Source organism: Panulirus ornatus, chromosome 42 (assembly GCF_036320965.1).
Source record: "Panulirus ornatus isolate Po-2019 chromosome 42, ASM3632096v1, whole genome shotgun sequence".
In the NCBI taxonomy this organism is placed as follows: domain Eukaryota; kingdom Metazoa; phylum Arthropoda; class Malacostraca; order Decapoda; family Palinuridae; genus Panulirus; species Panulirus ornatus.
The window spans coordinates 1-267500 of NC_092265.1; the positions used below are offsets into that span (position 1 = coordinate 1).

Below are 267500 nucleotides of genomic sequence, written 5' to 3' on the forward strand. Positions count from 1 at the left end.
CCCTACGTTCTCCTGCCTTTGGGTTCGCCAAACAGTAGATAAGGACATTGGGAATCACTAACTCATTCATAAGCGTCACTATTTAGATGAAGCTTTTGTTAAGACAAAACCTAAACTAACCTAACCATACACTGAACCTAAGTACATTTTCTTTGGTCAGTAGGTCTGGCGAACACCAACAGCAGCTTGGGGTAGAACACTAAGACCTGCGATTCACACGCACCCGGTCAAGTGACATGACATGATGCATGCATGCAGTTGCAGAGGCGGCGAGGTAGAAACTTAGATCTCCCTGTACAATATCAAAATAGAGTAAAGCTCAACAGGTTCTTCTTTCCCCCTCTTTGGCGCAGGCCCTACGTTCTCCTGCCTTTGGGTTCGCCAAACAGTAGATAAGGACATTGGGAATCACTTTAACGCATTCATAAGCGTCACTCTTTAGATTACAAGGCATTTGTTAACAGTACACATACCAAGCAGAGCGTGTGCATTGAAGGAGGATGCTTGTACTTGCACTTGCATGGCTTAATCTTTGTGACACTTATGCACAGCCCGTAAAATGCATGGCTTATCCTGTGGCCGACACGCATGCACCCCGTCCCAAAGGTGCATGCATGCTTTGTCTCTGGCCAACACCAGTTTGACTTGCTACTACCACCAAGAGTCAATCATTTAGGCGGCCGCTGCTTCACCGGTATAAGACGCTCGAGACTGGATGACGTCGCGGAACCTCTCAGCATACATGCACCCACAACAACACCAACCACCACCAGTCAGGCTTGACTGACTGCCTGCTTCGACTGAAGCAGAAGAGCGTGTTCGGTGAGAAAGTGAAAAACTCAAACATCACCACGCGCCTATGTGTGGTCATTTTTCGAATAATGGTTTCTCTGTATCATCCCATGGAACATACACAAAAATGTATGCATGCCTTCGGATTCTTTTATGTTGCCTTCCTATTTGACTCATTGAGGAGGAGTTTGCAGGTAGAAACTCAAGTCCCCCATACTTCCACAAACCTTAAGCAAACGACCGACCGACCTCACCTCAAACAATTCAGCCATGCTTCTTTCTCTCTGTCCATCAACTTCTATGCCTCTGTGGTAACAAAATTCAACTTTACATTGCTTTTTTCACACACCTGCTAAGCATTTACAACGCCCAAGGATTGGGATATTACCATTGAAAAACGTCAAACATTTCATTTGCTGCTCGCTCAGAAGGCTTCTTTTCGTTCCTGTAATCGCTCAGTAGAAAGGCATTTGCTCTTAGGGCGCCGAGGGAATACATACAGAAAAAAAAAAAAAAAAAAAAAAAACCTCTTTGGGGACTCCTTCGGAGAAGACTAAGAACGATTCCCACGACATCCAAAAAGCCTTTCTTGGTTTCATGGTAATCGCTCTCTAATAGTTCCCAGGACGTTCTAAAGGGGTAAATGTATCCGAGGAGCGATCGATGGTCCATACCTGGCCCTACGCTACTTGCCTAGTACTCAACACAAAGAAGTAGTCGGTCGAGAAAAGTTCCGCCAAATGCAACCTATCTAGGTAGCTTCGTCTTTTCGAAGGCATTATTGTTTTGTGAGAACTGTACGGGGAGACCTAAGTTTCTACCTCGGCAAGTACATACATGTCGCTTGGCCGTGTGTGTGTGAATCGTAGTATTAAGTGTTGGACCCCAATGCCACCGACGAAGCTGCAGGAGCCTTCTTCAATGCCATTAGACCCAGTCTAATGACATCATTGTTCTCTCTTTTTGAAGACCTTCTCCGTATGGAACCGTCACGGCACATTTGCTGTGCTACGAGGGGGACGACGCCTGACCGCTGAAGTAACAAGTCTTGCAAGTCTTTTTCCTGGTGGAGGCAGACCTACGAATCGCACGCACACGGTCAAGCGAAATGACATGATGCATGCAGTTGCCGAGACAGAAGTCCCTCCTTAACGTCTCATCATCATTATCATAATGACTATCTGGGGCGGGTGTCATCACAACATCCCGCCAATTCTTAAAACGAGAAAATCCCATCTTGGGGAATTTTCAGGAAATGTTCTGCATTGAAGGCGACGGGGGACACGACGCCTGACCGCGAAAGTAATATGAAATCTTGTAAGACTTTCACTGGTGTGAATGCCGCCTGCCTTCCCCCGTCGCCTTCAATGCAGCACCGTTCTTGGTTTCATGGTAATCGCTCTCTAATAGTTCCCAGGACATTCTAAAGGGATAAATGTATCGGAGGAGCGATCGATGGTCCATATGCAATGTGTAGCGCCTGGCGCTACGCTACTTGCCTAGTATTCAACGCCGAGAAGTGGTCAACGTCGAGAAAAGTTCCGCCAAAAGCAAACCTAGCTAGGTAGCTTGGTCATTTTGAAGGCATTATTGGTTTGCGAGATGACGGTACGGGGAAACATAAGTTTCTACCTCTGCGCCTCGGCAAGTACATGCATCATGTCGTTTGGCCGTGCGCATCTTAGTTATTAGTGTTCGACCCCAATGCGGCCGAAGAAGGAGCAGGAGCCTTCTTCACTGCCATAAGATTCAGTCTAATGACATCATTGTTGTGTCCTTTTGAAGACCTCCGTACTTAACCGTCACGGCACATTTCCTGTAGGACGGGGTAGACAAGGCCTGACCGCGGAAGTAATAAGAGAAGTCTTGTAAGGCTTTTCCTGGTTTGAGTGCAGCCTGCCTTCCTCCGTCGCCTTCAATGCAGCGCATTTCTTGGTTTCATGGGAATCGCTCTCTAATAGTTTCCAGAACGTTCTAAAGGGGCAAATGTATCAGAGGAGAGATCCATGGTCCATAGGTAACGTGTAGCGCCAGGCCCTACCCTACTTGCCCGGTACTCAACACCAAGAAGTGGTCGACGTCGAGAAAAGTTCCGCCAAATACAAACCCAGCTAGGTAGCTTGGTCTTTTCGAAGACATTGTTGGTTTCCGAGATGACAGTACGGGGAGACCTAAGTTTCTACTTCTGCGCCTCGGCAAGTACATGCATCATTTCGCTTGGCCGTGCGCGTGCGAATCGTAGTATTAGTGTTCGACCCAAATGCCGCCGAAGAAGCAGCAGGAGCCTTCTTCACTGTCATAAGACTCAGTCTAACGACATCATTCTTGTCTCTTTTTGAAGACCTTCTCCATATGGAACCGTCATGGAACATTTGCTGTGGCACGTGGTAGACGACGCCTGACTGAGGAAGTAATAAGAAGGCTTGTAAGGCTATTCCTGGTTTGAGTGCGGCCTGCCTTCCTCCGTCGCCTTCAATGCAGCGCATTTCTTGGTTTCATGGTAATCGCTCTCTAATAGTTCCCAGGACGTTCTAAATGGGCAAATATATCGGAGGAGCGATCGATGGTCCATAGGTAATGTGTAGCGCCTGGCCCTACGCCACTTGACTATTGCTCAACGCCAAGAAGTGGTCGACGTCGAGAAAAGTTCCGCCAAATACAAACCCAGCTAGGTAGCTTGGTCTTTTCGAAGACATTGTTGGTTTCTGAGATGACGGTACGGGGAGACCTATGTTTCTACTTCTGCGCCTCGGCAAGTACATGCATCATGTCGCTTGGCCGTGCGCGTGCGAATCTTAGTTATTAGTGTTTGACCCCAATGCCGCAGAAGAAGCAGCAGGAGCCTTCTTCACTGCCTTAAGACTCAATCTAATGACATCATTGTTGTGTCCTTTTGAAGACCTCCGTACTTAACCGTCACGGCACATTTCCTGTAGGACGGGGTAGACGAGGCCTGACCGCGGAAGTAATAAGTCTTGTAAGGCTTTTCCTGGTTTGAGTGCGGCCTGCCTTACCCCGTCGCCTTCAATGCAGCGCATTTCTTGGTTTCATGGTAATCGCTCTCTAATAGTTCCCAGGACGTTCTAAAGGGGCAAATATATCGGAGGAGCGATCGATGGTCCATAGGTAATGTGTAGCGCCTGGCCCTACGCTACTTGCCTATTACTCAACGCCAAGAAGTGGTCGACGTCGAGAAAAGTTCCGCCAAATGCAAACCTATCTAGGTAGCTTGGTCTTTTCGAAGACTATTGTTTTGCGAGATGACTGTACGGGGAGACCTAAGTTTCTACCTCGGCAAGTACATACATGTCGCTTGGCCGTGTGTGTGCGAATCGTAGTATTAAGTCTTCGACCCCAATGCTACCGACGAAGCTGCAGGAGCCTTCTTCAATGCCATTAGACCCAGTCTAATGACATCATTGTTCTCTCTTTTTGAAGACCTTCTCCGTATGGAACAGTCACGGCACATTTGCTGTGCTACGAGGGGGACGACGCCTGACCGCTGAAGTAACAAGTCTTTTAAGTCTTTTTCCTGGTGGAGGCAGACCTACGAATCGCACGCACACGGTCAAGCGAAATGACATGATGCATGCAGTTGCCGAGACAGAAGTCCCTCCTTAACGTCTCATCATTATCATAAAGACCAGCTGGGGCGGGTGTCATCACAACATCCCGCCAATTCTTAAAATGAGACAATCCCATCTTGGGGAATTTTCAGGAAATGTTCTGCATTGAAGGCGACGGAGGACACGACGCCTGACCGCGAAAGTAATACGAAATCTTTTAAGACTTTTACTGGTGTGAATGCCGCCTGCCTTCCCCCGTCGCCTTCAATGCAGCACCGTTCTTGGTTTCATGGTAATCGCTCTCTAATAGTTCCCAGGACATTCTAAAGGGATAAATGTATCGGAGGAGCGATCGATGGTCCATATGCAATGTGTAGCGCCTGGCGCTACGCTACTTGCCTAGTACTCAACGCCGAGAAGTGGTCAACGTCGAGAAAAGTTCCGCCAAAAGCAAACCTAGCTAGGTAGCTTGGTCATTTTGAAGGCATTATTTGGTTTGCGAGATGACGGTACGGGGAAACATAAGTTTCTATCTCTGCGCCTCGGCAAGTACATGCATCATGTCGCTTGGCCGTGCGCGTGGGAATCTTAGTTATTAGTGTTCGACCCCAATGCCGCCGAAGAAGCAGCAGGAGCCTTCTTCACTGTCATAAGACTCGGTCTAAAGAAATCATTGTTGTGTCCTTTTGAAGGCCTCCGTACTTAACCGTCACGGCACATTTCCTGTAGGACGGGGTAGACGAGGCCTGACCGCGGAAGTAATAAGTCTTGTAAGGCTTTTCCTGGTTTGAGTGCGGCCTGCCTTACTCCGTCGCCTTCAATGCAGCGCATTTCTTGGTTTCAGGGAATCGCTCTCTAATAGTTTCCAGAACATTCTAAAGGGGCAAATGTATCAGAGGAGAGATCCATGGTCCATAGGTAATGTGTAGCGCCTGGCCCTACCCTACTTGCCTGGTACTCAACCCCAAGAAGAAGTGGTCGACGTCGAGAAAAGTTCCGCCAAATACAAACCCAGCTAGGTAGCTTGGTCTTTTCGAAGACATTGTTGGTTTCTGAGATGACGGTACGGGGAGACCTAAGTTTCTACTTCTGCGCCTCGGCAAGTACATGCATCATGTCGTTTGGCCGTGCGCGTGCGAATCGTAGTATTAGTGTTCGACCCAAATGCCGCCGAAGAAGCAGCAGGAGCCTTCTTCACCGTCATAAGACTCGGTCTAATGACATCATTCTTGTCTCTTTTTGAAGACCTTCTCCGTATGGAACCGTCATGGAACATTTGCTGTGGCACGTGGTAGACGTCGCCTGACTGGGGAAGTAATAACAAGTCTTGTAAGGCTTTTCCTGGTTTGAGTGCGGCCTGCCTTCCCCCGTCGCCTTCAATGCAGCGCATTTCTTGGTTTCATGGTAATCGCTCTCTAGTAGTTCCCAGGACGTTCTAAAGGGGCAAATATATCGGAGGAGCGATCGATGGTCCATAGGTAATGTGTAGCGCCTGGCCCTACGCCACTTGACTATTGCTCAACGCCAAGAAGTGGTCGACGTCGAGAAAAGTTCCGCCAAATACAAACCCAGCTAGGTAGCTTGGTCTTTTCGAAGACATTGTTGGTTTCTGAGATGACGGTACGGGGAGACCTAAGTTTCTACTTCTGCGCCTCGGCAAGTACATGCATCATGTCGCTTGGCCGTGCGCGTGCGAATCTTAGTTATTAGTGTTCGACCCCAATGCCGCAGAAGAAGCAGCAGGAGCCTTCTTCACTGCCATAAGACTCAATCTAATGACATCATTGTTGTGTCCTTTTGAAGACCTCCGTACTTAACCGTCACGGCACATATCCTGTAGGACGGGGTAGACGAGGCCTGACCGCGGAAGTAATAAGTCTTGTAAGGCTTTTCCTGGTTTGAGTGCGGCCTGCCTTCCCCCGTCGCCTTCAATGCAGCGCATTTCTTGGTTTCATGGTAATCGCTCTCTAATAGTTCCCAGGACGTTCTAAAGGGGCAAATATATCGGAGGAGCGATCGATGGTCCATAGGTAATGTGTAACGCCTGGCCCTACGCTACTTGCCTATTACTCAACGCCAAGAAGTGGTCGACGTCGAGAAAAGTTCCGCCAAATGCAAACCTATCTAGGTAGCTTGGTCTTTTCGAAGACTATTGTTTTGCGAGATGACTGTACGGGGAGACCTAAGTTTCTACCTCGGCAAGTACATACATGTCGCTTGGCCGTGTGTGTGCGAATCGTAGTATTAAGTGTTCGACCCCAATGCCACCGACGAAGCTGCAGGAGCCTTCTTCAATGCCATTAGACCCAGTCTAATGACATCATTGTTCTCTCTTTTTGAAGACCTTCTCCGTATGGAACAGTCACGGCACATTTGCTGTGCTACGAGGGGGACGACGCCTGACCGCTGAAGTAACAAGTCTTTTAAGTCTTTTTCCTGGTGGAGGCAGACCTACGAATCGCACGCACACGGTCAAGCGAAATGACATGATGCATGCAGTTGCCGAGACAGAAGTCCCTCCTTAACGTCATCATCATTATCATCATAAAGACTAGCTGGGGCGGGTGTCATCACAACATCTCGCCAATTCTTAAAATGAGACAATCCCATCTTGGGGAATTTTCAGGAAATGTTCTGCATTGAAGGCGACGGGGGACACGACGCCTGACCGCGAAAGTAATATGAAATCTTGTAAGACTTTTACTGGTGTGAATGCCGCCTGCCTTCCCCCGTCGCCTTCAATGCAGCACCGTTCTTGGTTTCATGGTAATCGCTCTCTAATAGTTCCCAGGACGTTCTAAAGGGATAAATGTATCGGAGGAGCGATCGATGGTCCATATGCAATGTGTAGCGCCTGGCGCTACGCTACTTGCCTAGTACTCAACGCCGAGAAGTGGTCAACGTCGAGAAAAGTTCCGCCAAAAGCAAACCTAGCTAGGTAGCTTGGTCATTTTGAAGGCTTCATTGTTTTGAGAGATAACTGTACGGGGAGACCTAAGTTTCTACCTCGGCAAGTACATACATCATGTCGCTTGGCCGTGTGTGTGCGAATCGTAGTATTAAGTGTTCGACCCCAATGCCACCGACGAAGCTGCAGGAGCATTCTTCAATGCCATTAGACCCAGTCTAATGACATTCTCTCTTTTTGAAGACCTTCTCTGTATGGAACCGTCACGGCACATTTGATATGCTACGAGGGAGACGACGCCTGACCGCTGAAGTAATGAGTTTTGTAAGGCTTTTTCCTGGTGGAGGCAGACCTACGAATCGCACGCACACGGTCAAGCGAAATGACATGATGCATGCAGTTGCCGAGACAGAAGTCCCTCCTTAATGTATCATCATCATTATTATCATCATAAAGACTAGCTGGGGCGGGTGTCATCACAACATCCCGCCAATTCTTAAAACAAGGAGAAAATCCCATCATGGGGAATTTTCAGGAAATGTTCTGCATTGAAGGCGACGGGGGACACGACGCCTGACCGCGAAAGTAATGTGAAATCTTGTTAGGCTTTTACTTGTGCGAGTGCCGCCTGTCCTTCCCCCGTCGCCTTCAATGCAGCACCTTTCTTGGTTTCATGGTAATCGCTCTCTAATAGTTCCCAGGACGTTCTAAAGAGAAATGTATCGGAGGAGCGATCGATAGTCCATGTGTAATGTGTAGCGCCTGGCGCTACGCTACTTGCGAAGTACTCAACGCTGAAAAGAAGTGGTCAACGTCGAGAAAAGTTTCGCCAAATGCAAACCTAGCTAGGTAGCTTTGTCATTTTGAAGGCATTATTGGTTTGCGAGATGAGGGTACGGGGAAACCTAAGTTTCTACCTCTGCGCCTCGGCAAGTACATGCATCAAGTCGCTTGGCCGTGCGCGTGCGAATCGTAGTATTAGTGTTCGACCCCATTGCCGCCGAAGAAGCAGCAGGAGCCTTCTTCAATGCCATTAGATCCAGTCTAATGACATCATTGTTGTCTCTTTTTGAAGACCTTCTTCGTATGGAACCGTCACGGCACATTTGCTGTGGCACGAGGGAGACGACGCCTAACCGCGAAAGTTACAAGAAGTCTTGTAAGGCATTTCCTGGTGTGAGTGCGGCCTTGCCTTGCCCCGTCGCCTTCACTGCAGCACATTTTTGGATGTCATGAGAGTTGGTCTTAGTCTTCTCCGAGGGAGTCCCCAAAGAGGGAATTCCTCTTTTTTCCAATATCTACACACGGCTTCAGACTCCTTCGGCGTGCCAAGAGCAAATGCCTCTTTCTTGAGCGATGACCGTAACAAAATGGAGTCTTCTGAGCGAGCAGCAAATTAAATGTTTGTTGTTCTCCAATGCTAATATCACACTCCTTGGGCATTGCAATACTTGTCACGTGTGTGCAAAAGCAATATGAAGTTGAATTATGTGACTATAGAGGCATAGAAGTTGATGGACAGATAGTGAAAGCATGGCTGATTTGTTTGAGGCGAGTTGAGGTCAGTCGGACGGTCGTTTGCTTAAGAAGGTTTGTGAAAGTACGGGGGGACCCGAGTTTCTACCTGGGCGCCTCGGCAAGTATATACATCATGTCGCTTGGCCTTGCAGGTGCGAATCGTAGTATTTGTGAACTGCCCCAATGCAGCAGCAGCCTCCTCCAATGCAACCTCCCCTCCTGAATGAGTCAAAAAGGAAAGCAACAAAACAGAATCCGATGGCATGTATACATTGGTGTGTATGGTCCATGGGATAATACAGAGGTAGCAAAACCCGAAAGATGACCACACAGGCGCGTGTCGTTGTTTGAGATTTTCGCTTTCTCACCGAACACGCTCTTCTGCTTCAGTCGAAGCAGGCAGTCAGTCAAGCCTGACTGGTGGTGGTTGGTGTTGTTGTGGGTGTATGTATACTGTGAGGTTCGGCGGCGTCATTCACCCTCGAGCGTCTTGCATCGATGCAGCAGCAGCAGCCCAAATGATTATTATGACTTGGTGGTAGTAGCAAGTCAAGCTGGTGTTGGCCAGACCCACAGATAAAACATGCATGCATCTTTGGGGCGGGGCGCATGCGGGTCGGTCACAGAAGCCATGCATTTCACGGGCCGAGCATGAGCATACTCGTATGCTTGTCTCAAAGATTAAGCTATGCAAGTGTAAGTACAAGCATCCTCCTTCAATGCACATGCTCTGCTTGGTATGTGTACTGTTAAATGCCTCGTCATCTAAATAGTGACGCTTATGAATGAGTATGTGATTCCCAATGTCACTACTGTCTATCGAACCTACAGGCAGGAGAACGTAGGGCCTGCGCCAAAGAGCGGGGAAAGAAGATCCTGTCGAGCTTTAGTCTGATATTGTACCGGGAGATCTACGTTTCTATCTCGCCGCCTCGACAACTGCATGCATGCATCATGTCATGTCGCTTGACTGTGCGCGTTTCTGCGAATCGTAGGTCTTAGTTTTCTAACCCAAGCTGCTGTTGGTGTTGGCCAGACCCAAATACCAAAGAAGATGCACTTAGGGGCGGTGCATGTGGGTCGGTCAGAGGATAAGCCATGCAGTGATTCTATGATTACGGTCTTGAAACCTACTGTTGTTGGTGTTGGCCAGACCCAGTATCAAACCATGCACTTAGGGGCGGTGCATGTGGGTCGGTCAGAGGATAAGCCATTCATTGATTCTATAATGATTACGATCTTGAAACCTACTGTTGTTGGCTAGACCCAAAGACAAACCATGTACTTAGGGGCGGTGCATGTGGTTCGGTTAGAGGATACATTAGAGTGGTGCAGCAGTGTGAATAGCAATAGCTGCCGAAACACGGAGCAAGTTAAGAACACTGCCGGATGATATCTTTGGTCTTTTCGAAGACATCCTTCTCCATATGGAACCGTCAAGGCACATGCTGCGGCACGTGGTAGACGACGCCTCACCATGAAAGTAACAAGTCTTGTAAGGCTCTTCCTGGTGTGAGCGCCGCCTGCCTTCCCCCGTTGCCTTCAACGCAGCACATTTTTGGTTGTCATGGGAATCGTTCTTAGTCTTCTCCGAAGGAGTCTCCAAAGAGGGAATTCCTCTTTTTCCTATATCTTCCCACGGCTTCCGACTCCTTCGGCGCGCCAAGAGCAAATGCCTCTCTCTTGAGCGACGACAGTAACGAAAAGGAGTCTTCTGAGCGAGCAGCAAATGAAATGTTTGTTGTTCTCCAATGGTAATATCGCAATCCTTGGGCGTTGCAAATACTTGTCAGGTGTGTGCAAAAGCAATATGAAGTTGAATTCTGTTACTATAGAAGCATACAAGTGGATGGACAGAAAGTGAATAAAGCATGACTGATTTGTTTGAGGCGAGGCGAGGTCGATCGGTCGTTTGCTTAAGGTTTGTGAAAGTATGGGGGGGACCCGAGTTTCTACCTCGGCAAGTATATACATCATGTCGCTTGGCCTTGCGCCTGCTAATCTTATTATTAATGAAGTGCCCCAATGCAGTCTCTTTCAATGCAACCTCCTGAAGGAGTCAAAAACGAAGGCAACAAAAAAGAATCCGATGACATGCATACATTGATGTGTATGTTCCATGGGATAATACAGAGAAACAATTACCCGAAAGATATCACACATAGGCGCGTGTCGTTGTTTGAGTTTCACCGAATCGAGAAGGAGCTCTCAATCTGTCAATCCTTCCGGTGACTGGGCCTGGTGAGTTTCCCCGTGTTGAGTCAAATTAAGCCGCAGGCTCCACTCCTGGTGGTGCCCTTCCGCCAATTCCTTTAAGATTCAGCTTTGCAACCATACTTCCCCCGGAACCCAAAGACTTTGGTTTCCCGGAAGCTGCCCGCCGGGTCATGGAAATAACTCGGACGGATCGCTGGTCAGCATCGTTTACGGTCAATAAAAGATCTGTTCTGCATAAAACGACCTTATGAAATGTATTGATGAACAATAACTTTCAAAAACCTTTCAAAATAAAGCAAGGGTAGCGACAACGTAGGGAGGAGCAGTAACAACTAGCTCTGAAAGAACGACTACAGCTCCGAACATGTCAGTAGCTGGCACGCGTCAGAGTCGGAATACCAACGATTGCACATTGTCCTGCGCAATGTCGCTGCGCATGTAGTTATGGCTACCACCGCTAGAGAACAGTGATGGCTTCCCTAACTGACGTATTCGAGCATGTTGATCCTTTGGAATCCTTATTTTCTTTTAGGTAAATTCCATACATGCAAGGTTATATTAGTGAGACGAATATAACGATGTTTTATTGGCCTCAATAATGTTCAAAACTTGCCGTTTTGAAACACTTAGAGAATTGAAGAGTTTTAGAATTGAAGAGTTTTACACAAGTAAGGCCGCCAAGCACCTAAAATTGGCAAATCATAAAACAGCAAAGAATCTAACACTTACCAGAATCTGCGAAGCCCAATTCTAAGGTTTGAGAGCCAAGCAGAACGCAAGGGTCAGCGAATCTCATTAGCTTAGTCTAACCATGAACTAGGCAGACGCACTAGAGGAAACCCTCCCGCTTAACACTGGTTACTGGCCCACAACATGAAGAGAGCTTGTTCGGGCTCTCAAGAGGCTGGCTGCCAATTTTGGCCCCTTCGAAAGGCAAATTAGAACGGTAGAACTAAGGTTCAGAACCCACGATCCAATGAAGTTCGCTGGCAACGAAGCAACGGTGTCCGCGCCTTTGCGACTGCTGCGGGGCTGGTCTCTAACAATGTTCAGATTGAGCCACTGAAGGTAATACACTACTTTGATCCCAGCCCTGAGCACACTGAAACATAAGAACGCATTGCCCTAAGTTTAGAAAACACTTCCTTGTAAACACTTCACCGAGTGAAAAACACCTATATAAGCACTGTTCCACACTTAAAAAGCAATAAATATGTATGTCTACAAGACAGCACTTCACACATGTTCAATACACACACTAAATTTTAATATATTCAATCATACTCTTTGAAAACGAAAATACATGCAGTAGTATGCAGAGTCTGTTTATATTTCATAATTTTTTAAAGCGAAATACAGGATCTTGCGAACAAACACACAAAGATGACAAGAGAACATGTAATTATTAGAATAAGGCTCAAATTGAGGTAAATTAATCTTATAATGTCTGCCTGACAGTAAAGTAAATGAATATAATGATTGCCAAATACAACACCTCGATATCAAAAACGGTGCAAAAATTTATATCAACACTCAAATAAGACCTACATGGTAATGAAAAAAGTATCAAGCCATTGCTTGTAAACATACAATAGTGCACTGTTGAGAACGTACGGAAATTAATATACTTTCCTTTTGTATTTGCAAAAATGTTTAAGCTTCTGTATTTTAGATGTTATGCGATAACCTCAATCTAATAAAAATATGCCTTGTACTATTGGGGAAATAGGTCTATCTTTGTACGTTTTTCCTTTGCAAAACTTAATATTGGCACAAAGAATCCCTTTTATAACCACTGTTTCCATATTGTACCGAGATATTTCCTTCCAATTCCTTCATATAAACCATTACTTTTTTTGGTACAGTAAGTCTACCTTAGTTACCCATACTTTCTCCTTTATACATACCCATAATCTTATGCTGAAGGCTTGTGAAACAAATTTTTTTCTATACTTGTGGTATATGTATACAATTATAGCGTCATTATCCTTCGCGGATAAAAAAAAAAAAAAAATCTCCAAACCATCAACTTCCACGATAATCGACTTGTGACATTCATCCTCCTTCATTATCCTATCAATCAAAATGTACCTCGGACATTTCAGTTGGAGAGGGTGTGATATCTATAAAGCTGAGGTAGGGGAAGGCTGCAAGTGGTTAATGCAAACCACTGAACCAAGTGCTGCAGTAGTACGGTTAAGTATCTGAGCAGCAAGATATATTTCTAACTGAACACTGGTGATATCAATTCTGCAAATAGGTTACAATTATGCCACACGATTTCCCCGTTATAATACGATATTTGCATGAACACCCCTGCCTGTCCTTCTCGTAAGTAGGATATTGATACACTCAATCATTCGTCAGCGATAAAGTTGGCCGATACAGAAATTATCAATTTCTCTTCACTGACGACTCTTCTTATCACACTGATGCGTTGTTGTGCGAGGTGCGACATTCAATACATCATGAAATATATTGAATAAATTCCAAAACACTTCAAAACAAAGCAAGGGTAGCGACAACGCAGGAAAGAGCAGTAACAGCTAGCTCTGAAAGAACGACTACAGCTCCGAACATGTCAGTAGCTGGCACGCGACAGAGTCGGAACACCAACGATTGCACATTGTCCTGCGCAATGTCGCTGTGCATGTAGTTATGGCTACCACCGCCAGGGAACAGTGATGGCTTGCCTAACTGAAGTATTCTAGCATGTTGATCCTTTGGAATTCTTATTTTCTTTTAGCTAAACTCCATACATGCAAGGTTATATTAGTGAGACGAATATAACGATGTTTTTTCGCCTCAATGTTCAAAACTTGCCGTTTTGAAAGTCTTAAAGAACTGAAGCGTTTTACACAACTAAGGCCGCCAAGCACCTGAAATTGGCAAATCATAAAACAGCAAAGAATCCAACATTTACCAGAATTTGCGAAGCCCAATTCTAAGGTTTGAAAGCCAAGCAGAACGAAAGGGTCAGCGAATCTCATTAGCTTTGTCCAACTATGAACTAGGCAGACGCGCTAGAGGAAACCCTCCCGCTTAGCACTGGTTACTGGCCCACAACATGAAGAGAGCTTGTTCGGGCTCTCAAGAGGCTGGCTGCCAATTTTGGCCCCTTCGAAAGGCAAATTAGAACGGTAGAACTAAGGTTCAGAACCCACGATCCAATGAAGTTCGCTGGCAACGAAGCAACGGTGTCCGCGCCTTTGCGACTGCTGCGGGGCTGGTCTCTAACAATGTTCAGATTGAGCCACTGAAGGTAATACACTACTTTGATCCCAGCCCTGAGCACACTGAAACATAAGAACGCATTGCCCTAAGTTTAGAAAACACTTCCTTGTAAACACTTCACCGAGTGAAAAACACCTCTATAAGCACTGTTCCACACTTAAAAAGCAATAAACATGTATGTCTACAAGACAGCACTTCACACATGTTCAATACACACACTAAATTTTAATATATTCAATCATACTCTTTGAAAACGAAAATATATGCAGTAGTATGCAGAGTCTGTTTATATTTCATAATTTTTTAAAGCGAAATACAGGATCTTGCGAACAAACACACAAAGATGACAAGAGAACATGTAATTATTAGAATAAGGCTCAAATTGAGGTAAATTAATCTTATAATGTCTGCCTGACAGTAAAGTAAATGAATATAATGATTGCCAAATACAACACCTCTTGATATCAAAAACGCTGCAAAAATTTATATCAACACTCAAATAAGACCTACATGGTAATGAAAAAAGTATCAAGCCATTGCTTGTAAAAATACAATAGTGCATTGTTGAGAACGTACGGAAATTAATATACTTTCCTTTTGTATTTGCAAAAATGTTTAAGCTTCTGCATTTTAGATGTTATGCGATAACCTCAATCTAATAAAAATATGCCTTGTACTATTGGGGAAATAGGTCTATCTTTGTACGTTTTTCCTTTGCAAAACTTAATATTGGCACAAAGAATCCCTTTTATAACCACTGTTTCCATATTGTACCGAAATATTTCCTTCCAATTCCTTCATATAAACCATTACTTTTTTTGGTACAGTAAGTCTACCTTAGTTACCCATACTTTCTCCTTTATACATACCCATAATCTTATGCTGAAGGCTTGTGAAACAAATTTTTTTCTATACTTGTGGTATATGTATACAATTATAGCGTCATTATCCTTCGCGGATAAAAAAAAAAAAAAAAATCTCCAAACCATCAACTTCCACGATAATCGACTTGTGACATTCATCCTCATTCATTATCCTATCAATCAAAATGTACCTCGGACATTTCAGTTGGAGAGGGTGTGATATCTATAAAGCTGAGGTAGGGGAAGGCTGCAAGTGGTTAATGCAAACCACTGAACCAAGTGCTGCAGTAGTACGGTTAAGTATCTGAGCAGCAAGATATATTTCTAACTGAACACTGGTGATATCAATTCTGCAAATAGGTTACAATTATGCCACACGATTTCCCCGTTATAATACGATATTTGCATGAACACCCCTGCCTGTCCTTCTCGTAAGTAGGATATTGATACACTCAATCATTCGTCAGCGATAAAGTTGGCCGATACAGAAATTATCAATTTCTCTTCACTGACGACTCTTCTTATCACACTGATGCGTTGTTGTGCGAGGTGCGACATTCAATACATCATGAAATATATTGAATAAATTCCAAAACACTTCAAAACAAAGCAAGGGTAGCGACAACGCAGGAAAGAGCAGTAACAGCTAGCTCTGAAAGAACGACTACAGCTCCGAACATGTCAGTAGCTGGCACGCGACAGAGTCGGAACACCAACGATTGCACATTGTCCTGCGCAATGTCGCTGTGCATGTAGTTATGGCTACCACCGCCAGGGAACAGTGATGGCTTGCCTAACTGAAGTATTCTAGCATGTTGATCCTTTGGAATTCTTATTTTCTTTTAGCTAAACTCCATACATGCAAGGTTATATTAGCGAGACGAATATAACGATGTTTTTTTCGCCTCAATGTTCAAAACTTGCCGTTTTGAAAGTCTTAAAGAACTGAAGCGTTTTACACAACTAAGGCCGCCAAGCACCTGAAATTGGCAAATCATAAAACAGCAAAGAATCCAACATTTACCAGAATTTGCGAAGCCCAATTCTAAGGTTTGAAAGCCAAGCAGAACGAAAGGGTCAGCGAATCTCATTAGCTTTGTCCAACTATGAACTAGGCAGACGCGCTAGAGGAAACCCTCCCGCTTAGCACTGGTTATTGGCCCACAAAATGAAAAAAGCTTGTTCGGGCTCTCAAGAGGCTGGCTGCCAATTTTGGCCCCTTCGAAAGGCAAATTAGAACGGTAGAACTAAGGTTCAGAACCCACGACCCAATGAAGTTCGCTGGCAACGAAGCAACGGTGTCCGCGCCTTTGCCACTGCTGCGGGGCTGGTCTCTAACAATGTTCAGATTGAGGCACTGAAGGTAATACACTTCAATTTGATCCCAGCCCTGAGCACACAAACATAAGAACGCATTGCCCTAGTTTAAAAATCACTTCCTTGTAAACACTTCGAGTGAAAAACACCCCTGTAAGCGCTGTTCCACACTTAAAAAGCAATAAACATGTATGTCTACAAGACAGCACTTCACACATGTTCAATACACACACTAAATTTTAATATATTCAATCATACTCTTTGAAAACGAAAATATATGCAGTAGTATGCAGAGTCTGTTTATATTTCATAATTTTTTAAAGCGAAATACAGGATCTTGCGAACAAACACACAAAGATGACAAGAGAACATGTAATTATTAGAATAAGGCTCAAATTGAGGTAAATTAATCTTATAATGTCTGCCTGACAGTAAAGTAAATGAATATAATGATTGCCAAATACAACACCTCTTGATATCAAAAACGCTGCAAAAATTTATATCAACACTCAAATAAGACCTACATGGTAATGAAAAAAGTATCAAGCCATTGCTTGTAAAAATACAATAGTGCATTGTTGAGAACGTACGGAAATTAATATACTTTCCTTTTGTATTTGCAAATCCAAAACAAAGAACGTCATTCGGATGAGCTAAACTATCAATTTCCAAAAACCATGTTCACTGTAATAACGTCTATGGCGGGTTACACTTTCCAGGATGAACAATCATAAGCTGTCACCGTAGTGAATAGCAATATACTTCGAAGTCTCTGTCTACGAGTTCATTGTTCTCTAAATTTTCTAACAGTTGTAATTACATTAAGTACACCTAACTATAGTTCACCACTCACTCTACATTGGTTACACCATAAATCTCCAAATGTTACTCTTACCTGACTGAAATAAAACCTTTGTTTATGCAGAAATCAGTCAACTCCGAGCCGGGAGCACGAAGCCAGCTGGCAGCTGCCGAACTGGAGACCAGTCACCTGTGGTCACATATCCTCACTTTTCCACCACCACAAGATTTGTGTCAGCAAATTGAGTTTTACCCCGAGTGTCTCAGTGACCAGATTCTTACCTCTTCTCTTGTACCCTGAAACCTCCTCCACCACTACACTTGCCGGAACCCTTAACGCGATACTGTCACTCACCACAACAACCCAGGAAATGAACGTATGAACCAGAAACATAACCTTCGATTCCGCAATAAACGCGCTCGTCCGCCATCTCGAGAGAGAAGCAGGGCTTCATTGTATCGCAAAGCGTTGTCTCAATCTAGTGAAATGACTTGCATGGCCTTTTATCATTTTGCAACGATGGTTTTTGACTATACACTTACTAAAATTCCAAGTAATTGTACTACATGCACAAGTTACTAAAAAATGTATGCAGGAAAATTATTTTTGTTAATAATAATGTATATTGTAAACGTGAGTCCGTCCATGTCAGTCCCAATGTAACAATTCGGATTCATATATCGTCCACGTTTATAATGTATTCCGACTCTTCTGACATCAGTCAATTTCTAAACAATGTTTTACTTGTTTGTCTTTTTATGGTCAACCACGACTGAAAAAAAAAAAAAAAAAAATCTCCAAACCATCAACTTCCACGATAATCGACTTGTGACATTCATCCTCATTCATTATCCTATCAATCAAAATGTACCTCGGACATTTCAGTTGGAGAGGGTGTGATATCTATAAAGCTGAGGTAGGGGAAGGCTGCAAGTGGTTAATGCAAACCACTGAACCAAGTGCTGCAGTAGTACGGTTAAGTATCTGAGCAGCAAGATATATTTCTAACTGAACACTGGTGACATCAATTCTGCAAATAGGTTACAATTATGCCACACGATTTCCCCGTTATAATACGATATTTGCATGAACACCCCTGCCTGTCCTTCTCGTAAGTAGGATATTGATACACTCAATCATTCGTCAGCGATAAAGTTGGCCGATACAGAAATTATCAATTTCTCTTCACTGACGACTCTTCTTATCACACTGATGCGTTGTTGTGCGAGGTGCGACATTCAATACATCATGAAATATATTGAATAAATTCCAAAACACTTCAAAACAAAGCAAGGGTAGCGACAACGCAGGAAAGAGCAGTAACAGCTAGCTCTGAAAGAACGACTACAGCTCCGAACATGTCAGTAGCTGGCACGCGACAGAGTCGGAACACCAACGATTGCACATTGTCCTGCGCAATGTCGCTGTGCATGTAGTTATGGCTACCACCGCCAGGGAACAGTGATGGCTTGCCTAACTGAAGTATTCTAGCATGTTGATCCTTTGGAATTCTTATTTTCTTTTAGCTAAACTCCATACATGCAAGGTTATATTAGCGAGACGAAAAAAAACGATGTTTTTTCGCCTCAATGTTCAAAACTTTCCGTTTTTGAAATCTTAAAGAAGGGAAACGTTTACACAACAAGGCCGCCAAGCCCTGAAATTGGCAAAAAACATAAAACCCCAAAGTTCCAAACTTACCAGAATTTTTCGAAGCCCAATTTTAAGGTTTTAAACCAAGCAAAAGAAAGGGGCAGCGAATCTCTTTTGCTTTGTCCAACTAGAACTAAAGGGAGACGCGCTAAGGGAAACCCTCCCCCCTTTCACTGGGATTGGGCCCCCAAAATGAAAAAAGCTTTTTCGGGCCCAAGAGGGTGGGGTGGCCCAAGGGGGGCCCCGAAAGGCAAAAGAACGGGAGAAAATAAGGGTTTAAACCCCCGACCTTTAATTCGGGGGGGGCAACGGCAACCCCCGTCCGCCCTTTTTCCCCACGGGGCGGGGCGGTCTCTAACAATGTTTAATTGACCACGAAGGTTACACTACTTTTTATCCCCGCCCTGAGCACACGGGGAAAAATTTTAAAAACGCATTGCCCCAAGTTTTTTGAAAACATTCCTTGTAAAAACCCTTTACCAGGGAAAAACCCTCATAAGCCAAATGTTCCCCCACTTTAAAAAACAAAAAACATGATGTCACAAGACAGCAATTCACACAGTTCAATTCACAACTAAAATTTTTAAATTTCAACATTCTCTTTGGGAAAAAGAAAATAAGGGATAGGAGGGAGATCTGTTTATAAATTTTATAATTTTTTAAAAACGAAATACAGGTCTTTTTTCGAACCAAAAAACCCCAAAATTTACAAAAAGAACAGGGAATTAAATTTGAATAAAAGGGTCAAATTGAGGTAAAATTTAAACTTATAAAGGGCTGCCTACAGTAAAGTAAATGAATTTAATGAAGGGCCCAAAAACAAAACCTCTTGGAAACAAAAACCTGCAAAAAATTTTTAACAAAAACCAAAAAAAGCCACATGGTAATGAAAAAAGTATCAAGCCATTGCTTTAAAAATACAATAGTGGGATTTTTGAGAACGTAAAGGAAATTTTTATACTTTTCCCTTTTTTTTTGGGGAAAAAGGGGGTTTTAACTTTTCCATTTTAGATGTTAAAGCGATTAAACCTAAAACTAATAAAAATAGCCTTGTACTTTTGGGGGGGAAATGGGTCTATTTTTTTGTACGTTTTTCCTTTCAAAACTTAAATTGGGCAAAAAAGAATCCCTTTTAAAACCCAAATTTTTCCATATTGTACCGAAAAAAACCCTTCCAATTTCCTTCATAAAAAACCCCATTATTTTTTTTGGTACAGAAGTCTACCTTAGTTACCCATACTTTCTTTTTTAAAAATACATACCCATAATTTTAAAGCTGAAGGCTTGGGGAAACAAATTTTTTTCTATACTTGGGGTATATGTAACAATTATAGCGTCTTTAAATCCTTCGGGGAAAAAAAAAAAAAAAAAAATCCCCAAAACCATCAATTTCCCGATAATCGACTTGTGAAAACCACCCTAAAATTCATTATCCTATCAATAAAAATTTACCCGGATTTTCATTGGAGAGGGTGTAAATACCCTATAAAGCTGAGGTAGGGGAAGGCTGCAAGTGGTTAATGCAAACCACTAAAACCAAGTGCTGCGAAATACGGTTAATATCTGAGCACAAGTATATTTCTAACGAACACGGTGAATCAATTCTGCAAATAGGTTACAATTTTTGCCACAAAATTTCCCCGTTATAATACGATATTTGCATGAAAAACCCCGCCTGTCCTTCTCGTAATAGGGTATTGATACACCAATCATTCGTCAGCGATAAAATTGGGCCCATACAGAAATTAAACAAATTTTTCTTCACGACGACTCTTCTTTTCAACGATGGTTGTTGTGCGAGGGGCGAAAAATTCAATTCATCATGGGAAAAATTTTAATAAATTCCAAAACACTTCAAAAAAAAGCAAGGGTAGCGACAACGCAGGGAAAAAGCATAACAGCTAGCTCTGAAAGAACGACTACAGCCCGAACATGTCATAGCTGGCACCGACAGATCGGGAAAACCAACGATTGCACATTTTTCCTGCGCAATGTTTGCTGGCATGTAGTTATCTACCCCCCGCCAGGGGAAAAGTATTGGTTGCCTAACTGAAATATTCTAGCATGTTGATCCTTTGGGGAATTTTTATTTTCTTTTTGGTAAACCCCTACATGCAAGGTTTTATTTGGAACAATATAACGATTTTTTTTCGCCCAATGGCAAAACTTGCCCCTTTTGAAAAATCTTAAAGAACTGAAGCGTTTTACACAACTAAAAGGGCCCCCAAGCACCTAAAATTTTTAAAAACATAAAACAGCAAAGAAAACCAAAATTTTCCAAAATTTCGAAGGGCCCCAAATTTTAAGGGTTTTAAAGCCAACAGAACGAAAGGGGCGCAAACTCATTAGCTTTGGGGCCCCAAATATGAACAGGGAGACGCGCTAGAGGAAAAACCCCCCCGCTTAGCACGGTTAATTTGGCCCCCCCAAAAGAAAAAAAACTTTTTCGGGCTCTCAAAGGGTGGCTGCCAATTTTGGCCCCCCTTTGAAAGGCAAAAAAAAAAACGGGAGAACAAAGGGTTTAAACCCACGACCAAAATTTGCTGGGAAAAGAACAACGGTGTCCGCGCCTTTGCCACTGGGTGCGGGGGTGGGCTCTAACCCAAAGTTCAGATTGAGCCCCTAAGGGAATACACACTTTGATTCCCCCCCGGCACACAAACATAAGAACGCATTGCCCAAATTTTAAAAAACACTTTTCCTTGTTTAAAAACTTCGAGTGAAAAACCCCTAAAAAACCCTGTTTTCCCCAAATTAAAAAGCAATAAATTTTGAAATTTTTACCAAACAAACTTCCAATTTTCAAAACACACACTAAATTTTTTTATATGTGGTACAGTAAGTCTACCGAAGTTACCCATACTTTCTCCCTTGTATATACCCATACTTTTATGCTGAAGGCTTGTGAAACAGAAGTTTTTTTGTTTTTTTTATTTGTGATATATATTGAGAGGGTGAAGGCATGTACAGAGCATCAGATTGGGGAAGAGCAGTGTGGTTTCAGAAGTGGTAGAGGATGTGTGGATCAGGTGTTTGCTTTAAAGAATGTATGTGAGAAATACTTAGAAAAGCAAATGGATTTGTATATAGCATTTATGGATCTGGAGAAGGCATATGATAAGAGTTGATAGAGATGCTCTGTGGAAAGTATTAAGACTATATGGCGTGGGAAGCAAGTTGTTAGAGGCAGTGAAAAGTTTTTATCGAGGATGTAAGGCACGTGTACTTGTAGGAAGAGAGGAAAGTGATTGGTTCTCAGTGAATGTAGGTTTGCGACAGGGGTGTGTGATGTCTCCATGGTTGTTTAATTTGTTTATGGATGGGGTTGTTAGGGAGGTGAGTGCAAGAGTTTTGGAAAGAGGGGCGAGTATGCAGTCTGTTGTGGATGAGAGAGCTTGGGATGCGAGTCAGTTGTTGCTCACTGATGATACAGCGCTGGTGGCTGATTCATGCGAGAAACTGCAGAAGCTGGTGACTGAGTTTGGTAAAGTGTGTGAAAGAAGAAAGTTGAGAGTAAGCGTGAATAAGAGCAAGGTTATTAGGTAAGGTAGGGTTGAGGGTCAAGTCAATTGGGAGGCAAGTTTGAATGGAGAAAAACTGGAGGAAGTGAAGCGTTTTTAAAATATCTGGGAGTGGATTTGGCAGCGGATAGAACCATGGAAGCGGAAGTGAATCATAGGGTGGGGGAGGGGGCGAAAATTCTGAGGGCCTTGAAGAATGTGTGGAAGTCGAGAACATCATCTCGGAAAGCAAAAATGGGTACGTTTGAAGGAATAGTGGTTACAACAATGTTATATGGTTGCGAGGCGTGGGCTATGGATAGAGTTGTGCGGAGGAGGGTGGATGTGCTGAAAATGATATGTTTGAGGACAATATGTGGTGTGAGGTGGTTTGATCGAGTAAGTAATGTAAGGGTAAGAGAGATGTGTGGCAATAAAAAGAGTGTGGTTGAGAGAGCAGAAGAGGGTGTTTTGAAATGGTTTGGTCACATGGAGAGAATGAGTGAGGAAAGATTGACAACGAGGATATATGTGTCAGAGGTGGAGGGAACGAGAAGAAGTGGGAGACCAAATTGGAGGTGGAAAGATGGAGTGAAAAAGATTTTGAGTGATCGGGGCCTGAACATACAGGAGGGTGAAAGGCGTGCAAGGAATAGAGTGAATTGGAATGATGTGGTATACCGGGGTCGACGTGCTGTCAATGGATTGAACCAGGGCATGTGAAGCATCTGGGGTAAACCATGGAAAGTTCTGTGGAGCCTGGATGTGGAAAGGGAGCTGTGGTTTCGGTGCATTATTACATGACAGCTAGAGACTGAGTGTGAACGAATGTGGCCTTTGTTGTCTTTTCCTAGCGCTACCTCGCAAACATGAGAGGGGAGGGGGGTGTTATTTCATGTGTGGCGAGGTGGCGATGGAAATTAATAAAGGCAGACAGTATGAATTATGTACACGTGTATATATGTATATGTCTGTGTATATATATGTATACGTTGAGATGTATAGGTATGTATATTTGCGTGTGTGGACGTGTATGTATATACATGTGGATGGGCTGGACCATTCTTTCGTCTGTCTCCTTGCGCTACCTCGCTAACGTGGAAGACAGCGACAAAACAAAATAGAATAGAAAAAAAATGTATACAATTATAGTGTCATTATCCTTCGTGGATAAAAAAATCATTTCCAAACCATCAACTACGGTGATAGACTTGTGACATTCATCCTCATTCATTATCCTATCATTCAAAATGTACCTCGGACATTTCAGTTGGAGAGGGTGTGATATCTATAAAGCTGAGGTAGGGGAAGGCTGCAAGTGGTTAATGCAAACCACTGAACCAAGTGCTGCAGTAGTACGGTTAAGTATCTGAGCAGCAAGATATATCTTTAACTGAACACTGGTGACATCAATTCTGCAAATAGGTTACAATTATGCCACACGATTTCCCCGTTATAATACGATATTTGCATGAACACTCCTGCCTGTCCTTCTCGTAAGCAGGATATTGATACACTCCATCATTCGTCAGCGGTAAAGTTGGCCGATACTGAAATCATTAACTTCTCTCTTCGCTGACGATTCTTCTTTCGTATCACACTGATGCGTTGTTGTGTGTTGTGGACGGTTCGACATTCAGTACATCATGAAAACAATATACATAAACACAATCAACCATTCAAATAATTTATTGCAATCGTTATCAAACGTTAATCGTTCCTTACAGCTGGAAAGACAAAACAATATATTGATGACATGAACAACCCTCATAACGTGAATAAATCAAATATACATACATTTTCCTCTACATATCGTAAAAGTATACATTGTCTTATGCTTATTATTGACACTTATATGTATTAAGCAATGATAACCCAATCAATTTATAAAGACAAATGAAACCCAATTTTTAGGTACAGTTTAATACACCGCCCAGCCTACAGAGTTCCTGAAAGACGTGGACGTGGTTCAGTAGTTGATGGCTAGTCATCTTGTCTCCTGGTTGCCAGGTGTACACCATTTTTGCCCAAACATGTTCAGTGATAATTTGGTCTGTTCATTGCTGGCTTGTCCAGGAGCTACAGGGTGTCTTGTTCCTAAGTACCAGCGTTGAACGGCACGAGCAGTGTGGACGGGGCACATATCGTTAATAGAAATGACAGGCCCGGCATGGAGAGGTAAACTCCTCGCCCGCAGAGACGGTAGAAACGTTTCTCCAGCACTTACTGCAACAGTCGTTGCAGTAAAGCAACCTCCAATGTGGAAAACGTCACCCAGGCCATGTAATGTCACTCTCCTCTACATGAAACAGGTAAAGTGATATGAACGGGCCTCCTCGCTCATGCTGGCTCGGTCATATGTGCCTGCGAAACATCATGATTTTAACGCTTATTGTAGTGATTCGGCAAGATTTATATCAATAGTGGTTTATAAACAGTATATCATTAACTTTTGGTTACCAACATGAATTTCTGGTTACTATAACTATGCCGTTCTAAGTCTTTGAACAACAAGTTCTCAACGTCATATCGGTTACAGTTCCTCCTCCAGCAGTGAACCGTACCAGGAGAGTTGGATATACACATCTCCTCCGTGAACACTGCTTCAGACCAGATTCGGTTTCACTCAGAATGTGCTGTTCCCTCAGGCGTTCATTCCTCGCGGGAGTTCTGTGGTGTGTTCCTTTGTCGTGCAAAAGTCACCTGCGGCTCAACGGAAAAGCGTCTTATGCCCATCACGTTCGCTGGAGGGGGTTGCCTCTGCCGTTCATGTTCTCTCTGCCAACAATAAAACACAACCATGTTCACAAAGAATGGACACTCAGTTTCCTGAATTGAAAATCTAAATTTCAATTATCAAGTTTACATAGTTATAAGCCTAATTTCATAACTTACAATCTACGTAATACCTTTAATATGAAAATGAGGTTATAATAATGACAAATATTTTCAAATATATTGCCTACTTCATTGTTATCAAAACTTACGCATACCCATATATAGTTACCCGCGAACAGACACTTCGGATTTGGCTGACAATAAACTCCGATGCAGGTATTTCATTCTCTATACACCATTCACCATTGCTGCCATGTTCCACCTTTTCACACACTCTTATAACTTACATTAAGTCGTTAAGGTTACCTCTCTCCAACCTTCTTCTATTCCACTTCATGGTGTTGGAGGACAGGACAACTTCATGTGCGATGCCCAGCATGGAGAACACATTATCAAGGAGAGTGATCCTGCGACATCTGAGCACCAACCTCTCATCTCTCAGATTCACCCTAGCCTACGTACAGAAGCCACCACTCGCCTGCCATTTCTGGGCTACCTCATCGCGACCCAGTATAGTAACCACCGCTTCGCGGCTGATCGAACCTAAACCTACCTCACAATCATCCAGTTTGGTAGCCACCACTCACCCGCCTATTCTAGCCTACCTCACCTTGACCCTATGCAGTACATTCCCGCCCACCCGACTGTAGCCTGTGAAAATCTTACCGAACCTCCTAAGAAACAGATAATTATAATGGAAATGTGCCATTATAATTGTGGTCTGCTGGTGTGAGAACGGATGAAGTGACCACGTATAGGGGAGGTTAGGCAGTGGGGCGAACTCTTACCACAATTTCTAAGTTCTTTCACTGGCAACACGAAACTTCAAAAGGACCCGGTGGTCTGTAACTCTTTGTATTTTGCAAATCCAAAATAAAGAACGTCATTCGGATGAGCTAAACTATCAATTTACCAAAACAATGTTCAATGTAATAACGTCCATGGCGGGTTACACGTTCCAGGATGAACAATCATAAGCTGTCACCGGAGTGAATAGCAATATACCTCGAAGTCTCTGTCTACCGAGTTCATTGTTCTCTAAATTTTCTAACAGTTGTAATTACATTAAGTACACCTAACTATAGTTCACCACTCACTCTACATTGGTTACAACCATAAATCTCCAAATGTTACTCTTACCTGACTAGAAATAAAACCTTTGTTTATGCAGAAATCAGTCAACTCCGAGCCGGGAGCACGAAGCCAGCTGGCAGCTGCCGAACTGGAGACCAGTCACCTGTGGTCACATATCCTCACTTTTCCACCACCTCAAGACTTGTGTCAGCAAATTGAGTTTTACCCCGAGTGTCTCAGTGACCAGATTCTTACCTCTTCTCTAGTACCCTGAAACCTCCTCCACCACTACACTTGCCGGAACCCTTAACGCGATACTGTCACTCACCACAACAACCCAGGAAATGAACGTATGAACCAGAAACATAACCTTCGATTCCGCAATAAACGCGCTCGTCCGCCATCTCGAGAGAGAAGCAGGGCTTCATTGTATCGCAGAGCGTTGTCTCAATCTAGTGAAATGACTTGCATGGCCTTTTATCATTTTGTAACGTTCGCTTTTGACTATACACTTACTAAAATTCCAAGTAATTGTACTACATGCACAAGTTACTAAAAAATGTATGCAGGAAAATTATTTTTGTTAATAATAATGTATATTGTAAACGTGAGTCCGTCCATGCCAGTGCCAATATAACAATTCGGATTCATATATCGTCCACGTTTATAATGTATTCCGACTCTTCTGACATCAGTCAATTTCTAAACAATGTTTTACTTGTTTGTCTTTTTATGGTCAACCACGACTGAAAAAAAAAATGCAATCTTAAGAACACATTTTGTCCTTGATGATGGAAATTCAACGACATTTTTATCACGATTATAGATAGAACTTCTGCCAGGACGGCCGTAGCCAGGACTAACAACCTATTTCACCATTAACCACACTCACCATAGAAAGTGGAATTGCGTCGATGGTTTTCAATAACCACATATGTTCTTAAGAGTACTTCTCTAACGTGCAATGAGAGGTGGACACAGAATCAATAGAAAAGTGTAAACATACCACACTAAAACTTGAGCAATATACTCGTCCTGCTTTTAATGTGGTATTTCCTGAAACAACCTTTGCCGACGGAAATTTCCAAGCCACGTATATCAACTGTCCTGATTGATTTACTTTTTTGTGGAGTGTCCGGGGCAGAAAGGTCATCTGAATGCCCTAATCAAAGCATCTTATATACATATACATATACGTCCAAATGTACGATAGTGCACTACGATGGCCTGTTCTCTAACACACAAGGTATTCGCTCCCTGACTCCCTGAAGCATCAAAGCCGTTTTTTCCAATGACGTTTCGCCAGATGACATACGTCAGCACCTCATATCCTGGAGCGTGTTGGCCCATTTCCTCCTGATACAGGACGTCAGCACACTCAAAGACTGACGACTACGCCCAAGCGATTCACTCTCTGACAGTAGGGTGTCAGCCACCGCCACGCGTCGGTGCATTACTCCCTGCAGTGGGTCTCTCCTTGGGAGACTCCGGCAACTCGCTCCCTAACAAACAACCTTCTGCCTAATACCTAAAGCTCATATCACTCTCTAAAAGCTAAATATAATCGCCAGTCATCGACCAAAAATACATAATTCCCTAAGTGAAGCCTATTTTATGACCCTTGGAGCTCGATAGATCTGCAAAATATCGTTTGGCACTGGTCAGCATGAACTCAAGAGTAAAGCTTTGCTTTGATCACCTGTGGTGCCCTGAACAGCTAAATAAAATCGTCTGGCGAAGCCAGAGTAAAGTTACCAATGTGCAGCTTTATTTTGAGGACCCATGAAGCCCGCACAAGTGTTAGGCCAGAAGAAAATTCTCAAGGTAAAACTACTCTGATGACCTATGTGCCCCACAAAATCTATATAAAACAGTCTAGCGTTAGCCTAAATATAAGTCTGAATGTAAATCTTTACTTTCACAACCCATAAACCAAGTTGAAAATAATCGTCTGGCATTAGCTGGATCAAATGTCTTAAAGGGACGCTTTTGTTTGGCGTCGTTGGTTCATTTCTCGACAATCTACTTCGACAAATTCGTTTATGCACACACATTGCGGATTCCTACCTGACACGCTATAAAGGTGAAATAGAAGCGTTACTCACTATCGACAGGCGTCGGTGGCTCAGTCTCTGATGCACGTCGGTAGCTTACTTCACCACACATTACTTCGACGAACTCAAAAACTTTGCTCACTCTCCAACAGTCATCGATGAGCTTCGTCTCCAACACTCGTGTGTCGGTAGCTCACTTCATAGCAGACCAAATTCGATTCTCTCTCTCTCTGACACACAAAAGGTATGGCTTCCTACCTGACACACTAAAAACACTGCTCGCTCCCTGACAGACGTCAGTGGCATCGTGTCTGTTAAACATCGGTAACTCACTCCAAGATACACTACATTGCCTAACTCCGTTATTATTACTTCCTGCCTGACACACACGCTTCAGAGGCAAAAACACGTCGGTCGCTCTGTTTCTAACGTACGTGGGTAGTTCACACCACGACGCAATACATGACTAACTCCCTGATGCACAAGGCTGGCTTTCAGCCTCACATACTACAGTGGCGACAACACAAAACTGCTGCTCACTTCCTAACAAACTACCGTGGCAAAGAGTGGCTGCTCACATTGACAGATTGTCTGACTCCGTCTCTAGCACATGTTGGCACCTCACTCTAGGACACATTCCCACTAACTTCCTGGCACACAAGGGCGGCTACCTATCTGACGGTGGAGGAACGCTACTTACTCCCTGACAGACGTCAGTGGCCTCGATTCGACGACACGTCGTGGGCTTATGCCCCGATGTACGATAGTTTACCACGGCGGACTATTGTTCTCTGGCACACGACGAGAGATTCTCTCCCCCTCAACAATGACAAACAACAACGCCCAACGCGTCCCCTAACATCAAAGCCGTTCACTTTCAAACGACCATCTCACCAGCTGACATGCGTCTGCACCTCATATCCTGGCGCATTGGCACTTTCCTTCCTGAAACACGGCGGCAGATCACTCCAAGATAGACCAAGATGCCTGACACATCATAACGAGCGAGTCATTCCCGAACACACAAGTGTCACTGCCACGCGCTGGGTTCGTTCTCTCTCTCTCTCTCTCTCTCTCTCTCTCTCTCTCTCTCTCTCTCTCTCTCTCTCTCTCTCTCTCAGGTGCTACGGCAAATCACTCCCTGACACAAAACTAAGGCTTCCCGGCTAACAATACCCTGAGAGCATAGCGCTCCCTGAGGAACCAAATGCCCCCTATCCTGACATAAGTCGGAGGGAGGGTCCCAGTCTGCCACATAGCGTCATGTCAATCATTTATGTCGGTGGTTCACGCCTCGACTCGACGAAGATTTAACTCCCACAAAACTTACACGTGAAGGAGGTACCACCCCCCTTGACCTGACGGAGGTTTACCCCTATCAAACTTACACTTGAAGGAGGTACCACCCTCCTTGACTCGACGGTTTTTCACCTTATCAAACTTACACGTGAAGGGGGTACCACCCCCCTTGACTCGAAGGTTTACCCCACTTACACTTGAAAGAGGTACCACTCTCCTTGACTCGACGAAGGTTTACCCCACTACCAAACTTACTTGCACGTGAAGGAGGTACCACCCTCCTTGAGGCAAGACGCTTGAGTTCTGTCATGACGGCTTCCTATCTCCCTCTTGCGATGTCAGCAGGCGACTGAGGGTGAAGTGGTCCTCGACGGTGGTCGGAAGGTCATCATATCCAACCCGTTGTTTGACTGGAAGTCTGGAAATGAACTGTGTCTTAATTTCCATTTCAACGAACACAGTACGGCATATTTTTTATAAAAATTAACTTAAATTACATGTATATATCATCTACCAGTGTTTATGTGTGGGTTATGATAGAGGTGAAGTCATGGGTACATTATAGATTAATCTATTATCATCCATCTTTGAACATTTGCTTAAAATTGGTGGTAGCTGCGAGTACAAAAATCTCTCACTAGCAATGTTATCCTTACTATTCTTGTTCTGTGAAAATTTAGGGTAAACAAGATGCAACTGCATGTCATCATTTACCAGCAAAAGGAGCTTCAAAAGCTGGTCTCATTGTTTGTATACTGCAAACATAAAACTTAGTCATTATTCCCATGTTGAGGTAAACTGCTAATTGAGGCAAATAACCATATAACTGTAATAACCTATATGGCCTATAAGTCTAATTTCATAACTTATATAATTTACGTAATACCTTTAATATGAAAATGAGGTTACAATAATGACATATTTCCAAATATATTGCCTACTTCATTTTTATCAAAACTTAACCATACCCATATATAGTTACCCGCGAACAGACACTTCGGATTTGGCTGATAATAAACTCCGATGCAGGTATTTCATTCTCTATACATCGTTCACCATTGCTGCTATGTTCCACTCCTTTTCACACACTCTTATAACTTACATTAAGTCGTTAAGGTTACCTCTCTCCAGCCTACTTCTATTCCACTTCATGGTGTTGGAGGACATGACAACTTCATGTGCGATGCCCAGTATGGAGAACACATTTTCTAGGAGAGTGATCATGCGACCTCATATCTCAGATTCACCCTAGCCTACCTCGATGCGGTCCAGTAGACGAGCTACCGTTCCCCGGCCAGCCGACCCAACCTACCCCACCATAACTCATTACAGAAGCCACCACTCACCTGCCATTTCTGGGCTACCTCATCGCGACCCAGTATAGTAACCACCGCTTCGCGGCTGATCGAACCTAAACCTACCTCACAATCATCCAGTTTGGTAGCCACCACTCACTCGCCTATTCTAGCCTACCTCACCTGGACCCTATTCAGTACCTTCCCGCCCATCCGACCGAAGCCTATGAAAATCTTACCTAATCTCCCAAGAAGCAGATAATTATAATGGAAATGTGCCATTATTATTGTGGTCTGCTGGTGTGAGAACGGATGAAATGACCACGTATAGGGGAGGTTAGGCAGTGGGGCGAACTCTTACCACAATTTCTAAGTTCTTTCACTGGCAACACGAAACTTCAAAAGGACCCGGTGGTCTGTTACTCTTTTTATTTTGCAAATCCAAAACAAAGAACGTCATTCGGATGAGCTAAACTCAATTTACCAAAACCATGTTAACTGTAGTAACGTCTATGGCGGGTTACACGTTCCAGGATGAACAATCATAAGCTGTCACCGTAGTGAATAGCAATATACTTCGAAGTCTCTGTCTACAGAGTTCACTGTTCTCTAAATTTTCTAACAGTTGTAATTACATTAAGTACACCTAACTATAGTTCACCACTCACTCTTGCCTGACTAGAAATAAGACCTTTATGCAGAAATCAGTCACCTCCGAGCCGGGAGCACGAAGCCAGCTGGCAACTACCGAGCTGGCAACCAGTCACCTGTGGTCACATATCCTCACTTTTCCACCACCACAAGATTTGTGTCAGCAAATTGAGTTTTACCCCGAGTGTCTCAGTGACCAGATTCTTACCTCTTCTCTTGTACCCTGAAACCTCCTCCACCACTACACTTGCCGGAACCCTTAACGCGATACTGTCACTCACCACAACAACCCAGGAAATGAACGTATGAACCAGAAACATAATAATCTTTGATTCCGCAATAAACGCGCTCGTCCACCATCTCGAAGCAGAAGCGAGGCTTCATTGTATCGCAAAGCGTTGTCTCAATCCAGTGAAATGACTTGCATGGCCTTTTATCATTTTGCAACGATGGTTTTTGACTATACACTTACTAATATTCCATGTATTCGTGCTACATGCACGTTACTGAAAAATCTATGCAGGAAAATCATTTTTGTTGCATAATAAAGAATATATATTGTAAACGTGAGTCCGTCCATGTCAGTCCCAATGTAACAATTCGGATTCAGACATTGTCCACGTTTATAATGTATTCCGACTCTTCTGACATCAGTCAATTTCTAAATGTTTTACTTGTTTGTCTTTTTATGGTCAACCACGACTGAAAAAAAAATGTAATCTTAAGAACACATTTTGTCCTTGATGATGGAAAATCAACGACATTTTTATCACGATTATAGTTAGAACATCTGCCCGGACGGCCGTAGCCAGGACTAACAACCTATTTCACCATTTACCACACTCACCATAGAAAGTGGAATTGCGTCGATGGTTTTCAATAACCACATATGTTCTTAGAGTACTTCTCTAACGTGCAATGAGAGGTGGACACAGAATCAACAGAAAACTGTAAACATACCACACTAAAACATGAGCAATATACTCGTCCTGCTTTTAATGTGGTATTTCCTGAAACAATCTTTGCCGACGGAAATCTCCAAGCCACGTATACCAACTGTCCTGATTGATTTACTTTTTTGTGGAGTGTCCGAGGCAGAAAGGTCATCTGAATTCCCTAATCAAAGCATCTTATTAAAGAGTAAATACGTATGCGTCCAAATGTACGATAGTGCACTACGATGTCCTGTTCTCTGACACACATAAGGTATTCGCTCCCTGCTAAACAAGAACGGCTCACTCCCTGAAGCATCAAAGCTGCTTTTTCAAATGACGTCTAACCAGCTGACATACGTCAGCAACTCGTATCCTGGAGCGTGTTGGTCCGTCTCCTCCAGATACAGAATGTCAGCACACTCCAAGACTGACGATTACGCCCAACACATGCAGGCAATTCACTCTCTGACAGTAGGGTGTCAGCCACCGCCACGCGTCGGTGCATTACTCCCTGCAGTGGGTCTCTCCTTGGGAGACTCCGGCAACTCGCTCCCTAACAAACAACCTTCTGCCTAATACCTAAAGCTCATATCACTATCTAAAAGCTAAACATAATCGCCAGTCATCGACCAAAAATATATAATTCCCTAAGTGAAGCCTTTTTTGATGACCCTTGGAGCTCGATAGAGCTACAAAATATCGTTTGGCACTGGTCAGCATAAACTTAGAGTAAAGCTTTACTTTGATTACCTGTGGTGCCCTAAACAGCTAAATAAAATCGTCTGGCGAAGCCAGAGTAAAGTTACCAATGTGTAGCTTTATTCCGAGGACCCATGAAGCCCGCACAAGTGTTAGGCCAGAAGAAAATTCTCAAGGTAAAACTCTACTCTGATGACCTATGTGCCCCACAAAATCTATATAAAACCGTCTAGCGTTAGCCTAAATATAAGTCTGAATGTAAATCTTTAATTTCACAACCCATAAACCAAGTAAGTTGAAAATAATCGTCTGGCATTAGCTGGATCAAATGTCCTAAAGGGACGCTTTAGTTTGGCGTCTTTGGTTCATTTCTCGACAATCTACTTCGACTAATTCGTTTATACACACACATTGCGGATTCTTACCTGACACGCTATAAAGGTGAAATAGAAGCGTTACTCACTATCGACAGGCGTCGGTGGCTCAGTCTCTGATGCACGTCGGTAGCTTACTTCACCACACATTACTTCGACGAACTCAAAAACTTTGCTCACTCTCCAACAGTCATCGATGAGCTTCGTCTCTAACACACGTGTGTCGGTAGCTCACTTCATGGCAGACCAAATTCGATTCTCTCTCTCTCTGACACACAAAGGTATGGCTTCCTACCTGACACACTAAAAACACTGCTCGCTCCCTGACAGACGTCAGTGGCATCGTGTCTGTTAAACATCGGTAGCTCACTCCAAGATACACTACATTGCCTAACTCCGTTATTATTACTTCCTGCCTGACACACACGCTTCAGAGGCAAAAACACGTCGGTCGCTCTGTTTCTAACGTACGTGGGTAGTTCACACCATGACGCAATACATGACTAACTCCCTGATGCACAAGGCTGGCTTTCAGCCTCACACTACTACAGTGGCGACAACACAAAACTGCTGCTCACTTCCTAACAAACTACCGTGGCAAAGAATGGCTGCTCACATTGACAGATTGTCTGACTCCGTCTCTAGCACATGTTGGCACCTCACTCTAGAACACATTATTCCCACTAACTTCCTTGCACACAAGGGCGGCTACCTATCTGACGGTGGAGGAACGCTACTCACTCCCTGACAGACGTCAGTGGCTTCGATTCGACCACACGTCGTGGGCTTATGCCCCGATGTACGAGTTTACCACGGCGGACTGTTGTTCTCTGGCACACGACGAGAGATTCTCTCCCCCTCAACAATGACAAACAACAACGCCCAACGCGTCCCTAACATCAAAGCCGTTCACTTTCAAACGACCATCTCACCAGCTGACATGCGTCTGCACCTCATATCCTGGCGCATTGGCACTTTCCTTCCTGATACACGGCGGCAGATCACTCCAAGACAGACCAAGATGCATAACACATCATAAAGAGCGAGTCATTCCCTAACACACAACAGTGTCTTACTGCTACGCGCTGGGTTTTTTCTCTCTCTCTCTCTCTCTCTCTCTCTCTCTCTCTCTCTCTCTCTCTCTCTCTCTCTCTCTCTCTCTCTCTCTCTCTCGTCCTACGGCAAATCACTCCCTGACAAAACTATGGCTTCCCGGCTAACAATACCCTGAGAGCATAGCGCTCCCTGAAGAACCAAATGCTCCCTATCCTTACATAAGTCGGCGGGAGGACCCCAGTCTGCCACATAGCGTCATGTCAAAATCATTTATGTCTATGGTTCACGCCTCGACTCGACGAAGATTTAACCCCTATAAAACTTACACGTGAAGGAGGTACCACCTTCCTTGACTCGACGGAGGTTTACCCCCACTATCAAACTTACACGTGAAGGAGGTACCACCCTCCTTGACTCGACGAAGGTTTACCCCACTATTAAACTAACACGTGAAGGAGGTACCACCCTCCTTGAGGCAAGACGCTTGAGTTCTGTCATGACGGCTTCCTATCTCCCTCTTGCGATGTCAGCAAGCGATTGAGGGTGACGTGGTCCTCGACGGTGGACGGATGGTCATCATATCCAACCCGTTGTTTGACTGGAAGTCTGGAAATCAACGGTGTCTTAATTTCCATTTCAACGAACACATTACGGCATATTTTTTTATTAACATTAAGTTAAATTACGACATATTGTATATAACATCTACCAGTCTTTATGTGTGGGTTATGATAGAGGTGAAGTCATGGGTACATTATAGATTAATCTATTATCATCCATCTTTGAATATTTGCTTACAATTGGTGGCAACTGCGAGGACAAAAACCTCTCTCTAGCAATGTTATCCTTACCATTCTTGTTCTGTGAAAATTTAGGGAAACAAGATGCAATTGTATGTCATTTACAAGCAAAAGGAGCTTCAAAAGCTGTTCTCATTGTTTGTATATTGCAAACATAAAACTTAAGTAGTCATTATTCCCATGTTGAGCTAAACTGCTAATTGAGGCAAATAACCATATAACTGTAATAACCTATATGGCCTATAAGACTAATTTCATAACTTTTATAATCTACGTATTACCTTTAATATGAAAATGAGGTTAATGACAAATATTTCCATATATATTGCCTACTTTATTGTTATCAAAACTTAGCCATACCCATATTTAGTTACCCGCGAACAGACACTTCGGATTTGGCTGCTAATAAACTCCGATGCAGGTAGTTCATTCTCTATACATCATTCACCATTCTGCCATGTTCCACTCCTTTTCACACTCTTATAACTTACAGTATGTCGTTAAGGTTACTGCTCTCCAACCTTCTATTCCACTTCATGGTGTTGGAGGACAGGACATGTGCGATGCCCAGTATGGAGAACACATTATCAAGGAGAGTGATCATGCGACCTCTGAGCACCAACCTCTCATCTCTCCGATTCACCCTAGCCTACCTCGCCGCGGTCCAGTAGAAGAGCTACCGTTCCCCGGCCAGCCGACCAAACCTACCTCACCATAACTCAGTACAAAAGCCACCACTCACCTGCCATTTCTGGGCTACCTCACCGCGACCCAGTATGGTAACCACTGCTTCGCGGCTGACCGAACCTACCCTACCTCAATGATCCAGTTTGATAGCCACCACTCACCCGCCTATTCTAACCTACCTCACCTTGACCCAATGCAGTACCTCCTCGCCCACCCGACCGTAGCCTATGAAAATCTTACCTAACCTACCAAGAAACAGATAATTATAATGGAAATGTGCCATTATTATTGTGGTCTACTGGTGTGAGAACGGATGAAGTGACCACGTATAGGGGAGGTTAGGCAGTGGGGCGAACTCTTACCACAATTTCTAAGTTCTTTCACTGGCAACACGAAACTTCAAAAGGACCCGGTGGTCTGTTACTCTTTGTATTTTGCAAATCCAAAACAAAGAACGTCATTCGGATGAGCTAAACTATCAATTTCCAAAAACCATGTTCACTGTAATAACGTCTATGGCGGGTTACACTTTCCAGGATGAACAATCATAAGCTGTCACCTGAGTGAATGTGTCCCGAGGGGGCTCCGTCACTTTGCGCTCCTTACTTCTCAGCTGAACGGGTACAGAGTGTTCGAGGGCAAAAATGCTCACGGAGGCGCTCCGTCACTTTTCGCTTCTTACCTCTCAGGCTATCGGGCACAGAGTGTGGGAGGACAAAAATGGGCCCGGAGACGCTCCGTCACTTTGCGCTCCTAACCTCTTAAGTGAAATGGAGACATCATTGTATGGAGTAAATTGTATTTCTATGTTCAGAGCGAGCACTTGTTTATTTTTGCCGATGTAAATATATTTTTACAAAATTTTTTACCACTGTGTTCGGCATTTGACCAGCGCGGAAACAAGAAAGAATATATAAATCAAGCGGCCGTTAACAAATTTTGGTAATGCATAGGTCAAGCCATTAGATCTTTTGAACTTGTTAACAGAATACAAATTTGATGATGTTTCCAAATGTTTGTGTTAGCTTAAGAATACTAATAACAATTCCAGCAACAGTAGCTTTTGCAGAGAGGTCAGTTAGCAAACTCAAGCTGATTGAGAATTATTTAAGATCTACATCTCAGTACCGTTTCGTGGATTTGCCAGGCTAAGTATTGGATCAAACATTGCCAGAACAATTAATTTTCATGCTGTGATTCGAAATTTTTCACAAAATAAGGCCAGAAAAACTTTCTGAATAATAAGCTTATTTTTTTTACTTTTTACTAATAATTTTGTTGTCTGATCATTGCAGTATAAAAGAATGCTTCAAATTGATTTCTTTCTCCCTAGTTGTATTGTAGCACAAAGATGTTCAGGTCAAATGTGATGTCTTCTCTCTAATCCTTTTTTATTGTATTTGCATCTATTTATATTTATCATGGAGGGAATTTAGGAGAATCAGGCCTCAAAAGTAAAAAAGCAACAGAGCGCTCCATTCCATCCCTCTTTCATATACCTTACCCTTTTTGGCCTTAAAACTCATGGCATTAAACCGTAATGGATGAAAACAGGATGACTAATGAAGAAAAGAAGGGAACCCGAAAGAAACTTTGTACACCCCAGTAAAATTTCTATCAAGAGTCCCTGCTTAAAACTCAACACGACCGACTGCTATTTTAGTTATTATATATGTGTATTATTTGATGCATGGAGGGAATTAGATAATTTCACCTTTCGTAGGAAGATGTGTCGTGTCTTCAAATTATTTTGACTTAAAAGGTACTTTTCGAAAGAAATTATTCGCCAACGGTATTAGAAAACCTTAAACATATGTGTCGATGGTTCTAAGGAATACTGAATGTTAGTATAAGGTTCGGAGAACCCATCACCGCTGCTGCTTGTCATCACAACAATATCACGAGAGTTTGTGGGTGGAGATTTTCTGTCAATGAGACTTAACCTGTTTCTGTGCTATTTTAATAAGAAAGCTTTTAGAATATTTGAAGCCATGAGAGCTTTCTGAAGTCCTGTCCTAAGAAGAATAATTCAATGAGATTGTGCTTATGGGCGAGGACTGTCACTCGAGGGCAAGACGAAGTGAATTGAAAATATTTTAGTCTTTTCATGCGAAAGGACTGCGACAATGGCTACTTTATTTGACCAGTATGAGTCCTTGCAGCAAGGACTGGTTAGTACCCCAAAGCAGTCCATACTGGGTACCACTGCATTCAAGAATCAAAAACTGGAGGAGGAAGCGGCAATATTTTTGAAGGATCGTCAGGTGAATTTCTCCCCCACACACCCAATCACTCATCTGGTAGTGTCTAACCATCACCTAGTATTGGCCATGGCAAATAAGAAATTGATTCGAATTAACTTGTTAAATTGTAATTCAAGCAGTTTAGAAGATCAAGAGGTTGACGTCAGCAAGTTCGCCGTACAAGCGAAAATTCACAGCATCTTTCTTGACCCCACAGGTCAGCATTTGTTGATAAGTATTGTGTCGAGGGATGGAACTACTCCTGTTGATACTCTTTACCTACCCCTGCGTTCCAGTAAACCCAAGTCTACTACTAAGTTGAAGGGTCATCTTGTGACAGCTGTAGGTTGGAATCAGAGAAATCAGTCAGATAATATGACTGGACCAATTTTAGTTGGAACAGGAAGAGGAGTGATCATAGAGATGGAATTAACCTCTGATGAAAGGCTTTTTCAGACAAGCCATGAGGAGTATTGTAAACAAGTCTTTGACATTGGAAAAGATATACCCATAACCCTAACAGCATTAGAAGTTCGCAACTCTCCATCAGATGAACAGAGATTTTTGTTGTTGTGTACTACTTCAGATAAACTCTATCAATTTTCTGGCCATGTGAAATCTCTAGAGGAAAGGCCTTTGTTCTCATCCATTTTCAGTAATTATTTAGGATTGCCACCAAGATTCATTGAATTACCTAGTAAGTGGAAAAATTCTTGGCTCCAGCTATATCATACTCCCAATTCCTCAGCCCCCAAACACTTTGCTTGGTTGTCTGAACAAGGAGTGTACACTGGTGATATAGTTTGGGGTGGAACTTCAGATGATATGATAGCAAAAAGGAAACTCCTTACAAACCCAGAAGGTAATGACAGCTGTGGCCTTCCATGTGGTATTATTGTCTGTGAGTTTCATGTATTCATTGTTTGGCCTGATAAGATACGTGGGCTGTGTATTCTTAATAACCAGTTAGTGTTTGAAGGTACAGTTCCTGAAGAGTGTGGAAAGTTGATCGGTATATCAAAGGACTCTGTCAAAGGAACTATATGGATTTTTGCAGAGCGAGGTGTTTTCAGGTATAAGGTTGATCGAGAAGGACGGAATGTGTGGCGCATATTTTTGGAACAAGGAAATTATGAACTTGCAAAAAAACATTGTAATTCTGACCCATCGTGCTTATCTGTGGTGCTGCTGCAAGAGGCACAAGATCTTTTTCTTAAGAAAGAATTTCTCCAAAGTGCAAGGATCTTTGCTAAAACCTTAACATCATTTGAAGAAATTAGCTTGAAGTTTGTTGAAGTGGGAGAGGAGGAAGCTTTAAAGATATACTTAAATGAAAAATTGGATACCTTAAAAGTGAGTGAGCAGACACAGGTTACCTTGGTTGTAATGTGGTTATTAGAATTGTACCTCAAACACTTAGGGAATTTACGTGATGCAGGGAAACAGAACACACAGGAGTACAGCAACTGTGATGAACAGCTAAAATCCCTTCTTCATGATCCAAAGGTACGTCAGTGTGTAACAAACAACGCTACTGCCATTTATGAATTACTATCCTCCCATGATGATCAGGATAATTATGTGAATGTTTCAATGATGTTGAAGGACTATGATCGTGTGTTGCGTCACCTGATGCGCCATGGACGTCACATTGAGGCACTGGAGGTCATGTCAACCCAAGGTTCTGAACAGCTCTTCTATCAGCATTTTCCTTCCCTTCTTCAAACTGTTCCAGGTCCTGCAGTAGATGCTCTGATTGCACAGGGTAGAAGACTAAATCCTATTAAACTCCTTCCAAGCCTTGTTCATTGTCATACTTCACATGGTAGTGGAGCAGATATTCTTCGGTATCTAGAGTACTGTGTTGATAAATTAGAAACCTCTGATGAAGTTTTGCATAATTTTCTTATATCTGTTTATGCTTTGGAAGCTCCTGAGAAATTGTTGCCCTATTTCAAGCTACAGGGGGATGATAGCCAGAGTGTCCACTATGATGTTAAATTTGCTCTTAGGGAATGTATGTCTGTTGGAGAGGATAAAGCTTGTGTCCACATCCTAACCACAATGGGACTGTATCAAGAAGCAGTGGAATTGGCTCTGAAACTTGATACATCCTTAGCAAAAGCAACTGCTAACCGGCCTAAATATGATCAAGATCTGAGGAAAAAGCTTTGGCTAATGATTGCTGCTCATGTGGTACAGGAAGAGCAGGATGTGTCCCGTGCCATGGAGGTACTGAAGGAATGTAACCTTATAAAGATTGAGGACATTCTTCCTTTTTTCCCAGACTTTGTTACAATCGACCAGTTCAAGGATGCCATCTGCTCTTCACTTCAAGAATATAACCAACACATTGAGGACCTAAAGCAAGAGATGGATGATGCATCCAAAGCAGCAGAAAATATTCGTAAAGATGTCCAGAAATTCAAACAAAAATACTCATATGTACATGCACAAGATCGATGTTGTGAGTGCAATTACCCACTCCTCACACGACCATTTTACTTGTTTCCATGTACTCACAAATTCCACCAAGATTGTTTGTCAGATTCAGTAATGGGCTATCTAAGTGAAGTCAAACAAAAAAAAGTTTCTGAGTTGAAGGGTAAACTGTTAGCAATCTCAAATGATGAGAGTGGTACAGGAACGGGGTTATGGGGTGACAGGGAGCAGATTAGAGCTGAAATAGACAACTTAGTTGCTGGAGAGTGTCTTTATTGTGGTGATAGTGTTGTGGCAAATGTTGATACTCCATTTATAAGTAATCGAGACTGGGATGCAATGATGGCAGAATGGCAGTAAAAAATTTAAACATTGCAAATTAGAATTTGCCCTAGACCAACAGTCATTCAGAAAATTCATAATGGCTGTGGCAGTACAAAATTGAAATATTGCAATAATAAATTTGTCCCAAACCAAAAGTCATTCAGAAAATTTATGATGGTTGTGGCAGTAAGAAATACCCATGATTTTTGCATCATCCAGCTTATTCAGATTAATGTATTCAAATTAACATATTTTCACCATTATCAACTAGTTATATTGCCTCATTGAAGAAATTAATTTTCAAAAGTATTCATGGGAGTTAAATGATAGATACCTTAATGTTAGATTGTACAGGCCAAAGGAATTATTTGCATTCATTTACTATACTCAGTTCTGCTTTTCTTATTTATGCAATACGCAAATGATTATCAATTTGATAAAGTGACCTTGCTCAAATTGGCATTAATAAAGTATGAACTTGATAATAAATGGGTTTCATTTTCCTTATCCCAAAAAACAATTATTTTTTAGTTAGTAGATTGTAGACTGCATTTTAAAGAAATGCTTTGGATACTACTGTCTTTACTCAAAAGTATTGAAACTTAGTTTAGTGTCATTTTGCAATTGTGGTCTTGCTTTTTGTTCACTAAGAGTAAGGTATAGTACTTGCCTTAAAAATTTTCTTTACCCATGCCAAGCTACATTTTTTTTTCATTGCCATATTTGTATTTAGTCTTGATCCCATTTTCTCATTTAGGGTTTGTCAAATATATGGACTTTTATCCATTATCCATAAGTGGAGCCTTTGACATACAAAAAATATAGGATTAATGGCTTTCAATTTAAGATTTTGAGTTAGTTTGGGATTTGGTTTGTACAATAAGAATGAACTCAAGAATTTTAAGTGACAAGACAGCAATGTAATTTCATGATGCACATCTGTGTTCTTTATTATGAAATAGAATATGTTCATTCGGTTGCAGTTGAATTAACTTCAAACAGTTATGAATGCAGTGTTATTCTATTCTGTATGGTAGCAATATACTGTCCCTGTTGCATAATTCAATGACATCCCTTAAGAGTTTGAAATTATTATCAGACCAGATGCGCTGCCATCCATGCCTTATTTAGCCTTCTTGTAATTATTTGGGCCACTTACTGTGTGATTTATTGCAGAATGCAATTATGCACATTTTCCATTATTTATGTTGAAAATATTCATAAGCCTTTAGCTTCAATCAGTTTCAGGGCCTGATATAGAAAATTTAATATCTTTTCATACAGAAAAGTAATGAAAAGGGTGCTGTGAATATTTTTTCATGGTAAAATAGGATTTTTAGGTATATGGCTTTGGAAACAATATGCATGGAAGGCTTCAAAGAAATAAACCTCCAGATGATGGAGATTGTACTATAACTGATTTTTTTCATTATTCACAGTATTTTTCATTTGTGGCTACTCAGAAATGGAGAAAGTTAGGCAGATAATTTTTTAAAATGTGATAGAGCATAGACTGACTTTAAGTTGAATTTGTGTGATGGAAATGTGATATAATCAGCATTAACATTTATGGGTGGAAATTTTAACTGTGGGATATGGAATTTACGTTTGTAGAATAATGGCAAGATTCATTGTAGTAAGTGCAAGGGTCTTAGGAAGCTTGTGTATGAGTGGGATGATTGGATGCAGAAGTTTGGCACAAAAATTAAGAAGGAATGAAATGGATGAAGGGGACCATAATTGTTGAAGGGTTCACACCTGAGTAGATTGGTGGCATTGATATCAAGTAGTCAGATCACCAAATTAGGATAATGATTCAGGTAATTTATCGGTTGATATTAGATTCACTCAGCACACAATTCTTTGCAAATGCTCCAGCCCCCTTCTACTAAAATCACTTCATAGCCAACCACCAACCCTCACAGAAGCAAAAAGCTCATCCTTGCCTCACTCTTCAGTATCATCAGTCCACAGATCCCCTATCCCCTCCAGACACTGCATTGATAAAGCACATCTACCCTATAATGCCTCAACAAAAAAAAAAAAAAATCCTTACCAAACCAAGAGTGAATTCACCTCCTTTGACATATACCCATCAGAAAGTTGTGGGGACCTATCTTTTGAACATTCTTTACTGTCGTACAACTTATTAGAATTAAGTATGCCCTCAGAATTAAGTATGTCCTCAGTCATTCCAGTCCATTCATCCACCACTCTTGTACTCTAAAACTATTTCCTGTCATCACTTTAAACAAGTTTCTTGCTTGATTTCATGTTATGTCCTCTGGTTGCTATATCCCTACTCTTCTGAAAGAACTGTGATGATGAGGGAGGGTGTAGTGGTCAGGAAGGGAAGGAATGATAGTAATGAATGTGTGGCCAGGGAGGGAGTGGTGGTGGTTAGGGAGGCTGTTGATGGCTAGGTAAGGCAGGCATGGAGGTGGTCAGGGAAGATGTGTTAGCCAGTGAGGGAGGTGGGTGCTGTGGCCAGGGTTAGAGGGCATGATGGTGATGAATGAGGGTGCAGTGACCAGGATGGGAGGATATGGTGGTGAGGGAAGGTATAGTAGCCCTCCATAGGAGCAAACAAACAAGGGGTTTGAAGACCCAAATCTGCTTGAAACATTTTCATTTCAGGATTTCAGGCACTGGGAATGCATTTTCATTAGGGCATTCAGGCTCAGTGTAGATTAGAGAACCTTTGTTTACGTGAGAGGGTTAAGTTTATAAACTTGTCACCATTTTAATGAAGCCTGATATGTTTACAGACACATTACACCTGAATGAACTGGGAGCAGTGCATTTTGGCCTGAAATTACAACCCTTGTGGAGTATGCCTGTCCCCTTCCATAACTACTGGTACTTCTTATAATACGTCTGTCATTTATCAGTATTTCATTTTAATGTGTGCAGCATGCAAAAAAATTTTCAGGGTTAGAGACAACTGCTTTGAAAGAAAATTATATGAATGGTATCTCTGAATATTGTTTTTATCTCAGTTTAGATAAAGATAGATTTGCCAAATATGCAATTACAGAATTCCAGGGAACACTCAGTGACAGGGTAATAAAGTAGATAGTGGTGTCTTGCTTCTATGTAATTGTCTTCATAATCCTCTGCTGAAAAATATTGTAAATGTTGACCATAGTGACTACATTTTGTTGATAAACTTTTAAAGAAAATAACAGAAGGATTAATGTACAAGCTTCCTGAACAGACACTATAAGTAGACTAGATTTTAGAATCACTTAACAGAAATTTTAATTCTTGGTTAATACCTGGTAGGGCCTTTCAAGGTTTTCATCCCCACAGCCCTGAGCATGAATCAAATATAGCGGGAGATTTAAACTAAGCATCTAAGTGGAGAGAACCATTTTCAAATAACTCCAAGTGTGGGCTGTGATGCCATAAACTTTCTTCGTAGTGCCTCACTCTGAAACCTACTCACAATGAGAACATATTAAACTTATTTCTAGCAACAAATGAGGACCTTATCATTATATATGCTGTTGAAATTGAGGAAATGTTTGGTACAAGTGACCACTGACAAATTACTTTTGAGGTAACTTTCAACATTTCCTGCAAAAAATTCATGGTTATAGACTAGGAGATTTTATTGATCACAAATATGAGATAGTATTTATTTATTATACTTTGTCGCTGTCTCCTGCGTTAGCGAGTAGCACAAGGAAACACGAAAGAATGGCTCAACCCACCCACATATACATGAATACACATACACGTCCACACACGCACATATACATACCTATACATCTCAACATATACATATATATACACACACAGACATATACATATATACTATATACACATGTACATAATTCATACTGTCTGCCTATATTCTTTCCCGTCGCCACCCCGCCACACATGAAATGACAACCCCCTCACCCCACATGTGCGCAAGATAGCACTAGGAAAAGACAAGGGCCACATTTGTTCACACTCAGACTCTAGCTATCATGTATAATGCACCGAAACCACAGCTCCCTTTCCACATCCAGGCCCCACAGAACTTTCCATGGTTTACCCCAGACGCTTCACATGCCCTGGTTCAATCCATCTTCAGCACATATGGTTAACTTTCATCAGGACCAAGAGTCCTGCATGAGTCATGACCTTTTAAAATTCTTTTATGTCTTCTAGATGTCTCATTTTTTTCTAAAACCTCCTCTCCTTTCCACCTTGCTGGTGATGGGACTTTAAGTATCCTCCATTTTGTAAACAGATTTTGAATTTGTTAATAGGTAGTAGTTTGCAGGCCACCACCAGCAAAGGTATGTTACCAGTACCCTCTGCCTGGGTATTGGAAGAGTTAGTGACGGTTGCTTAGTGAGCCAACACTTAAGTGGTTGTCAAGTTGTACTCCTTTGACCCAGGTAGGTGTCTTGTCTTTCTGCCTCACCCATATGTGTACTGCTGGTATTCTTTCCACAAACATCCACAAACATACAATCTCTCCTTGTCACAAATAACATTTGACAGCACTTAACTCGCACAACTCATTCTTTGCAACTAGATTTTTCTGTTGTGCTTGCTTTTTGCTAGCCCTACCTTTTTAAAAAATAATGGGAGCAATAGGATTAGTAGGTAGGACCATTAAACATTAGGTAGTAGTAGGTTGTAACATTAGACAGGAATATTAGGTAGACACAGAAGGTAGCTGTTATGTATTTCCGTTTTTTATATTGTAAAAAAAAGTTTTTCGTTTTGTGCAGTATCCATTAACAATATGCCATTGTTTTATAAATTTAGGGTGTGATGTAAATCTTGAGTGTATTGAATTCTTTTATTGTGTTTGTTGTATAAATTCATATTAAAGTATTGTAAAAAAAATATAATTATTTTTTGTATAAAGAAGTGCTTATTAGAACAATAATTTTGGGAGCTGAAGGTAAATAACGGGATCCTAAAATCGCTATTTCTCTTCCATGCAATGTGTTAAACGTGCTCAACGTAGTCTTTAAATTGGTTTGTATTTGTTCTTTTTATGTCATCTGTCCTTGATTAATAGTTACATTGAAGGACAAAGGTATAGACATTATGTGTAGAATGAAAAGGAGCAGTTTTATGTTTAGACTGAAATTTCAAGTCAAATGAGAATGAATTCTTTGATGGCGAGTCCACCATAGTACAGGTATATCTATTTTGTATTTGCATTATGCTTTGTATTTTGTTAGTATTTTCATTATATGTCCTTTGTTTAATGTGTATTTTCAGTGATCTTCACCTAGTAACCTATTGAATTGTGATGTCTAATTATGAGTTTGTTAGAAATGTTCTGCCACTACCAAAAGTGTGGGAAGGTGTTACAGGGCATGGATAGAATAGATCAAGAATAGTGTGTATGTGAAAGGAAAGATTGGGATTGTGAAGTATACCTGGTTATGTGTATATGCGCCTGTGAATGTGGAGTGTGTACGACATGAGGATGAAATGAAGTTTTTCTAGAGAAATTTGAATGCCTGTATAATGGTTTTGAGAATGAGAGAAAAGTGGTCATATTGGGTGATATGGCTGCAAAAGTGGGATGTGATGAAATTAGTGAGATAGTAAATGGGGAGTGCTTGGAGTAAATGAGAATGGAAGTCATCTTGTGGATATTTGTGCTGAGAAGGGTTTATTCCTTGCAAACACCTTATTTCAGCACAAGATGATCCACAGATATACGTGGATGAGTAATGATGGAAGGGAAGAGCAAATGGCTTTGATTGACTGTGGCAGTGGATGAAAGGTTAAGAAAGGCTGTGCTAGATGCTAGAGTTGTGAGAAGATTCTTTGGAGATTGACAGTTTTGCTATTCTTTTGGGGATGAGGATTAGGAAGAAGTGGAGGTATGATGTAGGGAAGAATGAAGAGGTAAAAGTGTGTGTGGCAAGCGAGAAGATGACTCAGAAAAAATGCAGAAAGGAGTATGAAAGTTGGGTAAATGAAAGCTTCAATGGAACTTCAGTGAATGTAAGGCTGCAGTCATATGTGAATGAGATGTAAAATGTTTAGAGAAATATACTATTAAAGGTTGTAAATTAGTAGTTGGATACAAGGTCGTGAGATAAAGGAATAAAAAGGCCAATCCATGGTGGACAGAAGAGATTAGAAATTCTATGGAAGAGAAGAAAAAGGTGTATGGTAGATTGCTTGATAGGAATGTACCTGTGGAAGTTCAACAAAGGAGGAGGGAAGAATATGATATATATAAGCAGAATGTTAAGAAGCTGATAGAGGAAAGCAAAGAAAGAGTAGATGAAGATTTTGGAAGAAAGTTAAATGAAAAGCTTCAGGTTAATAAGAAACTATACTGGAAGGATATGAAAAGGAGAAAGGTTGATGTAAGAGAGGAAATCTTAATGTGAGAAGTAAGGAAGTTGCTGAATCAAAAGTAAGAAGTGAGAGGAGCATGGAAAGAGTATTTTGAAGAACTGATGAATGTGAGAGAAGGGGAGGTGGGAGTTGTTACATGCATGGGTATGGAGGATGGAAGGAAGAGGATATAAGTGCAAGTACCTACAGCAAAAGGGAGGTAAGAAGGGCAATAATGAGGCTGAAGGTAGGTAAGGTGCCTGGAGTGGATGGGATTACAGCTGAAAGGCTGAAGTATGGAGGAGAGTGTGACAGAGTGGATGCATCTGATATGTAATTTAGCATGGGAACAGAAGGTTGTGCCTGAGGATTGGATGAAAATTATTATTTTTCCTTCATTCAAAAAAAGGAAAAGGTGCTAGGGATGTATGTAGCAATGATGGGGGAATTAGTCTGTTCATTATACCAGGAAAAGTGTATGCAAGAATGTTAATTGATAGTGATGGAAGTTACTGAATGCAGAATAAGTGAAGAACAAGGGGATTTTAGGAAAGTTAGGGGATGTGTGGATCGGATTTTTGTTGTGAAGATGTACGTGGAAAAGTATTTAGTGAAGGGCAAGAAGTTGTATGAAGCTTTTATGGATCTGGAAAATGCGTGTGACATGACAGAGTCAAGTGGAAAGCTTTATGGGATATGTTGAGGATGTATGGTATAGTGGTACAGCTGTTGGATGGTGAGAAAGCCTTCTATAGAGGAACAAATGCATGTATGAGAGTGGATGGAGAGTTGAGCGAAGGTTTTGGGTGTAGGTGTGAGGCAGGACGGTGTGATGTCACCCTGGCTCTTTTTATATTTACTTTGCAAACGCTGGAGACATCGACAAAGTATAATGAATTTGTATATATATTTTTTTTTTTTTCATACTATTCGCCATATCCCGCGATAGCGAGGTAGCATTAAGAACAGAGGACTGGGCCTTTGAGGGAATGCCCTCACCTGGCCCCCTTCTCTGTTCCTTCTTTTGGGAAAAAAAAAAAAAAAAAAAAAAAAAAAAAAAAAAAAAAAACAAGAGGGGAGGATTTCCAGCCCCCCGCTCCCTTCCCTTTTAGTCGCCTTCTACGACACGCAGGGAATACGTGGGAAGTATTCTTTCTCCCCTATCCCCAGGGATGTATATATATATATATATATATATATATATATATATATATATTATTTGTTTATTTTATTATACTCTGTTGGTCTCCCGCGTTATCAAGATAGCCCAAGGAAACAGACGAATGAATGGCCCAACCCACCCACATACACATTTATATACATACACGTCCACACATGCACATATATATACCTATGCAATGTATACATATATATATATGTACACAGACATATACATATATACACATGTACATAATTCATAATTGCTGCCTATGTTCATTCCCGTCGCCACCCCGCCACACATGAAATGACAACACTTTCCCCCTGCATGCATGCTAGGTAGCGCTAGGAAAAGACAACAAAGGCCACATTCGTTCACACTCAGTCTCTAGCTGTCATGTATAATGCACCGAAACCACAGCTCCCTTTCCACATCCAGGCCCCACAAAACTTTCCATGCTTTACCCCAGACGCTTCACATGCCCTGGTTCAATCCATTGACAGCACGTTGAACCCAGTATACCACATCATTCCAGTTCACTTGATTCCTTGCACGCCTTTCACCCTCTTGTATGTTCAGGCCCTGATTACTCAAAATCTTTTTCACTCCATCCTTCCACCTCCAATTTGGTCTCCCACTTCTCCTCATTCCCTCCGCCTCTGACACATATGTCCTCTTTGTCAGTCTTTGCTCACTCATTCTCTTCCATGTGACCAAACCATTTCAGTACACCCTCTTGTGCTCTCTCAACCACACTCTTTTTATTACCACACATCTCTCTTACCATTTCATTACTTACTCAATCAAACCACCTCACACCACATATTGTCCTCAAACATCCCATTTCCAATACATTCACCCTCCTCCACTCAACCCTATCTATAGCCTACCCCTGGCAACCATATAACATTGTTGGAACCACTGTTCCTTCAAACATCCCCATTTTTGCTCCAAGATAATGTTCTCGCCTTCCACACATTCTTCAACGCTCCCAGAACCTTCACCCCCTCCTCCACCCTGTGACTCACTTCTGCTTCCATGGTTCCATCCGCTGCCAAATCCACTCCCAGATATCTAAAACACTTCTTCCTCCAGTTTTTCTCCATTCATACTTAAAACTTGCCTGTTTCATATGTGGCAGGGTGGTGACAGGAATGGATGAAGGCAGCAAGTATGAATATGCACATGTATATATATGTCAGTGTATGTATATGTATGTATACGTTGAAATGTATAGGTATGTATATGTGCGTGTGTGGGCATTTATGTATATGCTTATGTATGTGGGTGGGTTGGGCCATTCTTTCCTTTGTTTCCTTGCACTACCTTGCTCCCACAGGAGATAGCGATTAAGTATAATAATGATAATAAAAGAGTGGTAGAGGATGTGTGGATCAGGTGTTTGCTTTGAAGAATGTATGTGAGAAATACTTAGAAAAGCAAATGGATTTGTATGTAGCATTTATGGATCTGGAAAAGGCATATGATAAGAATTGATAGAGATGCTCTGTGGAAGGTACTAAGAATATATGGTGTGGGAGGCAAGTTGTTAGAAGCAGTGAAAAGCTTTTATTGAGGATGTAAGGCATGTGTACGTGTAGGAAGAGAGGAAAGTGATCGGTTCTCAGTGAATGTAGGTTTGCGGCAGGGGTGTGTGATGTCTCCATGGTTGTTTAATTTGTTTATGGATGGGGTTGTTAGGGAGGTGAATGCAAGAGTTTTGGAAAGGGGCAAGTATGCAGTCTGTTGGGGATGAGAGAGCTTGGGAAGTGAGTCAGTTGTTGTTCGCTTATGATACAGTGCTGGTGGCTGATTCGTGTGAGAAACTGTAGAAGCTGGTAACTGAGTTTGGTAAAGTGTGTGAAAGAAGAAAGTTAAGTGTAAATGTGAATAAGAGCAAGGTTATTAGGTACAGTAGGGTTGAGGGTCAAGACAATTGAGAGGTAAGTTTGAATGGAGAAAAAATGGAGGAAGTAAAGTGTTTTAGATATCTGGAAGTGGATCTGGCAGCGGATGGAACCATGGAAGCGGAAGTGAATCATAGGGTGGGGGAGGGGGCGAAAATCCTGGGAGCCTTGAAAAATGCTTGGAAGTCGAGAACATTATCTCGGAAAGCAAAAATGGGTATGTTTGAAGGAATAGTGGTTCCAACAATGTTGTATGGTTGCGAGGCGTGGGCTATGGATAGAGTTGTGCGCAGGAGGGTGGATGTGCTGGAAATGAGATGTTTGAGGATAATATGTGGTGTGAGGTGGTTTGATCGAGTAAGTAATGTAAGGGTAAGAGAGATGTGTGGAAATAAAAAGAGCGTGGTTGAGAGAGCAGAAGAGGGTGTTTTGAAATGGTTTGGGCACATGGAGAGAATGAGTGAGGAAAGATTGACCAAGAGGATATACGTGTCGGAGGTAGAGGGAACGAGGAGAAGTGGGAGACCAAATTGGAGGTGGAAAGATGGAGTGAAAAAGATTTTGAGTGATCGGGGCCTGAACATGCAGGAGGGTGAAAGGCGGGCAAGGAATAGATTGAATTGGATTGATGTGGTATACCAGGGTCGACGTGCTGTCAATGGATTGAATCAGGGCATGTGAAGCGTCTGGGGTAAACCATGGAAAGTTCTGTGGGGCCTGGATGTGGAGGGGGAGCTGTGGTTTCGGGCATTATTACGTGACAGCTGGAGACTGAGTGTGAACGAATGGGGCCTTTGTTGTCTTTTCCTAGCACTACCTCGCACACATGAGGGGGGAGGGGGATGTTATTCCATGTGTGGCGAGGTGGCGATGGGAATAAATAAAGGCAGACAGTATGAATTATGTACATGTGTATATATGTATATGTCTGTGTGTATATATATATGTGTACATTGAGATGTATAGGTATGTATATTTGCGTGTGTGGACGTGTATGTATATACATGTGTATGAGGGTGGGTTGGGCCATTTCTTTCGTCTGTTTCCTTGTGCTACCTCGCAAATGTGGGAGACAGCGACAAAGCAAAATAAAAATAAATAAATAAACCCCCTAGTGTTTTTAGTACAGTATGAAGAATGCTAACCAGCAGTTAATCCATTGGAGGTTTGTTACAACTATATGACGGGTATCCAGCATGTATGAGGGAAAGATAATGTAGTAGATGCATTGACCTGTATGCTTGCTAGTTATGAGTCAGCCTGCCAGATAACTAATTTCTTTCTGAGGAGGGTGATGTTATGTATTTCCTTTTATTCTTATTATTATACTTTGTCGCTGTCTCCTGTGTTAGCGAGGTAGAGCAAGGAAACAGGCGAAAGAATGGCCCAACCCACCCACATACACATGTATATACATACTCGTCCACATGCACATGTACATACCTATACATTTTAACGTATACATATATATACATACACACATATACATATATACACATGCATATAATTCATAATAGCTGCCTTAATTCATTCCTATCGCCACCCCGCCACACATGAAATAGCATCCCTCCTACCTCCACCAGGTAGCGCTAGGAAAGGACAAAAGGCAACATTTGTTCACAGTCTCTAGTGTCATGTGTAATGCACCGAAACCACAGCTCCCTTTCCACATTCAGGCCCCACAAAACTTTCCATGGTTTACCCCAGACGCTTCACATGCCCTGGTTCAATCCATTGACAGCATGTCGACCCCAATATACATCGTTCCAATTCACTCTATTCCTTGTGCGCCTTTCACCATCCTGTATGTTCAGGCCCCGGTTGCTCAAAATCTTTTTCATCCATCCTTCCACCTTCAATTTGATCGTCCACGTCTCCTCATTCCCTCCACCTCAGACACATATATCCTCTTTGTCAATCTTTCCTCACTCATTCTCTCCATGTGACCAAATCATTTCAATACACCTTCTCCTCTCTCAACCACACTCTTTTTATTACCACACATCTCTCTGACCCTTTCAGTACTTACTCAATCAAACCACCTCACACCACATTTTGTCCTCAAACATCTCAATTCCAACACATCCACTCTCCTCCGCACAACCCTATCTATAGCCCAATTCCAACACATCCACCCTCTGCACAACCCTATCTATAGCCCATGCCTCACAACCATATAACATTGTTGGAACCACTATTCCTTCAAACATGCCCAATTTTGCTCTCCGAGATAACGCTCTCACCTTCTTCAAACTCACCTCCCAATTTACTTGTCCCTCAACCCTCCTGAACCTAATAACCTTGCTTTTATTCACACTTAATCTCAGCTTTCTTCTTTCCCACACTTTACCAAACTCAGTCACCAGCTTCTGCAGTTTCTCACCTGAATCAGCCACCAGCGCTGGATCATCGGCAAATAACTGACTCACTTCCTAAGCCCTCTCACCTACAACAGACTGCATGCTTGGCCCTCTCTCAAAAGCTCGTGTATTCACCTCCCAAACAACCTCATCCATAAACAAATTAAACAATCATGGAGACGTCACGCATCCTTGCTGCAAACCAACATTCACTGGGAACCAATCACTTTCCTCTCTTCCTACTCCTACACATGCCATACATCCTCGATAAAAACTTTTCACTGCTTCTAGCAACTTACCTCCCAATGTGTTGAGGGGTCAAAACTCACCATAGGTGAAGGTGGTTGGGATTGTAATATAGCTGGTATGAACATTGGGCAAGAGACTGAAAACACAATGCTTAGAGTTGCTCCTTGTCAGTAGCAGGTTGAGACACTATATGGTATGGGGCAGCACTGGAGTTCAGCAGTTGTGGAGACTTTTGCTGTAGCCACCCCCTTTAAGGGAGTTCCCAAAAGGAATGGTAATCAGAGATATAGAAACATAGATGCTAAGTTCCTCATGCCCTTCCATCATTCTTCATCTTTTTGATTCTTACCTGATTAACTGTCCATTTTACACACAGTCATTCTCTGCAAAATCCACTCAATTCATACCCTAATCTCTCCGAGTCATTTTGTGATGCTTTGGGACATTGTGATATTCCAAAATTTGTTTACTATTTGCCCTAAAAATATGCCTTGCTTCAACCCAGTGACAGCATGTTGCCTCTTGTAAACAATATTGCCCTAATTCATCCTATCTCATGTATGCCTCACAAGCATCCTGCATGATCAGAAATCAATAATTGAAAGCACCATTCTCTCTGTCGTTGCATCCAGGATACCGTTCTTTACATCTATGTATCTCATCCTCAAGCATCCAAAAATTTGACCAAATGAATGGATAAATTCCGAAGTAGAGTGAAATCATAAAACCTAGGGAAATGAAAATACACAGACTTCTTGTAAATAAGACATTGTAAATTTATTCACAATTACACAATTTACAGTGACCATTACGCAGCATTTGAATAAATTCATCTGAAATATACTTCTGAAATATATATTTGACGTGCTAGGATAGTAATGTTAACCCAGGATCCGAGTAACCGCTTCCACTTGTTGTGATGGTGTGGGTGTGATGGGGCAAACATATGTGGTGATGCAGGGGAAGGCCGACCTGCAGGGGCAGCTGGGGGTGAGTGGGCCACCAACGCTGGGAGACGAGACAAGTTGGCCGCCCACGGGCAGCCCCCGGGGTGTGGCCTAGCCCTTGCAGCTCCACATGGGTATCTAACCCAAAAAGGGGGGGGGGCAGTCGTCCAAACTGGCCTGTTATAATGATGAGGCCAATGGTCAGCATGAAGGTGAGGGCAGGATGACTGACCCCGCACCCACACCACTCCTGCAGCTGATCTTGTTGCTTCACTGTTAAGGTATGCCTACACTTTAGCCATAATACAAAGCAATACACAGAGCTGGTATACATTAACCGAACACATTCAATTACATAAAATCAGGTAGTCTAATTTTCTGTAACACTTTTTATAGGTTATAACTACACAGGGAGGATTGTGACAATAGAAGGGATCAGACTGAAAGAAAATTCTTTTAGGGAGAATTTTCCTTCCATCCAAGTTGGCTACCAGTTTGGGCTTGGTCTCTACAGGTTTGGCAGCAGGAGCTTTGAGGCCTTGAAGGCCTATACACTACTTGCCACCCTGGAATAAGATGAAGATTGGGAATTGAGTGGTATGGATTAAGACAGTAAATGGGAAGGGTGAGAAGGGGAAGCAAGGGAAAAGGCAAAGGAAAAATGGGGTAGGAGATATGCTCCCTGGAGACTATTGGGTTTGAAGCATGGCTAAACCAATCTGGTGTTCTAGGCACACTACATAAGCCTCTAACATAAAACACAAGCTGGTGTTATGCCCAGGGGGCAGACTAAACAAGGGATTTGTACAGGCAAAGTAGAGGGACCACAGCGGTAGCCACCTAACTAAAAAGCGTGGTACACAGTTCTGGTGTGGCTGTAAGTAACCAGACAGGCCTGACAACCACAGTCCAGCACTACCACGACTATCATGTTGTGGGATGGCTAGTAGTAAGGGAGGGGCCATGGACTCCAGGGAGCATGGGGGGCCTTGGCACCCTCCCCCCCAGCCACCAACTAGACTGACCACAGTGACTCACGGCACCAACCCTGTGACAACACCACCACCCGGTGCCGTCCAACTCCTTTGGCCAAACTCACACAATTGGTGTGTTAAACTCACCACTATACCTATGCTCTCAGCCTAGGATACAGTATTGGCACTTTTTCATGTAAACTTTTTTTCCCCGCAGTTGTTCATACATCCTCAATAAAAAAAAATCACTTATCAACATTCAAAGATGTACATTGTTCCATATTCTGTTAAAAACTCCTACATTCAGAACAGTAAAGACAGCAACCTTTACTGATCTTTGACAATGCACAGCTGGTTTATACAGTGTGCAAACTATGAATGACAGTCTGAGCTCAACTACAGTAAAAGGTTCCAGTGTAAACCCAACATAGTTTATATGGTGCCTAACTACTGTGAAAGCTCACACTATCACCCACAAGAAGGGGGGTGTTATCTACACCCTCCGATGTGCCAGCACCTCTCGCCTTCTTGCCAGCCAATATAAGGCAGACAAAATTAATGTGGCACTGCAGCATTTTCAAGTAGAAAAAAGTAACTCGGACAAACTCAGGAAAAAAGGGGCACAACTAAGTTTCTCTTGGGAAGTGAGAGGTGCCAGCAATTAAAACAAGTTAAAAACTACTCAGTAGTGAAAATGGTAAAGCTTGGGAAAACTTATTTGGTTGCAGAACTGATCCATAACTCAGTTATCATAGCACAATTTGGTGGGTTTTAACACAATCATGACTACACAAATAAATGTCACCAGTCTACTTAGTTGCACTTATTACTTAATAAATTAAAAAAGTACAAAATAAATTCAATCTAACTGAGATTTCCTCCACAAAACAAGATTCATGAAAGCAGATCTCTGGTGATGAGAGGTAAAATAAATAGATAAAACTCATCAATTCACCAAGTCTACAACAAACTGATAGGGCAAAGGGTTAAACTGATTCTGTACCCTTTGACATAAATATAGGCTCGCATACCACCACAATATATATATATATATATATATATATATATATATATATATATATATTATATATATTATATATATAATATATATATATATATATATATATATATATATATATATATATATATATATATATATATATATATAATCATATTATTATTATATATATTTATAAAATTAGCAAAAAATATGGACATCAAAAGCATGAGACAGTTTTTTGTGAAACAATACTTCTAAATTAAGATATTTTTAATTTTGCACACAATCAACTGACAATACTCTAACTTTGAAGATTTAGGGCAGTTATTGGGATCAGGAAGTAGGGTACACATGGAAAAGCCAAGTGGACCTCGGGAAGGGTTGCCCACGGTATAAGCTTTTGGTCAATGGGGCTAGACCAAGAAGTTCAAATGTGGCAATGAGTTGGAGAAGAAAGTTCATCTGAATGGGGTAGGGTACGCTGCTTGACGAGGATACATCACAATCTAAGTAGTCTACACTTGAAACAATTTTGTCCACGTCCTCATAAGGTATCCCACTAATACTTGAAGGAAGATGCTAAATAACCTGGAAACATTATTCAAATTTCCCCTTAAGAGGTAACAATTATATGAAGAAAGAATGAAGAGTTAGTAGAATGAGGAGTTTCACCATGGAGTACTGTGAAGCAGTCAGTACTCCCTGGTTAAGAAGTGGCAAGGATTTTGAGCTTTCTTTATTAATCACAACATATTATGTTATGAGTGTAGTTAAGATATAAGTTTTAGTCAAAGAATATAGAAAATTAAATTTTTTTTCTTTCAGACAAAGGAATACCATTAACCTGTGCGTACAGTTACAATGTAGCGTTATTTCTTAAAAATAATAAAATTGTATTGCAAAATAAAGTGAGGACAAAGGGGACTTGGGGGGGGGGGGGGGGGGGGGGGGGACGGTGTTGGGATAGTTGATGTTGTGCCACAAATGAGGTGCAGATAAGGCTGTAGTGGCCTGGTGGAGGCTGAGAACTGAGGACCCTCCTCTGAGGAGACTAGATGGGGAGGGTTACTCTGCTCTCACAGATCCCCCACCCCACTCAACCCAACCTGCCTGCCTCGTTTGCTCACATGGAGCGATACTGTTGCCGCCCACAGTACCCACACCTACTGGCCATCACAAAAGTTCATATTGTCTGAGATGCATCCTTTGTATTATGTCCCTGCAGTCATTAAACACTCGACGGATGTTTTCAGTGTCCACAGCACATGTAAAGTGTGGGTAGCAATAATGTTTTCCATCTCCACTGGCTGTGCTTATCCTCTGCAAAAGAAAAATTCATCACAATTTAAATACTTCTAACTACACTCTTAAATATTAAACTTTCCATAATGATGTACTGTGGTTCATTTTCAAGTTGAGGCATAAGAGTTAAAGAGTTGAAAAGGTAGGTAAATAATACTCTTGGAATCTAATGAAATAAGAGTCGTCATGTGCTTGCTGAGAGGGCCGTTGAGGAACTTAACAAAATCATCTATGAGGCATGGGGCTTAAAAATTGCAAGTATACACACAATGGCTTTTTACAAAAGACAATGTGGAGTTAAAAGCAAGTATAACAAAGCTAAAACTACTTGGAGAGAAGAGAGTGTGTTGAACTGATTTGGTCATATAGAGAGAATGAGTGAGGAAAGATTGACAAAGGATATGTGTGTCCAAGGTGGAGGGAACAAGAAGTGGGAGACCAACTTGGAGGTGGAAGGATGGAGGGAAAAAGATTTTGAACAACTGGGGCCTGAACATACAGGAGGGTGAGAGGCATGCAAGGAATAGAGTGAATTGGAACGATGTGGTATACTGGGGTCAAAATGCTGTCAATGGAATGAGTCAGGGCATGTGAAATGTCTGGGATAAACCATGAGCCTGGATGTGGATAGGGAGCTGTGGTTTCAATACATTACACACGACAGCTAGAGATTGGGTGTGAACGAATGTGGCCTTTTTTGTCTTTTTCCTGGCACTACCTCGCTGAAGTAGGGGGTACCAATACTTTTTCCTGTGGGATGAAGCAGTGACAGGATGGATGAAGACAAGCAAGTATGAATATGTACATGCGTATATATGTTGATATGATTTTTTTTGTATATGTGCAAGTGTAGGCGTTTATAGGGAATATGTGTCATAGAGGGTGACTAAAAGGGGAGGGAGTGGGGGACTGGAAATCCTCCCCTCTTTTTTTTTTTTTTTTCCTCACCAAGAAGGAACAGAGAAAGGGGCCAGGTGAGGATGTTCCCTCGGGGCCCAGTCCTCTGCTCTTGACGCTACCTCGCTAATGCAGGAAATGGTGAATAGTTTGAAAGAAAGAATATATATGTATGTATATATATATATATTATATTTATATATATATATATATATATATATATATATATATATATATATATATATATATATATATATATATATATATATATATATATATTTTTTTTTTTCATACTATTCGCCATTTCCCGCGATAGCGAGGTAGCGTTAAGAACAGAGGACTGGGCCTTTGAGGGAATATCCTCACCTGGCCCTCTTCTCTGTTCCTTCTTTTGGAAAATTAAAAAAAAAAAAAACGAGAGGGGAGGATTTCCAGCCCCACGCTCCCTTCCCTTTTAGTCGCCTTCTACGACACGCAGGGAATACGTGGGAAGTATTCTTTCTCCCCTATCCCCAGGGAAATATATATATATATATATATATATATATATATATATATATATATATATATATATGAGAGGGGAGGATTTCCAGCCCCCCGCTCCCTCCCCTTTTAGTCGCCTTCTACGACACGCATGGAATACGTGGGAAGTATTCTTTCTCCCCCATCCCCAGGGATATCCTCTCACAAGGTCGTACCGTCCTGGTCAGTGGATCAGGTACATATACCTTTAGTGAAGAATGATTCATCGTCATTGCCTTACGTGTATAACTTTATGTATTTTGTTCTCCATATGAAGATTTCATTGAATAATAAACAGCTATATATATATATATATATATAGCTGTTTATTATTCAATGAAATCTTCATATGGAGAACAAAATACATAAAGTTATACACGTAAGGCAATGACGATGAATCATTCTTCACTAAAGGTATATGTACCTGATCCACTGACCAGGACGGTACGACCTTGTGAGAGGATATCCCTGGGGATGGGGGAGAAAGAATACTTCCCACGTATTCCATGCGTGTCGTAGAAGGCGACTAAAAGGGGAGGGAGCGGGGGGCTGGAAATCCTCCCCTCTCAATTTTTTTAATTTCCCAAAAGAAGGAACAGAGAAGGGGGCCAGGTGAGGATATTCCCTCAATAGCCCAGTCCTCTGTTCTTAATGCTACCTCACTGACGCGGGAAATGGCGAATAGTTTGAAAAAAAAAAAAGTATATATATATATATATATATATATATATATATATATATATATATATATATATATATATATATATATATTTTTTTTTTTTTATACTTTGTCGCTGTCTCCCGCGTTTGCGAGGTAGCGCAAGGAAACAGATGAAAGAAATGGCCCAACCCCCCCCCCCCATACACATGTATATACATATGTCCACACACGCAAATATACATACCTACACAGCTTTCCATGGTTTACCCCAGACGCTTCACATGCCCCGATTCAATCCACTGACAGCACGTCAACCCCGGTATACCACATCGCTCTAATTCACTCTGTTCCTTGCCCTCCTTTCACCCTCCTGCATGTTCAGGCCCCGATCACACAAAATCTTTTTCACTCCATCTTTCCACCTCCAATTTGGTCTCCCTCTTCTCCTCGTTCCCTCCACCTCCGACACATATATCCTCTTGGTCAATCTTTCCTCACTCATTCTCTCCATGTGCCCAAACCATTTCAAAACACCCTCTTCTGCTCTCTCAACCACGCTCTTTTTATTTCCACACATCTCTCTTACCCTTACGTTACTTACTTGATCAAACCACCTCACACCACACATTGTCCTCAAACATCTCATTTCCAGCACATCCATCCTCCTGCGCACAACTCTATCCATAGCCCACGCCTCGCAACCATACAACATTGTTGGAACCACTATTCCTTCAAACATACCCATTTTTGCTTTCCGAGATAATGTTCTCGACTTCCACACATTCTTCAAGGCTCCCAGAATTTTCGCCCCCTCCCCCACCCTATGATCCACTTCCGCTTCCATGGTTCCATCCGCTGCCAGATCCACTCCCAGATATCTAAAACACTTCACTTCCTCCAGTTTTTCTCCATTCAAACTCACCTCCCAATTGACTTGACCCTCAACCCTACTGTACCTAATAACCTTGCTCTTATTCACATTTACTCTTAACTTTCTTCTTCCACACACTTTACCAAACTCAGTCACCAGCTTCTGCAGTTTCACACATGAATCAGCCACCAGCGCTGTGTCATCAGCGAACAACAACTGACTCACTTCCCAAGCTCTCTCATCCCCAACAGACTTCATACTTGCCCCTCTTTCCAAAACTCTTGCATTTACCTCCCTAACAACCCCATCCATAAACAAATTAAACAACCATGGAGACATCACACACCCCTGCCGCAAACCTACATTCACTGAGAACCAATCACTTTCCTCTCTTCCTACACGTACACATGCCTTACATCCTCGATAAAAACTTTTCACTGCTTCTAACAACTTTCCTCCCACACCATATATTCTTAATACCTTCCACAGAGCATCTCTATATATATATATATATATATATATATATATATATATATATATATATGTGTGGAATCTATATATATATATATATATATATATATATATATATATATATATATATATATATATATATATATATATATGTGTGGAAGGTATTAAGAATATATGGTGTGGGAGGAAAGTTGTTAGAAGCAGTGAAAAGTTTTTATCGAGGATGTAAGGCATGTGTACATGTAGGAAGAGAGGAAAGTGATTGGTTCTCAGTGAATGTAGGTTTGCGGCAGGGGTGTGTGATGTCTCCATGGTTGTTTAATTTGTTTATGGATGGGGTTGTTAGGGAGGTGAATGCAAGAGTTTTGGAAAGAGGGGCAAGTATGAAGTCTGTTGGGGATGAGAGAGCTTGGGAAGTGAGTCAGTTGTTGTTCGCTGATGATACAGCGCTGGTGGCTGATTCATGTGAGAAACTGCAGAAGCTGGTGACTGAGTTTGGTAAAGTGTGTGAAAGAAGAAAGTTAAGAGTAAATGTGAATAAGAGCAAGGTTATTAGGTACAGTAGGGTTGAGGGTCAAGTCAATTGGGAGGTGAGTTTGAATGGAGAAAAACTGGAGGAAGTGAAGTGTTTTAGATATCTGGGAGTGGATCTGGCAGCGGATGGAACCATGGAAGCGGAAGTGGATCATAGGGTGGGGGAGGGGGCGAAAATTCTGGGAGCCTTGAAGAATGTGTGGAAGTCGAGAACATTATCTCGGAAAGCAAAAATGGGTATGTTTGAAGGAATAGTGGTTCCAACAATGTTGTATGGTTGTGAGGCGTGGGCTATGGATAGAGTTGTGCGCAGGAGGATGGATGTGCTGGAAATGAGATGTTTGAGGACAATGTGTGGTGTGAGGTGGTTTGATCGAGTAAGTAACGTAAGGGTAAGAGAGATGTGTGGAAATAAAAAGAGCGTGGTTGAGAGAGCAGAAGAGGGTGTTTTGAAATGGTTTGGGCACATGGAGAGAATGAGTGAGGAAAGATTGACCAAGAGGATATATGTGTCGGAGGTGGAGGGAACGAGAAGAGGGAGACCAAATTGGAGGTGGAAAGATGGAGTGAAAAAGATTTTGTGTGATCGGGGCCTGAACATGCAGGAGGGTGAAAGGAGGGCAAGGAATAGAGTGATTTGGAGCGATGTGGTATACCGGGGTTGACGTGCTGTCAGTGGATTGAATCGGGGCATGTGAAGCGTCTGGGGTAAACCTTGGAAAGCTGTGTAGGTATGTATATTTGCGTGTGTGGACGTATGTATATACATGTGTATGGGGGTGGGTTGGGCCATTTCTTTCGTCTGTTTCCTTGCGCTACCTCACAAACGCGGGAGACAGCGACAAAAAAAAATATATATAAATATATATATATATATATATATATATATATATATATATATATATATATATATATATATATATATATATATATATATATATATTTATGTATGTATAAAAGAAAGAGATAGGAGGTCAAGAGAAAGGTGCAAGAGGTGAAAAAAAGGGCAAATGAGAGTTGGGGTGAGAGAGTATCATTAAATTTTAGGGAGAATAAAAAGATGTTCTGGAAGGAGGTAAATAAAGTGCATAAGACAAGGGAGCAAATGGGAACTTCATTGAAGGGCGCAAATGGGGAGGTGATAACAAGTAGTGGTGATGTGAGAAGGAGATGGAGTGAGTATTTTGAAGGTTTGTTGAATGTGTTTGATGATAGAGTGGCAGATATAGGGCGTTTTGGTCGAGGTGGTGTGCAAAGTGAGAGGGTTACGGAAAATGATTTGGTAAACAGATAAGAGGTAGTAAAAGCTTTGCGGAAGATGAAAGCCGGCAAGGCAGCAGGTTTGGATGGTACTGCAGTGGAAGTTATTAAAAAAGGTGGTGACTGTATTGTTGACTGGTTGGTAAGGTTATTTAATGTATGTATGACTCATGGTGAGGTGCCTGAGGATTGGTGGAATGCGTGAATAGTGCCATTGTACAAAGGCAAAGGGGATAAGAGTGAGTGCTCAAATTACAGAGGTATAAGTTTGTTGAGTATTCCTGGTAAATTATATGGGAGGATATTGATTGAGAGGGTAAAGGCATGTACAGAGCATCAGATTGGGAAAGAGCAGTGTGGTTTCAGAAGTGGTAGAGGATGTGTGGATCAGGTGTTTGCTTTGAAAAATGTATGAGAAATACTTAGAAAAGCAAATGGATTTGTATGTAGCATTTATGGATCTGGAGAAGGCATATGATAGAGTTGATAGAGATGCTCTGTGGAAGGTATTAGGAATATATGGTGTGGGAGGCAAGTTGTTAGATGCAGTGAAAAGTTTTTATCGAGGATGTAAGGCATGTGTACGTGTAGGAAGAGAGGAAAGTGATTGGTTCTCAGTGAATGTAGGTTTGCGGCAGGGGTGTGTGATGTCTCCATGGTTGTTTAATTTGTTTATGGATGGGGTTGTTAGGGAGGTGAATGCAAGAGTTTTGGAAAGAGGGGCAAGTATGAAGTCTGTTGGGGATGAGAGAGCTTGGGAAGTGAGTCAGTTGTTGTTCGCTGATGATACAGCACTGGTGGCTGATTCATGTGAGAAACTGCAGAAGCTGGTGACTGAGTTTGGTAAAGTGTGTGAAAGAAGAAAGTTAAGGGTAAATGTGAATAAGAGCAAGGTTATTAGGTACAGTAGGGTTGAGGGTCAAGTCAATTGGGAGGTGAGTTTGAATGGAGAAAAACTGGAGGAAGTGAAGTGTTTTAGATATCTGGGAGTGGATCTAGCAGCGGATGGAAACATGGAAGCGGAAGTGGATCATAGGGTGGGGGAGGGGGCGAAAATTCTGGGAGCCTTGAAGAATGTGTGGAAGTCGAGAACATTATCTCGGAAAGCAAAAATGGGTATGTTTGAAGGAATAGTGGTTCCAACAATGTTGTATGGTTGCGAGGCGTGGGCTATGGATAGAGATGTGCGCAGGAGGATGGATGTGCTGGAAATGAGATGTTTGAGGACAATGTGTGGTGTGAGGTGGTTTGATCGAGTAAGTAACGTAAGGGTAAGAGAGATGTGTGGAAATAAAAAGAGCGTGGTTGAGAGAGCAGAAGAGGGTGTTTTGAAATGGTTTGGGCACATGGAGAGAATGAGTGAGGAGAGATTGACCAAGAGGATATATGTGTCGGAGGTGGAGGGAACGAGGAGAAGAGGGAGACCAAATTGGAGGTGGAAAGATGGAGTGAAAAAGATTTTGTGTGATCGGGGCCTGAACATGCAGGAGGGTGAAAGGAGGGCAAGAATAGAGTGAATTGGAGTCGATGTGGTATACAGGGGTTGACGTGCTGTCAGTGGATTGAATCAAGGCATGTGAAGCGTCTGAAGTAAACCATGGAAAGCTGTGTAGGTATGTATATTTGCGTGTGTGGACGTGTGTATGTACATGTGTATGGGGGGGGGGGCATTTCTTTCGTCTGTTTCCTTGCGCTACCTCGCAAACGCGGGAGACAGCGACAAAGTATAAAAAAAAAAAAAAAAAAAAAAAAATATATATATGAATTGGAACAGTGTGGTATACAGAGGTCAATGTGGTCTAAGGACTGAACATGAGTGTATGAAGCTGCCAGGGTAAACCATGGATAGGTCTGTAGGGCCTGGTTGTGATAGGGAGCTGAGGTTTGGTGGATTACACATGACAGCTAGAGAATGGATGTAGGCAAATGTGGCCTATCTTTGACTATTCCTGGTACTACCTCACTAATGCAGGATATGGCTGGTGATCAAGTATAAAAAAAATCTTTCTTTTACTTCCTTCTTTTGATTCAGCAGCTCCCCTTCCTTATTTCTCAAATTTACATCATTCTTACATCCACTTTTTTCCTCTTACACCACCTTCCAGTGCAATTTCTTATATTCCTTAAGCTTTTCACTCAACTTTCTTTCAAAATCTTTATCTACTTTCTTTGAATTCCTCTATCAGCTTCTTAACTTTGTTTCCACATTGTATATCTTCCATCCTCCTTTACTGAGCTCCCACTAGTGCATTCCTTTAAAATAGTCTACCATATGCCTTTTTCTTCTCATCCACAGCATTTCTAATCTCATCTGTCCACCATGCATTTACCCTTTTATTCTTATATCTTATAACCTTTTATCCAACAACTATTTTAACACCTTTTAACAGTCTTTCTCTAAACATAGTAACACCTCATTCACATATGACTGCATCTCTACATTTACTGCATGTTCATCTAAACTTCAAAAGCCTCCTTGCATTGTTTTGGATTCATCTCCTCAATTGCCAACACTTTTATCTCTCCATTCTTTCTTACACCATACTTCCACTACTTCCATCCTTACCTCAAGAACTGCAAAATGGTCACAATATCCAAACAATCCCCTCATGTCTTTAACATCCAGCACAAACTTTCAGTCACTGCCACATAATCAATCACATCCTTTTGTTCTTCTTTTCAATCATTTCTTATCCATGTATATCTGAGGATCATCTTGTGCTAAAAAAATGTGTTTGCATGGAATAAACCCCTCTCAGCACAGACATCCACAAGATAACTTTTGCTCTGATTCACTTCAGGCACTCCCCATTTATCAACTACCTCACAATATTATTACATCCCACCTTCGCATTCATGTTACCCATTACAACCACCTTTCTCTTCCTTTCAAACCCATTGTCATTCAAAATTTCCAGATATGCCTCATTTCATCCTTACCTCACACAGTCTTTATATTCACAGGCACATATACACATACTAATGCATACTTCACATTGCTAGTCATTCCTTTCATGCACAATATTCTCGATCCATTCCATTCATGCTTTGAAACACCCTCCCATACTCTCGGTAATAGCACAGTTGCATATCCTTTCCATCTTCCCTGATAATTTTTAGTTCATTCTTTATACCACTCCTCCTTTCATACCCTCACACAACTTACATTCATCATTTCCATTTTCACTCCAAGTTATTTATGATGTACTTTATATTAGAATCGTATCTATATGACAGCTAGAGACTGAGTGTGAACGAATGTGGCCTTTGTTGTCTTTTCCTAGCGCTACCTCGCCCACATGAGGAGGGAGGGGGTTGTTATTTCATGTGTGGTGGGGTGGTGATGGGAATGAATAAAGGCAGACAGTATGAATTATGTATATGTGTATATATGTATATGTCTGTGTGTGTATATATATGTATACGCTGAGATGTACAGGTATGTATATTTGTGTGTGTGGATGTGTATGCATATACATGTGTATGTGGGTGGGTTGGGCCATTCTTTCGTCTGTTTTCTTGCGCTACCTCGCTAATGCGGGAGACAGTGACAAAGCAAAATGAAAAAAAAAAATAATATATATATATATATGAGTTTGTTGAGTATTCCTGGTAAATTATATGGGAGGGTATTGATTGAGAGGGTGAAGGCATGTACAGAGCATCAGATTGGGGAAGAGCAGTGTGGTTTCAGAAGTGGTAGAGGATGTGTGGATCAGGTGTTTGCTTTGAAGAATGTATGTGAGAAATACTTAGAAAAGCAAATGGATTTGTAAGTAGCATTTATGGATCTGGAGAAGGCATATGATAGAGTTGATAGAGATGCTCTGTGGAAGGTATTAAGAATATATGGTGTGGGAGGCAAGTTGTTAGAAGCAATGAAAAGTTTTTATCGAGGATGTAAGGCATGTGTACGTGTAGGAAGAGAGGAAAGTGATTGGTTCTCAGCGAATGTAGGTTTGCGGCAGGGGTGTGTGATGTCTCCATGGTTCTTTAATTTGTTTATGGATGGGGTTGTTAGGGAAGTGAATGCAAGAGTTTTGGAAAGAGGGGCAAGTATGAAGTCTGTTGTGGATGAGAGAGCTTGGGAAGTGAGTCGGTTGTTGTTCGCTGATGATACAGCGCTGGTGACTGATTCATGCGAGAAACTGCAGAAGCTGGTGACTGAGTTTGGTAAAGTGTGTGAAAGAAGAAAGTTAAGAGTAAATGTGAATAAGAGCAAGGTTATTAGGTACAGTAGGATGGAGGGTCAAGTCAATTGGGAGGTAAGTTTGAATGGAGAAAAACTGGAGGAAGTAAAGTGTTTTAGATATCTGGGAGTGGATCTGGCAGCGGATGGAGCCATGCAAGTGGAAGTGAATCATAGGGTGGGGGAGGGGGCGAAAATTCTGGGAGCCTTGAAGAATGTGTGGAAGTCGAGTACATTATCTTGGAAAGCAAAAATGGGTATGTTTGAAGGAATAGTGGTTCCAACAATGTTGTATGGTTGCGAGGCATGGGCTATGGATAGAGTTGTGCGAAGGAGGGTGGATGTGCTGGAAATGAGATGTTTGAGGACAGTGTGTGGTGTGAGGTGGTTTGATCGAGTAAGTAATGTAAGGGTAAGAGAGATGTGTGGAAATAAAAAGAGCGTGGTTGAGAGAGCAGAAGAGGGTGTTTTGAAATGGTTTGGGCACATGGAGAGAATGAGTGAGGAAAGACTGACCAAGAGGATATATGTGTCGGAGGTGGAGGGAACGAGGAGAAGTGGGAGACCAAACTGGAGGTGGAAAGATGGAGTGAAAAAGATTTTGAGTGATCGGGGCCTGAACATGCAGGAGGGTGAAAGGCGGGCAAGGAATAGAGTGAATTGGATCGATGTGGTATACCGGGGTTGACGTGCTGTTAGTGGATTGAATCAGGGCATGTGAAGCGTCTGGGGTAAACCATGGAAAGCTGTGTGGGGCCTGGATGTGGAAAGGGAGCTGTGGTTTCGGGCATTATTGCATGACAGCTAGAGACTGAGTGTGAACGAATGAGGCCTTTGTTGTCTTTTCCTAGCGCTACCCCGCACACATGAGGGGGGAGGGGGATGGTATTCCATGTGTGGCGAGGTGGCGATGGGAATGAATAAAGGCAGACAGTGTGAATTGTGTGCATGGGTATATATGTATGTGTCTGTGTATATATATATATATATGTGTACATTGAGATGTATAGGTATGTGTATTTGCGTGTGTGGACGTGTGTGTATGTATATACATGTGTATGGGGGTGGGTTGGGCCATTTCTTTCGTCTCTTTCCTTGCACCACCTCGCAAACGCGGGAGACAGCGACAAAGCAAAATAATAATAATAATAAATATCTTTCTTTCAAACTATTCGCCATTTCCCGCATTAGAGAGGTGGCATTAAGAACAGAGAACTGGGCCTTTGAGGGGATATCCTCACCTGGGCCCCTTCTCTGTTCCTTCTTTTCGAAAATTAAAAAAAAATGAGAGGGGAGGATTTCCAGCCCCCTGCTCCCTCCCCTTTTAGTCGCCTTCTACGACACGCAGGGAATACGTGGGAAGTATTCTTTCTCCCCTATCCCCAGGGGATATATATATATATAGTAAAAGCTTTGCGGAAGATGAAAGCCGGCAAGGCAGCGGGTTTGGATGGCACTGCAGTGGAATTTATTAAAAAAAGGGGGTGACTGTATTGTTGACTGGTTGGTAAGATTATTTAATGTATGTATGATTCATGGTGAGGTGCCTGAGAATTGGCGGAATGCTTGCATAGTGCCATTGTACAAAGGCAAAGGGGACAAAGGTGAGTGCTCAAATTACAGAGGTATAAGTTTGTTGAGTATTCCTGGGAAATTATATGGGAGGGTATTGATTGAGAGGGTGAAGGCATGTACAGAGCATCAGATTGGGGAAGAGCAGTGTGGTTTCAGAAGTGGTAGAGGATATGTGGATCAGGTGTTTGCTTTGAAGAATGTATGTGAGAAATACTTAGAAAAGCAAATGGATTTGTATGTAGCATTTATGGATCTGGAGAAGGCATATGATAGGAGTTGATGGAGATGCTCTGTGGAAGGTATTAAGAATATATGGTGTGGGAGGCAAGTTGTTAGAAGCAGTGAAAAGTTTTTATCGAAGATGTAAGGCATGTGTACGTGTAGGAAGAGAGGAAAGTGATTGGTTCTCAGCGAATGTAGGTTTGCGGCAGGGGTGTGTGATGTCTCCATGTTTGTTTAATTTGTTTATGGATGGGGTTGTTAAGGAGGTGAATGCAAGAGTTTTGGAAAGAGGGGCAAGTATGCAGTCTGTTGAGGATGAGAGAGCTTGGGAAGTGAGTCAGTTGTTGTTCGCTGGTGATACAGTGCTGGTGGCCGATTCATGTGAGAAACTGCAGAAGCTGGTGACTGAGTTTGGTAAAGTGTGTGAAAGAAGAAAGTTGAGAGTAAATATGAATAAGAGCAAGGTTATTAGGTACAGTAGGGTTGAAAGTCAAGTCAACTGGGAGGTAAGTTTGAATGGAGAAAAACTGGAGGAAGTGAAGTGTTTTAGATATCTGGGAGTGGATTTGGCAGCGGATGGAACCATGGAAGTGAATCATAGGGTGGGGCAGGGCGCGAAAATTCTGAGAGCCTTGAAGAATGTGTGGAAGTCGAGAACATTATCTTGGAAAGCAAAAATGGGTATGTTTGGAGGAATAGTGGTTCCAACAATGTTGTATGGTTGCGAGGTGTGGGCTATGGATAGAGTTGTGCGCAAGAGGGTGGATGTGCTGGAAATGAGATGTTTGAGGACAATATGTGGTGTGAGGTCATTTGATCGAGTAAGTAATAATAAGGTAAGAGAGATGTGTGGTAATACAAAGAGTGTGGTTGAGAGAGCAGAAGAGGGTGTTTTGAAATGGTTTGGGCACATGGAGAGAATGAGTGAGGAAAGATTGACCAAGAGGATATGCGTGTCAGAAGTGGAGGGAACGAGAAGTGGGAAAGACCAAACTGGAGGTGGAAAGATGGAGTGAAAAAGATTTTGAGTGATCGGGTCCTGAACATACAGGATGGTGAAAGGCATGCAAGGAATATAGAGAATTGGAACGATGTGGTATACCGGGGTCGACCTGCTGTCAATGAATTGAACCAGGGCATGTGAAGCGTCTGGGGTAAACCATGGAAAGTCCTGTGGGGCCTGGATGTGGAAAGGGAGCTGTGGCTTCGGTGCATTAAACATGACAGCTAGGGACTGAGTGTGAACAAATGTGGCCTTTCTTGTCTTTGCCGAGCACTACCTTACACACATGTGGGGAGGAGGGGGTTGTTATTTCATGTGTGGTGTGGTGGCGATGGGAATGAATAAAGGCAGACAGTACATACAATTATGTACATGTGTATATATGTATTTGTCTGTGTGTGTATATATATGTATACGTTGAGATGTATAGGTATGTATACGTGCGTGTGTGGATGTGTATGTATATACATGTGTATGTGGGTGTATTGGGCCATTCTATCATCTGTTTCCTTGCACTACCTCACTAACGTGGGAGACAGCAACAAAGTATAATAAATGAATAAATAAAAAGATGTTGTGGAAGGAGGTAAATAAAGTGCATAAGACAAGGGAACAAATGGGAACATCAGTGAAGGGGGCTAATGGGGAGCTGATAACAAGCAGTGGTGATGTGAGAAGGAGATGGAGTGAGTATTTTGAAGGTTTGTTGAATGTGTTTGATGATAGAGTGGCAGATATAGGGTGTTTTGGTCGAGGTGGTGTGCAAAGTGAGAGAGTTAAGGAGAATGATTTGGGAAACAGAGAAGAGGAAGTAAAAGCTTTGCGGAAGATGAAAGCTGGCAAGGTAGCGGGTTTGGATGGTATTGTGTAAGACTCAGGCATTTTTTTTTTTTTTTATACTTTGTCGCTGTCTCCCGCGTTTGTGAGGTAGCGCAAGGAAACAGACGAAAGAAATGGCCCAACCCCCCCCCATACACACGCATATACACACGTCCACACACGCAAATATACATACCTACACAGCTTTCCATGGTTTACCCCAGACGCTTCACATGCCTTGATTCAACCCACTGACAGCACGTCAACCCCGGTATACCACATCGCTCCAATTCACTCTATTCCTTGCCCTCCTTTCACCCTCCTGCATGTTCAGGCCCCGATCACACAAAATCTTTTTCACTCCATCTTTCCACCTCCAATTTGGTCTCCCTCTTCTCCTCGTTCCCTCCACCTCCGACACATATATCCTCTTGGTCAATCTTTCCTCACCCATTCTCTCCATGTGCCCAAACCACTTCAAAACACCCTCTTCTGCTCTCTCAACCACGCTCTTTTTATTTCCACACATCTCTCTTACCCTTACGTTACTCACTTGATCAAACCACCTCACACCACACATTGTCCTCAAACATCTCATTTCCAGCACATCCATCCTCCTGCGCACAACTCTATCCATAGCCCACGCCTCGCAACCATACAACACTGTTGGAACCACTATTCCTTCAAACATACCCATTTTTGCTTTCCGAGATAATGTTCTCGACTTCCACACATTCTTCAAGGCCCCCAGAATTTTCGCCCCCTCCCCCACCCTATGATCCACTTCCGCTTCCATGGTTCCATCCGCTGCCAGATCCACTCCCAGATATCTAAAACACTTCACTTCCTCCAGTTTTTCTCCATTCAAACTCACCTCCCAATTGACTTGACCCTCAACCCTACTGTACCTAATAACCTTGCTCTTATTCACATTTACTCTTAACTTTCTTCTTCCACACACTTTACCAAACTCAGTCACCAGCTTCTGCAGTTTCTCACATGAATCAGCCACCAGCGCTGTATCATCAGCGAACAACAACTGACTCACTTCCCAAGCTCTCTCATCCCCAACAGACTTCATACTTGCCCCTCTTTCCAAAACTCTTGCATTTACCTCCCTAACAACCCCATCCATAAACAAATTAAACAACCATGGAGACATCACACACCCGTGCCGCAAACCTACATTCGCTGAGAACCAATCACTTTCCTCTCTTCCTACACGTACACATGCCTTACATCCTTGATAAAAACTTTTCACTGCTTCTAACAACTTTCCTCCCACACCATATATTCTTAATACCTTCCACAGAGCATCTCTATCAACTCTATCATATGCCTTCTCCAGATCCATAAATGCTACATACAAATCCATTTGCTTTTCTAAGTATTTCTCACATACATTCTTCAAAGCAAACACCTGATCCACACATCCTCTACCACTTCTGAAACCACACTGTTCTTCCCCAATCTGATGCTCTGTACATGCCTTCACCCTCTCAATCAATACCCTCCCATATAATTTACCAGGAATACTCAACAAACTTTTTTTTATATTATTTATTATACTTTGTCGCTGTCTCCCGCGTTTGCGAGGTAGCGCAAGGAAACAGACGAAAGAAATGGCCCAACCCACCCCATACACATGTATATACATACGTCCACACACGCAAATATACATACCTACACAGCTTTCCATGCCTTGATTCAATCCACTGACAGCACGTCAACCCCGGTATACCACATCGCTCCAATTCACTCTTTTCCTTGCCCTCCTTTCACCCTCCTGCATGTTCAGGCCCCGATCACACAAAATCTTTTTCACTCCATCTTTCCACCTCCAATTTGGTCTCCTACTACCATTAATTTTTCATTAACTATTTGTTATTATCATTTTACTGTAAGTTACGTAGAGTTAGATGCATGTTCCCACGGGCTACTGTTACTCAGGATGTTTGAACACGTAAGATCTGATCTGTTATTTGAACACGTTGTTGAATGGGTGTTGACGGACTCCCATAAAACTCCTGTCAGTGTGACCTGAGGGGACACACTGGCCAGCATCGTCACACTGTTCACTAGAGTGTGTCGTAGTGTGTCATAAGACTATAGCCCAGAGTACTACAGATGTACGTACATATTCTTTTGTAATAAATCTACAAAGGCCGCCTGATCTTCATTGACTACCATCCACAAAGAAGACCTGTATTCACTCCTGACAACTCAACCTTACAATTGCAGTGGAATTTATTAAAAAAGGGAGACTATATTGTTAACTGGTTGGTAAGGTTTTTTTGTATTGTTGACTAGTTGGTAAAGTTATTCTGTATTGTTGACTGGTTGGTAAGTTTATTTAAGGTATGTATGACTCATGGTGAGGTGCCTGAGGATTGGCAGAATGCTTGCATAGTGCCACTGTACAAAGGCAAAGGGGATAAAAGTGAATGCTCAAATTACAGAGGTATAAGTTTGTTGAGTATTCCTAAGAAATTATATGGGAGGGTATTGATTGAGAGGGTGAAGGCATGTACAGAGCATCACTCTATTCCACACCTTTCACCCTCCTGTATGTTCAGGCCCTGATCGCTTAAAATCTTTTTCACTCCATCTTTCCACCTCCAATTTGGTCTCCCACTTCTCCTCATTCCCTCCACCTCTGACACATATATCCTCTCTGTCAATCTTTCCTCACTCATTCTCTCCAAGTGACCAAACCATTTCAAAACACCCTCTTCTGCTCTCTCAACCACACTCATTTTATTACCACATCTCTCTCTTTCCCTTACATTATATTTACTTGATCAAACCACCTCACACCACATATTGTCCTCAAACATCTCATTTCCAACACATCCACCCTCCTCCACAGAACTTCATCTATAGCCCAGGCCTCGCAACCATATAACATTGTTGGAACCACTATTCCTTCAAACATACCCATTTTTGCTTTCCAAGATAACATTCTCAACTTCCACACATTTTTCAACAATCCCAAAACTTTCGCCACCTCCCCCACCCTATGATTCACTTCCGCTTCCATGGTTCCATCCGCTGCCAAATCCACTCCCAGATATCTAAAACACTTCACTTCCTCCAGCTTTTCTCTATTCAAACTTACCTCCCAATTGACTTGTCCCTCAACCCTACTGTACCTAATAACCTTGCTCTTATTCACATTTACTCTCAGCTTTCTTCTTTCACACACTTTACCAAACATCTTTTTATTCTCCCTAAAATTTAATGATACTCTCTCATCCCAACTCTCATTTGCCCTCTTTTTTGCCTCTTGCACCTTTCTCTTGACCTTCTGCCTCTTTCTTTTGTACATCTCCCAGTCATTTGCATTATTTCCCTGCAAAAATCGTCCAAATGCCTCTCTCTTCTCTTTCACTAATAATCTTACTTCTTCATCCCACCACTCACTACCCTTCCTAATCTGCCCACTTCCCACGCTTCTCATGCCACAAGCATCCTTTGGACAAGCCATCACTGCTTCCCTAAATACATCCCATTCCTCCCCCACTCCCCTTACGTCCTTTGTTCTCACCTTTTTATTTCCATTCTGTACCCAGTCTCTCCTGTACATGTGTATATATGTATATGTCTGTGTGTATATATATGTATACGTTGAGCTGTATAGGTATATGTGCGTGTGTGGATGTGTATGTTTATACATGTGTATGTGGGTGGGTTGGGCCATTTTTTCGTCTGTTTCCTTGCACTATCTCACTAACGCAGGAGACAGCAACAAAGTATAATAAATAAATAAATAAATAAATATATGTGCATATGAGTGGATCGACTATTCTTCATCTGTTTCCTGGTACTCCCAGGCTGATTTGGCGAACAGCGATTATGAATCATGTATTAAAAAACTCATAAAATATGGTTTACAGGATACAATGGGCTGAACCAGGGGATATGAAGCAGTTGGGGAAACCATGGAAAGGTCTGTGGAGCCTGATTGTGGATATGGTTTATGGTTTTGGTGCATTACACAACAGTTACAGACTGGATGTGAATGAATAAGGCCATTTCTTCACCTGCTTCTACCTTGAACACATGTATGAAAGAGAATAACTAAATCATTTGGAGTCTGAAGCAGTCCTGGATATGTCTTCATATAGGGCAAATTCAAAATTAATAAAGGACTATAAGTATGGAGAGAATGAGTGAGGAAAGATTGACAAAGAGGATACATGTGTCAGAGGTAGAGGGAACAAGGAGAAGTGGGAGGCCAAATTGGAGGTGGAAGGATGGAGTGAAAAAGATTTTGAGCGATCAGGGCCTGAACATGCAGGAGGGTGAAAGGCGTTTAAGGAATAGAGTGAACTGGAACTATGTGGTATACCAAGGTCGATGTGCTGACAATGGATTGAACCAGGGCATGTGAAGCATCTGGGATAAACCATGGAAAGTTTTGTGGGGCCTGGAGGTGGAAAGGGAGCTGTGGTTTCGGTGCATTATACATGACAGCTAGAGACTTGAGTGTGAACGAATGTGGCCTTTGTTGTCTTTTCCTAGCGCTACCTCATGCGCGTGCGGGAGGAGGGGGTTGTCATTTCATGTATGGCGGGGTGGCGACAGGAATGAATAAAGGCAGCAAGTATGAATTATGTACATGTGTATATATGTATAAGTCTGTGTATGTATATATATGTATACGTTGAAATGTATAGGTATGTATATGTGAGTGTGTGGACGTGTATGTACATGCATGTGTGTGTGGGTGGGTTGGGCCATTCTTTCGTCTGTCTCCTTGCACTACCTTACTAATGCAGGAGACAGCAACAAAGTATAATAACAAAAAAATAATAAGTATTTGGAAAGGTTATTCTTGGTAGTATTTACATAAGCATTTGCTGGGAGCATCAGATAGTAGTAGTAGGTTGGAACATTAGGTAATAGAAGTTGGTGGAAACACAGGTAGGAGCCTCTGAAAACACTCTGCCAGTGGCCCAGCAAGGGTGAGGCACCAAAGGCTAAGCAGCAGCACCAAAGCTTACCAGTTATGGAGACTTTTACTACGGCCAACCCCTTGAAGGAGTTCCCAAAGTGAAAAGAAGTCATAGATATGGGTAGATAGAATGATTTACATGAAGCAGTATACATTAAAAACAAAAAAGTAAAGAAAAAATATCATGAAAGGCTGATGAGAGGACAAAAGGGTAAGGCTGAAGTGGTGTGCATGTCAGAAAAAGTTTCCTTTTATCACAAAATGCAAAATGATCGTGGAACTTAAAGAAAAGGGTATTTCCATGTTCTCTGCAACACTATGATCTTGTTAAGACTTAGAATCCACCACTTTATCCTTATCCCTCTTGCCCTTCAAGAGTACTTTATCACATTTCAAACAAGCTTTTTATAAAACTCACTAGAAATTCGTCCCTGATGAAGTACTTTGCACGAACTACTTCTGGATCTTCCCCAGGTTCAACAGTGGCATCTAGAGGGGTCTGGTATCGGGCAAAATCTGAGAAATAATCTTCCAGCTTACTTTTGCCTGCCCGGATTTTTTCTGCTAACAGGTCTTGCTTATTCAAAAACAAGATGACACTAATTGTGCGTAGCCACCTGAAATAAAATATACATGTACAAGAAAAACTGTAAATTCTGCCTTTAACAGTCATTTCGAATAATCAGCTCATTATCTCGCTACTTTAAATATAAAGTGTATGAGCCGCGACTAAAATGAACTTCAGCATTTAAAAGAAACCACAACACCTCTCTTCCAAATGGTGACCAAAAAAGTATAAATATCTATCTTATCATTATACATATAAGTGGATCATGTGGCAATTCAGGATATAATTGGGGGCATGGGTATTCAGTAAGAATACAAATGGTGAGTGAATAGCTTGTGGAGTTGTGAGCTGTACAGGAGAGGCAAGTGGATATAATTGGTTTAAAAAAAAAAGTGACATAAATAAGTATTGGTGGAGAAGGATTATGTTCTAACTGACTGGCAAGTAAAAGAGAAGACTCTTTAATGAGATTATGCTAAGAGAGGCAGCTAGTGGGATGATATGACTGAGATGAGGGCGGTGAAAGCGAGCAAGTTAGGGTAAGAGGATTGTGCAAGGATATACCACAAGTGTAGAATGGTAAAGGGCAAATGTAAGCAAAGGCAGGCAACATTACCTAATGTCAATACACTAGAAGTTGAATGTTACAGAATGTTGGGATATTTTTTTGCATTATAATTGTTTTTTGAATATTGGTGATGTGGCATCATTGTCATCTATCATGACCTCTGTTTACCCATTCCTGTAAATAGCTAACCTCGCTCGCCCATCCGCAGTCAGCGCCAGTATTAGCAGTTATCTAATGTCCGTATAGTAGTAGGCAGGGAATGTTATGTAATAATGGGCCCTCGTGCACCGTAATTGTATAATGAAACTGGGTGATGTACACATCAGTTGTAAATAAATGCACAAATGATAAATTTAGTGTAAAACAAGTGACTGCACAGTCCCCTAGCCTTGTCCCAGGTGCGCCTGATGAACTGCCCATCCCCAAGTCCTCCTGTGCTACTGCTCTCTTCCTTCCACAGCCAGTTATGATGCAGTATCATGTAATACTTCTTACCTTCGTTTTTCATTCAATTTCATCTATTCATGTATGTAATGGCTTATTCCCTGCTACTTTATTATTCATAAAATGTGCTGCCTTACATGGATGTATAAAAAGAACATTGCCCATCCTTAATGGGTTTATTACAGGGAAGGATTGCAAGTACGTGGAATATGTACAAGAGAAAGTGGCAGGAGGTAAAGAGGAAGATACAGGGACTGACAAAAGAAAAAAGGGCAAATGAAAATTGGGTGAACAAGTATCACCTACCATAGAGATTAAGAAAATTTTTGGAAGGAAGTTAATCATATGGATACCATGAGAATAAATGGAAACAGTGTAAGACCTCCGTGGAGTATGGGTTAGCATTCCTGACCATGATGAGCTTATGGGTCACCCAGGGTATAACACATTAGCATTCCTGACCATGATGCGCTTATGGGTCACCCAGGGTATAACACAAAGGTTTGAATCCTGGTTGTTGCAGTCAGTCCACTGTCAACCCAGCTGTTCATCCACCCTTAGAGGTCAGTCGATAAAATGAGTTCCTGGCTCATGATACGGTGTATATATACATGTATTGCTATATATTATTAAACTCAATCGCTGTTTCCCGCGTCAGTGAGGTAGCGCCAGGAACAGATGAAGAAAGACTCATCCACTCATTTTCCCCATGGACTCATAGGAATATATGTACATACAAGCTTATACACTTACACATACATAAATATACATATACCTATCAACATACACATATATGCACACATATGTATATAAGCATACACAGACATATACATATATACATATGTACATACACATTCTTGCTTGCCTTAATCCATTCCTAGCGCCACCTGCCCTACAGGAAATCGCATTGTCACTCCCTGTTTCAGTGCAGTAGCACCAGGATATTCAATGTATGTATGGATCGTGATGAAGTGCCTGAGGATTGGCAGAATGCATGTATAGTGATACTGTAGAAAGGCAAAGGGGTAAAAGCGAGTATTCAAACTACAAAGGCATAAGTTTGATGAGTATTCCTGGAAAATTGTATGGGAGGGCAGTGATTGAGAAGGTAATGGCATGCAAAGAGCATCAGATTCGGGAGGAGCAGTGTGGTTTCAGAAGTGGCAGAGGATGTATGGATCAGGTGATTGCTCTGAAGGATGTGTGTAAGAAATACTTTAAAAAACAGATGGATGTGTATGTGGTATTTATGGATCTGGAGAAGGCATATGATAGGGTTAATAGAGATGCTTTGAGGAAGGTCTTAATAATATATGGTGTGGGAGGTTAAGCTGGTGGAGGCAGTGAAAAGTTTTTATCAAGGGTGCAGGGTATGTGTACAAGTAGGAAGAGAGGAGTGTGTTTGGTTCCCAGTAAAGGCTGGTCTGCAGCAGGGGTGTGTTATGTCCCCATGGTTAATTTGTTTATGGATGGGGTAGTTAAGGAGGTAAATGCAAGAGTTTGGGAGACAGGGCCGAGTATGCAGTCTGTTGGGTATGAGAGGACCTGGGAGGCAAGTCAGTTGTTGTTCACCGATGATACAGCGCTGGTGGCCGATTTGAGCGAGAAATTGCAGAAGTTGGTGAGGAGTTTAGAAAAGTGTGTGAAGGGGAAAACTGAGAGTAAATGAGAATAAGAGCAAGGTTCTTAGGTTCTGCAGGTTTTACGGACAAGTTAGTTGGGATGCACGTTTGAATGGAGAAAAATTGGAGGAAGTGAACTGTATTAGATATCTTGGTGTGGACTTAGGCAAGAAATTGAACCAAGGAAGTGGAAGTGAGTCACAGGGTGGGGGAGGGGGTGAAGGTTCTGGGAGCAATGAAGAATGTGTGGAAAGAGACAATATCATCTGATAGAGCAAAAATGGGTATCTTTGAAGGAATAGTAGTTCCAACAATATTATATGGTTGTGGGGCATAGGCTATAGATTGGGTAGTACGGAAAAGGGTGAATGTGTTGGAAATTAAATGTTTTAGGACAATATGTGGTTTGATTGATTAAGTAATGAAAGGGGAAGTGTTATGTGGTAATCAAAAGTATGCAGTTGAGAGAGCAGAAGAGGGAGTCTTCAAATGGCTTGAACATATGGAGAGAATGAGTGAGGAATGGCTGACAAAGAGGATATATGTGTCAGAGGTAGAGGGACCAAGGAGAAATGGGAGACCAAACTGGAGGTGGAAGGATGGAGAAAAAGATTTTGAGAGATCCAGTTCTGAACATTCAATACAGGAGGGTGAGAGCATGCAAGGAAGAGAGTGAACTGGAATAATGTGGTACACCAGGGTTGACGTACTGTCAATGGACTGAACCAGGGTACGTGAAATGTCTTTGGGTAAATCATGGAAAGGTTTGTGGGGACTGGATGTGTATAGGGAGCTGTGGTTTCGATGCAACACACATGACAGCTAGAGACTGAGTGTGAATGAATGGGACCTTTTTTGTCTATTTTTGTGGCACTACCTCGCTGACACGGGGTGGCAATGCTGTTTCCTGTGGGGTGGGCTGGTGCTGGGAATAGATGATGGCAAGCAAGTATGAATATGTACATGTGATATATGTATATGTATGCATATATGTTGATATGTGTATGTACGTATATGCAAGTGTATGTGTGTATATATATCATTCAGTTACTATTATCTTATTTATTATACTTTGTTGCTGTCTCCTGCATTAGCGAGGTAGCGTAAGGAAACAGACGAAAGAATGGCCCAACCCACCCACATACATGTGTATATACATACATGTCCTGTGTGTGGGATGAAGAAGTAAGATTATTAGTGAAAGAGAAGAGAGAGGCATTTGGATGATTTTTGCAGGGAAAAAATGCAAATGAGTGGAAGATGTATAAAAGAAAGAGGCAGGAGGTCAAGAGAAACGTGCAAGAGGTGAAAAAGAGGGCAAATGAGAGTTGGCGTGAGAGAGTGTCATTAAATTTTAGGGAAAATAAAAAGATGTTCTGGAAGGAGGTAAATAAAGTGCGTAAGACAAGGGAGCAAATGGGAACTTCAGTGAAGGGGGCTAATGGGGAGGTGATAACAAGTAGTGGTGATGTGAGAAGATGGAGTGAGTATTTTGAAGGTTTGTTGAATGTGTTTGATGATTGAGTGGCAGATATAGGGTGTTTTGGTCGAGGTGGTGTGCAAAGTGAGAGGGTAAGGGAAAATGATTTGGTAAACAGAGAAGAGGTAGTAAAAGCTTTGCAGAAGATGAAAGCCGGCAAGGCAGCAGGTTTGGATGGTATTGCAGTGGAATTCATTAAAAAAGGGGGTGACTGTATTGTTGACTGGTTGGTAAGGTTATTTAATGTATGTATGATTCATGGTGAGGTGCCTGAGGATTGGTGGAATGCTTGCATATTGCCATTGTACAAAGGCAAAGGGGAGAAGAGTGAGTGCTCAAATTACAGAGGTATAAGTTTGTTGAGTGTTCCTGGTAAATTATATGGGAGGGTATTGATTGAGAGGGTGAAGGCATGTACAGAGCATCAGATTGGGTAAGAGCAGTGTGGTTTCAGAAGTGGTAGAGGATGTGTGGATCAGGTGTTTGATTTGAAGAATGTATGTGAGAAATACTTAGAAAAGCAAATGGATTTGTATGTAGCATTTATGGATCTGGAGAAGGCATATGATAGAGTTGATAGAGATGCTCTGTGGAGGGTACTAAGAATATATGGTGTGGGAGGCAAGTTGTCAGAAGCAGTGAAAAGCTTTTATCGAGGATGTAAGGCATGTGTACGTGTAGGAAGAGAGGAAAGTGATTGGTTCTCAGTGAATGTAGGTTTGCGGCAGGGGTGTGTGATGTCTCCATGGTTGTTTAATTTGTTTATGGATGGGGTTGTTACGGAGGTGAATGCAAGAGTTTTGGAAAGAGGGGCAAGTATGAAGTCTGTTGTGGATGAGAGAGCTTGGGAAGTGAGTCAGTTGTTGTTCGCTGATGATACAGCGCTGGTGGCTGATTCATGTGAGAAACTGCAGAAGCTGGTGACTGAGTTTGGTAAAGTGTGTGAAAGAAGAAAGTTAAGAGTAAATGTGAATAAGAGCAAGGCTATTAGATACAGTAGGGTTGAGGGTCAAGTCAATTAGGAGGTAAGTTTGAAAGGAGAAAAACTGGAGGAAGTAAAGTGTTTTAGATATCTGGGAGTGGATCTAGCAGTGGATGGAACCATGGAAGCAGAAGTGGATCATAGGGTGGGGGAGGGGGCGAAAATTCTGGGGGCCTTGAAGAATGTGTGGAAGTCGAGAACATTATCTCGGAAAGCAAAAATGGGTATGTTTGAAGGAATAGTGGTTCCAACAATGTTGTATGGTTGCGAGGCGTGGGCTATGGATAGAGTTGTGCGCAGGAGGATGGATGTGCTGGAAATGAGATGTTTGAGGACAATGTGTGGTGTGAGGTGGTTTGATCGAGTGAGTAACGTAAGGGTAAGAGAGATGTGTGGAAATAAAAAGAGCGTGGTTGAGAGAGCAGAAGAGGGTGTTTTGAAGTGGTTTGGGCACATGGAGAGAATGAGTGAGGAAAGATTGACCAAGAGGATATATGTGTCGGAGGTGGAGGGAACGAGGAGAAGAGGGAGACCAAATTGGAGGTGGAAAGATGGAGTGAAAAAGATTTTGTGTGATCGGGGCCTGAACATGCAGGAGGGTGAAAGGAGGGCAAGGAATAGAGTGAATTGGAGCAATGTGGTATACCGGGGTTGACGTGCTGTCAGTGGATTGAATCAAGGCATGTGAAGCGTCTGGGGTAAACCATGGAAAGCTGTGTAGGTATGTAATTTGCGTGTGTGGACGTATGTATATACATGTGTATGGGGGGGGTTGGGCCATTTCTTTCGTGTTTCGTATTCCCTGCGTGTCATAGAAGGCGACTAAAAGGGAAGGGAGCGGGGGGGCTGGAAATCCTCCCCTCTTGTTTTTTTTTAATTTTCCAAAAGAAGGAACAGAGAAGGGGGCCAGGTGAGGATTTTCCCTCTAAGGCCCAGTCCTCTGTTCTTAACGCTACCTCGCAAATGCGGGAAATGGCGAATCGTATGGAAAAAAAAAAAGAAAAATATATGTATTATATAATTTTCTTTCTTTTTCTTTTAAACTATTCGCCATTTCCCGCGTTAGCGAGGTGCAGGAAATGGCGAATAGTATGAAAAAAAAAGAAACGGCGAATAGTATGAAAGAAAGAAAGATATATATATATATATATATATATATATATATATATATTTTTTTTTTTTTTTTTTTTTTTTTTTTTATACTTTGTCGCTGTCTCCCGCGTTTGCGAGGTAGCGCGAGGAAACAGACGAAAGAAATGGCCCAACCCCCATACACACGTACATACACACGTCCACACACGCAAATATACATACCTACACAGCTTTCCATGGTTTACCCCAGACGCTTCACATGCCTTGATTCAATCCACTGACAGCACGTCAACCCCTGTATACCACATCGCTCCAATTCACTCTATTCCTTGCCCTCCTTTCACCCTCCTGCATGTTCAGGCCCCGATCACACAAAATCTTTTTCACTCCATCTTTCCACCTCCAATTTGGTCTCCCTCTTCTCCTCGTTCCCTCCACCTCCGACACATATATCCTCTTGGTCAATCTTTCCTCACTCATTCTCTCCATGTGCCCAAACCATTTCAAAACACCCTCTTCTGCTCTCTCAACCACGCTCTTTTTATTTCCACACATCTCTCTTACCCTTACGTTACTTACTCGATCAAACCACCTCACACCACACATTGTCCTCAAACATCTCATTTCCAGCACATCCATCCTCCTGCGCACAACTCTATCCATAGCCCACGCCTCGCAACCATACAACATTGTTGGAACCACTATTCCTTCAAACATACCCATTTTTGCTTTCCGAGATAATGTTCTCGACTTCCACACATTTTTCAAGGCTCCCAAAATTTTCGCCCCCTCCCCCACCCTATGATCCACTTCCGCTTCCATGGTTCCATCCGCTGACAGATCCACTCCCAGATATCTAAAACACTTCACTTCCTCCAGTTTTTCTCCATTCAAACTCACCTCCCAATTGACTTGACCCTCAACCCTACTGTACCTAATAACCTTGCTCTTATTCACATTTACTCTTAACTTTCTTCTTCCACACACTTTACCAAACTCAGTCACCAGCTTCTGCAGTTTCTCACATGAATCAGCCACCAGCGCTGTATCATCAGCGAACAACAACTGACTCACTTCCCAAGCTCTCTCATCCCCAACAGACTTCATACTTGCCCCTCTTTCCAGGACTCTTGCATTTACCTCCCTAACAACCCCATCCATAAACAAATTAAACAACCATGGAGACATCACACACCCCTGCCGCAAACCTACATTCACTGAGAACCAATCACTTTCCTCTCTTCCTACACGTACACATGCCTTACATCCTCGATAAAAACTTTTCACTGCTTTTTTTTTTTTTATATACTTTGTCGCTGTCTCCCGCGTTTGCGAGGTAGCGCAAGGAAACAGACGAAAGAAATGGCCCAACCTCCCCCCATACACATGTATATACATACGTCCACACACGCAAATATACATACCTACACAGCTTTCCATGGTTTACCCCAGACGCTTCACATGTCTTGATTCAATCCACTGACAGCACGTCAACCCCGGTATATATATAGGGGATAGGGGAGAAAGAATACTTCCCACGTATTCCCTGCGTGTCGTAGAAGGCGACTAAAAGGGGAGGGAGCGGGGGGCTGGAAATCCTCCCCTCTCAATTTTTTTTAATTTTCCAAAAGAAGGAACAGAGAAGGGGGCCAGGTGAGGATATTCCCTCAGTGGCCCAGTTCTCTGTTCTTAACGCTACCTCGCTGATGCGGGAAATGGCGAATAGTTTGAAAAAAAAAAAAAAAAAAAAATATATATATATATATATATATATATATATATATATATATATATATATATATATATATATATACATACAGGGGAGAAAGAATACTTCCCACGTATTCCCTGCGTGTCGTAGAAGGCGACTAAAAGAGAAGGGAGTGGGGGGCTGGAAATCCTCCCCTCTCATTTTTTTTTTTTAATTTTCCAAAAGAAGGAACAGAAAAGGGGGCCAGGTGAGGATATTCCCACAAAGGCCAAGTCCTCTATTCTTAACGCTACCTCGCTAATGCGGGAAATGGCAAACAGTATGAAAGAAAGAAAAGAAAAGAAAGATATATATATATATCCCTGGGGATAGGGGTGAAAGAATACTTCCCACGCATTCCTCACGTGTCGTAGAAGGCGACTAAAGGGGACGGGAGGGGGGGGGGCCAGAAACCCTCCCCTCCTTCTATTCTAACTTTCTAAAATGGGAAACAGAAGAAGGAGTCATGCGGGGAGTGCTTATCCTCCTCGAAGGCTCAGACTGGGGTGTCTAAATGTGTATGGATGTAACCAAGATGAGAAAAAAGGAGAGATAAGTAGTATGTTTGAGGAAAGGAACCTGGATGTTTCGGCTCTGAGTGAAACGAAGCTAAAGGGTAAAGGGGAAGAGTGGTTTGGGAATGTCTTGGGAGTAAAGTCAGGGGTTAGTGAGAGGACAAGAGCAAGGGAAGGAGTAGCACTACTCATGAAACAGGAGTTGTGGGACTATGTGATAGAATGTAAGAAAGTAAATTCTAGATTAATATGGGTAAAACTGAAAGTTGATGGAGAGAGATGGGTGATTATTGATGCATATGCACCTGGGCGTGAGAAGAAAGATCATGAGAGGCAAGTGTTTTGATAACAGTTGAATGAATGTGTTAGTGGTTTTGATGCACAAGACCGGGTTATAGTGATGGGTAATTTGAATGCAAAGGTGAGTAATGTGGCAGTTGAGGGAATATTTGGTATACATGGGGTGTTCAGTGTTGTAAATGGAAATGGTGAAGAGCTTGTAGATTTATGTGCTGAAAAAGGACTGGTGATTGGGAATACCTGGTTTAAAAAGCGAGATATACATAAGTATACGTATGTAAGTAGGAGAGATGGCCAGAGAGCATTATTGGATTACGTGTTAATTGACAGGCGCACAAAAGAGAGACTTTTGGACGTTACTGTGCTGAGAGGTGCAACTGGAGGGATGTCTGATCATTATCTTGTGGAGGCGAAGGTGAAGATTTGTATGGGTTTTCAGAAAAAAAGAGGGAATGTTGGGGTGAAGAGGGTGGTGACAGTAAGTGAGCTTGGGAAGGAGACTTGTGTGAGGAACTACCAGAAGAGACTGAGTACAGAATAGAAAAAGGTGAGAACAAAGGAGGTAAGGGAAGTGGGGGAGGAATGGGATGTATTTAGGGAAGCAGTGATGGCTTGCGCAAAAGATGCTTGTGGCATGAGAAGCGTGGGAGGTGGGTTGATTAGAAAGGGTAGTGAGTGGTGGGATGAAGAAGTAAGATTATTAGTGAAAGAGAAGACAGAGGCATTTGGACGATTTTTGCAGGGAAAAAATGCAAATGAGTGGGAGATGTATAAAAGAAAGAGGCAGGAGGTCAAGAGAAAGGTGCAACAGGTGAAAAAGAGGGCAAATGAGAGTTGGGGTGAGAGAGTATCATTAAATTTTAGGGAGAGTAAAAAGATGTTCTGAAAGGAGGTAAATAAAGTGCATAAGACAAGGGAGCAAATGGGAACATCAGTGAAGGGGGCTAATGGGGAGGTGATAGCAAGTAGTGGTGATGTGAGGAGGAGATGGAGTGAGTATTTTGAAGGTTTGTTGAATGTGTTTGATGATAGAGTGGCAGATATAGGGTGTTTTGGTTGAGGTGGTGTGCAAAGTGAGAGGGTTAGCGAAAATGATTTGGTAAAGAGAGAAGAGGTAGTAAAAGCTTTGCAGAAGATGAAAGCTGGCAAGGCAGCAGGTTTGGATGGTATTGCAGTGGAATTTATTAAAAAAAGAGGTGACTGTATTGTTGACTGGTTGGTAAGGTTATTTAAAGTATGTATGACTCATGGTGAGGTGCCTGAGGATTGGCGGAATGCTTGCATAGTGCCAATGTACAAACGCAAAGGGGATAAGAGTGAGTGCTCAAATTACAGAGGTATAAGTTTGTTGAGTATTCCTGGTAAATTATATGGGAGGGAATTGATTGTGAGGGTGAAGGCATGTACAGAGCATCAGATTGGGGAAGAGCAGTGTGGTTTCAGAAGTGGTAGAGGATGTGTGGATCAGGTGTTTGCTTTGAAGAATGTATGTGAGAAATACTTAGAAAAGCAAATGGATTTGTATGTAGCATTTATGAATCTGGAGAAGGCATATGATAGAGTTGATAGAGATGCTCTGTGGAGGGTACTAAGAATATATGGTGTGGGAGGCAAGCTGTCAGAAGCAGTGAAAAGTTTTTATCGAGGATGTAAGGCATGTGTACGTGTAGGAAGAGAGAAAAGTGATTGGAAGAGAGAAAAGTGATTGGTTCTCAGTGAATGTAGGTTTGCGGCAAGGGTGTGTGATGTCTCCATGGTTCTTTAATTTGTTTATGGGTGGGGTTGTTAGGGAGGTAAATGAAAGAGTTTTGGAAAGAGGAGCAAGTTTGCAGTCTGTTGTGGATGAGAGAGCTTGGGAAGTGAGTCAGTTGTTGTTCGCTGATGATACAGCGCTGGTGGCTGATTCATGTGAGAAACTGCAGAAGTTGGTGACTGAGTTTGGTAAAGTGTGTGAAAGAAGAAAGTTAAGAGTAAATGTGAATAAGAGCAAGATTATTAGGTACAGTAGGGTTGAGGGTCAAGTCAATTGGGAGGTAAGTTTGAATGGAGAAAAACTGGAGGAAGTCTAAGTGTTTTAGATATCTGGGAGTGGATCTGGCAGCGGATGGAACCATGGAAACGGAAGTGAATCATAGGGTGGGGGAGGGGGCGAAAATCCTGGGAGCCTTGAAGAATGTTTGGAAGTCGAGAACATTATCTCGGAAAGCAAAAATGGGTATGTTTGAAGGAATAGTGGTTCTAACAATGTTGTATGGTTGCGAGGCACGGGCTATATGGATAGAGTTGTGCGCAGGAGGGTGGATGTGCTGGAAATGAGATGTTTGAGGACAATATGTGGTGTGAGGTGGTTTGATCAAGTAAGTAATGTAAGGGTAAGAGAGATGTGTGGAAATAAAAAGAGCGTGGTTGAGAGAGCAGAAGAGGGTGTTTTGAAATGGTTTGGTCACGTGGAGAGAATGAGTGAGGAAAGATTGACCAAGAGGATATATGTGTCGGAGGTGGAGGGAACGAGGAGATGTGGGAGACCAAATTGGAGGTGGAAAGATGGAGTGAAAAAGATTTTGAGTGATCGGGGCCTCAACATGCAGGAGGGTGAAAGGCGTGCAAGGAATAGAGTGAATTGGAATGATGTGGTATACCGGGGTCGACGTGCTGTCAATGGAATGAACCAGGGGATGTGAAGCGTCTGGGGTAAACCATGGAAAGTTCTGTGGGGCCTGGATGTGGAAAGGGAGCTGTGGTTTCGGTGCATTATTACATGACAGCCAGAGACTGAGTGTGAACGAATGTGGCCTTTGTTGTCTTTCCTAGCGTTACCTCGCACACATGAGGGGGAGGGGGTTGTTATTCCATGTGTGGCGAGGTGGTGATGGGAATGAATAAAGGCAGACAGTATGAATTATGTACATGTGTATATATGTATATGTCTATGTGTGTATATATATATGTATACATTGAGATGTAAAGGTATGTATATTTGCGTGTGTGGACGTGTATGTATATACATGTGTATGTGGGTGGGTTGGGCCATTCTTTCGTCTGTTTCCTTGCACTACCTCGCTAACGCGGGAGACAGTGACAAAGCAAAATAAAATAAATAAAAATAATATATATATATATATATATATATTATCTCTTTTTTATTATACTTTGTCGCTGTCTCCCGCATTACCGAGGTAGCGCAAGGAAACAGATGAAAGAATGACCCAACTCACCTACATACACATCCACACACGCAAATAAACATACCTACACATATCAACGTTGCAGATTCCAACAGCTTATTGTACGAATGACCCAGTGCAGCAGCACGGGCCCAGGCCGAACTGTAGGAGTGAAAACCTCCAAAGACTCCATGAGGTATCATAAGGGAAGTGAAAAGCAAATAGGATTGCATCACCTTACAAGGGGACCTTTGGAAAATTAAAGCAATGACAATGGGTCTCAGTGAAAGGAATGATCAATATGATTACCATCCTGCAAGAGATAAGTGAGAGGAATATGTGTCAAAGGAATCCAAACAGCAACATACTACTGTGTCCTTCTGATGCTATTTGTTATTATTCTTATACTTATTCTTGTATTATCTGCAAAGGATGATATGGTACTATGGTTAGTGTTTGAGTTAATGTCAGATATAAGAATGAGGAACAGGAAGGGTGCAAGAACAGTTCCCTAGGGACTGAGCTTTATACTATAAAAACAATAGAGATGGCATGGTTTACAACTGTGTTATGATCTATCACTTCAAAAATTGTTTATCCAACTCCCAATCATTCCGGTTACTCCCATCTTTTGCATTTTACATGCTGTGATACAATGGTCATATTCATTCAATGTTTTTATAGTCTGTGTAAATTACATCACCATTTTCTTTGTTTTCTAGAGCTTCAACAAACTTATCATAAAGGTCAAGCAACTGAGAGATGCCTAATCTTCCCATCCTCAAACCATGAGGTCCTGCATTAAATTCTGTTACTCAATGCTCCCAGAACCTTCGCCCCCTCCCCCACCCTATGACTCACTTCTGCTTCCATGGTTCCATTCACTGCTAAATCCACTCCCAGATATCTAAAACTTCACTTCCTTCAATTTTTCTCCATTCAAACTTACATCCCAACTAACTTGTCCCTCAACCCTGCTGAACCTAATAATCTTGCTCTTATTCACATTCACTCTCAACTTTCTCCTTTCATACATTTTTTCATACTCAGTCACCAGCTTCTGCAGTTTCTCATTTGAATCAGCCACCAGTGCTATATCACCAGCTAATAATAACTGACTCACTTCCCAGGCCTTCTCATCCCCAACCAACTGCATACTCACCCCTCTCTCCAAAACCCTTGCACTTACCTCCATAATCACCCCATCCTTAAACAAATTAAACAACCATGGAGACATCACACAACCCTGCCACAGACTGACCTTCAGTGGGAATCAATCACTCTCCTCCCTTCCTACTTGTACACATGCCTTACATCCTTGATATAAACTTTTCACTACTTCTAGCAGCTTACCTATTTCATTTATATATAAAATTAATGGGATAGCCTTGATTGGGGCCTCAGCTGCCCATGCAGTCCTTAAAATATAAAAAAAAGTATTTTGGGTTATTTCCTCATTTCATTTATGGCTTTTTCTTTTTCCCATTTCATATGAAATTCTTAGCTTATGGCCTCTGTCTGATAGTTCATAAATAGGTTTTCTTTCCTTTGCTGGGTTAGCTGTGGCTTCTTTAGAACTGCAATTCTTTTTCATCTCCTATAAAGTACTTGTCTTTCTTATTCTAACCTAGTACTTTTGTGCTTTCTTCCTGCTGGTACATGTCTGGAGTACCAAGTGGTCATCTCATTTACACATTCCTCTACTTTGGTACTCAGTAGGGTTTCCTGTTGTGTCGTAGGCATTTTATTGATCACATTCTCCCAGTTCATCCATTTACTGTTAAAACTAATATCACTAAAAACACCACTATTTCATGTGTTTGGATGAGGAACTGTGGGTTTCAAACATGGTAAGGTGTTTGCAAAGAAGAATGTGTGAGAGAAATACTTAAAGAAATGCATGGGTTTGTAGGTGGCATTTTACATCTGGAGAAAGCATTTAGTGAAGCCATGTGGAAGGTCTTCTCAAGAATATGCAGTGTGGGAGGAAAGTTGCTATAGGGCATGGTGTAAGACATGTGTACCAGTAGAAAGTGTTGACAGAAAATTTGAATAAATGCAGCAGAGTTGAGGGACATGGTAGCTGGGGTGTGGGTCTGAATGGAAAAAATTTGTTAGTAAAGCAAAGTGTTTTAGATACCTGGGAGTGGACATGGCAGTGGATGGACCAATGGAAGCAGAAGTGAGTCATAGGGTGGGTGAGGAGCCAAAGGTTCTGGGAGCAATGAAGAAAGTGGAAAAAAGAGATCATTATCCGGGAGGGCAAAAATGGTTATGTTTGAAGGTACAGTAGTCCCAACATTAATATATAGATGCAAAGCATGAGCTATGGATAAGACTGTGAGGAAGAGGGTGGGGGTATTGGATATGAAATGTATAAAGGCAAACTGTGGTGTGAGGTGGTTTCATCAAGTAAGTACTGAAAGGGTAAGAGATGGGTGTGATAATAAAAAAGGGTGTGGATAAGACAGCTGGAAAGGATGTGCTGAAATGATCTGGACATATAAGAGGGAATGACTGAGGAAAGGATGACAAAGAGGATATATGTGTTAGAAGTAGGGGGAACAAGGAGAATGGGAAGACCAAATTCGAGATGGAAAGATGGAGTGAAAAAGATTCTGAGGAATATGGGCCTGAATATGCAGGTGCAAAAGGCATGCACAGGATAGAATGAACTGCAATGATGTAGTATACTGGGATGACAAGCTGTCAATGGAATGAGAACCAGGGCATGTGAAGTGTCCGAAGTAAACCATGGAAAGGACTGCAATGATTAGTTGTGGATGTGATTTCAGTGCATTACACATGACAAATACAGAATGGATGCAGCCTCTCCATCTGTTTCTGGCACTGCCTTGCTAATGCTCGAAATGATGATTATGCATAAAAGAAAGTTTGTCTTTCCTTTGTTGGATGAGCTGTGGCTTCTTTAGAAGATCTGCAATTCTTTTCCACCCGTAAAATGTCAGTCTTTCTTGTTCTAACCTGTGACTTTTGTGCTTTTTTTTTGCTTGTATTTATCTACTGAGTGGTTGGGCTGTTCATCTATTTCCTGGCACTACCTCCCTAATGCAGGATATGGCAATCAAGTACAACAACAAATACATAAATATTATCTGTTGCATGTTTGGAGTACCAAAGTGGTCATGTTATTTACACATTCCTCCTCAGTTTTGGTACTTAGATGAGTTTCCCACTGTGTCACATACATCTCATTGATCACACCCTCCTAATTCATACGTTTACTATTAAAACTGAAATTACTGAAAATAACTCCAATGTTTTGCGTTCTTACAGGGCAGTTTAGCATCCAAGCTTGTTTTTATTTCAATCAGGTTGTGATCAGAATATATGGTATTCGAGATGGTAATCTCATGCACAAGGTCCACATTATTTGTGAAGATTAGGTCCAGAATGTTATTACTTGTAATTGGTTTCATCATTTGTTGCTTGAAGGAGAACTTTTTACAGTCTGAATAACCCTTTGTTTCTATTCATCCAAGCTGTTTCCAGTATCAGTATTTTCTGCTGTTTCCTACCAATCAGCATTTAATGTGTTAGGTTGAAGTCTCCCACAAAAATTATATTTAGTATAGGGTTTCTCATGTAGAAATACGATTCTATGTTTCTTATTAATCCATAAATTCATGAGGCTTTGCATAAGATGGTCTATAGACAAATGACCTGGCTTTGGTCTTCAGTCTTGACAGCGAGTGCTTCTACTACATCATTTGAGGAGTGCAGTTCATTTATTATAAATGTATCTACTATATACAGTCCTACTCCACATGATCTTCTTGTCCCATCACACATGTTGTAATTTGGAATCCACACCTCCCTATTCATATTGTCTTTAGTGTATGTTTCAGTGAAACCCATAAACACTGCACCTGACTTGTTAAGCAAGCCACTTATGAGTAGGATTTTATTTGCTCTACAAGACTTCAGTCCCTGCATGTTGGCATAGTATACTACACTGCTTACCTCAGTATTGTTCTGGGGGATTAATATGTTCAGTTCTCTTGAATTCAGCAGAGAGCTTTCAGACCTGTGCATAATATGCAAACAAATTCAAGTGGGAGTCCATACCTTCTTGCAAGTCACTTACATAGGTCACAAGGAGTCAGAGTCCTAGAACAGATCCCTGTGGCACTCTATTGATGATCCCCATACATTTCCAGAAGGATCCTATAACATGCATCTTTGGTTCCCTTCCACTTTGTTCCTTTGTTCATGCCTGGTGATCCAGCTTCTTAACTAGCCTCCTAAGTATTATGGTGTTAAATGCTTTCTGACAGTTCAGATACAAACAATTCATCCTGGCTTTGCTTTTTTCTAAGACAGAGCTCTCAACAGAAATGCAAGACATTCCTTACAACTGACTTCTTTTCCCTAAAATTGCCCAGCCTCCTAAGTATTATAGTGTCAAATACTTTCTGGCACTTTACATACAAGCAATCCATCCTAGCTTTCCTTTTTTCTAAGACACTCTTCCCTAAAATTGTGCAGTTTCTCACTTAGGCAATTTTTCCTCTGCTGGCATCCAGGATTCAGTTTGATATACATCAAAGTTACATAAGTAATCTTGTAATGAAGAACCAATTGCAGTCAATGCTCACTATGAATTAGTAACACCAGCATTTGGAAGCCATTATTCAAGACATGTAAAAAATGGGCCAACAGATCTCTAATTCATTTTCATCTCCAAAACTTCATTACTTCTTAACATGGGGATCATCCAAGCAAAATTTCTGATCTGGTTAACAAGCAGTTACAAATGATGTATATGTTAATAATTTCGACACAAATTATAGACCATAGATGACAAAAAGACTAAGACAACTGAAATTTTCCACTTTATGACTCAAGGAAAGCTGTGTAGGTATGTATATTTGCATGTGTGGACGTATGTATATACATGTGTATGGGGGTGGGTTGGGCCATTTCTTTCGTCTGTTTCCTTGCGCTACCTCGCAAACGCGGGAGACAGCGGCAAAAAAAAAAAAAAAAAAAAAAAAAAAAGACTCAAGGCATAAAAGCTTAAAGCAGTGCTTAAAACAACTGCCAAAACATTTTTCTATTAGGACTGGCAATTAAATATGCAATCATTAAACACACAGCAGAGACTTTTTATGAAAAAAAAGAGAAAACTGCAACTCCAGGTATTCTTTAACAAGGTTGATTTCCCCCTCTTCAAAAATTATCATCACTCCCATTTCTGACCAAATGCACAATTCAGCATATGAAAAAAAAAAATATTTATTTGCCCCTTTGCCACCATATATACACAAATAACAAGCACATAATCCCCAAATGGCCAGCCACTCACCTGTTATTCCATATACTTTTGAAGAGATCTAAAGATTCCCGTAACCTGTTTTGACTGGGGTCTTCTCGTAAAACCATGTTGTATGAAGAGCAGGCAGTGACAAATATAATGGCTGTGACATCATTGAAGCACTGGATCCATTTCCTCCTTTCATCTCGCTGTCCACCCACATCAAACATGCTGTAAAATTGGTGGTACAAAAAACTTTTTAAAAGGCCTTTAAATTTCTTTTAATAACAAGAGTCAAAAAGGATTTGGGCTTTTGCTTCCTAAATTTTACCTTACATTACCTTCCTGCCCCAAAATCCCCCTAAACGTCTAGTGGAATGAAGTTCAACCCTTAAACAGTGAACATGGTCCAAAAATTCCATCATATAATTCACTAACATAATCTTTATTCTTAATGAAATAGACTAGCATCCAAATATAAAAAAATAAAAAGATATATATTACGACCTTTCTCTTGGCCTGGTCCAGTGATAAGTGAGAATCCCTCCTTAATGATATGTCTGACAGATCCTGATACAGATGAAGAGATGAAGTTAGTCTGATAGATCCTGATACAGATGAAGAGATGAAGTTAGTCTGATAGATCCTGATACAGATGAAGAGATGAAGTTAATGTGTTTCTACTAAGCTTGTTTCCTAACTGCATTCTAAAGTCAAATACCGACAGCATTACTTAGAATGATTATTTCTTTATAATGAACACTGCTCTAATTCCAACCAAACTCTCCTTTCATTTAGAGGGATAGCACTGGTGGTGAGTAATCATACACACTGAAATACTAAATATCACACTACAATTGGACTAATGAAGGCGAAAGTTGGTGCGACAAAAGCCAATTCCTTTACATCACATATTTTTCCAAGAAAAATTAATAAAAGAAATACTAACAAATGTAATGGAAACTTACCTTGTTCCCCCAAGGCAGTAAGTGTTCAAGAAGTAGCGAACTACTCTGAATTACCTCATGGTCTGAAACAGGATTTGCATGGTAGGCAAGCAACTTTCTCCATGTTCATGATGCTCTATCATTTTTGGCTCCTCAGCAATGCTGAGCAGTTTCCTGGAGCTCTTAGCACATGCAACACTGACATCACTCTGCTGTCATGATTTAATACAATCTAATAAGCCTCTGTACCAAAAAAAAAATCTACAATTGTATGAGGACAAAGGCATCGAATCTGTTAAAGTGTCCACCAAGCAAGCACTTATTTGAATCAGAATGGCAAGCAGTGACCAAGGAATATCTTCTTTCATCTTGAAATTTCAACTTGTCTAGACAAGTTCAAAAGGCACAAAAGATAATGTTGTGCCATTAAATCATTGTAAGTCAATTTACATTAACTATGGGTATGAGTGTAGAGACAACATTGCAGACTGGTGAAATGAAGAAACGATGCATAGAGACAATGTACAACAAAAAATCACATTCTAATGCCTAGCACCCCAGGCCGAGATTGTAAACTAATGGGTCATTTTGTTCCATCCTAAATTCAATCCAATGGGTCTTCAGCCTACCTGATTAAATGTGCAATGTAACAGACTTTTACAATAATGTTAATTTGATCCCACATTAAGTCTGGTACAGTTTGAAGGGACTGTTAGAAGCCATATTCCTATACTCCGATGTCCTGTAGAAAGTGTATTTACAATATGGAAAGGATATCATCTTCTCTCTTTGAAAATATTCATGCTGTCTTCCAAGATCTGTTACTTAAGTCCTTCATTGCTCCTTGGAAAAATTAGGCGCAACTGTTACATAGTTTCTTCCATAAGTGTGAGTTCATTGGGGATGCCTCCTTTAAAGGCTTCCCTCCCCTTTACATAATCCCAATAAAATCACCCTCTAAGTCCCTTATTTCTTCACACTTTTTAAGTTACTCTTCTACACTTTCCTAACCAGGTAATATGTATCACGAGTCTTCCTCCTCATCACTTAGGTCATCCAACAATGTACACACTTCTGTGAGGTCATCGTGTACTCATTACCCACATATTGACATACGAACACTCATAATTGGTGATGAAACGGAGCTCCATATGATACTTTAATTTATATTTATTCATTTATTTATTTTGCTTTGTCACTGTCTCCCGCGTTAGCGAGGTAGCGTTATATCATCATTATTATACTTAATCATCATGTCCTGCATGAGCAAGGTAACACCAGGAAAAAGACAAAGGAAGATCCATCCACTCACACACACACACACACACACACACACACACATATATATTACTGAGTCCATGGGGAATATGAAACACAATAAGTTCCCAAGTGCACTTTTGTGTAATAATCACATCATCAGGGGAGACACAAGAGAGAAATAAAAGTCAGTTGATACACATCGAAGACGAAGTTAGGATGCCATTTGGTAAACATATGATTGTCCAAAACATACAACGAGCGTTCATAAACTTATCATTTTACAAATTCTATCAACAATTTTTTTTTTTTTTTTTTTTTTTTTTGCTTTGTCGCTGTCTCCCGCGTTTGCGAGGTAGCGCAAGGAAACAGACGAAAGAAATGGCCCAACCCACCCCCATACACATGTATATACATACGTCCACACACGCAAATATACATACCTACACAGCTTTCCATGGTTTACCCCAGTCGCTTCACATGCCTTGATTCAATCCACTGACAGCATGTCAACCCCGGTATACCACATCGCTCCAATTCACTCTATTCCTTGCCCTCCTTTCACCCTCCTGCATGTTCAGGCCCCGATCACACAAAATCTTTTTCACTCCATCTTTCCACCTCCAATTTGGTCTCCCTCTTCTCCTCGTTCCCTCCACCTCCGACACATATATTCTCTTGGTCAATCTTTCCTCACTCATTCTCTCCATGTGCCCGAACCATTTCAAAACACCCTCTTCAGCTCTCTCAACCACGCTCTTTTTATTTCCACACATCTCTCTTACCCTTACGTTAGTTACTCGATCAAACCACCTCACACCACACATTGTCCTCAAACATCTCATTTCCAGCACATCCATCCTCCTGCGCACAACTCTATCCATAGCCCACGCCTCGCAACCATACAACATTGTTGGAACCACTATTCCTTCAAACATACTCATTTTTTTCCGAGATAATGTTCTCGACTTCCACACATTCTTCAAGGCTCCCAGAATTTTCGCCCCCTCCCCCACCCTATGATCCACTTCTGCTTCCATGGTTCCATCCGCTGCCAGATCCACTCCCAGATATCTAAAACACTTCACTTCCTCCAGTTTTTCTCCATTCAGACTCACTTCCCAATTGACTTGACCCTCAACCCTACTGTACCTAATAACCTTGCTCTTATTCACATTTACTCTTAACTTTCTTCTTTCACACACTTTACCAAACTCAGTCACCAGCTTCTGCAGTTTCTCACATGAATCAGCCACCAGCGCTGTATCATCAGCGAACAACAACTGACTCACTTCCCAAGCTCTCTCATCCCCAACAGACTTCATACTTGCCCCTCTTTCCAAAACTCTTGCATTTACCTCCCTAACAACCCCATCCATAAACAAATCAAACAACCATGGAGACATCACACACCCCTGCCGCAAACCTACATTCACTGAGAACCAATCACTTTCCTCTCTTCCTACACGTACACATGCCTTACATCCTCAATAAAAACTTTTCACTGCTTCTAACAACTTGCCTCCCACACCATATATTCTTAATACCTTCCACAGAGCAACTCTATCAACTCTATCATATGCCTTCTCCAGATCCATAAATGTTATCTAATTTGTATACACCATCACTAATATTAAGATTATAATTCTTTGTGTATCTAATAATAGAAGATTCAATGATATTTCTCTTGGTAATAGAATTAGAGTTGATAACTGAGGTGGCATTACTCCAGTCAATACAATGATCATAGTCTTTAACATGATTAAACAAGGCATTTGACTCTTGTCCCATTCTTATACTATATTTATGTTGCTTAAGTCTAACAGAAAGATCCTTACCAGTCTGACCAACATAAAATTTATCACAATTTCCACAAGGCACTTTATAGATGCATCCAAGAGTATTTTCTGGTGAATTCCTGATTAAGATATTCTTTATAGTATTATTGTTGCTAAAGGCAACATTTACATTAAAGGATTTAAGCAACATGGGAAGTAAAGTGAAATTATTATTAAAAGGGAGAACTAAAGATTCTTGGTGTCAATGGGAGGTTTGGGCTCAACTCTATAAAATGATTTCTTTGCTAACTTAAAGAGATTTATCAGTGAAAGATCTACGGTACTTTAACTTAGATCCAATTGTACAAAGGCAAAGGTGATAAAGGTGAGTGTTCAAACTACAGAGGAATAAGTTTGTTGAGTATTCCCGGAAAATAATATGGGAAGGTATTGATTGAGAGGGTGAAGGCATATACAGAGCATCAGATCAGGGAGGAGCAGTCTAATATCAGAAAAGGTAGAGGATGTGTGATCAGGTGTTTGCTTTGAAGGATGTGAGAAATACTTATGTAACTTTTATGGATCTGCTGAAGGCATATGATAGGGTTGATAGGGATGTTTTGTGGAAGGTCTTAAGAATATATGGTGTGGGAGGTGATACACTAGAAGCAGAGAAGTTTTTATCAAGGGTTTAAGGCAAGTGTATGAGTAGGAAGAGAGGAGAGTGACTGGTTCTCAATGAAGGTCAATCTGTGGTAGGGGGTGAGTGATGTCCCCATGGTTGTTTAATTTGTTTATGGATGGGGTGGTTAGGGAAGTAAATGCAAGAGTTTTGGAGAGGGACAAATATGCAGTCTGTTGGGGATGAGAGGGCCTGGGAAGTAGTGATGTCCCCATGATTGTTTAATGTGTTTATGGATGGGGTGGTTAGGGAAGTAAATGCAAGAGTTTTGGAGAGGGACAAATACGCAGTCTGTTGGGGATGAGAGGGCCTAGGAAGTAAGTAGATGTTTGCCGATGATACAGCACTGGTGGCTAATTCATGTGTGAAACTGCATAAGGTGGTGACTGTGTTTGGAAAAGTGTGTGAAAAGAGAAAGTGGAGAGTAAATGTGAATAAGAGCAAGTTTATCGTGTTCAGCAGGGTTGAGGGACAAGCTAGTTGGGATGTGAGTTTAAAAGGAGAAAAGCTGGAGGAAGTGAAGTGTTTTAGATATCTAAGAGTGGATTTTCTTACTGTTATACTCATTCTCTGTTGTTATAAATTGCAACTGCAGGCTGGCTGGAGTATCATCTGCATCTTCATGGCACATCTCAAAGACTCTTTGCTTCGTGACATATTCTATAAAACAATTCTTTCCTCTCTCTTACCATCCCCTCTGTACTTGAGGACTGAGGTACCCATGTCTTTACTCTATTGTAACTTTCACAGAACCTCTCACCATAAAGCCATGGTCCATGACTATTGAGTTCTATTTCCCAATCTACACTACCAGAGAAATTGTAGAATTTTGTGTAGTTCCCAAAACTGCATCTCTTCTTTACATCTTACCTCACCACTGCTCTTTTAATATCCTCATCTACCACATAGTCAAATTTGAGCATTACATGATCACCTTTTCTAATCTATCACATACCTTGTTTACGTAAAGATATGATCTTACAATGATGGTGTATCACGCACCCTTATCTAAGTATGCTCCCTGACATACTCATACATGCCAATTTCCTGTATGTGCTCTAAAAACTTCCATCTCCAAGGCTCCCTATCACCCTATCAGCATCCAAATTCCCCCAGTCTATTTCTTTCTAATTGAAATCTCCCACCATCAGTACTTTACCATCTCTTATGAAGTGAGTGTTTCATTGTTTCAGGTACCATCATAACTGTCACTTCACTGTTATTCTATATTTGTTCTAGGTCACTGCAATTCTCTGGAGGACTATATAATATCAACACCATGAACTTCCCTTCAGTTACTCTTCCTATTATGTAATGACAGCACAGGCTATCTTCCACTACTTATTGAAATCTAATGCAATCTTATATTAAGAAGGCCAACCCTCCCCCTGCTCTGCCTTCTCCTTTCTTTACTATCACAAACTCCTTAAGGCAGAATGGGTAAAATCTCAACTCTTTGGTAAGCTTTGTCTCCATGACTCCAACAATATCATGTGCACTTCCCTTGTACAATCCTTGAATTCAAGTTCTTTACTACAAGTTATTGATCCATCAACACATAAATGCATTACTTTCAGCTCAAAATCAACATCCAATACTCCTCTCTCTTTAGTGCTGGTGGGCTGCTCAATCCTCTTGCCTTGAGTGGTGGCTTCTGCTTTTTGTCTTTTGAATGTACTCTTTGATTTTCTCCCTCTCACACTTTGCTTTAACACATTTATGAATATCCCAGTGAATTCCACATTGACTTTAAGCTTCTTAGCTTTCCTAAACATCTCCTGGTTGAATTATTCCAAGTCAACCATAACCATAATTGGATGTCCCCTTGTCTCGGTTATAACCACCAATTTTTTCTTCTTTCTTTCATCAAAGAAATCACATCTAGTAATCCCACAGCCAACAGCTAACTTTTAATAAGTATTTCCACCTTCTTTCCCCTTTCTTCCTTATTTAGTGTATGATCTTCTAAGCAAAAAAGTATCAGCTGATTTACATCAACCTCTGACTTACTAATCTTTCTAATTTTGGTCCCACCTACTTTTCAGTTATATACTTCTGTGTAGAAGTGTGAACCTCTGAATCTGTGACTTTCTTTATAATCTCTCTTTTAGCTAGCAAGCACTAGTCCTGAATGCTCTGCATTTTTCTAAACCTACAATCAACTAGCCCATAAATTACCTTAATTGTTTCAACTTCTAACAGTATAAAATATTTCTTAATCTGCTTCATTTATTTCCTATGTATCTCTAAGTTCCTCACCATCACTATTCTGCTCTGAGTCTATGGATCTGTGGCCAAAACTGTTCCTTCTACACCTCCCTACCCAGTGCTAGCCGCTGTCTCTGTGTGTGCGTTAGTCCTTTTTTCCAACTGAACAGCTACTGATACTGCTCCTTCTGGACTTCCCTGCCCTCCATTTTGAACTTATTTTGTATGTGCTATTAACCTTTCCTCTTACTGAACAGCCGCCAATACTGTTCTGACACTTCCCTACCCAATACTGTCAACAGATTCTTTGTGCATTTCAGTCCTATCCTCTAAGTGAACAGTCTAATGCATCAAGAGAAGACAAATCACTCTAATTGCTTTTCAACAGCCACAACTTTCTTCTGATTCTAAATCCTATGAATCTCCTCCACTGAACTGACCTTATGCTCATACTCAAACTATATTTCTTAAATTACTTAAATCCCCTCATTTCATAACACCCTTTATGATCCTTAAAACGTTTCCTCAGGTTTTCAACTCCAGTTACAGCTGTATTACCCTTCAGTCTAGCTCCATAAGTTTCAATAACTTTCCCAAATATCTGTTTTCTGGTGCTTTCATCTACTCTATATTCTTAGCAGATCTGGTCTTGACATACTTTCTTGGTTTAGGTAGGCTAGAGGTCTTACATCAACCCCCAAAATAATACTAGTAACAGCAATGAAGCTTACTATGACAAAATATCTTCAATCATGAGGAGAATTTAGATCTTTAATGACAGTTGGTATTGCCTTTTTGATTATACTAAAACACTACTCCCCATCTGCAGGTAAAAGCAGCAAAATTTTATACATAACTTAGCTACAACTGTTTACTTGGCTATGTTATCTACTCACTCTCTTACAAACAGGGTCTCCCAAAGAGAAAAAAAAAAAGAAAAAGAAAAAATTCACTGAAGTTGGTAACACTCTTGCATTTGATTTGAACTTGGGAAGCTTCATCTTCCACCTTCCAAACCCTATAAAAACTCTAAAATACTGGCACACAAACTGAAAATCTAATGGGTAAGTGTTTTTTGTGTGTGTACTACATGCAAATCAACTGGTCAGAACATATCAAAATAATCAGAGAGCATCATTTATACCTTTGTGCAGCTGGGCAACTGCTCTAAGAGATACACAATGTCTTTACCATCTACCTAATCTCATGTCAACGTGTTTACAAGTGTTAAACATACTTACTGGAAATTAACTTTGTCTACTTGAAATCTGGTCTCAAAAATTCCTAACGTGAGTACTCGACAGCGTAGTATATCCTGTTCAGTTGGAGTGTAGTCTGGCTGTCGCACAATGTGGACCCGGTCAAGGAAACTGAAAAAACAAACAAACATGATATGAGTCTTTATCCCTTCGGAGAAGGAAGAATGACTACTACCCTCATATTCCTTGTGGAAACAGGTGAAGATGAAAAGAAGTTTTTCTAGAGGAATTTGAATAACTCTATAAATGGTTTTGAGGATGAGAAACATTGTGGTATTGGGTGATGTAATGCGAAAGTGGGATGTGATGGAATTGGTGAGATAGTTGGTAAATGGGGAGTGCCTAGAGTAAATTAGAATGGAAGCTATCTTGTGGATAATTGTGCTGAGAGGGGTTTCTCCCTTGCGAACAAGGGCGAACATCTTTTTTCTGCACAAGATGATCCACAAATATACATGGAGGAGGAATGATGGAGGAGAAGAACAAAAGGCTTTGATTTACTATGAGGAAGTGGATGAAAGATTGAGAAAGGCTATGCTGGATGCTAGAGTCATGATAGGATTCTTTGGAGAATCTCACCATTTCACAGTTCTTGTGCAGATGAGGATTAGGGAGAAGTGAAGGTATGGTGTAAGGAAGAATGGAGAGGTAAAAGTGTTGACAAGTGAGAATATGAATCAGAAAAATACAGGGAGGACTATGAAAGGAAGGCAACTGAAAGCTTAGGTGGAAGTGCAGTGAATGTTGGAATGCAGTTATATGTGAATGAGGTGTCTAAAATGTTTTGAGAAATACTTGTAAAGGTTGTAGAAGCAGCAGCTGGATACAAGGTAGAGATATTGGAATAAAAAGGGGCAATCTACAGTGGACAGAAGATATTAGAAATGCTGTGAGAGAGAGGAAAAATGCAAATGACAGATTGCTCAATAGGAATGTACCTGTGGAAGTTAAGCAAAGGAAGAGGGAAGAATACAAAATATGTAAACGGAATGTTAAAAAGCAGATAGAGGAAAGCAAAGAAAGAGTAGATTAAGATTTTGGAAGAAAGTTAAGTAAAAAGTTTCAGGATAATAAGAAACTATACTGGGAGGAGGTAAAAAAGGAAATAGGTGGATGTAAGAGTGGAAATATTGATGTGAAAAGGAAGGGAGGGGAACTGCTGAAGTATACCAGGGAAAGTGTATGCAAGAATATCAAGTGATAAAGTGATTAAGTGACTCAATGCAGAATAAGTGAAGAGCAAGGGTGTTTACAGAAAGGAAGGGGATGTGTGGATCAGATTTTTATAGTAAGATGACCATAGAAAAGTATTTCCACATGCATTTAGACATCCTAACTAGAGCCTTTGAGGAAGATGAGCGATTCCTGCTAGCTCCTTCTTCTGTTCCATTTTTTAGAAATTGAAATACAAGGTAAGAATCTGCTGAGTATACCTATAAAGTTGTATGAATGAGTGGTGATTAAAAGGATTGTGACCTACAATGAGTATCAGATTTAGGGAGAAAGATGTGGCTTCAGGAGTAGTAGAGGATGTGTGGAACAGGTATTTGCCTTGAAGAAACTATGAGAAACAATACGAGAAGGATCTGTACATGGCATTTGAGGACCTGGTGACTGTATGGTTGATAAGAAATATTTTGCTGAAGGTGCTATGAATATGTGAATGGTGTGGAAGGAAATCTAAATGAAGCATTGGGGAGTTTTTATTAAGAGAGCAAAGTCTACTTATATGAGTAAGAAGAGAGGAGGGCAAATAGTTCCAGGTTAAGGTGGTTCTGCACCAAGGGTGTGTACTGTCACCATGGCTGTTTAATCAGTTTTAGGAAGTGTGGTGATGCAAGTAAATAAGAAGGTTTTGGAGAGAAGTGCACATCTACAGTCAGTTGGGGGTAGGGATGCCTGGAAGTTGAGTCTGTTGCCGTTTGGGGATGACAAAGCTCAGGTGTCAAACTTGACTGAGAAACTGCAGAAGCTGGTTTCTGAATTGGTATATCCATGACAGGAGGAAGTTGGGAGTTATGTGAATAAATGTAAGATCATGAGGTTTTACCAGGGGAGTTTAAATATTAGTGTAAATGGAGTGAAACATGGAGAAAGCAGGGAAGAAGTGAATCAAAAGTTGGGGGATGAGGTGCTCTGATGAGCGTGTGGAGAGAGATCACCATATCTGAGGGCATAGATGGGTATATTTGACAGAGAAGTTGTTGTGACAGCACTGTATGGATGTAAGGTGTGGGCCCTATATGAAAAAATATGAAAGATAGTAGATGTGTTGAAAATGAAATGTTTCAAGACAATATGTGATATAAGGAGGGATGTTCAAGTAGTAAAAAATGACAGGATAAGGGAGAAGTATAGTAATAGTGGTGTAATAACATTAAAATTAAGGATGTACAAGCTGAAGAGGGTGAGAAGAAATGATTTGAACATATGAGTGAGGAGAGACTGACAAAAAGAGTATATAAGGAAAAGGCAGGGAGACTGAAGATGAGACGAAAGGATATAGAGTTATAGAGTTATGTGAAAAAAAAATTAAGCCATTTTTTGTCAGTTCCTAGAAGTAACTCATTAATGCAGGAAACAGTGAAGTATGAAAAAATAAGTCAACCTTAATCAAAAGATTTTGATATACAGAAGTGAAGTATGAAAAAAGTTGTAATGAACCTTAATCAAAAGATATCGATGGACAAAATACTCATGCATTTAGATAGGAGCCTCAAACATTTAATGTACATGTCTCTACAAGATATTCTACTACCAACAATCTTTTTAAACAATGCAAGTGCTAACATGCACACACAGTTTCCATACTATGCAGTGTTTGGGATCATGTCTTATTTGAAAAAGTTAATTCTGTAAAATAAAGATAATCTTCCTGCCTCTCTATTCCCTACAAGCCACAGTGAATATACATAAACCACTTATCATGCACTTAGGAGCCACCACTACAACTCTGTGTTCTGACTTTGTCTTCACTAACATACATATAAACAGCAGATATGTGAGTAGCAGGTGCTACTTAGGGAGCATTAGTAGTGGGTAAGAAGCAACCACTTACAAAAGAGGAACTACCACGGCTGTGTTTGTCAAGTTCCTCTTCCAAGCTCAGGTTGCTGTCTATCTTTTCTTCTACATGTACATGTGGGTTGCTGGCAATAAACCCAATATCTCACAGTCTCTCCATCGAACAAATAACTCAAAACTCCCACATCTTATTCTAAATTCCCTTTTTTCCTTTCAATTTTCAAATAAACTCATGACAGCAAAAATTACACAATTTTCCCGCACTGAAGCAGAACAGTGCCACAGAGAAAGAAGGGTAGGATGGTTCCTGGGGTCCACTTGACTGCCTTGATGGCAAGCAATTGGAACCTACCTCACTTCCTTATACACAACTACAAAACATGGCTCTTTTTCTATTCATTTAAACAACATTCGCAGTCTTACATCTAACATTCCCTCTGTACAACACCTTCTGTCTACCTCTTCACCTGACCTTTCTGAAACCCAACTGTACTAGACTGCTTCTACTCTGTACTATTACATACTGCACTAGGCTGCTTCTCCTCTACACTATTACATCTCTAACTGTAACAGGCTGCTTCTCCTCTACACTATTACATCTCTAACTAGGCTGCTTCTCCTATACACTATTACATCACTAACTGTAATAGGCTGCTTCTCCTCTACACTATCACATCTCTTACTAGGCTGCTTCTCCTCTACACTATTACATTTCCAACTTAATCTCTACCATTTTTTCCAATCCATGAGTCGTTTTTATGCTCACAACCTTCAGTCCCTAAACTCTTAAAGTATCTCACTCAAAATTTCTCTGCCTTACTACTGTTTTGTATTTTCCCAATCCCTCCATCTACGTATAACTCTTCATCTACCTGACCTCCTGCCATAAGGCAATGCTCTATTCACATCCACAATCAATGAACACAACTAGAATTGGTTAGACTTTACCTGGGCCAATTACTATGAAGCCATGGCCCTTTCCTTTCCTCTCGACACTCAAATGAGTTCCCGACTGTGAATAGCTCATCATAGCAAATATGGGGACCAGAATGGCCAGTACACATCGGTGACAGCTTATCCACTTTTGAGCTCAAAAGCTCCCACCTCAGTTTACTCATCATCCCAGTCTCAACGGTCAAGATCACTCTTCCAGCTCACTTGACCTTTTTTTTCACTCCAAATCCTCCTACTATTCATACAGTGAAACCCCATTCTAATGGGCTTCATTGTATCTGAATTTAGCTTCTAATGAATGTTTTAGACCCTACTGGATTAAAAATGAATTTCTATTGAAACATTTTACAAAACTCCATTTCTGTACATGGTAAATTTAGACAGATTGGACGCACTGGGCAGAGATTGGAATGTAATGGAAAGGTACATTAGTTTTTAACCTCAACCTGGGATGTTCAGGAGCAGGCTAGGAGACTGGGGAGAACAACCATGCTAACAAAATCACATCTGGAATCCCAAGCCACATGTAAAGAAGAAGGTGTATTTTTGTGCTAGGCAGTGCCAATGCAGACAGACTCCATCACCTCAAGCCTGCTATTGTAGGTAAAAAGCAAGAAACACACTCTCAAGGATCTTACCAGCTGTCTGTTTCTAAGTAAAGAGCTCTCAAAATGAATGACATGCATTCTTGAGCAGTGTCCATTAAGCAAAAAATCCATTCAATGGGATTATAACATGATACCTTTGGAGATGCATTCTTGACAGTGTCATTTCTTACAAGAGTAAATGCTATTGAATGGCTTCCTCTGGTAGCAGAAATGGCTCTGCATATGTTATTTTGTTGGTTTATAAATAAAACAAAGACACTGTTAATATAAATATACTAGGAAACTAAATCTAATCAATATTTACAAATTTGTTGGAGCTTGAAGTGTTGCTGAACATTGTTGTCGTGCTCCAACATTACACATACACTCTCCTGGCCTACTCTTCACCATCTCCATTATTCCTTGCAAGGGAAAAATTCATTGCAAGTAAGGACATGGTGGACTGGCTGGTTCTTTATGTCCTCTCACTGTTCTCAAGAATTGTTTTAATGGTTGAAGTTAATCCAAGCAATTGACCCAAATGCAATTCACACTTGCTTGCCTTAATCCTGCATATTACTTACATTTTTAAGTCTATTCCCATCTTTTTCTTGGGCACCTTGGATGCTTTACTTGTACTCACAGGCCATTTTTCAGACATGGTGGGTTTAAAATGTTCTCTAAATACATTTACAAAATAGCTGAAAAGAGAGTGACTGAGACTGAACTGACAAATTATGGCTGGCTGTACACACCTGACTTAGAGAACGGAAACTAAGATGGCAGTGGATATATTCATTGGTCCTTTTTCTTCTATGCTTGAAGGATTTTCTATCTTTTTTAAAGACTATTATACATACAACATATGTTAAAGAAGAATGCATGGTTCACACAAGGTATGTTTTCTGATTGCTTTCACAAGCATTTTGTTCCTCCTGTGGAGAAACATCAGCAATCTTTCATGGAGGTGGACCCCTAAGTGAAGGGCCCTGCTCCTTCTCGAAAATTCTGTCTCCTACCTAAGCTCCAGTAGGGATGGATAATTGAAGATAATGTTCCTGCCTGCCAACACTATCTCTTAATCCAGCCAATGAATCACGGAATCTTCATGTATGCTTAGTAGTTCTGCAGGAGGAACCATTTGGACCACTGCTATGTGGTCGTCATCAGCCATGAAGAAGAGGAAGAGGTGCCAAACAGACCCATCAAATCCTTAAATACTACATCGTCAGGGATGTAGTTCTCATCTAGGATGATGCCAAGGATTCTGTGTCTATGGACACCCTTTGACATAGCAGGAACAAGATGCTGTTGAATGCTGAAGAGGAGCTTGAGTGAGAGATTTCATGAAGATTTTGCTTGAGTCAATCAATCTGGTACAAAATGCAGCTGGAAGAAAAGCTACGGTTGGAAAATGATGGTAACCTTCTTGGATACCACAACTTCACTTATGATTATATTGCTGAGGAAGTGTTTAGGTTCTCTGTACAGTTTGAGGAAGAGCTGAAAAAGGAAGGTGATGCTTCTAACCCAGTGAAAGTGAATTTTAACAATGGTTGTGCTGTCAGTGACAAACTCTGCAGGTTCAATGAGCAGCAAAACACCAAGTTTCAATTTGTGAGGTGGATCAGCTTTAGCAAGGTCAAAATGAAGAGGGACTCACTGAAACAGCCTAGGATAGATATCTTCAAGCCCCAGTAACCTACCAAAAGTCCCAGATGTGAACACAGCAAGTGCAGCTTTCACCTCCAGGACTTCCAGATCCATTTCTGGCCAAGAAGTGATTTAGGTAACTCCAGATCTACCCCGAGAACCACTTCTTTCTGATTCAGAGCAGTCTTTGCTCATCTTTGAACACCTCAAGCCTGAGAGGAGGAGGAGGAGGAGGAGGAGGAGGAGAAGGAAGAGGGGAGGGGGGGTTGATAACGACCCACGTCATAAATAATTATCTCTGAACCAAGATAAGTTTACAGTAAACATGTTAAAGTTGGGATTTTCAAAAGCTTCTGGGAATAATTCAGGATGTAACACAATTCAGCTTCTAATGGACTGCCTTTCCCCCAGTAAGTCCATCAGCAAATAGTTTCAATGCAAACTATATTCAGCTCCCACAGGGTTCCATGACTGAACTCTATTCTCCCCTCTCATGATGCAAATTTTGGCAATCTTATAGAGCTTTGTTATTACCTCTGCAAAGCTTCTTTACTAACTTTCACTGAGAAAAATACTGGTTCAATGGCTTGGATGCCTCCACCTGTAAGGACCATACAGCATATGTTATCTTAGACAGGATGAAGTCCTACATCTGTACTCCTACCATTTTTTCTATCACTGATCATGGTTTGATTGTTCATACTCCAATGCCAGTCACATCAGACCTGAGCATATCAGGTCATGAAAATCTTTCTCTCCCCCAAAAAATCTACTTAGCTTTGATTTCTGCTTGTAACCACTGCAAAGCTTGTCTTATAAAGTTTAGTACACCTTCACAAAAAGTGTTAAAATGACTTCTATAATCAAGTCTTCTGCTCTTTAACCATTTTAAGACTCTAACCATCCTTGTACAGTTTACAATCTAGCCATATGTGTACAGTTTACAATGTTAGAACAAGCTGTACTTGTACAGGATGCCTCTTCCTGCCTTTATTCAAAGTGCAAGGCATACTTTACTGGCAAGCTGAGGTGCTTATATCACAAGCAACAATAGTCAGCAACAACGAAAAAGTTCTAGTGCTAGTTAGCCCTATAACGAGAAGAATTTTACGACCAACGGCGTTGGTACTTTAAGCTGTATCATTGCAGGTTGCCTTTTCTTAACGTCATGGAAACTAAAAGGCATGCATTATCAATATACAGATACCTTATATCATAAGCAACTACATATAATGCAGAGAAAGACTATTAGAGAGACAGTTACCCATATAAGAATATGATAAAAGGTATAGCCCTAACATGAACACCAAATCTAAATGTCTGTACACCAATAAATATGGTTAATTTAATTTCTGTGAACTTTTCTTGTCACTCCTATTAATTGTTAAGACTGAAATAGTTACTGAAGTTCTTCCATAACTTTGTCCTGTGGATTTACATAAATTTCCTTGGTTCTGCCTTCAAGGGTTAACCAAAAGTAACACGGTAATTATTATATTTCAACCTTTCCTCTTCCCTGCAGACCTGATGTCTAATTCTCAAACTGATAAAGCCGCATTTTTTGGTGCCTTATATTCCTCTGCAGAAGCTGGTGACTGAGTTTGGTAAAGTGTGTGAAAGAAGTAAGTTAAGAGTAAATGTGAATAAGAGCAAGGTTATTAGGTACAGTAGGGTTGAGGGTCAAGTCAATTGGGAGGTGAGTTTGAATGGAGAAAAACTGGAGGAAGTGAAGTGTTTTAGATATCTGGGAGTGGATCTGGCAGTGGATGGAACAATGGAAGCGGAAGTGGATCATAGGGTGGGGGAGGGGGCGAAAATTTTGGGAGCCTTGAAGAATGTGTGGAAGTCGAGAACATTATCTCAGAAAGCAAAAATGGGTATGTTTGAAGGAATAGTGGTTCCAACAATGTTGTATGGTTGCGAGGCGTGGGCTATGGATAGAGTTGTGCGCAGGAGGATGGATGTGCTGGAAATGAGATGTTTGAGGACAATGTGTGGTGTGAGGTGGTTTGATCGAGTAAGTAACGTAAGGGTAAGAGAGATGTGTGGAAATAAAAAGAGTGTGGTTGAGAGAGCAGAAGAGGGTGTTTTGAAATGGTTTGGGCACATGGAGAGAATGAGTGAGGAAAGATTGACCAAGAGGATATATGTGTCGGAGGTGGAGGGAACGAGGGGAAGAGGGAGACCAAATTGGAGGTGGAAAGATGGAGTGAAAAAGATTTTGTGTGATCGGGGCCTGAACATGCAGGAGGGTGAAAGGAGGGCAAGGAATAGAGTGAATTGGAGCGATGTGGTATACCGGGGTTGACGTGCTGTCAGTGGATTGAATCAGGGCATGTGAAGCGTCTGGGGTAAACCATGGAAAGCTGTGTAGGTATGTATATTTGAGTGTGTGGACGTATGTATATACATGTGTATGGGGGTGGGTTGGGCCATTTCTTTCGTCTGTTTCCTTGCGCTACCTCGCAAACGCGGGACAGCGACAAAAAAAAAAAGAAAAAAAAAAATATTCCTCTAATTCAACTTAACTTCATTTTGTCTCTTAAGCTCCCTCCTCCCCATCTCCTCCGACTGTACTAAGCCTGAAAGATTTTGGGAATCATGTGTAGTTGTCCTTGACATATCTGAGGCTTTTGATAGGATGTGGCATCAAGATCTCATCTCTAAGCTCCTCTCTTTTGGTTTCCCTCCCTCACTTTGCTCTTCATATTTAGCTTCCACTCTGGCCAATTTATCTCTGTGGTTATTGACAAATCAGCCTCCCCCTTTTCCCCATCAACAATGGTGTCCCTCTCTTCATAAGTAGTGATGTCCCTCAAGCTTCTGTCCTGTTCCCTACACTCTTTTTTTCAACAAAGTCCTCTCCTCCACAAATAATCCAAAGCACTTATATGCTGATGACTCAATGCTGCATTCATCTACATACTCCAACTCTGCTCCTTGTCTAACTTGATCTGCATCTCTTTTTGACAGAGCTTCCTCAATAATCTCAAACTTGAACAGGATATCTCAGTGGGGTACACTAAATCTTGAGAAGTTTAATGCCTCCAAGACCCAATTTCTACCCCTCTCTCTATCAAAAACTCCTCAATTCTCATCTCTCCTTTGATGGTTCTGTAATTCTACCTCTTGACTTAATCAACATACTTGGTATTACTGTAACATCCACTCTTTCTTGGAAACTCCACATAATGATAATAAGTCTGCCTCTAAGAAACTGTGTCCTGTTTAGACATCGAAAACCTCTTCTGAACAGTTGCTCTATTTAGACAAGGGATTGATTCGTCCTTGTATGGAGTACTCCTTTCATGTCTGGGGTGGTTCTAGCTCTGCATCCTTTGGCGACAGAGTTGAGTTGAAAGCGGTCAGACTTATAAACTACCTCAGGCTAACTTCCAAACTTGACCCCTTTGCCCTATGCTGCAATGTTGGTTCTCTTTCCTCCTTCTAATGGTATTACTTTGGTTTTTGCTCCTGAGAGCTGGTTGCTTGTGTGATTACACCACTAGCAATACCACACAATACTCGGCAAGCTGCAGTGTCATATTGATTATTGTGTGGCCGTCAGCAACTCAAGGGGTGAGCCATTTTGATGCCTGTTTCTTCCCCTACACATCAAAGCTTTGAAGCTCTCTACCTTCTCATGTCTTTCCCAACAACTATGACTTGGCACATTTCAAAAGACAGGTTTTTCTTTTCCCAAAAAATCATTAAATACTTTCCCTTGTTACTTCTTCCATTTCATAATTTTCTTTACATCTAAATTAAGCCCAAGTCTTGATACAGACTTCTGACATGACTGGAGACATCAACATAAAAAAAAAAATATCATTATCATTATATCTGACCAACATTTCCCATATCAGTAATGCAGCACCAGGAAAAAGACAAAGAAAGGCCAATCCAGTCATTTTTTTTTCTTTTTTTTGCTTTGTCGCTGTCTCCCGCGTTTGCGAGGTAGCACAAGGAAACAGACGAAAGAAATGGCCCAACTCACCCCCATACACATGTATATACACACACGTCCACACACTCAAATATACATACCTATACATCTCAATGTACATATATATATACACACACACACACATACATATATACCCATGCACACAATTCACACTGTCTGCCTTTATTCATTCCCATCGCCACCTCACCACACACACCACTCATATACACACATATATAAATACACAAACATATACATACATACACACACATATATAGACACTTTACATATCTATTTATTTTGCTTTGCTGCTGTTTCCCGCGTTTGCAAGGTAGCGCAAGGAAACAGACGAAAGAAATGGCCCAACCCACCCCCATACACATGTATATACATACATGTCCACACACGGAAAAATAAACATACCCATACATCTCAATGTACACATATATATATACACACACAGACACATACATATATACACATGCACACAATTCACACTGTCTGCCTTTATTCATTCCCATCGCCACCTCGCCACACATGGAATAACATCCCCCTCCCCCTCATGTGTGCGAGGTAGCACTAGGAAAAGACAACAAAGGCCCCATTCGTTCACACTCAGTCTCTAGCTGTCATGTAATAATGCCCGAAACAACAGCTCCCTTTCCACATCCAGGCACCACAGAACTTTCCATGATTTACCCCAGACGCTTCACATGCCCTGGTTCAATCCATTGACAGCACGTCAACCCCAGTATACAACATCGATCCAATTCACTCTATTCCTTGCCCACCTTTCACCCTCCTGCATGCTCAGGCCCCGATCACTCAAAATCTTTTTCAATCCATATTTCCACCTCCAATTGGGTCTCCCACTTCTCCTCGTTCCCTCCACCTTCAACACATATATCCTCTTGGTCAATCTTTCCTCACTCATTCTCTCCATGTGCCCAAACCATTTCAAAACACCCTCTTCTGCTCTCTCAACCACGCTCTTTTTATTTCCACACATCTCTCTTACCCTTACATTACTTACTCGATCAAACCACCTCACACCACATATTGTCCTCAAACATCTCATTTACAGCACATCCACCCTCCTGCGCACAACTCTATCCATAGCCCACACATCGCAACCATACAACATTGTTGGAACCACTATTCCTTCAAACATACCCATTTTTGCTTTCCAAGATAATGTTCTCGATTTCCACACATTCTTCAAGGCTCCCAGGATTTTCGCCCCCTCCCCCACCCTATGATTTACTTCCACTTCCATGATTCCATCCACTGCCAGATCCACTGCCAGATATCTAAAACACTTTACTTCCTCCAGATTTTCTCCATTCAAACTTGCCTCCCAATTGACTTGACCCTCAACCCTACTGTACCTAATAACCTTGCTCTTATTCACATTTACTCTTAACTTTCTTCTTTCACACACTTTACCAAACTCAGTCACCTGCTTCTGCACTTTCTCACATAAATCAGCCACCAGCGCTGTATCATCAGCGAACAACAACTGACACACTTCCCAAGCTCTCTCATCCACAACAGACTGCATACTTGCCCCTCTTTCCAAAACTCTTGCATTCACCTCCCTAATAACCCCATCCATAAACAAATTAAATAACCATGGAGACATCACACACGCCTGCTGCAAACCTACATTCACTGAGAACCAATCACTTTCCTCTCTTCCTACACGTACACATGCCTTACATCCTCGATAAAAACTTTTCACTGCGTCTAACAACTTGCCTCCCACACCATATATTCTTAATACCTTCCACAGAGCATCTCTATCAACTCTATCATATGCCTTCTCCAGATCCATAAATGCTACATACAAATCCATTTGCTTTTCTAAGTATTTCTCATATACATTCTTCAAAGCAAACACCTGATCCACACATCCTCTACCACTTCTGAAACCACACTGCTCTTCCCCAATCTGATGCTCTGTACATGCCTTCACCCTCTCAATCAATACCCTCCCATATAATTTCCCAAGAATACTCAACAAACTTATACCTCTGTAATTTGAGCACTCACTCTTACTCCCTTTGCCTTTGTACAATGGCACTATGCAGGCATTCCGCCAGTCCTCAGGCACCTCACCATGAGTCATACATACATTAAATAACCTTACCAACCAGTCAACAATACAGTCACCCCCTTTTTTAATAAATTCCACTGAAATACCATCTAAACCCGCTGCCTTGCTGGCTTTCATCTTCCACAAAGCTTTTACTACCTCTTCTCTGTTTACCAAATCATTCTCCCTAACCCTCTCACTTTGCACACCACCTCGACCAAAACACCCTATATCTGCCACTCAATCATCAAAAACATTCAACAAACCTTCAAATACTCACTCCATCTCCTTCTCACATCACCACTAATTGTTATCACCTCCCCATTAGCGCCCTTCACTGATGTTCCCATTTGTTCCCTTGTCTTATGCACTTTATTTACCTTCTTCCAAAACATCTTTTTATTGTCCCTAAAATCTAATGATACTCTCTCACCCCAACTCTCATTTGCCCTCTTTTTTGCCTCTTGCACCTTTCTCTTGACCTCTTGCCTCTTTCTTTTATACATCTCCCACTCATTTGCATTATTTCCCTGCAAAAATCGTCCAAATGCCTCTCTTTTCTCTTTCACTAATAACCTTACTTCTTCATCCCACCACTCGCTACCCTTTCTAATCTGTCCACCTCCCACGCTTCTCATGCCACAAGCATCTTTTGCACAAGCCATCACTGCTTCGCCAAATACATCCCATTCCTCCCCCACTCCCCTTACGTCCTTTGTTCTCACCTTTTTCCATTCTGTACTCAGTCTCTCCTGGTATTTCCTCACACAAGTCTCCTTCCCAAGCTCACTTACTCTCACCACTCTCTTTATTGAATATATATACATATATATACATACCACTCATACACATACATATACATAAACATATTATTTTATCATTATTTTGCTTTGTCGCTGTCTCCCGCGTTTGCGAGGTAGCGCAAGGAAACAGACGAAAGAAATGGCCCAACCCACCCCCATACACAAATGTATATACATACACGTCCACACACGCAAATATACATACCTATACATCTCAATGTACACATATATATACACACACAGACACGTACATATATACCCATGCACACAATTCACACTGTCTGCCTTTATTCATACCCATCGCCACCTCGCCACACATGGAATACCATCTCCCTCCCCCCTCATGTGTGCGAGGTAGCACTAGGAAAAGACAACAAAGGCCCCATTCGTTCACACTCAGTCTCTAGCTGTCATACAATAATGCCCGAAACCACAGCTCCCTTCCCACATCCAGGCCCCACACAACTTTCCATGGTTTACCCCAGACGCTTCACATGCCCTGATTCAATCCACTGACAGCACCTCAACCCCGGTATACCACATCGATCCAATTCACTCTATTCCTTGCCCTCCTTTCACCCTCCTGCATGTTCAGGCCCCGATCACTCAAAATCTTTTTCACTCCATCTTTCCACCTCCAATTTGGTCTCCCTCTTCTCCTCGTTCCCTCCACCTCCGACACATATATCCTCTTGGTCAATCTTTCCTCACTCATTCTCTCCATGTGCCCAAACCATTTCAAAACACTCTCTTCTGCTCTCTCAACCACGCTCTTTTTATTTCCACACATCTCTCTTACCCTTACGTTACTTACTCGATCAAACCACCTCACACCACACATTGTCCTCAAACATCTCATTTCCAGCACATCCACCCTCCTGCGCACAACTCTATCCATAGCCCAAGCCTCGCAACCATACAACATTGTTGGAACCACTATTCCTTCAAACATACCCATTTTTGCTTTCCGAGATAATGTTCTCGATTTCCACACATTCTTCAAGGCTCCCAGGATTTTTGCCCCCTCCCCCACCCTATGATTCACTTCCGCTTCCATGGTTCCATCCACTGCCAGATCCACTCCCAGATATCTAAAACACTTTACTTCCTCCAGTTTTTCTCCATTCAAACTTACCTCCCAATTGACTTGACCCTCAACCCTACTGTACCTAATAACCTTGCTCTTATTCACATTTACTCTTAACTTTCTTCTTTCACACACTTTACCAAACTCAGTCACCAGCTTCTGCAGTTTCTCACATGAACATATATATACACATAAACAGCCACATACAAATACCCATGTACATATTCATAATCGCTTGCCTTCATTCTTTCCTGGCACCACCCCACCTCACAAGAAACAGCATCGCCAATCCCTTTGTCAGCAAGTTAGCACCAGAAAAAGACAAAGGCCACATTTGTTCACACTCAGTCTCTAGCTGTAATGTATAATGCACCAAAACCACAGCTCCCTTTCCACATCCCGGCCCCACAAAGCTTTCCATGGTTTACCCCAGATGCTTCACATGCTCTGGTTCAATCCACTGACAGCACGTACACCCCGGTATACCACATCATTCCAATTCACTCTATTCCTTGCAAGCCTTTCACCCTCCTGCATGTTCAGGCCCTGATTGCTCAAATTCTTTTTCACTCCATCTTTCCACCTCCAATTTGGTCTCCTACTTCTCCTAGTTCCCTCCACCTCTGACACATATATACTTTTTGTCAATCTTTCCTCGCTCATTCTCTCAATGTGACCAAACCATTTCAATACACCCTCTTCTGCTCTCTCAACCACACTCTTCTTTTTACTACACATCTCTCTTACCCTTTCATTACTTACTCGATCAAACCACCTCACACCACATATTGTCCTCAAACATCTCATTCCCAACACATCCACCCTCCTCTGCAGAACTCTATCTATAGCCCACACCTCGTAACCATATAAAATCGTTGGAACCACTATTCCTTCAAACATACCCATTTTTGCTTTCCAAGATAATGTTCTCACCTTCCACAAATATATTATCATTTATTCATTAGTGCCATTGTACAAAGGCAAAGGGGATAAGAGTGAGTGCTCAAATTACAGAGGTATACGTTTGTTGAGTATTCCTGGTAAATTATATGGGAGGGTATTGATTGAGAGGGTGAAGGCATGTACAGAGCATCAGACTGGGGAAGAGCAGTGTGGTTTCAGAAGTGGTAGAGGATGTGTGGATCAGGTGTTTGCTTTGAAGAATGTATGTGAGAAATACTTAGAAAAGCAAATGGATTTGTATGTAGCATTTATGGATCTGGAGAAGGCATATGATAGAGTTGATAGAGATGCTCTGTGGAAGGTATTAAGAATATATGGTGTGGGAGGAAAGTTGTTAGAAGCAGTGAAAAGTTTTTATCGAGGATGTAAGGCATGTGTGCGTGTAGGAAGAGAGGAAAGTGATTGGTTCTCAGTGAATGTAGGTTTGCGGCAGGGGTGTGTGATGTCTCCATGGTTGTTTAATTTGTTTATGGATGGGGTTGTTAGGGAGGTAAATGCAAGAGTTTTGGAAAGAGGGGCAAGTATGAAGTCTGTTGGGGATGAGAGAGCTTGGGAAGTGAGTCAGTTGTTGTTCGCTGATGATACAGCGCTGGTGGCTGATTCATGTGAGAAACTGCAGAAGCTGGTGACTGAGTTTGGAAAAGTGTGTGGAAGAAGAAAGTTAAGAGTAAATGTGAATAAGAGCAAGGTTATTAGGTACAGTAGGGTTGAGGGTCAAGTCAATTGGGAGGTGAGTTTGAATGGAGAAAAACTGGAGGAAGTGAAGTGTTTTAGATATCTGGGAGTGGATCTGGCAGTGGATGGAACCATGGAAGCGGAAGTGGATCATAGGGTGGGGGAGGGGGCGAAAATCCTGGGGGCCTTGAAGAATGTGTGGAAGTCGAGAACATTATCTCGGAAAGCAAAAATGGGTATGTTTGAAGGAATAGTGGTTCCAACAATGTTGTATGGTTGCGAGGTGTGGGCTATGGATAGAGTTGTGCGCAGGAGGATGGATGTGCTGGAAATGAGATGTTTGAGGACAATGTGTGGTGTGAGGTGGTTTGATCGAGTAAGTAACGTAAGGGTAAGAGAGATGTGTGGAAATAAAAAGAGTGTGGTTGAGAGAGCAGAAGAGGGTGTTTTGAAATGGTTTGGGCACATGGAGAGAATGAGTGAGGAAAGATTGACCAAGAGGATATATGTGTCGGAGGTGGAGGGAACAAGGAGAAGAGGGAGACCAAATTGGAGGTGGAAAGATGGAGTGAAAAAGATTTTGTGCGATCGGGGCCTGAACATGCAGGAGGGTGAAAGGAGGGCAAGGAATAGAGTGAATTGGAGCGATGTGGTATACCGGGGTTGACGTGCTGTCAGTGGATTGAAGCAAGGCATGTGAAGCGTCTGGGGTAAACCATGGAAAGCTGTGTAGGTATGTATATTTGCGTGTGTGGACGTATGTATATACATGTGTATGGTGGGGGGGTTGGGCCATTTCTTTCGTCTGTTTCCTTGCGCTACCTCGCAAACGCGGGAGACAGCGACAAAGTATAATAAAATAAATAAAATATAAATATTATTCATTAAACTTAATCACAGTCTCCCGCATTAGCAAGGCAGCGCAAGGAAACAGACGAAAGAATGGCCCAACCCACCCATATACACATGTATATACATAAACACCCACACTCGCACATACATATACATACCTATACATTTCAACGTATACATATATATACATGCATAGACGTATAAATACTCATGTACATATTCATACTTGTTGCCTTCATTCATTCCTGTCACCACCCCGCCATTTGGGCCTGAACATACAGGAGGGTGAAAGGCGTGAAAGGAATAAAGTGAATTGAAAACAATGAGGTATACCGGGGTGACATGCTGTCAATGGATTGAACCAGGGCATGTGCAGCGTCTGGGGTAAACCATGGAAGGCTTTGTGAGGCCTGGATGTGGAAAGGGAGCTGTGGTTTTGGTGCATCACATATGACAGCTAGAGACTTGAGTGTGAATGAATAATAATCATTCATTTTATATCTACTCAATATACTTAATCGGTTTCCCACGTCATCGAGGTAGAGCCAAGAAACATACAAAGAATGGCACTTCCACTCATATACACATAAATATACATATATACCAACATTTGTACATATACATACATACAGATATCAACATATACATATACATACATATATACACATGTACATATTCACACTTGTTTGCCTTAATCCACTCCTGTTACTAGCCTGCCCCACAGGAAACAGCATTGCTACCCCCACTTCGGCAAGGCAGAACCAGGAAAAACAGACAAAAAAGCCACATTCGTTCACACTCAGTATAAAGTAATTTTACATGTTTGTGTGCTGTGTCCAGCACTAACAGAGTAGCGTTAGGAACAGTATGTCAAAGTGATATCCTGGAAAATAACATAGCAACATGCATTAGTATCCTATTAAAATCTTGAAATTGGCAACATGCATTAGTATCCTATGAAAATCTTGAAAAAGTTTAAATGAACCACAAACCTTGTTATACAAATATGAATAGGAATTCTGTCATCACCTTGGGTCAGCCATGAAACAAATGATGTTGCCCCTTACTCTCCCTGGTTCAATATATTACCAGTAAAGGCATATTTTGTGTCTTCCAAAGACCTATGACACCTTTTATGCTTGTTCTTGTACTCATATCTGACAATGTTATGACTTCAACAATACATCCTTTTCGGCAGATGACTTCAAGATTACTACATCAATAATGTTGTATAAAGATGTTATCAACTTGCAAATATAAATTGGGCGAATATTTCAGAGGGCCAATAAAAACATGGTGTTTATTACAAACACATCAACTTCCGCCACAAAAAGAAGAAATCAAGTTACATGCAGAGTATAAGTAAAAAAAAAACAAGCTGAATCATAACACAAGAGCATCAAAGATGATTTCCAATGACCTCAACTTAAGAAAGAGAGAAAGTGTTGAATTTGGAGAATGTTTAAAACCATGAAAGCATTATAAAGACCCTTTAAAACAAGACCAATACCAAAACTATTCAAAGAAATTGCTCCATCCAGATTCGAATATTGCGTGTGCTTACATCACCACATAGAAGATAAGAAACTGCTGACCTAGAAAATGTCTAAAGATGTTACTGCCCAAATCAATTCAGTAAAGCATTTTAATTCATAGGATATGTTAAAAGCTCTTCAGATGTCATTGATGGAGAGCAAAAATGTGATATAAATCATGTCATACACAGAGAAAATACAAAAAGGCCTAGCACCTAACATTCATTCAGGAGTTGGGCAATTCAGATCCACTGAAAAGCAAATGCTTTAAAAAGTATCATGGAAAACATTGTATGTGTCAGAGGCCCAAGTCTGTTTAGCCAACTACCAGCAAACATACTAAACATCATGAGAAGACCTTTAGATTTCTCCAACCAAAACTTAGATAAATACCTCTAAGACCAGCCAAGTGTATAGAATTCACAAAAATGAGGGTTGCAGCATCCAACAGCATGGTCCATCAAGCCTTTACCAGGGAAGCTTGGTCACAGACTGATCTGTGGGGAAGAGGACAGCCCCCAGAATGATCATAAGGTATGTATAAGGTGAGGTACATTACTCCAGTATAGGTGTACTCTAAAACCTCTCAAGTATTTGATACCATAAACCTTTCTCCGTGGCATGTTTCAGTGCATTACACATGACAGTTAAGAGAATGGATATGAGCGAAAGCAGCCTTTCTTCATCTGTTCCTGGAGCTACCTCACCAATGCAGGGAACAATGATTAGGTATGAAAAAATATCTATTTTGTATAACTTGCAGTCCAGATCACCTAATATCCGTGTGTCAGCATTACAGGATCAGAAAAAGACCCAAGGATTTAAGAGCTTATGCCTCAATTCATGTGTCAACCAAATACTAAGGAAGCAAGTTGGAGGGTGCCTACCAAGGGAAAATTTTTGATATTCTTCTTAGGACCATTCATACATCGAAACTCAATAGGGCTCAGACTGTCTAGGTCACAGAACCCTAGATATTGCTGATGCACTGCCTGATTTTTGCTCAAGATCATCTCATAACCCTCAGCATCAGCATGGGAAGCACAGACAAACCCCAAGGACTAAGGTTCCCATGAACAAACAGGTGTACCAATAGATATCTGGGAGTGGATTTGGCAGCAGATGGAACCATGGAAGTGGAAGTGAGTCACAGGGTAAGAGAGATGTGTAGTAATAAAAAGAGTGTGGTTGAGAGAGCAGAAGAGGGTGTTTTGAAATGGTTTGGTCACATGGAGAGAATGAGTGAGGAAAGATTGACCAAGAGGATATATGTGTCAGAGGTGGAGGGAACAAGGAGAAGTGGGAGACCAAATTGGAGGTGGAAAGATGGAGTGAAAAAGATTTTGAGTGATCGTAGCCTGAACATACAGGAGGGTGAAAGGCGTGTAAGAAATAAGAGTGAATTGGAACGATGCGGTATACCGGGGTCGACATGCTGTCAATGGATTCAACCAGGGCATGTGAAGCATCTGGGGTAAACCATGGAAAGTTCTGTGGGGCCTGGATGTGGAAAGGGAGCTGTAGTTTCGGTGAATTATTACATGACAGCTAGAGACTGAGTGTGGACGAATGTGGCCTTTGGTTTTTTCCTAGCGATACCTCGCACACATGAGGGGGGAGGGGGTTGTTATTTCATGTGTGGCAGGGTGGCGATGGGAATGAATAAAGGCAGACTTTATGAATTATGTACATGTGTATATATGTATATGTGTGTGTGTGTGTATACATATGTATACGTTGAGATGTATAGGTATGTATATTAGCGTGTGTGGACGTGTATGTATATACATGTGTATGTGGGTGGTGTGGGCCATTCTTTCGTCTGTTTCCTTGCGCTACCTTGCTAACGCGGGAGACAGTGACAAAGCAAAATAAATAAATAAATAAATAAATCGGTCTGCTAATCTTCATCTGCAAACTTTTCACAGCATCACAGCTCTACACCAAATAGTGTTTTATTGTACAGTACTAGCACTTTTATTTTCATTCAGTTGAAAAATGTGTAGTATCAAGAAATCCAATCTGACAACGTTAAAAGTATTGAACTGGTAATACTGCAAAAATTGCTCAACAGCTGCCAAAACTGCTCCTTCTGCACCTCCCGCCCACTAAGAATATAGATTTTGTATGTTTTAAGCCTTTCATCTATTTGAAAAGCTAACAAAATTGTTCTCTTTGCACCACTTGCTATCTACTTACATTAGATTTGCATGTGTTTTAGCACTTTCTTCTGACTGAGCAGCCTCCATGACAGTAACATTCACAAGATAAATAGAGAAGACTGATGAGATCAATAGAACTTTTGACTGAGATGTAAGACTGCAAAAATAAATACATACACAATAAATGGTATGTACTCTATATCTCTGGCTTTGTCACTGAATCATATCAAATCTCTTTGCTGCTTCCGATAGAGTATTTTTCTCTTTACTTTCGATAAGAATCAACAACCTCACTTACCTAATAACTTATTTCTTCCCCTCTGTTCTGGGCCACAGGAGAATACCACTGCTCGAGGGCATCTAGACACACTGCTGTTCTAAGGCATCTAGAACAAACCCATTAGACCTTTGTTTTTAATACTTTATTTTCTTTCCTCTGAACAAGTACCTCCTGACTTCCATCACCTTATACTGATAATCATCGTCATATCTTTATGTATGTGAGGCATGGGCTATAGATAGAGTTGTGCGGAGGAGGGTGGATGTGCTGGAAATGAGATGATTGAGGACAATATATGGTGTGAGGTGGTTTGATCGAGTAAATAATGAAAGGGTAAGAGAGATGTGTGGTAATAAAGAGTGTGGTTGAGAGAGCAGAAGAGGGTGTTTTGAAATGGTTTGGTCACATGGAGAGAATGAGTGAGGAAAGATTGACAAAAGAGGATATATGTGTCAGAAGTGGAGGGAACGAGAAGTGGGAGACCAAATTGGAGGTGGAAAGATGAAGTGAACAAGATTTTGAGTGATCAGGGCCTGAACATGCAGGAGGGTGAAAGGCGTGCAAGGAATAGTGAATTGGAACGATGTGGTATACTGGGGTCAACGTGCTGTCAATGGATTGAACCAGGGCATGTGAAGCGTCTGGGGTAAACCATGGAAAGTTTTGTGGGGCCTGGATGTGGAAAGGGAGCTATGGTTTCGGTGCATTATACATGACAGCTACAGACTGAGTGTGAATGAATGTGGCCTTTGTTGTCTTTTCCTAGCGCTACCTCGCACACATGCGGGGGGAGAGGGTTGTCATTTCATGTGTGGCGGGATGGCAACGGGAATGAATAAGGGCAGACAGTATGAATTATGTACATGTGTATATATGTATTGTTGGAACCACTAACAATACTGCAATAGTGGTTCCAACAATGTTGTATGGTTGCGAGGTGTGGGCTATGGATAGAGTTGTGCGCAGGAGGATGGATGTGCTGGAAATGAGATGTTTGAGGACAATGTGTGGTGTGAGGTGGTTTGATCGAGTAAGTAATGTAAGGGTAAGAGAGATGTGTGGAAATAAAAAGAGCGTGGTTGAGAGAGCAGAAGAGGGTGTTTTGAAATGGTTTGGGCACATGGAGAGAATGAGTGAGGAAAGATTGACCAAGAGGATATATGTGTCGGAGGTGGAGGGAACGAGGAGAAGAGGGAGACCAAATTGGAGGTGGAAAGATGGAGTGAAAAAGATTTTGTGTGATCGGGGCCTGAACATGCAGGAGGGTGAAAGGAGGGCAAGGAATAGAGTGAATTGGAGCGATGTGGTGTACCAGGGTTGACGTGCTGTCAGTGGATTGAATCGGGGCATGTGAAGCATCTGGGGTAAACCATGGAAAGCTGTGTAGGTATGTATATTTGCGTGTGTGGACGTATGTATATACATGTGTATGGGGGTGGGTTGGGCCATTTCTTTCGTCTGTTTCCTTGCGCTACCTCGCAAACGCGGGAGACAGCGGCAAAAAAAAAAAAAAAGTATATATGTATATGTCTGTGTGTGTATATATATGCATACGTTGAGATGTATAGGTATGTATATGTGCTTGTAAGGACGTATATGTATATACATATGTATGTGGGTGGGTTGGGCCATTCTTTCGTCTGTTTCCTTACGCTACCTCGTCGATGCGGGAAACAGCAACAAAGTATAATAAATAAATAAATAAAAGAAATATGTTTATGTACCACTTTATGACACCCTTCATAACTTTTGAACTGATTTACGGTTTCTTTTATTCCTCATTGTGTTAACTTTTGGTTTTGCATTAAGACAATTCCCATAACTTCTTCAAACATCTCTCCTATTCTGGTTCCTCTATCATCTCTGTCTCCTCCAAGTAGGTCTTGTTATGTATGATTGACTGGTCTTGTATATTTCTTTATTGGAGTCCAAACCAGACTGCAGTCAAATTTGAAACAAAACTTTAAAACAGTGTTTTGCCTTGTTCATTTTCTTTTTTTTTTTTTTTTATACTTTGTCGCTGTCTCCCGCGTTTGCGAGGTAGCGCAAGGAAACAGACGAAGGAAATGGCCCAACCCCCCCCATACACATGTACATACACACGTCCACACACACAAATATACATACCTACACAGCTTTCCATGGTTTACCCCGGACGCTTCACATGCCTTGATTCAATCCACTGACAGCACGTCAACCCCTGTATACCACATCGCTCCAATTCACTCTATTCCTTGCCCTCCTTTCACCCTCCTGCATGTTCAGGCCCCGATCACACAAAATCTTTTTCACTCCATCTTTCCACCTCCAATTTGGTCTCCCTCTTCTCCTCTTGGTCAATCTTTCCTCACTCATTCTCTCCATGTGCCCAAACCATTTTAAAACACCCTCTTCTGCTCTCTCAACCACGCTCTTTTTATTTCCACACATCTCTCTTACCCTTACGTTACTTACTCGATCAAACCACCTCACACCACACATTGTCCTCAAACATCTCATTTCCAGCACATCCATCCTCCTGCGCACAACTCTATCCATAGCCCACGCCTCGCAACCATACAACATTGTTGGAACTACTATTCCTTCAAACATACCCATTTTTGCTTTCCGGGATAATGTTCTCAACTTCCACACATTTTTCAAGGCTCCCAAAATTTTCGCCCCCTCCCCCACCCTATGATCCACTTCCGCTTCCATGGTTCCATCCACTGACAGATCCACTCCCAGATATCTAAAACACTTCACTTCCTCCAGTTTTTCACCATTCAAACTCACCTCCCAATTGACTTGACCCTCAACCCTACTGTACCTAATAACCTTGCTCTTATTCACATTTACTCTTAACTTTCTTCTTCCACACACTTTACCAAACTCCGTCACCAGCTTCTGCAGTTTCTCACATGAATCCGCCACCAGCGCTGTATCATCAGCGAACAACAACTGACTCACTTCCCAAGCTCTCTCATCCCCAACAGACTTCATACTTGCCCCTCTTTCCAAGACTCTTGCATTTACCTCCCTAACAACCCCATCCATAAACAAATTAAACAACCATGGAGACATCACACACCCCTGCCGCAAACCTACATTCACTGAGAACCAATCACTTTCCTCTCTTCCTACACGTACACATGCCTTACATCCTCGATAAAAACTTTTCACTGCTTCTAACAACTTGCCTCCCACACCATATATTCTTAATACCTTCCACAGAGCATCTCTATCAACTCTATCATATGCCTTCTCCAGATCCATAAATGCTACATACAAATCCATTTGCTTTTCTAAGTATTTCTCACATACATTCTTCAAAGCAAACACCTGATCCACACATCCTCTACCACTTCTGAAACCACACTGCTCTTCCCCAATCTGATGCTCTGTACATGCCTTCACCCTCTCAATCAATACCCTCCCATATAATTTACCAGGAATACTCAACAAACTTATACCTCTGTAATTTGAGCACTCACTCTTATCGCCTTTGCCTTTGTACAATGGCACTATGCACGCATTCCGCCAATCCTCAGGCACCTCACCATGAGTCATACATACATTAAATAACCTTACCAACCAGTCAACAATACAGTCACCCCCTTTTTTAATAAATTCCACAGCAATACCATCCAAACCTGCTGCCTTGCCGGCTTTCATCTTCCGCAAAGCTTTTACTACCTCTTCTCTGTTTACCAAATCATTTTCCCTAACCCTCTCACTTTGCACACCACCTCGACCCAAACACCCTATATCTGCCACTCTGTCATCAGACACATTCAACAAACCTTCAAAATACTCATTCCATCTCCTTACCAACCAGTCAACAATACAGTCACCCCCTTTTTTAATAAATTCCACAGCAATACCATCCAAACCTGCTGCCTTGCCGGCTTTCATCTTCCGCAAAGCTTTTACTACCTCTTCTCTGTTTACCAAATCATTTTCCCTAACTCTCTCACTTTGCACACCACCTCGACCCAAACACCCTATATCTGCCACTCTGTCATCAGACACATTCAACAAACCTTCAAAATACTCATTCCATCTCCTTACCAACCAGTCAACAATACAGTCACCCCCTTTTTTAATAAATTCCACAGCAATACCATCCAAACCTGCTGCCTTGCCGGCTTTCATCTTCCGCAAAGCTTTTACTACCTCTTCTCTGTTTACCAAATCATTTTCCCTAACCCTCTCACTTTGCACACCACCTCGACCCAAACATCCTATATCTGCCACTCTGTCATCAGACACATTCAACAAACCTTCAAAATACTCATTCCATCTCCTTCTCACATCACCACTACTTGTTATCACCACCCCATTTACGCCCTTCACTGAAGTTCCCATTTGCTCCCTTGTCTTACGCACCCTATTTACCTCCTTCCACATCTTTTTATTCTCCCTAAAATTTACTGATAGTCTCTCACCCCAACTCTCATTTGCCCTTTTTTTCACCTCTTGCACCTTTCTCTTGACCTCCTGTCTCTTTCTTTTATACATCTCCCACTCAATTGCATTTTTTCCCTGCAAAAATCGTCCAAATGCCTCTCTCTTCTCTTTCACTAATACTCTTACTTCTTCATCCCACCACTCACTACCCTTTCTAAACAGCCCACCTCCCACTCTTCTCATGCCACAAGCATCTTTTGCGCAATCCATCACTGATTCCCTAAATACATCCCATTCCTCCCCCACTCCCCTTACTTCCATTGTTCTCACCTTTTTCCATTCTGTACACAGTCTCTCCTGATACTTCTTCACACAGGTCTCCTTCCCAAGCTCACTTACTCTCACCACCTTCTTCACCCCAACATTCACTCTTCTTTTCTGAAAACCCATACTAATCTTCACCTTAGCCTCCACAAGATAATGATCAGACATCCCTCCAGTTGCACCTCTCAGCACATTGACATCCAAAAGTCTCTCTTTCGCACGCCTGTCAATTAACACGTAATCCAATAATGCTCTCTGGCCATCTCTCCTACTTACATAAGTATACTTATGTATATCTCGCTTTTTAAACCAGGTATTCCCAATCATCAGTCCTTTTTCAGCACATAAATCTACAAGCTCTTCACCATTTCCATTTACAACACTGAACACCCCATGCATACCAATTATTCCCTCAACTGCCACATTACTCACCTTTGCATTCAAATCACCCATCACTATAACCCGGTCTCGTGCATCAAAACCGCTAACACACTCATTTAGCTGCTCCCAAAACACTTGCCTCTCATGATCTTTCTTCTCATGCCCAGGTGCATATGCACCAATAATCACCCACCTCTCTCCATCAACTTTCAATTTTACCCATATTAATCGAGAATTTACTTTCTTACATTCTATCACATACTCCCACAACTCCTGTTTCAGGAGTATTGCTACTCCTTCCCTTGCTCTTGTCCTCTCACTAACCCCTGACTTCACTCCCCAGACATTTCCAAACCACTCTTCCCCTTTACCCTTGAGCTTCGTTTCACTCAGAGCCAAAACATCCAGGTTCCTTTCCTCAAACATACTACCTATCTCTCCTTTTTTCACATCTTGGTTACATCCACACACATTTAGGCACCCCACTCTGAGCCTTCGAGGAGGATGAGCACTCCCCGCGTGACTCCTTCTTCTGTTTCCCATTTTAGAAAGTTAATACAAGGAGGGGAGGATTTCCGGCCCCCCGCTCCCGTCCCCTCTAGTCGCTTTCTACGACACGCGAGGAATATGTGGGAAGTATTCTTTCACCCCTATCCCCAGGGATAATATACATATATATATACACACACACACACACACACACACATACATATATATACATATGAAAAATGTAAGAAACAATTTAGAAAACAAACTTTTAGCTTGAAATGAATGAAAAAATGAACGTCACATAATGGTTCAACCTCTGGCTATGGAAAAGGAAATGTACAATTTATTCACACAAACGTCAATAGCAGTTCTCATCAATTTCACCACTGAATCAATAAGCTTCAATGTCTAAGCTACATTTTTCTCCAACTTCACTATTTTCTTGTCAAAACACCATGCATGAAAACTATCACTCCAGTAACACAACTATAAACATTTACTTCCCCTTTAAAAAGTTCTGGGGAAGTCTGTCTCGATACACTGCGGCGAGGCGACGCGACGCTGACACAATCACTGTCACAATATCACTTCTGCCTCCTTCCAAGCGTTGTTTCAGGGAATAATTCCGGGTTGCTGAAGTGCCGCATAGGCTGGCACGATAGCCCGGGCCACATCGAAGACGTTATGAGCCCGGCCGTTGTCCACAGATTCGAACGCAGCGTCGAGTCTCCTGGGATCTCTCATACCCTCGTCGAGCGCGCGGTACACCCGCGTGTAGTTGTCATTGTCCCTGAGGTTGTAGACGCCACCGTAGCTCTAGCGTAAACGCTCCTTGTCTCCTTGTCTTGAACTCGCCTCTCACGATCATGCTCCATCTTGAACTCGCCTCTTACGCGCATGCTATCTGTATCTCTGGTTCGTGTCCCCATCGGGAACTCCCTCCAGTGGGTGACCATGCCAAAAGTCCGTCCATAACTGTTGAATTCCATGTACCATCAAAGTCCTCCATCACTCAAGCATTGCCTTGTTCATATGTACTGAAAAGTTTATTCCTTGCTTTCCAGTTTAACTTCTCTGTTGTTTCTAAAATGTCTATTTCTAATTCTCTTTCTTGACTCAGGCAGTGTTACTGGTCTTTAATTCATCTTCTCAGGTAATTCTACCAAAATCAATGGATCTTACAAGCAAAAATCAGCAACACTCATGAGAACACAGTAAATCTTGAAATGACTGACAATAGTGGCTTTTGGTTACACTAAAATCTACTTCACTTTATCTTGTCACTGCTACACTTTCATAAAGTACAAAAATTAGTTGCAATTGTAAACTTCCCAAGGTAAGCCACTCTTTAATATTATTGGTTCTCTTTACTTTTTTCTTTTCTTTCAAACTATTCGCCATTTCCCACATTAGCGAGGTAGCGTTAAGAACAGAGAACTGGGCCTTTGAGGGAATATCCTCACCTGGCCCCCTTCTCTGTTCCTTCTTTTGGAAAATAAAAAAAAAAAAAAATATGAGAGGGGAGGATTTCCAGCCCCCCACTCCCTCCCCTTTTAGTCACCTTCTACGACACGCAGGGAATACGTGGGAAGTATTCTTTCTCCCCTATCCCCAGGGATAGGGTTCTCTTTACATAAACACAATAAATGAAGTAGAATAACTGAAACTGGCAACTCTCAAGTACATGCATGATGAATCTGGGAAAATTCTACTCCCAAGCCCTGTTCAACTCCCTAAGTGCCCCTGAATGGTGGTATACTTGCCTAATACCTCTAAATTGTCCAAATACAAATATGCCTCCATCAGAGGTTTGTTGGAAGAGACTCAGAGCTCCCAATTAATGCTAATCTGGTTTATTTCTCTCCACCTTATTTTCATTCTTTTCAGTATGTTTCCTTAAGCCCTGAAATTCTGCCTGGTCTCCATCTTCTGACCTGTTTTAAATGATGTGTGGCTTGTGTTTAGTTTAAAAAGAAAAAAATAAAAATAGTGGGTTTCCTAACCAGCAAAAATTGCAAGTGGTACTCAATGTCATCTGTTCAAATACCCCTCAGTATTGCTTTTTATTTTTCCATCAGATTTATTCTTTCTCCCAAAAATTCTCTTGATCTAAAAGCAGTCCAGTCCCCTCACTCCTTGAGTATTCTTCTCTCTGCCTACTTGGCAAAGTAGGTATCTTCCTTCTGAATCCAAAGTAATCTTGAAATTCCTAGAGAAGTGCTGGTGTTAATGACACTTAGCTGCCTACCTGCTAGTGTGTGTGTGTGTGTGTGTGTGTGTGTGTGTGTGTGTGTGTGTGTGTGTGTGTGTGTGTCCTGTACTTATTTGTACTGTAAGGGGAGGGAGTTTTACACTCACGGGATCCTATCTCTTCAACATTATCTACTATCACACAACTTCTTAAATTCATGAGTGGTGTCTGCATTAACAATGTTCTCAAGTCATTCAGTTCCATTCATCCACCACTATCATACTATAAAAGTGTGTGTGTGTGAGATTACTATTTGTGTTATGGGGAGAGTTTAACATTCATGTTGCCCCATCAAATAATCCTGTATGTATGTAACATGTCTTTCACTCCTATGCACACACACGCACACACACACACCAGTCTATGCCAGGTACCCAATTATCGACTAGCCCAAGGGGAGGTTGAACATCTTGCTTGGGTGTAGGCTCATCGTCTTGCCCAGGATTTGAACCTATGTGGTGTCCACACTGGGCTGGCCTGTGTTTACTCATGGTCAGCAACACTAACCACAACACGGAAGCCTGTGTGTATGTGTGTGTGTGATTACCTATTTGTAGAGTACTGGAGGAGAGTTCTGCACTCATGGGGACACACCTCCTACACTTTCTAGGCTATCATGTACCTTTTCCAACCTATGCAAATTGCCGACATTCACTGCCTCACTGGTTAGTTTATTCCTAACTTCAACCACCTGAACACACACACACTTGTGTGTGTGTGTGTGTGTGCGTGTGCAAATTAATAAGACACAACTTGCTTCTTAAAATGTGGCACTTGTTTCTTATTTCAAACCATGAGAAAGAAGACAACTGCTATGAACCCTCCTCAGGTCCATTTTCCATGATGCTTCTGCTCCATGAACCATGATACTTCTGCTCAGTGAGTATTACCTTTAGTCAGTGACTCCCTAGATTTTCTCATGTATGGTCACCACACCTTGCACTTCCCGAAGGAATCACCACAACTTACACTTATCAAAAAGGATCACTACCAGTCACTAGGGATCACTACAGCTTCTACAAACTGAAATATCAAGCTTTGCAAATCACTGAAAGCAGCCTCTTACTGGTATAAAACTCCTATATTTGATTTTAATACTGAAACATGCATCTCATCCAAGAGCCAGCCTGACTTAGCACATACAACATGTCTACAGCAAATCACTATAGTGTTTGGAATAAAAATGGTAAAATACATCAGTCAGAACTCACTACATGGCAATGTATGGAATGGCATTGATACAATAAGTTAGTTCAAATTTGCTACTTGGCAGTGAATGGGATGAAAGTAGTACAATGAGTGAGCCATGATTTACTAACAGGTACAGTGTTCGAGGTAGTAATACAACAAACGAGTCATGATTTAAAACTTGGCATTGCGTATGGGAAGGTACAATGACCAGGTCAGTACAAACAACATAGCACTGAGTATAGTATGGTAAAGTACAGGTACACTAAGCAAGTAAGGACCAACTACTTGGCACAGTGAATGGAATGGAAATGATAAAATATGTCTGTCAGTACTCACTACTTGGCACAGTCTATGAGCTGGTACTCATTGGCTCGCTCATAGCATGCCTGTATTCCCTTGTCCTCCCACAGTATCTCAGTATGCTCATAGAATTCCTCCGGGTAGTCGAAGTCCTTCTGTGAAGCCACGTCCTGGATGTAGTCAACACGGAACTGGTGGGCGGGGTTTTCTAGCGCTATTGGGGGCGACAAGGTGGACATACTGCCGGTGATGGTCTGCAGGAGGAGAGAGAGCACAAGAGGGTCAGCCATCTGGCTTGGTATACTGCTGTTCTACTGCCTTCTTACCCAAGCAAACCAGCCTCTACTGCATTACCTTACTTTCTACTGGGAATCATGTGACTTGTCAGGGCTTCCAACCCACCCAATTAGCTGGGGTAGAATGACTTACCTAGAGCTATGGTGCATTACCTTAACTCTCTACCTGGATACTGCAGATCTGTCCTTAACAAAGCTTGACCAATAAGTGTCATATGATGCCTGAGGATTGCCTCCTCAATCAATTTATTCCATAAACACACCTGTAAATTTCAAGAGGTAGATACGATCAAAATCTATTTACAAAATAAAGTATAATGAAAATTTTCAATTATAATGTAACCTTTCCTTTAATAAACCATACAGGAAGAGGAAATTTAGTTTTCTTGTCATATTCCTCTTTAGTCAGGTGATAACACCCAAACAAACTTCCACCCTATGCCTGATGGAAATGATATAAACAGTAGAAAGGACAGTGAAGAAGGGTGTGAAGGAGGGAGGAATACCTACCTAAAATTACCTATGATGAAATTTTTCCATGATAGCAGGCCTAGCACGAAGCAGTTGTCACAAGTCTTGCTTGATGAATAAAATATTCTTCTCACTTACCACCTCCACTATAAAATTGCTTATTCTTGGTTAATCTGGGAGAGATTTCTGGTTCATCTTGGAGTGATTTCAACCACATGTCAAGGATTCTTTTAAATGTTTCTGTAGAAGTTCCAAGCTTTTTCTTACCTCTACTGCAAGTATACTAAACAGTCATTCAAGCTTCCTTATTAGGCTGTTGTATTTTTTTTTTTTTTTTGCCGCTGTCTCCCGTGTTTGCAAGGTAGCGCATGGAAACAGACGAAAGAAATGGCCCAACCCACCCCCATACACGTGTATATACATACACGTCCACACACGCAAATATACATACCTACACAGCTTTCCATGGTTTACCCCAGACGCTTCACATGCCCTGATTCAATCCACTGACAGCACCTCAACCCCGGTATACAACATCGATCCAATTCACTCTATTCCTTGCCCTCCTTTCACCCTCCTGCATGTTCAGACCCCGATCACACAAAATCTTTTTCAATCCATCTTTCCACCTCCAATTTCGTCTCCCACTTCTCCTCGTTCCCTCCACCTCCGACACATATCCTCTTGGTCAATCTTTCCTCACTCATTCTCTCCATGTGCCCAAACCATTTCAAAACACCCTCATCTGCTCTCTCAACCACGCTCTTTTCATTTCCACACATCTCTCTTACCCTTACGTTACTTACTCGATCAAGCCACCTCACACCACATATTGTCCTCAAACATCTCATTTCCAGCACATCCACCCTCCTGCGCACAACTCTATCCATAGCCCACACCTCGCAACCATACAACATTGTTGGAACCACTATTCCTTCAAACATACCCAGTTTTGCTTTCCGAGATAATGTTCTCGACTTCCAAACATTCTTCAAGGCTCCCAGGATTTTCGCCCCCTCCCCCACCCTATGATTCACTTCCGCTTCCATGGTTCCATCCGCTGCCAGATCCACTCCCAGATATCTAAAACACTTTACTTCCTCCAGTTTTTCTCCATTCAAACTTACCTCCCAATTGACTTGACCCTCAACCCTACTGTACCTAATAACCTTGCTCTTATTCACATCTACTCTTAACTTTCTTCTTTCACACACTTTACCAAACTCAGTCACCAGCTTCTGCACTTTCTCACATGAATCAGCCACCAGCACTGTATCATCAGCGAACAACAACTGATTCACTTCCCAAGCTCTCTCATCCACAACAGACTTCATACTTGCCCCTCTTTCCAAAACTCTTGCATTCACCTCCTTAACAACCCATCCATAAACAAATTAAACAACCATGGAGACATCACACACCCCTGCCGCAAACCTACATTCACTGAGAACCAATCACTTTCCTCTCTTCCTACACGTACACATGCCTTACATCCTCAATAAAAACTTTTCACCGCATCTAACAACTTTCCTCCCACACCATATATTCTTAATACCTTCCACAGAGCATTTCTATCCACTCTTATCATATGCCTTCTCCAGATCCATAAATGCTACATACAAATCCATTTGCTTTTCTAAGTATTTCTCACATACATTCTTCAAAGCAAACACTTGATCCACACATCCTCTACCACTTCTGAAACCACACTGCTCTTCCCCAATCTGATGCTCTGTACATGCTTTCACCCTCTCAATCAATACCCTCCCATATAATTTACCAGGAATACTCAACAAACTTATACCTCTGAAATTTGAGCACTCACTCTTATCCCCTTTGCCTTTGTACAATGGCTGTTGTATATTATATCTTATTCATTTTTGGATATGGTCTGAGGTATTCTTGAGGATTCAATAACTGTATCTTCCTCCGAGAGGCTTTCAGGTTTTTAATACTTTCTTTTATACCTTCAATCTGTTGTCATACCAAGATTATCATGTGTCTTTCACTTCTATGCTACTATGTTGCAGTTCTTTCAGCTTTTGATGGTAGCTCGTATGTTCCAAACATTCAAATTTGCATGTGAAGTTCTTCAGATTTGTCTCCAATTTGTTTATTTCTACTTGTAATGTTATATTTATATTCATTTATTATACTTTGTCGCTGTCTCCCGCATTTGCGAGGTAGCGCAAGGAAACAGACGAAAGAAATGGCCCAACCCCCCCCCCATACACATGTATATACATACGTCCACACACGCAAATATACATACCTACACAGCTTTCCATGGTTTACCCCAGACGCTTCACATGCCTTGATTCAATCCACTGACAGCACGTCAACCCCGGTATACCACATCGCTCCAATTCACTCTATTCCTTGCCCTCCTTTCACCCTCCTGCATGTTCAGGCCCCGATCACACAAAATCTTTTTCACTCCATCTTTCCACCTCCAATTTGGTCTCCCTCTTCTCCTCGTTCCCTCCACCTCCGACACATATATCCTCTTGGTCAATCTTTCCTCACTCATTCTCTCCATGTGCCCAAACCACTTCAAAACACCCTCTTCTGCTCTCTCAACCACGCTCTTTTTATTTCCACACATCTCTCTTACCCTTACGTTACTCACTCGATCAAACCACCTCACACCACACATTGTCCTCAAACATCTCATTTCCAGCACATCCATCCTCCTGCGCACAACTCTATCCATAGCCCACGCCTCGCAACCATACAACATTGTTGGAACCACTATTCCTTCAAACATACCCATTTTTGCTTTCCGAGATAATGTTCTCGACTTCCACACATTCTTCAAGGCCCCCAGAATTTTCGCCCCCTCCCCCACCCTATGATCCACTTCCGCTTCCATGGTTCCATCCACTGCCAGATCCACTCCCAGATATCTAAAACACTTCACTTCCTCCACTTTTTCTCCATTCAAACTCACCTCCCAATTGACTTGACCCTCAACCCTACTGTACCTAATAACCTTGCTCTTATTCACATTTACTCTTAACTTTCTTCTTCCACACACTTTACCAAACTCAGTCACCAGCTTCTACAGTTTCTCACATGAATCAGCCACCAGCACTGTATCATCAGCGAACAACAACTGACTCACTTCCCAAGCTCTCTCATCCCCAACAGACTTCATACTTGCCCCTCTTTCCAAAACTCTTGCATTTACCTCCCTAACAACCCAATCCATAAACAAATTAAACAACCATGGAGACATCACACACCCCTGCCGCAAACCTACATTCACTGAGAACCAATCACTTTCCTCTCTTCCTACACGTACACATGCCTTACATCCTCAATAAAAACTTTCCACTGCTTCTAACAACTTTCCTCCCACACCATATATTCTTAATACCTTCCACAGAGCGTCTCTATCAACTCTATCATATGCCTTCTCCAGATCCATAAATGCTACATACAAATCCATTTGCTTTTCTAAGTATTTCTCACATACATTCTTCAAAGCAAACACCTGATCCACACATCCTCTACCACTTCTGAAACCACACTGCTCTTCCCCAATCTGATGCTCTGTACATGCCTTCACCCTCTCAATCAATACCCTCCCATATAATTTACCAAGAATACTCAACAAACTTATACCTCTGTAATTTGAGCACTCACTCTTATCCCCTTTGCCTTTGTACAATGGCACTATGCACGCATTCCGCCAATCCTCAGGCACCTCACCATGAGTCATACATACATTAAATAACCTTACCAACCAGTCAACAATACAGTCACCCCTTTTTTAATAAATTCCACTGCAATACCATCCAAACCTGCTGCCTTGCTGGCTTTCATCTTCCGCAAAGCTTTCACTACCTCTTCTCTGTTTACCAAATCATTTTCCCTAACCCTCTCACTTTGCACACCACCTCGACCAAAACACCCTATATCTGCCACTCTATCATCAAACACATTCAACAAACCTTCAAAATACTCACTCCATCTCCTTCTCACATCACCACTACTTGTTTTTAACCTTGTAATGTTGATGGCCATAAAACATAGCAGTATTAATATAGCTTCTTATATATTCAACAAACATCCTCATTGATATGTTTCTGTACCTTGAAGAAAAAGCTCTTAGAATTATACCACTCACCCACTCATCACTTGACTCAGTAGTCTTGCCTTCTTGCTAACTTATCTGAAATGTATTTTCTCATTCATTATCATATCCAATTTTTTATTGTATCTTCCCTTTCTATCACTCTCTCTGTTAAGTCAATGATATGGTACCATCAATGTATACGTACTTATTCCATAACTCATTTTCTCAAATTCATGTTCATTACATTCCATCTGTAAATAATGTCAAAGTCTCTCTGGATATCCTTTTGATCAATTTCTGATCCAATCATTCTGCTTACTATGGTGTAATCAGCACAACTCCTTACTATGCTTTCCTTTATTTCGCTTTCAATGTCCGATATCCTTATCATAAAGAGTACTGTGGTACCTCAGATATACCATCTTACTACTCAGATATGATTTTGTTCGTTTCCATGACCCTTATCTCACCCTTAATATTTTTTATGACTGTCTCTAGCTAAATTCTCTAGTTTACTTATTCAAATGCTTTAGCAAAATCAGGAAAAATGATGGCTTTTCTTTTCCCTTTGATTACATTCTCATACGCATGTCATTTTTTATTATACTTTGTCGATGTCTCCCGCGTTTGCGAGGTAGCGCAAGGAAACAGACGAAAGAAATGGCCCAACCCCCCCCCCATACACATGTATATACATACGTCCACCCACGCAAATATACATACCTACACAGCTTTCCATGGTTTACCCCAGACGCTTCACATGCCCTGATTCAATCCACTGACAGCACGTCAACCCCGGTATACCACATCGCTCCAATTCACTCTATTCCTTGCCCTCCTTTCACCCTCCTGCATGTTCAGGCCCCGATCACACAAAATCTTTTTCACTCCATCTTTCCACCTCCAATTTGGTCTCCCTCTTCTCCTCTTTCCTCCACCTCCGACACATATATCCTCTTGGTCAATCTTTCCTCACTCATTCTCTCCATGTGCCCAAACCACTTCAAAACACCCTCTTCTGCTCTCTCAACCACGCTCTTTTTATTTCCACACATCTCTCTTACCCTTACGTTACTCACTCGATCAAACCACCTCACACCACACATTGTCCTCAAACATCTCATTTCCAGCACATCCATCCTCCTGCGCACAACTCTATCCATAGCCCACGCCTCGCAACCATACAACATTGTTGGAACCACTATTCCTTCAAACATACCCATTTTTGCTTTCCGAGATAATGTTCTCGACTTCCACACATTCTTCAAGGCCCCCAGAATTTTCGCCCCCTCCCCCACCCTATGATCCACTTCCGCTTCCATGGTTCCATCCACTGCCAGATCCACTCCCAGATATCTAAAACACTTCACTTCCTCCACTTTTTCTCCATTCAAACTCACCTCCCAATTGACTTGATCCTCAACCCTACTGTACCTAATAACCTTGCTCTTATTCACATTTACTCTTAACTTTCTTCTTCCACACACTTTACCAAACTCAGTCACCAGCTTCTGCAGTTTCTCACATGAATCAGCCACCAGCGCTGTATCATCAGCGAACAACAACTGACTCACTTCCCAAGCTCTCTCATCCCCAACAGACTTCATACTTGCCCCTCTTTCCAAAACTCTTGCATTTACCTCCCTAACAACCCCATCCATAAACAAATTAAACAACCATGGAGACATCACACACTCCTGCCGCAAACCTACATTCACTGAGAACCAATCACTTTCCTCTCTTCCTACACGTACACATGCCTTACATCCTCGATAAAAACTTTTCACTGCTTCTAACAACTTTCCTCCCACACCATATATTCTTAATACCTTCCACAGAGCATCTCTATCAACTCTATCATATGTCTTCTCCAGATCCATAAATGCTACATACAAATCCATTTGCTTTTCTAAGTATTTCTCACATACATTCTTCAAAGCAAACACCTGATCCACACATCCTCTACCACTTCATTATAATGAATTAATAATTCACTCTGCATATGTTTTCTGGCACCAATCCATGTTGGCCTTTGTTTATGTAGCTGTTCTTGATCAAACAGATGGTTTTGTAAGTAAAAACCTATTATAAAGGATGAGATGCATTCTTTATAGATGTTCTTTAAAGCAAAAAATCCTTAAAAGGGGCTATTATAACATAGTGCCTATAAAGATGTATTCCCGAAAGTGTTGATGCTTACACTGGTAAATGCTACAGAACGGTTTCCTTCGGTAACAGTAGTGGCTATGCAGATTTAACTTTGATGTTTTATACATAAGACTGAGACAATGTTGATATATTTCTTTTTTTCATACATGCTTGCCATTTCCAGCATAAGCAAGGAAGTGTCAAGAACAGATGATAGAACCTTAGAGGGAAAAATCCTCACTTAGCTCCTTGCTCTGCTCCTTCTTTTGGAAAGTAATACAGGAAGGAAGGATTTTCAGTCATCCACTCCCGTCCCTCTCACTCACCTTCTACAACGTGAAGGGAATACATGGGCAGTATTCTTTCTCCTCTATCCCCTGGGATAATATAAATACCACATGAAATTACATTTAACCAACAATCATTAGTTTATCGAATCTTACAGTGTTATTGATCACCACCACCACACTCCAACAATGCACCTAAACTTTACTGGCTTGTTTTCCATCATCTCCAATGGCTTATTCCTTGTGTGAAAAAAAATCGTTGCAAATTAGGATGTGGTTGATTGGAAAGCTAATCCAAGAGACTGATCCACATGTGCCTGATGCTCACTTGCCTCAACCCTATACTGTATATCATTTGCATCTTGAAGTTCATATTACAATAATTTTTCTGGGCAACTTGGATGTTTCACATATACTCATATTTGCAAGCTATTTTCCAGACATGATGAATTTAAAATGTACTGAAAACACAAGTAAGAGATTGCTAAAAAGGATGACTAAGACTGAAATGTGAATTATTGCAGGCTGAACACAAATGGCTTATGATATATATATAAGATGGTTGTATATATATTTGCTAGTTCTCTTTCTTCTATTTTTAGATTGCTTTTTTCTAATGTCTATTCTATCTATATCTCTGATGCCCTTTTCCTTCAAACTCCGTCAAGGGGGTGGCCGAAGAAAAAGAGTCTCCATAAATGGTGAACTCCAGTGCCACTTTTTAAGGCTCTAGTGCCACATCCTTAACAGGTCACTGGCAGCTGGCAACTCTGGTGAAGTGTTTACAGAGGCTCCTACCTGATATTTCTACTGACTACTTCTAACTAAAGTGTCTACCTAATGTTCCAACCAACTACTGCTACTTAATGCTCTTGCCCAATGTTCCCACCAACTGCTATCACCTGTTTCTACCCAATGCTCCTATCAAATGTTCCTACCTACTACTCCTATCTATTGCTCATACCGATTTGCCAAAAGTCAGGGATAGCACACAGCACTCACCACAAGGAAATCTAGAGTTATGAAAAATGAGTTGTATGAGTTAAGTGTTGTCATGTTTTATGTGTGACAAGGAGAGCTTGTATGTTTGTGGACAGAGTACCAGTAGTCCACATCTGGATGAGACAAAGAAAGAAAAGACAGCTACCTGGTTCAGAGGAGTGCAACTTGACAACCACTGAAGTGCTGGCTCACTTTTTTTTTGTTGTTGTTGTTGAAGGCTCCACTCACAGACAAAAGTCCACATCAAGGCCAGGACTTAAACGAAATAAAGAGAGAATTATGGAACGGAAAAAGAAAAGACAAGGGAAAGTATTTACCAATTTTTGAGAAAAAGAAAAACCTGTCTTTTGAAATGTGCTAGGTCATAGTTATTGGTTTAAACATGAGAGGGCAGAGAGTTCCAGAGCTTCGATGAGTAGAGAAAGAAGCAAATATCAAAACGGCTCATCCTTGAGTTGCTGATGGCCACACAATAATCATGTAACACAGCAGCTTGCTGAGTATTGCATGGCCTAGCTAGTGGAATGGGCACACAAGCAACCAGCTCTTGGGAGCAAAAGCCAAAGTACTACCTATAGGAGAGGGAAAGTGAACCAACAGTGCAGTGTAGGGCAAGGGGATCAGCCTGGGACAATTTATAAGGTGGATTGCTTTCAACTCCATTAAGTATGGATGCAGAGCTAGAAAAACCCAAATGAGAAAGCAGTACTCCATACAAAGACTAATCAATCTCTTGTATAAACGGAGCAACAGTTCTGAAGAGAAGCAGTTTCAACATCTAAACAGGACACAGTTGCTTCGAGTCAACCTTAGCTATTCCCGTAATGTGGGGTTTCCAAAAAAGAGTGGATGCTTCAGTAATACCAAGTGTGTTCACTGAGTCAAGAGGCAGAATTACAGAATCATCAAAGGTAAGACAAGAGTTGTGAGGAGTTTTCAATAGAGAGATGGGTAGAAATTGGGTCTTGGAGGCAATTAACTTGAGATTTTGTGTATCCCGCTGAGACATCCTGTCAAAGTGTGAGTTTACTGAGGAGGCAGTGTCAAGACAAGACACAGATCGACTGAACGAACTTGGAGCAGAATTGAGGATGAGGAGGAATGCAGTGCTGAGTTGTCAGCGAATGAGTACATTCGATTATTTTGGGAGAGGTAATCATTGAAAAAAAAAATGTGTAGGGGACAGGACAGAACTTTGAGGGACACCACTGTTGATGGAGGAACACCACTGTTGATGGAGAAACACCACTGTTGATGGAGAAAAGGGGGAAAGCTGATCCATCAACAACCACAGTATACCACATCATTCCTTGCCGGCATGTACAGATCATCAGACTGGGGAAGAGCAGTGTGGTTTCAGAAGTGGTAGAGGATGTGTGGATCAGGTGTTTGCTTTGAAAAATGTATGTGAGAAATACTTAGAAAAGCAAATGGATTTGTATGTAGCATTTATGGATCTGGAGAAGGCATATGATAGAGTGGATAGAGATGCTCTGTGGAAGGTACTAAGAATATATGGTGTGGGAGGAAAGTTGTTAGAAGCAGTGAAAAGTTTTTATCGAGGATGTAAGGCATGTGTACGTGTAGGAAGAGAGGAAAGTGATTGGTTCTCAGTGAATGTAGGTTTGCGGCAGGGGTGTGTGATGTCTCCATGGTTGTTTAATTTGTTTATGGATGGGGTTGTTAGGGAGGTAAATGCAAGAGTTTTGGAAAGAGGGGCAAGTATGAAGTCTGTTGGAGATGAGAGAGCTTGGGAAGTGAGTCAGTTGTTGTTCGCTGATGATACAGCGCTGATGGCTGATTCATGTGAGAAACTGCAGAAGCTGGTGACTGAGTTTGGTAAAGTGTGTGAAAGAAGAAAGTTAAGAGTAAATGTGAATAAGAGCAAGGTTATTAGGTACAGTAGGGTTGAGGGTCAAGTCAACTGGAAGGTAAGTTTGAATGGAGAAAAACTGGAGGAAGTAAAGTGTTTTAGATATCTGGGAGTGGATCTGGCAGCGGATGGAACCATGGAAGCGGAAGTGGATCATAGGGTGGGGGAGGGGGCGAAAATCCTGGGAGCCTTGAAGAATGTGTGGAAGTCGAGAACATTATCTCGGAAAGCAAAAATGGGTATGTTTGAAGGAATATTGGTTCCAACAATGTTGTATGGTTGCGAGGCGTGGGCTAAGGATAGAGTTGTGCGCAGGAGGATGGATGTGCTGGAAATGAGATGTTTGGGGACAATGTGTGGTGTGAGGTGGTTTGAACGAGTAAGTAACATAAGGGTAAGAGAGATGTGTGGAAATAAAAAGAGCGTGGTTGAGAAAGCAGAAGAGGGTGTTTTGAAATGGTTTGGGCACATGGAGAGAATGAGTGAGGAAAGATTGACCAAGAGGATATATGTGTCGGAGGTGGATGGAACGAGGAGAAGTGGGAGACCAAATTGGAGGTGGAAAGATGGAGTGAAAAAGATTTTGTGTGATCGGGGCCTGAACATGCAGGAGGGTGAAAGGAGGGCAAGGAATAGAGTGAATTGGATCGATGTGGTATACCGGGGTTGAGGTGCTGTCAGTGGATTGAATCAGGGCATGTGAAGCGTCTGGGGTAAACCATGGAAAGCTGTGTAGGTATGTATATTTGCGTGTGTGGACGTATGTATATACATGTGTATGGGGGTGGGTTGGGCCATTTCTTTCGTCTGTTTCCTTGTACTACCTCACAAACGCGGGAGACAGCGAAAAAAAAAAAATATATATATATATATATATATATATATATATATATATATATATATATTATCCCTGGGGATAGGGGATTAAGAATACTTCCCACGTATTGCCTGCGTGTCGTAGAAGGCGACTAAAAGGGGAGGGAGCGAGGGGCTGGAAATCCTCCCCTCCCGTTTTTTTTTTTAAATTTTCCAAAAGAAGGAACAGAGGGGGCCAGGTGAGGATATTTCAAAAAAGGCCCAGTCCTCTGTTCTTAACGCTACCTCGCTAACGCGGGAAATGGCGAATAGTTTGAATGAAATGAAAAAAAATGAAGTATATATATTTTTTTTTCTTTTTTTTTTTTTGCCGCTGTCTCCCGCGTTTGCGAGGTAGCGCAAGGAAACAGACGAAAGAAATGGCCCAACCCACCCCCATACATATGTATATACATACGTCCACACACGCAAATATACATACCTACACAGCTTTCCATGGTTTACCCCAGACGCTTCACATGCCCTGATTCAATCCACTGACAGCACCTCAACCCCGGTATACCACATTGATCCAATTCACTCTATTCCTTGCCCTCCTTTCACCCTCCTGCATGTTCAGGCCCCGATCACACAAAATCTTTTTCACTCCATCTTTCCACCTCCAATTTGGTCTCCCACTTCTCCTCGTTCCCTCCACCTCCAACACACATATCCTCTTGGTCAATCTTTCCTCACTCATTCTCTCCATGTGCCCAAACCATTTCAAAACACCCTCTTCTGCTCTCTCAACCACGCTCTTTTTATTTCCACACATCTCTCTTACCCTTACGTTACTTACTCGGTCAAACCACCTCACACCAAACATTGTCCTCAAGCATCTCATTTCCAGCACATCCATCCTCCTGCGCACAACTCTATCCATAGCCCACGCCTCGCAACCATACAACATTGTTGGAACCACTATTCCTTCAAACATACCCATTTTTGCTTTCCGAGATAATGTTCTCGATTTCCACACATTCTTCAAGGCTCCCAGGATTTTCGCCCCCTCCCCCACCCTATGATCCACTTCCACTTCCATGGTTCCATCCGCTGCCAGATCCACTCCCAGATATCTAAAACACTTTACTTCCTCCAGTTTTTCTCCATTCAAACTTACCTCCCAATTGACTTGACCCTCAACCCTACTGTACCTAATTACCTTGCTTATTCACATTTACTCTTAACTATGTGGATGTAACCAAGATGTGAAAAAAGGAGAGATAGGTAGTATGTTGAGGAAAGGAACCTGGATGTTTTGGCTCTGAGTGAAACGAAGCTCAAGGGTAAAGGGGAAGAGTGGTTTGGGAATATATATATATATATATATATATATATATATATATATATATATATATATATATATATATATTGTTTATGGATGGGGTTGTTAAGGAGGTGAATGCAAGAGTTTTGGAAAGAGGGGCAAGTATGTAGTCTGTTGTGGATGAGAGAGCTTGGGAAGTGAGTTAGTTGTTGTTCGCTGATGATACAGCACTGGTGGCTGATTCGTGCAAGAAACTGCAGAAGCTGGTGACAGAGTTTGGCAAAGTGTGTGAAAGAAGAAAGCTGAGAGTAAATGTGAATAGGAGCAAGGTTATTAGGTACAGTAGAGTTGAGGGACAAGTCAATTGGGAGGCAAGTTTGAATGGAGAAAAACTGGAGGAAGTGAAGTGTTTTAGATATCTGGGAGTGGCTTTGGTAGCGGAAGTGAATCATAGGGTGGGTGAGGGGGCGAAAGTTCTGGGAGCGTTGAAGAATGTGTGGAAGTCGAGAATGTTATCTCGAAAAGCAAAAATGGGTATGTTTGAAGGAATAGTGGTTCCAACAATGATATATGGTTGCGAGGCGTGGGCTATAGATAGAGTTGTGCGGAGGAGGGTGGATGTGCTGGAAATGAGATGTTTGAGGACAATATGTGGTGTGAGGTGGTTTGATTAAGTAATGAAAGGGTAAGAGAGATGTAAGGTAATAAAAAGAGTGTGGTTGAGAGAGAAGAAGAGGGTGTTTTGAAATGGTTTGGTCACATGGAGAGAATGAGTGAGGAAAGATTGACCAAGAGGATATATGTGTCAGAGGTGGAGGGAACAGAGAGAAGTTGGAGACCAAATCAGAGGTGGAAAGATGAAGTGAAAAAGATTTTGAGTGATTGGGGCCTGAACATGGAGGAGGGTGAAAGGCATGCAAGAAATAGAGTGAATTGGAACGATGTGGGATACCGGGATCGATGTGCTGTCAATGGATTGAACCAGGGCATGTGAAGCGTCTGGGGTAAACCATGGAAATTTTTGTGGGGCCTGGATGTGGAAAGGGAGCTGTGGTTTTGGTGCATTATACATAACAGCTAGAGACTGAGTGTGAACAAATGTGGCTTTTGTTGTCTTTTCCTAGCGCTACCTTGCGCACAGGCAGGGGAGGGGGTTGTTACTTCATGTGTGGCTGGATGGCGATGGTATGAATAAAATCAGACAGTATGAATTATGTACATGTGTATATATGAATGTGTCTGTGTGAGTATATATATGTATACGTTGAGATGTATAGGCATGTATATTTGCGTGTGTGGACGTGTATGTATATACATGTGTATGTGGGTGGGTTGGGCCATTCTTTCATCTGTTTCCTTGTGCTACCTCGCTAACACAGGAGACAGATAACAAAGTAAAATAAATAAATAAAATATATATACACACAGGGGGATAGGGGAGAAAGAATACTTCCCACGTATTCCCTGCGTGTCGTAGAAGGCGACTAAAAGGGAAGGGAGCGGGGGGCTGGAAATCCTCCCCTCTCGTTTTTTTTTTTTTTTTTTTTTTAATTTTCCAAAAGAACGAACAGAGAAGAGGGCCAGGTGAGGATATTCCCTCAAAGGCCCAGTCCTCTGTTCTTAACGCTACCTCGCTATCGCGGGAAATGGCGAATAGTATGAAAAAAAAAAAAAATATACACACACATATCATATTCATAAAATAAATATCTTTATCAGGTCCATGAAATGAGCATCCGTTATAGAAGGTCTCTCTGTATATGTTGTTTCATAACTCTTTCAAGGACTTTTAATTCACATTAAGTCAAACTAACTGGTCTCCAATGTTCACATATTAGCCTGGATCCTCCTAATTAACTGATGTTCCATATGCCAATTTGTGGAAGACTGCAATTTTGCATTCATGCAGACTTTGCCACTTAATAATATCATCACTGGTATTGCTATTGCTGTTCTTGTCTTTCTAAGGAATATGGATAAGTTTCCATCTGCTCTTAGAGTCTAATTTTGTCTAAGTTGATCGATCGCTCCAAATATATCATATGAAATTTTAATGTAAAGATTGCATTTTCATCATCCTGGTTAAACAATTCATCTTTCAATATCTCATTACAATCTGAGCTAAATACTGGTTCATATTGTTCAGCCAACTTCCTACACATTTCCTTGAGGTCATTCTTATATCTATCTCCTTCCTTAAAAGGTACAATCACTGTTTTCTTGATTGCCTTGTTCCTGTATGTAAACAGCAACTTGGATGTTTCTCCATGTTCAGTGTAACTTTTTTCTTAATCATTTTCTGTTCTATTTCATGGAATTTCATTATCTAGACACCTGCATCTTATATTCTCTCATTTACCAGGAAAGAAGTTTCACCATTCTGTGTGAGAACGACTTGGGAGTTGACACCATCCATAACCTGTTGCTATAGTCCACATGAAGAGAACAGTTATGGACACAAAGTGTGTGCTGGCCAATATCAAAACAGCTTTCAAGTACATGGATGAAAAAAATATTTAGGAAACTGTTCATATCCTCCATAAGGGCAAAGGTAGAAAATGCTTCTCAAGTTTGGGTACCACACCAAAAATCAATAAAGAGGTAATAGAAAATGTCCAAATGATGGCAACAAAGATATCAGAATTAAGAGAACCGAGTTACAAAGAAAGGAAGGAGGCTTTAAATATGCCTACCTTGGATGAATGAGTGAGGAGTGACCCATTCACGTTTATGCTTTTAAAAGAGATCAATGATTTGGACAGTGAAAAATTCCAAAAGAGATGGAGGGATAAAGTAACCAGGGAATAAACATTAATTCACGCAAGTAACTTGTTTTAAAAAGTACATAGTATAAAAATGGCAGAAGAAAGGAATAAAATGACAGAAGACATAGTTAAAGAATAGAGCATAAATAAGTTTCAAAGCTGTATGGCAGCAGTAGAGAATGTTCAAGAGATGGGGCCCATAAGTGTAAACTTCCCTCCCATGCAGACAAATACATTATTGCAAAAAGGTAACTACAAAGTTCTTTTATTATCATTAATAAATGCTATACTTTGTGACATGATGGGAGGGAGGGATCAGGATGGCCCTGCTGTACATATGACTTCCATGCAATCACCTACCACTGTGGCAAAAGAAAACAAAAGAAGAACCAACATGTAAATACTCACCAAGATGGCGTCACGGATGTTACATCTGATGGCATGGATCTTTTCTCTTTTCTCTCTGAAAAAAAGCAAATAAAATTAACATTTCTGTGACAAAAACTGACTTATGTATCCCTATGAAGAGACCACCACCAAATAGCTATGACGACATATTACATATAATGAGTTTGAACAAAGAAAATTTGAGGGAAGTGGAGTGTCTCAGATACCTGGCAGTGGACAAGGTAGCAAATGGAACCAAGGAAGCAGAAGTGAGCCAGGCTAGTGGATAACACTCACCACAGGAAAATCTAGTTATGAAGAATGAGCTGTGTGAATTAAATGTTGTCATGAGTTATGTAAGACAATGAGAGGTTGTATGTTTGTGGACAGAATACCAACAATCCATGTGTGGGTATGGCAGAAAGAAAAGACAGCTACCCAAATCAGATGAGTTAAACTTGACAACCAATGAAGTGCTGGCTCACTATGTTGCCGTCACTAACCCTCCCAACATCCAGGTGGCTGCTAACTACTACCTACTCCTAAACAATTCCATCACCTTACCTTTGAGCTTTGTTTCACTCAGAGGTGGAACATCCAAGTTCCTTTCCTCAAATATACAACCTATCTCTTCTTGATGGGATTCCTCTTCTCTTCCACCTTTGAGAAAGTGAAATACAATCAGGGGAGAGTTTTCAGACCCCTACTTATGCCACTCTTAGTCAACTTCCATAATAAGCAGGGAATACATGGGTATGACAGTCCTCAACTTACCCAGAGGTGAAGTAGGTGTCCAGGAAAGTAATCTTGTCATAACTTGAGGCCACTATGTGCATTAAGCATCTGTAATCATTCTAGAAAACACCAGGGTACATTCATGATTGGAATGCATGTCATCAATGCAGGGTAAAGCCTTCCAATGTAGTCCATTGCTTATGTTAATCCCATGGCTAGAAAATGGCATAGGGTAAGGCATTTTTCTGTAACTGCATGAGTTCTTTATTAGTCAAGTCTTCTGAATGTGATTCAAGCAAACTAACCACATCCTCCTCAATTTCTTAAGAGTTAATGCTACTGGCACAAGTCTTAAATGTATGCTGGATCTGAAATGATGTTCAAAGCCTGAGAAACTATGTACATACTCAGGCCACAGTTTTCCCCATAATGCCATTCACTGCCGAATTTTCCTCCACATTCATGTTAAAATTTTTCCACTGCTCACTAATCAAAGACTTATCCTACCCTATTGACTTGCTGGCACGGAGTATGCCCTGATGGCGGGAGACGTGCCCTAATCTATGAGCTCGAGCATGGAAGTGTTTTCAGGGATGGACTCTTTTCCCGAACATTCAGATTCATCACAGGCATTCAAGACTGCTTAGTGCATTGTTATGAATTATCAGTGATTTATTAGATATACTCCTACTAGTTTCATGGTGCTATATAGGTGAAAAATATTTTGAATAACCTAAGCCTATGGTCAGAATGCATGTAATACCAACTTTACATAGCCCTTCATAAGCCTGAGATTTTTTGTCTAAAACACTAAAAAATCTTTTACTTAAAATCTCCCACATCATTCCCTCTTTGTGCAAATGTTAAGCAATCTCTGGTTACCATGAGCCCAAGACCACTTTTCTTCCTTGGTAGTTGTTTTTTTGGCTTTATCCACTTACAGAACAACTTTGCCTCATCCACATTAACCCTTTCAAAACAATGGACATCTCTCACAGCAAGACTCTCCAAATGTCAGCTTACTGAGATTTTCAATAATAATTTTTAAAACTTTAGGCTCTAATATCAAGTTGAAGAGGGAAAATCTTATAAATCCACTATATCTGCTGCTGTAAAAACATTTAAATTAGGTGTGCTGTGGATGCTTGGTTAAACAAGCTGTTAACTTTTACTGACCCATTCACGTTTTTTCTCTTTATCACCACCACCACCAATGGATTACTAATCTGCAAAACCACTATCAATATAATTAGTGCTCCAAAGACTATCACTCATCAGTCTCTCATCAATTTAGGGCATATGTGCATGCATGCCATACCTTCCCTCCTTGTGTTATGTAAATAACTAACACAAGGATTTTTTTTCCCAGTACTAACTATAAGGCATCTCTGCAAACCAATAAAGCACACCTTACAATTTACATTTTTGGCACAATGACAAAATCAATGACTTTATAGTAAATGCTGTCCAATATCAAAATGCAAGTACTTTGGTAAATGTCATTTGATGTGTGTAACCACCTTCCACAATGATTTTCTTTAAATGCATCTGATTTCACAGTGCTGTCTCATTATCAGCTCTGGCAGCTTCCCTAGGCGTATATGTATTAAACAAATGACTGAAAAACACTTTTAGGAAATGCACCAAAAGTCTTCTCCTAACTTGTCTCACCTACTTCAATCATGCCATTATATAATTACTTAGCTTTCTCTCAGATAATCAATGCTGTCATGGTCACATTCCTTTGGATACAATCTTCAATACAAAACAAATCTCTATTTCTTTATCACAATGCTCATTATGCAAGCATGCTGAGCTAGTAATCTAGTGCCACATAAAGAACTAAGAAGAGGCTAAAGATGATGAGCAAGACCCATGGACTTAGCTATAGCCATAAGTTTCTGACAATCATCAATCCTTAAAAGCATCCAAAGTGACAGCTATATACCCAGTGCTTCCCCGAGTACCTTCAACACTATTTTAAGATTTAGTGAAATGGCTAAACTTGCTTTGGAGGCAGGACAAACCAAGGGAGGGCAACTGTTCAATGTAACAAGTTCACGTTTACATGTCGACCTCTGACAGGTGGGATATGAAATAAACATATTCTGCCAGGAGGTGGGATCCACATCTAAAATTTTGCTGTGACATATTCATACAATGCACAATGCACAATACCTTGAAAATTTTTATAATTTATGGAAATCAGCATCTTCCACAGTACAATAAAACAAGATTTTTTCCAACCTTACACAACTGTAAGAGCCTGTATGTCATTACCTGAGCCTGTGCCTATATTCTCAAGAGTAATAAATATGAAATGTACCTAGATAAGCTGCTGCTAAGCAGAGAGATACGTGTGTCAGAAAAGTTAAATTTTTTGTTAGGTTAATATGCAATGCTAATAAATCTCATTCTATATTTTTTATATAGAAAAAAAAAGGGAGGGCAAAGCCAACAGCAGGCATACACTTTCATGAACCTACTCTGAATTTCTGTCATCTTTCATACTAAAAGAAGTAACAAGATCAAATTTCATTACTAAACCTGTTTCGGTACAACTTTTGTGGAGTGTACTTACTCTTCACTGAATCCATCGACATGTAGAATTCTCATCTGCTTCACTATGGTGCTTTTCCCTGATTCACCGGCTCCTACGAGGAGACAAAAACTTTTAGTATGACATGACAACACTATCTTTTTCATAACTGTTCACTGTTTCCTGCATTAGGGGACAGTAGTACACGGAACAAATGAAGAACAGCCTCATTCACACACTTCCACTATCTGCCTGTCATGTATAATGCACTGAAACCAAAGCCCCCTATCTACAACCTGGCCCAACAAACCTTTCCTTGGTTTCCCCTTGCTGCTTCATGCACCCTCATTCAGCCCACGACAGCATGTCACATCCCATATACTACATCGCTCAAACTGGTTCTATTCCATACAACTCATACCTTTCTGCACATTTAAGCCCCTTCCACTCCATACTTCCACCTCCTTAGTTTTCCAATTTTCCTTGTTCCCTCCACTGTGGGAGCAGCTGCAGTTTCCAACAGCTTGGTTGACCAACAACCAAATCCAACAGCCTGGGCCTCACTCAGTATGTGTGTGTGTGTGTGCAGAACCCTAAAGACTGAACCAGGTATCCAAGTACCAGCTATGTACCCTCTAAGTTATCCTCTCCAAATGTCCAAATTGCTCTAACTCTTTCATACAAATTCTTATCACTACCAAAACTCTCTCTTAACCTATCATTCAATCAACACTCTAACACATATCATCCCCAAACATCACATTTCCAATAAATCCATCCCATTCCATACTTTTTTTTTTTATCTTAGGCCAATGCCGTGCACCCATATAAAAAGAGTCTTCTTCCCCATCAAATACATCCATATTAGCCCTCATAGATAGTGCTCACTCTCTCCATACACTCCTCAATGTATCATACCCAGGCTCCTAGCCTCCTCCCCCAAAATGGCTCACATAAGCTTCCACAACTCCATTCACTGCTATGTTCTTCCCAGGCATCAAAAACACTCCACTTCCTTCAGGTTCTTTCTATTCAAACTCATTCCAACTAACCTGTCTCTCTCCACTACAAAATCTGGTAACCTTGATTTTATTCAAATCTACTCTCAACTTTTTCCTTTCACACAGTCTCCCCAACTCAAAAACCAGCTTACCTCATCAATAAACAGATTAAACAGCCATGGTGGCATCAGACATCCTGCCACAGAACACCATCAAGAACCACTTACCCACCCTCCACTCTTCTTATAACACATACACACCTTATCATCAAGATGTTCTTCACTGCTTCTAGCAGTCTTCCTCCTTCACCATATTTATATTTTCACCATTTTCCACATGGCAACTTTATCAACCCTATCATATGCTTTCTCCAGATCAATACATGCCACATACAAATCCTCTTCTCACTCAATACTGATCTACACATCCTCTTCTCATGAAACCACTTTGTTCCTCACTAATCTGATACTCTATGCATGCCACCATTCTCTCAATCACCTTTCTCCCATACAACTTACCACAGGTACAATCAACAAACTTATACCTCTGTAATATGAATACTCACTTTTGTCCCCCTTATCTTTAAACAGTAGCACTAAAAGGGCACTCTGGCAAACCTCAGGTACCTCACCATAATCCTAACAACCCAATCAACAACCTCTTATCTTTTCACCAAATTACTTCCCGTGACTCATTTTGCATGCGTAGCTGACCCAAAAGCTGCATCTGCCATCCTAACATCAAACCTCTTCAACAGTCCCTCACATCTCTAAAATTTAATGATACTCCCTCACCCCAACTCTCATTTGCCCTTTTTTTCACCTCTTGCACCTTTCTCTTGACCTCTTGCCTCTTTTTTTTATACATCTCCCACTTATTTGCATTTTTTCCCTGCAAAAATCATCCAAATGCCTCTCTCTTCTCTTTCACTAATAATCTTACTTTTTCATCCCACTACTCACTACCCTTTCTAATCTGCCCACCTCCCACGCTTCTCATGCCACACGCATCTTTTGCACAAGCCATCACTGCTTCCCTAAATACATCCCATTCCTCCCCCACTCCCCTTATGTCCTTTGTTCTCATCTTTTTCCATTCTGTACTCAGTCTCTCCTGGTACTTCCTCACACAAGTCTCCTTCCCAAGCTCACTTACTCTCACCACTCTCTTCACCCCATCATTCTCTCTTCTTTTCTGAAAAGCCATACAAATCATCACTTTCGCCTCCACAAGATAATGATCAGACATCCCTCCAGTTGGACCTCTCAGCACATTAACATCCAAAAGTCTCTCTTTCGCGCGCCTATCAATTAACACATAATCCAATAACGCTCTCTGACCATCTCTCCTACTTACATATGTATACTTATGTATCTCTTTTTAAACCAGGTATTCCCAATCACCAGTCCTTTTTCAGCACATAAATCTACAAGCTCTTCCCCATTTCCATTTACAACACTGAACACCACATGTACACCAATTATTCCCTCAAATGCCACATTACTCACCTTTGCATTCAAATCACCCATCACTATAAACCAGTCTCGTGCATCAAAACTACTAACACACTCACTCAGCTGCTTCCAAAACACTTGCCTCTCATGATCTTTCCTCTCATGCCCAGGTGCATATGCACCAATAATCACCCATCTCTCTCCATCCACTTTAAGTTTTACCCATATCGATCTAGAGTTTACTTTCTTACACTCTATCACATACTCCCACCACTCCTGTTTCAGGAGTAGTGCTACTTCTTCCCTTGCTCTTGTCCTCTCACTAACCCCTGACTTTACTCCCAAGACATTCCCAAACCACTCTTCCCTTTTACCCTTGAGCTTCGTTTCACTCACAGCCAAAACATCCAGGTTCCTTTCCTCAAACATACTACCTACCTCTCCTTTTTTCTCATCTTGGTTACATCCACACACATTTAGACACCCCAATCTGAGCCTTCGCGTGACTTCTTCTGTTTCCCTTTAGAAAGTTAAAATACAAGGAGGGGAGGGTTTCCAGCCCCCCACTCCCATCACCTTTAGTTGCCTTCAACGACACATGAGGAATGCGTGAGAAGTATTCTTTCCCCCCTATCCCCAGGGATATATATATTTATTTATTTATTTATCTATTTTGCTTTGTTGCCGTCTCCCGCGCCTGCGAGGTAGAGTAAGGAAACAGACGAAAGAAATGGCCCAACCCACCCCCAGACACACATCCACACATGCAAACATACACACCCACACATCCCAACGTACACACATATATACACACACACAGACACACACATAAACACACATGCACACAATTCACACTGTCTGCCCCTACTCATAGCCATCGCTACCCCGCCAAACACGGATTAACATCCCCCTACCCCCTCATGTGTGCGAGGTAGCGCTAGGAAAAGACAACAAAGGCCCCATTCGTTCACACTCATTCTCTAGCTGTCATGTAATAATGCCCGAAACCACAGCTACCTTTCCACATCCAGGCCCCACAGAACTTCCCATGGTTTACCCTAGACGCTTCACATGCCCTGATTCAATCCATTGACAGCACGTCAACCCCGGTATACCACATCGATCCAATTCACTCTTATTCCTTGACAGCCTTTCACCCTCCTGCATGTTCAGGCTCCGATCACTCAGAATCTTTTTCACTCCATATATATATTATTATATATTTATTTACTTTGCTTTGTCGCTGTCTCCCGCGTTTGCGAGGTAGCGCAAGGAAACAGAAGAAAGAAATGGCCCAACCCACCCTCATACACATGTATATACACATACACGTCCACACACGCAAAACATACATACCTATACATCTCAATGTACACATATATATACACACACAGACACATACATATATACCCATGCACACAATTCACACTGTCTGCCTTTATTCATTCCCATCGCCACCTCGCCACACATGGAATACCATCCCCCTTCCCTGTCATGTGCGCGAGGTAGCGCTAGGAAAAGACAACAAAGGCCCCATTCGTTCACACTCAGTCTCTAGCTGTCATGTAATAATGCCCGAAACCACATCTCCCTTTCCACATCCAGGCCCCACACAACTTTCCCTAGACGCTTCACATGCCCTGATTCAATCCACTGACAGCACGTCAACCCCGGTATACCACATCGATCCAATTCAATCTATTCCTTGCCCGCCTTTCACCCTCCTGCATGTTCAGGCCCTGATCACTCAAAATCTTTTTCACTCCATCTTTCCACCTCCAATTTGGTCTCCCACTTCTCCTCGTTCCCTCCACCTCTGACACATATATCCTCTTGGTCAAGCTTTCCTCACTCATTCTCTCCATGTGACCAAACCATTTCAAAACACCCTCTTCTGCTCTCTCAACCACGGTCTTTTTATTTCCACACATCTCTCTTACCCTTACATTACTTACTCGATCAAACAACCTCACACCACACATTGTCCTCAAACATCTCATTTCCAGCACATCCACCCTCCTGCACACAACTCTATCCATAGCCCATGCCTCGCAACCATACAACATTGTTGGAACCACTATTCCTTCAAACATACCCATTTTTGCTTTCCAAGATAATATTGTCGACTTCCAAACATTCTTCAAGGCTCCCAGGATTTTCACCCCCTCCCCCACCCTATGATTCACTTCCGCTTCCATTGTTCCATTCGCTGCCAGATCCATTCCAAGATATCTAAAACACTTTATTTCCTCCAGTTTTTCTCAATTCAAACTTCCCTCCCAATTAACGTGACCCTCAACCCTACTGTACCTAATAACCTTGCTCTTATTCACATTTAATCTAAACTTTCTTCTTTCACACACTTTACCAAACTCAGTCACCAGCTTCTGCACTTTCTCACATGAATCAGCCACCAGCGCTGTATCATCAGCGAACAACAACTGACTCACTTCCCAAGCTCTCTCACCCACAACAGACTTAATGCTTGCCCCTCTTTCCAAAATTCTTGCATTCACCTCCCTAACAACCCCATCCATAAACAAATTAAACAACCATGGAGACATCACACACCCCTGCCGCAAACCTACATTCACTGAGAACCAATCACTTTCCTCTCTTCCTACACGTACACATGCCTTACATCCTCAATAAAAACTTTTCACTGCTTCTAACAACTTGCCTCCCACACCATATATTCTTAATACCTTCCACAGAGCATCTCTATCAACTCTATCATATGCCTTCTCCAGATCCATAAATGCTACATACAAATCCATTTGCTTTTCTAAGTATTTCTCACATGCATTCTTCAAAGCAAACACCTGATCCACACATCCTCTACCACTTCTGAAACCACACTGCTCTTACCCAATCTGATGCTCTGTACATGCCTTCACCCTCTCAATCAATACCCTCCCATATAATTTACCAGGAATACTCAACAAACTTATACCTCTGTAATTTGAGCACTCACTCTTATCCCCTTTGCCTTTGTACAATGGCACTATGCACGCATTCCGCCAATCCTCAGGCACCTCACCATGAATCATTTTTCTTTTTTTTTTTATTATACTTTGTCGCTGTCAACAACACAGTCACCCCCTTTTTTAATAGATTCCACTGCAATACCATCCAAACCTGCTACCTTGCCAGCTTTCATCTTCTGCAAAGCTTTTACTACCTCTTCTCTGTTTACCAAATTATTTTCCCTAACCCTCTCACTTTGCACACCACCTCGACCAAAACACCCTATATCTGCCACTCTGTCATCAAACACATTCAACAAACCTTCACAATACTCACTCCATCTCTTTCTCACATCACCACTACTTGTTATCACCTCCCCATTAGCGCCCTTCACTGAAGTTCCCATTTGCTCCCTTGTCTTACGCACTTTATTTACCTCCTTCCAGAACATCTTTTTATTCTCCCTAAAATTTAATGATACTCTCTCACCCCAACTCTCGTTTGCCCTCTTTTTCACCTCTTCCACTTTTCTCTTGACCTCCTGTCTCTTTCTTTTATACATCTCCCACTCAATTGCATTTTTTCCCTGCAAAAATCATCCAAATGCCTCTCTCTTCTCTTTCACTAATAATCTTGCTTCTTCATCCCACCAATCACTACCCTTTCTAATCAACCCACCTCCCACGCTTCTCATGCCACAAGCATCTTTTGCGCACACCATCACTGATTCCCTAAATACATCCCATTCCTCCCCCACTCCCCTTACTTCCATTGTTCTCACGTCTTTCAATTCTGTACTCAGTCTCTCCTGGTACTTCCTCACACAAGTCTCCTTCCCAAGCTCACTTACTCTCACCACCCTCTTCCCCCCAACATTCAGTCTTCTTTTCTGAAAACCCATACAAATCTTCACCTTAGCCTCCACAAGATAATGATCAGACATCCCTCCAGTTGCACCTCTCAGCACATTAACACCCAAAAGTCTCTTTCGCACGCCTGTCAATTAACACGTAATCCAATAAAGCTCTCTGTTTTAGATATCTGGGAGTGGATCTGGCAGCGGATGGAACCATGGAAGTGGAAGTGAATCATAGGCTGGGGGAGGGGGCAAAAATCCTGGGAGCCTTGAAGAATGTGTGGAAGTCGAGAACATTATCTCCGAAAGCAAAAATGTGTATGTTTGAAGGAATAGTGGTTCCAACAATGTTGTATGGTTGCCAGGCGTGGGCTATGGATAGAGTTGTGCGCAGGAGGGTGGATGTGCTGGAAATGACAATGTGTGGTGTGAGGTGGTTTGATCGAGTAAGTAATATAAGGGTAAGACAGATGTGTGGAAATAAAAAGAGCGTGGTTCAGAGAGCAGAAGAGGGTGTTGTGAAATGGTTTGGGCACATGGAGAGAATGAGTGAGGAAAGATTGACTAAGAGGATATATGAGTCGGAGGTGGAGGGAACGAGGAGAAGTGGGAGACCAAATTGGAGGTGGAAAGATGGAGTGAAAAAGATTTTGAGTGATCGGGTCCTGAACATGCAGGAGGGTGAAAGGCGGAAAAGGAATAGAGTGAATTGGATCGATGTGGTATACCGGGGTTGACGTGCTGTCAGTGGGTTGAATCAGGGCATGTGAAGCGTATAGGGTAAACCATGGAAAGTTGTGTGGGGCCTGGATGTGGAAAGGGAGCTGTGGTTTCGGGCATTATTGCATGACAGTTAGAGACTGAGTGTGAACGAAAGGGGCCTTTGTTGTCTTTTCCTAGCGCTACCTCGCACACATGAGGGGGAGGGGGATGGTAGTCCATGTGTGGCGAGGTGGCGATGGGAATGAATAAAGGCAGACAGTGTGAATTGTGTGCATGGGTATATATGTATGTGTCTGTGTGTGTATATATATGTGTACATTGAGATGTATAGGTATGTATATTTGCGTGTGTGGACGTGTATGTATATACATGTGTATGGGGTTGGGTTGGGCCATTTCTTTCGTCTGTTTCCTTGCGCTACCTCGCAAACGCGGGAGACAGCGACAAAGCAAAATATAAAAATATATATATATATATATATATAAAAGAGCGTGGTTGAGAGAGCAGAAGAGAGTGTTTTGAAATGGTTTGGGCACATGGAGAGAATGAGTGAGGAAAGATTGACCAAGAGGATATATGTGTCGGAGGTGGAGGGAACGAGGAGAAGAGGGAGACCAAATTGGAGGTGGAAAGATGGAGTGAAAAAGATTTTGTGTGATCGGGGCCTGAACATGCAGGAGGGTGAAAGGAGGGCAAGGAACAGAGTGAATTGGAGCGATGTGGTATACCAGGGTTGACGTGCTGTCAGTGGATTGAATCAGGGCATGTGAAGAGTCTGGGGTAAACCATGGAAAGCTGTGTAGATATGTATAATTGCGTGTGTGGACGTATGTATATACATGTGTATGGGGGTGGGTTGGGCCATTTCTTTCGTCTGTTTCCTTGCGCTACCTCGCAAACGCGGGAGACAGCGACAAAGCAAAAAAAAAAAAAAAAAAATATATATATACGTGTAGGAAGTACGTGTACGTATAGGAAGAGAGGAAAGTGATTGGTTCTCAGTGAATGTAGGTTTGTGGCAGGGGTGTGCGATATCTCCATGGTTGTTTAATTTGTTTATGGATGGGGTTGTTAGGGAGGTGAATGCAAGAGTTTTGGAAAGAGGGTCAAGTATGCAGTCGGTTGTGGATGAGAGAGCTTGGGATGTGTCAGTTGTTGTTCGCTGATGATACAGCGCTGGTGGCTGATTCATGTAAGAAACTGCAGAAGCTGATGACTGAGTTTGGTAAAGTGTGTGAAAGATGAAAGTTACGAGTAAATGTGAATAAGAGCAAGGTTATTAGGTACAGTAGGGTTGAGGGTCAAGTCAATTGGGAGGTAAGTTTGAATGGAGAAAAACTGGAGGAAGTAAAGTGTTTTAGATATCTGGGAGTGGATCTGGCAGTGGATGGAACCATGGAAGCGGAAGTGAATCATAGCGTGGGGGAGGGGGCGAAAATTCTGGGAGCCTTGAAGAATGTGTGGAAGTTGAGAACATTATCTCGGAAAGCAAAAATGGGTATGTTTGAAGGAATAGTGGTTCCAACAATGTTGTATGGTTGCGAGGCGTGGACTATGGATAGAGTTGTGCGCAGGAGGATGGATGTGCTGGAAATGAGATGTTTGAGGACAATGTGTGGTGTGAGGGGGTTTGATCAAGTAAGTAACGTAAGGGTAAGAGAGATGTGTGGAAATAAAAAGAGCGTGGTTGAGAGAGCAGAAGAGGATATTTTGAAATGGTTTGGGCACATGGAGAGAATGAGTGAGGAAAGATTGACCAAGAGGATATATGTGTCGGAGGTGGAGGGAACGAGGAGAAGAGGGAGACCAAATTGGAGGTGGAAAGATGGAGTGAAAAAGATTTTGTGTGATCGGGGCCTGAACATGCAGGAGGGTGAAAGGAGGGCAAGGAATAGAGTGAATTGGAGCGATGTGGTATACCGGGGTTGACGTGCTGTCAGTGGATTGAATCAAGGCATGTGAAGCGTCTGCGGTAAACCATGGAAAGCTGTGTAGGTATGTATATTTGCGTGTGTGGACGTATGTATATACATGTGTATGGGGGTGGGTTGGGCCATTTCTTTCGTCTGTTTCCTTGCGCTACCTCGCAAACGCGGGAGACAGCGACAAACCACAAAAAAAAAATATATATCCTCTCTTCCTACACGTACACATGCCTTACATCCTCGATAAAAACTTTTCACTGCTTCTAACAACTTGCCTCCCACACCATATATTCTTAATACCTTCCACAGAGCATCTCTATCAACTCTATCATATGCCTTCTCCAGATCCATAAATGCTACATACAAATCCATTTGCTTTTCTAAGTATTTCTCACATACATTCTTCAAAGCAAACACCTGATCCACACATCCTCTACCACTTCTGAAACCACACTGCTCTTCCCCAATCTGATGCTCTGTACATGCCTTCACCCTCTCAATCAATACCCTCCCATAGAATTTACCAGGAATACTCAACAAACTTATACCTCTGTAATTTGAGCACTCACTCTTATCCCCTTTGCCTTTGTACAATGGCACTATGCACGCATTCCGCCAATCCTCAGGCACCTCACCATGAGTCATACATACATTAAATAACCTTACCAACCGGTCAACAATACAGTCACCCCCTTTTTTAATAAATTCCACTGCAATACCATCCAAAACTGCTGCCTTGCCGGCTTTCATCTTCCGCAAAGCTTTTACTACCTCTTCTCTGTTTACCAAATCATTTTCCCTAACCCTCTCACTTTGCACACCACCTCGACCAAAACACCCTATATCTGCCACTCTATCATCAAACACCTTCAACAAACCTTCAAAATACTCACTCCATCTCCTTCTCACATCACCACTACTTGTTATCACCTCCCCATTTGCGCCCTTCACTGAAGTTCCCATTTGCTCCCTTGTCTTACGCACTTTATTTACCTCCCTCCAGAACATCTTTTTATTCTCCCTAAAATTTAATGATACTCTCTCACCCCAACTCTCATTTGCCCTTTTTTTCACCTCTTGCACCTTTCTCTTGACCTCCTGTCTCTTTCTTTTATACGTCTCCCACTCAATTGCATTTTTTCCCTGCAAAAATCGTCCAAATGCCTCTCTCCTCTCTTTCACTAATACTCTTACTTCTTCATCCCACCACTCACTACCCTTTCTAATCAACCCACCTCCCACTCTTCTCATGCCACAAGCATCTTTTGCGCAATCCATCACTGATTCCCTAAATACATCCCATTCCTCCCCCACTCCCCTTACTTCCATTGTTCTCACCTTTTTCCATTCTGTACTCAGTCTCTCCTGGTACTTCCTCACACAAGTCTCCTTCCCAAGCTCACTTACTCTCACCACCCTCTTCACCCCAACATGTGTGGAAGTTGAGAACATTATCTCGGAAAGCAAAAATGGGTATGTTTGAAGGAATAGTGGTTCAAACAATGTTGTATGGTTGCGAGGCGTGGACTATGGATAGAGTTGTGCTCAGGAGGATGGATGTGCTGGAAGTGAGATGTTTGAGGACAGTGTGTGGTGTGAGGTGGTTTGATCGAGTAAGTAACGTAAGTGTAAGAGAGATGTGTGGAAATAAAAAGATCGTGGTTGAGAGAGCAGAAGAGGGTGTTTTGAAATGGTTTGGGCACATGGAGAGAATGAGTGAGGAAAGATTGACCAAGAGGATATATGTGTCGGAGGTGGAGGGAACGAGGAGAAGAGGGAGACCAAATTGGAGGTGGAAAGATGGAGTGAAAAAGACTTTGTGTGATCGGGGCCTGAACATGCAGGAGGGTGAAAGGAGGGCAAGGAATAGAGTGAATTGGAGCGATGTGGTATACCGGGGTTGACGTGCTGTCAGTGGATTGAAGCAGGGCATGTGAAGCGTCTGGGGTAAACCATGGAAATCTGTGTAGGTATGTATATTTGCGTGTGTGGACGTATGTATATACATGTGTATGGGGGAGGGGGGGTTGGGCCATTTCTTTCGTCTGTTTCCTTGCGCTACCTCGCAAATGCGGGAGACAGCGACAAAGTATAAAAAAAAAAAAAAAAAAGTTTGTTGAGTATTCCTGGTAAATTCTATGGGAGGGTATTGATTGAGAGGGTGAAGGCATGTACAGAGCATCAGACTGGGGAAGAGCAGTGTGGTTTCAGAAGTGGTAGAGGATGTGTGGATCAGGTGTTTGCTTTGAAGAATGTATGTGAGAAATACTTAGAAAAGCAAATGGATTTGTATGTAGCATTTATGGATCTGGAGAAGGCATATGATAGAGTTGATAGAGATGCTCTGTGGAAGGTATTAAGAATATATGGTATGGGAGGCAAGTTGTTAGAAGCAGTGAAAAGTTTTTATTGAGGATGTAAGGCATGTGTACGTCTAGGAAGAGAGGAAAGTGATTGGTTCTCAGTGAATATAGGTTTGCAGCAGGGGTGTGTGATGTCTCCATAGTTGTTTAATTTGTTTATGGATGGGGTTGTTAGGGAGGTGAATGTAAGAGTTTTGGAAAGAGGGGCAAGTATGAAGTCTGTTGTGGATGAGAGAGCTTGGGAAGTGAATCAGTTGTTGTTCGCTGATGATACAGCGCTGGTGGCTGATTCATGTGAGAAAGTGCAGAAGCTGGTGACTGAGTTTGGTAAAGTGTGTGAAAGAAGAAAGTTAAGAGTAAATGTGAATAAGAGCAAGGTTATTAGGTACAGTAGGGTTGAGGGTCAAGTCAATTGGGAGGTAAGTTTGAATGGAGAAAAACTGGAGGAAGTAAAGTGTTTTAGATATCTGGGAGTGGATCTGGCAGCGGATGGAACCATGGAAGTGGAAGTGGATCATAGGGTTGGGGAGGGGGCGAAAATCCTGGGAGCCTTGAAGAATGTGTGGAAGTCGAGAACATTATCTCGGAAAGCAAAAATGGGTATGTTTGAAGGAATAGTGGTTCCAACAATGTTGTATGGTTGCGAGGCGTGGGCATGGATAGAGTTGTGCACAGGAGGGTGGATGTGCTGGAAATGAGATGTTTAAGGACAATACCTCTGTAATTTGAGCACTCACTCTTATCCCCTTTGCCTTTGTACAATGGCACTATGCACGCATTCCGCCAATCCTCAGGCACCTCACCATGAGTCATACATACATTAAATAACCTTACCAACCAGTCAATAATACAGTCACCCCCTCTTTCAATAAATTCCACTGCAATACCATCCAAAACTGCTGCCTTGCCGGCTTTCATCTTCCGCAAAGCTTTTACTACCTCTTCTCTGTTTACCAAATCATTTTCCCTAACCCTCTCACTTTGCACCCCACCTCGACCAAAACACCCTATATCTGCCACTCTATCATCAAACACATTCAAAAAACCTTCAAAATACTCACTCCATCTCCTCCTCACATCACCACTACTTGTTATCACCTCCCCATTTGCACCCTTCACTGAAGTTCCCATTTGCTCCCTTGTCTTATGCACTTTATTTAACTCCTTCCAGAACATCTTTTTATTCTCCCTGAAATTTAATGATACTCTCTCACCCCAACTCTCATTTGCCCTCTTTTTCACCTCTTGCACCTTTCTCTTCACCTCCTGTCTCTTTCTATTATACATCTCCCACTCAATTGCATTTTTTCCCTGCAAAAATCATCCAAATGCCTCTCTCCTCTCTTTCACTAATAATCTTACTTCTTCATCCCACCACTCACTACCCTTTCTAATCAACCCACCTCCCACTCTTCTCATGCCACAAGCATCTTTTGCGCAATCCATCACTGATTCCCTAAATACATCCCATTCCTCCCCCACTCCCCTTACTTCAATTGTTCTCACCTTTTTCCATTCTATACTCAGTCTCTCCTGGTACTTCCTCACACAAGTCTCCTTCCCAAGCTCACTTACTCTCACCACCCTCTTCACCCCAACATTCACTCTTCTTTTCTGAAAACCCATACAAATCTTCACCTTAGCCTCCACAAGATAATGATCATATATATATATATATATATATATATATATATATATATATATATATTCTTGCTCCCCTATCCCCAGGGGAGGGAGCGGGGGGCTGGAAATCCTCCCCTCTCGTTTTTTTTTTTTTTTTTTTTTTTCCAAAAGAAGGAACAGAGAATTGGGCCAGGTGAGGGTAGTCCCTCAAAGGCTCAGTCCTCTGTTCTTAACGCTACCTCGCTAATGCGGGAAATGGCGAATAGTTTGAAAGAAGAAAAGAAAGATATATATATATTCTTTTTCTTTCATACTATTCGCCATTTCCCACGTCAGCGAGGTAGCGTTAAGAACAGAGGACTGGGCCTCTGAGGAAACATCCTCATCCAGCCCCCTTCTCTGTTCCTTCCTTTGGAAAAAAAAAAAAAAAAAAAAAAAAGAGAGGGGAGGATTTCCAGCCTCCCGCTCCCTTCCCTTTTAGTCGCCTCCTACGACATGCAGGGAATACGTGGGAAGTATTCTTTCTCCCCTATCCCCAGGGAATCATATATATATATATATATATATATATATATATATATATATATATATATATATATATTTTTTTTTCATACTATTCGCCATTTCCCGCGATAGTGAGGTAGCGTTAAGAACAGAGGACTGGGCCTTTGAGGGAATACCCTCACCTGGCCCCCTTCTCTGTTCCTTCTTTTGGAAAATTAAAATAAAAAAATGAGAGGGGAGGATTTCCAGCCCCCCGCTCCCTTCCCTTTTAGTCGCCTTCTACGACACGCAGGAAATACGTGGGAAGTATTCTTTCTCCCCTATCCCCAGGGATAATATACATATATATATATATATATATATATATATATATATATATATATATATATATATATATATATATATATTTTTTTTTTTTATACTTTGTCGCTGTCTCCCGCGTTTGCGAGGTAGCGCAAGGAAACAGACGAAAGAAATGGCCCAACCCCCCCCATACACATGTACATACACACGTCCACACACGCAAATATACATACCTACACAGCTTTCCATGGTTTACCCCGGACGCTTCACATGCCTTGATTCAATCCACTGACAGCACGTCAACCCCGGTATACCACATCGCTCCAATTCACTCTATTCCTTGCCCTCCTTTCACCCTCCTGCATGTTCAGGCCCCGATCACACAAAATCCTTTTCACTCCATCTTTCCACCTCCAATTTGGTCTCCCTCTTCTCCTCGTTCCCTCCACCTCCGACACATATATCCTCTTGGTCAATCTTTCCTCACTCATTCTCTCCATGTGCCCAAACCATTTCAAAACACCCTCTTCTGCTCTCTCAACCACGCTCTTTTTATTTCCACACATCTCTCTTACCCTTACGTTACTTACTCGATCAAACCACCTCACACCACACATTGTCCTCAAACATCTCATTTCCAGCACATCCATCCTCCTGCGCACAACTCTATCCATAGCCCACGCCTCGCAACCATACAACATTGTTGGAACCACTATTCCTTCAAACATACCCATTTTTGCTTTCCGAGATAATGTTCTCGACTTCCACACATTTTTCAAGGCTCCCAAAATTTTCGCCCCCTCCCCCACCCTATGATCCACTTCCGCTTCCATGGTTCCATCCGCTGACAAATCCACTCCCAGATATCTAAAACACTTCACTTCCTCCAGTTTTTCTCCATTTAAACTCACCTCCCAATTGACTTGACCCTCAACCCTACTGTACCTAATAACCTTGCTCTTATTCACATTTACTCTTAACTTTCTTCTTCCACACACTTTTCCAAACTCAGTCACCAGCTTCTGCAGTTTCTCACATGAATCAGCCACCAGCGCTGTATCATCAGCGTAAATGCAAGAGTTTTGGAAAGAGGGGCAAGTATGAAGTCTGTTGGGGATGAGAGAGCTTGGGAAGTGAGTCAGTTGTTGTTCGCTGATGATACAGCGCTGGTGGCTGATTCATGTGAGAAACTGCAGAAGCTGGTGACTGAGTTTGGTAAAGTGTGTGAAAGAAGAAACTTAAGCGTAAATGTGAATAAGAGCAAGGTTATTAGGTACAGCAGGGTTGAGGGTCAAGTCAATTGGGAGGTGAGTTTGAATGGAGAAAAACTGGAGGAAGTGAAGTGTTTTAGATATCTGGGAGTGGATCTGGCAGCAGATGGAACCATGGAAGCGGAAGTGGATCATAGGGTGGGGGAGGGGGCGAAAATTCTGGGAGCCTTGAAGAATGTGTGGAAGTCGAGAACATTATCTCGGAAAGCAAAAATGGGTATGTTTGAAGGAATAGTGGTTCCAACAATGTTGTATGGTTGCGAGGCGTGGACTATGGATAGAGTTGTGCGCAGGAGGATGGATGTGCTGGAAATGAGATGTTTGAGGACAATGTGTGGTGTGAGGTGGTTTGATCGAGTAAGTAACGTAAGGGTAAGAGAGATGTGTGGAAATAAAAAGAGCGTGGTTGAGAGAGCAGAAGAGGGTGTTTTGAAATGGTTTGGTCACATGGAGAGAATGAGTGAGGAAAGATTGACCAAGAGGATATATGTGTCGGAGGTGGAGGGAACGAGGAGAAGAGGGAGACCAAATTGGAGGTGGAAAGATGGAGTGAAAAAGATTTTGTGTGATCGGGGCCTGAACATGCAGGAGGGTGAAAGGAGGGCAAGGAATAGAGTGAATTGGAGCGATGTGGTATACCGGGGTTGACGTGCTGTCAGTGGATTGAATCAAGGCATGTGAAGCGTCTGGGGTAAACCATGGAAAGCTGTGTAGGTATGTATATTTGCGTGTGTGGACGTATGTATATACATGTATATGGGGGTGGGTTGGGCCATTTCTTTCGTCTGTTTCCTTGCGCTACCTCGCAAACGCGGGAGACAGCGGCAAAAAAAAAAAAAAAATATATATATATATTTTATCCCTGGGAATAGGAGAGAAAGAATACTTGCCATGTATTCCCTGCGTGTTGTAGAAGGCGACTAAAAGGGAAGGGAGCGGGGGGGCTGGAAATCCTCCCCTCTCGTTTTTCATTTTCCAAAAGAAAGAATAGAGAAGGAGGCCAAGTGAGGATGTTCCCTCAAAGGCTCAGTCCTCTGTTCTTAATGCTACCTCGCTAACGCAGGAAATAGCGAACAGTATGAAAAAAATATTCATATTCATTCATCATACTTTGTCACACCCATACATGCATATATACATACATAGACATAGACATATAAACAAGTACATATTCACATTAGCTTGCCTTCATCCATTCCTGTCGCTATCCCACCACACAGGAAATAGCATCACTACCCCCCGTTTCAGCAAAGCAGTGCCAGAAAAACAGACAAAAAGGCCACATTCGTTCACACTCAGTCTCTAACTGTCATGTGTGATGCACCAAAAACACAGCTCCATTTCCACATCCACGCCCCACAGACCTTTCCATGGTTTACCCCAAACACTTCACATGCCCTGGTTCAGTCCAATGACAGCATGTCAACCCTAGTATATCACATCGTTCCACTTCACTCTATTCCTTGCACGCCTTTTACCCTCTTGTATGTTCAGGCCCTGACTGCTCAAAATCATTTCACTCCATCCACCCACGTCCAATTTGGTCTCCTCCTCTTTGTTCCCTCCACCTCAGACACATATATCCTCTTTGTCAATCTTTCCTCACTCATTCTCTCCATATGTCCAAACCATTTCAACACACCCTCCTCTGCTCTCTCAACCATACTCTTTATTTCAACACATCTCTCTTACCCTTTCATTACTTACTCGATCAAACCACCTCACACCACATATTGTCCTCAAAATTTCCTTTCCAACACATCCACCCTCCTCAGAACCCTATCTATAGCCCATGTCTTGAACCATATAACATTGTTGGTACTACTTTTCCTTCAAACATACCCATTTTTGCTCTCTGAGATAACATTCTCTCCTTCCACACATTCTTGATCGGCCCAGAACCTTCACCCCCTCTCCTACCCTGTGAGTCATTTCCACTTCCATAGTTCCATTCGCTACTAAGCCCACTCCGAGATAGCTAAAACACTTCAATTCCTCCAATACTTCTCCATTCAAACTTACATCCCATTGAACTTGTCCCTTTACCCTATTGAACCTAACCTTGCTCTTACTTACATTTACTCTCAACTTTCTCCTTTCACACACTTCTTGAAACCCAGACACCAACTTCTGCAGTTTCACACTCAAATCAACCACTAGAGCTTTACCATCAGCAAACAACTGACTCACATCCCATGCCCTCTCATCCTCAACAGACTGCATGCTCTCCTTCTCTCCAAAACTCTTGCACTTACATCCCTAACCACCCAATCAATAAGCAAAGTGAACAACCACAGGGACATCACACACCCCTGTTACAGACCAATATTCACTGGGAACCAATCACTTTAATCTCTTCCTACTCATACACATGTCTTGTATACTGGTAAAAAGTTTTCACTACTTCTAGCAACTTACATCCCACACCATATATTCTTAAGACCTTCCACAAAGCATCTCCATCAACTCTATCATATGCCTTCTCCAGATTCATAAATGCAACAAACAAATCCATTTTTTTTTAAGTATTTCTCACACACATGCTTCAAAGCAAACACCTGATCCACACATCCTTTACCACTTCTGAAACCACACTGCTCTTCCCTAATCTGATGCTCTGTACATGCCTTCATCGTTTCCATCAATACCCTCCCATGTAATTTTCCAGGAATACTCAACAAACTTACGCCTCTGTAGTTTGAGCACTCACCTTTATCCCTTTGTCTTTGTACAATGGTACTATGCATTTATTCTGCCAATCATCATGTACTTCACGACGGTCCATACATACACTGAATATCCTAACCAACCAATTAACAACACGGTCACCCACTTTATTAATAAATTCCACTGCAAAACCATCCAAACTTGCCACCTTTGCCACCAGATTTCATCTTCCGCAAAGCTTTCACTTCTTCTCTCTTTACCAAACCATTTTCCCAGACCCTCTCACTTTGCACACCAACCCAACTGAAACATCCTATATCTGCCGCTCTATCATCAAACGCATTCAACAAACCTTCAAAATACTAACTCTATCTCCTCACTTCATCACTACCTGTTATCATTTCCCCATTTGCCCCTTCACCGATTTTCCCATTTGTTCTCGTCTTATGCAAGTAACTTACCTCTTTACAAAACACATTTTTACTCTCCTTAAAATTTAATGATACTCTCTCAATTCAACTCTCATTTGCCCTTTTTTCAACCCTTGCACCTTTCTCTTGACCTCATGCCACTCTCTTTTATAAATTTCCCAGTCATTTGCACTACATCCTTGCAAGTATCGTCCCAACACCTCTTTTTCCTCTTTCACAAACAACTTTACTTCTTCATCCCACCACTCACTACCCTTTCTAATCTGCCCTCCCCCTACCTTTCTCATGCCACATGCATCTTTTGCACAAGCCTCCACTTCTTCAACAAATACATCCCATTCCTCATCCACCCCCCCCTCATGTCATTTGCTCTCACCTTTTGCCATTCTACACTCAATCTATCCTGGTACTTCCTCATACATGTCTCCTTTCCAAGCTCACTTACTCTCATCACTCTCTTCTAAACATTCTCTCTTCTGAAAACCTCTACAAATCTTCATCTATGCCTCCACAAGACTGTGATCAGACATCCCTCGAGCTGCCCCTGAGCACATTTACATCCAATAGTTTCTCTTTTACATGTCTATCAATTAATATGTAATCCAATCATGCCCTTTGACCATCTCTCTTACTCAAATACATATACTTTTGTATATCTCTCTTCTTAAACCAGGTACTCCCAATCACCAATCTTTTTCCAGCACAAAAATCCACAAGCTCTTCACCATTTCCATTTACAACACTAAATAACCCATGTACACCAATTATACCCTTAACTACCACATTACTCACCTTTGCATTTAAATCACCCATTACTAAAATGCAGTCTCATGCATCAAAGTTGCTGACACAGTCACTCAGCTGCTCCCAAAACACTTGCATCTCATGATCTTTCTTTTCATGACCAGGTGCATAAGCATCAATAATCACCTTGCTTTTTTTTTCCGGGGGGGGGGGTTTACTTCCTGTGTGGTGGGGTAGCGACAGGAATGGATGAAAGCAGCAAGTACGAAAAGACGTGTACATATGTGTCTGTGTATGTATGTATACGCTGATATGTATATGTATGTACATGTGCATATGTGCGTTTATGTATACATATGAGTACAAGTGTGGCTTGGGCCATTCTTCGTCTGTTTCCTTACGCTATCTCGTGAAGCGGGAAACAGTGGTTGAGTATAACAATCAACAATAATGAATATATATATATATATATATATATATATATATATATATATATATATATATATATTATTATACTTTGTCGCTGTCTCCCGCGTTTGCGAGGTAGCGCAAGGAAACAGACGAAAGAAATGGCCCAACCCCCCCCCATACACATGTATATACATACGCCCACACACGCAAATATACATACCTACACAGCTTTCCATGGTTTACCCCAGATGCTTCACATGCCTTGATTCAATCCACATGCCTTACATCCTCGATAAAAACTTTTCACTGCTTCTAACAACTTTCCTCCCACACCATATATTCTTAATACCTTCCACAGAGCATCTCTATCAACTCTATCATATGCCTTCTCCAGATCCATAAATGCTACATACAAATCCATTTGCTTTTCTAAGTATTTCTCACATACATTCTTCAAAGCAAACACCTGATCCACACATCCTCTACCACTTCTGAAACCACACTGCTCTTCCCCAATCTGATGCTCTGTACATGCCTTCACCCTCTCAATCAATACCCTGCCATATAATTTACCAGGAATACTCAACAAACTTATACCTCTGTAATTTGAGCACTCACTCTTATCCCCTTTGCCTTTGTACTATGGCACTATGCACGCATTCCACCAATCCTCAGGCACCTCACCATGAGTCATACATACATTAAATAACCTTACCAACCAGTCAACAATACAGTCACCCCCTTTTTTAATAAATTCCACTGCAATACCATCCAAACCTGCTGCCTTGCCGGCTTTCATCTTCCGCAAAGCTTTCACTACCTCTTCTCTGTTTACCAAATCATTTTCCCTAACCCTCTCACTTTGCACACCTTTTCTTTCTTTCAAACTATTCGCCATTTCCCGCATTAGCGAGGTAGCGTTAAGAACAGAGGACTGGGCCTTTGAGGGAATACCCTCACCTGGCCCAATTCTCTGTTCCTTCTTTTGAAAAAAAAAAAAAAAAAAAAGAAAAAAAAAAAAAAAAAAAAGAGAGGGGAGGATTTCCAGCCCCCCGCTCCCTCCCCTTTTAGTCGCCTTCTACGGCACGCAGGGAATACGTGGGAAGTATTCTTAATCCCCTATCCTCGACCAAAACACCCTATATCTGCCACTCTATCATCAAACACATTCAACAAACCTTCAAAATACTCACTCCATCTCCTTCTCACATCACCACTACTTGTTATCACCTCCCCATTTGCGCCCTTCACTGAAGTTCCCATTTGCTCCCTTGTCTTACGCACTTTATTTACCTCCTTCCAGAACATCTTTTTATGCTCCCTAAAATTTAATGATACTCTCTCACCCCAACTCTCATTTGCCCTTTTTTTCACCTCTTGCACCTTTCTCTTGACCTCCTGTCTCTTTCTTTTATACATCTCCCACTCAATTGCATTTTTTCCCTGCAAAAATCGTCCAAATGCCTCTCTCTTCTCTTTCACTAATACTCTTACTTCTTCATCCCACCACTCACTACCCTTTCTAATCAACCCACCTCCCACTCTTCTCATGCCACAAGCATCTTTTGCGCAATCCATCACTGATTCCCTAAATACATCCCATTCCTCCCCCACTCCCCTTACTTACTTTTATACTATTTATACTATTTATACTTTTATACTATTCGCCATTTCCAGCATTAGCGAGGTAGCGTTGAGAACAGAGGACTGGGCCCTTGAGGGAATATCCTCACCTGGGCCCCTTCTCTGTTCCCTCTTTTGGAAAAAAAAAAAAAAAAAAAAAAAAAAGTGAGAGGGGAGGATTTCCAGCCCCCCGCTCCCTCCCCTTTTAGTCGCCTATATATATATATATATATATATATATATATATATATATATATATATATATATATATATATATATATTTTTTTTTTTTCATACTATTCACCATTTCCCGCACCAGCAAGGTAGCGCCAAGAACAGAGGACCGGGCCCCAGAGGGAACATCCTCACCCGGCCCCCTTCTCTGCTACTTCCCTTGGAAAATTGAAAAAAAAAAAAAAAATGAGAGTGGAGGATTTCCAGCCCCCCGCTCCCTTCCCTTTTAGTCGCCTTCTACGACACGCAGGGAATACGTGGGAAGTATTCTTTCTCCCCTATCCCCAGGGATATATATATATATATATATATATATATATATATATATATATATATATATATATATTTTTTTTTTTTGCTTTGTCGCTGTCTCCCGCGTTTGCAAGGTAGCGCAAGGAAACAGACGAAAGAAATGGCCCAATCCACCCCCATACACATGCCTTGATCCAATCCACTGACAGCACGTCAACCCCGGTATACCACATCGCTCCAATTCACTCTATTCCTTGCCCTCCTTTCACCCTCCTGCATGTTCAGGCCCCGATCACACAAAATCTTTTTCACTCCATCTTTCCACCTCCAATTTGGTCTCCCTCTTCTCCTTGTTCCCTCCACCTCCGACACATATATCCTCTTGGTCAATCTTTCCTCACTCATTCTCTCCATGTGACCAAACCATTTCAAAACACCCTCTTCTGCTCTCTCAACCACGCTCTTTTTATTTCCACACATCTCTCTTACCCTTACGTTGCTCACTCAATCAAACCACTTCACACCACACATTGTCCTCAAACATCTCATTTCCAGCACATCCATCCTCCTGCGCACAACTCTATCCATAGCCCACGCCTCGCAACCATACAACATTGTTGGAACCATTATTCCTTCAAACATACACATTTTTGCTTTCCGAGATAATGTTCTCGACTTCCACACATTCTTCAAGGCTCCCAGAATTTTCGCCCCCTCCCCCACCCTATGATCCACTTCCGCTTCCATGATTCCATCCGCTGCCAGATCCACTCCCAGATATCTAAAACACTTTGCTTCCTCCAGTTTTTCTCCATTCAAACTTACCTCCCAATTGACTTGACCCTCAACCCTACTGTACCTAATAACCTTGCTCTTATTCACATTTACTCTTAACTTTCTTCTTCCACACACTTTTCCAAACTCAGTCACCAGCTTCTGCAGTTTCTCACATGAATCAGCCACCAGCGCTGTATCATCAGCGAACAACAACTGACTCACTTCCCAAGCTCTCTCATCCCCAACAGACTTCATACTTGCCCCTCTTTCCACAACTCTTGCATTTACCTCCCTAACAACCCCATCCATAAACAAATTAAACAACCATGGAGACATCACACACCCCTGCCGCAAACCTACATTCACTGAGAACCAATCACTTTCCTTTCTTCCTACACGTACACATGCCTTACATCCTCGATAAAAACTTTTCAGGCATTTGTAAGGAAATGCCAGAAACAGATGAAGGCCACATCCTCTCACATCCATTCTCTAGCTGTCATGTGTAAGCCACCACAACTGCAACTCCCTAACCACAACCACACCCCACAGACCTTTCCATGGTTTCCCCTGGCCACTTCAAATGCCTTGGTTCAGTCCTTTTACAGCATGTTGACTCCTGTACAACAAATCATTCTAATTCACACTATACTGAGCACGCATTTCACTCTCCTGAATGTTCAGGCCCTGATCACTCAATATCTTTTCACTAAATCCTTCCATTTCCAATTTGATCTTCTTCTCCTTGTTCCCTCCACTCCAGACATATATATCTTCTTTGTCTATCTCTCCTTACTCATTCTCTAAACCATTTCAATACACTCACTTCAGCTCTCACAACCACATTCTTTTTATTACCACACCTCACCCCTCCCTTTAATCATGTACTCAACCAAACCATCTCATACCATATCGTCAAACATTTAATTTCCAACACATCTTACATTCACTGAACATCCTCCTTTGTAACCTGTCTCACATCAATACAACATTGTTGGAACCACTTACCTCCAAACATACCCATTTTAGCCTTCCCACATGTTGAACTCTCATTCCATGCATTCTTCAAAGCTCCCAGAACCTTAGCTCCCTTGCCCATCCTATGACTCACTTCTATTACCATGGTTCCATTTGCTGCTATGTCCACTCCTAAATATCTAAAACACTTCCCTTCCTCCAGTTTTGCACTAACCAAACTCACATCCCAACTAAACTCTTCACCTAACTCACTAAACCTAATATCCTTGATTTTATTCAAATTTATCTGCGACTTCCTCACTTCACACATTTTCCTGAACTCATTCACCAATTTCTGCAGTCTCTCACTCAAAATCTGCCACTAGTGTTGAGTCATCAGAAAACAACAACTGACTCACTTCCAAGGCCTCTCATCCTTTAAAGTCTGCATACTTGCCCCTCTCTCTAAGATTCTTGCATTTCCCTCCTTCAATGAATCTATAAAAAATCAAATAGCCATGGTGACATCACACTCCCACACTGCAGACCAACCTTCACTTGGAACCATTCACTTTCCTCTGTTCCTACTCGTGCATGTGCCTTGCAACCTTGATAGAAAAAATTTCAGTGCTTCTAACATCTTTCTTCCACACTATAAATTCTTAAAAGCTTCCAAGATATCTACAATAAATTGGCCAATTACTGAGGATTATAACCACCTGGTCTGTCCTCTGTTTGTTGACATTTTCAGTATATGCCCAATGCTCAATCATAGGTGTGACTTGTATATTCCAACTAAAATACTGAACATTAAGATATATCACAAGTGTTTGGGAGGTTAAGTAAGGATTTTACAGGTTCTGTTAATTTTTAACAATACTTTTACATCAATCAATTCACAATTTCCCCTCACATACATAACTTTCAATACAATCACCTTATGATTTACCATTAAATAATATCTAAAGCTCAACATTATGCTCTGAAACTACTACTGTCTTCTCTAAATAATACATAGAGTGTGCAAAACAAACTAACTTACCTTCCAAAGCTAGATAATAGTGATGCACAACTAAACTAGTCTTTTACCCCTCTAAGATAGTACTGTGGCCAAAAGCATTATCCACAGACAGTTCCAATGCTATAGTAAACTGATAAATCACCAAGACATGTTTTTTGACCTTGCAAAGTAAATCACCTTAACACAAACAGAATCCAATAGGTATGACATTTGGTGTACATACAAAGATTAAATATCAATCCCATTTTATCACACCATTATCGCTTTCCACATGGGCAGACCGAGTAGTGAGGAACTCGAACATCAACTGGGGGCCCAGGCCATTTAGGGAATTTAATCAATCACTAAGAGAAAAATACAGAACCAATGTATGCAGTGCCTGAGCATGTTACTGAATTAACAGCAGCATAGTAGCTAAAGGCAAGAAACTTCACTTTCTACTGTAAACTTAAACTTTGTTTTACTGTGACCACATGAAGCTGTCTATATCAAAATAAAGAGGGGAAAAAAAAAAGTTTGTCCATTTCTATCTTCACTGTGTTATCTACTGGCTACTTGGATGAGTGGGAACAACATTCAAATCACCAATTAATTTTTTTAATGTTCAAGAATAACATTTCATTTATAAAATATCATAAATGAAGATATATCATTGCTTCATGCCTTATCTTTCAGTACTAACCAAACAATTTACCAATTGATGATACTATTACTTTTTAACTCATCACACAACCATTTCCATTATGCTGGGTGTTCCTGTGGGTCTACAAGGATTATGCCTAGAATTCCTCTCCACTGATGACTGGTTTACCACATTAATGACAGGTAAAACCTGACACAAAAGAATGATTCTTATTCATTACAGAATCCTTACCAAATCTTGTTTTTTCAATAACAAGATAATCAGTCATTATTCATCACTCACAATCTTAAACGTCATAATGGTGGCAGTCCTAAGTGACTTCTAACAAATGTTTTGTCAACTTCTGAAGCCATTTTTTCTTTAAATGCATCTGAAATTTTTACTGTCACTGGTAAACAAACTAATTTTCCAGATGACAGCTGACTATCCATTTTCTTAAAAAGAATGTGTTTATGCTAATATATAGTGAGACTCATTCACCTTCATATACACTAGATAATGTACTACTGTAATATAAGTGTCATTATGACACCTCTACCACAAATGTCAATAAATGGCACTAACTGTATATTCCATGATGCTTTTGTATGAATATTTGAATGATTATTCATCGAGTTACTTGCTTGATAGTTCCATGAAGGCATTATCTTTAGCTGGCATAACATACACTAATATTCACAAAAAACATGCTCTTGTGCTTTAGTTCTTGCAACCATAATACTGCTATATATATCGCTATCAATCTACCTATGTATATATATGCACCAGAGTCCCTTCTTCACGAGGCTACTGTGTGTGATCATCTGTCTATATATATATATATATAATATATATATATATATATATATATATATATATATATATATATATATATATATATAAATAAATATTTTTTCTTTTATTTTCATTATGCTTAAACGCCGACTCCCAGGTTAGTGGGGTAGCGCAAGGCAACAGACAAAAGAGTGGCCCAACCCACCCCCATATACAAGTATATACATAAACGCCCACACACGCACATATACATCCCATACATACATATACACAGACATATACATATATACACACGTACATATTCATACTTGCTGCCTTCATCCATTTCCATGGCCACCCCGCCATACATGAAATAGCACCAAGAGTCCCTTCTTTATGAGGCTACTGTGTGTGTGTGTGTGTGTGTGTACCATTGCCCAATTTTAATTAACTGTTTGTACTGTCTTACACTTTTGGGGTACCATCTCTTTAGTATTCTCTACCAACATACTTCTTAAATCTGTGTGTTATTGCCTTAACCATGTCGTGTCATTGTATTCCATTCATTCACCACGCTTATGAAATGAAAAATAATTCTGTACATCTAATTTACCAAGTTTCTAGCTGAACTTCATATATATATATATATATATATATATATATATATATATATATATATATATATATATATATATATTATATTATTTCATTTTGCTACTGACCTTATACCATATTTCAACTAAGCTTGGATATGCAAATAAAAAAAGTGCTCAAAAGTTTGTTTTATCAAGGAAGCCCAGAGCTCTAATTTAACTAAGCACCCCACCCCAAATATACTCTCTGTTTGCCCCTCAATTTTATACTCTATAACCCGAGGATTCTCAACTACATTAGGCTGACTATATAGACAACACCCTTAATAGTTCTACTTTTAGTAAACTAATAAACTAGAAAATGTATTCTGCAATTTCTAACTTTTCTAAATCAACGTAATGCAACAAGGTTTAATCATAATTAAAAGCGTAAATACAATACTGGTGACTGCAAACTCTGACAACTATAATCATCAGTTTAAAGTGTTATGGTCCCAGCTCTAACTACATAATGTTTTTATACCACCTACGTTCTTCTACTCACTGTACCGGTACCAAGATGCCCTAGTTCTGCCCTCTCGCCAGCTACTTTCCTCAAAATATCTACCAATCTTCGCTAACCAAAATCTAGAGTTAATTCAAGACTGAGTAATCTTCCTACGATTACTTTTGTCCCACAAGAAGGTCAAACAGGATCCCACTTATTTGGAGGGGAGCCAAAGACATGCCAAGTCACACAGGCTGTAAAAGCGAGGGTACAGAATCAAAACATCCCGACACGTTCCAAGGATCTGTCATATCACAACACTGCCACCACTACACTTACTATACAACACATATGCCCATCTGTCAACCATATCCTATTAGGCTATCGTGAACAGTAATTCTGTCATCTAAATGTGTCCCTATTTACGTGTTACTCAATTCATATTTAAGTAAAGGGATGTGAGGAAGGGATGTACGAGATCCAATATGGCCGCTTTAACAGGCAAACAGAGCAACTTAGTCTTTACCTAGTAATAATAATCTGTGCGTAGCTCGGTACACCTGTTTGTCTTGCTGAATTTGCTTGTTTATCTTCTTGTTTGCTTCTTTCCGCCTTTTGTTTTCCTCGGCGTCACCTTTCGCCCCAGCGCTACCAAAACAACCCATGACATTAGTGCACTCTTGGAAGAAAGCTCCTAGCCGCAGGCAGGCGCGGACGTCCCGCGGCCCTGTCTCGTTTCCGCACCAGTTGCCTATTTTTGCGGCTGATCTCGCGTCACTAGGTCATGGGATCCAGTCTACATGTCACTGAGTGAAGTGGCAGCCACCTGGGCCATGGATGCCGGGCGATGGTCCAGATATCACTCGATCTCAGTCGTTCACCATCATCGCCAATCATCTGCACAACCTTCACCAGTGAACCAGGCGCACCGTCTATTACATCTCTCGCAGTCTCCACAAAGCCCTGACACCAGCACCCTACTCCCGGAAGTGACGTTTATTTAGTGTAAACATGATAAATTAACTTGCTCCATTTCCTGTATTTAGATTGTTAACTGTTTTATAAAAGAGTGTCTATATCTTTAGAATAGAATATGCGATACAATATCACCATTCTTTGTAAAATACGTTATTGATATCAAGGACATGGCATACTGGAACGGTCTGCGCAAACAGTGTTGCACCAACGAGAAGGGTGGGACCAGTGGTGAGACCTGCTCAGACTCCCGTAGGATCTGGGAGTGTTAACACCTAGTAATTGCTGTGCTCTCGGAGTTGAATATCTATGCGGTTTTGATCAAGATAACAGGTCTCTTTCCAGAAAAAAATTCATTATGTCTTTGAATAAGAGTAATATGGTGGGAAGTGATATCAAAAAGTATTTATCCTAGACTTACAGATCATATTTGAGCATCCCGACGAACTGAGATGATCCGTACGACAACGTAACACTGTCGGCGTACATTTGATGAACGCTTTCTGATAGTCAATCATTTATTTAAACAGCAGAATGTTTATCAGAAAGTTATGATAATATAGATGACTGACTACATATGAAACTCCAAAATTAAAAAAAAATACAATGGTCGTACGTCAGTCAGTACCGGTCTCAAACAGGTGTTCCCTGATCACTGAGGCAAAACACTATTAGAATGCGATATGAAGATTGCTCGAATAAAAACATTTAAGTAATATTCATTCTATATATGTCGTTGCATAATGGAAGGGTTCGAAAAGTCAGACGGACAAAAGTAATGTACCTTACATTTCGCGGAACACTCGGAAAAAAAAAATTAGTGCATTTTTTGTAAGGTTTACAATTATGCTCTGGAAGCGGGTCATGTCACCGTTAACCTAAAAGCCTTGAACTTTGAGAATGTGAAGAATAGCTTTTGCCTGATCACTAAGTGCAACAGAGTGAATCTCACGTGTCACTGGCAAACATGCTGTGACAATGATTGATATCAATACAATAATAGCACAGTTGCAGGATCTCAATAGTGACATCCTCAGTACATGAGACTAGATTCAGGTGTTGTCGAATTCGTGATACTTGATGCAGTAAATTTGTTCACGTAACACCTTATATGATACTGGCGTGAAATTTATACCTGACACAATGGCGTGACGTAATGACATTTATGATAGAATTACATTAGAAAAAATTGAAACATGCTACGTTAAAACGCCAAAACTTGATACAAGAAATTTCCAAATATATGACAATACGCCACCATGTGACGTAAAATGGTAGGTTCTCACAGGCCAAATGATTTGGGGGGGGGGGGTTCTTTTCACTGGGATCCATCGAAAGGCTCGACCTCCGATTGTTTTTCATTCTCTTTAAATCAATTTCGTCTGTTTAGTAAAAACCATTGTCCTCATTACCTTATGGTTACATGATGCACTACATGCATTGCAGCATATGCTGCTCGTCTGCCTGTGGTGTACATTAAGAAAGATAGGAATTATAATTTGTTGATACTTTATTTACCTATCTATGGAAACGGGTAATGTTGAGATTTTGCACTGCTCTCCAAACAAAGAATTTTTCTTTACATTTCTATAAATTCAAAAGAAAAAGAAAAAACGGGAGAAAGGAGTGCCCGTCAAAATTGTATGCCTCAGAGCCAATGTTGGTTCTTGATGCCCGTGTTCACTATAGTGATACGTTGATGATTACCTCGAAATAAATTTTTGTGAGAGTCCTGGTGTTACCTAGGTCCTTTCTAAAGGTTCCTGTAGCCCAAGGCTGCACTCCATCCAGAAACAGGGCAAACCCATCCTCTACAGTCTATACCAATACTATGTATTTCATAAGTCAGGAAGAAGACTGTCGCTGCCTATACAGGGCACCGATAAATTCAGGAAATCATTTGTACCAAAAAGCACTACTGTTTAACCATCTAAAGACTCTGTAACTCCTCTGTGATATAGCTTTTGGGTGCAATAGATGATTATTTTTGTGATATTTTATGTTGTACCTTTATGCAATATTATATATTTTTTCTTGTATAATTCTTATACTTTTTAACCTTGAATTGAGCTTCTAGCCATAAGAAAAATCATTTTGTATCATGTACGCAATTATCTTCATATATATATATATATATATATACAAACAAAGTGCATATGAACTTGCACTTTCATAGTGCATTCAAACCTCTAACAGCCAGGATCGAACCTGGGACCGCTGTGCAACAAGCGGGAGTGATACCGATAGGCTATGATCGCCTCTAATAGGGAAATTATTCGAATCCTATGTACTCGAACACCCTTCGTCTCACGTTGGTGAGCAACGGGGTCTACAACGGTCATTTCCCATTAGGCTCACACAGCCTGTAGATAGCATTTTACCGAATCTAAGTGTACAACGCGGAGGTATATGAATACGAACAAAGTGCATATGAACGCGCACTTTCATAGAACATGCAAACCTCCAACAGCCAGGATCGAACCCGGGACCCCTGTGCAACGGGCGGGAGCGCTACCGGTAGGCTAAAATCGCCCCTATAGGGAAATGACTTCGAATACTATGTACTCGAATACCCTTCGTTTGTATGTTCTATGAAAGTTAGCGTTCATATGCACTTTATATGTATTCGTATTCATATACCTCCGCGTTGTACAGGGTCGAGCACATACGTTCGAATCCTGGTTGCGGCAGTCGGTCTACAGTCAACTCAGCTGTTCATTCATCCCCAGGGGTTGGTCGACAAAATGGGCACCTTGCTCAGACTAGGAAAAGTGTATAAAAGGAGAAAGTTAAGAGTAAATTCGAATAAAAGCAAAGTTATTAGGTTCAGTAGGGCTGAGGGACAAGTTAATTGGGATGTAAGTTTGAACAGAGAAGAATTGGAGGAAGTGAAGTGTTTTAGATATCTGGGAGTGGACTTAGCAGCAAATGGAACCATAGAAGCGGAAGTGAGTCACAGGGTGGGGGATGGGGCGAAGGTACTGGGAGCGATGAGGAATGTGTGGAACGAGAGAACGTTATCTCGGAGAGCAAAAATGGGTATGTTTGAAGGAATAGTAGTTCCAACAATATCATATGATTGCGAGGCATGGGTTATAGATAGGATTGTACGGAGGAGGGTGGATGTGATGGAAATGAAATATTTGAGGGCAATATGTAGTGTGAGGTGGTTTGATCAAGTAATGAAAGGGTAAGAAAGGCGTATGGAAATAAAGAGAACAGGTGTGTTGAATTAGTTTAGTCATATGGAGAGAATGAGTGAGGAAAAATTGACAAAGAGGATATATGTGTCAGAGGTGGAGGGAAGAAGGAGAAATGGGAGACCAAATTGGAGGTGGAAGGATGGAGTGAAAAAGAGGGTGAAAGGCGCGCAAGGAATAGAGGGAATTGGAACGTGCTGTCAATGGACTGAATCAGGGTATGTGAAAAGTCTGTGGGGTCTGGATGTGGATAGGGAGCTGTGGTTTCGGTGCACTACACATGACAGCTAGAGACTGCGTGTGAACGAATGTGGCCATTTTTGTCTTTTATCCTGGCGCTGCCTCGCTGAAGCATGGGGTAACGATGCCGCCTCCTGTGTGGCAGGGTAGCGACAGAAATGAATGAAGGCAAGCAAGTATAAATATGTACATGTGTATATATGCCTATGTCTGTGTATATGTATGTATATGTGTATATGTTGGTATGTATATGAATATGTATGTATGTATATGAACGGATGGGACATTCTTCGTCTGTTTCCTGGGGCAACCTCGCTGACGCGGGAAACCCAACCTCACAGACCTGCACAACCTTGTAAACACGTCATCATATTTATGATATGGTCACGCGTCACCACCATCGCAAACAACGAATTATATCTATGATATGGTAACAGGTCACCATCAATGTAAACAATGATTTATATGTTACGGTAGTAGGTCATCGCCATCGTAAACACTAATTCATGTTTGAAATATTGCCGCAGGTTACCATCATCTTAAACATAACTTATTTATATACAATGTCGGAGATGACCTCCATCGTAAGTACAGTCTTCTTCTACCCTTATCCTCACACTACCTATGTTCACATGGTCGCAAGTCTTATGATAAAGTAATTTGTGTACGATACCTACATCTAATTTCATGAGAATTTGATGAATATAAGCGTTCATTTAAACACTTAATCAAATGAAAAAAGTGGTTCAATATTCTGAATACAATCATATTGAAGTGACTATATTATGCAACTCCTACAATGTATGGAAATTCCAGAATATTTTGGATATACGAGGAAAATGAAATGGGTCCTTACACGTTAATCTTATTTCAAGCTTTTCATCACTATGTTGGTGAGGTCGATAATCGTCCGTCTCCATCTTCGACCAGACACTAGTTAGGCGTCTCTTGTGGAGTCACTAAAATGGAAGTCATAGTCTTTGACTGATTGCCCATCAGAATGTGCATGATGCTGTCATACGTAAAGTAACCATCTGACTTCCAAGGAACATCTTTCCATGTATCACTGGCTGTTTTATCTATCTACACCTTGTATACTGCATCACCATGAGGTGCGCTGGCCATAAAGCCAGTGCATCTAGTTCTTACGAATACTAATGTGTCCCACACTTGGTACAGTTTTATGAATTGGATTTTTCTTACGCTGGATCAAATATAAAAATATTTCACTCTTCATTATATGAAAAGAAAGTAGGTTGCTACACTATCCAAACCCAAACTGCGAACACTTTGCGTGCCAACCATGAACACTAGTTACAGAGATTGGTAACATATAAAACCTTCCTTTACACTGCCCTTGAATTTTAAGTGAGTTACCATGAAGAATCTTAGGTATATCTTCAGTTTCTATTTGGCTGTAAGAAATGCATCCATTACATAAACCTAACCAGGTTATCATTACCGTGTGTCACTGTCTCGCTGTGTTATTACGTTCTTGAATGCTCATCCGCCACAAATCTTACAATGTTCTGAACTCGTCTCTAGTAGTCCTTGTCAAACGATTATCAATACCGACAATTTTCCACAACTGTTTACCTGTATCATACATTAGGTATAATTGCTGCAGTAGAGCAAGAGAATTGCCCAGCTACGACCTTGTTCACTTTTACTTTGTAGAACCAACAAGGCAGTAGCGATGTTATGTCGAAACCATAATCTGTAAATACAACTGTATTGTAACCCAAACCTAGGAGTAAAACTGTAAATCATATTACATATCAACCAAACGAATACAGAGAGCCCCCAGCCCTCATAGGGAGAAGACTTGTCTGGTGGTCTGAGCAGCCTAGAATTAGCCTGTTGACCCCTCTTAACCCCTCTCCAACACAGACGCACCAGAAGACACTCCAAGACAAACAACATGTTACTTGTGAGATTACATACTTGTGATCCACTAAGTTAATCATATGATCTAAAACAACAATGGAAGTGAAAACTTTATGGCCCAACACTAGAACCAAGTCTACAGGTGGCCAGAGCTGCCCAACACTAGAACCAAGTCCACAGGTGGCCAGAGCTGCCCAACATTTACATAAGGCCAAACGGTCGCGATCAGTGTTTATAGCCATAGAGCACCACTGTCATTAATGATATACCCTCGAAGTCCTCTATACCACTTAAAGTGTGGAAACAGTTGCCAAAATGCCTATTTTATAATGAAACGGAATAAATCAAAAGTATTCCACAATCCCCCCCCCCCCCCCGGAAAAAATACATGTAAGCGAGGTCACCATATACAGAAACACATTAAAGTAATATATCTTATATGAAGACCGTACAAAGCTAGCATTATCAAACCTGTCAGCAGTGAAGTCCCTGGACGTTGGTTTGCACAACCAAACCTACTGTTATCGAATTTCATCTATCTTTAAAATAGGGGTTCCCAACATGTGGCACATGTATCAGTGGTGGTGCTTTTAGGCTTTGTCACTGGTACTTGATGAACCAATTGCTCACTTCTGGAGTGATAGTACCGGAAAAAGATTTACTCCCATCAATAATCTGCTCTGAATCGTGAACCAAGAAAGAACATGTTAAGTTTTGGAATTAAGATCACCTCTTGCTATCTCTGGACTGCTCCATGTGTATTCTATTTCCTTTTACATTCATTAAGTTTATATTCTTCATGTTACTCATGCAAGAATTTGACATTCATTCGTGGAGCAAATTGAGCACCCGTTAGATTTTCTTTACTTGTTTTCTATCTTTTGAAAACAGAAAACTATTAGGTAATCATGTTACAATCATTCCATCGATATATTACATTTACCCTCATGTACTGTACATGCAGTGCCTCTGGATATAGTGGTATGCTTCTGTTCACAGGAAACAACATCGCCATTCCCTGCGTCAGCGAGGTAGCGCCAGGAAAACAGACAAAAATTATCACATTCGTTCACACTCAGTCTTTAGCTGTCATGTGTAAAGTACCGAAATCACACCTCCCTATCCACATCCAGGCCTCACAGACCTTTCCATGGTTTACCCTGGACGTTTCACATGCCCTGGTTCAGTCCATTGCCGCACGTCGACTCCGGTGTACCACATCATTCCAATTCACTCTTTTCCTTGCACACCTCTCGCCCTCACTCCATCCTTCCACCTCCAATTTGGTCTCCTGCTTCTCGTTGCTCCCTCCAACTCTGACACATATATTCTCTTTGTCAATCTTTCCTCACTCATTCTCTCCTTATGTCCAAACCATTTCAATACACCCTCTTCTGCTCTCTCAACCACACTTTTTTTATTTCCACACATCTCTCTTACCCTTTCATTACTTACTTGTTCAAACCACCTCACACCACATATTGTCCTCAAACATTTCATTTCCAACACATCCACCCTCCTCCGTACAACCCTATCTACAACCCATGCCTCGCAACCATATGATATTGTTGGAACGATTATTCCTTCAAACATATCCATTTTCACTCTCCGAGATAACGTTCTCTCTTTCCACACATTCTTCATCGCTCCCAGAACCTTCGCCCTTTCCCCCTCCCTATGACTCACTTCTACTTCCATGGCTCCATTCGCTGCTAGGTCCACTCCCAGATATCTAAAACACTTCACTTCCTCAAGTTTTTCTCCATTCAAACTTACCTGCCAATTTACTTTTCCCTCAACCCTACTGAACCTAGTAACCTTGCTCTTATTCACATCTACTCTCAACTTTCTCCTTTCACACACTTTTCCAAACTCAGTCACCAGCTTCTGCAGTTTCTCCCTCATTCAGCCACCAGTGCTGTATCATCGGCGAACAACAACTGACTTACTTCCCAGGCACTCTTATCCCCAACAGACTGCACACTCGCCCCTCTCTCCAAAACTCATGCATTTCCCTCTGTAACCACCCCGTCTATAAACAAATTAAGCAACCATGGAGACATCACACACCCTGCCGCAGACCGATTTTCCCTGGGAATCAATCACTCTCCTCTCTTCCTACTCATACACATGCCTTACATCATTTTCACTGCTTCTAGCAACTTACCTCCCACACCATATACTCTTAAGACCTTCCACAAAGCATCTCTATCCACCATATCGTATGCCTTCTCCAGATCCATAAATGCCACATACAAACCCTCTGTTTCTCTCAGTGTTTCTCACATACATTCTTCAAAGGAAACGCCTGATCCACACATCCTCTACCACTTCTGACACCACTCTGCTCTTCCCCAATCTGATGCTCTGCACATGCCTTCACCCTTTCAATCAATACCCTCCCAGACAATTTTCAAGGAATACTCATCAAACTTATGCCTCTGTAGTTTGAATACTGACTTATTTCCTCATTGCCTTCATACAATGGCATTATACATGCATTCCGCCCATCCTCAGGCACTTCAGCATGATCCACACATACAACGAATAATCCTTATCAACCAGTCAAAAACACAGTCACCCCCTTTCTTAATAGATTCAACGGTAATACCATCCAAACCCGCCGCCTCGCCAGATTTTGTCTTTATCAAGGCTTTCACTATCTCTTCTCTTTTCACCAAATGACTTTCTATGTACATAGAATTGAAAACGACAGCATATCTAGTTATTAATCTTCTTTCTTATGTTCTTTAATTTTCTCGGTATTATTTTACCATTAGTTGGGTGCTCAAACACTATTTGTCCATAGTTCTCCATTAACACATTTAAGCTTTCGCCTACACAGAGGAATCATCAAGGAATTTACAAAATAGAGGAAAACTGCGACACAAAACTAGGATAAGGTATGGAAAACGCAAGCAAAATATAAAACACTCGGAAAATAACTGCATATAGCACATATAAGTAAGAGAAAACACTAAAAACGAAACAGTTAACAAAATCAAGAACGGTGGTTTGAGTGACAATCTAAGGGCAACATCTGCAAGTTGAAATACAGAAAAACTTACAGCTGAGGAAAAACAGAAGAGGTAGGAATATAGGAAATCCACCACTAAATACAATATGTAGGTCAAGCGAGGCCGTTACTGTCCGGATGCGGAGCTGAGGTTCGTCTGATTCTCTGACCTTCGTAAGCCAGGTCCGTGTTCCTGCTGTACAGGGATGGCAAACTCGGTAGCTTGTGGCGGGTCAATGACGCGTCCTATCCGTCTACGTCCCATTGGCGGGCCATCAAAGAGCTGTATGGCGGTGGTCATGTTTGTCTGGATGTTGATGACAGTTGCTTTCTCTCTAATGAGAACGGCTTTTAATGTCTGTAGTTTCCTCTGATCACTGCAACTAGTAACGAATTTGATGTTATTCACTATAATCTCCCTCGTTAGTCCGTTCCATGCTTTTGTTCATGATGTTTGACTCTACCTTCTTGTAAGTGAAGCGAGAGTTGGTGGCTCAGGGTGCAGGTTGTATGTCAATGTAATTTATGTGGTGGGCCTGACAGTCCCCAATATCGCATCGGTACTCATATACCACAACGGTACGATTCAAAATTCCAGAATGTAAGGAAGTAAATTCTAGATTGATATTGGTAGAAATAAAGTGGATGGCGAGATTTGAGTGATCATTATCGCTTATGCACCAGACCAAGAGAGGAAAGACCATGAGATGCAAGTGTTTTGGGAGCAGCTAAGTGAGTGTGCCAGCAGTTTTGACGACAGAGACAGGATATTAGTGATGGGTGATTTATTTGCGAAGTTGAGTAATGTGGCAGTTGAGGGCATAACTGGGGGGCATGGGGTATTTCGGGTTATGCATGGAAATGATGAACAGCTTGTGGAGTTATGTGCAGAAAAAGGACTGGTGATTAGGAATATCTGATTTAGAAAAAAAAGACGGATACACACATGAATACTTATGTGAGTAAGAGAGATGGTCAGCGAGCATTACCGGATTACGCATTAATTGATAGGCGTGTAAAAGAAATGCTTTGGTTGTACATCTACTGAGAGGGACAGCTGGTGGGATGTTTGATCACTATCTATTGGAAGGATGAAGATCTGTAAAAGTTTTCGGGAAAGGGTAAACGGTGTCGGTGAGATGAGAGTGGTGAGAGTAAGTGGGCCTGGAAAAGACTTGTGTGACAAAATACCAGGAGAGTTTGAGTGTAGAAAGAAGGTTAGAGATAATGAAGCCAGGGGAGTGGGTGAGGAATGGAAGGTATTTAGGGAAACAGTGATGGCATGTGCAAAGGTGCATCTAGCATGCGAAAGGTGGGAGGCGAGCAGATTAGAAACGATAGTGAGTGGCGGGATGAAGAGGTAAAGTTGCCAGTGAAAGAGAATAGAGATGCTTTTGGGCTGTACTTACTGAAAAGGAGTGCAAATAATTGTGGGATGTATAACAGAAAGCGGCAGGAGGTCATGAGGAAGGTGAAAGGTTTGAAAAAGAGGACAAATGAGAGTTGGTGTGAGAGAGTATCAGTAAACTTTTGAGATGATATGTTTTGGAGGATGTAAATAATGAGCGAAAAACAAGATAACAAATGGGAACATCGGTGAAGGTCGTAAAAGGGGAAGTGATAACAGGTGGTGATGAGGGGAAGATGGAGTGAGTATTTCAAAGGATTGTTGAATGTATTTTTATGATGTAGTGGCAGATATAGAGTGTTTAGGTCGGAGTGGTATGCGAAGTAAGAAAATCAGGGAGACTGGTTTGGTGAAGAGAAGAATTTTCAATATTTCTATATGTCATGGTGAAGTGCTAGAGGGCTGCGGAAGGCATCTATAGTGGCATTGCATCCAGGCAAGGGGAATAAGGTTAGTGTTAAAACTACAGAGGCATAAGTTTGTTGAGTATTCCTGGTAATCTTTATGGGAGAGTATTGATTGAGAAGGTGAAGGCATGCACAGAGTATCAGACTGGGGAGGAGCAATTTGGTTTCAGAAGTAACAGAGGATGTGTGGATCAGGTGTTTGCTGTAAGAAATGTGTGTGATTAATGCTTATAGAAACAGATGAATTTGTATGTGGCATTTATGGACTTGGAGAAGGCATATCACCGGGTTAATAGAGATGCCTTGTCTAAGGCCTTAAGGATATACCGTGTGTAGGAAAGCAGCTAGAGGCAAGAGTTTTTTTCAATGGCATAAGGCGTAAATACGATTAGGAAGAGAGGGGAGTGAATGGTTGAAAGTGAAGGTAGGTCTGTGGCAGGGGTGATGTCGCCATGGTGGTTGAGTTTGTTTATGGATGGGGTGATGAGGGAGGCAAATGCGCGTCTTGCGGAGAGGGGGGGGGGATGCAGACTATAGGGGGCAAGAGGTACTGGGAAGCAAATCAGTTGTTTGCTGATGTTACAGCACTAGTGGCGGATTCGAGAAACAAACTGCAGAAGTTCTTGAATGAGTTTGGAAGAATGTGTGAAAGGAGGAAGCTGAGAATGAATGTTAAAAGCAAGACTGTTAGGTTTAGCAGGGTTGAATGACAGCTTAGTCGGGGTGTGAGTTTGAATGAAGCAAAACTGAAGAAAGTAGAATATTTTAGATACCTGGGAGTGGCCATGGGGGCGCTGAAAACTATGTAGAAGGAAAGGGCTTAATCTGGGAGAGCAAAAATGGGTGATTGAAGGAAAATTAGTTCCAAAAATGTTATATGGATGCGAGACATGGGCTATAGATAATGCTGTGCGGAGGAGGATGGATGTGTTGGAAATGAAATGCTTGAGACAGTATGTGGTGTGAGGTGGTTTGATCGTGTAAGTAACGAAAGGGTAAGAGAGATGTGTGGTTATAAAAGGAGCATGGTTATGAGAGTTGAAGAGGGTATGCCGCGATGCTTTGGACATATGTGGAGATAATGCATGAGGAAAGGTTAACAATGAGGACATATGTGCCAGAGGTGGAGGGTAGTAGGAGAGAGGGGTTGACCAAATTTGAGATGGAAGAATGGAGATAACAAGATATTGAGCGATCGGGGCCTGAACATACAGGAGGGTGAAAGGCGTGCCCGGGACAGAGTGAATGGGAACGATGTTGTATCCCGGGTTCGACGTGCTGTTACTGGACTGAACGATGGCATGTGAAGCGTTCGCGGTAAACAATGGAAAGGTCTGTGGGGCCTGGATGTGAGTCAGGAACTGTGGCTTCAGTGCATTACACATGACAGTTAGAGAATGGATGTGAGCGGATGTAGGATTTCTCCTGTTCCTGGCCTTACCTCCCTTGAGCGGGAAACGGTGATTATGTGTGAATATATATATATATATATATATATATATATATGTATATATATATATATATATATATATATATATATATATACATATATATATATATATATATATATATATATATATATATATATATATATATATATATATATATATATATTATTATCATTACTATTTTGCTTTGTCGCTGTCTCCCGCGTTTGCGAGGTAGCGCAAGGAAACAGACGAAAGAAATGGCCCAAACCACCCCCATACACATGTATATACATACACGTCCAAACACGCAAATATACATACCCATACATCTCAATGTACACCTATATATATACACACAGAAACATACATATATACACATGCACACAATTCACAGTCTGCCTTTATTCATTCCCATCGCCACCTCGCCACACATTGAATAACATCCCCCTCCCCCTTCATGTGTGCGAGGTAGCGCTAGGAAAAGACAACAAAGGCCCCATTCGTTCACACTCAGTCTCTAGCTGTCATGCAATAATGCCCGAAACCACAGCTCCCTTTCCATATCCAGGCCCCACACAACTTTCCACGGTTTACCCTAGACGCTTCACATGCCCTGATTCAATCCACTGACAGCACGTCGACCCCGGTATACCACATCGATCCAATACACTCTATTCCTTGCACGCCTTTCACCCTCCTGCATGTTCAGGCCCGATCACTCAAAATCTTTTTCACTCCATCTTTCCACCTCCAATTTGGTCTCCCACTTCTCCTCGTTCCCTCCACCTCCGACACATATATCCTCTTGGTCAATCTTTCCTCACTCATTCTCTCCATGTGCCCAAACCATTTCAAAACACCCTCTTCTGCTCTCTCAACCACGCTCTTTTTATTTCCACACATCTCTTACCCTTACATTTCTTACTTGATCAAACTACCTCACAACACATATTGTCCTCAAACATCTCATTTCCAGCACATCCACCCTCCTGCGCACAACTCTATCCATAGCCCACGCCTCGCAACCATACAACATTGTTGGAACCACTATTCCTTCAAACATACCCATTTTTGCTTTCCGAGATAATGTTCTCGACTTCCACACATTTTTCAAGGCTCCCAGGATTTTCGCCCCCTCCCCCACCCTATGATTCACTTCCGCTTCCATGGTTCCATCTGCTGCCAGATCCACTCCCAGATATCTAAAACACTTTGCTTCCTCCAGTTTTTCTCAATTCAAACTTACCTCCCAATTGACTTGACCCTCAACCCTACTGTACCTAATAACCTTGCTCGTATTCACATTTACTCTTAACTTTCTTCTTTCACACACTTTACCAAACTCAGTCACCAGCTTCTGCAGTTTCTCACATGAATCAGCCACCAGCGCTGTATCATCAGCGAACAATAACTGATTCACTTCCCAAGCTCTCTCATCCCCAACAGACTGCATACATGCCCCTCTTTCCAAAACTCTTGCATGCACCTCCCTAACAACCCCATCCATAAACAAATTAAACAACCATGGAGACATCACACACCCCTGCCGCAAACCTACATTTACTGAGAACCAGTCACCTTCCTCTCTTCCTACACGTACACATGCCGTACATCCTCGATAAAAACTTTTCACTGCTTCTAACAACTTGCCTCCCACACCATATATTTTTAGTACCTTCCACAGAGCATCTCTATCAACTCTATCATATGCCTTCTCCAGATCCATAAATGCTACATACAAATCCATTTGCTTTTCTAAGTATTTCTCACATACATTCTTCAAAGCAAACACCTGATCCACACATCCTCTACCACTTCTGAAACCACACTGCTCTTCCCCAATCTGATGCTCTGTACATGCCTTCACCCTCTCAATCAATACCCTCCCATATAACTTATACCTCTGTAATTTGAGCACTCACTCTTATCCCCTTTGCCTTTGTACAATGGCAATATGCACGCATTCCGCCAATCCTCAGGCACCTCACCGTGAATCATACATACATTAAATAACCTTACCAACCAGTCAACAATACAGTCACCCCTTTTTTAATAGATTCCACTGCAATACCATCCAAACCTGCTGCCTTGCCGGCTTTCATCTTCCGCAAAGCTTTTACTACCTCTTCTCTGTTTACCAAATCATTTTCCTTAACCCTCTCACTTTGCACACCACCTCGACCAAAACACCCTATATCTGCCACTCTATCATCAAACACATTCAACAAACCTTCAAAATACTCACTCCATCTCCTTCTCACATCACCACTACTTGTTATCACCTCCCATTAGCCCCCTTCACTGAAGTTCCCATTTGCTCCCTTGTCTTACGTACTTTATTTACCTCCTTCCAGAGCATCTTTTTATTGTCCCTAAAATTTAATGATACTCTCTCACCCCAACACTCATTTGCCCTCTTTTTCACCTGTTGCACCTTTCTCTTGACCTCCTGTCTCTTTCTTTTATACATCTCCCACTCATTTGCATTTTTTCCCTGCAAAAATCGTCAAAAAGCCTCTCTCTTCTCTTTCACTAATAATCTTACTTCTTCATCCCACCACTCACTACCCTTTCTAATCAACCCACCTCCCACGCTTCTCATGCCACAAGCATCTTTTGCGCAAGCCATCACTACTTCCCTAAATACACCCCATTCCTCCCCCACTCCCCTTACCTCCTTTGTTCTCACCTTTTTCCATTCTGTACTCAGTCTCTCCTGGTACTTCCTCACACAAGCCTCCTTCCCAAGCTCACTTACTCTCACCACTCTCTTCACCCCAACATCCTCTCTTCTTTTCTGAAAACCTCTACAAATCTTCACCTTCGTATCCACAAGATAATGATCAGACATCCCTCCTGTTGCACCTCTCAGCACATTAACATCCAAAAGTCTCTCTTTCGCGCGCCTGTCAATTAACACGTAATCCAATAACGCTCTCTGGCCATCTCTCCTACTTACATACGTATACTTATGTATATCTCGCTTTTTAAACCAGGTATTCCCAACCACCAGTCCTTTTTCAGCACATAAATGTACAAGCTCTTCACCATTTCCATTCACATCACTGAACACCCCATGTATACCAATTATTCCCTCAACTGCCACTCCTGAAACAATTGTGGGAGTATGTGATAGAATGTAAGAAAGTAAATTCTAGATTAATATGGGTAAAACTGAAAGTTGATGGAGAGAGATGGGTGATTATTGGTGCATATGCACCTGGGCATGAGAAGAAAGATCATCAGAGGCAAGTGTTTTGGGAGCAGCTGAATGAGTGTGTTAGTGGTTTTGATGCGCAAGACCGGGTTATAGTGATGGGTGATTTGAATGCATATATATATATATATATATATATATATATATATATATATATATATATATATCGAATATATATATATTTATCGAGGATGTAAGGCATGTGTACGGGTAGGAAGAGAGGAAAGTGATTGGTTCTCAGTGAATGTAGGTTTGCGGCAGGGGTGTGTGATGTCTCCATGGTTGTTTAATTTGTTTATGGATGGGGTTGTTAGGGAGGTAAATGCAAGAGTTTTGGAAAGAGGGGCAAGTATGAAGTCTGTTGGGGATGAGAGAGCTTGGGAAGTGAGTCAGTTGTTGTTCGCTGATGATACAGCGCTGGTGGCTGATTCATGTGAGAAACTGCAGAAGCTGGTGACTGAGTTTGGTAAAATGTGTGAAAGAAGAAAGTTAAGAGTAAATGTGAATAAGAGCAAGGTTATTAGGTACAGTAGGGTTGAGGGTCAAGTCAATTGGGAGGTGAGTTTGAATGGAGAAAAACTGGAGGAAGTGAAGTGTTTTAGATATCTGGGAGTGGATCTGGCAGCGGATGGAACCATGGAAGCGGAAGTGGATCATAGGGTGGGGGAGGGGGCGAAAATCCTGGGAGCCTTGAAGAATGTGTGGAAGTCAAGAACATTATCTCGGAAAGCAAAAATGGGTATGTTTGAAGGAATAGTGGTTCCAACAATGTTGTATGGTTGCGAGGCGTGGGCTATGGATAGAGTTGTGCGCAGGAGGATGGATGTGCTGGAAATGAGATGTTTGAGGACAATGTGTGGTGTGAGGTGGTTTGATCGAGTAAGTAACGTAAGGGTAAGAGAGATGTGTGGAAATAAAAAGAGCGTGGTTGAGAGAGCAGAAGAGGGTGTTTTGAAATGGTTTGGGCACATGGAGAGAATGAGTGAGGAAAGATTGACCAAGAGGATATATGTGTCGGAGGTGGAGGGAACGAGGAGAAGAGGGAGACCAAATTGGAGGTGGAAAGATGGAGTGAAAAAGATTTTGCGTGATCGGGGCCTGAACATGCAGGAGGGTGAAAGGAGGGCAAGGAATAGAGTGAATTAGAGCGATGTGGTATACCGGGGTTGACGTGCTGTCAGTGGATTGAATCGGGGCATGTGAAGCGTCTGGGGTAAACCATGGAAAGCTGTGTAGGTATGTATATTTGCGTGTGTGGACGTATGTATATACATGTGTATGGGGGGTGGGTGGGTTGGGCCATTTCTTTCGTCTGTTTCCTTGCGCTACCTCGCAAACGCGGGAGACAGCGACAAAGCCAAAAAAAAAAAAAAAAAAAAAAAAAAAAATTATATATATATATATATATATATATATATATATATATATATATTATATATATATATATATTGTAGTTGCAGATGTGTGAAATAACATAAATCTGTGCAATCCTAAGAACTTTAATTTCTTTCAACTTCACAATAAATTTCTGATCAGGACTGGTGTAATAAAAATATTCCACAAATTTGGAAGTGAACGTAAGTAGAGTGATGTATCTCTGTTGGTTGTTGAATCTGAGTGTCTTTAGATTGACAACTTGTTTATTTGAGAGAGGTAAGTCAGTCCCAAGGTGTTTGGATATATATGGATCAGGATGACGTACTTTTTCTTTTTTGTGTGTGGATGCCGTGCTGTTTACTGCATCCATGTTTAACAAGGGAGAGTATTTACTGCATCTTAATAATTCAGCCTGTTTTTTTCTTTCTTTTTCATTTTTGGTGGAAAATGGAAATTAGTAAGACGGTATTGCTCACAGTAGTGTCATTTACTTGTTACAGATCTGCCTCCCGTACAATTTTCTCAGCAAGGACAACGTTCCACCTTTGCGTAGGTCGATAATTTGGGAAATTAATGAGCAGCGATCAGAACAAAACACCTGACTTAAGGCGTGGTCCTATTGTGAGACCTTCATTCTTAGTAACATCATATGTTGGGTGGGAGAGGAGTGGTGTGTGTGTGTGGCACATGTGGTAAACCAGGTTGCCTCAGGTTTCATGGACTGGTCGCTATATCCGGCTAGTTCTTCCGGTCCTTTAAAACATTTCACACTGAATGTGACCACATTTGTTAAGATCCATATGATTATATCCTGTCTACGTTGTTTGTTAAACACACAGTCAATCCTCTGTGGATAATACACCCCTTCCTCTATGACTCTATCGTGTTATGGCTGTCTCACAATACAGCCATTTCCTTTTGGCTGTATTACAATACAACCCTTTTTCTACGGATGTATTATAGTACAACTCTTCCTCTATAGCTGTACTATAAAACAACCCTTTCTCTATAGTTGTATTATGATACAACACAGGCTGTGTTATAGTACAACCGTTCTGCCAGTTCTTTAATATAATACAACCGTTCCTTTACGTCTGTACTGTAATGCAACTGCCTCTCCATATCTGTACTGTAATACAAACGTTCATCTATTGCTGCATGATAATGCAACCTTTCTTTAAGGCTATTTGTAATACAGAATGTGTTTGATGATAGAGTGGCAGATATAGGGTGTTTTGGTCGATGTGGTGTGCAAAGTGAGAGGGTTAGGGAAAATGATTTGGTAAACAGAGAAGAGGTAGTAAAAGCTTTGCGGAAGATGAAAGCCGGCAAGGCAGCAGGTTTGGATGGTATTGCAGTGGAATTTATTAAAAAAGGGGGTGACTGTATTGTTGACTGGTTGGTAAGGTTATTTAATGTATGTATGACTCATGGTGAGGTGCCTGAGGATTGGCGGAATGCGTGCATAGTGCCATTGTACAAAGGCAAAGGGGATAAGAGTGAGTGCTCAAATTACAGAGGTATAAGTTTGTTGAGTATTCCTGGTAAATTATATGGGAGGGTATTGATTGAGAGGGTGAAGGCACGTACAGAGCATCAGATTGGGGAAGAGCAGTGTGGTTTCAGAAGTGGTAGAGGATGTGTGGATCAGGTGTTTGCTTTGAAAAATGTATGTGAGAAATACTTAGAAAAGCAAATGGATTTGTATGTAGCATTTATGGATCTGGAGAAGGCATATGATAGAGTTGATAGAGATGCTCTGTGGAAGGTATTAAGAATATATGGTGTGGGAGGCAAGTTGTTAGAAGCAGTGAAAAGTTTTTATCGAGGATGTAAGGCATGTGTACGTGTAGGAAGAGAGGAAAGTGATTGGTTCTCAGTGAATGTAGGTTTGCGGCAGGGGTGTGTGATGTCTCCATGGTTGTTTAATTTGTTTATGGATGGGGTTGTTAGGGAGGTAAATGCAAGAGTTTTGGAAAGAGGGGCAAGTATGAAGTCTGTTGGGGATGAGAGAGCTTGGGAAGTGAGTCAGTTGTTGTTCGCTGATGATACAGCGCTGGTGGCTGATTCATGTGAGAAACTGCAGAAGCTGGTGACTGAGTTTGGAAAAGTGTGTGGAAGAAGAAAGTTAAGAGTAAATGTGAATAAGAGCAAGGTTATTAGGTACAGTAGGGTTGAGGGTCAAGTCAATTGGGAGGTGAGTTTCAATGGAGAAAAACTGGAGGAAGTGAAGTGTTTTTAGATATCTGGGAGTGGATCTGGCAGCGGATGGAACCATGGAAGCGGAAGTGGATCATAGGGTGGGGGAGGGGGCGAAAATCCTGGGAGCCTTGAAGAATGTGTGGAAGTCGAGAACATTATCTCGGAAAGCAAAAATGGGTATGTTTGAAGGAATAGTGGTTCCAACAATGTTGTATGGTTGCGAGGCGTGGGCTATGGATAGAGTTGTGCGCAGGAGGATGGATGTGCTGGAAATGAGATGTTTGAGGACAATGTGTGGAGTGAGGTGGTTTGATCGAGTGAGTAACGTAAGGGTAAGAGAGATGTGTGGAAATAAAAAGAGCGTGGTTGAGAGAGCAGAAGAGGGTGTTTTGAAGTGGTTTGGGCACATGGAGAGAATGAGTGAGGAAAGATTGACCAAGAGGATATATGTGTCGGAGGTGGAGGGAACAAGGAGAAGAGGGAGACCAAATTGGAGGTGGAAAGATGGAGTGAAAAAGATTTTGTGTGATCGGGGCCTGAACATGCAGGAGGGTGAAAGGAGGGCAAGGAATAGAGTGAATTGGAGCGGTGTGGTATACCGGGGTTGACGTGCTGTCAGTGGATTGAAGCAGGGCATGTGAAGCGTCTGGGGTAAACCATGGAAAGCTGTGTAGGTATGTATATTTGCGTGTGTGGACGTATGTATATACATGTGTATGGGGGGGGTTGGGCCATTTCTTTCGTCTGTTTCCTTGCGCTACCTCGCAAACGCGGGAGACAGCGACAAAGTATAATAAAAATAAAAAAATATATATATACACCATTTATATTCTCCTCGCTCAGTGTTTCAGGTACACTTACTGCTTCAGGTGGACAAGACGTGTGACTCAGACGGCGTCTCTGAGCCAGTATCAATCCTTGCTCGTTTATTTTGCCCCTATCTAAAATCCCAGAGACTTTTTCTTCTGTTTGGCAGTATTTTTTGGTGTAGTACATCCATAAGAAAGTAAATTGTGCTAACACTTTCAAATATCGCCTCATTGCTCTCATTTCTGCTATCTTCACAGTCTTTGAAACTCTCCTAAAGTCTCACTTTCTCAAACAGAGTAGCATTCCCTTCTTCTAGGTCACAAGCATAGATTTCGCAGTGCTAGGTCTACTGGTGATCTTTTCTATGTAACTCGCCTCTGTTCTTCCTCTTTCAGGAATTTTGGAGAAACTTTTGTCGTAGCCCTCGACATATTAAGCATTGACAGGATGTTATGAATCCTTGTTCTCTAAACTCACTTCCCTTGGCTTCAATATATTTCTCTGTTTTCTAATTCATAGTTTCATATCTGTCTGGAGTCGTCGATGAAGCGACTTACCCTTCCTAGCTTATCAATTTAGAGTTCCTCAGGTGTATTGGGGTATCAGTGCCTGACAAATAGGGTGAGGTCTTGTCGTTGCTCAACGATTATATAGGTGTCACCTTTTCAGAAATTAATTGTAATCAGAATTCAGCACTTAGAAAATAACCCATTCTTGCAAAATAGAATAAAAAAAAATGCCCAACAGAGTATTTGCCAACAAGAAAAATAAATGAAATCATGGGGTGCATCACTTTCCCAAAAAAAAGCGAATATTTCGCTCCTGCCTCCAACATACAAAGTTTCAAGTCCTATATTCCATAAGAATTTTTCTTTTGCCTACATACTCAACATTTAGAAGCACTGATTGGATCACCTGAAGCGAGTAAATGCAAAATACTAAATCGTTATTAATATTTGCACAATGACTCCATGGTTCATGATGTGCTAGTTAACACACGTTTTCTTCCTTGGGTAGCATTATTGACAGAGAGAATGAATTTCTTCAAACATATGAAGGGGAGACAATAGTAAACTATCTGGCTTAACGGTAAACGAATCGGTAAAAGATTTTTTCTCTGATTCCCTTAATCTGTGATGCCAAATATGTGTGGGTCAATACTTCCATCTTAGTAAGACTTCTTAGTTCTTTCTTTTATGCTTGACTGTCCAAAAGTTTTGAGAAAAAAATTATCAGTATGTATCTGAGCTGGAAACTATACGATTTGTAAATTTGTTCAGTTCCATGACAACATCCTTGGTTACAAAATTTAAAACTCACAAGGAGAAAATTACCTCCACTGACTTTGGTTTAGTGTCATTGGGAATATGCATGTCCATCCATGATGGTAATTTGGGTGAGTAGTTTGTCCGTGAAAACAAATTATTAAAACAAACTGAAATGAACTGCCTATGAACTAACAGTCATCCCGTAATCACCTTAGATATTGCCCGGTGATGTTTATCCGGAACATTGCCAACCCAATTTCACTTGTGGTATTGCCGGCCCATACTCATCCGGAATATTGCCAGAAGGTACTTACCAGGAATATTACCAGCCCATATTCATCTAAGATATTTCCCATCCATATTTACCTGGGATATTGCCAGCCCTAATTCGCTAGGGATAATGCCAGCCCTAATTCGCCTTCACCCTCTCAATCAATACTCTCCCATATAATTTACCAGGAATACTCAACAAACTTATACCTCTGTAATTTGAGCACTCACTCTTATCCCCTTTGCCTTTGTACAATGGCACTATGCACGCATTCCGCCAATCCTCAGGCACCTCACCATGAGTCATACATACATTAAATAACCTTACCAACCAGTCAACAATACAGTCACCCCCTTTTTTAATAAATTCCACTGCAATACCATCCAAACCCGCTGCCTTCCCGGCTTTCATCTTCCGCAAAGCTTTCACTACCTCTTCTCTGTTTACCAAATCATTTTCCCTAACCCTCTCACTTTGCACACCACCTCGACCAAAACACCCTATATCTGCCACTCTATCATCAAACACATTCAACAAACCTTCAAAATACTCACTCCATCTTCTCACATCACCACTACTTGTTATCACCTCCCCACTTGCGCCCTTCACCGAAGTTCCCATTTGCTCCCTTGTCTTACGCACTTTATTTACCTCCTTCCAGAACATCTTTTTATTCTCCCTAAAATTTACTCTCTCACCCCAACTCTCATTTGCCCTTTTTTTCACCTCTTGCACCTTTCTCTTGACCTCCTGTCTCTTTCTTTTATACATCTCCCACTCAACTGCATTTTTTCCCTGCAAAAATCGTCCAAATGCCTCTCTCTTCTCTTTCACTAATACTCTTACTTCTTCATCCCACCACTCACTACCCTTTCTAATCAACCCACCTCCCACTCTTCTCATGCCACAAGCATCTTTTGCGCAATCCATAACTGATTCCCTAAATACATCCCATTCCTCCCCCACTCCCCTTACTTCCATTGTTCTCACCTTTTTCCATTCTGTACTCAGTCTCTCCTGGTACTTCCTCACACAGGTCTCCTTCTCAAGCTCACTTACTCTCACCACCCTCTTCACCCCAACATTCACTCTTCTTTTCTGAAAACCCATACAAATCTTCACCTTAGCCTCCACAAGATAATGATCAGACATCCCTCCAGTTGCACCTCTCAGCACATTAACATCCAAAAGTCTCTCTTTCGCACGTCTGTCAATTAACACGTAATCCAATAACGCTCTCTGGCCATCTCTCCTACTTACATAAGTATACTTATGTATATCTCGCTTTTTAAACCAGGTATTCCCAATCATCAGTCCTTTTTCAGCACATAAATCTACAAGCTCTTCACCATTTCCATTTACAACACTGAACACTCCATGTATACCAATTATTCCCTCAACTGCCACATTACTCACCTTTGCATTCAAATCACCCATCACTATGACCCGGTCTCGTGCATCAAAACCACTAACACACTCATTCAGCTGCTCCCAAAACACTTGCCTCTCTTGATCTTTCTTCTCATGCCCAGGTGCATATGCACCAATAATCACCCACCTCTCTCCATCAACTTTCAGTTTTACCCATATTAATCGAGAATTTACTTTCTTACACTCTATCACATACTCCCACAACTCCTGTTTCAGGAGTATTGCTACTCCTTCCCTTGCTCTTGTCCTCTCACTAACCCCTGACTTTACTCCCCAAACATTCCCAAACCACTCTTCCCCTTTACCCTTGAGCTTCGTTTCACTCAGAGCCAAAACATCCAGGTTCCTTTCCTCAAACATACTACCTATCTATCCTTTTTTCACATCTTGGTTACATCCACACACATTTAGGCACCCCACTCTGAGCCTTCGAGGATATATATATACATATATATATATATATATATATATATATATATATATATATATATATATATATATTATATTATATTTTGCTTTGTCGCTGTCTCCCGGGTTTGCGAGGTAGCGCAAGGAAACAGACGAAAGAAATGGCCCAACCCACCCCCATACACATGTATATACATACACGTCCACACACGCAAATATACATACCTATACATCTCAATGTACACATATATATACACACACAGACATATACATATATGCACATGTACATAATTCATAGTCTGCCTTTATTCATTCCCATCGCTACCTCGCCACACATGGAATAACATCCCCCTCTCCCCTCATGTGTGCGAGGTAGCGCTAGGAAAAGACAACAGAGGCCCCATTCGTTCACACTGTCTCTAACTGTCATCTAATAATGCCCGAAACCACAGCTCCCTTTCCACATCCAGGCCCTACAGAACTTTCCATGGTTTACCCCAGACGCTTTACATGCCCTGATTCAATCCATTGACAGCACGTCGACCCCGGTATACCACATCGATCCAATTCACTCTACTCCTTGCCCGCCTTTCACCCTCCTGCATGTTCAGGCCCCGATCTCTCAAAATCTTTTTCACTCCATCTTTCCGCCTCCAATTTGGTCTCCCACTTCTCCCACTTTTGGAGAGGGGGTAGACAATTAGATAATGAATCATCCAAAGATGAGTAAGTAGGACAATGAGGTACCAAAAAGAGCAGCTTTATCAGTGGGAAAGTTAGCAATAAATCGATTAGGTCGGAAGGAGGAAAGGTTATAGAGGTCGGGTTTTCGTTAAGGACCAAAAAGATTTGTCATTAGAAGTTAAGTCTGTACACTTCCACTTCATTAAGATTTAGGTTTGTCCCAGCGTTATATTCACTGTATATGTAAAAAGTGCTATCACATCTCTGATCAGATATATGTTTTATTTTGATTTTCTCAGAAAATATGAGTACCAGACTTACGCTAAAGGTAATAGCGTTTGGAAATAATAACAACAGAATGATACAAGACAAAATGTGTTAATTCTTATTAATATTGCAAAGGAAAATTTTCAGATGGGAATAATATCAAGGAAATTTAATTCTGGCCCAACTTATATACTGATTCACAGTAACATTATACAGATAATTTTCTGAGATACTGCAATGAGCCATACATACGCTAGGTGATTGCAGAAAAAACTACGAGAAAGCACAGCCTACTCTGGACCTGGACCACCGAAGTAAGCCGTTGTTTCCTGTAGAGTTCTGCCTTTTGTCTCGGGAACCAGCGTTACACAGAAGACAAAGTTAATGGCACAAAAGCTGCCGAAGAGCCAGTACACACCATAGTCGCCGAGTGCATCCTGGCAAAATTAAATTTGGACTTTAGAGATGCAGCAATCAGAGCTTATCTTGATGACCTCATTTTTCATACAAATAAGCCTTTTTGTGACCATCAACACCAATGGTACCAATACTTGAGGTGAAAAGTTTTATTACAATACTAACCTAGCCGATCTTTCCCCTAACCTGAAATTCTAGCCTACTGTGTGCTACACCATATCACAGACATCATATTTCGTTACACTAGAAATGGGTCCAGCATATCAGAATACATGGTAAAGTGAGTGCAAAATGTCCGTAAAAGATTGTCTTATCTTACTATAATGTGTTAATTCAATTACTTCACGTGACAACGGAATCACAACTGTATGACCAACATAAAATATAATATCAAAGGAACATATATCATGACAGCCACATAAAGGCCATATCTATTATTGGCAGTGAGGGATGTCAGCAAGTTTATCACCTCCCTAGTCAGTCTCTCAGCCATAGTGAAAAAGAAGGATGTCAACAGTGTTGACTCAACACGTACCTCACTCCTTACTAAGTCTGTTAACCACATTGAGGGAAGTAATTGGAAAGTGTCAACATGTTATTTGAGACTTTCCACAGATATGATTTACTTTCCTGTGAGACATATCTGATGAATCATTGTGTTACATGTCTTGGAAGATTATATGGCAAATGGCATTATAGTACAAACTTGCATTTTCTAAAGTTAAGCTGCTAGAAGCGGTGAAAAGTTTTTATCAAGGATGGAAGGCATGTATACGAGTAGGAAGAGAGAAAAGTGATTGGTTCCCAGTGAATGTCGGTTTGCGGCAGGTGTGCGTGATGTCTCCATGACTGTTTAATTTGTTTATTGATGGGGTTATTAGGAAGGTGAATGCAAGAGTTTTGGAGAGAGGGGAAAGTAAGCAGTCTGTTGTGGATGAGAGAGCTTGGGAAGTGAGTCAGTTGTTGTTCGCTGATGATACAGCGCTGGTGGCTGATTCAAGTGAGAAACTGCAGAAGTTGGTGACTGAGTTTGGTAAAGTGTGTGAAAGAAGAAAGCTGAGAATAAATGTGAATAAGAGCAAGGTTATTAAGTTCAGTAGGGTTGAGGGACAAGTAAATTGGCAGGCAAGTTTGAATGGAGAAAAACTTGAGGAAGTGAAGTGTTTTAGATATCTGGGAGTGGATTTAGCAGCGGATGGAACCATGGAAGCGGAAGTGTCACAGAGTGGGGAGGGGGCGAAGGTTCTGGGAGCGTTGAAGAATATGTGGAAGTCGAGAACATTATCTCGGAGAGCAAAAATGGGTACATTTGAAGGAATAGTAGTTCCAACAATGTTATATGGTTGCGAGGCATGGGCTATAGACAAGGTTGTGCGGAGGAGGGTCGATGTGTTGGAAATGAAATGTTTGAGGACAATATGTTGTGTGAGGTGATTTGATCGAGTAAGTAATGAGAGGGTAAGAGAGATGTGTGGTAATAAAAAGAGTGTGGTCGAGAGAGCAGAGGAGGGTGTATTAAACTGGTTTGGTCACATGGAGAGATCGAGTGAGGAAAAATTGACATCCATTCTCTCTCTCTCTCTCTCTCTCTACATATATAGCGTTAATGGGATGGCCGTGATTAGAGCCTCAGCTGTCTGTGCCGTCTCAGTTAACATAAACAAATAGTTTGAAGCCACTTTATATTGACACGATAAATCTTATTTACAGTGATTATGATATAGAGGAAGTTAAACTTGGAGGACTCTCACCTTAACAAAGCAAATTAAGTTACCAATATCTCTCATGCTGGAACTAGAATGAAGAAGTGATTCCGTAAGTTGATTTATATTCAGTTTGTTTGTAAGAGATTATAAGTGGGGGAGCATACGTTACACTGACCTTGGGAGATCGACTGTACTATGTACTATTATATCTATCTAATTTGGAATGACAGGTACAGTTTTTGGATATGAATCACATTTGAAAAAAGCTCTTCCTGTTGTGAGGTACTGAAAAGGTTGATAACACACACACACACACACACACACACACACACAACTGCATCTGGCCATCATAATAGAAGTCTTACCTGCAGTGGCTCAAAGGTGAAGGTGATGATGAAAACACAAGTCCAGTTGATTGTAGTGGCTATGCTACCGGCAACTTCCTTAACGCTGGGGTAGAACAGTTCACCTTGGATAGAAATGAAAATGTTCAGAAAAGGAGAACATCTAAATATGTGATATTTGCAACTTATGATCCATTCATTTCCTTTGTGATAAAAAGATATACTGATGCAGAGATTTTGAAATACCTTGACGGTAGTTGTATGTAATGTAGACTTTATGGTATTGATACACACTATACCTTTGGTGATACAAGGTACTGACTGACCACAGTATGACTATATTCGTAACGATTACCGCATCTAGTGACAGTATCATTCAATAGCCTCTGGTTCTTTTATAATGTGTAAGAAGGGACGTGAGGGAGTGTTGGAAGAGACATGAGGAAGTGTAGGGAGGAACGTGAGGAAGTGTACGGAAGGACGTGAGGAAATATACGGAAGGGTGTGAGGAAGTGTAGGCAGGGACGTGAGGAAGCGTAAGCAGGGACGTGAGGAAGTGTAGGCAGGGACGTGAGGAAGTGTAAGAAGGTACGCGAGGAAGTGTACGGAGGGACGTGTGGAAGTGTAGGAAGGGACGTGTGGAAGTGCACGGAGGGACATTGGGAAATATACGGAGAAACGTGAGGAAGTGGTGGGAGGACGTGAGGAATCATACTGGGGATGTAGTACAATCTAGGGAGAAGCGTGAAAAAGTGTTGGGATGGACATGAGGAAGCATATTTAAGGAAATGAGGAAGTGTTGGGAGTGACATGAAGAAGTGTAGTGAGGGACGTCAGGAAGTGTAGAGAAGGACGTGAGAAAGTGTAAAGAGGGACGGGAGGAAGTATGAGGAGGGACAGGAGGAAATGTAAGAAGGGACGGGAGGAAGTGTAAGAAGGGACGGGAGGAAGTGTATGGAGTGTAGAGAGGGATGTGAGGAAGTATATATAGGGGTACATGAGAAAGTGTTGTGGCCTGTGGCCTGTCATACTGAACCATCATGAACCAAGGGATGGGACTGTTGTGGCCAGGCTTACTCACCCATCATGAGCCAAGGGATGGGACCGTAACCGATGGAGAATGCGGAGATGAAGACCATGAGGGATGTTAGCGGCAGCCAGCCCAGGTAAGACGCAGCCCACTCTTGGTCCTGAGATTTCTCGAAGAAGAACACGCCTAAGGCCACTGTAAGTTAGGACAGGTAGGATTAACGTGGTAATTAAAGATAGCCTTAAGTTTAAGGAAGTGGTGGAGGATGATCTTTTTTATATTGGAGGCTCCTGTCACGGACAAAAATCCACATCAAGGCCGGGCCTTACTTAAAATACAGAGAAGGTTTTGAAAGGAAAAAAGAAGAGACAATGCAAAATATTTACGAATTTTGGAGGAAATGAAAAACTTGTCTTTTAAAACGTGTCAAGTCATAGTTGTTGGGAAAGACATGAGAAGGTAGAGACCTAAAGCTTCGAGGTGTGGGGAAAGAAGTTGTCAAAACGGCCCACACTTGACTTGCCAATGGCCACATAGTAGTCACGTGACGCAGCAGCTTGCACAGTACTGCGTGGTCAAGCTAGTGGCGGGGGAGCACAAGCAGCTAGGTTTCAGGAGCAAAAACCAAAGGAATACCTGTAGAAGAGGGAAAGTGAACCAACATTGCGGCGTAGGGCTAGAGGGTCGAGTTTGGAAGTTAGCCTGGGACAGTCTATAAGTCAGACAGTTCTCGACTCAGCCCTGTTAAGTAAGGATGCAGAGCTAGAACCATCCCAAATGTGAGAGCAGAACTCTATGCTAGGACGAATCAATCCTTTATATAAATTGAGTAACTGTTCAGAAGGAAAGAAGTTTCGACATCTAAACAGGACACCAGTTTCATAGAGGCAGTTATTCCTATAATGTGGGATTTCCAAGAAAGAGTGGATGTTACAGTTCTAACAAGGATGTTCACTGGGTCAAGAGGTGGGATCACAGGACCGTCAAAGGACAGATGAGAGTTGCTAGGAGCTTTTCATAGAGAAATGAGTAGAAACTGGGTCATGGAGGCATTTAACTTAACTAGATTGCGTCTACCCCACTGATATATGTTTTCCAAGGTTGAGTTTATTGAGGAAGCTGTGTCAAGACGAGATGCAGACAGAATGAGAGAGGAGTAGAATTGAAGGATGCGGATGAATACGGTTTTGAGTCGTCAGCGTATGAGTGCATTCGATTATATGTGGAAGAGAGGAAATCGTTGAAAAAAAAGGAAGTGTAAGGAACAGCACAGAACTTTGAGGGACATCGCTTCTGATGGAGAAAGTAAGAGAGGCCGATTCATCAACAACCACAGAGGTAGATCGGCGGGAAAGGAAGCTAGACATGAAGGAGCAAAGTGAGGGAGGGAAGCCGGAAGAGGGAAGCATAGAGATGAGACCCGGATGCCATAACTCTTCAAGGGTAACTACACATGACTCCCCAAAATCTTTCAGAGAAGATGACTAAACATTAATAAGACAGGGAAGAATATCACCAATGAATCTTGCCTTACGGACGCCATACTGGTGGTCAGAGAGAAGACTGTGAATTTTGAGATGTCTAAGGCTATGAGAGTTGAGGAGGGATTCAAAGACTTTGAAAGTGGTAGATGTCAAAGCAATGGGACGATAGAGGGAGTCAGAACAATCACCCTTCTTAGGGATGGGATGTATTAATGCATGCTTCCAAGGAGAAGGAAAACTTCTGGTTTTTAAACAGAAACGAAACAGACAAGCAAGCACAGGTGCAAATTCAGAGGCACACTCTATCAGTACACGGGGATGGATGGCATCAGGAGCATATGCTCTGCTTGTGTCCAGAGAGAAAAGCGCTTTTCGGACAGTTCGAAAAGAGATCATGGGGATGAGCACAGAATAAGTGAGAAGAGCAACAAGGGTGAAGGAATATTAGAATCATCCAAGGTGGAGTTAAAGGAAAAACGGGAACCAAAGAGAGTTGCTTTGTCTACTGGAGGGACAGCCATAGTACCGTAAGAACGGAAAAGTGAAGGAAAGGTAGAGAGCCAAAAGTTATTAGAGATGCCCTTAGCTAAAGACCAGAAAGACCTATCAGTAGATGATAAGGAGAGATTGTTTCAATTCTTTTGAATAAAGGAAACGCTTTGCCTCACGGATAGCGTGCTTGCAGTGATTACGCGCAGTGATAAAAGCTGAATGGGAGTCAGAAGAAGGAGAGTTTTCCAAGCTCGATATGTCTGATCCCTTGCATGAATGGTCTCATAACAGAAACAGTTCGGACAATACATAATGGGAAGAGTAAATGTAGGAAAGAAGTGAATGGTCGTGTTATTTATGTGTAATCCTTCGAAGAATTGGAATGATCCAGAACAGATATACAGTATTTTCTATACTAACATGAGTTTACATGAGTAAGACAGACAACAGGAGGCCTGACCGGCCCACGACTGGGTTGTTTTGAAGAAAAAAAATCTTAACTTGACAGGATGTATTTCCGTTCAGTAGTTTTTTAAGCCATCACCAACTCCCCGCTACAACATATTAGCCTTCCATTGACCCCATTACCGCTGTCGTTTACACAGTTTATTTCTATCGTTTTTCCCAGTTTACCTGAATTTCTAAAGTATCTGTGTAAACGACAAATATTTATAGTCATAGCATTCACTACGTCTGACGGTAACTCATTCAACTGCTCCACACACCTATGGGAAAAGAAGCTTTTACCCACGTCCGTACTACATCTTTTAGCTTTGAGTTTGATTCCATTTGTCCTGGTAATCTTATTCTTTTGTATTTCGAAAAGATGTCCGTGATTTTCGTTATCGAACTTGTTCAGAATTTAGAACACTTAAAGTCGCATCGAAGTAAACGTTTTTTAAGGGATAAGGGATCCAATCGCTTTAGTCACTCTTCGTATGCCAAATTTCTAAGGGATGAGATCAATTTTGTTGCGCGTCTTTGTACTTACTCTAATTTTTCCTGTGTTTTTTAATAGTTTGGGACCAAAACTGGACTGAATATTCAAGGTGTGGTCTTACTAGAGAATCATAAAGTGTGAGAATTGTTTCTGGTGTCTTGTAATCTATGTTCTTGGCAATGAAACCTAACATTTGGTTGCCTTTTTTACATGCTGCTTGACACTGTTTAGTGTACTTTAGATTGTTGCTAATGACAACTCCAAGGTCCTTTATTTCATTTTCTTTAGTTAGAGAGGTTCTGAATAGTTTGTAGTCGTAACATATATTCTTATCTCCAAAGTGCATAACTTTACACTTGTCTACATTAAACTTCATTTGCCATCTATCTGACCACTCTACTAATAAGTTGAGATCTTTGAATCACTTCACAGTCCCGCCTCTTTACAGTTCTACCTCCTAGTTTAATATTGTCAGCAAATTTGGAGATCTTAGATATGAAACCGAGTTCTAGGTCATTAATGTATATTGTGAAAAGCACACAAGGATGAGAGGGACTGATACAATAGCATGGATAATGAGAATATTATAGATTATGCACCAACTGAAACTGATTATGCGCTGTTCGAGTATGATTAAGTAGTAAATGGAGACAAAAGAACACAGCTGAGACAAGACACAGAGAGGAGTTATGATCGTGGAAACTATACAAACCTCTACAATTTCACTAATGTCGTAGATTACGAAAACGGAGTTCAGTAACCATGAACCATTGATTTGTGCTCAGAGTTTATACCAAATTTTCAGTGAAGTAGTAGAAATATGGGTACCTCAAACCTCATATGCAGAGGGTATGATAAAAAAGAAGAAAGAATAGTTTACAAGATGATGTTAACAAGCAAAGGAACATCGAGTTGGCACTGGCGAAGATATAGACGACACTCCAGCTAGCCAGTAATTGCAAGATATAAGAAAGCAAGAAATGAGTGTAGCAAAATAAGGAGGAGGAACAAAGAAACCTTGAAAAGAATATTGTGGACGAAGCAGGAGAACATCCAAAACTTTTCTACAAATTTATCAGATGTGAGCTATCGGTTAAGGAGCAGCTAATCAGGATTACGTATTCACAAGCATGAATCATTGAGGGTGATGTAAGGATATGTGAGGAACCGAATAACATGTTCAAAAATGTTTTCACAGCATAAGACGCTATAACCCCAACATCAGTGAAACGAAATGGGGAGGAGGTCTTGGACATCAGTGAGACTCCTAAAAAAAGATAGAATACTAAAAGGTCATGTTCTTGATGAAATGTAACCATGTGTGCTATTTAAGATGACACTAGAAAGCGGCAAAGTGCCAAAGAAAAAGAAAAGGGTAACGTTATATCAATCAGAAAGGAGACCGGAAACAGGCTCTCAACTATAGTACGATCTCACGAACGAATGTGGTGTGTAAACTTCAAAGATTAGTAAGAAAACAAGTGAATGACTTTCTACAGAGGAGAAACTGCTTAAGTGAGAGAGTGCAAGATTTTAGGGAAAGGAGGTCATGTGTAACATACTCCTCAGAGATCTACAAGAGAGTGAGCTTAGTCCTAGACAAAGGGAAGGTTGGGTGCATTTGATGCTATTGCACGAGAGGATGATTAAGAGCCTACATCACCAGGAAGGAGTAAGGGGGGAAACTCCTTTGATGGATAGCAATTTATCTCAGTGTAAGTACAGAGGCCACAAGTTGGAGGAGCTTTCTGCAAATGGGTCGAGGTGACTAGCGGAGTGCCACAAGGTTCTCTTCTGGGACCAGTATTCCTCTTGAAATATGTAAATGACTTGCGTGAAGTGATGGACTTTTACCCGACTATGTTTGTAGGTGATGCAAAAGTCTTGAGAGAAATGAAAAGCGAGGAGGATTCCATTTGGTTACAAAGAGACATAAACAGACTCCAAATTTGGTCTGATACTAGGGTGATGAAAGTTAACCCGGGCAAATGTAAGGTAAGGACGATGGATCAGAGTGAAAGAAGGCCTTGCTATGATGATTATTATCTAGCAGAAAATGAGGTTTAGAATTCTGCGTATGAGAAGGTGACATCGTACCTGACCTGTTTTCAGAGTCTCAGAGAAGCAGAGTAGATGAATAGAAAACTGTCATCTGGCAATTTTTAGAATAGCTTTCAAGCGTCTGGGTATGGTAATGTTTAGCAAGCTGCTCATACCCGTAGTACATGAGGACAAAACTATACAGTGAATCTCATGTTGGGTCACTGCACTTAAAAAAGAATAAGGGGCTAAAAGATAAGGTCCAGAAGGCAACAAAGATGATAACAGAATATAGATACCTGAGCTACAGGGAAAGGCTAGTGACTTTAATTTACACACCTTAGAACAGAAAACAGTGAGGGGGTGACCTGATCACAATCTTTCAGTTCTTAAACCATATCAACTCCGTGTACAGTGAACAATTCTTCGAGAGGATAGACCAGCCAGAGGAAATAACATGAAATAAAGTAAGAAACTTGTTCAAGAAGATGTACAGATGTACTTTCACAGTACATATGAGAGTGGTAGATGAACACAGTTAGATGATACTAGGACATGGTTAATCCAGACAACATACAAAAATCTGAGAAGTTGTATGAAAGTAGAAAATGGTCAAGAGTGGGGCCCCAGAAGTGTAAAACTCCCTCCCTGTACAAAACAAATAGGAAAAACGCGTACCACATCCTCATGTACGATGCCCCACACATGGGAATAGCACCAAACCCTCGGATAAGGCACCACAAACATTGGTAAAGTATCCGACACATTGGAATGGTATCATAAACACACACACACAAACAAACACACACATACATGGGCAAGACATGACAATATGAAAGAAATGTACCATGTACAAATATATGTGACGTGTATGGGTGTAGTTTTGGCTGTGTAGCTAGAGATAGACGAGACGTAAAGCAGACATGAAGTGCATCATTATCTTTTTCGTAAGGTAATACTTCTACACATACACATGGAAGAGTTATAATACTTACTGATGGATACTGACATAACTCCAGAAGAAAGGGAGAGGAGGAACTTCCTGCCAATTCGATCTATCAGGAAGGCGGAAGCTGCTGTGGCCAAGACCTGAACGATGCCCACAATAATAGTGCTAACGTCCTCTGACATGTTGATTCCAGAGTCCTGCACAGATGATCCTCACGTTATTTACTCTCCTAACCAGCCATACCTAGCTCTAGCTTTAATCCTGACCAGCCATACCTAGCTCTAACTTTAATCCTGACCAGCCATACCTAGCTCTAGCTTTAATCCTGACCAGCCATACCTAGCTCTAGCTCTAATCCTGGCCAGCCATACCTAGCTCTAACTTTAATCCTGACCAGCCATACCTAGCTCTAGCTTTAATCCTGACCAGCCATACCTAGCTCTAGCTCTAATCCTGACCAGCCATACCTAGCTCTAGCTTTAATCCTGGCCAGCCATACCTAGCTCTAGCTCTAATCCTGGCCAGCCATACCTAGCTCTAGCTCTAATCCTGGCCAGCCATACCTAGCTCTAGCTTTAATCCTGGCCAGCCATACCTAGCTCTAACTTTAATCCTGGACAGCTACACCTAGCTCTAACCTTAATTATGGCCAGCTAAATCTAGCCCTAGCCTTAATCCTGCCCAGCCACACTTAGCTCTAGCCTTAATCCTGGCCAGCCACACCTAGCCCTAATTTTCTATCTCGGAAGCCACACCCAGCCTTAGCCTTAATCCTCTCCAGCCACACATAGCCTTAGCCTTAATTCTTGCTGGCGACACCTAGCACTAACCTTAATCCTCAAATGGCACACTCACAGCCCTAGCCTTCCTCGTCGCTAGCCACACATAGCCTTAGTCTTCATCCTTGCCAGCCACACATACTCCTAGCCTTTCTGACCCTAGCCACACCTAGCCTTAACTTTAATCCTCGCTAGCCACACATAGCCCAGGCTTTGATCCACGCCAGTCACACCTATCCCTAGCCTTAGATTTCGCCAGCCATACCTTTGGTAGCCACACAAAGCCCTAGCCTTAACCCTCGTCAGCCATGCCTCTCTCTAGCATTAATCTTCTCCAGCTACATTTATCCTCATCCATACCTAACCCTACCTAGCCTTTTTCCTCACCAGCAACATCTGTCCCTAGCCTTAAACCTCGCCAACTACACCGATCCCTAGTCTTAACACTGGCCATCCACAGTCATCCCCAACCTTAATCCTCACCGGTTACATACAGACCTAGCCTTAATCCTTGTCAGCCACACCTAGCTTTAGCCTTGATCCTCACCAGCCACACCTAGCTTTAGCCTTAATCCTTGTCAGCCACACCTAGCTTTAGCCTTGATCCTCGCCAGCCACAGCTAGCCTTAGCCTTAATCCTTGCCAGCCATCTCTATCCCCAGTCTTAATCCTCACTAGACACATTTAGCCCTAGCCTTAATCCTATGTGTATGTGTGGGGTGTTTGGCGGGAGGTGTACTTGGGTTTGCGTGGGGAGTATAGCTCGACCAGTGTGTATGTATGGGGTGTGGTGGGGGTATTGCTTGACCTGTGTCTATGAGTGGGTTGTGTGGCAGGTGTATGGCTTGATATGTGTGTGTGTGTGTGTGTGTGTGTGTGTGTGTGTGTGCGTGTGGTGGGAGTATAGTTTGACCTGTGTGTATGTGTGGGGGTGTGTGATGGGAGTATAGTTTGACCTGTGTGTATGTGTGGGGGTGTGTGATGGGAGTATAGTTTGACCTGTGTGTATGTATGGGGTGTGTGGCGGAGGTATTGCTTGACCTGTGTGTATGTATGGGTGTGTGTGGTGGGCGTATAGCTTGACCTGTGTGTATGTGTGGGGGTGTGTGGTGGGAGTGTAGCTTGACCTGTGTGTATGTGTGGTTTGTGTGGCGGGGTATATCCTGATCTGTGTGTCTGTGTAGGGTATGTGGTGGGGTTAGCTTGACCTCTGTGTATGTGTGGGGTATGTGGCGGGATAAAAGCTGACCTGTTTTGCGGGGTGTAGGGTGGGTGTATAGTTTGACCTGTTTTTATGTGTGGGTTGTGTGGCGGGGTATGACCTGATCTGTGTATGTTTAGGGAGTGTGGTGGGGTATTGCTTGACCTGCATGTATGTGTGGGTTGTGTGGCGGGGTATAACCTGGTCTGTGTGTATGTGTAGGGAGTGTGGTGGGGTATAGCTTCACCTGTGTCTCTGTGGTGGGATGTGTGGTGTAGGTATAGTATGACCTGTGTGTTTTTGTCGGTAGTTTGACTGGGGTGTAGGTTGACCTGTGATTATGTGTGGTTGAACTGACCTTGAAGATGATAATGATGTTGTAGATAACAGCATTGACGCCGGCCAGCTGCTGGAAGATCATCAACGCAAGAGTTATCAGGAGCGGCTTGAGGATGTAGGGCGTTGTCAGGTCCCACAGTGACACCTTCGCTTTGCACGACTCCTCCAGAAACAGCTTCAGCTCCGCCATCTCTTTGTCAATGTTGTATGTCTGTCCTGTTGGAGGCATACGAGGAGGGATTAGACCCTGTCCGTGGGAGGCACAGGAGGAGGATTAGGACCCTGTCTGTGGGAGCCACAGGAAAAGAGTTTGGGACTTTCCTGAGGAAGGCACAGGGGAAGGCTTAGGACATGTGTGTAGAAAGCATAGGGAGATGGTTTAAGACTTTCCTAATGGTGTACAGGAGGGGGGTTAAGACTTAACTGTGGGAGGCACTGAGAGTGGAATTGGGACTTGTCTGTGAGAGGTACGGGAGGAGGGTTAGGACTTGTCTGTAGGAGGCACATGAGGAGATGATCCTGTCAATTTCTTTTGGTTGAAACATTTACTTGGGATTCGATGCCACCGTTTCCTGGTGGAAAGTATCTACATTGGAATGGAAGGCCGACCGACTGTTACAATTTGATTGGGTTACATTGATTATAGTGAAATACTGTGATGTTATGGTTGTTATGGTGTTGAATATGGTGACACTATGATAGTTATCGTCAGAATATGGTGACACTATGGTAGTTATCGTCAGAATATGGTGACACTATGGTAGTTATCGTCAGAATATGGTGACACTATGGTAGTTATCGTCAGAATATGGTGACACTATGGTAGTTATCGTCAGAATATGGTGACACTATGGTAGTTATATCATAGACATATTATGGTGACATATTACAGGTTTTTTCTTTCTATTTCGGAAGCTCCAGTCATGGACAAAAGCCCACAAGAACGAGTCTCCATTCAAATATATTGAGCATCATGAAACAGAAAAAGAAGACACTCAAAAATATCTATGAATTTTGGAGGAAGTGAAAAATGTCTTAAAATAACCTAGGTTATAGTTATTGGGAAAGACAAGAGAAGGTACAGAGTTCCAAAGCTTCAAGATGTAGGGAAAGAAACAAATTATAGAGACGACCCTTCCTCGAGTTACCGACGGCTACGTGTGACACAGCAGCTTGCCAAGTATTGCCTCGTTTAGTGGGGGTGGCGGGGGTACACAAGCAACCAGCCTTCGATAGCAAACACCAAATTGATATCTATAGACGAAGGAAAGTGAACCAACATTGCGGCGTATGGCAATAGGTTCCACGTTTGGAAATTGACCTTGGGGAGTTTATACGTCGAACCGCTTTCCAGATGTGGGAGTAGTACACCATGTAAGGACGAATAATCCTTTGTGTCAACAGAGCCACTGTTCTGAAGAAAAGAAATTTCGACATTAGAACAGGACTTCCAGTTTCTTAGAAGCAGACTTAGCTATTTTCGAACTGTGGGGTTTCAAAGAAAAAGTGGTTGCTAAGTAATATGAAATATGTCATTGAGTCAAGAGGTAGAATTAGAGAAGTGTCAAAGGAGAGACGAGAGTTAGAGATATCCTGTCCAAGTCTGAGTTTATTGAGGGATTAGTGTAGTTACGAGATGCACATCGTATGAGGGAAGAAGGAGCAGAGTTGAAGGATGTGGAGTGTTGAGTCAGCATCGTATGAGTGTACTTGGTGATTTGCGGAGAAGAAATCTTATAAAAAGGGGAAAAAGCGTTGCGGACAGGACAGAGCCTTGAGAACCACCGATGTTGTTGGAAAAAGGGAAGGGGGCAGGCTGATTCAATAACAGCCACAGTGATAGATCAGGCAAAGAGTTGGCTGGATATGACGGAAAAAAGTGAAAGATTGAAGTCATTATAGGGAGCTTAGAAATGAGACCCCGATGCCACACCTTGTCAAAAGCTTTGGATATGTCAAGGGCAACTAAATAGGATTCTCCAAAATCTTTCAAGGATGATGACTAGACATTAGTAAGATAGGAAAGAATATCATCAGTGGATCTTGCCTTACGGAACCCATACTAGTGATCAGAGAGAAGACTGAGATTCAAAATGTCAAGAATATGGAGGTTGAAGAGGGAACGATGTGGTATATGGGGATCGACGTGCTGTCAATGCATTGAAACAGGGCATTTGAAACGTGTGGGGTAAACCATGGAAAGGTCTGTGGGGCCTGAATATATATATATATATATATATATATATATATATATATATATATATATATATATTTATTTATTTATTTATTTATTTATCTATTTATCAAAATTTGTCGCTGTTTCCCGCGTTAGCGAGGTAGCGCAAGGAAACAGACGAAAGAATGGCCCAACTCACTCACATACACATGTATATACATACACGTCGACACAGGCACATATACATACCTATACATCTCCACGTATACATATATATATATATATATATACACACACAGACATAAACATATACAGACATGTACATAATTCATACTGTCTGCCCTTATTCATTCTCGTCGCCACCCCGCAACACATGAAATGACAACCCCCTTCCCCCGCATGTGCGTGAGGTAGCGCTAGGAAACGACAACAAAGGCCACATTCGTTCACACTTAATCTCTAGCTGTCATGTAATAATGCACCGAAACCACAGCTCCCTTTCCACATCCAGGCCCCACAAAACTTTCCATGGTTTACCCCATACGCTTCACATGCCCTGGTTCAATCCATTGGCAGTACGTCGACCCCGGTACACCACATCGTTCCAATTCACTCTATTCCTTGCACGCCTTTCACCCTCCTGCATGTTCAGGCCCCGATCACTCAAAATCTTTTTCACTCCATCTTTCCACCTCCAATTTGGTCTCCCACTTCTCGTTCCCTCCACTTCTGACACACATATCCTCTTGGTCAAACTTTCCTCACTCATGCTCTCTATGTGACCAAACCACTTCAAAACACCCTCTTCTGCTCTCTCAACCACACTCTTTTTATTTCCACACATCTCTCTTACCCTTTCATTACTTACTCGATCAAACCACCTAACACTATCCTCAAACATCTCATTTCCAGCATACCCACCCTCCTCCGCTCAACTCTATCTATAGCCCACGCCTCGCAAACATATAATATTGTTGGAATTACCATTCCTTCAAACATATCCATTTTTGCTTTCCAAGATAACGTTCTCGACTTCCTCACATTTCTCAACGCTCCCAGAACTTTCGCCTCCTCCCCCACCCTATGATTCACTTCCGCTTCCATGGTTCCATCCGCAGCCAAATCCACTCCCAGACATCTAAAACACTTCGCTTCCTCTAGTTTTTCTCCATTCAAACTTATCTCCCAATTTACTTGTCCCTCAACCCTACTGAACCTAATAACCTTGCTCTTATTCACATTTATTCTAAGCTTTCTTCTTTATCACACTTTACCAACCTCAGTCAACAGCTTCTGCAGTTTCTCACATGAATCAGCCAACAGCGGTGTACCATCAGCGAACAACAACTGACTTACTTCCCAAGCTCTCTCATCCACAACAAACTGCGTATTTGCCCCTCTTTCCAAAACTCTTGCATTTACCTCCCTAACAACTTCGCCCATAAAAATATTAAACAACCATGGATACATGACGCACCCCTGCCGCAAACCAACATTCATTGAAACCCAATCACTTCACTCTCTTCCTACACGTACACATGCCTTACATCCTCGATAAAATCTTTTCACTGCCTCTAACAACTTGCCTCCCACACCATATATTCTTAATACCTTCCACAGAGCATCTCTATCAACTCTATCATATGCCTTTTCCAGATCCATAAATGCTACATATAAATCCATTTGCTTTTCTAAGTATTTCTCACATACATTCTTCAAAGCAAACACCTGATCCACGTATCCTCTACCACTTCTGAAACCACACTGCTCTTCCCCAATCTGATGCTCTGTACATGTCTTCACCCTCTCAATCAATACCCTCCCATATGATTTCCCAGGAATACTCAACAACCTTATACTTCTGTAATTTAAGCCCTCACTTTTATCCCCTATGCCTTTGTACAATGGCACTATGCAAGCATATATATATATATATATATATATATATATATATATTCTGCTTTGTCGCTGTCTCCCGCGTTTGCGAGGTAGCGCAAGGAAACAGACGAAAGAAATGGTCCAACCCACCCCCATACACATGTATATACATACACGTCCACACACGCAAATATACATACCGATACATCTCAATGTACACATATATATATACACACACAGACATATACGTACATACACATGTACATAATTCTTACTGTCTGCCCTTATTTATTCCCATCGCCACCTCGCCACACATGGAATAACATCCCCCTCCCCCCCTCATGTGTGCGAGGTAGCGCTAGGAAAAGACAACAAAGGCCCCATTCGTTCACACTCAGTCTCTAGCTGTCATGAAATAATGCCCGAAACCACAGCTCCCTTTCCACATCCAGGCCCCACACACTTTCCATGGTTTACCCCAGACGCTTCACATGCCCTGATTCAATCCATTGACAGCACGTCGACCCCGGTATAAGACATCGATCCAATTCACTCTATTCCTTGTACGCCTTTCACCCTCCTGCATGTTCAGGCCCCGATCACTCAAAATCTTTTTCACTCCATCTTTCCACCTTCAATTTGGTCTCTCACTTCTCGTTTCCTCCACCTCCGACACATATATCCTCTTGGTCAATCTTTCCTCACTCATTCTCTCCATGTGCCCAAACCATTTCAAAACACCCTCTTCTGCTCTCTCAACCACGCTCTTTTTATTTCCACACATCTCTCTTACCCTTACATTACTTACTCGATCAAACCACCTCACACCACATATTGTCCTCAAACATCTCATTTCCTCACTTCCCAAGCTCTCTCCTCCACAACAGACTGCATACTTGCCCCTCTTTCCAAAACTCTTGCATTCACCTCCCTAACATCCCCATCCATAAACAAATTAAACAACCATGGAGACATCACACACCCCTGCCGCAAACCTACATTCACTGAGAACCAATCACTTTCCTCTCTTCCTACACGTACACATGCCTTACATCCTCAATAAAAACTTTTCACTGCTTCTAACAACTTTCCTCCCACACCATATATTCTTAAAACCTTCCACAGAGCATCTCTATCAACTCTGTCATATGCCTTCTCCAGATCTATAAATGCTACATACATATCCATTTGTTTTTCTAAGTATTTCTCACATACAATCTTCAAAGCAAACACCTGATCCACACATCCTCTACCACTTCTGAAACCACACTGCTCTTCCCCAATCTGATGCTCTGTACATGCTTTCACCCTCTCAATCAATACCCTCCCATATAATTTACCAGGAATACTCAAAAAACTTATACCTCTGTAATTTGAGCACTCACTCTTATCCCCTTTGCCTTTGTACAGTGGCACTATGCAAGCATTTCGCCAATCCTCAGGCACCTCACCATGAATCATACATACATTAAATAACCTTACCAACCAGTCAACAATACAGTCACCCCCTTTTTTAATAGATTCCACTGCAATACCATCCAAACCTGCTGCTTTGCCGGCTTTCATCTTCCGTAAAGCTTTTACTACCTCTTCTCTATTTACCAAATCATTTTCCCTAACCCTCTCACTTTGCACACCACCTCGACCAAGACACCCTATATCTGCCACTCTATCATCAAACACATTCAACAAACCTTCAAAATACTCACTCCATCTCCTTCTCACATCACCACTATTTGTTATCACCTCCCCATTTGCGCCCTTCACTGAACTTCCCATTTGCTCCCTTGTCTTACGCACTTTATTTACCTCCTTCCAAAACATCTTTTTATTCTCCCTGAAATTTAATGATACTCTCTCACCCCAACTCTCGTTTGCCCTCTTTATCACCTCTTGCACCTTTCTCTTGACCTCCTGCCTCTTTCTTTTATACCTCTCCCACTCATTTGCAATTTTTCCTGCAAAAATCGTTCAAATGCCTCTCTTCTCTTTCACTAATAATCTTACTTCTTCATCCCACCACTCACTACCCTTTCTAATCAACCCACCTCCCACGCTTCTCATGCCACAAGCATCTTTTGCGCAAGCCATCGCTGCTTCCCTAAATACATCCCATTCCTCCCCCACTCCCCTTACCTCCTTTGTTCTCACCTTTTTCAATTCTGTACTCAGTCTCTCCTGGTACTTCCTCACACAAGTCTCCTTCCCAAGCTCACTTACGCTCACCACTCTCTTCACCCCAACATTCTTCTTTTCTGAAAACCCCCACAAATCTTCACCTTCGTCTCCACAAGATAATGATCAGACATCCCTCCAGTTGCACCTCTCAGCACATTAACATCCAAAAGTCTCTCTTTCGTGCGTGTATTAATTAACATGTAATCCAATAACGCTCTCTGGCCATCTCTCCTACTTACATACGTATACTTATGTATATCTCGCTATTTAAACCAGGTATTCCCAATCACCAGTCCTTTTTCAGCACATAAATGTACAAGCTCTTCATTTCCATTTACAACACTGAACACTCCATGTATACCAATTATTCCCTCAACTGCCACATTACTCACCTTTGCATTCAAATCACCCATCACTATAACCCGGTCTTGTGCATCAAAACCACTAACGCACTCATTCAGCTGCTCCCAAAACACTTCCCTCTCATGATCTTTTTTCTCATGCCCAGGTGCATAAGCACCAATAATCACCCATCTCTCTCCATCAACTTTCAGTTTTACCCATATCAATCTAGAATTTACTTTCTTACATTCTGTCAAATAATCCCACAACTCCTGATTCAGGAGTAGTGCTACTCCTTCCCTTGCTCTTATCCTCTCACTAACCCCTGACTTTACTCCCAAGACATTCCCAAACCACTCTTCCCCTTTACCCTTTAGCTTCGTTTCACTCAGAGCCAAAACATCCAGGTTCCTTTCCTCAAACATACTACCTATCTCTCCTTTTTTCTCATCTTGGTTACATCCACACACATTTAGACACCCCAATCTGAGCCTTCGAGGAGGATGAGCACTCCTCGCGTGACTCCTTCTGTTTCCCCTTTTAGAAAGTTAAAATACATGGAAGGGAGGGTTTCTGGCCCCCGCTCCCATCCCCTTTAGTCGCCTTCTACGACACGTAAGGAATGCGTGGGAAGTATTCTTTCTCCCCTATCCTCGTTATAATATATATATATATATATATATATATATATATATATATATATATATATATATATATAGAAGCAAGGCATGTGAAGCGTCTGGGGTAAACCATGGAAAGCTGTGTAGGTATGTATATTTGCGTGTGTGGACGTGTGTATGTACATGTGTATGGGGGGGGGGGTTGGGCCATTTCTTTCGTCTGTTTCCTTGCGCTACCTCGCAAACGCGGGAGACAGCGACAAAGTATAAAAAAAAAAAAAAAAAAAAAAATATATATATATATATATATATATATATATATATATATTATAACGAATCTAGCTCTCACAGTAGTGAAGGTGATGGTCGATATAGAGCACTGTTGTCTAGGTTATACTGCGAGGAGAAGACCCGTCATGAATGATTGTGAAAAATTACAGGTGTAGAATGAGCCCAGGTTGACAATGATCAGTATTATTAATCAAACATAGAAGTAACAGCAAGTATAATAACTAATTAACCACAAATCAAATGAAAAAACAATTTCCCAGCACACAACATAAAACTATGTTAATACAACCATAAGTGCATTTAACCACAAAGGCAGCTTAATTTATATAAAAAAAAAAATCGTTACGCTCCCCTACCACACCACCACACCTCGGGGAAGAGCCACTACACCTCAGGATGCCGTCTGGGTTGAGACTGCCGTGGAAGGCATCGGCACCGATATATAAAGGGTTGGTATGAAGCCCGGCTTGTCTCAGTCAAAGTGAGACGAAGCAACAAGGACTTGAATGAACGCAGAACGATCTGGTTCCAACGTGGCAGAGAGGCAGTTGTGCATAGTATGGAGGACAAAATAATATAAGATTTTAAATTTAAACAAGATCTTAGGAGAGTACATGATAATATATATATACATATATGCAAAGATTCGAACCCCGTACCATTTGCGTGATAGCTGGGAACGCTAACTGCGAGGCTATGATCGCCCCTAACAGGGAAACGACTATTCGATTGCTAGTAATCCAATACCCTTAAACAAGATCTTAGGAGAGTACATGACAATATATATATATACATATATATATATATATATATATATATATATATATATATATATATATATATATATATATATATATATATATATATATATATATATATTGTATATCAAAGCAGACATACATGTGCACGATAAGAAGAAAGCGTCTTTCCAAACCTCTGAAGTACTGCATCGATTTCCTGGCCTGCTTCTCCTTGCCTTTTGCCAGGAGGTAGTTAGGTGACTCTTTGAGGAAGGCAGCCAAGAGAAGGAAGATAAGTCCAAGGGCAGCACATATCGCCGCCAACAACCGCCACTCAACCACTGTGCCCAGCACATAAGCGTACAGAATTCCCACTGTCACGAACAGCTGGAACCCTGAACCTGAAGTTGCAAGAATATATATGCAGAGGGGAAAGTCAAGATAATTATAGATATCTTATAAGATTTAGACATGACACAGTTCATACTGGAAGAAAGTCAAGATAATCTTAAATATCTTATAAGACTTAAGACATGACACAGTTCATACTGGAAGAAAGTCAGGATAATCTTAAATATCTTATAAGACTTAGACATGACACAGTTCATACTGGAAGAAAGTCAGGATAATCTTAAATATCTTATAAGACTTAGACATGACACAGTTCATACTGAAGAGATAACTGAGTGAATATAGTTAAAACAGCACTTATGATCAATGATCAGGCAAAAGACATTTATTTTCATTTTTCTAATGATACCTATTTCATGAGGTTTGAGCACAGGTCATGTGATGGATCATTAGTAGGCATACCTTTGGTGCTTGCTGACACTCACGATGGCTTCCCATCACAAGTCACTGAAAGGACAGCAAGCTGCGCGTTTTGGCCGGCTCCTTAGGCGGTCTGCATGTGCTGGTGATAGTAGGAGGCGTCAGGTGAAGCAGGGGCACGTGGGAGAAGTGCGTGGTGCCACGTCAGAGTGGAGCTCCTACAGAAGGAGGTGGGTGTGGCACGTATCGCTGCTCCTGGAGTGTGCGGCGACTGCCGGGTTGTGCTTGGGTTGCAGAAGTTGAGCGGGCAAGGTCGCAGGTCCCTTGTTGCTACAACTACTGCTCCTAACATGTGAGGCGATGTCCCACGATAGTCCTGCCGAAGGTGGACATTGGAGATGAGGTACCACAATGAAACTTGCCGGGGGTATAAAACGTCAGGAGTCACTCTGAGATATTTACTGACGGAGGAGATGCCCTAAGGCGGCTTCAGTCTGGAGTCACATTCGCCAAGACATCAAATATCGGAGTGGCACACTTGTTTAGTACTGAGTACTGTGGACTCATACACTATATGCTATGCTGCTACTCTCTGCTGCGATCTCATACACTCTATATGCTGCTGACCTGTGCTGTGGTCTTATACAATGTATAAGGTGCTGACCTGTGCTGTGGTCTTATACAATGTATATACTGCTGACCTGTGCTGTGGTCTTATACAATGTATATGGTGCTGACCTGTGCTGTGGTCTTATACAATGTATATACTGCTGACCTGTGCTGTGGTCTTATACAATGTATATGCTGCTGACCTGTGCTGTGGTCTTATACAATGTATATACTGCTGACCTCTGCAGTGGTCTTATACAATGTATATGCTGCTGACCTGTGCTGTGGTCTTATACAATGTATATACTGCTGACCTCTGCAGTGGTCTTATACAATGTATATGCTGCTGACCTGTGCTGTGGTCTTATACAATCTATATGCTGCTGACCTGTGCTGTGGTCTTATACAATCTATATGGTGCTGACCTGTGCTGTGGTCTTATACAATCTATATGCTGCTGACCTGTGCTGTGGTCTTATACAATGTATATACTGCTGACCTCTGCAGTGGTCTTATACAATGTATATGCTGCTGATCTCAGCTGTGATCTTATACAGTGTACATGCTGCTGACCTGTGCTGTGGTCTTATACAATGTATATGTTGCTGACCTCTGCTGTGGTCTTATACAATGTATATGTTGCTGACCTCTGCTGTAGTCTTATTCACTCTACCGATGATCAGTCAGTCACCACATGTGAAAAGGAAAGCGAATAATGAAATGAACTAGAAATGAGCTTACCTAGCGCGCCCCTGATATCCTTAGAGGCGTACTCAGTGGTGTATGTGGGGACGACGAGGGAACTGATGCCCGTACACAGGCCGCACAGTAGACGGCCACAGATGAGCATGGCCAGGTTCTCCGCCAATCCTGACGTGGTAAACACAACTACCTAAAGTCTTGTATTACTGGTGAAAGATAATATCAACAGAAAGCTGTATGTAAACAGCCACAGTTAAAACACTTGTCACTACTGTAAAGAGAATGTTAGTGACGCATAGTAACAACAGTGCTTGCTCCACCAGATCCACACCCTCCCAGGCCTGTCCTACAGCAGTCCTGCACCCTGCCATGCCCGTCCTACAGCTGTCGTACAACCTGCTAAGTCTGTCCTAAGGCAAACCTGCATCCTGCTAGGCCTGTCCTGAAGCAGTTCCACATCCTGCCAGGCCTGCCCTACCACAGCAGTCCTATACCCTACCAGATATATCCTACAGCAGACTCGCTTCCTGCTAGGCCTATCCAGAACAAAGTCCAAACCCTGCCAGACCTGTACTGCAGCCCAAGTGTTTATGTACACGAAAATCTGGTCCGAGAGTCACTTTGCCCAAAATGAGAAGCTGAGTCTTACCTATCAATAGCCAGCCGACCATGAGAGGCAGGACGGAGACAAGCATGGTGCCCCTCCTGCCGATGTTGTTGATGCTGAGGCCAGCTAACATACATCCTAGAAGAGCCCCAATGCTCAGGGTCCCGGCAAACCAGCCTCGCTCTTCTTCTGTCAGGTAGAGGTCCCCGGAAGTATCATTTTCGGTTGAGTTGTGGCACCGGAAAGCAGCGGTCGCCGGGGAGGAGTAGCCGATGGCTGCGCCCACGGCCATGGCGCCCATTGAGGCTGATGGCAGGGGAACTGATTAAAGCTTCTTCTGTCCCCGATTAGGACAATGATATCCTCTTTTCTCCCACAAGCAGAATTATGACTGTATATAACTTCACCATGGACCATCAGGTCCCCTGTTATCCGTCATTCCCATGTAATTCTCCCTATACTCAATCCACAGAGAAAACATACATGTCACCACTTCACATGTGTTCCCGCCTCAAGCCTTTAGTTTTGATTGGATGAAAAGTAAATAAGTTTATATGCCTTCTTTACCCTCTGCCAACATAGTTTCCTTTTCCCAAGTACAGACCATATCATGAGAGTTCTCATATACAACTGACCTTACAGACAAATTACAGCACCCTAACGCCCATGCAACAACAATATACAACACAACATCACACAATTAGAGCAATGGTTCTCTTACAGCAGAAAGTCACCTTTTACCCTGTTAACTCCTGACGGACATGAATCCAACGTTCACTCTCCCATCACCATGAAAGGTCCACCATTTCTATTAAAAAGAACTTCAGTCTTATTAGCTATGACATATAGCACACACACACACACACACACACACACACACACACACACACACAAACACACAAACACACACACACACACACACACACACACACACAAACACACACACACACACACACACACACACACACACACACACACATTCCTACACACAACAATATACTCACACAAAACAATAAATGTGATCCTCCATGTGGTAGGATGGGGGAAGAGGTTCACAGGATGTTAGAGCAGGAGGGGTCACAAGGTATTACATTGGGAGGGGTCTCAAGGTATCACTCAATGTATGTGGTGTCAAATGTAAACTCTTATCAGTAGAATATTCAGATGTTTTGGAAAGCTATGATGTCATCTGTATGTGTGAGTCGAGATGTGATGATGCTTATATGGAGAATGTGAAGCAGGAAATAATGTGTATATGACAATATGAAGACTATAATGTGTATATGGAAATATATAAGATTATAATGTGTACATAGTAATGTATAAGACTATAATGTGTACATAGTAATGTATAAGACTATAATGTGTATATGGTAATATATGATACTAGTGTGTATATGGTAATATATGATACTAGTGTGTATATGGTAATATATGATACTAGTGTGTATATGGTAATATATGATACTAGTGTGTATATGGTAATATATGATACTAGTGTGTATATGGCAATATATGATACTAGTGTGTATATGGTAATATATGATACTAGTGTGTATATGGTAATATATGATACCAGTGTGTATATGGCAAAATATGATACTAGTGTGTATATGGTAATATATGATACTAGTGTGTATATGGCAATATATGATACTAGTGTGTATGTGGTAATATATGATACTAGTGTGTATATGGTATAAGACAATATAGTAAACTTGGTAATATACGTATGGAATAAGGTTTACGGCTGGTGACTGGAAGGTGGATAGTGGGTTCGTACCGGAGAAGGCGGCCAGATACTGTGTGTTGTAGGCTGGTCGTGTGCCCTCAACCACCGCCTCTCTAGTGGACACCTTCATCGTTGCAGGAGACAGCTGCTGCTATTCTATCACTACTATGGTCACGTGCTCACATGTACCAGAGGATGAGGGCTAAAAAGGATAACGACGCTGGTTAAGCATATCTCGACATGTCAAGGAAGAAAGGTCACAGGATGTCACTGCGGGGAAGTTAAAGTGTGTCAGTACAGAAGAGGTCATGAGTGTCAGTACAGCAGGGGGTCAACAGGGTCTCAAAGCAGAAAGAGTTAATAGTTGTCAAGATGGTGGGTGTCAAAACATGTCAGCAGGATGAGTCACATGGTGTTAGAACGGGGAAAGGAAGGGGGGGGGGGGTGTTCACAGGAGGTTACAGCAAGAGGGGTCACCAGGTAATAGAGCAGGTGATCACAAGGTATTGGAGCAGGAGGGTTCACAGTGTATTAGAGCAGAAAGAAGCACAAGGTATTAGAGCAGGAGGGGTCACAAGGTATTAGAGCAGGTGGGGTCACAAGGTATTACATCAGGAGGGGTCACAAGGTATCAGAGCATGAGGTGTTACAAGGCAGGAGGAGTCACAAGGTAATAGAGCAGAAGGCGATCACAAAGTATTAGAGCAGGAGGGGTCACAAGGTATTAGAGTACGAGGGGGTCACAAGGTATTTGAGCACGATGGGGTCACAAGGTATTTGAGCACGATGGGGTCACAAGGTATTAGAGCACGAGGGGGTCACAAGGTATTAGAGCACGAGGGGGTCACAAGGTATTAGAGTACGAGGGGGTCACAAGGTATTAGAGCACGAGGGGGTCACAAGGTATTAGAGCACGAGGGGGTCACAAGGTATTAGAGCACGAGGGGGTCACAAGGTATTAGAGTACGAGGGGGTCACAAGGTATTTGAGCACGATGGGGTCACAAGGTATTAGAGCACGAGGGGGTCACAAGGTATTAGAGCACGAGGGGGTCACAAGGTATTAGAGCACGAGGGGGTCACAAGGTATTAGAGCACGAGGGGGTCACAAGGTATTAGAGTACGAGGGGGTCACAAGGTATTAGAGCACGAGGGGGTCACAAGGTATTAGAGCAGGAGGAGTCACAAGGTAATAGAGCAGAAGGTGATCACAAAGTATTAGAGCAGGAGGGGGTCACAAGGTATTAGAGTACGAGGAGGTCACAAGGTATTAGAGTACGAGGGGGTCACAAGGTATTAGGGCACGAGGGGGTCACAAGGTATTAGGGCACGAGGGGGTCACAAGGTATTAGAGTACGAGGGGGTCACAAGGTATTAGAGCAGGAGGGGGTCACAAGGTATTAGAGCAGGAGGGGTCACAAGGTATTAGAGTACGAGGGGGTCACAAGGTATTAGAGCACGAGGGGGTCACAAGGTATTAGAGTACGAGGGGGTCACAAGGTATTAGAGCACGAGGGGGTCACAAGGTATTAGAGTACGAGGGGGTCACAAGATATTAGAGTACGAGGGGGTCACAAGGTATTAGAGTACGAGGGGGTCACAAGGTATTAGAGCAGAAGGAATCACAAGGTATTAAAGCAGGAGGGGTCACAAGGTATTAGAGTACGAGGGGGTCACAAGGTATTAGAGTACGAGGGGGTCACAAGGTATTAGAGCAGGAGGGGGTCACAAGGTATTAGAACAGGAGGGGTCACAAGGTATTAGAGTACGAGGGGGTCACAAGGTATTAGAGCAGGAGGGGGTCACAAGGTATTAGAGTACGAGGGGGTCACAAGGTATTAGAGTACGAGGGGGTCACAAGGTATTAGAGTACGAGGGGGTCACAAGGTCTTACAGTACGAGGGGGTCACAAGGTATTAGAGCAGGAGGGGTATCAAGGTATTAGAGCAGGAGGGGTCACAAGGTATTAGAGTACGAGGGGGTCACAAGGTATTAGAGCAGGAGGGGGTCACAAGGTATTAGAGTACGAGGGGGTCACAAGGTATTAGAGTACGAGGGGGTCACAAGGTATTAGAGTACGAGGGGGTCACAAGGTCTTAGAGTACGAGGGGGTCACAAGGTATTAGAGTACGAGGGGGTCACAAGGTATTACAGTACGAGGGGGTCACAAGGTATTAGAGCAGGAGGGGTCACAAGGTATTAGAGTACGAGGGGGTCACAAGGTATTAGAGTACGAGGGGGTCACAAGGTATTAGAGCAGAAGGAATGACAAGGTATTAGAGCAGGAGGGGTCACAAGGTATTAGAGTACGAGGGGGTCACAAGGTATTAGAGTACGAGGGGGTCACAAGGTATTAGAGCAGAAGGAATCACAAGGTATTAGAGTACGAGGGGGTATCAAGGTATTAGAGTACGAGGGGGTCACAAGGTATTAGAGTACGAGGGGGTCACAAGGTATTAGAGTACGAGGGGGGTCACAAGGTATTAGAGCAGGAGGGGGTCACAAGGTATTAGAGCAGGAGGGGGTCACAAGGTATTAGAGCAGGAGGGGTCACAAGGTATTAGAGCAGGAGGGGTCACAAGGTATTAGAGCAGGAGGGGTCACAAGGTATTAGAGCAGGAGGGTACATCTATATGATATGGAAGGAGACAGCTCTGTACATGTGTATGTTATGGAAGGAGACAGCTCTGTACATGTGTATGTTATGGAAAGTGACAGCTCTGTACATGCGTATGTTATGGTAGGAGACAGCTCACTGCATACAATCACCTCGAAGATATTTTCTATTTAATGCTAGTGTTGTCCAAGTCATTTTTTTGTAATCCTAATGTTGAAGAAGGCATTTTCTATGTAATGCTTGTGTTGTAAAAGGCATTTTCTATGATATGCTTGCATTGTAGAAGGTACTTTCTATGTAATGCCTGTGTTGTAGAAGATATTTTCTTGTAATGCGGGTGTTGTTGATATTTTTTACGTAATGCTAGTGTTGAAGTTATTTTCTGTATATCATTTGTATATCATGTTTGTGACCTTACCTATTCTGCTGATGAGGGAATCTGGCGACAAGTTAGCTGTCGTGTCTGCTCCTAATCACTTCTCACACACACACACACACACGCACACACACACACACACAATCCTGCTCATTTCCTGCTTCATAATAATGATATTGAGGCTGTCTTTCACTTTGGCCCGACCTCATTACTGCATTTTCGTTCGGGATGAATTTCATCAACCATATACAAGAGTGACTTTGGAATCTATTTAAATCCCATTGTAAGGTGATGCAATCCTCCTCACTTTTCACTCACCTCATGAACTTTGCTTCATGTGCAAAATAATCAGGCAAGTGTCCATAGTTCCTTGTCGCTAATCATTTACATAGATCATATAGAGTAATTGTCACAGAACAGAACTCTTACCCCGCTGGTGTGTGTGTGTGTGTGTGTTCTTATTCCTTGTGTATCACCTCCACTGGTATCAGTCAAGATAGTGATAATGAAGATAATAATTTTGTAGATGATGCTGGTGCTGCCAGCAGCCAAGACTAACCTTACAAGTGTCTGAGTTAGTGGCACCAACTCGTTATCACGAAAGGTGCTTCAGTTGTTGACAGCTGCGGCGCATCGCTCAGAGTCCGGGCACGCCACACTCACGTGACCAGCAGCCAAATGAGGAACTATGTACTTAAAAAGTTTTCCTTGACCTGGAATCTAAGAGTCGTGGAAGGATGGCTATGCTAGATATAAACTGACCATATGATTTCCAGAAATCAAGCTCCATCGAGCTAGGCTTATATTGAAATCAGTGAGTAGATAAACTTAGCTGTTGTTTTGGTTGTTCTGTTTAAAATTATAACCCTAATCGTCAGGTTCATGTCTGGCGGACCCTTGTCATATAACAGGTCTCTCGTCCGGCATGGACCCTTGTCTTATAGTAGGTATATGTCTGACAAAGACCCTGGCCTGTGTCTGGTACGGACTCTCTAGTCTTATGCCAGGTCTGTTTCATGCACAAACTCTTGTCTTATGACATATCTGTGTTTGGCACGGACACATGTCCTACCACAGGTCTGTCTCTGGCACGAACTTTTGCCAGGCAAGGAATTTTGTCTGTACTGGCACGGACACTTGTTATATGAGAGTTCTGCGTTTGGCATGATCCGTTGTCTTACGACGGCATGATTTCTCATGTGATCATGTCAATTGACAAAAAAAACAGCAGAAGCTGTGTTGGAGGAAAGTAACAGAAGCTATGTACTAAGAAAACAAAGAAGCTAGGGTTTATATATATATATATATATATATATATATATATATATATATATATATATATATATATATATATATCTTTTTTTTCATACTATTCGCCATTTCCTGCGTTAGCGAGGTAGCGTTAAGAACAGAGGACTGGGCCTTTGAGGGAATATCCTCACTTGGCCCCCTTCTTTGTTCCTTCTTTTGGAAAACTAAAGAAAAAAAGACGAGAGGGGAGGATATCCAGCCCCCCGCTCCCTCCCCATTTAGTCGCCTTTTACGACACGCAGGGAATACGTGGCAAGTGTTCTTTCTCCCCTATCCCCAGGGATAATATAATAACAAGTAGTGGTGATGTGAGAAGGAGATGGAGTGAGTATTTTGAAGGTTTGTTGAATGTGTTTGATGATGGAGTGGCAGATATAGGGTGTTTTGGTCGAGGTGGTGTGCAAAGTGAGAGAGTTAGGGAAAATGATTTGGTAAACAGAAAAGAGGTAGTAAAAGCTTTGCGGAAGATGAAAGCTGGAAAGGCAGCAGGTTTGGATGGTATTGCAGTGGAATTTATTAAAAAAGGGGGTGACTGTATTGTTGACTGGTTGGTAAGGTTATTTAATGTATGTATGACTCATGGTGAGGTGCCTGAGAATTGGCGGAATGCTTGCATAGTGCCATTGTACAAAGGCAAAGGGGATAAGAGTGAGTACTCAAATTACAGAGGTATAAGTTTGTTGAGTATTCCTGGTAAATTATATGGGAGGGTATTGATTGAGAGGGTGAAGGCATGTACAGAGCATCAGATTGGGGAAGAGCAGTGTGGTTTCAGAAGTGGTAGAGGATGTGTGGATCAGGTGTTTGCTTTGATGAATGTATCTGAGAAATACTTAGAAAAGCAAATGGATTTGTATGTAGCATTTATGGATCTGGAGAAGGCATATGATAGAGTTGATAGAGATGCTCTGTGGAAGGTATTAAGAATATATGGTGTGGGAGGCAAGTTGTTAGAAGCAGTGAAAAGTTTTTATTGAGGATGTAAGGCATGTGTACGTGTAGGAAGAGAGGAGAGTGATTGGTTTTCAGTGAATGTAGGTTTGCGGCAGGGGTGTGTGATGTCTCCATGGTTGTTTAATTTGTTTATGGATGGGGTTGTTAGGGAGGTAAATGCAAGAGTTTTGGAAAGAAGGGCAAATATGCAGTCTGTTGTGGATGAGAGAGCTTGGGAAGTGAGTCAGTTGTTGTTCGCTGATGATACAGCGCTGGTGGCTGATTCATGTGAGAAACTGCAGAAGCTGGTGACTGAGTTTGGTAAAGTGTGTGAAAAAAGAAAGTTAAGAGTAAATGTGAATAAGAGCAAGGTTATTAGGTACAGTAGGGTTGAGGGTCAAGTCAGTTGGGAGGTAAGTTTGAATGGAGAAAAACTGGAGGAAGTGAAGTGTTTTAGATATCTAGGAGTGGATCTGGCAGCGGATGGAACCATGCAAGCGGAAGTGAATCATAGGGTGGGGGAGGGGGCGAAAATTCTGGGAGCCTTGAAGAATGTTTGGAAGTCGAGAACATTATCTCGGAAAGCAAAAATGGGTATGTTTGAGGGAATAGTGGTTCCAACAATGTTGTATGGTTGCGAGGAGTGGGCTATGGATAGAGTTGTGCGCAGGAGGGTGGATGTGGTGGAAATGAGGTGTTTGAGGACAATATGTGGTGTGAGGTGGTTTGATCGAGTGAGTAATGAAAGGGTAAGAGAGATGTGTGGAAATAAAAAGAGTGTGGTTGAGAGAGCAGAAGAGGATGTGTTGAAATGGTTTGGACATATGGAGAAAGTGAGTGAGGAAAGATTGACAAAGAGGATATAACTTGTGAATGTTTACCATTTATGGCACCTCTGAACAACACTTAGCTTTCTAGGCCACTGTTCGCTTACGGCTATCATTAAACAGAGCCGCCATGTGATACATGAATAATGGGAACACAAACCTGACGTAATGAAGCAGCAGATATTGGTTACATGTAAAGCAGCAGCCTTCTGTCACTCGCACACTTCCCCACACTAATTGATGGCCGTCACCAATAGTCAGCCCTCATTGTTTGTCTTATCTTTTGTGGCAGCTTACTTGAGACCTGCACTTCAACGATTAACTTTACACAGTCACAAGTCATCAAGTTATCTTGAGGAGCAGCAGCCATGACCAGCCTGATGCCGTGCCCACACAACTGGTTTTGTAAATATCTGGCTCATTCAGTGTGATCTGTTGTAAACAATGTTTTGTAAATATTTGGCTCATTCAGTGTGATCTGTTGTAAACAATGTTTTGTAAATATCTGGCTCATTCAGTGTGATCTGTTGTAAACAATGTTTTGTAAATATCTGGCTCATTCAGTGTGATCTGTTGTAAACAATGTTTTGTAAATATTTGGCTCATTCAGTGTGATCTGTTGTAAACAATGTTTTGTAAATATCTGGCTCATTCAGTGTGATCTGTTGTAAACAATGTTTTGTAAATATTTGGCTAATTTAGTGTGATCTGTTGTAAACAATGTTTTTGTGGAGGAGAAGCAGTGTAAGTGAAGCCAATTTAAGTGTTAATTAATCAATAGAATGCATCCCTTCCGAAGATGACATATAATTTCATTCTTTGTTGCAAGATCCATTATTTAGAAAGTTTCAGCAGAAGAAGCAGCTAACTGATTGTACAAATTAGACTTCGGCCATTATGATTTGACCCTAACAGCTTAGTCTCCTAATAATAATTTCATACCTAGAAAAGTTATATTACTTTCACATATTAGGATGGACGAAGAGGCAAAGGTCCTGGGCATATTGGAGAGTGTGTGAAAAGAGAAACGACTCACTGTCTGTGAGGGTAAAGTTGGGAATGTTTGATGTTATTGTATGGGTGCAAATCTTGGGGCCCTAAATGCCAAAGAACAGATGGCGTAGGACGTGTTGGAAATAAAATGCCTGAGGACAATACGTATGTGAGTAGGATGAATCGTGTACGGTATGATAGTGCAAGAGAGATGTGTGGTAGAAAGCAGAGTACTGAAAGAAACGACTGAACGGGGTGTGCTGAAGTAATTGAGACATATGGTGAGTATAAGCGAATAGAGACTGATTACGGATATAAACGCCTGAAGTGAAGTGAGATAAGGGAAGGGAAAGACTGAGATGTTTTGAGTAACTGGGGACTGAGCATTCAGGATGGTAAGAGCCGTCCTTACTCATATGGAAGAAAAACATTGTGGACCACATTCAGGGAGTTTAGCAAGAGGTCAGGAATAGTCTGTGGTTCTTGGCTTTGGTTTCTGTGCATTTTACCTGAGAGTTGGGGAATGGATGTGAACAACTGAGGCTGTTTTTCGTCTTTCCGGGTTCTTCATTGTTAAAGTGGGAAACGGCGAACAGGTATGATAATAACAGATCCTTTGAGGAGCTAAAGCTAATCATTAAACATTATTAGTGTAGGACTGAAATGGAAAACATTGCCCACATACATATTGTTCTCTTGCCATACGATGGTTGTGTGCGATCTTTAGGCCAGTGACCTGTCAGTAATGGCTTAGTAAGCAAGTGAATCCATGAGGAAGACGAACGTGTAAAGTACTGTACACTCTACGTATAACGCTCAAGCTGATGTTTATATCTTGAATCACAAATGTGATCAACAGTGACGTCTGATTTCTGTTATAAAGGCAACACTGACATTAGACAACAACAGTAAGTAACATGTGCAAGACCTCAGAAGGCTTCAGACTGGAGGGACAGTGGCGTAAGACTTCCATGTGACAGTGACAGAGGCACGAGTAACAACAGGTCCTTTTTTCATATGCTAAACTTTTGAAGTGGGATCACTGTGTGTGAGGTTTGCAAGGAGGACGAGAGCGATGCTGTCTACTTGCCACAACTGAGGGTCATATGTTAAAGTCGAACTCACTGACCTCATCCGCTGCCACATCTATACAAACATTTGAAAATAAACGTCTTGCTTTTATGAAAAGAATTCAAAGAGACTTGTGTTTGTGTAATAAGGTGGGGAATTCTTGCGAAGCATAACAAACAGACGGTAAAGTAATGACGAATAATTTGAGAAGAAATAAGAGCGTAGAACAAACTCCAGTATGAACAAAACAAGACGGATGGTGATCGGCGCTAATGAGAGAGAGAGAGAGAGAGAGAGAGAGAGAGAGAGAGAGAGAGAGAGAGAGAGAGAGAGAGAGAGAGAGAGAGAGAGGTGAAAGCTACATTAGATATTTCAGGGCAGGTGGGTGTAGCGCGTAAAGGCGGCTTAATGATGACTTTCGCAGGGTTGAAGGAGAGTAGGTAGGGAGAGAGGTAGGTGGGTGGTGAAAGATGGCATTATGATAGCCTTGTCCGTGTTGTGAATCAGTAAGGAAGCACCACATCTGACCACCGTCGGTCTACCACGGCAGTAAGATCACCACCACCGTAGCTGTCTGAGCCACGGTAGCGACATCACTACAAACTAGAAAGTTTTAATATCCATGTGTTTCTGACTCAGGAAGGAAGGGAGGAAAGCCAGTTGGCCAGGAAGGCTGAGGTCATCAGTACTAGCATTCCTCCATCAGCCACCACGTAAGTTACACAAATATCATTAGAAAAATGTCTACATATCATCATTTCATGATGAGCCATATCTATATGATTACAAAATGTCTACATATCATCATTTCATGATGAGCCATATCTATATGATTACAAAAGGTTACAATTATCTTATAACAAGAAATTACAATTGACCTAATACCGGTTATAGTTATCTTATTACTAAAGGCTATAATTATCTTATTACAAGAAGTTATGATATCTTAATACAAGAGGTTATGACTATCTTATTGCAAACGTTATGATTAAATTTTATTACCATAGAGAATAATTACCTTTTCTAAAGAGTTTATAATTATCACAAGAGGCTATAATTCTCTTATTACAAGTTTAAAGATAATCATATTACAAAAGGTTATAATCATCCTATCACAAGAAGTTGTACTGATCTTATATCTAAACGATATAATAATCTTATCATAGAAGGTTATAATTACATTGTTGGTAGAGGCTATAGTTAGATTAAAAAATTCTAATTTCCTTACTGCAAGAGGTTATAATTCTTTAATTACATAAGATTATAATTATCTTATTATTAGATATTACAATCATCTTATTAAAAGAGGTTGTACTTATTGCAAGGGGTTATTAAAATCTTATTACGAGGGGTTGCTATTATCTTATTGCAAGAAGTTATTATTATCTTATTTCAATAAGTTATAATCATGTTATCACACGGTTATAATCTTATTAAAAGAGCTTGAAATTAGTTAATCATAAAGGTTTTAATTATTTTATCATGAATAGCTATAATCATCCAAGTACAAAAGTGTTAGATATTCCTAATTACATTTTTTTTGATAAACTTGATTCAAGAGGTTTTGCTGACCAGCTTCATGAGATTATGATTACCTCATTACAAGCGATTATAAGTATTTCATTATTAAGAAAATTGATTATTTCATTACAAGAGAAAATAATCATATTCTTCAAGATATTATGATTATCATAAGAGGCTATGTCTTAACATAAGAGGTTACCATAATCTTAGTAAAAGAGATAATTACGATCTTATTTCAAGGAGTTATAAGTATCTAATTGCAAGAGGCTATGATTATCTCAAGAGGTTTTATTTACATAACGTTATAACATCTTAGAAGAGGTTATAATTATCTTATTAGAAGAGGCTATAACTATCTTATTGGAAGAGGTTATAATTATCTTCTTAGAAGCGGTTATAACTATCTTCTTAGAAGAGGTTAGAATTATCTCATCAGAAGAGGCTATGATTATCTTATTAGAAGAGGTTATGATTATCACAAGAGGTTATACTTATCACTAGAGGTTATAATTAATCTATTGCAAAAAGTTATGGACAACTCATTTCATGAGGTTAGTATTATCTAATTACAAGAGGTTACGATTATCTGATTATACATACTATGATGATCTTAATAAGTGAGTTATGATTATCATATAACATGGGTGAGACAAGAGAACAAATGGGAACATCTGTGAAGGGGGCTGATGGGGAGGTGATAACAAGTTGTGGTGATGTTAGAAGGAGATGGAGTGAGTATTTTGAAGGTTTGTTGAATGTGTTTGATAACAGAGTGGCAGACATAGGGTGTTTTGGTCGAGGTGGTGTGCAAAGTGAGAGAGTTACGGAGAATGATTTGGTAAACAGAGAAGAGGTAGTAAAAGCTTTGCGGAAGATGAAGCCGGCAAGGCAGCGGGTTTGGATGGTACTGCAGTGGAATTCATTAAAAAAGGGGGTGATTGTATTGTTGACTGGTTGGTAAGGATATTTAATGTATGTATCACTCATGGTGATGTACCTGAGGATTGGCGGAATGCTTGCATAGTGCCATTGTACAAAGGCAAAGGGGATTAGAGTGAGTGCTCAAATTACAGAGGTATAAGTTTGTTGAGTATTCCTGGTAAATTCTATGGGAGGGTATTGATTGAGAGGGTGAAGGCATGTACAGAGCATCAGATTGGGGAAGAGTAGTGTGGCTTCAAAAGTGGTAGAGGATGTGAAGATCAGGTGTTTGCTTTGAAGAATGTATGTGAGAAATACTTAGAAACACAAATGGATTTGTATGTAGCATTTATGGATCTGGAGAAGGCATATAGTAGAGTTGATAGAGATGCTCTGTGGAAGGTATTAAGAATATATGGTGTGGGAGGTAAGTTGTTAGAAGCAGTGAAAAGTTTTTATCGAGGATGTAAGGCATGTGTACGTTTAGGAAGAGAGAAAAGTGATTGGTTCTCAGTGAATGTTGGTTTGCGGCAGGGGTGCGTGATGTCTCCATGGTTGTTTAATTTGTTTATGGATGGGGTTGTTAGGGAGGTGAATGCAAGAGTTTTGGAAAGAGGGGCAGGTATGCAGTCTGTTGAGAAAGTGAGTCAGTTGTTGTACGCTGATTATACAGCGCCGGTGGCTGATTCAGGTGAGAAACTGCAGAAGCTGGTGACTGAGTTTGGTAAAATGTGTGAAAGAAGAAAGCTGAGAGTAAATGTCAATTGGGAGATAAGTTTGAATGGAGAAAAACTGGAGGAAGTGAAGTGTTTTAGATATCTAGGAGTAGACTTAGCAGCGGATGAAACCATGGAAGCGGAAGTGAATCATAGGGTGGGGGAGGGGCCGAAAGTTCTGGATGCGTTGAAAAATGTGTGGAAGTCGAGAACGTTACCTTGGTAAGCAAAAATGGGTATGTTTGAAGGAATAGTGGTTCCAACGATGTTATATGGTTGCAAGGCGTGGGCTATAGATAGAGTTGTGCACAGGAGGTGGATGTGCTGGAAATGAGATGCTTGAGGACAATATGTGGTGTTAGGTGGTTTGATCGAGTAAGTAATGAAAGGGCAAGAGAGATGTGTGGTAATATAAAGCGTGTGGTTGAGAGAGCAAAAGAGGGTGTTTTGAAATGGTTTGGTCACATGGAGAAAATGAGTGAGGAAAGATTGACCAAGAGGATATATGAGTCAGAGGTGGAGGGAAGAGAAGTGGGCGACCAAATTGGAGGTGGAAAGATGGAGTGAAAAAGATTTTGAGTGATCGGGGCCTGAACATGCAGGAGGGTGAAAGGCGTGCAAGGAATAGAGTGAATTGGAACGATGTGGTATACTGGGGTCGACGTGCTGTCAATAGAGTGAACCAGGGCATGTGAAGCGTCTGGGGTAAACCATGGAAAGTTCAGTGTGGCCTGGATGTGGAAAGGGGGCTGTGGTTTCGGTGCATTATACACGACAGCTAGAGACTGAGTGTGAACGAATGAGGCCTTTGTTGTCTTTCCTAGCGCTACCATTTCATGTGTGGTGGGGTGGCGACGGGAATGAATAAGGGCAGACAGTATGAATTATGTACATGTGTATGTATGTATATGTCTGTGTGTGTATTATTATGTATACGTTGAGATGTATAGGTATGTATATGTGCGTATGTGGACGTGTATGTATATACATGTGTATGAGGGTGGTTTGGGCCATTCTTTCGTCTGTTTCCTTGCGCTACCTCGCTAACGCGGGAGACAGCGACAAAGTATAATAAGTAGATAAATATGGGTTATGATTATAGCATCACTGGAGATTATAATGATCTTACTAAAAGAGGATATAGTTATCTTATCACAAGATTACCTTATCACAAAAGGTTATCATTATCTTAAAACAGGTTTATAATTACCTTATGTAAAGAAAATATGATTTTCATATTAATAGAGGTTACAATAATCTTCTCACACGAGGTTGTAATCACCTAATTACATGTCGTTATTAGTATCTTATTACAAGAATTTCTAATCACGTAATCACTCTAGTTCATAAGTATGCTATAGCAAGTTGAAATAAATATCATTGTTACAAGAGGTTGAAATTATCTTATTACAAAAGGTTATGAATAACTTCATACAAAATATGATAGTTATAATTTGTAACTTAGGTTATGATTATTATAATATGATAATTCCTTAACAACATGGCGTATTGCGTCAGTCAGTGTACCAAAGCTCAGTGTAAGACTTAACTAAGATGGTTCATCATTCAACTTATCTCTGGTTCAAACTGGTTAGTATGACCATTCTTGGTCTGGCGGCTTCGCCTCTGTTGACCTGAATACACAAGATCACGAGCATCAGCTAGGCCTACAGGTGACCGTTATACACAGGATCCCGAGCATCAACACCAGCATCAACTAGGCCTACCAGAGATCACAACACAAAGGTAAATACAGTGAAAAGGATAGCGAGAGTTGTTGATCTTGATGATTGGTTGTCTGGTTGGCAATAGTGAGCCAACAACATCACAGGTGATGTCATACATACGCCATCATGTTGTCACGACCATGATGACGTGTATTGTTCTACTCGTATATCTAGCTACACTACAATGTTTGGTCTGGTACTGTAGGTGGTCTAGTACTATAGGTGGTTTGGTCTGGTGCCGTAGGTGGTCTAGCACCATAACACTATAGTAACTCACTCGTAACAATACTGTAACTCACACGTAACAATACTGTGACTCATTCAAAATTGCAACATCTCACCTATGACAATATAGTAACTCAACCATAGTGCTAATGCAACTTACCCATGACACCATAGAAACTCACCCATAAAAGTATAGCAACTCTTCCAGAAGACAAATAACATCTCACTCATAACGCTATAGTATTTCACCCATAACACTATAGCAACTCATCCATGATACTACAGCAACTCATTACACTACAGCAACTCATTACACTACAGCAACTCATCCATGATACTACAGCAACTCATTACACTACAGCAACTCATTACACTACAGCAACTCATTACACTACAGCAACTCATCCATGATACTACAGCAACTCATTACACTACAGCAACTCATTACACTACAGCAACCCATTACACTACAGCAACTCATCCATGATACTACAGCAACTCATTACACTACAGCAACTCATCCATGATACTACAGCAACTCATTACACTACAGCAACTCATTACACTACAGCAACCCATTACACTACAGCAACTCATCCATGATACTACAGCAACTCATTACACTACAGCAACTCATCCATGATACTACAGCAACTCATTACACTACAGCAACTCATCCATGATACTACAGCAACTCATTACACTACAGCAACTCATCCATGATACTACAGCAACCCATTACACTACAGCAACTCATCCATGATACTACAGCAACTCATTACACTACAGCAACTCATCCATGATACTACAGCAACTCATTACACTACAGCAACTCATCATGATACTAAACTACAGCAACTCATTACACTACAGCAACTCATCCATGATACTACAGCAACTCATTACACTACAGCAACTCATCCATGATACTACAGCAACTCATTACACTACAGCAACTCATCATCACTACAGCAACTCATTACACTACAGCAACTCATTACACTACAGCAACTCATCCATGATACTACAGCAACTCATTACACTACAGCAACTCATCCATGATACTACAGCAACCCATTACACTACAGCAACTCATCCATGATACTACAGCAACTCATTACACTACAGCAACTCATCCATGATACTACAGCAACTCATTACACTACAGCAACTCATCCATGATACTACAGCAACTCATTACACTACAGCAACTCATCCATGATACTACAGCAACTCATTACACTACAGCAACTCATCCATGATACTACAGCAACTCATTACACTACAGCAACTCATTACACTACAGCAACCCATTACACTACAGCAACTCATCCATGATACTACAGCAACTCATTACACTACAGCAACTCATTACACTACAGCAACCCATTACACTACAGCAACTCATCCATGATACTACAGCAACTCATTACACTACAGCAACTCATTACACTACAGCAACCCATTACACTACAGCAACTCATCCATGATACTACAGCAACTCATTACACTACAGCAACTCATCCATGATACTACAGCAACCCATTACACTACAGCAACTCATCCATGATACTACAGCAACCCATTACACTACAGCAACTCATCCATGATACTACAGCAACCCATTACACTACAGCAACTCATCCATGATACTACAGCAACCCATTACACTACAGCAACTCATCCATGATACTACAGCAACCCATTACACTACAGCAACTCATATCACTACAGCAACTCATCCATGATACTACAGCAACCCATTACACTACAGCAACTCATCCATGATACTACAGCAACCCATTACGCTACAGCAACTCATATCACTACAGCAACTCATCCATGATACTACAGCAACTCATAACACTACAGGAATTGAAGTGTAATACAACAGCGACTCAGAATTAAGGCAACTTGCCTATAACACGACAGTAACTTACCCATGACAATATAGTAACTTACCCATGACAATATAGTAACTTACCCATGACAATATAGTAACTTACCCATGACAATATAATAACTCATCCATCCATGACAATATAGTAACTTACCCATGACAATATAGTAACTTACCCATGACAATATAGTAACTCACCCATGACAATATAGTAACTCACCCACGACAATATAGTAACTTACCCATGACAATATAATCACTCACCCAGGACAATATAGTAACTCACCCAAGACAATATGATAACTCACCCAAGACAATATGATAACTCACCCAAGACAATATAATAACTCACCCATGACAATATAATAACTCACCCAAGACAATATAATAACTCACCCATGACAATATAATAACTCACCCATGACAATATAGTAACTTACCCATGACAATATAATCACTCACCAGGACAATATAGTAACTCACCCATGATAATATAATAACTCACCCATGACAATATAATAACTCACTCATGACAATATAGTAACTCACCCATGACAATATAATAACTCTCCCATGACAATATAATAACTCACCCATGACAATATAATAACTCACCCATGACAATATAATAACTCACCCATGACAATATAATAGCTCACCCATGACAATATAGTAACTCACCCATGACAATATGATAACTCACCCATGACAATCTAGTAACTCACCCATGACAATATAGTAACTTACCCATGACAATATAATAACTCACCCATGACAATATAGTAACTCACCCATAACAATATAGTAACTTACCCATGACAATATAATCACTCACCCATGACAATATAATAACTCACCCATGACAATATAGTAACTTACCCATGACAATATAATCACTCACCCATGACAATATAGTAACTTACCCATGACAATATAATCACTCACCCAGGACAATATAATAACTCACCCATGACAATATAATAACTCACCCATGACAATATAATAACTCACCCATGACAATATAATAACTCACCCATGACAATATAGTAACTTACCCATGACAATATAATCACTCACCCATGACAATATAGTAACTTACCCATGACAATATAATCACTCACCCATGACAATATAATAACTCACCCATGACAATATAATAACTCACCCATGACAATATAGTAACTCACCCATGACAATATAATAACTCACCCATGACAATATAATAACTCACCCATGACAATATAATAACTCACCCATGACATTATAGTAACTCACCCATGACAATATAATAACTCACCCATGACAATATAATAACTCACCCATGACAATATAGTAACTTGCGCATTACCAACTCAGCTATACCATTAGAGCAATGCATCTATACATAGCACTATAACAACTCACGCATGATACTATAAGAACTCATAGGAACTTATAAGTAATATTATAGCAACTTACATATAAGAAACATCAGTAATCATTCCTCTTCAGCACACACTCACAAGAATCAAATACTTGTACTGTTCCAATAAGCTTGGATTATGTTCTGTATTTAGTACACACAACTTTTGAACTACGCGATCAATCTTGATTACACAGTAAATAATATAATGATACTACTTTAGCTAGAAGATATATCATAAATAAAATCTTCATTATCTAGTAAGACTTTACCAGAAAAAAACTGTCTATATTGAAAAATTTTCCTTCATTTATACATGTCTTAAGGCCTGTCTACACGAGCGGGCCTGATCGGCGGGCCTGCCCGTGAATGTTGTCCACACGACCGAAGTGATGAACATCCGGGCCTGCCCGACGATGTTGCCAGTAGCGGGTGGAGTGCGGTACGAGAACCATGGTGCCTAGCATGGTCAAGAAAAAGATAAAGGTCAATCAAAGTACTAGTAAGTGCTTTAGACCAAAAAATTGTTGGTGGCTCACTAGAGTTATCCTGGGCTGCCATCGTTAAATGTTCACTGTGTTACTATGCCGTGGGTTGTGGGATGAAGGCCCGCTGTGGGTTCACGATATTATCTTGCGTCTGGCAGGGTAGAAACTCCAGCTACCGGGCACCAGCTCAGTGATTTCGCTCGGCGGGCTTTCGGGCAATTTAATCGTTTGCCCGTCAAATATGCCCGTTAACGGGCAAGCCCGCCGATCAGGCCCGCTCGTGCAGACAGGCCTTTACATCTTCATTAGAGCAAGAATAGAAAACTATAACTTTGCTGCTAAAATATTCATCTTATAGATTGATAACCTAAATTGATGCCTGTTAGATAATTGGGTTAACTTGGTTGGCTGTGTTCAATAAAGTGACCATTGCTCTAGTAATATGAACCTTGATGATCAAGTCACTTGAACTTATACTTGACTGTCATCAGACATATTTAACATAACACATACGTCAGTCACCCTTGAAACCAGGGTCAAGATGCATTTTTCTCACTATGCCATAATCATAACTGCGCTACTTCATCACACCACAGGCCTTTGACCTGACCTACACCGGAGTCGTCAAAGGTCACGAAACACCAAAACATTGCCCTAATGGGCAAATATATTGTCACTATGTTTCAGGTACAATGATCTAATTATTGGAAATAATACTGAAAGAAAATGAAATGAAAATGGAGACTGCATTTTGCTCTCTTGGAGAGAAATGATTATGATGATAGAAAAGTTTGATCAGGCGAGTGACAGTGCATTCCCAACAGGCAGTGTGTAGGTGGCGCCATGCAGCAACTTCACAAGTCTACGACGGATTTAGTGGAGGGCAGTTCTCCCAGCAGCATCACACAGTACTACACTGCCTTGTCCGGTGAGTTATGTAAGCAGATCTACGTAGGTAGGTCAGCCATAACTAGAGTCACAGGGAACCATGCATGATATCGCTATGGATTTATAACCTGTTGTATGTAAGTGGATCCTTAATACACATGTATTGTGGCTGACACTAGTGTGGGTGACAGTGTAGTCTGGGTGACGCTGTAGTCTGGGTGACAGCGTAGTGCAGGTAACAGTGTAGTGTGGGTGATAGTGTAGTGTGGGTGACAGTGTAGTATGGGTGACAGTGTAGTGTGGGCGACAGTGTATTAAGGATGACAGTGTAGTGTGGGTGATAGTGTAGTGTGGGTGATAGTGTAGTATGGGTGACAGTGTAGTGTGGGTGACAGTGTAGTGTGGGTGACAGTATAGTGTGGGCGACGGTGTATTAAGGATGACAGTGTAGTGTGGGTGACAGTGTAGTGCGGGTGACTGTAGTGTGGGTGATAGTGTAGTGTGGATGACAGTATTGTGTGGGTAACAGTGTAGTGTGGGTGACAGTATAGTGTGGGCGACAGTGTATTAAGGATGACAGTGTAGTGTGGGTGACGGTGAAGTGTAGGTGATAGTGTAGTGTGGGTGACAGTGTAGTGTGGGTGATAGTGTAGTGTGGGTGACAGTGTAGTGCAGGTAACAGTGTAGGGTGGGTGACAGTGTAGTGTGGATGACAGTATAGTGTGGGCGACAGTGTATTAAGGATGACAGTGTAGTGTGGGTGACAGTGTAGTGTGGGTGACTGTAGTGTGGGTGATAGTGTAGTGTGGAAAACAGTATTATGTGGGTGACAGTGTAGTGTGGGTGATAGTGTAGTGTGGGTAACTGAACAATAAAAGCAAGTTGGATTTTTTCATCAGTAGAATAGTAAAGGTTTGCAGTAAAGTCCCTCCAGAAGTAAAGTAATAATGCAGTGCAGTAGAGTATCTTCCAATTTAAAGTACTAAAGCTTTGTACTAAAGTTCCTCCTGAAGTAGAGTAGTAAAGCATTTTAGTAAAGTTCCTCCAGGTGTAGATTATTCAAGCTTTGTGGTAAAGTAACCTCCAAATGTAAAGTAGTAAAGTTTGTGATAAAGTAACTCTAGATGTGAAGTAGTAAAGTGTTGTAGTAAAGCACCTCCAGATGTAGAGTAGTAAAGTGTTGTAGTAAAGTACCTACAGATGTAGAGTAGTAAAACTTTGTAGTAAAACACTACCAGATGTAGAGTAGTAACGCTCTGTAGTAAAGTACCTCTAGAGGTAGAGTAGTAAAGCAATGGATTGAAGTATCTCCAGATGTGGAGTCGTAAAGCATTGTGCTAAAGTGTCTCCTGATGTAGTTTATCAATATCTCCAAATCCAATTTAGACCAAATTATGAGTTGAAGTAATGTGTTATTAGATATTTGTTTCTCTTTCATTATAGATGTTTACGTGCAGCTGTTTGTAAAGTTGTTAAGGAATCTTTCATTATAGATGTTTACGTGCAGCTGTTTGTAAAGTTGTTAAGGAATCTTTCCCTTGACATTTAGTATAACATCTTCGAGGAAAAGATAACTCACTGGTATGTCATCTTTTTTCTTACCGGCATCAGCATTTATAACATCTTCTTGGACCAATAAGTCTGTTATTATCCGTTCTTCCAATGTTCAAAACATTTAGGTAGTCTGCACACTATCTAGAACACTGAGTTAGTTTATACACCACATCTAGAATACTGTATACCATATCTAGAATACTGTATACCACATCTAGAATACTGTATACGATATGTAGAATACTGTATACGATATGTAGAATACTGTATCTAGAATACTGTATAAATATCTAGAATACTATATGCTGTATCTAGACTACTGTATACTATATCTAGAATACTGTATACCATATCTAGAATAATGTATACCGCATCTAGAATAATGTATACCACATCTAGAATACTGCATACCATATCTAGAATATTGTAAACCATATCTAGAGTACTGTATAACATATCTATAATATGGATTTAGTTTGCACATCTAATACAGGATAATGAGTTAGTTTGTGGACCGTGCTGAGAACCAGAATGAACTAAGTAAGATAGTTAATATGTGAGTGATGGCAAGTTTTCATAGTTGTAACTTTCATGATATACTTCCCCGTACAGTAAAAACTGTGGAATTCTCTTCCTGTTGTAGTCTTTTCCTCTCCCTGTAACCTTTACAGATACCCGAGGAACTCAGATTAATCTGTTTTGTGTTCTTTTTTGATATTATGATCATTACTTGTTCAAACAACATGACTGAGATTAAGGTATACTATTGTCCATGACATGATGTTTCCTGTGAAACAATGAGTATCCTATTGAGATTACTTGTTGACTCTCAGCATAAACGATAGAGACGGTGTACGACAGTCTTGATAATGATCATGGTATTGTCTGGGCCATTTTTAATATGGACAAAGATTTGTTTCTGTTCACTAAATGAACCACAAAAGTTTAGATTGTATCATTCAAATTCCACATCAATCTTCAGAAACCACAAAAAAAAAATAGTTATTCGGTTTTGTGTATCCCTTTTCTGCTAACAGAAGGCTAGAAGGATAACTGATTCATTGCATTTACTAGTGTAAATATATTTTCAAGTAATCTAAAGAGAACATTTATTGTTTCAGAGTTCTTCAGAGAAGTGTTGGTTGTTGAGGTACGGTGTCTGCAAGACAGCTACACATATACGAAAATGAAGAATTATCATATATCATGTAACAAGTTAATGTACATTTTACATCACTATCTGCTAAGTGTGTGATTGTACTTTACATTTAGATAAGAGACAATCATCATCTACGACTGTATTAATCAAATTATAAACAACGATATACATTTGTTTACATCGTATTATTCCGATTTGGTACTGTAGTTAATGCGAACATTCTTGATCAGTGTTTACACTGTAAGTTTCTGCTGAATACAAGTAAAATCTCAGGAACTATTTTAGTACATTGAAACACTTTAAGAACGTGCTAGTTTAGCTCGAAAAATGACAGAACCCTACTATAGATTCTATATCAAAAGATTAACGACTATTGATGTGTTTGGATATTTGGCACCAGAAAATAGAGAAAACATGTTATCAAACACCAATGAAGGTGTTAAATTTGGAGGTGATGACGCTATCTTGCTCAGGACGGACCTCTTTCGGCAGAGGATAACATAAGGACGTGCTGCCTCACCTTAAGCTGCTAATGTAGTACCAGATAGGACATATAGCCGGTTTAACATCATTATTGTTACTTTCAGTGGAGTTAAATGTGCTAGAATATACAAATGTTTACCATGTACATTTACTCAAAGTTCTCTGTATTGCAGCCTGTATGGGGGCCCTGGCCCTGGGCACGGTGATGGGTTACTCGTCCCCAGCTGGACCTCACCTCCTCAGTAACAGCACCCAGGAGTGGTTACAACTGAGCCAGGAACAGTACAACTGGTTCTCATCGTCGCCCAACCTGGGAGCTGCAGCTGGTGGGCTGGCGGGCGGCCCGATCATCAATCTGCTGGGGAGGAGAGGCACCATTATGGCCTCTGTCTTACCCTGCCTGGTCGGCTGGGCGCTAATCGGTATGTTAGGTCCCCCAACTTTGACTTCTGCGAATCACGAACACAGTAACAATGAACAATTAGTCTTTACTTCCTTGCAAAATATGAAGTTTTGATTTGTTTGTGCTAACTGGATAGCTGATGATGTTCAAGTAAGATTACTATGGGGGCCCATAGCCATGGTTTAAGTAAAATCCCTAAATTCAGACAATAATGACCCAACTAGGCCAATGGACTGCCATGCAAACTTTGATTGCTAACTTTCCAGTAGGCTAAAGGAAAGCCAATAACCTTACATTTCATACCTAAATAGAATGACATGGGTACACAAGATATGACATTTGAATGTGCGTAAGCAAGCAGTAACTGGAATCTTAATATCTAGCTGGTTTGAACACTAACATAATCAGTCATTATACATAAGTCTGCAGACGTTTACTTCATATCAAATATCTTAGGCTACTCACTGTATCAGAAATAATGTGGCATGCATCCTAACCTAACCGATGAAATATCTAAGGCTACTCACAGTAGCTGAAATAATGTGGCATGCCCCATAACACAAATACTAACTAAACATCCTTATTCACAATTGCAATGGACTTCTTGTTCTCTGGTGCTGAAAGTTCACTCGAGTGTGTAACACATGGTCTTCGCTGGATTTTTAGTAGCTGGACTGCAGCCGGGTCTCTGGACGTGAATGTTTCTGTGGCCAAGCAATGGACCCTCGTCCTCCACGTCAGGTCGGTCCGTGATCGCGTTTCCTACAACGGCGCTGGGTCAATCACGTCAGAAGCACTTCCTTAATACTCTTACAGATAATCACCTCGCACAACTCTTCGCCTCACACAAGCTGCCCTCTTGGAATCGACGTTGTCGGTATCTCTTATAAACACATTATTAGCTCATTACCCTCACAAGGGGCAAGTCATGCACACTGTATAAAGACACTTTTTGTAACAAATTGAAGTGCTAGCTTACCGGGATGTCTTAGTGGATGTTGACTGCTGTTTCCCCGGACTGTCTCCAAGGAAATAGGGTCCTTAACTGACTCAACTGCGTCTTGTTTGTGTATTGCATGACTTGGAATTACGTTGGGTTGTTAAGGCAAGCATTTTAGCTTCCCTGGTTAATTACTTCACTATGTCACTTTGTCACTTTTCCACACTCGATACATTTTCGTGGTGACATTATTTGAAGCTGCATCACTGTATGTTCGTAATTGAGCACCGTAAATAGTAAACTTTTACATTTGACGTAATCCTATATGGAAACTGCTATGGACGAGGCCATTTTCCGTACAATTCAATCTCTATGATTAACTCATGATACATGATGCCAAGGGTAGTTTTACGTGTTAGTTCCTAGCATTATTCTTACAATATGATACTTTGCTCCTTACCAGCTAAACAATATTACGAGAGTATCCATAATTGGCATTTTTCTAAGATATAGCATGGTTATTATGGATCAGTTCTGGTGACTTGAGGTATGACCTGGTCATTATGGACCAGTTCTGGTAAACTAAGATATGACCTGGTCATTATGGACCAGTTCTGGTAAACTAAGATATGACCTGGTCATTATAGACCAGTTCTGGTAAACTGAGATATGACCTGGTCATTATGGACCAGTTCTGGTAAACTAAGATATGACCTGGTCATTATAGACCAGTTCTGGTAAACTAAGATATGACCTGGTCATTATGGACCAGTTCTGGTAAACTAAGATATGACCTGGTCATTATGGACCAGTTCTGGTAAACTGAGATATGACCTGGTCATTATGGACCAGTTCTGGTAAACTAAGATATGACCTGGTCATTATGGACCAGTTCTGGTAAACTAAGATATGACCTGGTCATTATGGACCAGTTCTGGTAAACTGAGATATGACCTGGTCATTATGGACCAGTTCTGGTAAACTAAGATATGACCTGGTCATTATGGACCAGTTCTGGTAAACTGAGATATGACCTGGTCATTATAGACCAGTTCTTGTGACTCGAGATATGACCAAAACATTTTGGGCCAGTTCTTGTGAAGTCTGAAAATGACTTTGGCCAACTGTATTTTGTCTTGCACTTCACTAGCCCCTGACAGACCCTTAGGTCATGAGGCTGACTCAATAGCTATTCAAAACATAAGACCTTCCGGAAATATTCAAAACATAAGGCCTTCCGGAAATATTCAAAACATAAGACCTTCCGGAAATATTCAAAACATAAGGCCTTCCGGAAATATTCAAAACATAAGGCCTTCCGGAAATATTCAAAACATAAGGCCTTCCGGAAATATTCAAAACATAAGGCCTTCCGGAAATATTCAAAACATAAGGCCTTCCGGAAATATTCAAAACATAAGGCCTTCCGGAAATATTCAAAACATAAGGCCTTCCGGAAATATTCAAAACATAAGGCCTTCCGGAAATATTCAAAACATAAGACCTTCCGGAAATATTCAAAACATAAGGCCTTCCGGAAATATCTTGTTTGACATTTGTAGTTTAGATAAACAATGTTTACAAATTTCCCTCAGGCGGTGGTCAGACCTTCATCATGCTGCTGTGTGGCCGTGTGTTGACGGGCATATGTGGCGGCCTGACTTGCGTTGCTGTGCCAGCTTACATCGGAGAGTTTGCCTCCGCCGACGTGAGAGGCTCGCTAGGTGAGTTCATGGCTTGCTCACAATAATGTAAAGAGCTACATTGTCTTGCGTGTCATTTCCTCTTCATATTGATTTTCTTTTTTCATACTTGTTCGTTGTTTCCTACGTAGCAAGGTAGCACCAGGAACACACGAAGTATGGCTTCAGTTGCTCACATTCACCCTAGCTGTAATGTATCATGCACTAAAACTAAAGCCTCTCTGTCCACAGATAAGTCCCACACACCTTTCCATGGATTCCCCTGACCGCTTTATATATCCTGGTTCATCACATTGAGAGAAAGCCGCACCCTAAATACTATATAGCTGCCTTTTGTTCAATTCCATAAACGCTTTACACCCTCAAGCATGGTTAGGAACCCAGTATCTCAAAGCATCTTTCACTCCATTCTTCCATCTTCCTCTTAGTTCTCTTTCTCCTCGTTCCCCTTAGCACTGATATGTATACACTCTTAGTCAGCCTTTTCTCTCTCATCCTCGCTATATGTCCATATCTTCTTAACACAACCTAGAGCCCATACATCGTTTCCTAATAACGCCACTGATACCACTACATCATCAAACATACCTATCACGGACACCGACCTCTCCCCACATTCCTCAAGGCAACCAGGACCTTACTCCCTAAGGTACCCTATGGCTTACATTATAGTTCCTATGGTTCCATCCACTTCCATGTCCACTACCTGGGGTCTAAAACACTAAACTCCCATCAGGACCTTCCCATTCAAGCTCACATTCCGAACTCTCTCTCTCTCTCTCTCTCTCTCTCTCTCTCTCTCTCTCTCTCTCTCTCTCTCTCTCTCTCTCTCCTGCTAAACTTGATAACCTAACTTTTCTTCATATTAATCTTTTCACACTCTCCCAAATTCAAAATGAAACTTCTGCAGGTTCTCATTCGAATCTGCCACCAACACCGTGTCGTCAACAAACAACTGCCTACATCCCGGGCTCCCCAACCACCAACAGATTGAGGACGTGCCCCTCTCTCCAAGACCCTCACATTCACCTCTCTCACCAACCAATTCATAAGCAGGTTACCCAGCCATGGTAGCATCATACACCTTTGCTGCAGACCCACCTTCACCTGAAACTACTCGCCTTCATCTCTTTCTACTCCCACACAAACCAGATTCTCTTTATCAAAATTGTTTCTTGCTTTTGCTAGCTTTCCTTCAACACCACATATTCGTAAAATCTTCCATAAAGCATTTCTTTCATCCCTACCATATGCTGTCTCCATATCCATAAATGCCACATCAAATTCTTATGTTTCTCTTAACATTTTCACACAAATTCTTCAAAGCAAACAACTGATCCATACATCCTCTAGCACTCCTGAAGCCACAATCCCCTCCACTCTGTTGCTCTGTGCATGCCACCACCTTCTCATCCACCACTCTCCTATACAGCTCACAATATATACTCAACAAATGTATACGTCTCTAATTCGAACAGTCACCTTTGTTTCCAATTACTTTATACATTGGTCCAGTGCAGGCATTCCACTAATCCTCTGGCACCTCATCTTGAGCCACAAGTACAGAGAAAATCCTATCTAGCCTATCAACAACATTGAGCCCCCCCCCCCCCATCCCTTCATTGAGGAACTGATCTGAATTTTCATCCTTTCTAGCCACTTTGTCGTCACGTTTCATCATGTACACGGTAATCACCGTACACATTCAACAGTCCTTCCAAATGCTCGCCCCATTTCCTCTTCATTTCTTCAACTGCTCCCTTCAATGACGCTCCCATGTATTTTCTTTCTCCTCACACTATTCTCCTATTAGTACATTTTATTCCCTCGAAAGATTGTTAATACTCTCTCATCCCAACACTTATTTGCCCTTTTTTGTTTCTATACCTTCCTCCTGATCTCCTACTGTATCCTCGTGTATATTTCTCAATGACTCACCGTTTCCTTACGGGTACGGCTCCTAGATTTCTTTTACTCTTTCAGTAATGACAACTTCTTGATCTCAACACTCCCTACCCTTACTTACATCCCACATTACTCCATTTGCATGTCATACACATCTCTCGCACATGTAAGCACTGCTTCTCTAAAGACTTCACATTCCTCACCGATTCCCAGGTACTTCTTCACCAGCCAGGAACTGTTACAAGTTCTTACCTCGGCTTCAGCTGCAGCTCTTCTTTTAACAGGAAGCGGCTTCCAGCTGATGATCACTGTGGGAGTGGTTTACGCCTATGTCCTGGGCACAGCTGTTGGTACCTGGCGGCAGATGGCACTAGCATGCGTCCTTCCCTCGGCACTTTGCTTCCTGATGCTCCTATTCACCCACGAGTCCCCAGTCTATCTTCTTTATAAAGGAAAAGATGTGGCGGCAGCGGCGGCCTTGCAGTACTTTAGGGGTAAGAGCCAACACTGAACCAAAGTGGCGGATGGAACATAGTGAACCTGACCTGGATGGAGAGTGGTAAGTCTCTGTTTGGTGGAGGATGGCGAGCCTATGGTGGATGGAGCATGATGAGTCTACTCCTGCTGGTGGGGGTTGAGCGAGTCTACTCCTGTTGATAGGGGCTGAGTGAGTCTACTCCTTGTGGGGGCTCCGTGAGTTTATTCCTGCTGGTGAGAGCTGAGCGAGTCTACCGTTGCTGGCGGGGGTTCAGTTAGTGTACTTCTACTATTGGGAGTTAGCGAATCTACTTCTGCTGGTATGGGCTGAGTAAGTCTACTTCTGGTAATGGGACTAATTCTTCCCTGCTGCTTCGCCCCTCAGGTCCTAGCTACGATACAAATACTGAGCTGAAGGTACTGCAGCAGTCTGTGGAGGATATCCACAAGAGGGAGGCGTCTCTGGCTGACCTTCTGAAACCTGGCAATGTTAAGCCCTTCATCATCTGCCTCTCGCTCCTGCTGTTTTCACAGTTCTCCGGGGTCACCCCCATCATCTTTAATATGGCAACAGTGTTTAAGGTAAACTGTCTACGGTGGTAACAACTGTTCAAGACCACCATCTACAATGGCTTAGCTTAACATCTTATACCTGACTTCATTCACTGGTTTTGCGTAACTTAATATGTAGAGCTAATTCAGATTCATTATGAATTTCAATATTGTTTTTTCATCATACTTTGTCGCTGTCTTCCGCGTTAGCGAGGTAGCGCAAGGAAACAGACGAAAGAATGGCCCAACCCACCCACATACACATGTATGTATATAAACGCACACATACATACATATACCTGTACATTTCAACGTATACATACCTATACATGCACATATAAACACATATGCATATTCATACTTGCTGCCTTCATCCGTTTCGTCGCCACCACGCCACACATGAAATGGCACCCCTTCCCCCCGCGTGCGTGCGAGGTAGCGCTAGGAAAAGACAACAAAGGCCACATTCGTTCACATTCAGTCTCTAGCTGTCATGTGTAATGCACCGAAACCATAGCTCCCTTTCCAAATCTAGGCCCCACAGAACTTTCCATGGTTTACCCCAGACGCTTCACATGCTCTGGTTCAATCCATTGACAGCACTTTGACCCCGATATATCACATCGCTCCAATTCACTCTATTTCTTGCACGCCATTCACCCTCCTTCATGTTTAGGCCCCGATAGCTCAAAATCTTTTTCTCTCCATCCTTCCGCCTCCAATTAGGTCTCCCACTTCTCCTCGTTCCCTCCACCTCTGACACATATATCCCCTTTGTCAATCTTTCCTCACTCATTCTCTCTATGTGACTAAACCATTTCAATACACCTTCTTCTGCTCTCTCAACCACACTCTTCTTATTACCACACATCTCTCTTACCCTTTCATCACTTACTCGATCAAACCACCTCACACCTCATATTGTCCTCAAGCATCTCATTTCCAACACATCCACCCTCCTCCGCACAACACTGCCTGTAGCCCATGCCTCGCAACCATATAACATTGTTGGAACCACTATTCCTTCAAACATACCCATTTTCGCTCTCCGAGATAACGTTCTCGCCTTCTACACATTTTTCAACGCTCCCAGAACCTCCGCCCCCTCCCCACCCTACCGCTTCCATAGTTCCCTTCGCTGCTAAATCCACTCCCAGATATATAAAACACTTCACTTCCTCCAGTTTTTCTCCATTCAAACTTACCTCCCAGTTTACTTGTCCCTCAACTCTAATGTACCTAATAACCTTGCTCTTATTCACATTTACACTCGGCTTTCTTCTTTCACACACTTTACCAAACTCAGTCACCAGCTTCTGCAGTTTCTCACCCGAATCAGCCACCAGCGCTGTATCATCAGTGAACATCAACCGACTCACTTCCCAAGCCCTCTCATTCATAAGAGACTGCAAACTTGCCCCTCTCTCCAATATCTTGCATTTACCTCCCTAACAACCCCATCCATAAGCAAATCAAACTACCATGGAGACATCACGAACCCCTGCCGCAAACAGACATTCACTGAGAACCAATCACTTTCCTCTCTTACGCGTACACATGCCTTACGTCCTTGATAAAAAACTTTTCACTGCTTCTAGCAACTTACCTCCCACACCATATATTCCTAATACCTTCCACCAAGCATCTCTATCAACGCTATCATATGCCTTCTCCAGATCCATAAAGGCCACATACAGATCCATCTGTTTTTCTAAATATTTTTCACATACATTCTTCAAAGCAAACACCTGATCCACACATCCTCTACCACTTCTGAAACCACACTGCTCTTCCCCAATCTGATGCTCTGTACATGCCTTCACCCTCTCAATCAATACCCTCTCATAATTTCCCAGGAATACTCAACAAACTTATACCTCTGTAATTTGAGCACTCACTCTTATCCCCTTTGCCTTCGTACAATGGCACTATGTAAGCATTCCGCCAATCCTCAGGCACCTCACCATGAATCATACATACATTAAATAACCTTACCGACCAGTCAACAATACAGTCACCCCCTTTTTTAATAAATTCCACTGCAATACCATCCAAACCTGCTGCCTTGCCGGCTTTCATCTTCCGCAAGGCTTTTACTACCTCTTCTCTGTTTACCAAATCATTTTCCCTAACCCTCTCACTTTGCACACCACCTCGACCAAAACACCCTATATCTGCCACTCTATCATCAAACACATTCAACAAACCTTCAAAATACTCACTTCATCTCCTTCTAACATCACCACTACTTGTTATCACCTCCCCATTAGCCCCCTTCACTGAAGTTCCCATTTGCTCCCTTGTCTTACGCACTCAATTTATCACCTGATGATACAGCGCTGGTGGCTGATTCATGTAAGAAACTGCAGAAGCTGGTGACTGAGTTTGGTAAAGTGTGTGAAAGAAGAAACTTAAGGGTAAATGTGAATAAGAGCAAGGTTATTAGGTACAGTAGGGTTGAGGGTCAAGTCATTTGGAAGGCAAGTTTGAAGAGAAAAATTGGAGGAAGTAAAGTGTTTTAGATATCCGGGAGTGGATCTGGCAGCAGAGGGAACCATGGAATCGAAAGTAAATCATAGGATGGGGGAGGGGGAGAAAATTCTGGGAGCCTTGAAGAATGTTTGGAAGTCGAGAACATTATCTCGGAAAGCAAAAATGGGTATGTTTGAAGGAATAGTGGCTCCAACAATGTTGTATGGTTGCGAGGAGTGGGTTATCGATAGAGTTGTGCGTAGGAGGGTGGATGTGCTGGAAATGAGATGTTTGAGGATAATATGTGGTGTGAGGTGGTTTGATCGAGTAAGTAATGTAAGGGTAAGAGAGATGTGTGGAAATAAAAAGAGTGTGGTTGAGAGAGCAAAAGAGGGTGTTTTGAAATGGTTTGGTCACATGGAGAGAATCAGCGAGGAAAGATTGACCAAGAGGTTATATGTGTCAGAGGTGGAGGGAACGAGAAGTGGGAGACCAAATTGGAGGTGGAAAGATGGAGTGAAAAAGATTTTGAGTGATCGGGGCCTGAACATGCAGAAGGGTGAAAGGCGTGCAAGGAATAGAGTGAATTGGAACGATGTGGTATACCGGGGTCGACGTGCTGTCAATGGACTGAACCAGGGCATGTGAAGCGTGTGGGGTAAACCATGGAAAATTCTGTGGGGCCTGGATGTGGAAAGGGAGCTGTGGTTTCGGGCGTTATTACATGACAGCTAGAGACTGACTGGCCTTTGTTGTCTTTTCCTAGCGCTACCTCGCACACATGAGGGGGGAGGGGGTTGTTATTCCATGTGTGGCGATGGGAATAAATAAAGACAGAAAGTATGAATTATGTACATAGGTATATGTCTCACATGTGTATGTGGGTGGGTTGGGCCATTCTTTCGTCTGTTTCCTTGCGCTACCTCGCTAACGCGGGAGACAGTGACAAAGCGAATATATAATGAGATATATATATATATATATATATATATATATATATATATATATATATATATATATTGACGTGCTGTCAGTGGATTGAATCAAGGCATGTGAAGCGTCTGGGGTAAACCATGGAAAGCTGTGTAGGTATGTATATTTGCGTGTGTGGACGTATGTATATACATGTATATGGGGGGGGGGGGGTTGGGCCACTTCTTTCGTCTGTTTCCTTGCGCTACCTCGCAAACGCGGGAGACAGCGACAAAGTATAATAATAAAAAAAAAATAATATATATATATATATATATATATATATATATATATATATATTATAACGAATCTAGCTCTCAGTAATGAAGGTGATGGTCGATATAGAGCACTGTTGTCTAGGTTATACTGCGAGGAGAAGACCCGTCATGAATGACTGAAAAATTACAGGTGTAGAATGAGCCCAGGTTGACAATGATCAGTATTATTAATCAAACATAAAAGTAACAGCAAGTATAATAACTAATTAACCACAAATCAAAAAGCAATTTCCCAGCACACAACATAAAACTATGTTAATACAACCATAAGTGCATTTAACCACAAAGGCAGCTTGACTTATATAAAAAAAATCGTTACGCTCCCCTACCACACCACCACACCTCGGGGAAGAGCCACTACACCTCAGGATGCCGTCTGGGTTGAGACTGCCGTGGAAGGCATCGGCACCGATATATAAGGAGTGGGTATGAAGCCCGGCTTGTCTCAGTCAAAGTGAGACGAAGCAACAAGGACTTGAATGAACGCAGAACGATCTGGTTCCAACGTGGCAGAGAGGCAGTTGTGCATAGTATGGAGGACAAAATAATATAAGATTTTAAATTTAAACAAGATGTTAGGAGAGTACATGATAATATATATATACATATATGCAAAGATTCGAACCCCGTACCATTTGCGTGATAGCTGGGAACTCTAACTGCGAGGTTATGATCGCCCCCAACAGGGAAACGACTATTCGATTGTTAGTAATCCAATACCCTTAAAAAGTGAAAAGTTTTTATCGAGGATGTAAGGCATGTGTACGTGTGGGAAGAGAGGAAAGTGATTGGTTCTCAGTGAATGTAGGTTCGCGACAGGGGTGTGTGATGTCTCCATGGTTGTTTAATTTGTTTATGGATGGGGCTGTTAGGGAGGTAAATGCAAGAGCTTTGGAAAGAGGGGCAAGTATTCAGTCTGTTGGGGATGAGAGAGCTTGGGAAGTGAGTCAGTTGTTGTTCGCTGATGATACAGCGCTGGTGGCTGATTCATGTAAGAAACTGCAGAAGCTGGTGACTGAGTTTGGTAAAGTGTGTGAAAGAAGAAACTTAAGGGTAAATGTGAATAAGAGCAAGGTTATTAGGTACAGTAGGGTTGAGGGTCAAGTCATTTGGAAGGCAAGTTTGAAGAGAAAAATTGGAGGAAGTAAAGTGTTTTAGATATCCGGGAGTGGATCTGGCAGCAGAGGGAACCATGGAATCGAAAGTAAATCATAGGATGGGGGAGGGGGAGAAAATTCTGGGAGCCTTGAAGAATGTTTGGAAGTCGAGAACATTATCTCGGAAAGCAAAAATGGGTATGTTTGAAGGAATAGTGGCTCCAACAATGTTGTATGGTTGCGAGGAGTGGGTTATCGATAGAGTTGTGCGTAGGAGGGTGGATGTGCTGGAAATGAGATGTTTGAGGATAATATGTGGTGTGAGGTGGTTTGATCGAGTAAGTAATGTAAGGGTAAGAGAGATGTGTGGAAATAAAAAGAGTGTGGTTGAGAGAGCAAAAGAGGGTGTTTTGAAATGGTTTGGTCACATGGAGAGAATCAGCGAGGAAAGATTGACCAAGAGGTTATATGTGTCAGAGGTGGAGGGAACGAGAAGTGGGAGACCAAATTGGAGGTGGAAAGATGGAGTGAAAAAGATTTTGAGTGATCGGGGCCTGAACATGCAGAAGGGTGAAAGGCGTGCAAGGAATAGAGTGAATTGGAACGATGTGGTATACCGGGGTCGACGTGCTGTCAATGGACTGAACCAGGGCATGTGAAGCGTGTGGGGTAAACCATGGAAAATTCTGTGGGGCCTGGATGTGGAAAGGGAGCTGTGGTTTCGGGCGTTATTACATGACAGCTAGAGACTGACTGGCCTTTGTTGTCTTTTCCTAGCGCTACCTCGCACACATGAGGGGGGAGGGGGTTGTTATTCCATGTGTGGCGATGGGAATAAATAAAGACAGAAAGTATGAATTATGTACATAGGTATATGTCTCACATGTGTATGTGGGTGGGTTGGGCCATTCTTTCGTCTGTTTCCTTGCGCTACCTCGCTAACGCGGGAGACAGTGACAAAGCGAATATATAATGAGATATATATATATATATATATATATATATATATATATATATATATATATATATATTGACGTGCTGTCAGTGGATTGAATCAAGGCATGTGAAGCGTCTGGGGTAAACCATGGAAAGCTGTGTAGGTATGTATATTTGCGTGTGTGGACGTATGTATATACATGTATATGGGGGGGGGGGGGTTGGGCCACTTCTTTCGTCTGTTTCCTTGCGCTACCTCGCAAACGCGGGAGACAGCGACAAAGTATAATAATAAAAAAAAAATAATATATATATATATATATATATATATATATATATATATATATTATAACGAATCTAGCTCTCAGTAATGAAGGTGATGGTCGATATAGAGCACTGTTGTCTAGGTTATACTGCGAGGAGAAGACCCGTCATGAATGACTGAAAAATTACAGGTGTAGAATGAGCCCAGGTTGACAATGATCAGTATTATTAATCAAACATAAAAGTAACAGCAAGTATAATAACTAATTAACCACAAATCAAAAAGCAATTTCCCAGCACACAACATAAAACTATGTTAATACAACCATAAGTGCATTTAACCACAAAGGCAGCTTGACTTATATAAAAAAAATCGTTACGCTCCCCTACCACACCACCACACCTCGGGGAAGAGCCACTACACCTCAGGATGCCGTCTGGGTTGAGACTGCCGTGGAAGGCATCGGCACCGATATATAAGGAGTGGGTATGAAGCCCGGCTTGTCTCAGTCAAAGTGAGACGAAGCAACAAGGACTTGAATGAACGCAGAACGATCTGGTTCCAACGTGGCAGAGAGGCAGTTGTGCATAGTATGGAGGACAAAATAATATAAGATTTTAAATTTAAACAAGATGTTAGGAGAGTACATGATAATATATATATACATATATGCAAAGATTCGAACCCCGTACCATTTGCGTGATAGCTGGGAACTCTAACTGCGAGGTTATGATCGCCCCCAACAGGGAAACGACTATTCGATTGTTAGTAATCCAATACCCTTAAAAAGTGAAAAGTTTTTATCGAGGATGTAAGGCATGTGTACGTGTGGGAAGAGAGGAAAGTGATTGGTTCTCAGTGAATGTAGGTTTGCGGCAGGGGTGTGTGATGTCTCCATGGTTGTTTAATTTGTTTATGGATGGGGTTGTTAGGGAGGTAAATGCAAGAGTTTTGGAAAGAGGGGCAAGTATGAAGTCTGTTGGGGATGAGAGAGCTTGGGAAGTGAGTCAGTTGTTGTTCGCTGATGATACAGCGCTGGTGGCTGATTCATGTGAGAAACTGCAGAAGCTGGTGACTGAGTTTGGTAAAGTGTGTGGAAGAAGAAAGTTAAGAGTAAATGTGAATAAGAGCAAGGTTATTAGGTACAGTAGGGTTGAGGGTCAAGTCAATTGAGAGGTGAGTTTGAATGGAGAAAAACTGGAGGAAGTGAAGTGTTTTAGATATCTGGGAGTGGATCTGGCAGCGGATGGAACCATGGAAGCGGAAGTGGATCATAGGGTGGGGGAGGGGGCGAAAATTCTGGGGCCTTGAAGAATGTGTGGAAGTCGAGAACATTATCTCGGAAAGCAAAAATGGGTATGTTTGAAGGAATAGTGGTTCCAACAATGTTGTATGGTTGCGAGGCGTGGACTATGGATAGAGTTGTGCGCAGGAGGATGGATGTGCTAGAAATGAGATGTTTGAGGACAATGTGTGGTGTGAGGTGGTTTGATCGAATGAGTAACGTAAGGGTAAGAGAGATGTGTGGAAATAAAAAGAGCGTGGTTGAGAGAGCAGAAGAGGGTGTTTTGAAGTGGTTTGGGCACATGGAGAGAATGAGTGAGGAAAGATTGACCAAGAGGATATATGTGTCGGAGGTGGAGGGAACGAGGAGAAGAGGGAGACCAAATTGGAGGTGGAAAGATGGAGTGAAAAAGATTTTGTGTGATCGGGGCCTGAACATGCAGGAGGGTGAAAGGAGGGCAAGGAATAGAGTGAATTGGAGCGATGTGGTATACCGGGGTTGACGTGCTGTCAGTGGATTGAATCAAGGCATGTGAAGCGTCTGGGGTAAACCATGGAAAGCTGTGTAGGTATGTATATTTGTGTGTGTGGACGTATGTATATACATGTGTATGGGGGGGGGGGCCATTTCTTTCGTCTGTTTCCTTGCGCTACCTCGCAAACGCGGGAGACAGCGACAAAGTATAAAAAAAAAAAAAAAAATTACAAGGTTATTAGGTACAGTAGGATTGAGAGACAAGTCAATTGGGAGGTAAGTTTGAATGGAGAAAAACTGGAGGAAGTGAAGTGTTTTAGATATCTGGGAGTGGATATATATATATATTTTTTTTTTTTTTTTTGTATATATGTATATATGTGTGTATGTGAGTGGATGCGCCATTCTTCGTCTGTTTCCTGGCACTCCCTAGTTGATGTGGGAAATAGCAATTATGTATGATAAATATGAATAAGTGATAATTTAATTGTTCCTGACTCAAACAGAAGATGCATTAAACTTTGAAGCTTAGGAATATGATCTGTATTTTACCAGTAATGATATGATATTAGGGACAGAATAATTGTGTCAGGAAACATCACATGGCTTTTATATATGGGGATAGGGGAGAAAGAATACTTCCCACGTATTTCCTGCGTGTTGTAGAAGGATATATATATATATATATATATATATATATATATATATATATATATATATATATATATATATATATATATTATCCCTGGGGATAGGGGATTAAGAATACTTCCCACGTATTCCCTGCGTGTCGTAGAGGGCGACTAAAAGGGGGGGGGAGCGGGGGGCTGGAAATCCTCCCCTCTCGTTTTTTTTTTAATTTTCCAAAAGAAGGAACAGAGGGGGCCAGGTGAGGATATTCCAAAAAAGGCCCAGTCCTCTCTTCTTAACGCTACCTCGCTGACGCGGGAAATGGCGAATAGTTTAAAAGAAAGAAAAGAATATATATATATATATATATATATATATATATATATATATATATATATATATATATATATATATATATGTATATATATATGTATATATATTTCTTATACTTATATGTAAGATTTCCCTTATACTTATATATAAGATTTGCCTTATACTTACATATAAGATTTCCCTTATGTATCTTGCAGGACTCTGGGTTCGCTTACTCTGAGGACAGCGGCGCCCTGGTAGTGGGCCTTGTGCAGGTAGTGGCCACAGCTGGCGCTGCTCTCATCATGGACAGGGTAGGAAGGAGGCCACTACTACTAATGTCTGCTGCTCTCATGACCTTGTCTACAGGTCAGTTGTGCCGGTCACTTCCTCCTTGTCATTATACCGCGTCATAGAATTGTATTCTTTCCCTTCCGTGCTGCTACTACCACATATATCTCAGCTTTTGTTGTAGAAAGAAATGACTCCAACACAAATATATTTTACATTATGCAATGATCTCGTTCCAGACATTATCTACCAAATATCTCTACACCAACATTGCCCACTAGGTATCTTTGTACCTACGATGCCCACTAAATATCTCTGTACCAAAATTGCCCACAAGATATCTCTGTATCATCATGTCCATTAAATATTTCTTTATTAACAATGCCATCACATAAGTCTGCGCCAACAATACCCACCAAAACTATTCCATAAAAAGGCGCTCCTGCCACTCTGTCTGTCTGTTTGTCAGCATGTCTGTCTGTCTATCTGTCTGTTCCTATACGGTAGATATGCTGAGGAAGTTGTCAGACACATGACACAGATGCTAAAAATTCATCCATTCCTTAACAGGACATAAGTTACTCACTGTTGAGATGAAATATTTTCGGGAAAATATCACGCTATACCATTATTATTATCATTATTATTATATACATGCTATACAATTATTATTATTATATAATTCAGCAGGAAGATTGTGCTCGTAATATTGGAGGTACGAACATGAAAGTTGCAGGAGAAATGGTTGCATTACTGAACAATGTAGTTGATATTAGCCGGTAACGGTTGATGTCAGGCAGTACGGTGACAGTAACGGTTGATGTCAGGCAGTACGGTGACAGTAACGGTTGATGTCAGGCAGTATAGTGAGAGTAACGGTTGATGTAAGTCAATATGGTGATATCAATGGATGTCATCAGCCTACATGATGAGTGTAATAGTTGGTGTCAGCCAGTTATGAGAGTAACGGATGGTGTCAGCCAATATGGTGAAAGTAACGGATGGTGTCAGCCAATATGGTGAAAGTAACGGATGGTGTCAGCCAATATGGTGAAAGTAACGGATGGTTTCAGCCATTATGGTGAGAATATTGTTGGTGTCAGCCAGTAATGGCGGCTCATCATCCTGCATGTCAACTAAAAATAATATGTTGTTGGCAGGAAGTCTGGGAGTGTACTTCTGGTTACGCATGACGGAGGGCAGAGTGTGGACGGCCGAATGGCTAGGTTGGCTGCCGCTCTCCTCCCTCATCCTCTTACTGGCTGCCTTCTCCTTGGGTCTGGGGCCGGTGCCCTGGCTTATGATGGGTCAGTGGTTCCACTCTTCAGCTGATGTTGTCACGTCCATAACACAACATTTTCATCCTCTATCATCATCTTACCTCCGGCACGTTCTCACAAGGTAATAAGGTCATTCAAAAATCTATCTCAGAGAACTGGGTGTTCCTCTTGTGTCAACTTGGTTTGGGGACCCCAGATCAGCGAACATGAATCTTGTTTAATGAAACAAGTGAACAGGCGCACTTAGTGCAACCGCTAGCTAATACCGAAGATAACTGGTCCCCAGGAAGATAGTGCACACCCACAATACTAACCATGGGGAGACAAAGGCAACTGCAGAGATGTCAAGCTGAAAGATCCACTCATTTGCATTATTTCCCTGCAAAAATCGTCCAAATGCCTCTCTCTTCTGTTTCACTAATAATCTTACTTCTTCATCCCACCACTCACTACCCTTTCTAATCTGCCCACCTCCCATGCTTCTCATGCCACAAGCATCTTTTACGCAAGCCATCACTGCTTCCCTAAATACATCCCATTCCTCCCCCACTCCCCTTACCTCCTTTGTTCTCACCTTTTTCCATTCTGTACTCAGTCTCTCCTGGTACTTCCTCACACAAGCCTCCTTCCCAAGCTCACTTACTCTCACCACTCTCTTCACCCCAACATTCTCTCTTCTTTTCTGAAAACCTCTACAAATCTTCACCTTCGTATCCACAAGATAATGATCAGACATGCCTCCAGTTGCACCTCTCAGCACATTAACATCCAAAAGTCTCTCTTTCGCGCGCCTATCAATTAACATGTAATCCAATAACGCTCTCTGGCCATCTCTCCTACTTACATACGTATACTTATGTGTATCTCTCATTTTAAACCAGGTTTTCCCAATCACCAGTCCTTTTTCAGCACATAAATCTACAAGCTCTTCACCATTTCCATTTACAACACTGAACACCCCATGTATACCAATATTTCCCTCAACTGCCACATTATGTATATATGTATATATATATATATATATATATATATATATATATATATATATATATATATATATATATATATATATATATATATATATATATACATATTGTCTCTCCTGTTATGATAGGCGAGGTACTTCCGTATGAGGTGAAGGAAGCTGGTGGTAGCGTGGTAACCATGTTGAGTCGGATGGCTGCCTTTACTATCACTCTCATCTACCTGCCTCTCCAGGTAAGTCACTATCTTCCTGCCTCTCCAGGTAAGTCACTATCTTCCTGCCTCTCCAGGTAAGTCACTATCTTCCTGCCTCTCCAGGTAAGTCACCATCTTCCTGCTCCTCCAGCTAAGTCACCATCTTCCTGCTCCTCCAGGTAAGTCACCATCTTCCTGCTCCTCCAGGTAAGTCACCATCTTCCTGCTCCTCCAGGTGAGTCACCATCTTCCTGCTCCTCCAGGTAAGTCACCATCTTCCTGCTCCTCCAGGTAAGTCACCATCTTCCTGCTCCTCCAGGTAAGTCACCATCTTCCTGCTCCTCCAGGTAAGTCACCATCTTCCTGCTCCTCCAGGTAAGTCACCATCTTCTTGGAGTTGAATATGAAGGTGAGTTAACGTCAGTTTCATCCTTTTGCCAGTCTTAGTGAACAGCCGTCATCCTAACGTCCTACATACACAGCTGGTGGTGAGTAACCGTCCATACAAACTGTACATAACACATACATATATAAACGATATGAATTCATTTTTTGTAAGATTTGAAAGAAATTATCCAGTGAAGATTGCAGTAATGTTATGTTGGTTATTCAAGAAAAAATGATAAAAGAATTGTGATATCGTACAAACATATATTGCGGTCCTTCACTGAATCATATTAGGCCTGAAGAGGCTACGGGACCAAATGGTGTGCCAGCCAAGGCACTACAGTGTTGTGCTGAACGACTGGCATCATCACACATACTTCAGCTACTATTTCACGACTCACTAGATCAAGGGGCAGTGGTGCCTGACATTTGGATATTGTCAGAAATAAGCCAATTGCCAAAAATCTCATTTCCTAAACTGTTTAACGATATTAGACCTATTGTTTTAACGTCAAATATCATGAAATGTCTTGAAGACATAATGACAAACTATTTGTGTAATAGCATAGATAATTTTAGAGATTCACTGCAGTTTGTGTATGGTGCAGATAAGGTGTGTGCAGGATGTAATTCTGACTCTCATCGATGAGATCAGCAAATATTTAGACAGACATAACTCACAAGCAAGAATTTCATACATTTATCTTAGCTCTGCCTTTAATACAATTCAGCCACATATTTTGTTAAATGAATTGTCAGGGATGGATGTAAACTGTAACTTACTGATAACGTTAAGTCCAACATATTTTTGACCAATACAGGTGTACTCCAGGGGTGTGTTATGTTCCCCACTTGGTTTGTATACTGATGGTTGTAGACGTGTTTTTAGCAAGTGCATTATTCTGAAATATGCTGATGATACAGTAATCATAGGAAAAATTAAAGATGATATTTGTAATGATTATGTTGCACAGATTACTTGTATTGTTGAGTGGTGTAAAACAAATTATCTGCACTTGAATGTAAAGAAAGCTAAAGAGATGATGATAGATTTCAGGGGAAAAATTACGTGTCTGTACCTGATTTGATTATGACTGAAGACAAAAATGTAGAGAATGAGTCAGTATAAGTATCTAGGCTTTATCATAGATGACCAGTGGAAAGGTGGTGCAAATATTGATATGGTGTATAAGAAATGTAATCAAAGATTGCACTTGTGCGTATCTTAAATGGTCTATATACAGACAACACGATACTTTATTTCTTTATAGGTCAACTGAAGAATTTTTTTTTTTCAATTACCGTCTGATATGGCAAGCTAAACAATAAAGATAGAAATAAACTTGATAAAATGGTTAAAACAGTTAGGAAATTGGGAGCAAACACTACGTACAACATTAGATATACTGCATCAGGAATGTGTAATGAAGCAGATGTAGATGATCATGCAAGATGCAACCCGTCATCATGTACACCAACACTATGTATTGTTAAGGTCAGGAAGAAGACTGTCTCTGCCTATACAGCGCACCGCCGATACATTCAGGAAATCATTTGTACCACAAACCATTCTACTGCTTAACCATCTGAAGACCCTGTGCTAACTCCTCTGTGATATGGCTTTTGAGAGCAATAGATGATTATTCATGTGATATTTTATGTTGTACCTTTAAGCAATATCTTATAATTTTTCTTGTATAGTTCTTAAACGGTTTAACCTTGAATTGAGCTTATAGCCTAAAAAAATTTCATTTGTATCATGCACGTAATTTGACAATAAAGATACCGTATCTTGTCACAATCGTCCATGATCCGTGCAGGAGGCCCTTGGGGAGCATGGCGTCTTCTGGCTCTTCAGCGGGGTTTGTCTGCTAACCTTGGCCTTCACCCTTCTGGTGGTTCCCGAAACAAGAGGCAAGACCTTACAGGAGATCAGGGAGGACTTCAGAAGTACATCAACAATTATATCCTTAAATATCTGTGCTAGTAGGATCACCAACCCACATCAGGCCACACGGGGAGGGGCAGTAAACCAGGCGCTGGAGCACACAGTATAACCACCACCCGCTTTCAGGCCGCACGGGGAGTGTCAATGAACCAGGTGCTAGAGCACACCGTGTGACCACCACCCCCGTCAGGCCACACGGGGAGGGTCAATGAACCAGGCGCCTCTCTATTGTTCTATATAAGTAGTTGTTCTAGAAATAATTAATGCCTTTCTATGGAAAGCTGGTATATAGGTGAAGGTTCTTGAGAAAGTTAATGCCTTTCTACTGTTCTTGTATTTTCAAATCAAGCGCCTTGAAATCTACTGAGCGCCCCGTAGTTTCTTACCCGCCACCTACCTACAGTTTCAAAAACGGCCCCTGGAGAGTAGGTTGTCTCATTGACACCGAAGAAAAACACAAACATAATGTTTATAATGAGACATTTCTTGTTATAATGAGATATTTCTTATGTCTATAATGAGACATTTATGTTTATAATGAGACATTTTTTGTTTATAATGACTTTTTTATGATTATAATGAGACATTTCTTATGTTGATGATGAGACATTTCTTACTATCTTATACAGGAGGAAGTTAAGTTTGGATTGGATGGTTGTTTGGTTATTAGGCCTCTGAACTGGCTGGGTCATTAAGGTCGTTAACCTCAAGCTACAGTATATCATCCACCAACCGAAATAATCTGTAACACCTTCAGGTGTCGAGGATAACCTAGGTAGGGCCACATATACTCCATTATATATATGGTTCGGTGAAATCTGTTTTCTTTGTATATCTTAGTTTTGTTTACCTACGACATTACTCTTGTTGTTATGCATTATCTAAGCACTGAGTTAATCTATACGTTAAGTGATAACATTTTTCTTCATTATGTAGGCACAAAGTTTTGTATGTTAAATGGAACCTACTTATTTCAACTTCGTTGATTTTCTTTGTTCATTCTTGTTCCTCAATAATTTGTCCAGTAGTTGAAAATATCTTTAGTGAGAGGGGAATTATCTGCCTCTCAAATCTTACATAGTTAGTGTAGTTATCCATTTGTGCATAGGGAGTTTTTGGGATGTGTTGAGAAATCGTTTCATATATCTATCTGATTTCTGTGTACTACACTGATTGATTCATGAATGACATTTCTATAAATACCAGCACTTCTGTAGATCTATTTAGAAATATGTATTATAACTCAGAGCCATAAGAGAAATGCATATTGTAACTC

General features: G+C 41.6%; 4 protein-coding genes and 2 long non-coding RNA genes across 12 annotated transcripts in view; 2 read left to right on the top strand and 4 right to left on the bottom strand.

Moving 5' to 3' along the window:
* Positions 1-24043: 24043 nt before the first annotated feature.
* Positions 24044-31898, bottom strand: LOC139761785 (uncharacterized). The gene is made up of 4 exons (XR_011715609.1): positions 31790-31898; positions 29891-30053; positions 24935-25148; positions 24044-24734 (listed from the first exon to the last, which is right to left on the bottom strand). It is a non-coding gene; the product is annotated as an uncharacterized lncRNA (long non-coding RNA).
* Positions 31899-37973: 6075 nt separating this feature from the next.
* On the top strand, positions 37974-41630 carry dor (vacuolar protein sorting-associated protein 18 dor). Its single transcript, XM_071686221.1, has one exon. It carries the CDS (start codon positions 38259-38261, stop codon positions 41175-41177), a length of 2919 nt encoding a protein of 972 aa, XP_071542322.1. The 5' UTR covers positions 37974-38258; the 3' UTR covers positions 41178-41630.
* A 12252-nt stretch (positions 41631-53882) lies between these two features.
* Positions 53883-177387, bottom strand: Galphas (G protein alpha s subunit). Of its 2 annotated transcripts, XM_071686222.1 has the most exons (8): positions 176986-177387; positions 149919-149991; positions 146624-146678; positions 131207-131424; positions 101212-101340; positions 93150-93329; positions 75754-75952; positions 53883-57372 (listed from the first exon to the last, which is right to left on the bottom strand). In XM_071686222.1, exons 1-8 carry the CDS (start codon positions 177122-177124, stop codon positions 57226-57228), a joined length of 1140 nt encoding a protein of 379 aa, XP_071542323.1. In that variant the 5' UTR covers positions 177125-177387; the 3' UTR covers positions 53883-57225. The 2 variants fall into 2 exon arrangements, with proteins under 2 accessions (XP_071542323.1, XP_071542324.1); XM_071686223.1 differs by lacking the exons at positions 146624-146678; positions 149919-149991; positions 176986-177387 and adding an exon at positions 139601-139714 and having other exon boundaries at positions 57002-57372.
* A 23674-nt stretch (positions 177388-201061) lies between these two features.
* LOC139761789 (facilitated trehalose transporter Tret1-like) lies at positions 201062-231682 on the bottom strand. 4 transcript variants are annotated; one of them, XM_071686228.1, is made up of 10 exons: positions 231548-231682; positions 225376-225526; positions 223635-223898; positions 223025-223153; positions 221098-221304; positions 212698-212894; positions 210406-210556; positions 204506-204649; positions 203446-203549; positions 201062-201394 (listed from the first exon to the last, which is right to left on the bottom strand). In XM_071686228.1, exons 2-10 carry the CDS (start codon positions 225452-225454, stop codon positions 201248-201250), a joined length of 1422 nt encoding a protein of 473 aa, XP_071542329.1. In that variant the 5' UTR covers positions 225455-225526; positions 231548-231682; the 3' UTR covers positions 201062-201247. The 4 variants fall into 4 exon arrangements, with proteins under 4 accessions (XP_071542329.1, XP_071542330.1, XP_071542331.1 ...); XM_071686229.1 differs by lacking the exon at positions 231548-231682 and adding an exon at positions 228876-229029; XM_071686230.1 differs by lacking the exon at positions 225376-225526 and having other exon boundaries at positions 231548-231673.
* LOC139761788 (solute carrier family 2, facilitated glucose transporter member 8-like) overlaps positions 231656-267500 on the top strand; it is a 36775-nt gene continuing 930 nt past the window's right edge. The window contains exons 1-10 of one of the 3 annotated variants that reach the window (XM_071686225.1): positions 231656-231792; positions 243179-243282; positions 246612-246860; positions 249377-249505; positions 251674-251883; positions 252252-252448; positions 261358-261508; positions 262591-262737; positions 263825-263928; positions 266097-267500. The exon at positions 266097-267500 is cut by the window's right edge and continues 930 nt beyond it. In XM_071686225.1, the coding sequence (XP_071542326.1) occupies positions 243198-243282; positions 246612-246860; positions 249377-249505; positions 251674-251883; positions 252252-252448; positions 261358-261508; positions 262591-262737; positions 263825-263928; positions 266097-266333 (1509 nt within the window). In that variant the 5' untranslated portion in view covers positions 231656-231792; positions 243179-243197 and the 3' untranslated portion in view covers positions 266334-267500. Of the gene's footprint in view, positions 231793-233969; positions 234165-243178; positions 243283-246611; positions 246861-249376; positions 249506-251673; positions 251884-252251; positions 252449-261357; positions 261509-262590; positions 262738-263824; positions 263929-266096 lie in introns of those variants that run through there. The other 2 variants (XM_071686224.1, XM_071686227.1) reach the window with 2 other exon arrangements.
* On the bottom strand, positions 245854-251814 carry LOC139761792 (uncharacterized). Its single transcript, XR_011715614.1, has 2 exons — positions 251642-251814; positions 245854-246887 (listed from the first exon to the last, which is right to left on the bottom strand). It is a non-coding gene; the product is annotated as an uncharacterized lncRNA (long non-coding RNA).

Bases quoted from the DNA above. Each gene is read 5' to 3' on its own strand.
- dor (XM_071686221.1), top strand. From the start codon at position 38,259: ATGGCTACTTTATTTGACCAGTATGAGTCCTTGCAGCAAGGACTGGTT.
- Galphas (XM_071686222.1), bottom strand. From the start codon at position 177,124: ATGGGTTGTTTTGGTAGCGCTGGGGCGAAAGGTGACGCCGAGGAAAAC. The intron at 101,341-131,206 runs GTGAGTACTGAC...TTGTTTTTTCAG, and splicing joins CTCATAGACTGTGCCAAGTA to TTTCCTTGACCGGGTCCACA. The intron at 93,330-101,211 runs GTAAGTATGTTT...CCAATTTTACAG, and splicing joins GTAGACAAAGTTAATTTCCA to CATGTTTGATGTGGGTGGAC.
- LOC139761789 (XM_071686228.1), bottom strand. From the start codon at position 225,454: ATGAAGGTGTCCACTAGAGAGGCGGTGGTTGAGGGCACACGACCAGCC. The intron at 223,154-223,634 runs GTAAGACTCAGC...TTACCACGTCAG, and splicing joins GGTCGGCTGGCTATTGATAG to GATTGGCGGAGAACCTGGCC. The intron at 204,650-210,405 runs GTAAGTATTATA...CCTAACTTACAG, and splicing joins AGTTATGTCAGTATCCATCA to TGGCCTTAGGCGTGTTCTTC.